Source organism: Trachypithecus francoisi, unplaced genomic scaffold (assembly GCF_009764315.1).
Source record: "Trachypithecus francoisi isolate TF-2019V2 unplaced genomic scaffold, Tfra_2.0 Lachesis_group11, whole genome shotgun sequence".
Lineage (NCBI taxonomy): Eukaryota > Metazoa > Chordata > Mammalia > Primates > Cercopithecidae > Trachypithecus > Trachypithecus francoisi.
The window spans coordinates 125,756,235-126,000,027 of NW_022681456.1; the positions used below are offsets into that span (position 1 = coordinate 125,756,235).

The window sequence follows — 243,793 nt, forward strand, 5'->3', positions numbered from 1 at the left end:
CAGAGATGACCCAAGCAAGTCTCTTCGCTTTTCTGAGACTCCATTTCCTTATCCACAAAATGTGCTTAATAAAAACTCCTACTTTACTGTTGTAAGAGAGTCAGACGAAAGCCTGGATGTGTAAGTACTTGTAAACTGTAAGGGTGCTTACAAACTTGATTTTCAATTTTAATCTCAGAGTACAGGGGTAGTGGACTTGGTTGTTACACAATGCTAAATAGCCCCAAGGCTTGGAGTCTTGGAGAATGTTGGCAAGATGAGCATTTTCAGCTCTGTCTTTGCAGTGTCTTTGCCCAGCATGCTAGGTCCTTCCTGTTCGCCCCACATTTACTGATCACCTGAGTGCTAGGCCGTGGGAGGGGCCCAGGATAAGCCACACCCTAGTTTTGCTCACGAGAAACTCACCTCCTAACTGGGGATATAGGATGCGGTGGACGCCAATCATTAGATGGTAACAGGGTGAGGAAGAGTTAGGGGAGTGAGGAGTTGCAGGGGTCCAGATATCTGAGAGCAGGGCTGACTAGGCAGCCATAGCAAGATACGGGTGGGGACAGGGCAGTGCTGGGGGCTGCTGGGCTCAGCTCTGTGCCTGCTTCCCATTTCCACACAGCTTAGCCCGAGCTGGTCCTGAGAAGGTTATTCATATCAAAGGGCAAATGAAGTTGCTGAATCTATCTTGCTGACAGTTTCTTTGTGTCTCATGTAATGTTTGGCTGATGCTCCTGAAACTATAAGCACCTGGAGGCAGGGCCTCTGTCTCTCCCAGCTGTATCTGGGGTGGGATGGACAAAGGTCCTCCTAGAGGGACAGTGTGCATGTGCACACGTGTCTGCCTGCATGTGCACACGTGTCTGCCTGCGTGTGTGTGTGAATAAGAGCTGGGACTTTCCTGTGTAGGTTCAGGTAAACACGGGCAGGTAAAATACAGTGAAGGTAAGAAGTTGTCACTAATGTCTACCTGTGGCCTGTGGGAAGGGTTCAGAGAGGGAGAATATTGCCATGGAGTCACTGCCTAAAGACAAAGGAAGTCTGAACCTCGTTGTGTGGCACAGGCCTTTGTAAACCAGCCTCTGCTGACATTCAGCACCTGACTTCCCACTCTGGCACCTTATATGCTCTAGCTGGTTTTATTTGTTTATTTTTGAGACAGGGTCTCACTGTGTCACCTAAGCTGGAGTGCAGTGGTGAGATCATGGCTCACTGCAGCCTCGATCTCACAAACTCAAACGATACTCCCATTTCAGCCTCCTAAGTATCTGAGACTACAGGTGTACGCCACCACCCCCAGCCAATTTTTGTATATTTTGTGGAGATGAGGTTTTACCGTGTTGCCCAGGCTAGTCTCCAACTCCTGGACTCAAGGGATCTGTCCGCCTTGGCCTCCTGAAGTGTTGGGATTGTAGGTGTCAGTCACTGTGCCTGGCCTGCTCTAGCTGTTAACAGCTCTACTTCCCTAAATAACTGGAACCCTCTTTCTTTCCCTCCCTCCTTTCCTTCCCCTCCCTCCCTCCTTTCCTTCCCCTCCTCCCTCCTTTCCTTCCCCTCCCCCTCCCTTCCCCCCCTCCCTCCCTTCCTTCCCTCCCTCCCTCCCTTCCTTCCTTCCCCTCCCTCCCTCCCTTCCTTCCCCTCCCTCCCTCCCTCCTTCCCCTCCCTCCCTCCCTTCCCCTCCCTCCCTCCCTCCCTTCCTTCCTTCCCCTCCCTCCCTCCCTCCCTCCCTTCCTTCCTTCCTTCCCCTCCCTCCCTCCCTTCCTCCCTCCCTCCCTCCCTCCCTCCCTTCCCCTCCCTCCCTCCCTTCCCCTCCCTCCCTCCCTCCCTCCCTTCCCCCCTCCCTTCCCCTCCCTCCCTCCTTCCTTCCTTCCCCTCCCTCCCTCCCTTCCTTCCCCTCCCTCCCTCCCTTCCTTCCCCTCCCTCCCTCCCTTCCTTCCCCTCCCTCCCTCCCTTCCTTCCTTCCCCTCCCTCCCTCCCTTCCTTCCTTCCTTTCTTCCTTCCTTTCTTCCTTCCTTCTTTCCCTCCTTCTCTCCCTCCCTCCCTCCCTCCTTCCTTCCTTCCTGTCTTCCTGCCTTCCTTCCTGCCTTCCTTCTGTCCTTCCTTTTTCTTTCTTTCTCTCTTCCTCTTTCTTTCCTTTCTTTCGTCTCCCTCTGTCACCCAGGCTGGAGTGCAGTGGCATGATCTCAGTTCACTGCAATCTCCACCTCTTGCCAACCCTCTTTCTTAATAAACTTTTAATTTTGGAATAATTTTAGTTTTCAAAAAGTTGCAAAGATAGTGCAGCTTCCTTCTAATGTTAACATCTTATATAATCATGATATATTTTTCAAAACTGAGAAATTAACATTGGTACAATACTATTAACTAGACTGCAGACTTTATTTAGATTTCATCAGTTTTTCCACTGATGTCCTTTTTCTGTTCCAGAATCCAATCCAAGTTTCCACACTGCATTTTGTATTTTGTATTTTTTTTTTTTTTGACATGAAGTCTCGCTGTTGCCCAGGCTGGAGTACACAGTGACATGATCTTGGCTCACTGCAACCTCTGCCTCCCAGGTTCAAGTGATTGTCCTGCCTCAGCCTCCTGAGTAGCTGGGATTACAGGCACCTGCCACCATGCCTAGCTAGTTTTTGTATTTTCAGTAGAGACTGGTTTCATCATGTTGGTCAGGTTGGTCTCGAACTTCCGTCCTCAGGCAATCCTCCCGCCTCAGCCTCCCAAAGTGCTGGGATTACAGGCGTGAGTCATTGCGCCCGGCCTGTTAGTTTGCATTTTTTTTTTTTTTGAGACAGAGCCTTGCTCTGTCACCCAGGCTGGAGTGCAGTGGCGTGACCTCGGCTCCCTGCAAGCTCCGCCTCCCGGGTTCACGCCATTCTCTTTCCTCAACCTCCCTAGCAGCTGGGACTACAGGCGCCCGCCACCACGCCCAGCTAATTTTTTGTATTTTTTAGTAGAGACGGGGTTTCACCGTGTTAGCCAGGGTGGACTCCATCTCCTGACCTTGTGATCCACCCGCCTTGGCCTCCCAAAGTGCTGGAACTATAGGCATGAGCCACAGCGCCCGGCCTGTATTTTGCATTTTTAAAAATTCTCTGGACTCACTGGATTAATTTCCTGTCTCTCTGTTTTTGACCCTGTCATTGTCTTTTTCTACAATAACTTTCCTGTTTCCAGCAAACTCCTATTCATCCTGCAGAACCCCTCTCTTAGATTAGGGATAATGTTGGGAACTTGGTAGGATTGGGGCTTTGGGATCTGGCTGTTAACAATATTAATTGACACTCCCTTTTCAATACCCAGGATCGCATTTGATGCTGCTTTGGTTTTTACTGTCCCTTCTTCATGCAAATACAAGCAAACACTAATGGATGTTATTCCCCATTCCACCTCTCCCAGCCGTGGTTACTAGAGGGAGTGTGTTTATAGGTGGCTCTCACAGGACTGTGCAGGTGGCTGGTGGCAGAGCTAGAGTAGGAATTGGCCTCCTGACTTCCAGTTTAGCCAGCCCCCTCTGTCCTGCACATTCTGCACATCTCCAGTTTCCCCCATAGTCCAATCTGGGGGCGCTTTGGTTTAACACCTGGGTCTAGGAGTGTGATATGGCTCTGACGGAAGGATGGTGGGTTTCCTGTGGCTCTCCCCACCCTACCCACGTAGAGTGACTGCAGCACCCTTGGCTTTGGGGACCTTCCTCAGGGCTAAATTGTATCGCTGGCATCCCCGTCACTTCCCCACCCACCTCCAAGCAGGCCAGGAAACCAGAATGTCAGAGCTTAAACTTCCCGAGTCTGTTCACCACATGGTGCTTTGGTGGGGCCTTCTGCCTCCCATCCGCTCCAGCCCAGAGATCCACTGAGACTTTCCCTCAACCACCACTTTTTCGGCCCCCTTGGGAGCCTTCCTGACATGTCCATGAAGCATTAGATTTTTTTTTTTTTTTTTTTTTGAGACAGAGTCTCACTTGGTCGCCCAGGCTGGAGTGCAGTGGCCGGATCTCAGCTCACTGCGAGCTCCGCCTCCCGGATTTACGCCATTCTCCTGCCTCAGCCTCCGGAGTAGCTGGGACTACAGGCGCCCGCCACCTCGCCCGGCTAGTTTTTTGTATTTTTTTAGTACAGACAGGGTTTCACCGTGTTAGCCAGGATGGTCTCGATCTCCTGACCTCGTGATCCGCCCGTCTCGGCCTCCCAAAGTGCTGGGATTACAGGCTTGAGCCACCGCGCCCGGCTAGATTTTTATTTTCTTTTAAATTTAATTTAAAAATAGATTATTTGTTTACATAACGGAAAAATAAAGATATAAGAGAGGGAAATGTGTTTCTCCTGGAAACTGTTAACCTGTAAGAGAGATTTAGGAGTTCTATCCACCAAGGGCAATCAATGTGTGGGCCTGATTCTTGAATCCTGATGCAGACAGACCGGTTATTTAAAAAAAGGTTTCGTAGGCAATTAGGGAAATTTAAATATGGACAAAGGGCTAGATGATGTTAAGAAAATATTGTTAACTTTCTTATGTGTGATGATGGCATTATGGTTATGTTTTTTTAGAAGACCCTATCTCTTAGGCCGGGCGCGGTGGCTCACGCCTGTAATCCCAGCACTTTGGGAGGCCGAGACGGGCGGATCACAAGGTCAGGAGATCGAGACCATGGTGAAACCCCGTCTCTACTAAAAATACAAAAAATTAGCCGGGCGCAGTGGCGGGCGCCTGTAGTCCCAGCTACTCAGGAGGCTGAGGCAGGAGAATGGCGGGAACCCGGGAGGCGGAGCTTGCAGTGAGCCGAGATCTTACCACTGCACTCCAGCCTGGGCGACAGAGCGAGACTCCGTCTCAAAAAAAAAAAAAAAAGAAGACCCTATCTCTTAGAGACACACACTGCAGTTTTTATGGGTAGAATGATATGATATCTGGGATTTGCTTTAACTTTTTCAGTCCCTTTCCCCAGAAGTAGAGAGATAAAATGCAGTAAGAATGTAAAACCTTTGATGCTGGGTGATAAGTATATGGGGTTCATTATACTGCTCTCTCTACTTTTGTGTGTGTTTGAGCACTTCCATAATGACAACAAAAATCTCCATCCAGTCTTGTCCCCGTCAGTCTAGCTCTTCTCCAATAACCAATGCTGGTTCTTTAATGCATCCTTCTTTATGCAAATAGAGGCAAATAGTAGTGTATATTATTATTCTCCCTACTTAAAAAATTTTTTAACACCAGAAGAAGCACCTTGCTACTGGTTTGCACCTTGCTCTTTTCTCTTCCTTTTTTTTTTTTTTTTAGTAGAGGCGGGGTTTCACTGTGTTAGCCAGGATAGTCTTGATCTCCTGACCTTGTGATCCGCCTGCCTCAGCCTCCCAAAGTGCTGCGATTACAGGCATGAGCCACCACGCCCAGCTTCTTTTCTCTCCTTTTTATATGTGGTTGGCAGAATAATGGCCCCCACAAAGGTGACCACGCCCTAATCCCTGCAAGGTGTGCATGTTACCTTACTTGGCAAAAAGAACTTTGCAGGCCGGGCGTGGTGGCTCAAGCCTGTAATCCCAGCACTTTGGGAGGCCGAGACGGGCGGATCACGAGGTCAGGAGATCGAGACCATCCTGGCTAACACTGTGAAACCCCATCTCTACTAAAAAATACAAAAAACTAGCCGGGCGAGGTGGCGGGCGCCTGTAGTCCCAGCTACTCGGGAGGCTGAGGCAGGAGAATGGCGTGAACCCGGGAGGCGGAGCTTGCAGTGAGCTGCGATCCGGCCACTGCACTCCAGCCCCGGCGACAGAGTGAGACTCTGTCTCAAAAAAAAAAAAAAAAAAAAAAGAACTTTGCAGATGTGATTAAGATTAAGGACTTTGAGATGGGGAGAGTATCCTGAATTATCCAAGTGGGCTCAATCTAATCCTATGGATCCTTAAAGTCGGAGAATCTTTCCTGGCTGTGGTCAGAGGGAGCCGTGACAAAGGGTTAGAGAGACATGACAGTGGTAACTTTGCAGACAGAGGAGGGGCCAGTAGCCAAGGAACGCAGGCAGCCTCTAGAAGCTGGGAAAGGTAGGGAAAGGGATTCTGCCCTGCAGCCTCCAGAGGGGAACCCAGCCCTGCCCACACTGAGATTTTAGCCCAGTGAGACCCGTGTGTCAGACTACTGACCTCCAGAAGTGTAGTGCAATAAATATGTGTGCAACTTGTGATAATATGCTATAGCAACGACAGAAAACAACGGCATGATATCTCGGAGAGATCTCCCTATCAGTGCAGAAATTGCAGCAGCATTACTTCCTTCTGGTTCTACGCAGGGTCTGGAGTCCAACACATCCGGGCTTGAGTCCAGGCTCTGCCACATACTAGTTATAGAATTTTGGGCAAGTTACATCACCTCTCTGAGCTGCCTCCTCATCTGTAAAAGGGAAATAATAAGAGCTCCTGCTTCATAGTATTGTTCTAGGATTAAATCATACAGCGCATACAAAACACTTAGCCTGGCACATAGGGAATGGTCACGAAAGAACAGCTGGTAATATGATTAACACAATTGTGATGATTACAACAAGCAGTGTTCCCTGAGTTCTCCTGGCCTCACTGTCCTCTCTTCTGACTCCTCGCAGACCAAAAACTTAGCACATAAATGAGCCCTTGCTTTCCGCAGCATACACCCTCTCTTGTCTTGTGTGCTTGGTTCTGTCTGTGTGCAGCCCTGACTCCTAGACTGTGGTCAGCAGTGTGAGGGCAGGGACCCTGTTTCCGATGTCTTGGGTCTGGTCATTAGGATTGCACACCGTCCAAGGGGTTGCTCTATTAACAGACAGCTTCTGGGAGTGGTTGGACGTCACTGTGCCCTCACCCTTTCCAAAGTTGAGGTTCCTTGCTTCCCACGCTAAAGGCACATCATGGGCCCAATGGACCCTGGTATCCTCCCACACAGCATAGATTCAGAGTGGTGGGGACCTTCAGAGTCCCTCCCAATGTCCCCAACAGCCAGCTTTTGCATGAGCTTACCCTTCCTGAGGTGAGCCACTCCACTGTTGTGCATTCTGGTTATTGGAAAATTTCCCTCCCTTCCCATAACCCTTGTCCATGTCCTGCCCTCTGAAGCCACATAGGATGAGTCTGCTGCCCCTTCCTAGTAGCAGCCCTTTTGCCTTCCAGAGGAGACTTGCAGGGACCTGTCCCAGCCCTGCCTCTTTGTGGCTGGGTGGCCCCAGGGTTATCTGAGTTGTTTTTTTTTGTTTGTTTTTTGTTTTTTTTTGAGACAGAGTTTCACTCTTGTTGACCAGGCTGGAGTGCAGTGGCACAATCTCGGCTCACTGCAACCTCCGCTTTCCGGTTTCAAGTGATTCTCCTGCCTCAGCCTCCTGAGTAGCTCGGTTTACAGGCGCCCACCACCACGCCTGGCTGATTTTTGTATTTTCAGTAGAGACAGGGTTTCATCATGTTGGCCAGATTGGTCTCGAACTCCTGACCTCGTGATCTGCCTGCCTTGGCCTCCCAAAGTGCTGGGATTACAAGGGTGAGCCACTGCATCCGGCCTGTGAGTCTTTTTTGAACGCTGTTTTCACAATCTGCAAAAAGGGAAGGAAAACGCCTACCTGTCCGGATCATCATGGGAGCCTGGGGAAGGCATCCCGCACTCGTAAATGCCCCACACGTGTTGCTTCCCTTCCCTCTGCTCCAGGCCACGCCCTCTGGATCCCTTAACTGCTCCTTGCCGGGGAGGTTTGGAGGCTGCCCCACTGCTCTGTGCTGTTTCAGACATGCAGGAGGACCCAGATCCGGCCTCTCATGGTGGGCCGCCCATGGCTGCCTGGAGGCTTTCTTCTGCTGCGGGATGGGATGGCCTTCGACCTCAGTCCTTCCCCGCCCCTCCTGGGGCCTCCCACCCAGGCCTGGCCTTCCCTCCTGCTGTTCTGGTTGCACCGTGCCTGGGTCAGCTGAAACCACAGTCTTCCCACCACACACCACACAAGCCCCACAGTTGCTAGCGCTCTTGTGCTGGGCACAGAAATACTGCGTTATTTTTAGTTCTGGACCTGGTCCAGCACACTGCACCCCTCCCTACATAAACGTGTCTGGATCTGCACGTTGTTTTCCCTAATCCTTAGAGCTGCGAGAGCGCACTCACTCACAACAACTGCATGAGCTCCGCTCCCATTTCTGCCCGTAGCCACCTGTGGCCGTGTGCCAGCCTGTACACACGTTTCTGCCACAAACAAACACTCTCTGAAGGGTCTCCCCAACTCCTCCTCCATCCCCTGTACCCATCCCCAGTCCCTTCCTCCAGCAGAGGAACTGTCCCAGGAAAACCAGGCTGCAGGGAAGCTGGCAGAAGGAAGACATTATCTGCTTCTCCGCCTGTGAGGCCAGCTGGAGATGTGTTTCCGCACCTCACAACACACACCCTGCCAGGCCAGCCTGCCTTCTGAGGCAAAAGCCGTTAACCCCTCTCAATTTAAACTTAAGGTGAACAAGCACACAAGCGACTCCTTCTGGGAAAAAGAGTCCTCAACCAATCCAGACAGAAAACCAGGTTTCTCGATGGAGACCTGCTGCTTCCCCACGCCCTGCAAAGCACCTCTGTCTCTCCGGGCCAGCTGGGCTCACCGTCTTCCGTGTGAATTCACTGTCAAGATGGCTCCTTCCTGGGATTGCCCCACTTCTAATCCTGGACTAGACTCCTTGAGGGCATGGGATGTTTTGCTTTTATTCCCTCTTTTACCCCCAGTTTCTTGGGGGTAAAACCCAAACTCAAAGCCTAAAAACCAGTGCCTCTTCATGGCTGGGCGTGGTGGCTCACGCCTGTAATCCCAGCACTTTGGGAGGCCAAGGTGGGTGGATCACGAGGTCAGGAGATCGAGACCATCCTGGCTAACACGATGAAACCCCATCTCTACTAAAAATTCCAAAAATTAGCTGGCCTCACACAGCCCAGCCCAGCGGGGCCTTCCGTGTCCCCTCCCCTGCTGCCGGGCCTCCTTGGCCCTCATCACCGTCTGACAGTGTGCACTCGATTGCCGTGGGCTTTTGTCTGCTGCCTTCACTTGAATGTGAGCCTCCTGGGGCAGGGGCTGCTCCTTTTGCTGCTGTTCCATCTCCAGGCCTGCAGCCAGGCCTGCCCGTAGTGGGTGTCAACACTCACTGTGGAACGAGGGATGGAATGAGGGACGTGAGTGATCTGTCTGTGTGGACGGAGGAGTGACTTGCAATGGACGCCTCCCAGCCAAGACAGCTGGGCCCCTGGGTAAGTGGACATGGTCAGGGAAGGGTGGGGCATACGTGACTGCCCATCAGCCAGGCAGGACATACCGAGTGGTTCTGGGAAGGCTGGTGTGCGGGGGCTTCCCAGGAAGCTGTGCCAGGCCCGGCCAGAGGTGAGGGTCTCTGGCTCATCGGCCTGAATTCCTGCCCTTCCTCTTCCTGTCCAGTGAGTCAGCTGGGCTGGGGAAGTGCGCCAGGGAAGTGGCTCCCGTCAGGAGTACAGAGGAGTTAAGGGTCAACAAAACAAGAACTTGCCCATCACCCCTCCCATGCTGCCTGTCAGGGTGTCTTTTTCTTTTTTTTTTTTTTTTTTCTTTTTTCTTTTTTTGAGATGGAGTCTTGCTCTGTCGCCAGGGCTGGAGTGCAGTGGCCGGTTCTCAGCTCACTGCAAGCTCCGCCTCCCGGGTTTATGCCATTCTCCTGCCTCAGCCTCCGAGTAGCTGGGACTACAGGCGCCTGCCACCTCGCCCGGCTAGTTTTTGTATTTTTAGTAGAGACGGGGTTTCACTGTGTTAGCCAGGATGGTCTTGATCTCCTGACCTCGTGATCCGCCCGTCTCGGCCTCCCAAAGTGCTGGGATTTCAGGCTTGAGCCACCGCGCCCGGCCTGTTCCTCCCATCTCTGTCTCGGTCACGGCACACCTGTTGTGTTGTATCCCCCCAGGTTCCTAAGTTGAGGTCCTCATCCCCAGTGCAAAATGTGAACTTAGTTGGTAATAGGGTTGCTGCAGAGGGAATTAGTTAAATTAAAATGAGGTTGGACTAGAGGAGGGTGGGCCCCTAGCCCTCTATGATTGGGATCCTTTATAAAATAGTGCCATGTGAACATGGATGAAACTGGAAGGCATTGTGCTCAATGAAATAAGCCAGCCATGGCCAGGCGTGGTGGCTCCTGTCTGTAATCCCAGCACTTTGGGAGGCTGAGGCGGGCGGATCACGAGGTCAGGAGATCAAGACCATCCTGGCTAAGATGGTGAAACCCCGTCTCTACTAAAAATACAAAATATTAGCCAGGTGTGGTGGCAGGTGCCTGTAATCCCAGCTACTCGGGAGGTTGAGGGAGGAGAATCGCTTAAACCTAGGAGGCAGAGGTTGCAGTGAGCCGAGATTGCGCCATTGCACTCCAGCCTGGGTGACAGAGCATCTCAAAAAAAAAAAAAAAGTCACATCAGGACAAACTGTGTGATTCCATGGAGGAGCTGCCTAGAATAGTGAAATTCATAAACAGATGGTAGAATCCATGTGACCAGGGGCTGGGGAACAGGGTATGGAGAGTCAGTCTTGAATGGATATGGAGTTTCCGTTTGGGATGATGAGAAAGTTCTGGAGATGGATGGTGGCACAACATTGTGGATGCACTTAATGCCACTGAACTAAATACTTAAAAATGGTAACTTTTATTTTTTTTATTTTTATTTTTATTTTTTATTTATTTTTTGAGACAGAGTCTGGCTCTGTCACCCAGGCTGGAGTGCAGTGGCCAGATCTCAGCTCACTGCAAGCTCCGCCACCTGGGCTTACGCCATTCTCCTGCCTCAGCCTCCCTAGTATCTGGGACTACAGGCGCCTGCCACCTCGCCCAGCTAGTTTTTTGTATTTTTTAGTAGAGACGGGGTTTCACGGTGTTAGCCAGGATGGTCTCGATCTCCTGACCTTGTGATCCGCCCGTCTCGGCCTCCCAAAGTGCTGGAATTACAGGCTTGAGCCACCGTGCCCGGCCTATTTTTTATTTTTTATTTTTTTGAGACGGAGTCTCGCTCTGTCGCCCGGGCTGGAGTGCAGTGGCCGGATCTCAGCTCACTGCAAGCTCCGCCTCCCGGGTTCACGTCATTCTCCTGCCTCAGCCTCCCGAGTAGCTGGGACTACAGGCGCCCGCCACCTCGCTTGGCTAGTTTTTTTTGTATTTTTAGTAGAGACGGGGTTTCACCGTGTTAGCCAGGATGGTCTCGATCTCCTGACCTTGTGATCCACCTGTCTCGGCCTCCCAAAGTGCTGGGATTACAGGCTTGAGCTACCGCGCCCGGCCTATTTTTTATTTTTTATTTTTTTGAGACGGAGTCTCGCTCTGTCGCCCGGGCTGGAGTGCAGTGGCCGGATCTCAGCTCACTGCAAGCTCCGCCTCCCGGGTTTACGCCATTCTCCTGTCTCAGGCTCCCAAGTAGCTGGGACTACAGGCGCCCGCCACCTCGCCCGTCTAGTTTTTTTTATTTTTTATTTTTTAGTAGAGACGGGGTTTCACGGTGTTAGCCAGGATGGTCTCGATCTCCTGACCTCGTGATCCACCCGTCTCGGCCTCCCAAAGTGCTGGGATTACAGGCTTGAGCCACCGCGCCCGGCCAAAAATGGTAACTTTTAACACCCACGTGAATGCCATGTGTAGAGGGACACATACAAAGGGAAGCTGACTGAAGACATAGGGAGAATGCCATCCACAACCAGGAATGCCAAAGCCTGCAGCAAACCCCCAGATGCCAGTGGAGAGGCTGGGACAGACCCCGTCACAGTGCTCAGAAGGAGCCTCGAGGCTTCTGGCTTCCAGAGCTGTGAGACAGTACATTTCTGTTGTGTAAGCCCCCTAGTCTGTGGCATTCTGTTACTGCAGCCCCAGAAAATGAATTCAATGCTTGTCTGTGGCTCACTGATGCCTCCTCTCCAGGCCTTCTGGTTTCTGGAATGCAAGGAAGAGTAGGGAGGGGCTGGCCTGTGACGCCTCTTCTGCTTTTGGCTTCTTTCCTTCGTTTGTTCTTGGTTGCTCCTTTCCTCCCTGGCCTCCTTTTCCTTCTGTCTTCCCTACTGCTTCGTCACACTAGTTATTACTTGCTCAGTATGTCTCCCCTGCTGGACTGGAAGTCCAGGAAGCCAGTCCTGGGCCCTTGGGAGCGCTCAATACCTACGGGTAAATGAATGGATGGGGAAGGAAGGAGGAGGGAAGGAGTGGCTGGCCCTGGGGCCTGCTCAGAGACGTTTTGACAAATTGTCTGTTCTTAGAAGAGCCAGGGGCAGTTGCAGCCTCTGACCTGTCGAGCGGTGTGGTCTCTCCTGGGTGAGACGCCTTCCCCTGCAGAAAGTCTGGCTGGGGCTGCCTCAGGCAACCCTGGTTCTGTGGGGTCAGGGCAGGCATTCTGGGGGATAAAGCCTTTTCCTCAGGTCCACTGAGTCAAACCTGGTACCTGTCCAGCAATAGAAAGGCCAAGGAAAAAGGTTCCCTTGTTATATAAGGCAGAGCCTGGAACTGGATGGGGAGAGGAGAGTATGGCATGAATATGGGGCACACATTCCTCTTTCTCTTTATTCCCGCCCCATGACGCTTCTCCACTGTGGGAGTGGGGGAAAAAAAGGAATTGGAAACAAAGACACAAAAGTCTTCTCTTTTATTCATTGATTGATTCAATAAATATTTATGGGCTGACTATTGTGTCCAGTACCATTGGGCCGAGGATGGAGAGATGAATAGACCCAGTCTCAGACCTCAAGGAACTTGTGGTCCAGACAGGGAGACAGACAAGCGAATAGCCTTAGAATAAGGCCAAGGCTGCTCCGATGAGGCCTGTGTAGACAGTTGTGGGAACAGAGGAGATACTCTAAGTGCAGGACTTGGTGAAGGCTGCATGAAGGAGGTGCCATCAGAAAAAAGCCTTGAAGGATGAATAGGAGTTTGACATGTGAAGAAGGGGAGAGGGTGGAATAGGGAAGGTGTGATGCAAGCAGAGGGAATAGGGTCTGGCAAGGTGAGAAGTTGTGAGTGGGCTATGCAGGTCTGGGGTAGCTGTCACCTGGGCATAGGGGTGGTAGGAGGCCACTAGCAGGAACCAAGGTCATAGGGAGAGAGTGTGTCGGCTCATGGCTGCCTGGGATGCCATCTGGAGGACTTGGGCTTGCTCCTGAGAGCGTGGGGAGTGAAGAGTGGCCTTAAGCGGGTGTGCTGGCTGTTTAGTTTGCCCGTCTCCCCTGGCCCATCCATTCTCTATCCTCCACTGACATCTCTACAGACTACTCCAGCCAGGCTCCCTTGCCCACTGGTTGGAGGGCAGGAGAGAAGGAGGCAGGGATGTCTATCTCCCACTGCCTTGTCCCCTTTCTGACAGCAGCTGCTTTCTTCTGTGGCCATAGCTCCTGTCGGGCTCCCCCTCCCCTGGCTCCAGGTCGCATTGACTCTGGTGATAGATACCAGGCAGGCCCAGGTGGCAAAGGCTTCAGCTGTGGCTGGTCCTTGGGTGCTTCACCACTTCTACCCCCAACACTGTAAATCATCCCTGATTTAAGCTCTCTTTAGAAAACCCCTTTGGGTGTTTCATTTCTCTCTGGAATCCTGCTTGATGCAGTCGGAGTATGGCTTAGTCAGCATTTGGTGGGGAAAAATATTCCTGGTGATGGTGGAGACTGAGTTGGGGAGAGATGGAGGCATCAGCGCTAGCAAAGACACTGTTAAAAATGCAGGTCAGGGCCGGGCGCGGTGGCTCAAGCCTGTAATCCCAGCACTTTGGGAGGCCGAGACGGGCGGTCACGAGGTCAGGAGATCGAGACCATCCTGGCTAACACGGTGAAACCCCGTCTCTACTAAAAAATAGAAAAAACTAGCCGGGCGAGGTGGCAGGCGCCTGTAGTCCCAGCTACTCGGAGGCTGAGGCAGGAGAATGGCGTAAACCCGGGAGGCGGAGCTTGCAGTGAGCTGAGATCCGGCCACTGCACTCCAGCCCGGGAGACAGAGCGAGACTCCGTCTCAAAAAAAAAAAAAAAAATGCAGGTCAGGGCCGGGCGTGGTGGCTCACGCCTGTAATCCCAGCACTTTGGGAGGCTGAGGCAGGCAAATCGTGAGGCCAGGAGATCAAGACCAGCCTGGCCAAGATGGTGAAACCCCGTCTCTATTAAAAATACAAAAAAAAAGGTCAGGCGCAGTGGCTCAAGCCTGTAATCCCAGCACTTTGAGAGGCTGAGACGGGTGGATCACGAGGTCAGGAGTTCGAGACCATCCTGGCTAACACGGTGAAACCCCCGTCTCTACTAAAAAATACAAAAAAATTAGCCGGGCAAGATGGCGGGCGCCTGTAGTCCCAGCTACTCGGGAGGCTGAGGCAGGAGAATGGCGTAAACCCGGGAGGCGGAGCTTGCAGTGAGCCGAGATCGCGCCACTGCACTCCAGCCTGGGCGACAGAGCCAGACTCCGTCTCAAAAAAAAAAAAAAAAAAAATACACACACACAAAAAAATTAGCTGGGTATGGTGGCACGTGCCTGTAATCCCAGCTAGTTGGGAGGCTGAGGGAGGAGAATCGCTTGAACTCGGGAGGTAGAGGTTGCAGTGGGCCAAGATTGCGCCACCGCACTCCAGCTTGGGCAACAGAGTGAGACTTCGTCTGAAAAAAAAACAACAAAAAAACAAAACATGCGGGTCAGGGCTGGTGGGCCAGCATCGAGGCAGTGGCAGTCAGGCTGGAGAGCAGTGTCAGAGCTGGGAGGAGTTCTGAATTAGAGCTGTGGAGCTTTGGTGATTCATTGGGTAGATGGGGAAGTGAGCGGTAGGGGAAGATGAATCCCTTCAATTGTAAAAGACAGATGGTATTGGTCCACAACTGCTACATAACTAACCGTACAATCGGATATTTCCAATTCAAACTCAAGACTATGAAGTTCTTACTTAACCTCTTCTGTCTCACACCTGGGTCCCCTTTGTCTCATGTCAAGAATTTCAATCTGAAGTGTACTAAGGATGATAGAACATATATAGGCATTTGCTTTATCCCACAGTACATACTCAGCAGTTCCAGAATGATAATACCAGCGTTATCTTCAATGATATGATCATTGAAAACACAATTTTTCTCATGTCTTCTCTTCTTTGAGGTAGACTGCACTGGGGATGTACAGTTGAATTTTGTACTTTCTTTTTTTTTTTTTTTTTTTGAGACGGAGTCTCGCTCTGTCACCCAGGCTGGAGTGCAGTGGCCGGATCTCAGCTCACTGCAAGCTCCGCCTCCTGGGTTTACGCCATTCTCCTGCCTCAGCCTCCCGAGTAGCTGGGACTACAGGCGCCCGCCACCTCGCCCAGCTAGTTCTTTGTATTTTTTAGTAGAGAGGGAGTTTCACTGTGTTAGCCAGGATGGTCTCGATCTCCTGACCTTGTGATCCACCCGTCTCGGTGTCCCAAAGTGCTGGGATTACAGGCTTGAGCCACTGCGCCCGGCCCCGAATTTTGTACTTTCAAGTCACGTGGAGTACTGCTTCTCTAGTCACCAAGAAAATTACAGTTAAGTTTGTTTTATTTTATTTTTAATTTCAGAGCTTGCTTTTTATTTTATTTTATTTTATTTTATTTTATTTTATTTTATTTTTTGGGAGAGTCTCGCTCTGTCACCCAGGCTGGAGTGCAGTGGCGCATCTCAGCTCACTGCAAGCTCCGCCTCCCGGGTTCATGCCATTCTCCTGCCTCAGCCTCCTGAGTAGCTGGGACTACAGGCGCCCACCACCACGCCCGGCTAATTTTTTTTGTATTTTTAGTAGAGACGGGGTTCCACCATGTTAGCCAGAATGGTCTTGATCTCCTGACCTCGTGATCCACCCGCCTTGGCCTACCAAAGTGCTGGGATTACAGGCGTGAGCCACCACGCCCGCCCTTTTTATTTTTATTTTATTTTTTATTTTTTATTTTTTTAAACAAGGTCTTGCTCTATTGCTCAGGCTGCAGTAGAATGGCATGAACAGGACTACCTGCAGCCTCGACCTCCTGGGCTCAAGCGATCCTCCTACCTCAGCCTCCTGTGTAGCTGGTACCACAGGTGAGTACCACTGCACCTGGCTAATTTTTAAAATTTTTGTAGAGATGGGGTCTCAGTATGTTGCTCAGCCTTGTCTTGAACTCGTGGGCTCAATCTACCCACCTTGGCCTCCGAAAGTGCTGGGATTACAAGTGTGAGCCCCTGCACTTGGCCCCAAGCTTGTTTCTTAAAAAAAACCTATAAGATATTTAATGATTCCACAGTGAAATCTACAAAATAAAATATTAATGCATTTATTAAAATATTAGCTTCTATCTTGGTATCTCTTCTACCTTAGTTCCTCCATCTCCTTCAATTTAGTTTATGGTTTATTATTTTATTATCTGTTTTATGAAATGTAAGATATTGTATCTTTTCTTTTTTTTTTTTTTTTTTTTTTTTTTTTTTTTGAGACGGAGTCTCGCTCTGTCACCCAGGCTGGAGTGCAGTGCCGGATCTCCTCCTGCAGCTCCGTCTCCCGGTTTCACGCCATTCTCCTGCCTCAGCCTCCCAAGTAGCTGGGACTACAGGCGCCGCCACGCACCCGGCTAGTGTTTGTATTTTTAGTAAGACGGGGTTTCACCATGTTAGCCAGGATGGTCTCGATCTCCTGACCTCGTGATCCGCCCGCCTCGGCTCCCAAAGGCTGGGATTACAGGCTTGAGCCACCGCGCCCGGCCTATTTGTATCTTTTCTTTGTGACAGAGTCTCACTCTGTTGCCCAGGCTGGAGTGCAGTGGCATGACCTCGGCTCACTGTAAGCTCCACCTCCCGAGTTGACGCCATTCTCCTGCCTCAGCCTCCCGAGTAGCTGGGGCTATAGGCGCCCGCCACCACGCCTGGCTAATTTTTTGTATTTTTAATAGAGATAGGGTTTCACCTTGTTAGCCAGGATGGTCTCGATCTCCTGACCTCGTGATCTGCCCACCTCAGCCTCCCAAAGTGCTGGGATTACAGGCGTGAGCCACTGCGCCTGGCCAGTATCTATATTTTTTTTACCCCTCTTTTCGTGGTTAAGTGGAAACATTTTGCATACATTTTTCTCCATCTCTCTCTTTTCACCTAGGAATGAAGACAGTCCTCATTTCTCTATTTCTTTATTCAGTTGCGTGGTATTCTACTGCTTAGTTGATTTAACAGTTCCTTACCAATGGATATTTGGGTTATTTCCTGTCTTTTGCTATTACAAACCTGTGCCTATGTTTTTCTGTTTTTTAATACATAGTATCTGTGGGATAAGTGCCCAGATAAATTCTGAATCAATGGTTAAATGCATATATAATTTTGCTACACATTGCCAAATTCCTTTAATGGTTATACCATTTTGTATTTCCTCCAGCAACATATGAAAGGGCTAATCTCCCTGTAGCCAAAAGAGTATACTGTCAAACTTTTGGATTTTTGACAATCTAAAAGTTATCTTAGTGTACTTGTTTTTTTTTTTTCTTTTGAGATAGAGTCTCGCGTCTCGCACTGTCACCCAGGCTGGAGTGCAGTGGCAGGATCTCGGCTCACTGCACCCTCCGCCTCCCAGGTTCATGCCATTCTCCTGCCTCAGCCTCCTGAGTAGCTGAGATTACAGGCGTCTGCCACCATGCCTGGCTGATTTTTTTTTTGTATTTTTAGTAGAGACGGGGTTTCGCCATGTTGGTCAGGCTGGTCTCGAGTTCCTGACCTCATGATCCGCCTGCCTTGGCCTCCCAAGGTCTGGGATTACAGGTGTGAGCCACTGTGCCTGGCCATCTTAGTGTAATTTCAATTTTTCATTTCTTCTATTATGAGCAAGATTGAACATTTTTTTTCATAAAATTGAGAGCAATTGTTCATTTTGCCAGCCCATTTTTTTCTATAGGGTTATGGTTCTTTTCTTTTCTTTTTCTTTTTCTTTTTTTTGAGACGGAGTCTTGCTCTGCCGCCCAGGCTGGAGTGCAGTGGCCGGCTCTCAGCTCACTGCAAGCCCCGCCTCCCGGGTTCACGCCATTCTCCTGTCTCAGCCTCCCGAGTAGCTGGGACTACAGGCGCCCGCCACCTCGCCCGGCTAGTTTTTTGTATTTTTTAGTAGAGACGGGGTTTCACAGTATTAGCCAGGATGGTCTCGATCTCCTGACCTCGTGATCCGCCCGTCTCGGCCTCCCAAAGTGCTGGGATTACAGGCTTGAGCCACCGCGCCCGGCCTCTTTTCTTTTTCTTTTGAGACGGAGTCTCACTCTGTCACCCAGGCTGGAGTGCAGTGGTGCAATCTCAGCTCACTGCAACCTCCACCTCCCAGGTTCAAGCGATTCTCCTGCTTCAGCCTCCTGAGTAGCTGGGATTACAGGCGCACACCACCACACTGGCTAATTTTTGTATTTTTAGTAGGGACGGCATTTCACCATGTTGGTCAGGCTGGTCTCAAACTCCTGACCTCAAGTGATCTGCCTCGACCTTCCAAAGTGCTGGTATTACAGGAGTAAGCCACTGTGCTTGGCCTCTTTATTTTTAAAAGTCCTTTAATATTTGTGACAATGACCCATTCTCTATGAAAGTGGTTGCAACTGTTTTCTCCATCATTTTCTTTTTCTACTTTGTGTATGGCATCTTTGCCTATATTACATATATATGTAATTAAATTTATTTACGTTTTCTCACAGTGAAATTTACCTATCCTTTCTTTTTGTTGTTGGTTTTTAAACCTTGAACAACATGGATTGAATACCCATCCTTTCTTCTAATACTTTTATCATTTCGTTTTTCTATATTTAGATTAATGATCCATTTGGATCATTATTGGTATATGGTATGAGGAATGGATCGAATTTTACATTTTTTCCATATGGCTATCCAGGCATCTGGCTCTTGTAGTTGCCTTCTGAGGTTGTGGTGTATATACTAATAGGGTTAAATGATCCAATGAGAGTGGGTTCAGGGAATCACAGACAAAGCCATTGAATCCACATAAGGGAGATTACAGTGTTTAATTCATTTTTACATATTTTATCACCTTTTCTTGGAGGTAGCCTACTTAGTTTTTATTCATTTTGCTGGTAAATCGATTGGTAAATGAAAACAGATTTATTAACCAACTACTATGCACTGTTGCAGTGGATGGCTACACGTGTGCATAGTTGGGCCATTTAGCATCTGTTCACCCTCTGCGTAAAAGAGTACCCAAATTTCCCTTAATAACATATCTGGTCCCACCCTCCACCCTTGTGGTTTGGGGGGATTGATCTCGCTCTGTGAGTTGGCCTCAATTGGCCAAAGCCATATTCTGCCTTCAAAATAACAGTGAGGGGTTCCTGGAGGGGCTTGGGCTTCTACTGGAACCCAGGAGACTGGAGCTGAGCTTCTGAGAGGGAGTCAGGGCTCTTCCCCATGGACTTGAACCCGGAAGCATTGAAACCGGAACCACCATGTCCATTCTGTCATCACCTGTGGGCTGAGAAGATACCAGCTCCAGGAGACCATGAAAGCTGAGTGGAGAACGGGAGAGAAATCAGATCTTTGTTGTGTATGAACCCCAGACAGGATGTGCAGATGGTGGTCCCGCCCGATGCTGGGCTTCTCAACTAAAAACCTAATATTTGGTTTCTACTTTTTTGTACTTGCAGCTGAGTACAAACCTAAATGAAACAATAGTCATCATTAGGTTTTCCTGATGTCTTAGTGTTTTAGGGACGATGCCTCAGGTAGAAAGCATAGTGGGATGCCAGCAGAATATCATTTCTCCCACGTAGGCTAGCTCCTTCCATGCGGATCCTCATGTTGAAACAGCATCAATAACACTGCCCATCATTTTGAAGAAAAAGTGGGAGAAGGTGTATTAGTCTGTTTTCACTGCTATAAAGACACACCGGAGACTGGGTAATTTACGAAGAAAATGGGTTTAAATGAGTCACAGCTCTGCATGGTTGGGGAGACCCTCAGGAAGCTTACAACCACGGTGGAAGGTGAAGGGAAAGCAAGCACCTTCTTCACAAGGAGGCAGGAAAGAGAGTGCAAGGGGGGAAATTGCAAAACACTTGAAACCATCACATCTTGTGAGAACTCCTTCACTGTCACAAGAACAACAGGTAGGAAACCGCCCGCATAATCCAATCACCTCCCACCAGGTCCCTCCCTCAACACGTAGGGATTACAATTCAAGATGAGATTTGAGTGGGGCCACAGAGCCAAACCGTATCAGAAGTAAAGGTGAACTATAAAGAGATCTTCAAATGTTAGTGACTGTCATTGTATGATAGGCTCCTTCAGGGCAGGGACGGTGGGCTTTTGTGTGTGTGTACCCTGGAGGTGGCTAAAGTGTCTCACACAAAGTAGGTGCAGTGCTTCAGTTTGAATCAAATTGAATGCTTCTCATGTTTATTCTTTCCATAGATAGCTAAGGAAAACAGAGTCATAGAGAGACGAGAGATCAAGCCACTGGCCAGGAGCACACTCAGGGATTCTGTCCCCCGCCTCAGGCTGAGTCCCACAGTCAAACTCCGTCCCTCTGCGAGGCTGAAAGACATTGGAGGGGAGCCTCCTCCGAGGGCCAGCTTTGTCACTCACCTGCTGGGCGACTTTGAGCAAATCCCTTCCTCCCTCTGGGCCTCAGGCGTCAGTTCCTTGTCATTCACACAGGGTTAATCCTCACCTTATAAGTTTCGGTGGGTTCTATATACAGTCATTTGAAGAGCACAAAATGCCTTGCAAGTGTGTTTGCTGCATCACACGAGTAGAGGCCAAGCTGCAGGCTGCCTTGCAGGCCCTGCTTAGAAACTCCTCTGGGTAACCAGGGGCGGTGTTTCAGGGCGTACCAAGTACCTGCATCCACATGATTCGCTTTGATTTTCCCAGGCCGTGAGATACTTCAGACAGACACAATTTCTCCCGGTGACAGGGGAGGAAGCCAAGGCCTTGAGGTGAGTGACTTGCTTAAGGCCATCCGGCTAATTAGAGATGGAGGCAGAACTCACACCCATGTTTTATGACTTCCAGTTCGGGCCCATCACAGACCTCCATCCACCTGCAGGAAAGCAGGCGGCCCTCAGGGACTTGCTCATGGAGAATGCTCCATACATGCCAAGGGGATGGGCTCCGAGGAAGCCACATTGTCCCAGGGCAGCGCTGGCCTGGCCACTCTGGATGGCCATGCTGTGGCCCAGCTGGCGGGGGCACTGGAGACCCATGTTGCCCTGTACTCTGTTTGTGGTGCGGTGTGTCCAGCATTCCTGGCGAAGGTCGCAATGCCTCAGCAGGGTTGGGTGAGCAGCTCCCTGGGGCGGCGAGGGGAGGCAGACAGGCACTCCGTCTGTTTTGCTGGGCCGTGAGTGGCTCTTCCGGGCATTGTGCTCACCAGTGTGCCCCGGTCATGAACACAGAGACCAGGATGTCTTTGTAGCAATCACAGCAACACCCTGTACTTCCTCAGCATTCCAAGGAGGCCCCAGGCATGGCACTTAAAGGAGGTCTCCCAGACGCGGCCTTCCTCCTCCTCCTTCTCCTCAGCTCCATCGGCCCCAGGAGGAGGCGGCCGTCTTCATGGTGTGATGTGTGGGACCTGGAGGGCATCCAGCCAACAGAGCTCTCCCAGTCCTCCTTCCACAGGTTCTTGTCTCTGGGACATGTGTTCTTAACCCCTATTTTCTGATTTGGACACTGTACTAGGAGCTTTAATTACGTTCTTGATAGTCCTGTGACATAAATGCTATTATTATCACCCCCTTCCACATTAATATAAAGGAGACAGAAGCTTAGAGGGGTCTAGATCAGCAGTAAGTGGCAGAGCCAGGACTCAAACCTCATGGGCCAGAGGCTGGCGTCTGTGCTCTTCACTGCGCTACTGTGCTGCCTTCTTATGTAAACCTGGTGCGTTGTGCTTTGGAGACGGGTAGGGATGGAACACAGCCATTCATTCAAGAGTCTTTTCTAAAATAATAACTTTCTTATTTCATAACAATTTTAGATTTATAGAATTATAGTGCAGAGAATTCCTGTATACTCTGTGCCCAGTGTCCCCTATTAATTTTTTTTTAATGTTTTCCCTTTTTTTTTTTTTTTGAGATGGAGTCTCACTCTGTCACCCAGGCTGGAGTGCAATGGCTCGATCTCCGCTCACTGTAACCTCCGCCTCTTAGGTTCAAGTGACTCTCTCGCCTCAACCTCCCAAGTAGCTGGGATTAAAGGCACCTGCCATCATGCCCAGCTAATTTTCGTATTTTTAGTAGAGATGGGATTTCACCATGTTGGCCCAGGCTGATCTTGAACTCCTGACTTCAGGTGATCCACCCACCTCGGCCTCCAAAAGTGCTGGGATTACAGGCGTGAGCCACCGTGCCCAGCTCTGTTTTTCTATTTCTTTTTCATCTCTTCTCACCATTCCTAATGTCCCCTGTTATTAACATCTTACATTAGTGTGGTACATATGTCACTGTTAATGAACTATTATTAACTAAAGTGTACACTTTATTCATTTATTCAGCTTTTTTTTTTTTTTTCACCTCTTGTCCCATTCTGTCCCAGGATCCCATCAGGATTCTCTATTACATTTAGCCGTCATGTCTCCATAGGCTCCTCTTGGCTGTGACAGTTTCGCAGACTTCCCTTGTTTTTGGTGATCTGGACTATTTTGAGGGGTGCTGGTCAGGATTTTGCAGAATGTCCTTTAATTGGGATGTATCTCATGTTTTCCTCTTGAGTAGATTGGGGTTATGGGTTTTGGGGAGGGAGACCACAGAGGTAAGTGCCATTCTCATCACATGATATCAAGGGCACTATCAACATGACTTATGACTGTTGGTGTTCACCTTGGTCACCCACTTCTTTAGTCTAAAGTTACTCTTTTCTTTGCTCCCTTTCCATGATGTTCTCAAGAATCATTTTTTGAGCACCGAAAGAAGAAACTGGTGGCTGGGCGCAGTGGCTCACGCCTGTAATTCCAGCACTTTCGGAGGCCAAGGTGAGCGGATCACCTGAGATCAGGCATTCGAGACCAGCCTGGCCAACTTGGTGAAACCCCATCTCTACTAAAAATACAAACATTAGCTGGGCATGGTGGTGCATGCCTGAAATCCCAGCTACTCGGGAGGTTGAGGAGGGAGAATCACTTGAACCCGGGGGGCGAAGGTTGCAGTGAGCCGAGATTGCACCACTGCACTCCAGCCTGGGTGACAGTGAGACTCCATCTCAAAAAGAAAAAAAAAGAAAAAAAAAAAGAGGAAACTGGCAACTCTCCTAAGAGGGAGGAAGAGGGGAGAAAGGACCGGGCAGGATGCTAACAAGTGTCCTGGAACAGAAAAAAAAATTGCACATGAGTAGGAGAAGAAGCTGGTGGCCTTTGAAGTGCCCATGTGAGAAAAGAGCCAGTTCTAGGATTCTAGTGAGAGCAGCCAGCTCAGTGTGGCTCAGCAGGGAGGGGACAGCCATTTAGGAATCCCTGCGGAGCACCGCAGAGAAAATGAGACCTGGGTCTCATTTTAAGGGACTTCATCTCCCTGAAAAGCAATGCTGCATCAGACACAGAGACGCGCCAGCAGAACGGAAAACAATATGCACTGTTCAACATGAAACTCCCATCCATCTCACGGCTGCATGACTTTGCCTAAGAGTTCAGGATAAAGTAATGTTTGCGATACATCCTGAAATGATTTTTGTGGGTTAGCATCTTAGATTGCATTATGCTTTGGGGTTAAAAGGGTTAACTTTGCCATGTAGCTATTTCAAATAGACCACAGCTCTTTTTTTTTTTCTTCTTTTTGATGCTCACCACTATACTAACGAGGATCAAATAGACCACAAGTTCTGCAAACCTGTTTAGATGTTTCTTCGTTTCACGAAGTGTAGGTACCAAGAATCGCAGTACCTCCTCCTCTCCCCCAGACTTTCTCCTGTTATTCTGGGATTGAAGGGGCCTCATGTCCCCTCTGAGGGATCCTACTCCTATCGAGCAGACTGGCAAGGGGGAGACTGGAGGCCTGAGAAGCTGCAACACAGCTAAACTGAACTCCCCAGCTAAACCATGTGCTGGCATCTGTCCGTCTGCTCCAGAGTGTGAGCCAAACATCTGAGACTGAGAATTCAGAGAACTGACCCCAGACGTTGGTTCCAATGTTGGGAGGAACCTGGGAAAATCAAGGGATGCTTTGGTCCTGTTACTGTGCCTGAAAAGCAATTAGAGGTGAATATCTGTGAATATTTGGGGGTTTAGAATGTACCTGTTTAAATGAAATGCCCCTGGGATATGAAATAACTTTAGCTCTTGGCATCTAAGACAACAGAGGCAGCTGGATGCAGTGACTCATGCCTGTAATCCCAGCACTTTGGGAGGCCAAGGTGGGTGGATCACCTGAGATGAGGAGTTTGAGACCAGCCTGACCAACATGGTGAAACCCCATCTCTACTAAATACAAAAAATTAGCCAGGCCTAGTGGCGCATGCCTGTAATTCCAGCTACTTGGGAGGCTGAGGAAGGAGAATTGCTTGAACCCGGGAGGTGGAGGTTGCAGTGAGCCAAGATTGCACCATTGCACTACAGCTGGGCAACAAGAGCAAAACTCCATCCCCCTCCGCCCCCCGCAAAAAAAAGACAACAGAGGCGTTGGATCAATTGGCTGCTGTGAGCAAAGTCCTGTGAGAATGGGACCCACGACAGAAGTCTAGGGAAGGGTGTGTGTGGGTGTGGGTGAGGTAGACACAGATAGGGGCTATGGACGGAGGGCTCCAGGACCTGCTTGCGGGCTGTCATGAGTCTTTGGACTATTTATAGCTGGTGACCTCAGATGAGTCACCCCCATGATTCAGTTTCCCCATTTCTCTGAGATATGCAGACAGCAGTTGGTCAGGAAGGGACCCATTCCCTCCTCTCCGCCTCTCCACTGCCGCCACTGCCGCCACCGGCCCCCACGCTCTGCCCACACAGTAGCCCAGGATGCCCAGGGCTAAAGGCTTGACATAGACGACACCTAATGTAATCTCACAGCCCTGGGACACAGCTGTTGTTATTGCCTCCACTTTGCAGAAGGGAAAAGTGAGCCTTATAGAGGTTAAATAACGTGCCTGATGTCATACGCGGGGGATGGGTGGATGTGGGCCGGTGTTCTGGCCACTCTGACTCACACTTGGTTGGCCAGGGCTTCTACTGCTAAATCCATCTGGGTCAGGGGCTGGCACCATTTTCTGCAACAGGTAAATATTTTAGGCTTTCTGGGGCATATGATCTCTCCTTCTCTCACCCCAGACTTTCTCTTGTTATTCAACACTTTAAACATGTAAAACCCATTCTTAGCTAGTGAGCTGTACATAGGAAACTGCTGGCTGGATTTGGCCTAAAGGCCAGAGTTTAGTCACCCCTGATAACAGGAAAGCAAAAAAATGCAAATTGCTGTGGGCTGGCGTGTCTCCCTAGATTTCAGAGGCCTTCTAAAACTCACTCAAAGAATCTTGGGCCCTGGAGGGTGGCAGGGCTACCTGTGCGGCCCAGGTGGATGTTAGTTTTACTGAAGACCTACTGGGGTATGGGCACCACGGTGTCTCTCCCATGGCCACTGTTCCTATGGGCAGTTACTGCCCCTCACACTTGTCCCTCTGTGTCCTGCCCTCTGTGGGGGCTCACTGGGGGCCCAGCTTCTCCACCTTGTCACCATCCTGGCCTCGCTTTCCTTTCTCCTGGGACTTCGGTTTTTGGTCAAGGCAGGCTGGACAGGCCCAGCTGTGGCTCCTGGCTGAGCTGCAGAGGAAGCTGAGAGGACGCGCTATCAGCTCCTTTTGGGCAGGCTGCCTCAGTGGCCAGCGTGGGGTGGGAGATGCTGAGGCAGAAATGGAGGAGAAGAGGTGGGAACTGTGCAGCCAGAGGGAGGAGTTCCGTGGCCTGGGCAGGAAGCTGGGACACCTCTTTGTTTCTAAGCCTCCCCAGACTTAAGGAGGTTTGGGAAAGGAGTAAACACAGGGATTCTGCTCATGTGTGGGGCCTGCCTGTGCGTGTGTGTCACGTACAACCTATGCCTGTGTTCCTGTGGAGAGGGAGCATGGAAGGCACAGGGGCCCGGGTTCTAGGCAATGCACAAAATAGTTAAACCAGGTCTGAAACTGGGATCAAGTCCCAACACCACCACTGACCAACCATGGGAACCAGGTCCAGGTCTTTAACCTCTCGGACACTCACTTTCCTCATCTGTAAAATGGAAACAGCAATATCTCAGCAGATTGTTGTAAAGCTTACAAAGTAACACTATTTATCAAATGCAGGGCAGGCACTGTTCTAGGGGCTTTCTATATTCAGTTGATTCTCATCACTCATACATTCTATACTTAAAAATTTGTCTACTCTGGCTGGGTGCGGTGGCTCACGCCTGTAATCCCAGCACTTTGGGAGGCCGAGGCAGGTGGATCATGAGATCAGGAGATCGAGACCATCCTGGCTAACATGGTGAAACCCGTCTCTACTAAAAATACAAAAAAAGCCGCGCGTTGTGGCGGGCACCTGTAGTCCCAGCTACCCGGGAGGCTGAGGCAGGAGAATGGCGTGAACCTGGAAGGTGGAGCTTGCAGTGAGCCTAGATCGCACCACTGCACTCCAGCCTGGGCAACTGAGCAAGACTCCATCTCAAAAAAAAAAATTATAAAAATAAAAATTTGTCTACTCCATATAATTTACTTGTATTGCCAAAAATCAATACTCACCGTGCTTGCATGGCCATCTGTGAACACAGAGCAGAGAACAATTTGAGTGGCAGGATGTGCACATTCCCAGCAGAGGATGAATAAGGTGACAGTCTGCCTTCTTGTGTCAGCTCATATGGCAAGCAAGTGTCCTTTTCAAGGTCTACTTGGTACCATGTGTTTTGCATTTTTCTGCTGCACGTTGGTGATTTTGCTGTTTAAAATGGTCCCAGCATCGTGCTGAAGTGCTGTCCAGAGTTCCTAAGTGAGAGAAAGCTGTGATGTGCCATATGGAGAAAATACGTCTGGTAGTTAAGCTTTGTGCAGGCATGAGCTATAGTGCTGTTGGCCATGAGTTCAATGTGAATTATTCAGCAATATATATCAAATAAGGTGTCGTTAAACAGAAACACACAGAAGAAAAAGTTATGCATTGATTTGTTGATGAAAATGTGACCACAGGCTCACAGGAACCTCACCTTCTATCTCTCCTGGGAGCATTGGTTTGGCATTCACTAATTCAGTGTCTGCAGTGACTGCATAAAACATAGCCACTATGAATAATGAGAATTGACTGTATTGGCCAGGTGCAGTAACTCACACCTGTAATCCCAGCACTTTGGGAGGCCAAGGTAAGCAGATCACCTGAGGTCAGGAGTTTTGAGACCAGCCTGGCCAACACGGTGAAACCCTGTCTCCACTAAAAGTACAAAAAATTAGCTGGGTGTGGTGGTGGGCGCCTGTAATCCCAACTACTTGGGAGGTCGCAGTGAGCTGAGATCACACCACTGCCCTCCAGCCTAGGCAACAAGAGTGAAACTCTGTCTCCCCCCAAAAAAAAGAAGAAAAGAAAAAAAAATGTACTGTATTAACTCATCTTTCGAAAATTTTATTTATTGATTGATTGATCTTTTTTTTTTATTGTTTTGAGACAGAGTCTCACTCTGTCGCTAGGCTGCAGTGCAGTGGTGTGATCTGGACCTGCAACCTCTGCCTCCTGGGTTCAAGCGATTCTCCTGCCTCAGCCTCCCAAGTAACTGGGACTACAGGCACCTGCCACCAGGCCCGGCTCATTTTTTGTATTTTTAGTAGAGACGGGGTTTCAGCATGTTGACCAGGATGGTCTTGAACTCCAGACCTCATGATCCATCTGCCTCAGCCTCCCAAAGTGCTGGGATTACAGGCATGAGCCACCGTGCCCAGCCAATTTATTTATTTATTTATTTTGAGACAAAGTCTCACTATGTCGCCCAGGCTCGAGTGCAGTGGCATGATTTCAGTTCTCTGCAACCTCAGCCTCCTGGGTTTAAGCGATTCTCCTGCCTCAGCCTCCAGAGTAGCTGGGACTACAGGAGCATACCACTATGCCTGGCTAATTTTTTGTATTTTAGTAGAGACAGGGTTTCACTGCGTTAGCCAGGATGGTTTTGATCTCCTGACCTCGTGATCCACCTGCCTCAGCCTCCCAAAGAAAATTTTATTTTATTTTTAATTAATTATTTATTTTGGGTGGAAACAGGGTCTTGATATGTTGCCAGACTGATTTCGAACTGGGCTCAAGCAATCCTCCCATCTCGGCCTACCAAAGTGCTGGGATTACAGGCATGAGCCACCATACCCCGCCATATTAACTCATCTATTCACCACAACAACCATACTGGGTGGGTGTTCTGCTGTCACTATTGTCTAGATTTTACTGAGGCACCAAGGCACAGAGAAGCTGCCTAATTTGTCTGAGGCCATAGGGATGGCAGAGCTGGGATCAATGCCAGGCCATGGGGCCTCAAGGGTCCCCTAGCTACTCCTGAATTAGATAGGGCAACATGCAGAAAGCCTTAGGGCAGCCCCTCTGTGTCATGCACATTCATCAAGGCTCTGCCACTCGGGGGCCCCATGGCCGTGGGATTAGACAGTTTCTGAAGTCCCTTCCACTTGGATATTCTAAGGCCTTGCAATTTCTGCCCACACTCCCAAGCTGCTCTGCACGTAGGAGTGGGCTGTGTCTGCAGGCCCGCCGCGGGGAGCTGCAGCTACAGGCCTGGAAATTGGGATGGAGGAACTGTGAGTATGGCAGGGAGGCTGTTGGGGTGGATGATGCCGAGGCTCAGGAGGACCTTGGATGTCACCTCTCTTGGTTGTGCTGGCGTGCTTCGAGCTGGGGGTAGCTGGAAGGGGAAGGATGGCTTCTTCTTTTTTGTACATGTGGAACTGAAGCTCAGAGAGCTTTCTCAACACAACAGGACACAATGGGACCGACCAGGAACAGATTCACCAGGGATGATATTAAAAATATTAAACAGGCTGGGCACGGTGGCTCACACCTGTAATCCCAGCACTTTGGGAGGCTGAGGCGGGCGGATCACGAGGTCGGGAGATCAAGACCATCCTGGCTAACACAGTGGAACCCCGTCTCTACTAAAAATACAAAAAATTAGCCAGGCGTGGTGGTGGGCGCCTGTAGTCCCAGCTACTCTGGAGGCTGAGGCAGGAGAATGGCATGAACCCGGGAGGCGGAGCTTGCAGTGAGCTGAGATCGCACCACTGTACTCCAGCCTGGGCGACAGAGTAAGACTCTGTCTCAAACAAACAAACAAAAAATTAAACAGTGGTGTGGCACAGACGCAAGCTGATCACCATAGATGCAGTTTTGGACATGGAGGCTGTCTGCACACAGGGGATGTTGGCTGCGTCAGGCCTGGTCCCAAGCCTCGTCCTGGAGGCTCTGCCCTGTCCCTTTTCCTCCATATCACACTGATTTGCAGGGCTGGAGCAGATTTTTCTGTGTCTATGAGAGTGATGGGATTATGCTCTATCACACCACACCCATCTTTAGCTGCCGTCTTTCCCGAAAGCTTCTGGTGGCGGTGGTATAAGTGGTAGGGGTCCACTCACCCTCACATCACAATAACCCCATTCTCCCTGCTAGTGAGGGGTGAGAGCAAATATTCTGGAGAGACGGTCTGAGTTCAAATCCCAGCATTCATCAGCCTGTGGCCCTGTGCTAATCGTCTCACCCCGCTAAACCCTGCTTTTCTTTCTTTTTTTTTTTTTTTTATTGAGACAGAGTCTCGCTCTGTCGCCCAGGCTAGAGTGCAGTGGCCGGATCTCAGCTCACTGCAAGCTCTGCCTCCCGGGTTTACGCCATTCTCCTGCCTCAGCCTCCCGAGTAGCTGGGACTACAGGCGCCCGCCACCTCGCCCGGCTAGTTTTTTGTATTTTTAGTAGAGACGGGGTTTCACCATATTAGCCAGGATGGTCTTGATCTCCTGACCTCGTGATCCACCCGTCTCGGCCTCCCAAAGTGCTGGGATTACAGGCTTGAGCCACCGCGCCCGGCCACCTCTGCTTTTCTTATGGGTAAAATTGGATTAAACTACCTACCTCAGGGAATACTGTGAAGACCAGGTACAATTATGTGGGTGACCAAGGTTTATATGCTGAAAAAGTCTGTGTGTAACATGAAGGGGATTAACCCATTTATGCTAGAGGTTGCAATTTTTTTGAATTGCAGACATGAAAAATCAGACCTTGGTGATGACCTTGAGCAGTGGGATATAAATAACTCCCACATGCTTAGCGTTCCAATAATGGAACACTAGGCATAAAATTAAGCTGGGCTGTGTCCTGAGAGGCTGACACAGGGAGTAGGAACCTAACACTAAGGGCAGATGGAACTGCATTGGGCATCCCTGTGCCAGAGCAGCTAGTGGTCTCCCCGATTCTCCTTTTTTTTTCCTGGACAGGTTCTCACTCTGTCATTCAGGCTGGATGAAATGGGGAGGGGCAAGGCAGGAACGTCAGCTGGGGCCCTGGTGTGATCTCAGCTCACTGCAGCCTCGACCTTCCAGGCTCCAAGTGATCCTCTCATCTCAGCCTCTCTAGTAGCTGGAACTATGGGCACATGCTACCACACCCAGCTATTTCCCTTTTTGTTTTTTGTAGTGACAGGGTTTTACTATGTTGCCCAGGCTGGTTTTGAGATCCTGGGCTCCAGTGATCCTCTCACCTTAGCTTCCCAAAGTGCTGGGATTACAGGTGTGAGCCACCATGCCTGGCCCCAGATTCACCTTTCCTTCTACCCTAGTCATTGATTTAGTTGAAGACATGACTCCCCAGAATAAAATCTCTATTTCCCAGGCTGCTTTACACCCAGGGTGGCCACAGGGACAAGTTCTGGCCAATAGGTTGTGAGCAGAAGGGGTGGGGACAACTTCTGGGCATGTCTTTTTGAGGCGGAGTCTCGCTCTGTCGCCCAGGCTGGAGTGCAGTGGCCGGATCTCAGCTCACTGCAAGCTCTGCCTCCCGGGTTTACGCCATTCTCCTGCCTCAGCCTCCGAGTAGCTGGGACTACAGGCGCCCGCCACCTCGCCCGGCTAGTTTTTTGTATTTTTAGTAGAGACGGGGTTTCACCATATTAGCCAGGATGGTCTCGATCTCCTGACCTCGTGATCCGCCCTCTCGGCCTCCCAAAGTGCTGGGATGACAGGCTTGAGCCACCGCGCCCGGCCGGTGGGCATGTCTTTAAAGAGCAGGGGCCTTCCTCCTCCATTCCCCCCACTGCAGCTCTGTCCCTGCACCTTCCCGCTCCACCTTCCTCCTTCTGGCCATCCAGAGGGCAGATGTGGTGATAGGCTGTCTGAGCCCATGAGATGCGGCCAGCCTCCCAGTGTGGAATGGAACAGCTGGGGCTGGCTCTCTGCCTTGTGGAGCTGCTGAGCAGCCCTGGACTACTTATTTCAGAGAATTCCATGAGGGTGACATGCGTCCTAGCTCATGTCCTCCTGGGTGTTTGGGGCCTGCTGCAGCAGTCAAGTTTATAGCCTGACCATGTGATAGTGAACCCCACTGTGACCTATGCTACTTCTCAACCAGCGAGTTACTAATGTGTGCTTTTGTTCAAGGATGGGAGTTGAAGCTGGGAAGTGTGGAGGGGAGGTGGATGCAAGAATACCCTTGAGAAGGGCCAGGAAGGCATCACCCGTCGGATTAGTCCCACAGACTTCGTGGGAGAGGCAGGACGTTAGGAATGTTCACGGTGTAGATATTCCTTCTTCCCCTACTGGTTCCTCCACGTCTCTTTTTTGTCCTTGGTCCCCTCCTCTCTCCCTGATCATCGTCCCGGCTCAGCACACACTCCACATCCTTGAGAATATGGTGAGGAAGAACGAGACCCATTTTTGCCTTGCAGGCTGGTTATGATACAGACTCAGGCCTCTCAGGTCCCAAACCTGGGGCCATCCTACCCCCTTCTCTCTCTCCCACCCCAGGAAGACTTCGTCAGCACATCCTGCCAGAGGTATTTCAAAATATGATCGGATCACCCCTTTCCACCCCTCGTCTCCTGCTCTAAGCCCCCGTCATCTCCTGCCTGAACTTTTCTTTAGCCCCCTTACGGCTCTCCATGCTTCCACCCTCATCCCCACTCCGCCAACGCAGTCTGTTCTCAACAGAGCACCCAGAATTATTTCCTTAAAACGTAAATCAGACCCTGTCACTTCTCTGCGAGACTTTCCAGCGCGACTCTCAGAAGACACTCCAGGGCCGGGCGCGGTGGCTCAAGCCTGTAATCCCAGCACTTTGGGAGGCCGAGACGGGCGGATCGAGACCGTCCTGGCTAACACGGTGAAACCCCGTCTCTACTAAAAATACAAAAATCTAGCCTGGCGAAGTGGAGGGAGCCTGTAGTCCCAGCTACTCCGGAGGCTGAGGCAGGAGAATGGCGTAAACTCAGGAGGCGGAGCTTGCAGTGAGCTGAGATCCGGCCACTGCACTCCAGCCTGGGCGACAGAGCGAGACTCCGTCTCAAAGAAAAAAAAGAAGACACTCCAAATTCCTTTCATGGCCCCCAGGGCCCTAGCTGATGCTCCCACCTTGCTTCTCCCCATTTCACTTGGGCGTGGTAGAGCACAGCAGGCATGCTCCTGCCTCAGGGCACTGGCGTGCAGCCCTCTTTGCCTTGATAATCCATGGTTGTCTGTCATATCAGGTCTCTTCTCAAGTGGCACCTGTTGCAGAGGCCCTCCAGGGCTACTCTGCATAAATATCACCCAGTCTTGTCACTTGCTGTCCCCCTTACATTACTTTAGTCTCTTCCTAGCCCTTATCACCATCTGATTTATATTTGCTTTCTTGTTTTTTGGCTTTCTCCCTCCACTGAGCTCTTTGTGTGTCTCGTCTGGCAATCTGTACCTTCATTTTTGACAGCAATGCTGGCAAGCATGCAGCCGGGGCTCAGTAGATGCTTGCAGGATGCTGAGTGGCGTGTGCTGGATGTGCTGTTGTGCAGAGCCCAGAAGCCGAGATGCCCCTGCCTGGCGTTCAGAGGAGGGATGGCTGGACCTGATACTCAGAGGGTGACTGGGTGGGAGTGTTTGGCCTGGGTCTGTTCAGATGGCCACCGGGCCAATCAGGCTGTTGCTCTGACCTCAGTTCTGGAGAGTTCGGATTGGTGGCAAGGGAACGGGCAGGAGCTGAGGAATGGATGGTTGCATTAATCATGGAACTTTGCCCAGAGGGGTCAGAGGAATAAGGCAGGGGTTAGAGAGAGAGATAGCATGAGACAGGAGGTTCTGGTGGCAGGGGAGGGGCTGGGGGTGAGGAAAGGGATGGGGGTATGGGTTCTGGCTCAGCCTTTTCCAGTCTTTGTGGCTGCTGCTGCAGTCCCAGAGTCTACTGGGGCCCCGCTGTCTGCTTCCTGGCCTGGCTGTTTATTTGGCTAGTAGTTTGGGCAGCCATGGGCTTCTCTTGCTGACCTCCAGAGGAGGAGTTAAGTACATACTGGCTCTCAGGTGCAGGAACTAAAAGCGTACAGGAAATGTTGAGGTGACAGTCAGCAAGAGGGCCAGTCCTCGGCTTCCCCTGCCAGGGCCCCCTAGGAACAGATACCCACCCCCACTCTTTCTCATCTCCAGCTCCTGTGGGAGTGAAGTGGGCTTCCTGTGCTTTCCAGCGGAAACTTGACTTGGTTCTCTTCACAGCCAGCATTCATTCATTCTCTTTGTTGGCAAATACTTGTTAAGTACTCCATGCCACCAACGAGCTAGGGATATGGACAACCTTGGTGTAGAAAAATTCACCTTTAAGGCCAGGCGCAGTGGCTCAAGCCTGTAATCCCAGCACTTTGGGAGGCTGAGATGGGCGGATCACGAGGTCAGGAGATCGAGACCATCCTGGCTAACACGGTGAAACCCCGTCTCTACTAAAAATACAAAAACTAGCCGGGTGAGGTGGCGGGCGCCTGTAGTCCCAGCTACTCGGGAGGCTGAGGCAGGAGAATGGCGTAAACCCGGGAGGCGGAGCTTGCAGTGAGCTGAGATCTGGCCACTGCACTCCAGTCCGGGCGACAGAGCGAGACTCCGCCTCAAAAAAAAAAAAAAGAAAGAAAAATTCACCTTTAGTGTTCATAGCCTCTCTGGTCTGCACCCATTCCTCCTCTCACTCAGAGAAGCTTTCCCCACACTGGGGAGAGGCTGGTTAATGGATACAAAGTTACAGCTAGATAAGCTGAGTGGAATAAGCTTTAGTGTCCTGTGCCGCTGTAGGGTGAAAGTAGTTAACAATAATTTCAAGTATATTTTCAAAAAGCTGCAAGATAGTATTTTAAGTGTTCCCAGCACAAAGGAGTGATGGGTGTTCAAGATGTTAGATATGCTAATTACCCTGATTTGATCATTATACATCATATGCATGTATCAAAATATCACTTTGAATCCTGTAAAAATGAACAATTATTGTCCACAAAAAATAAAAGGTGAAAAACACCAAATACCTTTCCCCACATCAATTTTGTGTCCTAGGCTGGTGCTGCGTGCCTGGGAGCAGTGATGTGCTGATAAATGTTTCACAAGTGGCTCTTTGGAAGAAAAGTCATGATCTGTAGTGTTTGCCAGTTTCCATGGTGTAACTACTTCCAGAATGTCAGATTTCACGCTACCCACGTGATATTACTCAACGGAAAACTGGGAAGACTTCACAGTAACGCAGCATTGCGTGCCATTTCCATCACACTGATACAGACATGGGTATGTATAACCTCATGGGTATAGATACTAGTAAAATGTAAAATAGGAAGTATGAGTTTTGAGTCATTATCTCTGTCTTAAATGTAACTTATTTTATTATGGTTATATATACTTTAGTATTTAATAATGAATGCATTTAACAACAGACCCACACAATTCCTGAAAATGTAAAAATGAGCTCTGCAAGCCAGGATGAGATGGCTCTAGCACGTCACTGCCTGTGAGCTTGTTGGAAATGCAGATTCTTAGGCACCACCAGCTCTACTGAATCAGAATCTGAATTTTAACATTTTTTAACAATACCCTCAGGTAATCCATATACATTAGACATTTAAAAAGCATGCCCTAGGCCGGGCGTGGTGGCTCACGCCTGTAATCCCAGCACTTTGGGAGGCTGAGGCGGGTGGATCACGAGGTCAGGAGATCAAGACCATCCTGGCTAACATGGTGAAATCCCTTCTCTATTAAAAATACAAATAATTAGCCAGGCGTGGTGGCGGGCGCCTGTAGTCCCAGCTACTCGGGAGGCTGAGGCAGGAGAATGGCGTGAACCCAGGAGGCGGAGGTTGCAGTGAGCCGAGATCGTGCAACTGCACTCCAGCCTGGGCGAGAGTGCGAGACTCCATCTCAAAAAAAAAAAAAAGCATGCCCTAGGGGAAATAACTGTTTATTATTTCATTGATACCTTTTTTAGACCTTTTCCAAAACACGGATGTGTGTATTTTAAAACATTTTGTTTTTAACAAAAACAAGATCACGCTGTAAATGTTTTGCAAGGTTTTCTTTGCTTTTTAACTTAGTAACATGTCTGATATCCTTCCATGTCAGTCTATACAGATCTCATTATTTGTAATGTCTCTGTAGTATTTTAGGACATGAGTAAATCATGATTAAAAAACATCATCGATTGCTGGGCGCAGTGGTTCATGCTTGTAATCCAGCATTTTGGGAGGTTGAGGTGGGCAAATCACTGGAGGCAAGGAGTTCTAGACCAGCCTGCGTGACATATCAAAACCTCATCTCTACAAAAAATACCAAAAGGCCGGGCGCGGTGGCTCAAGCCTGTAATCCCAGCACTTTGGGAGGCTGAGACGGGCGGATCACGAGGTCAGGAGATCGAGACCATCCTGGGTAACATGGTGAAACCCCGTCTCTACTAAAAATACAAAAACTAGCCGGGCGAGGTGGCGGGCGCCTGTAGTCCCAGCTACTCGGGAGGCTGAGGCAGGAGAATGGCGTAAACCCAGGAGGCGGAGCTTGCAGTGAGCTGAGATCTGGCCACTGCACTCCAGTCCGGGCGACAGAGCGAGACTCCGCCTCAAAAAAAAAAAAAAAAAAAACCAAAAAATAGCTGGGTGTGGTGGCTCGTACTGTAGTCTCAGCTGCTTGGGAGGCACAGGTGGGAGGATCGCTTGAGTCTGAGGAGGTCTAGGCTGCTGTGAGCCGTGATACTGCCACTGCACTCCAGCCTGGGTGACAGAGTGAGACCCTGTCCCCTCCCCCCTCAAAAAAACCCTCTCTGAATGAACACATATTGTTTTCCCCTTTTGCTTCAAGAAACTTTATACTTAAAAAGAAAGTTTCCTTCAACTTTCTTTCAATTTCCTTAACAAAATATACCTAAAAAATCTTCTGAAAGCTAATTTATACCAATGGGTTAGTGGCTGGCAGTAATAGTTTTACAGAGTTTTCCTTTTTCCCCAGATTTAAACAGTTTATATTTTATCAATATTTATTGAGATATTTTATGCATTATGTTCTGAATAAGCTGCTAGGGAATATAAAGAAGTTAGACAGGCCGGGCATTGTGGCTCACGCTTGTAATCCCAGCACTTTGGGAGGCTGAGGCGAGTGGATCACCTGAGGTCAGGAGTTCAAGACCAGCCTGGCCAACATGGCAAAACCCCAGTCTCTACTAAAAATACAAAAAATTAGCCAGGTGTGGTGGTGGGCACCTGTAATCCCAGCTACTCGGGATGCTGAGGCAGGAGAATCGCTTGAACCTGGGAGGCAGAGGTTGCAGTGAGCAGAGATTGAGCCACTGTACTCCAGTTGGGCGACAAGAGCGAAACTCCATCTTGAAAAAAAAAAAAAAAAGAAGTTAGACGTGGGCATCACTTTCATATGCTGACAGCCCTCCAAAGGGAATGTAATAATCATAAAATGAGGCAGGACATATAGATACAGAACTGTTACCAGCAGCTTTAGTGCCATGAGAACATCAGAGAAGGGAGGGGAGAAAAACCTTAACTAAGATACTGGGTGCTACCGGTGACATTAGAGACATTGATGGATAAGTGGGGAGGCGTCTGTCCTGTCCTCAAACCGCACCAGGCAGCCTTAGGCTAAGGGCTGGTGGAGGTAGGATAGGATAAAAAAAAAGCCCCAAGGGCCAGGCAATATTTCTACAGGGTGAAGCGGGTACCCTTTTCTTCACAACCACCGTAAAGGGAAAAGTTTTCCCCCACCCTTTTTCTTTTTCTTTTTGAGATGGAGTCTCACTTTGTGGCCAGGCTGGAGTGCAGGGGCGCAGTCTAGGTTCACTGCAACCTACGCCTCCCGGGTTCAAGCTATTCTCCTACCTCAGCCTCCTAAGTAGCTGGGATTACAGGCGCGCGCCCACCACGCCCAGCTAACTTTTGTATTTTTAGTAGATATGGGGTTTCACCAGGTTAGCCAGGGTCGTCTCAATTTCCTGACCTCATGATCCACCCACCTCGGCCTCTCGAAGTGTTGGAATTACAGGCGTGAGCCACCGCGCCCGGCCCCCACCCTTCTTTCCTCCAGTCCTAACCTCTGGTTCCTTTATCTCCAGGAACCCTGATCCCCAAAGATGATAGCAGTTCTGCTTGGTTCCTGTCTGAGCCCGGGTCTGGATCTGGGAGGTGCTGGCGGGTCCCCTGTTCCTCCGCTCTGGTGGAAATCTGATTGTGATCAGCACTGGGCCTCATGCCAGAGGCCGCTGCAGTTCTGCGCCTGGCCTGGCCGGCCTCGGTGCTACCCGCCACCCCTCACGTCTTCCCTTCTGGCTCCTTGCACGTCGCTGATCAGTCCACGAACCCTGACTCTCCAGCAGTGAGCTGTGTAGCACTGGGCAAGCCTCTGCCCTTCTCTACTTCCCAGGGTACAGAGTGAGATTCCACCTTTGGCTTGATTCTTCACATCTTGCCCACCCAGGCTTCTGGCCGAACCTAGCAGCTCAAGTCAAATTCAGCTGGAAATTGGCTGCTGAAGGAGCTGTCTTTCAGCCTCTATAACTGAGGGCTTACTGTTCTTAACTGTTGCTAAGTGGGGGCTGTTTTCTTTGAGGGAGTTTTTTTCTTCTTTAACAATTTTATATATAAAATAACAAATGCAAAGTATGTATTATGAGACATGCTAACAAAATGAACATCTGTGAACACACTATCCCATCTAAGAATTAGAACATTATCAACAGGGTTGTAGGTGCCTATCTGTTCTTTCCTGTTCCGTATGCTTGTCTCCCCTGAAGAGATAGCTGTTATCCTGAGTTTTTGTGTTTGTTATTTCCTTGCTTTAAAAAAGTAGCTTCATCGACTGGGCGTGATCCCAGCACTTTGGGAGGTCGAGGCGGGTGGATCGCCTGAGGTCAGGAGTTCGAGACCAGCCTGACCAACATGGCGAAACCCCATCTCTACTAAAAATACAAAATTAGCTGGGTGTGGTGGCACGTGCCTGTAATCCCAGTTACTCAGGAGGCTGAGACGGGAGAATTGCCTGAACCCGGGAGGCGGAGGTTGCAGTGAGCCAAGATCACGCCATTGTGCTCTAGCCTGGGTGACAAGAGTGAAACTCTGTCTCAAAAAAAAAAAAAAAAGCTTCATCACATATGTTTATATCTGTAAACTTTACTTGTTTACTTTTGCTTGTTTTTGAGCTTTGTAAAAACGGTGTCATATTGCATATAGTTTTTTTTTTTTTTTGGTTGTGATAAACGGTAACGCTGTGAGTATTCTTGCATAAATCTCTGTATGCAAGAGTTCCCACGCACCAGCGTTTCTTCTAGAGGAGTGCAGTCGATGAGTTCTAGGGCATGTAAATGCTCAAGTTCACAGATTGTTTTACCCTTTTCCAATCCCACCAGCAGTATATGCAAGAGTTCCCCCACAATGCATAACTGATTATTCCAGCATCGTTTATTGAACAGCCCAGCTTTTCCCAATTGATCTACAGTGTCACCTCTGTTATCTAAAAAATTTCTATATATTCCGTCTCAAAAAAAAAAAAAATTCTGTATATCTGTGGGTCTGCTTTTTGGCTTTTAACCTAATTCATTGATCAAGTTGTCTATACTTGCACTAATATTCAGTCTAAAATGCTATGGATTTCTAAGAAGTCCTGAGGTAGTTAGGTAAGTCCTGCCATCTCATTGTTTTCCATGAAGAGTAAATTGACTATTTCTGGCCCATTGCATTTTGGCCCGTTGCATATATTAGAATCAACTTGTTGTAATTTTGATTGGCATTGTATTGAGTCTATATCTCAATTTGGGCAGTACTGACGTTGTGATATTGAGTCTAAATTTCCATGATATAACTTTCAAATTATTTAGGTTTTAATTAATGCCTTCTAATAAATATATTTTTTCTTATGCATCCTGAGCATTTTTTTTAGATCTGTTATTATGTAACTTATAGTTTTGAGATATGTTACATGAGTTGTTTTTACAATTTTTTACCGTTATATTTCTGTTGCTGACATATACAAATATAGTGGATTTTCAAATATTCATCTGATATCTGATGTTGCCAAAATGTCTATTGATTTCCAGTATTTTATGTGTAGATTCTTTTGGGACAACGATATTATATGTCATTAATGAGAGTTGTTTAGTTCTGATCTTTTTTTTTTTTTTTTTTTTTTTGAGACGTAGTCTCCCTCTGTCGCCCAGGCTGGAGTGCAGTGGCTCCATCTCGGCTCACTGCAAGCTCTGCCTCCTGGGTTCACAGCATTCTCCTGCCTCAGCCTCACGAGTGGCTGGGACTACAGTCGCCTGCCACCACGCCTGGCTAATTTTTTTTGTATTTTTAGTAGAGGCAGGGTTTCACCGTATTAGCCAGGATGGTCTCCACTTCCTGCCCTCATGATCCACCCACCTTGACCTCCCAAAGTGCTGGGATTACAGGCGTGAGCCACCGTGCCCAGCCCTAGTTCTGATCTTTATGGTTTTCATTTATTTTTCTTCTCTTGTTTCATTGCCCAGAATTTCTAATATAGCTTGAATGGAAGTGGCAAGAGTCAGCGTCTTTGTCTTGTTTTTTATTTTTAACAGAACTGATCTTCTATTTCTTACATTTCCTTGTTAGAATGATGAGTCACACATGTTTTGTTACTTAGGTTAAATTATTATTTCTTAAATTCCTAGTTTACTAAGTTTTATGATGAATAAGTAAATCTGGCAAATGCTTTTTCTGCAGCTGTGGAGATGCCTATATTTTTACCCCTTAATTTGTGAATGTAGTATATGATAATGATACAATTTTAAATGTGAAAACCACCCTAAATTTCTGGAATAAATAAAACTTAGTCATAACGCACTCTCTTTTTTAATAAAACGGTTGGATTCACTTGCTAGTATTTTGTTTAGGAGTTTTGCACCTATGTTCTTAAGTAAGTTTTGCCAAGGATTTTCTTTTTCTTATACTGCTCATGTCTGGTTTCGGAGTCAAAATTGTATTGGATACATCGTCCGAATTAGAGCTACTTTTCTTTGTGGCAGAGTCCATTGATGGTTCTCTAATGGTTATTCTGGCCTTCTAACTTTTAACAACAAAACCCCAATTTTTAGCTGGATACAAAACTGAAGATTATATTTCTCAGCCTCCCTCATAGGTAGATATGGCCATGTGATTAAGTTTTCACCAGTATCCCTTCATCAGCACCATCATCAGTCAATTATTTGTAGTTCTGAGTCCTGAGATTCATGATTCCAGCTTTGAGAAATAGGTCTTTGAGGATATTTGTTTCTAATAGTGATTAATTTCATTAAATCTAAAAACAGAGGCAGGGTGGGGTGACTCACGCCTGTAATCCCAGCACTTTGGAAGGCCGAGGAGGGCGGATCACGAGGTCAGGAGTTCGAGACCAGCCTGGCCAACATTGTGAAACCCCATCTTTATTAAAGAAAAAAAAAATTAGCTGGGCCTGGTGGCGGGCGCCTGTAATCCCAGCTACTCAGGAGGCTGAGGCAGGAGAATTGCTTGAACCCTGGGAGGTGGAGGTTGCAGTAAGCAGAGATTGCACCATTGCACTCCAGCCTGGGCCATGGTGCGAGACTCCATCTCAAACAAACAAACAAACAAACAAAACTAAAAGCATGATCTAGTATCTAGATTTCTTGATTTTTTAATACATCAGGGTAAAATAGGAGAAATACCTTCATTGCTTCTTGATGTATATTGGAAGCTTCTGTAGATACCTTCACTTGGTAGGAAGTCTAGCAGTTCTCAAGACCCTACACCAGCCGTTATGTGCATGAAAGAAGATCAACTGGGAAAGATTTTTGGCTTTAAAAAAGGTATTTAGGCTGGGTGTGGTGGCTCAAGCCTGTAATCCCAGCACTTTGGGAGGCCGAGGTGGGTGGATTATGAGGTCAGGAGATCAAGACTATCCTGGCTAACACAGTAAAACCCCGTCTCTACTAAAAATACAAAAAATTAGCCGGGTGTGGTGGCGGGCGCCTGTAGTCCCAGCTACTCTGGAGGCTGAGGCAGGAGAATGGTGTGAACCTGGGAGGCAGAGCTTGCAGTGAGCCAAGATCACGCCACTGCACTCCAGCCTGGGCAGCAGAGCGAGACTCTGTCTAAAAAAAAAAAAAAATGTATTTAAAGGCTTCTTCAATTATCAGAAAGCTTGCATCTATGTGTATGAACCAATATGACTTTCATATTAAACTGATAATATTCTGCATTTTATATGCATTATAGCAGAATAGACTGATTTTTACATTTTTCTTGATGATTTATTTGATCCATGAATTGGAAATGTATTTAAAAGTTTCTAGCCATATGGGAATAAAATGTAATTATATTTTGTTATTTGCTTCTAATTAAATGTATTATGCAGGGAAACACATTGATACTGATTCTTTGAAATCTGTTGAGAATCGCTTTGTGGGTTAGTACTTAGTTAGTTTTTTTCTTTTTTCTTTTTTTTTTTAGATGGAGTCTCGCTCTGTCGCCCAGGCTGGAGTCCAGTGGTGCAATCTCCACTCACTGCAAACTCCACCTCCTGGGTTCACGCCATTCTCCTGCCTCAGCCTCCCAAGTAGCTGGGACTACAGGCACCCACCACCTCGCCCGGCTAACTTTTGGTATTTTTAGTAGAGATGGGGTTTCACCATGTTAGTCAGGATGGTCTCGATCTCCTGACCTCGTGATCTGCCCGCCTCGGCCTCCCAAAGTGCTGGGATTGCAGGTGTGAGCCACCGCGCCCGGCCCCATATCTTCTTATTTTATTAGGTTTTAATAATGTTAGTAGATTGTACTTTTTGTCATTATTTCATGTCATCCTCTAGCCGTAATAATGCTTTATTTCCCCAAAGTCTACTTTGTCTCGTATTAGTAACAACTACCCCAGCTTTGCTTCAAACACTTTCACGTCCTTACATTTTAGGTATGTCTTTTATAAACGTCATGGAATTATGTAGTATCCACCTTTGAGGATGGCCCTCCAGTGAGGGCTATCCCACCCTTTTGTAGTCTGACATTGAGTAGGGCATAGGATATTGTGGAAATAACAGACTCCTGAGGCCAGATCATAAAAAACCTTGTATCTTTCATTTTTCTCTCTCTTGGACTCTTGCTCTGGCAGAATCTGGTCACCATGTCATGGGGATATTCAAGCAGCCCCATGGAGAGGTCAGTGCAACTGAGGCCTCCCGCCAGCTACAGCACCAGCTGGACAGCACTGTGCATGAGCCGTCTTAGAAGTGGATCTTCCAGCCCCAGTCGTGCTGGTGCCTTTGGCTGACTGGGCCTTAGCCAACCTCTGAGGGATCCTGAAGCAGAACCACTGAGGAAGCCTACCAAGTGCAGAGGAACATTCTTCAGCTTCTACAAAGAATCTAGCCTCTCATTTTTCTTGAAACTCACAGCTATCTTGGTGTGTCTTATTTTTTTTCCCCTCTTGATAGAGAAGTGCTACAAAGAAATATTTCTGTACTTTAATAAAAAGACGAAGTAAGTAAAACGATAAATGACAGCTGGTTTGGACCTCATGTTGGAGATGTGGTAGGGTGTAGAAGAGACTGGAAACTGGAGAGAACATGCCCATCCCAAGAGAGAAGACCCGCATTTCTAGCAACTTCCAGTCTTCCAAGTGAAGCTGGAAATCCGCATTTACAAACACAGATAAGAATTACACACACGCACACACACACACACACACCCTGACTACTTTGGGTAAAATAATGCCAGAGAGGGTTAGTCACTTTCTCAAGATGCAGGGGGAAGTAGGTAGAGCCTCAGACCTCCAGGACTCTGAGACTTTTTTTTCTTTTCTCTTTCTTTTTTTTTGAGACGGAGTCTTGCTCTGTTGCCCAGGCTGGAGTGCAGTGGCGCAATCTCCACTCACTGAAACCTCTGCCTCCTGGGTTCAAGCAGTTCTCCTGCCTCAGCCTCCTGAGTAGCTGGGATTACAGGCACCAGCCACCACACCCAGCTAATTTTTGTATTTTTAGTAGAGACGAGGTTTAACCACGTTGGCCGGGCTGGTCTCAGACTTCTGACCTCAGGTGATCTGTCTGCCTCAGCCTCCCAAAATGCTGAGATTATAGGCATGAGCCACTGCGCCCATCCCAAGACTTCTGTCATTTCTGAGATTCTGCGATAAAATATATATGCTATTGGTTCAAATCAAGGGTGTGATTATATCTCACTGTTTGCTTGCTACAGGGCAGTATCGTAAACATCTGTGGCTTTCTTTGAGCAAGAGGTTCCATCCTTGGTGAATGACTTGAAGGTGGCAGCTTGCTCAAGGTCCACAGTGGAGGATGCATTACGTTTTCTGTGCAAATTATAGCAGGTAATACAGTTTCACAGAGAGAAGCCAAAAACTTAGGACAACAGAAAAATGTGTCCTGTAGTATTTGAGGAAGATGAATAAGATAAGTATATTTTCCCTAAATCCACTCACCATATGTAGTCTGAGAGAGTCCATTTTAAATAGTTAATGATATTTATGTTTCAGGAAGGCCAAGAGATAAGGAGAAAGTTCTCATGGCTCGTGAATGTGTGAGTAAAAGCCTTCTGTGAGAGGATGTGGCCTGGTTCACATAGACATTTTCTGTGTCTCAGAGTAGAAGTCCGGAACTGCGGACTAATGAAATTAAAGTCAGAGATGGCTTGGTCCAGCTCACATCATCCCAAGGCCTTTCCCCACCAATGAAGTCTGAACTAAAAGGATTCTGCTTGTATCTCAGAGTCAATCAGGAAGAGCTCAGCCAGAGACTCTGGGGTCCTTCAGTTTTGCCAAGACACAAATTGGGAGAATCCTAGAAGAGGTATCCTCCCTAAAGTCCTTTCCAGCTGTGAGACCTGATGCCTCCACTTTGGGATTTGGGAGCTGAGCCATAGGGAAGACTGGACTGGATCAGGAAAGTGAGTGGGAGCAGAGAGCCCTGGGCCAAGAGTTGGAGGGCAAGGAGTGAGCAGAGGCTCTTCTACTCCCTCACTGTGTATCCCCTGGCAAGTCACTTTGTTGCAGGACCCCACCACTTACCCAAAGCCGTTGGCTCAGGGTTTCTGCACTATAGTCTCTTCTGTGTTTGCCAGAAATATGTTACAGGGAAGGAGTCCCGATCCAGACCCCAGGAGAGGGTTCTTGGATCTTGAGCAAGGAAGAATTCAGGGTGAGTCTGCAGTGCAAAGGAAAAGCAAGTTTATTAAGGAAGTAAAGTGGTGAAGGAACAGCTACTCCATAGACACAGGAGGACGTTCCCGAAAGTAAGAGGAGGAGTGCATCCACCCTAAGTACAGTGCTTGTATGTATGGGGAGATGTGCTCTGCTACAAGGTTTGTGATAAAGGACTAATTTTCTTATTTACTATATTTTGCAATAATTCATATTATTATCTTTAAAGCAAAATGAGGAATACCTTTGTTCATCTGGGTGCAGTGGCTCACACCTATAATCCCAGCACTTTGGGATGCTGAGGTGGGTAGATTACGAGGTCAGGAGTTGAAGACCAGCCTGGTCAATATGGTGAAACACTGTCTCCACTAAAAATACAAAAATTAGCCAGGTGTGGTGGTGGACGCCTGTAATCCCAGCTACTTGGGAGGCTGAGGCAGGGGATTGCTTGAACCCAGGAGGTGGAGGTTGCAGTGAGCCGAGATTGTGCCACTGCACTCCAACCTGGGCAACAGAGTAAGACTCCGTCTCAAAAAAAAAAAAAAAATAAATAAAATAAAATAAAATAAAAAAAGGAATGCCTTTGTTCTCCAGATACCAGGCTATTTGGACACTCCCAAGTCTGGCTCTGTTTGGTAAACACGATTAATTTGTTGCCTTAAATGTGAACATGTAGAGGCTAATGATGCCTAACCTTCTGAGAACGCAGCCCAGCAAGTCTCAGCCTCATTTTCCTGGCCCTCACTCAAAGTGGAGTCCCTCTGGTTCCAATGCCTCTGACAACTTTACTGAGCATCCACTTCTTCATGGGCAAATTGGAAGCAACACTGCCTGCTGTTGCTAACTCTTGTTGGTGGTGTAAGGCTCTAATGAGGTCTGGGAAACTGCCCTGAAAACTGAAAAGCACCACAGAAAGGAGTAGTTTCATGTGACCCCTTCCTACCTCTCCAGCCCTGTTGTCCACCGTGCTTCCCCTGTTCTGTGTTGCAGCCACACAGACTGTCTTTCAGTGTCTTGGTAGGTAGCTTCCTCCTGCAGCTGGGCCTTTGCATGTGCTGTTCCCATGGCCTGAAGTGTGCCCACCATCCTTTGCCTGGCTTTACTCCTACTCATCACATAGAACGCAGTTCAGTTGTACCTCTTCAGGGAGGACTCCTCTGCCCACACCCCCCGGCCCCCTCAGTTTGGGTGGGAATACTCTATTACCTGTGTGCCTCCCTGGCACCATGTGTGTCTTACTCTCATCATTGTTTGTAGTTACAATTTGTTTGGATTAATGTCGGTCCTGTCAACAGATCACTCTCTCCCTCTCTGCCATTCCATGAGGGCAGAGAATGGCGTCTTTTTTCACTCACCTTCGTATCCCAAGAGCCTAGCCCAGATACCAAATAAATACTGGCGATTGTACAAGAATGTAGGGAGCAGGGATTCTGAATTTAGGTTTCTGGATTAGGGTGCTGAGAATGAGACACCCAATAAGAGAAGTCTCCTCTCTGAATTAGTCTGGTGTTCGCACCTTTCTTTCCCCTCCCTTTAGGTAAAGCTGTGCTACACTATGTAATGTCATGCTGATGTCTGTATGTCTGTATGTCTATATGTATTTGAGACTGAGTCTCCTGTTGCCCAGGGTGGAATGCAGTGGTATGACCTCGCCTCACTGCAACCTATGCCTCCTGGGTTCAAGTGATTCTCCTGCCTCAGCCTCCTGAGTAGCTGGGATTACAGGCATCACCACCATGCCCAGCTAATTTTGTATTTTTTAGTAGAGACGAGGTTTTTCCATGTTAGTCAGGCTGGTCTTGAACTCCCGACCTCAGGTGATCCACCTGCCTCAGCCTCCCAAAGTGTTGGGATTACAGGCCTGAGCCACTGCACCTGGCAGGAAGAATGCTTTAATCGGGTGCTGCAGCTGAGGAGTGGAGTTGGGAGCTCAGTCTCAAACTCATCTCCCTGACCTACAAAAAGTAGGGGTTTATGTACCAGGGAAGAAATGTAACAATGCGAATGAAAACAGGAACTAGGGAGGGGCAAGGAAACAATCATGATGAAGGAGGGGTCCAGGCATTTCCTTGTCTGGATGTGGTGATCTGGTGAGTTTCAGTTCTTTGATACTTTTTTTTGAGAGGCAGGAAGGTCTTTTCCTGAGGAAGGAACTCGGATAAAACAAATTAAGTTTTTCAAGCTTTAAGACTAGAAAAAGGGCCAGGCACGGTGGCTCACGCCTGTAATCCCAGCACTTTGGGAGGCCAAGGCGGGCGGATCACGAGGTCAGGAGATCGAACTGTCAGGCCTCTGAGCCCAAGCCAAGCCATCGCATCCCCTGTGACTTGCACATATACGCCCAGATGGCCTGAAGTAACTGAAGAATCACAAAAGAAGTGCAAATGCCCTGCCCCACCTTAACCGATGACATTCCACCACAAAAGAAGTGAAAATGGCCGGTCCTTGCCTTAAGCGATGATATTATCTTGTGAAATTCCTTTTCCTGGCTCATCCTGGCTCAAAAAGCTCCCCCACTAAGCACCTTGGGACCCCCACTCCTGCCCGCCAGAGAACAACCCCCCTTTGACTGTAATTTTCCTTTACCTACTCAAATCCTATAAAACAGCCCCACCCTTATCTCCCACCGCGCCAGCCCATTTGTTTGCTTTTTGAGACAGGGTCTCACTCTGTTGCCCAGGCTGGAATGCAGTGGTGCTGAGGTGGGAGGCGGGACCTTACTCTGGACCAGATTGAAGATTGGCTGAAACAGGGAAGAGGCAGGGAAAACGCCTCTCCATGACATGCCCACCAGTTGCCCAGGCGCGGTGGCTCACGCCTGTAATCCCAGCACTTTGGGAGGTCGAGGTGGGTGGATCACTTGAGGTCAGAAGTTTGAGACCAGCCTGGCCAACATGGTGAAACCCCATCTCTACTAAAATACAAAAATTAGTAGGGCGTGGTGGTGGGTGCCTGTAATCCCAGCTACTCAGGAGGCTGAGGCAGGAGAATCACTTGAACCTGGGAGAGGGGGGTAGCAGTGAGCTGAAATTGCACCATTGCACTCTAGCCTGTGTGACAGAGCGAGACTCTGGCTCCAGGGGAAAAAAAAAAAGACATGCCTACCAGTTCCATGCCAGTTGACCATTGCCATGGCAACACCCAGAAATTACCGCCCCTTTCCATGGCAACGACCTGAAAGTTACCACCATTTTTCTATAAACTTCTGAATAACCCATACTTTAATTTGCAAGTAACTCAAAGTGGGTATATGTGTGACTGTCGACCTGCACCTGAGCTGGTGCTCTCAACACATTTCCTAGGGGTTAGCCCTGCTCTGCGGGAGCAGTCATGAAGTTGTCACACTGCTGCCTCCATAAAGCTGTTTTCTTCTACCACCAGCTGGCTCTTGAATTCTTTCCTGAGCAAAGCCAAGAATCTTCCAGGGCTAAGTCCCAATTTGGGAGCTTACCTGCCCTGCATCGGTGCAATCATAGCTCACTGCAGCCTTGAACTTCGGGGCTCAAGCGATCCTCCTGCCTCAGCCTCCTGAGTAGGTAAGATGACAGGTGTGTGCCACCATACCTGGCTAATTTTTTCTTTTTCTTTTTGTAGACATGAAGTCTCACTTTGTTGCCTAGGCTGATAATTGTTTTTTAAATTTCTATCTTTACTGATTTTTATCTGCCTGACCTATGGATAATTGAGAAAGCGTTTTTGAAGTCAATTGTCGATTTATGTATTTTGAAGTTATTTTGCAAGATGCATACAAATTTGAGTTGCTGTAACTTTCTGTCTCTCAAATTAGAACCCCAGGTCTTGAGATAACGATTCTGGGGTCAGGAATCCTGCTGTGCTACTGGGGCCAGGAATGCCACCAGATATAATGGTCCGAGTCCTCTGTAGCTCGATAGCAGCAATAATGTGGTGACGGCATTCCTGAGAACCTGGGAACATGAGTCTGAAGTTGCACCATTCTTCTGACATTGTAGTGTGGGTAGGTCCTCTCTATTCTGATGGTTGTGAAGGAAGTGAGCATGCTATTCTTGCACAAGATGTTTGTCTTTAGAAGAGAGGAAGTAGAGGAGGACAGCTTCCTCTCCACTGGGGGCTAGAACTTTATGTGAGCTGGTTGCCTGGCCTGAGAAATACTTCTGCGTTTATTTATTTGGCGCATACTGCCAAGGAAGTTCTCTTTCCTGCAGAATCTACATAAGAGACATGCTAAAATATACAAAGAAAAGGCAAAGATGAGGCCTCCTAGAAAACCTTTCCTCCCCTGAGGTTCTTTTGCTTTTGTGCTAGTTACCTGGAGAACTTACTCCTCAGACAGGCAGAGGTCAACTTACCCATCCCCCTGCCTCTGAGCAGCCCTGCCCCATGCACCCCCAGAAGTCACGCACCCTTCCCGTTTGTGCTTAGTGCTGTTTACATCAGCCCAAGTTCTAATGGCCCTCATACTGTGGCCCTCAGGGATCCTTCTTCCCTGAGCCTCACGGCACTAATTGTCCTCTCAATTATTTGGCAAAGTTGCCTTGGGACACCCTCCACAAGGGCAAGGGAACAGGTTGTGTGGCATGATATCTCTGCCTATATAGGTTTTCTATTGCTGCAGTGACAAATGACCACAAGTTTAGTGGTCTAAAACAACACAAATTTATCTTACAATATGTAATTGTAAGAAGCTCGAATTGGGTCAACATCAAGGTGTTGGAAGAGCTGGATTCCTTCTGTGGGTTCTGTGGAAGAACCTGTTCTTCGCCTCTATCCACTTCCAGGGGCACACACTGCTTGCCTCGTGGCCCTGCATTGCATGACCTCTGCTCGCATCATCACATCTCCTTCCCTGACGCTGACCCTCCTGCTCCTCTTATAAAGACTCTTGTGATTATGTCGGGCCCACCAGGATACTCTGAGATAAGCCAGGATAATCTCCCTATCTCAAGACCCTTAACTTGGTCATATCTGCAAAGTCCTTTTTGCCATGTGAGGTGGCATTCAGAGGTTTGAGACGGGATGTAGATATCTTTGGCTGTTAATTTGCTACCATAATGTGTTATGTGGTTGGCTGTATCTGCTATTCTGTTGTCAAGTCCATGGTCTCCTCCAGGCCCTTGTCGTCCCTCTCCGGGAAGGCTCCGTCAACCACTGGCGGATCTCCCTTTCTCCATCTGACCTCTCGCAATACATGCCGCCGCTGCCAGAGGCCTTCATCTGGTGTCACAGGGTGAACACAAACCCCTACACTGGTTCAAGGTCTCAGAGGACTTGTCTCTTACTCCTCTCTCTGGTCTCTTTTGTGAGTCTCCTTTATAGGCTGTAACAACTGGCTTATTCACCTACTTACTGATTGAACATGTTTGGAGTTTGCCGGCCTCTAAGCTTTTACTTACTTCCTTGCAGCTGATGTGCCCTTTGCCCTTATTTCCGCCTGGCAAAATCCTACTCAGCAAATGGGTAGTGAAACTATTGCAACCATTGTAAACCATTGCAATTTTTCAGGGGGGCCATTTGGCCTTATTGTCAAAGGCCTTAACATGTGGATGGTGGCTGACCCAGTGCTCTACATACAGGATTTCATTCTGTGGGAGTAATGCTGAGGGTTGTGCATGGATATAGCTTCAGAGATGTTCACTGCAGCATTGTTAATTAAAAAAAAAGTAGCAGTAACCTAAATCAATATCCTATAATATGGAATATTTACATAAATTGTAGAATATCAGTAAGTGAACTTTTATACAGTGAACAAAAGCAACAACATACAAAAGTATCGAAGAATTGAAAGGTATTTATGATATATTCAAAACAGAAAAGATTACAAAATCCTCTATACAGGAAAATTTTATTTAAAAATTATAGGCTGGTGCCGGGCGCGGTGGCTCAAGCCTGTAATCCCAGCACTTTGGGAGGCCGAGACGGGCGGATCACGAGGTCAGGAGATCGAGACCATCCTGGCTAACACGGTGAAACCCCGTCTCTACTAAAAAATAGAAAAAAAAAAACTAGCCGGGCGAGGTGGCAGGCGCCTGTAGTCCCAGCTACTCGGAGGCTGAGGCAGGAGAATGGCGTAAACCCGGGAGGCGGAGCTTGCAGTGAGCTGAGATCCGGCCACTGCACTCCAGCCCGGAGACAGAGCGAGACTCCGTCTCAAAAAAAAAAAAAAAAAAAAAAAAAAAAAAAAAAAAAGAAAATTTTATTTAAAAATTATAGGCTGGTGCCGGGCGCGGTGGCTCAAGCCTGTAATCCCAGCACTTTGGAGGCCGAGACGGGCGGATCACGAGGTCAGGAGATCGAGACCATCCTGGCTAATACGGTGAAACCCCGTCTCTACTAAAAAATACAAAAAACTAGCCGGGCGACGAGGCGGGCGCCTGTAGTCCCAGCTACTCGGAGGCTGAGACAGGAGAATGGCGTGAACCCGGGAGGCGGAGCTTGCAGTGAGCTGAGAGCCGGCCACTGCACTCCAGCCTGGGCGGCAGAGCAAGACTCCGTCTCAAAAAAAAAAAAAAAAAAAGCCGGGTATGGTGGCACGTGCCTGTAATCCCAGCTACTTGGGAGGCTGAGGCAGGAGATCTCTTGAACCTGGGAGGTGGAGGTTGCAGTGAGCCGAGATGGCACCACTGCACTGCAACCTGGGCAACAGAACAAGACTCTGTCTCAAAAAAAAAAAAAAAATTATATTGCACATATGTATTTTAATCATATGTTTTAAATTTTTACCTTTTTTAAATTGATTGATTGATTTTGGGACAGGTCTTCCTGTTATCCAGGCTGGGGATAGAGTTCACTGGTGGGATCACAGCTCACTGCAACCTCAACCTTCCAGTTTCAAGCAATCCTCCCAGCTCACCCTCTTGAGTACCTGGGACTAAAGGGATGCGCCGTCATGCCTGGTATATTTTTAATTTTTTGTAGAGATGGGGGTCTTGCTATATTGCCCAGGCTGGTCACAAACTTCTGGGCTCAAGCCATCTTCCTGCCTTGGCCTCCCAATGGGCTGCGATTACAGGCATGAGCCACTGCACCTGGTGGCATATACATTTCTTACAAACGAAAAGTAGTATGCTCAACTTTTTTTTTTTTTTTTTAAGACGAATTTTTGCTCTTATTGCCCAGGCTGGAGTGCGATGGCACGATCTCGGCTCACTGCAACCTCTGCCTCCTGGATTCAAGCATTTCTCCTGCCTCAGCCTCCTGAGTAGCCAGGATTACAGGTGTGCGCCACCATGCCCAGCTAAGTTTTGTATTTTTTGTAGAGATGGGGGTTCACCATGTTGGCCAGGCTGGTCTCGAACTCCTGACCTCACGTGATCCACCTGCCTCGGCCTCCCAAAGTGCTGGGATTACAGACATGAGCCACCGCACCTGGCCTCAACTATTGATGGTGGTTTTTTTTTAATTTTTATTTTTTTGTGAAGTGGGCTTTTGAGTGATTTTTATTTATCCATATTTTCTGTTTTTTTTGCAATGATCACATGTCACTTTTGTAATAATAAAAAAGTAATTAAGATTATTAAAAAAACTCTACCCACCCTACTCAGGCCAAACCCCTTCCTGAAGCCTTCAGTGTTGATCATCCTGGATGAATTGAGTTCTCTCTCCTCTGACCCCCTGGCGTTGTGTGTACAGCTCTTTCTCAATGCACCCTCTATTTTTATTTCATAGACGGCTACAGGGAGACTTCTAGGTGTAGAGCTCTACCTCTGTGGTGTAAGGGCCCAGGGCTCCTTTTTGCCCTTGGGGTGCTCCCTAGAGTGGGAGTGCCCCCTCCAGGACACCACCTCCTGCTGTAGGAAGCTCCAGTGCAAGGCCGGGGCGGGGCGGGTGTGGCTCAGTGAGGACCTGCGGGGTTCCAGCTTGGAGCCAAGTGCACCGATTTGGAGGGTTCCTTCTGCTAAGGGTCCTGCCTCAGGCCTGGAGGTGGATGTGGTCTGGGAAGGCAGCGTGCTTTCCAAATTCCATTCCTATTTTCATTGAACTAGTAATCTGATGGGAAGATAAGGCAATAACGCATGCCACGTTTGTAAAAAATACAAAAATTTTCCAAAGATAGCTTGTGAGTCCCTGCCAAATGAATGGGATGACGTAAGAGGAGGGAAGAAGTCACCGTGGGTCACAGAAGAGTTGAAGTGCCCCGGGCACTTGGGAGCATCAGGCCAGTGCTCTCAGGCCCCCAGACTGCATGGAAATGTAGCTCAGATACTCTCATGGAGCTTAGGGCTGTTGGCTAATGGCTACAGCTTTATTTTCAAATAGTAACCTTTTAGTCATTAAAAAAACCTTATTTATATAATTTCAGGAAAACTAGCACACTCCATGAAAATACTGTCAGAAGGCCGGGCGTGGTGGCTCAAGCCTGTAATCCCAGCACTTAGGGAGGCCGAGACGGGCGGATCACAAGGTCAGGAGATCGAGACCATCCTGGCTAACACGGTGAAACCCCGTCTCTACTAAAAATACAAAAAAAAAAAAACTAGCCGGGCGAGGTGGCGGGCGCCTGTAATCCCAGCTACTCGGGAGGCTGAGGCAGGAGAATGGCGTAAACCCGGGAGGCGGAGCTTGCAGTGAGCTGAGACCCGGCCACTGCACTCCAGCCTGGGCGACAGAGCGAGACTCTGTCTCAAAAAAAAAAAAAAAGAAAAAAAAAAGAAAATACCGTCAGAAAAACTTCCTTGGATGATTTTCATATTTATTAATTAATCAGTTGCATAATATATAAAATATTGATTACAATTACTAGGCTTAAACTGTCAAATGTAAAACTTGATGGCTTGGCCTCTGACTTCCAGTTTTCCGAAGAAAATAGTACTTGGGATGACTGCGATTCTCGGCGTGCTGAGTGGTGGAAAGGGTTGGAGAGTCAGTCACTCTGCAGCCTGTGCCCGCGGCCTCTGTGCCTCCCTGCAGCGGCGTGCACTCCTCTGCCATGGTGGATTTATGCAGCTTTCTTCCTAGGAGATCAGGAGTCCTTGGGGGCAGGATTCCAACCGCATTCATCTCTGTTCGCCTGTATTCAGAGAAAGTAATCTTAACATTCCAGCCAAGTGTGTTATACTCTGATAAAATAGACACTTGAGTGCTATTTAGAAATAGTGCCAGAGTGTCATACAAGTTACGGGCGCAGAATACGACATGGGAATGTGACCGCAGTCTGATGTCCCTGCCACCTTGCAGAGCCATCCTGTGACTTTCACTGTGCAATTTCCCCAACCACAGTGACGAGTGCTGTCTTTTGTGCTGACGATTTGGAGAGCAGACAACAACTTCCTCGGGTACTGAGCAATTTTTTAAAATCAGCAGTTTCAGTTCTGTAACTACATTTTAATATTATATGCTAATTAACCCACATCATTGTTCTATTAGCAGGGATTTCAACAAACATTTATGGAGCACTTACCATGTGCTATGCTCCAGACAGAGCACTTTGGAAGATACAGAGATGAGTAAGGCAAGGTCTTGTTCTAGGGAGAGCTCAGACTGGAGGAGATAAGACAAACAGAAAAATGCATGAAAAGGCAGGGAGCAGTGGCTCACGCCCATAATCCCAGCACTTTGGGAGGCCGAGGCGGGCAGATCATGCGGTCAGGAGATCGAGACCATCCTGGCTAACACGGTGAAACTCCATCTCTACTAAAAATACAAAAACACAAAATTAGCTGGGCGTGGTGGCAGGTGCCTGTAGTCCCAGCTACTCGGGAGGCTGAGGTGAGAGAATGGCGTGAACCCAGGAGGTAGAGCTTGCAGTGAGCCAAGATTGCGCCACTGCACTTCAGCCTGGGCGACAGAGCGAGACTCCGTCTCAAAAATAAAAAAAAAAAAAGGAAAAAAGAAAAATGCACGAAAAGATGAGAGGGCCACAGAGACACCCAGAAGTGATTTAAAGGCAAGAAAAGGCGGGGTGGTGAAGGGAGGAAGGAAAGAAGAAAAGGCTTAGGAAGAGTTACAGGTATAGTGGAGAAAACCCAGACTTTGCAATCAGATAGGTTCAGATGCTGGCTGCCTTTGGCAGCAGTGTGATCCTAAGCAAGGCCCTTACCCTCTCTGAGCCTCAGTATCCTCCCATGGGCGCCGCCCCCTGCTCCGTGGCGCCTGGTCCCATCGACCGCCCAAGGACTGAGAAGTGCAGGGGCTGCTCCGGACTGGCTGGCAGCTCCACTTGCAGCCCCAGTGCGGGATCCCCTAGGTGAAGCCAGCTGGGCTCCTGAATCTAGTGGGGACTTGGAGAACATTTATGTCTAGCTAAGGGATTGTAACCAGCACCCTGTGTCTAGCTCAGGGTTTGTAAATACACCAATCAGTACTCCGTATCTAGTTAACCTAGTGGGGACTTGGAGAACTTTTCTGTCTAGCACTCTGTGTCTAGCTAAAGGATTGTAAACACACCAATTAGCACTCCGTGTCTAGCTCAGGGATTGTAAACGCACCAATCAGCACTCTGTCAAAATGGGCCAATCAGCTCTCTGTGAAACGGACCAATCAGCAGGAGGTGGGTGGGGCCAGATAAGGGACTAAAAGCAGGCTGCCTGAGGCAACCTGAGGTAACCTCTTCTGGTCCGTTTTTGCAACGTGGTTATTTTGTTATTTTGTTCTTTACTGTTTATTTTTTCTGATGCTCACTGTTTGGATCCACGCTGCCTTTTTGAGCTATGACGCTCACCGCGAAGGTCTGCTGCTTTACTCCTGAAACCCACGAGACCACGAACCCACCGGAAGAACAAACAACCTCAGGTAAGTCATCTTTTTTTTTTTTTTTTTTGAGAGGAGTCTCGCTCTGTCGCCCAGGCTGGAGTGCAGTGGCTGGATCTCAGCTCACTGCAAGCTCCGCCTCCCGGGTTTACGCCATTCTCCAAAGCTGTCTTTATAGAGCTGTAACACACACCGTGAAAGTTTGCAGCTTCACTCCTGTCGGTGAGACCATGAACCCACCAGAATAAGCTCCAGACCCATTTGAACGCCTGAAGGAACAAACTCCAGACATACTGTCTTTAAAAACTGTAACACCCCGCGAGCGTCTGCAGCTTCATTTTTGAAGTAGGGCAGACTAAGAACCCACCAATTTCGGAGACATGCTGATTGATGGGAGGTTGGAGGAGAAAAACGGTTCATTGTAAAGGGAAGGAGACAGGCTGCTGGGGCTCCTCCTTGCCCTGGGGTCTTCCTCCTCGCCCTGGGGCCTTCCTCCTGTGGTGTCCCCACACCTGGGCTGCTCCCATCTGGCCTTTGGTGCCTTGGTGCTCATGATGGAACTGAAGCAGAGCTTGTATGCCATAGCAGAGGAAAGTCGCTGGGCTGCTGGTCAGTAAAGGAGTCACGATGTGGTTGGGAAGAAGGAAGCAGCAAGTGGGATGGGGTGAATATTTCAGGCCCTTGACTTTGTTTCCTGAGCACCCGGTAACCTCCTGGGTTCTTTTGTTAACCTATGAACATGTAATTAAGGATGGCAAAATAGATCATCCAAGATCATTAGATCCTTAGGCCAGGCACGGTGGCTCACGCCTGTAATCCAAGCACTTTGGGAGGCCGAGGTGGGTGGACTACTTGAGGTCAGGAGTTCAAGACCAGCTTGGCCAACATGGTAAAACCCAGTCTTTATTAAAAAGTACAAAAATTCGCTGGGTGTGGTGGCACATGCCTGTAATCCTAGCTACCTGGGAGGCTGACACAGGAGAATCACTTGAACCCAGGAGGTGATTTGCACTGAGCAGAGATAGTGCTACAGCACTCCAGGCTGGACGAAGCGAGACTCCATCTCAAAAAAAAAAAAGGAAGAGAAGGTGGTGATTTTTAATTAAAGTGGGCCTGGCATGGTGGCTCACACCTGTAGTGATTTTTAAATTAAAGTGGGCCGGGCTTGGTGGCTCACAGCTGTAGTGATTTTTAATTAAAGTGGGCCGGGCGTGGTGGCTCACAGCTGTAGTGGTTTTTAATTAAAGTGGGCCGGGCGTGGTGGCTCACACCTGTAGTGGTTTTTAATTAAAGTGGGCCGGGCGTGGTGGCTCACACCTGTAGTGATTTTTAATTAAAGTGGGCCGGGCGTGGTGGCTCACACCTGTAGTGATTTTTAATTAAAGTGGGCCGGGCGTGGTGGCTCACACCTGTAGTGATTTTTAAAGTGGGCCGGGCGTGGTGGCTCACACCTGTAATCCCAGCACTTTTGGAGGCTGAGGCAGGTGGATCACTTGAGGTCAGGAGTTTGAGACCAGCCTGGTTAACGTGGTGAAACCCCATTTTTACTAAAAATACGAAATTTTAGTCGGGTTTGGTGGTGGGCGCCTGTAATCCCAGCTACTCAGGAGGCTGAGACAGGAGAATCACTTGAACTCTTGAGGCGAAGGTTGTAATGAGCCAAAATGGTGCCATTGTTCTCCAGCCTGGGTGACAGAGCGAGACTTCATTTCCAAAAAAGTAAAGTGATAGACATTTCTTGCAAATGCAAGTTTGTGGATTGACATTCATATTCTCTACAATTGATTTGAAAATAAATGTTTAAAACTCTTGTAATATGTAATATCTTTGAAGGCTATTTAAGAAACTGGTAAGAATATTGCTGCTGAGAAGGGAACCAGGTGGCTAGAAGGGTGACTAACTGTCCCAGTGTGCCAAGAGCTGTCCCAGTGTTAGTGTGAGTTCCCCAGTTCAGGGCAAACTGGGAGGATTGGTCATTCATCAGGAGGGAGAGTTGACTTCACTGTGTATCTTTTGTATACTGTTTTCCACTTTTTTTTTTTTTTTTTTTTGAGACTGAGTCTTGCTCTGTCGCCCAGGCTGGAGTGCAATGGCTGGATCTCAGCTCACTGCAAGCTCCGCCTCCCGGGTTCACGCCATTCTCCTGCCTCAGCCTCCCGAGTAGCTGGGACTACAGGCGTCCGCCACCTCACCCGGCTAGTTTTTTTGTATTTTTTAGTAGAGATGGGGTTTCACAGTGTTCGCCAGGATGGTCTCGATCTCCTGACCTCGTGATCCGCCCGTCTCGGCCTCCCGAAGTGCTGGGATTACAGGCTTGAGCCACCGCGCCCGGCCTACTTTATATTTTTGAAATAATTAAAATATTTACAGAGAGGTGTGGCCCCCTGGGTCCCACTCTCTGGGTTCCATCTTCTCTCTTCTTCCCCAGAGATAACTAGTATCCTGGATTTAGAGGTTATCACTCCACGTGCATGTTTCTTTTACTATAAGTAAACATATTTACTTATTTTTTGAGACTGTTGTACAGTGGCATGATTATGGCTCACTGCAGCCTCAAACTGTGCCAGGCTCAAGTGATCCTCTTACCTTAGCCTCCGGAGTAGCTGGAACTAGAGATGTGCGCCACCACACCCGGCTAGTTTTTTGTTTTTATTCCTAAAGATGGGGGTCTCCATATGTTACCCAGGTTGGTCTTGAACTCTTGGCTTCAAGCAATCCTCTTGCCTTGGCCTCCCAAAGTGCTGGGATTACAGGTGTGAGTCACCATTCTTGGCCGATTAAACATCTTTGTAAACAATAATACATAGTTTTATTTAATGTGGTCTTGACTTTTCCATAAATGGTACATAACCACTGATGCTTGCTTTTGTTTTTTGCTCACCATTATTTTGGGGGTTTTTCTATGGTGATACATGTAAACTAGATTTATTTTTAATTGCTATTTTCACCGGATGAACGTACCACAACTTATTCATTCTTCTGTTGAAGTATATTTAGTCTGGTTGTTTACACATCTTTGTGACTGCAGACACTGCTACAGTAAACATTCTGTGCATACTGGTTGGTGCACATGCATGAAAGTTTCTCTAGGGGATATGCCTAGGAGTGCAGTTGCAGGGTTATGGAGAGGAGCATCTTTAAATTTTATAGATATTTCCACAATTTCTCCAAAGTGCTTTATCTCTTGTCCTCAGGAACATATAGGAATTTCAGGAGCCCCTCATCCTTGGCTTTCTGAAAAGTGGATAACTACTTGTGGTTTTCTTTAGATTTCCCTGATGACCAGTGGAGTTGAATGGGTTTTGGTGTTTTTTTTTTTTTTTTTTTTTGAGATGGAGTTTTGGTCTTGTTCCCAGGCTGGAGTGCAATGGTGCGATGTTGACTCACTGCAACCTTTGCCTTCTGGGTTCAAGTGATTCTCCTGCCTCAGTCTCCCGAGTAGCTGCTACCACAGGTGTGCCACTACTCCTGGTTAATTTTTATATTTTTAGTAGGGGTTTCACCATATTGATCAGGCTGGTCTCGAACTCCTGACCTCAGGTGATCCCGCTGCTTCAGCGTTGCAAAGTGCTGGGATTACAGATATGAGTCAGCACACCCAGCCTGGTTTTGGTATGTTTGCTGGCCAACTGCGTTTCCTCCTTTTCTGTGGATTGTCTTTCCATATATCACGCTCTGTTGCCACTGGGTCGTTGGCCCATTTCTTTTTCTATTTTTTTTTTTTTTTTTTTGAGATGGAGTCGAGCTCTGTCGCCCAGGCTGGAGTGCAGTGGTGTGATCTGGGCTCACTGCAAGCTCCGCCTCCCGGGTTCATGCCATTCTTCTGCCTTAGCCTCCCGAATAGCTGGGACTACAGACACCCACCACCACACCTGGCTAATTTTTCTTTGTATTTTTAGTAGAGGTGGGGTTTCACCGTTAGCCAGAATAGTGTCTCTTCATTGGGTTTTCTTTTATGTCTTGAGACAAGGTTTATGATTTTCTCCATAATGTTATTGGACAGTTTTTTTTTTTTTTTTTTTTGGAGAGAGTCTTGCTCTGTTGCCCAGGCATGATCTTGGCTCACTGAAACCTCTGCCTCTGGTTCAAACGATTCTCCTGCCTCAGCCTCCCTAGTAGATGGGATTACAGGCATGTGCCACCACAACTGGCTAATTTTTTGTATTTTCAGTAGAGACAGGGTTTCACCGTGTTGGCCAGGCTGGTCCCAAACTCCCGACCTCAAGTGATCCAACCATCTTGGCCTCCCAAAGTGCTGGGATTATAAGTGTGAGCCACCACGCCTGGTTTATTCTGTTTATTCTTAGGTATCTGCAGTAATTGCTACTTGACTAATAGGGTCACTTCAAAGATTATATTTTGTAATTATATAAGAACTTTTTTTTTTTTTTTTTTTTTTTTGGGGACGGAGTCTCGCTCTGTCCCCCAGGCTGGAGTGCAGTGGCGCGATCTCGGCTCACTGTAACCACCACCTTCAAGCGATTCTGTCACCTCAGCCTCCCAAGTAGCTGGGATTATAGGTGCTTGCCACCATGCCTGGCTGATTTTTGTATTTTTAGTAGAGACGGGGTTTCACCATGTTGGCCAGGTTGATCTCAAACTCCTGACCTCAGGTGATCTGCCTGCCTCGGCCTCCCAAAGTGTTGGGATTACAGGCGTGAGCCACCGCGCCTGGCCGGGAACATAATAAATTTTAAAAAGGAATCTTGTAGCAAACTTCTGAACTCCAAGATTTTTAAAAATTTTTCTGTGTAGACGTTCATATCTTCAAATAGTAACTATTTTGCTTTTTCCTAAGCTACATACCTCATATTTCCACCTCTTTTCTTTTTTTTTGAGACGGAGTCTCGCTCTGTCGCCCGGGCTGGAGTGCAGTGGCCGGATCTCAGCTCACTGCAAGCTCCGCCTCCCGGGTTTACGCCATTCTCCTGCCTCAGCCTCCCAAGTAGCTGGGACTACAGGCGCCAGCCACCTTGCCCGGCTAGCTTTTTTTGTATTTTTTTAGTAGAGACAGGGTTTCACCGTGTTAGCCAGGATGACCACCTCTTTTCTTACTGTGCTGGCCTGGGCATCTGATCCAATATTGACTGGCAGTGATAACATTGAACATGCTTGTTGGTCGGGCGCAGTGGCTCATGCCTATAATCCCAATACTTTGGGAGGCCGAGGCGGGCAGGTCACGAGGTCAGGAGATGGAGACCATCCTGGCTAACACGGTGAAACTGTGGTGAAAATCATAAATCTTTGTCGCAAGACATAAAAGAAAACCCAATGAAGAGACACCATTCTGGCTAACACCATTGTACTCCAGCCTGGCGACACAGGGAGACTGTCTGGGGGAAAAAAAAAAATGCTTGCATGTTCAAGTAACTTTTCTGCGTCAGCCTCCCTGGAAGCTGGGACTACAGGCGTGCACCGCCATGCCCAGCTAATTTTTGTGCTTTTAATAGAGATGGGGTTTCACCATGTTGGCCAGGATGGTCTAAATCTCTTGACCTCATGATCCGCAGGCCTCAGCCTCCCAGAGTTCTGAGATTACAGGCGTGAGCCACCGCGCCCAGCCTTGTTCTGGGTTTTAAAGGGAAAGTGGCTTCCATTTTACCTTAAGGATGAAATACGCTCTGTGTCTCAGGCCAACAAGGACCTTCCCTTCTTTTTATAGGTTACTTAAGTGTTTTGTTTACTTGTTTTCCATAAATGGGTGTTGTTGACTTTTACAAAACTGAAAGCTTTCCTGCTTTATAATCATTTTTTAAAAATAAATTTTAAGCTTATATTATTAAATACATAAATCTATAGATTCTGTTTTCCTGGTGCATTGATCTTTATATCACCTTTTTCTACTCTTTGGTGCTAATGATGACTTTGATCTTAAGGTCCAGTGTGTGTGATAGTGGTATAAAATGCTTTTCCTTGGTCATCACTTACCTTTCCTTTCCTTATGGTCTTTTGTATCTTTATATTTTAGGACTGTCTCTTGAATATTGCTGGATTGCGTGCCTTTTTTTTTTTTTTTGAGACGGAGTCTCGCTTTGTCGCCCAGGCTGGAGTGCAGTGGCTGGATCTCAGCTCACTGCAAGCTCCGCCTCCTGGGTTTACGCCATTCTCCTGCCTCAGCCGCGTGCCTTTTTAACAAATCCGATTTGATAATGTCTACCTTTTTATTATTGATTATTGATCTGTATGAATTGTTTGTGCTATTGTATTTTATACCATTTGTCTTGCTTTCTCCATTTTTCTCCTAGATCAATCTAGTTTTAAAAAATTTGTTTTTTTTCTGATAGGTTTGGAAGACATATATTCAATTCTATTCTTTTAGTAGCTTTCTGTAAAATTTTACTATGCAGTGTAGCCTTTACAAAGTCTAAAGTGATCACGACCTCTTTCTTCCTTCTGAGCAATACAAGGACCTTAATACACTTTCACTCCTGTCTTACATGTTGTTGCTATCTGGTATTTTGGTTCTATCTAATTTTTAAAAACTCTCCAACTTATCATTACCGTTGTTATTTTATATAATCACTGCCTGCTTATATTTACCCTCATATTTACTATTTTATTTATTTACCTTTTCTTTTGGCATCTTGTTTCTAGGCCGAATTTTCTTCCTGGCAGGGTGAGGTGGCTCACACCTGTAATCCTGAGAGGCTGAGGCAGGAAGATTGTTTGAGCCCAGGAGCTCTAGGAGTTCGAGACCAGCCTCGGTAACATGGCAGAACCCTGTCTCTACCAAAAAATACAAAAATTAGCCAGGTATGGTGGTGCATGCTCATAGTCCCAGCTACTAGGGAGGCTGAGGTGCGAGGATTGCTTGAGCCCAGATTGAGGCTGCAGTGAGATGTGACTGTGTCACTGCACTCCACCCTGGGTGACAGAGACCCTGTCTCAAAAACAACAAAAAATGTTTTTTCTCCCTGAAGTACCTTCTTTAGTAGTTTTTTCAGAAAGGACTGTTAATGTTAAACCCACTCTTTTTCTGGAAAAAAAAAAAAAGTCTATGTTCCCTCAATTCTGAACAATAATTTATAGGTAGACCAGATGTTACAGTCCCCCTCCCACGGCCCTCTGACCCCAACTCTTCCAGTTTATTCTAGACTACCAGTGTCTGCCCCTTTGTGCCTGAGGGCCAGAAGTGTTGAGGGCTGAATGCCTCCTGAAGCAGCCCTGGCAATAACTTGACAGGAAGGAGTAAGTGTAGAAACTCCCCTGTTCCCTGACCCAAGACTGAGAAGATTCGGAGGCATGGACCTTACATTTTTCCAGACTTTCCTCCACAAGGAAGCTTCATTGTCCACTCAATGACAGGCATAATAAACATCTTTTATTGGCTGCTTTCCCTGCCCCATATCACATTCCCGCTTCCCTGCTGATGCTTCCTGCCCTCCCAAATCGGTTATCTACACTAAAATACTCAGGGTCTGCTTCTGGAACTTCAGACTAAGACACTGCATATAGAATTGGCCACGAATGGACTTTCTCTCAGCACTTCTTTTTATCTTCTAATTCTGTCATGTTTCTTAATTCCTCCTCCATTTTTAATTTTTTTTATTTTTTATTTTTTTGAGATGGAGTCTCACTCTGTCACACAGGCTGGAGCGCAGTGGTGTGATCTTGGCTCACTGCAACCTCTGTCTCCTGGGTTCAAGCAATTCTCCTGCCTCAGCCTTTTGAATAGCTGGAATTACAAGCATGTACTACCACACCAGGTAGAGACGGGATTTCTACATGTTGCCCAGGCTGGTCTCGAACTCCTGACCTCAAGTGATCTGCTGGCCTCAGCTTCCCAAAGTGCTGGGATTACAGGCATGAGCCACCATGCCTGGCTGCTCCTCCATTTTTTTGTCTCCATATTTCAATAATTTCTTTAGAACCACTTCTCAGCTTTTTTTCCCAAAAATATCTGGTGTGTTTGAGTTTTCAGTTAATTTACTATATACATTTCTTAAAGTTACTTTTTTTTTTTTTTTTCTTTTTTGGGACAGGATCTCACTCTGTTGGCTAGGCTGGAGTGCACGATTATGGCTCACTGCAGTCTCGACCTCCTGGGCTCCATAGGGGTCCTCCCTCCTACCTCAGCCTCCTGGAGTAGCTGGGACCACAGCATACACCACCAGGCCCAGCTAATTTTTTTTTTTTTTTTTTTTTTTTTTTGAGACGGAGTCTCGCTCTGTCTCCCAGGCTAGAGTGCTGTGGCCGGATCTCAGCTCACTGCAAGCTCCGCCTCCCGGGTTCACGCCATTCTGCCTCAGCCTCCCGAGTAGCTGGGACTACAGGCGCCCGCCACCTCGCCCGGCTAATTTTTTATATTTTTTAGTAGAGACGGGGTTTCACCGTGTTAGCCAGGATGGTCTCGATCTCCTGACCTCGTGATCCGCCCGTCTCGGCCTCCCAAAGTGCTGGGATGACAGGCTTGAGCCACCGCGCCCGGCCTAATTTTTTATTTTTATTTTTTGTAGACATGGGGTCTCGCTGTGTTGTGTAGGCTAGTGTCACATTCCTGAGCACAGACAATCCTCTTGCCTCTGCCTCCCAAAGTGTTGGGATTACAGGTGTGAGCCTCCACGTCTGGCCTTAAAGTTCTTTTTCAAGTTTTCCTTCTGTTCTTTTTTTTTTGTTTTTTTTTTTGACAGAGTGGCTCGGTCACCAGGCTGGAGTGCAGTGGTGCGATCTTGGCTCACTGCAACCACTGTCTCCCGAGTTCAAGAGATTCTCCTGCCTCAGCCTCCGGAGTAGCTGGGACTACAGGTGCCTGCCACCATGCCCAGCTAATTTTTGTGTTTTTAGTAGAGATGGGGTTTCACCATGTTGGCCAGGATGGTCTTGATCTATTGACCTCATGATCCGCTTGCTGTGAGTCACTGTGCCCTGCCTTAAAGTTTATTCTTTGTAAAGACAGGGTCTTCCTGTGTTGTCCAGGCTGGTCTTGAACTCCTGGTCTCAAGCGATTATCCCATCTCAGCCTTCCAAAGTGCTGGAATTATAGACATGAACCACCGTGTCTAGCCTCTATTATAATTTTAAACACTAATTTTTTTTTTATCTTTCTCTCATCATTTTATTATCTGAAATTCTTAGGGATCTAATTCTTGCTCATGGTAGATTGTTTTCTCAAGTGTTGAAAAATTTGTGATTTTTGAATTCATCCTCAAGAGAACTTTATTTGCATGAGTGCAAAGGATGAAAATTCTAGACCGGGTGCGCTGGCTCACACCTGTAATCCCAGCACTTTGGGAGGCGGAGGCAGGCGGATGATGAGATCAGGAGTTTGAGACCAGCCTGACCAACATAGTGGAACCCTTTCTCTACTAAAAATACACAAAATTAGCTGGGTATGGTGGTGGGCACCTGTAATCCCAGCTACTTGGGAGGCTGAGGCAGGAGAATTGCTTGAAGCTAGGAGGTGGAGGTTGCAGTGAGCCATGATCGTGCCATTGCACTCCAGCCTGGTGGACAGTGCAAGACTCCATCTCAAAAAAAAAAAGGAAAATTCTAAAGACTTAATTTCCCCTCCCCAAATGAAACAGGTGGAGACAGGCAAACTTCCTTATCTTCTACGTTGGGGGATGGGTTTTTTTCCTGGTCCACCGTTTGGAAGATGTTTCCCTTCAAAGTTTCAGCTTTATGCAGGGATCTCCATTCTAGCTCTCCCTCTGAGTGAGGCCCATAGCTGAACTGCCCATTCTTGCAATGTGCAGCCTCCAGTCTGGAGGGTTCCCAGACTGGCCTACGCTAGGCCACCCATGGGCCTACCTTGCCTCATGCTCATTTAGGCTCCTCTTCCTCATTGACCCTTGAAGATATTCCTTACTTTCCTCCCAGATCAACTGTGCATTTAAAGAATATTGTATTTAGCACAGCATGTAAAGATATTTGTAATGAGAGGATTTTCAGATTATTTAGTTTTTTTTAAAAAACGAGAAGTGGAAAATCCTGACGGCTTTTTTTTTTTTTTTTTTCTTGAGACGGAGTCTCACTCTGTCACCCAGGCTGGAGTGCAGTGGCGAGATCTCGGCTCACTGCAAGCTCCTCCTTGTGGGTTCGCACCATTCTCCTGCCTCAGCCTCCTGAGTAGCTGGGACTACAGGCATGCACCACCACACCCGGCTAAGTTTTTGTATTTTTAGTAGAGATGGAGTTGCACCATGTTAGCCAGGATGATCTTGATCTGACCTCGTGATCACCTGCCTTGGCCTCCCAAAGTGCTGGGATTACAGGCGTGAGCCACCGTGCCCGGCCCTTCAATGGCCTTTTCTACTGTCTCATGCTGATTCTGCCTATTGTGCCATTTTTCTTCCTTGGGAGTGTGCATCCTTGTCTTCTGGGGCGGTAAAGGGAGTGGTGGAGTGTGAGGTATGTGGGAAGGGAGGAGGTTGGAACCTAGTGGTTTCTCAGTCTTAGGGCAGGGGGTATCATAGAGAAGCAGTGAGGAGGTCTTCCATACCCAGACATGCCTCAGGGTGCTCGTCTCAGTACCTGGAATCCCAGCACGAGAGTCACCTTCCCCCCCACCCCTGCCCATTTCATCAGTTATTTTAGTAGGAATTAGTTTAGCAGATGATGTTGAGAATTAGGCTTTTGAGAATGGGAGGCTGGGAAGAATGTGTGTGTGTATATAAGGGCAGGGTACCAGAAGTGGCTGGAAGCGTCCTTGAGAATTAGAATTATTAGAATGTAGAAACAGTAGAAGTATTAGACTCAAACCATCGCTCCCCACTTTCACCGTTTTACAAAGGCCTAGGCTTGTGGCCAAGACCTTCATCTTTAACTGGTCCATTCAACCCTGGCCAGGACCCAAGTGGACTGTTTTTGTCAGGACCAGGACCAGATCCTTCCTACCTGGGGTGCATAGGAAGTGTTAGTGCTCCCCTTCCTCCAAACACAGCAGCAAAATTGGCTCAGGTTGAGGTGTTTTTCCCAACTTCCCTGGAGCCCAGCCCTGGAAGCTGGATCAGGAAGCTGTGTTGTTCTCCTGTGACTCCCCCCAGGCCTGTATCAGCCTGCCCTGAGGCAACCAGCATTCCTGGTTATCCCGCACAGGTGGGGCACTCTAGGAAGACCAGGGATCAAGTGTGGGGGTGTAGAGGTTGAGGGGGGGTGTTTGGGGAGGGCAAGGCAGTTCATTAAGGCAGCTGCCAGGAGGTCTCCCTCCAAACTCTACAAAGCTTTATCAGCTTGGAGGTACTTCTAATACCATTTCCTTTCATTGTTCCCTTTTGGTAATTAAAAGGAGGCCAATCCCCTGTTGTGGCAGCTCACAGCTATTGTGGTGGGAAAGGGAGGGTGGTTGGTGGATGTCACAGCTTGGACTTTATCTTCCCCAGCAGTGGGGACTCCACAGCCCCCGGGCTACTTAACAGCAAGACAGTCCAGAGCTGTAGCAGACCTGATTGAGCCTTTGCAGCAGCTGGGAGCATGGCCTAGGGTGGGCGGCACCGTTGTCCAGCGGCTGAGTTTCCCAGGGACCTTGGAGATACCCGCAGCCCTCATTGCAGGGGAAGGTATGGCCTTTGGAAGGAGAGCTGGCTCAGTTGTGGGAGGAAGATGCAGGACTGACTGCCTGCTCCTGGGGAGCTGGGGTTCTCTGTCCCTGGACTAGAAGGCCTTTGTTTGGAGGGGCAATTCAATTCAGCCAGGGGTGATCCTAATACTCCCTCCTCCACTTGCCTCTGAGGGTCCTGGGCCTGCTTTTGTTCATGCAGTGGGTTTTTACCGTTTCATAGTACTTCACTGAAGTGAGTTGGAATGAGCTTTGCCCTCACCTGTGATAACCTTTTGGGAGCAGCTGAATGTACCTGAGTGTTAGGACTGGGAGGGGACACTTGCTTGGAGACCAAGACCTATAGCTGTAACGGACATCTCAGTGTTCCTTCCACAGATATATCACGTATTGGCTTGATTTCACCTTTGGCTGGATGGGACCTTGGGTAGGAAAGGAGTCCCCCCCCAGTGAATCTCGGGCAACAGATTCTGCATTTCATTTAACAACCTTTCCCAGAGGAGAGGGGTAGAGCAGGGGCTCTAAGGGACTTGGGGTATGCTGTGTCAGCCAGGGGTAATGGTTCCTCTCTTGGGGGCTCACACAGTGGGGAAGTTGGCCTGCATCCAGGGCCGCTGGACTCCTGTCCATTTTTTTTTTACGTGAACTCAGCAAACATTTGCTGGACATCTCCTGGGTGCTAAGCATCTTGCCAGGTGCTGGGATTGGAGACAAGGGAGACAGCTCTTGCTCTTGTGAAGGCCCTTGTGGTACAGAGTCTGGGGCCAACAAGCAAACCATCAAGTTGGCAGTTCCTGAGCATTCTCTATGTCTGGGCTGCTGTGGTGGGCACAGAAGTGTAAGACGGTTCCTACTCGCCAGTTGGGATGCAGAGGCAGGAAGGAATGAGGTGCGTGTGAGTTCCCAGCTGCTTCAGGAGGCAGGGATATGAGAGAGGCCTGGCTGGCCTGGAGGGAAGGCAGAGTGTGCCTCTTGTCTTGGGCCTGGGACTGCTGTCTCTGGAAAGGTGCCCACAGATCCCAGCTCATCGCGATTGTTACCCTTGGGTCTGGCACTGGCCAGGGGTTTCGGGAGGCGGGGGAGGGCAGTGGGCCAGAAGGCCATGTTCAAAGGGGAAAAGGGGGTCATGAGGATCCATCTTTTCTCCTGCTTCAAAATGTTTTTGCTACTGCATGCCCTGACAGTCGCCACACCAGCAGCCACCTACCTGGGTGGCAATGACCAGCTCACATCTCTTCTCTGCAGATGATTCCTGCCAGATTTGCCGGGGTACTGCTTGCTGTGGCCCTCGTCTTGCCAGGTAGGTACCAAAGGGCCTCTATTTCTCATTCCTGCCCCAGGGCCATCTGGAGTGACCCCTTTCTGGGAACCAGCAGATGTGTCTGGAGCTCCCCTGTATGCCTAGCCCCAACTTAGGCTCCTGCTGGTTGCTTCCTGTGAAGGTTCCGCAGAGTTCCTACCCTTGACTTGTATTGCAGAGACCAGGTGCCTGCAAATGCCGTCTCCTATTGGGGAATTAAGCAGCATAAAGGTGGCACAGAACCGTCCTATGTTGTGGGACCACAGGAGGAGGAAGAAGGAATCCAAGACTTGGATAGATGATTAGTTTTAGATGAGATAGTGGAGGTCACCTAGTTGAACCTCCCATGATACAAATGGAGAGACCGAGGGTCAGAGAGGAGAAATGACTGCTCCAAAGTCTACAGCCATAACCAGAGGTCAGTCTTCTGGGTCCCAGGCCAACACCCTTGGCACTGCACTGCATCATACTGCTGCCCTTCCCTTGCTGAGATTCTGAGCCTGTAAATGGTGGGAGGGGACTTTTGACCTTGGGTACTTTCCACTTAGATCTCTCAGGTCAGCATCATCCAGTTGCTGCCTGCAGGTGAGTCTGGGGAAAAAAAAATACACATTTATCACACTCTCTGCATCTTCCTACCAGGTGGGTCTTTTGCCAGGGAACCCAGAACGCTTAGAGATTTACTGCTGTATTTCCCCACCTGCCAACACACAGGCACACACACACAACCATGGTCAGTGAAGGAGTTAGCATGTGCTGACGCTGGAGGAACTGACACTTCATAGAGTCTGTGCCAGGCACACCGTCTGATCTGTTCAAAATTTAACCTTAAGATATACTAGTAGATTTATGTACAAAGATGCTCATTGCAATCTATTTATAATAAAACATATGGAAACATGCTAGAAACCTAACAATAGAGGGCTATACTATGGACATTGAGATGCAAAATATGATGCAGCCACTAAAAACCGCATATTGGAAGTACATACAAGAGCGCGATGAATTATTTATAATCTATTGAGAAATAAACAGGTTATAGGTAGTTTGCACAAGGTGGTCACCAGTTTCTGAAAAACCCACAGCTGTATGTATGCTATAAAATAAAATGGAAAGATGAACATTGAAATGTTAATTCTAATCATCGCCAAATGTTGGGTTACAGATGGTTTTAACTTCTTTGTGTTTTCTTTTCTCTTTTTTGAGACGGAGTCTCACTCTGTCGCCCAGGTTGGAGTGCAGTGGTGCGATCTTGGCTCAGTGCAACCTCCGTCTCCCGGGCTCAAGTAATTCTCCTGCCTCAGCCTCACGAGTAGCTGGGATTATAGGCGCCCACCACCGCACCCGGCTAGTTTTTGTATTTTTAGTAGAGACAGGGTTTCACCATGTTGATCAGGCTGGTCTTGAACTCCTGACCTCAGGTGATCTGCCTGCCTCGGCCTCCCAAAGCGCTGGGATTATAGGCATAAGCCACTATGCCTGACCAGCTTCTTTGTGTTTTCTTCTGTATGCTCCAAATTTTTAATAATGAACATATTTTAAATCTGTAAGTAAATGTCATTAAAACTAGATTTCCTGAAAAACCGTTCCTTAGTTATTGCTGGAGTCTGGAGTCGTATATGGGAGCTGAAAGCAACAGCTTTAGTCTCATTTAGGATGGAAAATACCTCTGCACAGCCCAATTTCTATCAGAGGCAATCTAATTTCTATGAGGCCAGAGAGGTTTGAGCTGATGGTCCCCGTTGTGGCCTGGGATCACCAGCCCAACCTGTGGCCTGTCTCCCTCCAGGGACCCTTTGTGCAGAAGGGACTCGCGGCAGGTCATCCATGGCCCGATGCAGCCTCTTCGGAAGTGACTTCATCAACACCTTTGATGGGAGCATGTACAGCTTTGCGGGATACTGCAGTTACCTCCTGGCAGGGGACTGCCAGAAACGCTCCTTTTCGATTATTGGTGAGTTCTGGGCACTGCAGGGAGGAATTCAGAGTGCTGGCCGAGCTCAGCCCTGGTGTGGGGGAGGATTCCTGCTCTCGGAATAGTGTCTGAGCTAAAAGGTCACTGCTGAGAACAAGGAGAGGAACAGCCTTTCTGTGACATGTAACCCCTCTTGGCTTTCCCCGGGTCTCTTACCACGGGAGCCGTGTGGGATGGGTGAAGAGCCTTCATCTTGTCTGGTAGTTCACTGTGTCCATTGCTCTGGGTCCCGGTGATGCCCTGGGAACGCCGCAGCATCAAGGCGAATGGTGAATTGGAGAAGGTGCTTTGGAACATGTAAAACTCCTTGCCAAAGGGAAGACTCGTTGTTTTCTTGGTGGCCTGTGGATCAGAACATCGGCTTATGCTGAGGACTTCCTGTATTCCTGGAGAAGGGCTGGTCCTGTCCCTGCCATGTCCCCGTATCCCCACAATAGCCCTGGGATGTAGCTGTAGTCGCCCCAGTTTTACCAATGGAGAACCAAGGCCCATGGAGGTTGCATCTTCCTTCCAAGGCCTGACAGACAATAAAAGGTGGAGCTGAGGCTGGTGCAGTGGTGCACACCTGTAACCCCAGCCCTTTAGGAGGCCAAGGAGGGTGGATCACCTGAGGTCAAGAGTTTGAGACCAGCCTGACCAACATGGTGAAACCCCATCTCTACTAAAAGTACAAAAATCAGCCAGATGTGGTGGTGTGTGCCTGTAATTCCAGCTACTTGGGAGGCTGAGGCAGGAGAATCGCTTGAACCTGGTTGCAGTGAGCCGAGATACACTCTATCTAGCCTGGGCAACATAGTGAGACTCTGTCTCGGGGAAGAAAAAAAGGTAGAGCTGGATTTTGATCCCAGGCCTCTCAGGCTGACAGAACGTTCCTCTGGACTAAGGAGAGAGGGTGCTTGCCAAGGTGGGGGGGGCAGGGGTGGATGATTATGGTTTGGTGACCTCCACATACTAAAAACTAATCAATGTGTGCAGTATGTGAGGGAGGGATGCCAAAAAACCTAGCAAACGTGGGGGCCCCAGCCTTGGAATGGAGATGGCAAAGGATAGGCTCATGCTGTTAAAGAAAAGATATTCATGACACTTGTTAAAGCAACTAAGGAAGACTTTCAAGAGGGACTGCTGCTATGTGGGCTTTTGCAGAGGGGGAGAGAGAGGGCTCAAGTTCTTTTTTTTTTTTTTTTTTTTGGAGACAGAGTCTTGCTCTGCTGCCCAGGCTGGACTGCAGGGGCATGATCTCGGCTCACTGCCAGCTCCACCTCCCGGGTTCATGCCATTCTCTTGCCTCAGCCTCCCGAGTAGCTGGAACTACAGGCGCCCACCACCACGCCTGGCTAATTTTTTGTATTTTTTAGTAGAGACAGGGTTTCACCGTGTTAGCCAGGATGGTCTCGATCTCCTGACCTCGTGATCCGCCCGCCTTGGCCTCCCAAAGTGCTGGGATTACAGGCATGAGCCACTGTGCCCGGACGAGAGGGCTCAACTTTGAATACAACAAGGAAAAGTGAAGATTGAGGGCCGAGGAGGGTAGGGGTCAGTGGTAGAAAATTACAAAGAGGAAACCTCGGAAGTAAGAGGGATTCTGGTTAACCCAGCTTGACAGCAGTCTTGCTGAAGTCAAGCAGTCTTGCTGATCACATATTGAGGGTGGGGGCATCTTTTCTAAATCGACTCAGCAGGATTCTTATTAAAACTGGACTGAGGCCAGGCGCGGTGGCTGAGCACCTGTAATCCCACCACTTTGGAAGCCCGAGGTGGGTGGATCACGAAGTCAGGAGTTTGAGTTAAACCCGGTCTCTACTAAAGATACAAAAAATGAGCCGGGCATGGTGGTGCATGCCTGTAATCCCAGCCACTCTGGAGGTTGAGGCAGAGAATTGCTTGAACCCGAGAGGCAGAGGTTGCAGTGAGCCGAGATGGTGCCTTTGCACTCCAGCTTGCGCAACAGGGCGAGACTCCATCTCAAAAAAAAAAAAAACCCACAAAAAACAAGACTGAGCAGGCCAAGGACGAGCCCAAGGCCAAGGCTTAATTTAAAAGAGGGCTCAGAGGCGCCCACTCAAGTTTGGTCAGGTAGGGAGTTTTTGGCAACACCCAGACACTTTCCTGAGATCTGGGCTGTAGGGCTCCTGGGATCATTGCTCCATCAGTCAGTGGGGACTGACGCAGGGTCCTCCGTGTGCCCAGTACTGGGCTAAGCTTTGGCACCTGGCTGTAGCTATGAGCTCCCCCAATTCCTGGTCTCTCCCTGAGCCCATCTTTGCCAGCTGCCCTGATTCTGCTGGGAAACCTATCAGATGTGACATCTAGGCTAGGCACTGCCATCCTTCCCATTCCTCCGTGAGCTCCTCAGGGATAAGGAGCATGTCTCACTCATCTGTGTTTCCTGGTATTTAGCTTACTGGGTTCTCTGTTGTGCTGAAGATTATGTATGTATGTATGTATTTTTGAGACGGAGTCTTGTACTGTTGCCCAGGCTGGAGTGCAGTGGCGTGATCTCGGCTCGCTGCAATCTCCACCTCCCGGGTTCAAGCAATTCTCCTGCCTCAGCCCTCCCAAGTAGCTGGGATTACAGGCGCCACCACGCTCGGCAAATTTTTGTATTTTTAGTAGAGACAGGATTTCACCATATTGGCTAGGCTGGTTCTTGAACTCCTGACCTCAGGTGATCCACCCACCTCAGCCTCCCAAAGTGCTGGGATTATAGGCATAAGCCACCAGGCCTGGCCTGAAGATGTTTACAGAGTGTGTGTGAACAGCCACAGAGAAGGAGCTTGGATGACCAGAGAGGGCAGGGAAGGGTGCTGCCTGCCATGGGGACAGCATGAGAAGTGGGGAGGCTGAAGGGGCATGTGCTTCTGAGCTTCTGACGTGGAGCCCTGGGGAGGTCAGTGTGGCTGGAGCAGCAGTTGCCAAACTTCAGGCTGCATCAGGACCACCCGGAGGGCTGTGACAAACAGATCACTGGGCCCTGCCCCTGGAGTTCTGACTCAGTAGATCTGGAACAGGGCCTGAAAATTTCATTTCTAACAATTTCCCAGCTGCTGCTGCTGCTCTTAGAGTGGGTAACCAGACTTTGAGTGTGTGGGACTGGAGGAGAGGGGGCTGAGAGGCTGGGGCATCGGCTGAGGCTGCAGTGGAGGTCTTGAAGTCTGATGGGGAATTTGAGTCCATTTTGCAGGCTGTGAGGAACTAGTGTAAGGTCTTGTGCAGCAGGGAAGTGGTGAGAGGAAACTGGTTTTTTGCCAAGATGGTCCTGAAAAGGAAAGAGGTGGTAGGTGGAGTGGCCTTGGCCGTTGTAACCAGGCAGGCAGTGAAAAGGCCAGAGATGCCCCAGGGCATGACAAATCAAGAAAGTCATCCTCAACACCAACGTGAGGGTCCCAACTTGATTCAGAGGCTGCAGCTGGGGAGGAACTGGAAGAGCAGCTGGAGAGAGCCCCCCACCCCTGCCCCTGGGAAGCTGAGGACTCATGCCCTCCCTACCTTGGGTGACCCCAGATTTTGTTTAAAGTAGATTTTCCCCATTTTATAAATCACAGCAGAGCTGATACAGACCCCTACCTGTGATGGCTCTGGGGTTGTCAGTGGGAATGGAAGGTTAGAAGTGACCAGAGGAGGCCAGGTGCAATGGCTCATGCTTGTAATCCCAGCACTTTGGGAGGCCGAGGCAGGTGGATCACCTGAGGTTGGGAGATCGAGATCAGCCTGGCCAACGTGGTGAAACCCCATCTCTACTAAAAATATAAAAATTAGTCTGGCGTGGTGACATGCATCTGTAATCCCAGCTGCTCAGGAGGCTGAGGCAGGAGAATCACTTGAACCTGGGAGGTGGAGGTTGTGGTGAGCTTAGATTGTGCCACTGCACTCCAGCCTGGGCACAGACTGAGACTGTCTCCAAAAAAAAAAAAACCAGAGGAAGATTTTGATGGAGACACTGCAGTGCCCGGCATGGGGGCAGGGGCGGGGGGTGGATTGCTGTCTGGACTCCACAATCTATTCAGCTCTGCTGTGGACTCCCTGCCCCGAGGCGGGCTTGTAAACAACACGTACTAATACCTTAGTCCCAGGCACAGAGTTCATGTTCTGGGCTCAGAGAGCCAAGTTAGCATGTTGGAAAAGCTCCCTTCCCCTATTTCAGCCCAACTCCAGACCCCTCCCCATGTCAGGGTCCCTGGTGGGGACATGTAGGGTGTGCTGGTGCCTCTGGGCTGTCTGTCACCTCCTTCAGGAAGCCTTTTTGCCCATTCCACCCGTCCAGCACTGGGCTTATCAACTTATGCTCACTGGTCAGTTTCCATCCCACAGAACTGGGTGGCTCTGCCCCCAGCAGGAAATGGAAGCACAGATGGAGCCACAGCTGGCGTCAGAAAACCTGTGTTGTCCTCTGCTCTCCCTCTTCGCTGAGTGCTCCGAGGGCAGTTACGTGCTTTTAGCCTCCAATTCCTCATCTTTTCTTTTTTTGGAATGGATTCTCGCTCTTGTCTAGGCTGGAAGGCTGGAGTGCAATGGCGTGACCTCGGCTCACTGCAACCTCCCCCTCCCGGGTTCAAGCGATTCTCCTGCCTCAGCCTCCCGAGTAGCTGGGATTACAGGTGTGCACCACCACACCCTGCTAGTTTTGTGTTTTTAGTAGAGACAGGGTTTCTCCATGTTGGTCAGGCTAGTCTCAAACTCCCGACCTCAGGTGATCCGCCCACCTTGGCCTCAGTTCCTCATCTTTAAAATGGAGATACCGTGAGCATCAAGGGAGACAGGTTATCTGAAAATGTGACTGCTTAGCCCAGCTGAGTTATTGAAAGCGGCCAGCTTGACATGGGATGTTCACTTGGAATCGCCATGCAGAGACGGGGGCTGCTGGGCCCCCAGGCATTTCCGTGAGGTCAGGGTCACTTCAGTTGCATCTGTCCCTCATAATCCACACAGGTTTGTGCTAGAGGTCTGGCCTCTTGGGCCACCGTTTTCCGGGTTTCAGTGGCCACAGAGGAATTTGAAGGGCCATGGAAGACCTGTCTACTTCAGAACCCCTCGGTGGGATTCCCCACCAGGTCACTATTTTCTTATAAACTGCTTGTCCTTGTGAAGTGTCCATTTTCTGGGAGATTGTTTGCCTAAACAAGGTTACAGATGAAACATACTTTAATGTAGATTGGTTTCATTTTCACCAAAAGCGTGCTGCTAATGTCAGAGAATGGGTGGCTATTTTGCCTGTTGGTGGTGGTGGCAGGTTTGGGGTGTGTGGGAGAAGAGGAAGAATTGGGGGTGGGCTGGCACTGGTGCATCAGGGCAGCCAGGGGCACTGGGTCAGGGGAGGGAGCCCAGGCCTGGGGCCTTGCAGTTTCATTTTCTGTGCACGTGCCCACCTTCTGTTCCATTGTTCTCCAATGACATCCTGCCTCCTTGACGGTAAATTGCACATCCACATTCCTCCCGAGTGCCTGTGGACCTTATTCATATCCTGGGTAAAGTGTTTGTCTGCATATGAAGGGCCACCTGGTGCCAAGGCGAGGCCCCTGTCCTTGATCCTGTCTCCTGGTGAGGCAGGCTGCAGGGTTCGAGGCCAGGGTGACATGGCTCTTTGCCAGGTAGCGCAGAGGCCAGAGAGAGACTATGGGAGTCCTGGTTCCTGTTCCTCCGTAGAGACTGTTCTTCCTAAGCTGCAGCTGTGGGATCAGGCTCCCAAACCAGCCAAGAAAGAGCCATCAACAACCCACAGCCTGCTGAGTCGCTTCCCCTGGGGAGCCTTAGTTTTGGTGGCGTGGTCAGACCAGACCCCTGTTCTCAGTGTGGAGGGAGGGTTACCTGCACCAGAATCACAGGCATAGAAGGTTGAGTGTTGATTGGAAATACAGATGAGTTCCACCCTAAAGCCTAAGAAAGCGCCCAGGTCTGACTGGTTTCAGCTCCTGGCCTGCTTCTGAAGGTCCCAGGATTCCTTTTGCTCTCTAGGAGCTTACTCCTCACTTAGCGCCTTGATCACTGCATTCCACAGGCCTGGTGGGAGCCTCGGGGAGAGCTTCGCTGACTTGTCTTGCCTGTTTGGGGTGACAGCCAGCCCCTCTTTTCCTAAGAGTTATAGGAAGTGCTAACCTGGAGGTCTGTGGAGCTCAGGGGTCTCTCCTGGGCTCACCGGCGATTTCTAACGGCTCGTTTTTCTAATGGCCCATTTTCCTAATGGCTGCACATCATCTGATCCCCTGAGTTCTGCATTGAGAGAATGAGGCAAGTAAAATGCAAGACTGATGTGGAGTTCTCCCTGCATTAGTGGTTAGCACAATCTAGAACACTCCGATGCCCTGTTACGCAGCTTTGTGTTGCAAAATCAAACCTGAGTGTAGGTTCTCCATTTCCACAGTGGAAACCAGGGGTTCTTCGTTGGGGTGATTTTCCCCCCGAGGACGTTTTGGGTTGTCACAACTGTGGGGTGGGTGCTGCTGGCATCTAGTGGGTAGAGGCCAGGAGGCTGCTGGTTCTCCCACCATGTGCAGGGAAGTGTCTGGCCCTGAATTCAATAGTGATGCAGTGGAGAAATCCTCTTGTAAACCTAGGCCTTGGTTTCTCTGTAATAACTAGCATTTAAAAAGACAGGGTAGAAAATATCAACAGTGCATGGCACACGGCAAGGGTAAATATGATATGAAATGTATGTGTGTCTAGAGTCATAAATTGTGTTTTTACTATGCTTTTTGAGCAAAAGAGTTTAAGAGCCACTTGTTTAGATCCTTCCTGCTGCCTTGGTATGTTTTTCTGAATTGCAGACTTGCCTAGGTCACACGCTGAAAAATCTCGTTGCCAGACTGGACACAGTTGCTCATGCCTGTAATCCCAGTGCTTTGGGAGGCTGAAGCGGGAGGATTGCTTGAGCCCAGGAGTTCGGGGCCAGCCTGGGCAATGTAGCGAGACCCCCATCTGTACAAAAGTTAGCTGGGCATGGTGGCACACACCTGTAGTTCCAGCTATTTGGGAAGTTGTGGCAATAGGATTGCTTGAGCCCGGGAGTTTGAGGGTGAAGTGAGCTGTGATCATATCACTACATGTCCTCCTGAGTGATACAGACCTCAAAAACCCCAAATTCCCTTGCCATTCCTCTGCTCTGGGTGTGCACTGACTGCTCTTCGAGTCCCCTCAGCCATCCAGGGCCAGGAATTCTCCATGCCATGCAGTTCAGTCCTCACTGAAGGGCACAATGCAGCCCCACTCCTGCCCCTAGACTGCTGTTTTTGGTTTGTTTCTGGGTGGGTGGGGGCTGGTTACCAGAACCTAAACCATCCCCTTCAGGAGCCCTAGTTCCTGCAGTAGGTGAAGCTCTTGGGACAGCCAGCCCCACCTCCCCTGACTGCCTGGAGCTGCCCCTTGGACTTCCCGATGCTGGTCTCCTGGGGCTCCACAGAGCAAGCCTTTCAGGTACTTAAAACAGCACTCGGGCTTGAGTCCCAGCTCTTCATCTTCATCCCTGACTAGCTCTGTGATGATGGGCAGGTTACCCCAGGGTCTGCCGCCTGAGCCGCCCCGAGCTCCGCAGCCTGTGTGGGCAGGTTCCTCTGTTATTTACTCTAGGAGGGCTGGGGCTCTCCTTCCCTCCCATACACTTCTCCTGGTTCTCTCGTGTTTGGTTTTTCTGCCTTGCTGAATTCTTGGTTTGTTCAGCCTTGCAGGCCTTACTTTTCAAACTTACAGCCATATAGGGATCTCCGGGCTCCCCTGTGGCACCTGCTCAGCTCCGCCTGCTGTAGAACGAGTACCTTGCTTAAGTGATTTTGCATCTTTGGGAGCCTCTAGGAGCTGTAGATGTGCAGCTGCAGGGCCATGCCAACCCCAGGCTGCCTGGCTGCCTCTGACGTGTTCCCTACCCATCCTCCAACCACATCCCTGGCAGACTTGGTCCCACCCACCCTTTCTGCATCCCCAGGAGGAGAAATGCCAAGGAGTGGCTCACGGGGTTCCTTTACCGTTTCCAGGAGGGAGCTGCCTTTGACTCAGAGGTGACATATTGGTTGAGTTACACAGTGAAGCTGAGGCAGAACTCCCTGTCCACCTGCCCTGTGAGATGGGATGGAAGGAGGGATTTGCTGATGGGGAGACAGGCTCAGTGGTAATAGGACACAGGGCCCCAGACCTCGTGGGCTCATTTGTCTGCCATCCGGCAGGTGGGGGCTTCTGCTGTGGCAGGTCTCGAGTGAGGAGTGTGGAGTGGGTCCCTGCCCTGTCGCATGGGCTCACTCTGGGCTGTGTGTAGTGTTCAGAGCGCCAGCCCCAGAAAAGGCCGAGGGAGGGATCTTGTCTTGGGCCCAGTGTGAATGCCGAGGGCCCTAGAGGGCTCCTGGGAGGGGGTACAACCTGGAGGTTGTTACCTGGTTGCCCCATTTGTTTGGTTTTTCAACATTTTCTTATGGAAATATTCAAACATACAGAAAAGTCGAAAGACTTCAAGATCCATATACTCCTCACTCAGATTCTACCATTACTGATAAATACAATGAAAAATAAGTTACTTGGCTGGGTGCGGTGGCTCACACCTGTAATCCCAGCACTTTGGGAGGCCCAGGCAGGCAGATCATGAGGTCAGGAGATTGAGACCATCCTGGCTATGGTGAAACCCTGTCTCTACTAAAACAACAAACTAGCCGGGCGTGGTGGTACGCCCCTTGTAGTCCCAGCTACTCGGGAGGCTGAGGCAGGGGAATGGTGTGAACCTGGGAGGCGGAGCTTGCAGTGAGCCGAGATCGCACCACTGCACTCCAGCCTGGGTGACAAAGCAAGACTCTGTCTCAAAAAAGAAAAAATGTTTCTCTATGCGGTCACTTTTCCAGTTGTTTTTCTTTGGCCAATTTCTTGCTGTCAGTTTGTTCAGCTTCTAAAGGTTTGCTTGCTGTAAAAACTGTTCTAGGTTGGAATGCAGAGCAAGGGAGACTCCTCAGCTCAAACAGGACAAGTCCGCTTTCATTTGGCGGGCACCTCCATTTTCTCCCAGTTGTGTTGACCTGGAGCTCTGCAGAATGTGGTTTATGGACTGTGAGTGGTCTGTGTGACTTTCCTGGTGGCTGCTGCTGGCATTCAAGACTATTCCTGGAATAGACTGTGTATTTACACAGGAGAGCCCTCACCGAATTCCCGCCAGAAACAAGTCTATTTTGTGGCTCATTCGGGTTGGTTTGGAGTGTTTGTGTGTTCCAGTGTGCATGGTATGTATGGGCATGGTGTGTGTGTGGTGTTCCTCCTGCAGCCTCAGTTCAGCCCAGAGCCCTGCTGGGGACTCTTCCTTTCCTGGCTAGGAGTGAGGAGACCCTTGCATCAGCTCCCTGTTTTTGTGGCTCTGGCCATGGCAGCAACACCTCAAGTCAACAGACCTGTCAGGTCTTCTGGGCTTGGTTCCACAGACATCTTAGCCTCTTCTTGCTGAGAAGAAGCCACATTCCCCTATCCCTTCTAGGAGAAGAGAGATTTGCTGATTTTTAAGACCAACTTTACCCCTGAGTCCTATGCCCCATTCCTTCAGGACCCCAAGGCATCGTGCCCCACCTGTGGGCTCTTTGTTTTCTCTGGCTGCCCTCTCTTCTCTGGCTGCTCCTATCTTCCCTATTTTCATTAATTTCTCAGTTTCTAAGGTTTGAGACCAGGCCCCATTTTCCCTTCTGGTTCCTTTGATTCTTTTTTTTTTTTTTTTTTTTTTGAGACGGAGTCTCGCTCTGTCGCCCGCGCTGGAGTGCAGTGGCCGGATCTCAGCTCACTGCAAGCTCCGCCTCCCGGGTTGAAGCCATTCTCCTGCCTCAGCCTCCCGAGTAGCTGGGACTACAGGCGCCCGCTGCCTCGCCCGGCTAGTTTTTTGTATTTTTTAGTAGAGACGGGGTTTCAGCATGTTAGCCAGGATGGTCTCGATCTCCTGACCTCGTGATCCGCCCGTCTCGGCCTCCCAAAGTGCTGGGATTACAGGCTTGAGCCACCGCGCCTGGCCGGTTCCTTTGATTCTTATGACCAATTTGAATATCAAAGACCCAGCACAAGTAGCAGTTCTAAGAAACTGTGAGGCTTGCTAAGGTTTGGTCGTGCTGTGAAAAATGTCTCTTGCCTGTGTTTTCTCTTTCATGCCGGCCACCATCACCCTTGTCACCCTGTTCAGCCCTTACAACTATACCATTCTCAGAGCCTATTTTATCATGTGTCTGGATCTTCAGACATTTCCGTTGTCAACCATTTAGTGTGTGCTTATTTCCATGTGCTGTGTAAGGCATTTGACTCACACAATCTGTAAACTCCTGGATAATCAAATTCAGTAAATTTAGGCAGAGCTCATGAATCTCCATTTGAAACAAACAGCCTAGTGATTCTAATTTGGGCTGTCCTAAGGTACCATTTTATTTTTATTTTTACTTTATTTGAGACGGAGTCTCGCTGTCGCCCAGGCTGGAGTACAGTGGCGCAATCTCCGCTCACTGCAAGCTCCGCCTCCCGGGTTCACGTCATTCTCCTGCCTCAGCCTCCCAAAGAGCTGGAACTGTAGGTACCTGCCACCACGCCCAGCTAATTTTTATTTTATTTTTATTTTTTAGTAGAGACAGGGTTTCACTGTGTTAGCCAGGATGGTCTTGATCTCCTGACCTTGTGATCCACCTGCCTCAGCCTCCCAAAGTGCTGGGATTACAGGTGTGAGCTACCGCGCCCGGCTGATACCATTTTAAATAGCACTGCTAGGCCAGGCGGGGTGGCTCATGCCTGTAATTACTTGTACCCAGGAGCTCAAGACCAGCCTGGGTAGCACAGTGAGATCTTGTCTCTACAAAAAGAAAAAAAATTAGATGGGTGTGGCGGTACATGCTTGTGGTCCCAGCTACCCTGGAGGCTGAGGTGGGAGGATTGCTTGGGCCCAGGAGGTGGAAGCTACAGTGAGCCATGTTCACATCACTGCACCCCAACCTGGGTGACAGAGCACAACCCTGTCTCAATCATGAATGAATGAATGGATAACACTCTCCTAGAGCACCTGTTACCAGTAACTCACAGTGTTGCCTTTTTGTTTGCTGCCTTACGATATACTCAATTGTCGTGTGTTCATCTTCTGTTTCTGCACAGGTTGTGAACTCCCGGAAGCAAGAGATCGTGCTTTTAGATTTTTCATTTGTGATTTTTTTATTTTTATTTTTATTTTTTTGAGACGGAGTCTGGCTCTGTCGCCCAGGCTGGAGTGCAGTGGCCGGATCTCAGCTCACTGCAAGCTCCGCCTCCCGGGTTTATGCCATTCTCCTGCCTCAGCCTCCGGAGTAGCTGGGACTACAGGTGCCCGCCACCTCGCCCGGCCAGTTTTTTGTATTTTTTTTTTAGTAGAGACGGGGTTTCACTGTGTTAGCCAGGATGGTCTCGATCTCCTGACCTCATGATCCACCCATCTTGGCCTCCCAAAGTGCTGGGATTACAGGCTTGAGCCACTGCGCCCGGCCTCATTTGTGATTTTTAAGAGCCCACCTGAGGGTTATGTATCCAGAAGTTACTCATTATTTTTAGATGAATGGAAAAATGGGGGAGAAAATGAGATTTTTAGGGAGATTTTTATTGCTCACTTGTAAAGACTTCTTGGGGCATTTTCTGCTGAGAGAAGGTTACGTAGATAATGATTCTTTTTTTTTTTTTTTTTTTTTTTTGAGACGGAGTCTTGCTCTGTTGCCCAGGCTGGAGTGCAGTGGCCAGATCTCAGCTCACTGCAAGCTCCGCCTCCCGGGTTGACGCCATTCTCCTGCCTCAGCCTCCTGAGTAGCTGGGACTACAGGCGCCCGCCACCTCGCCCGGCTAGTTTTTTGTATTTTTTAGTAGAGACGGGGTTTCACCGTGTTAGCCAGGATGGTCTCGATCTCCTGACCTCGTGATCCGCCCGTCTCGGCCTCCCAAAGTGCTGGGATTACAGGCTTGAGCCACTGCGCCCGGCCGATAATGATTCTTAATCAATGTATTCATTTTTTGAGGGGAGTCATAGTCACTACTCTTCACTTTTTTCTCTTTCAGGGGACTTCCAGAATGGCAAGAGAGTGAGCCTCTCCGTGTATCTTGGGGAATTTTTTGACATCCATTTGTTTGTCAATGGTACCGTGACACAGGGGGACAAAAGGTAAGCCCAGAGTGTCTGAGTTAGAAAGGACCCTAGAGCCGGGCGCGGTGGCTCAAGCCTGTAATCCCAGCACTTTGGGAGGCCGAGACGGGCGGATCACAAGGTCAGGAGATCGAGACCATCCTGGCTAACACGGTGAAACCCCGTCTCTACTAAAAATACAAAAACTAGCCGGGCGAGGTGGCGGGCGCCTGTAGTCCCAGCTACTCCGGAGGCTGAGGCAGGAGAATGGCGTAAACCCGGGAGGCGGAGCTTGCAGTGAGCTGAGATCCGGCCACTGCACTCCAGCCTGGGCGACAGAGCAAGACTCCGTCTCAAAAAAAAAAAAAAGGACCCTAGGGATCCTCTGGTACAAGGAGCCCCTCATTTTTAGATGAGGAAGCTGGGGCGCAGGGAATGGAAGCAAATGTTCCAAGGAAGGGAGTAGCAGTGCTGGGTGGGAGCCAGGTCTCCCGATTGCTGCTCTAGGTCCTCAGCCACTTTGCATCACGGTCGGAACCCTACAACATGGGGTTGGGGTTAGAAGGTGGGAGAGACATCCAGAAAATGCACGAGAAGCCCACTTCTGAACTTAGCCTTTGCCCTCCAGAGTCTCCACGCCCTATGCCTCCAAAGGGCTGTATCTAGAAACTGAGGCTGGGTACTACAAGCTGTCCGGTGAGGCCTACGGCTTTGTGGCCAGGATTGATGGCAGTGGCAACTTTCAAGTCCTGCTGTCAGACAGATACTTCAACAAGACCTGCGGGCTGTGTGGCAACTTGAACATCTTTGCTGAAGATGACTTTATGACCCAAGAAGGTAAGATGTTCTGGGTTACTGTTTCCCTAAAGTGTAGCCATGCTTTTTGTTTCCTTGCTCATAAACCTTCACTAACATGCCTTTCCTGCCATTCAAACCTCACTGTGACCACCTCAATTTCTGTTGCCAATCTTATCTCTTTGCATTCCATTCCAATGCCTAGACCTTTAGTTAAATCAGTCTTAGAGTTCCTCAAATCTGACTTCCTTCAACTTTGAATTCTCTGTAGCAACTTGCACGTGGCAGATGGTTGGTCAAAGCTGGGTGGTTTGAGTCGATCCTCCTCAGCCCACTACAGTGGAGTGGATAAAATCTATGGAGTGGTCCTCCACATGATCCAGAGAGGCCAGTTTATGTGTGTGTGCATGTGTGTGTTCATGAGCAATAGAAGGGATATGGATAATGTGGAAACACTAAATATGAATATTTCAATCTTCTTTAATTTCAATTACATAAACATACAATTAGTAATGTTCCCTTGCCAAAGCTAAACACTTAAATATAAGTTACCTTTCTTCGTTATGACCCAATCACTTTCTGATTAGAGGGTAAACAATGCAGGCCAGGCACGGTGGCTCATACCTGTAATCCCAACACTTTGGGGGGCCAAGGTGGGCAGATCATGAGGTCAGGAGATCGAGACCATCCTGGCTAACGTGGTGAAACCCCTTCTCTACTAAAAATACAAAAAAATTAGCCGGGCGTGGTGGTGGGCACCTGTAGTCCCAGCTACTCAGGAGGCTGAGGCAGGAGAATGGCATGAACCCGGGAGGCGGAGCTTGCAGTGAGTGGTGATTGTGCCACTGCACTCCAGCCTGGGTGACAGAGTGAGACTCCGTCTCAAAAAAAAAAAAAAAAAGTAAACATGCAGGGAAACAACAGACTGTTCCTTTCGTTGGAATGTACCATATTGGAAAATAATATGATAGTTTATTTTTTGGTTTTCTCCACCGATTTTGTCTGATGTGTACATCTAGGGCTATAAATTTCCCTCTAAATATCACTTTAGCTGCACTGTATATATGTGTGTGTAGGCGTGTAAATACGCATATATATGGTGTATATGTGTGTATATATGTAATTATATATGTATGTGTGTAAATACATGTGTATATGTGTATATATGTAATTACATATGTGTGTGTATATATATGTACACATTGTGGTCGGCCCAATTCTTTTGAATATATACCCAGAGGCAGAATTCCTGAATGATTTATAATGGCAATTCTGTTTTCTTCATATATTTCATTATTTTTCAGGTATGTGAAATTTTAAAATACTGCCTTTTATAATGTCTTTCTCTTAAAAGGAGAAAAATTTGATAGGTAATTTCTTAAATACTTAAAAAATTTTTTCTTTTTAGAAGTTTGTATAAGGCCAGGTGTCGTGACTCACGCCTGTAATCCGGCACTTCAGGAGGCTGGGGTGGATGGATCACTTGAGGTCAGGAGTTCAAGACCAGCCTTGGCCAACATGGCAAAACCCTGTCTCTACTAAAAATACAAAAATTAGCTGGGGGTGGTAGCGCATGCTTGTAATCCTAGCTACTAGGGAGGCTGAGACAGGAGAATTGCTTGAACCCAGGGGATGGAGGTTGCAATGAGCCGAGATCGCCATACTGCACTTTAGCCTGGGTGACAAAACGAGACTCTGTTCAAAAAAAAAAAAAAAAAGTAGGCCGGGCGCGGTGGCTCAAGCCTGTAATCCCAGCATTTTGGGAGGCCGAGACGGGCAGATCACGAGGTCAGGAGATTGAGACCATCCTGGCTAACACGGTGAAACCCCGTCTCTACTAAAAAATACAAAAAACTAGCCGGGCGAGGTGGCGGGCGCTTGTAGTCCCAGCTACTTGGGAGGCTGAGCCAGGAGAAGGGCGTAAACCCGGGAGGCGGAGCTTGCAGTGAGCTGAGATCCGGCCACTGCACTCCAGCCTGGGAGACAGAGCCAGACTCCGTCTCAAAAAAATAAAATAAAATAAAAATACTGTAAACTTATGGGGTAAAAGTGGAATTTTGTTACATGCACAGATTGTGTAGTGGTCAAGTCAGGACTTTTAGGGTACAATATACTTTATACCTATTAAGTAATTTCTCATCACCTGCTGCCCTCCCACTCTCCCTTTTTGAGTTCCAATATCTTACTCTACTCTGTCTGTGTGTACACATTTTTTAGTAACCACTTATCGATGAGAACATGTAATATTTGACTTTCTGTGGTTTGTTTCACTTAACATAATGACCTCCAATCCCACCCATGTTGCTGCAAAAGATGTGATTTCATTTTTATGGTCAAATCGTCTTCCACTGTGTATATGTACCACATTTTCTTTATCTGATTTTCTATTGATGGGCATTTAGGTTGATACCATGTCTTTGCTGTTGTGAATAATGCACAATAAATATACCATTGCAAGTATATTTTTGATATATTGATTTCTTTTTCTTAGGGTAGATATCCAGTGGTGGGATTGCTGGATTGAATGATAGTCCTTTTTTTTTTTTTTTTTTTTTCCTGAGACAGAGTCTCGCTCTGCTGTCCATGCTGGAGTGCAATGGCCCGATCTCAGCTCACTGCAACCTGCACTTCCCGGGTTCAAGCAATTCTTCTGCCTCAGCCTCCTGAGTAGCTGTAGCTGGGACTACAGGCACATGCCACCACGTCTGGCTCATTTTTGTGTGTGTTTTTTTTTTTTTTTTTTAGTAGAGATGGGGTTTCACAATGTTGGCCAGGCTGATCTCAAACTCCTGACCTCGTGATATGCCTGCCTCAGCCTCCCAAGGTGCTGGGATTACAGGTGTGAGCCACCACGCCCGGCAGGCCTATTTTTTTTTTTTTTTTTAAGTTCTGTGAAAAATCTCCATGCTGTTTTCCACAGAGGTTGTACTCATTTACATTCCCACCAACAGTGTGTAAGAGTTCCCCTTTTCCCTCACCTTTGCCAACATCTGTTATTTTCTGTCTTTTTAATAACTATTGTGACTAGGGTAAGATGATACCTTGTTGTGATTTTAATTTGCATTTCTCTCGTGACAAGTTATGTTGACCATTTTTTTCATACTCCTGTCAGATATTTCTATGTCTTCCTTTGAAAAATGTCTATTCATGTCCTTTGTCCACTTCTTGCTGACATTATTTGTTATTTTTCATTATTGTTGAGATGTTTGAATTCCTTGTATATTCTGGATACTAGTCCCTTGCTGGATGAATAAGTTTGCAAATATTTTCTTCCATTCTGCAAGCTGTCTCCACTCTGTTGATTTGTTTTGCTGTGCAGAAGATTTTTAGTTTAATGAAGTCTCATTTGTCTATTTTTGTTTTTGTTGCCTGTTTTTGAAGTCTTAGAAATTCCTCGCCTAGACCAATGTACACTACAGTTTTCCCAAGGTTTTTTTCTAGGATTTTTATAGTTTCAGGCCTTACATTTAAGTCTTTAATACATCTTGAGTTGATTTGTTTTTGCATACGTGAGAGATTGGGGTCCAGTTTCATTCTTCTGCATATGGCAATCCAGTTTTCCCAGCACCATTTGTTGAAGAGGGTGTCCTTTCCCTAGCATATATTCTTGTCAGCTTTGTCAAAGATCAGTTGGCTCTGTTTCTGGGTCTCTATTCTGTTCTATTGATCTTTGCGTATATATATGTGTGTGTGTGTGTGTATACACATATATGTATGTGTGTATATATATGCATATATATACACACATTAGATCAGTGGAACAGAATAGAGACCCAGAAAGAGCCAATTGATCTTTGTATATGTATGAATATATACACACAATATATATATATATACACACACACACATATATATATTTTTTGAGATGGAGTCTTGCTCTATCGCCCGGGCTGGAGTGCAGTGGCGCGATGTCAGCTCACTGCAAGCTCTGCCTCCTGGGTTCAGGCGATTCTCCTCCCTCAGCCTCCCAAGTAGCTGGGACTACAGGTGCCTGCTACCACACCTGGCTAATTTTTTTTTATTTTTAGTAGAGACGGGGTTTCACCATGTTAACCAGGATGGTCTCAATCTCCTGATCTCGTGATCTGCCCACCTTGGCCTCCCAAAGTGCTGGGATTATAAGCATGAGCCACTGCGCCAGGCCTGTCTTTTTAAATTTCTTATATTTTTTTGTAAGATAGTCATGAATTCAGTAGGGCATTTGTCCATTGTAGTGGCCAGTGTTTCAGTGTTTTCTAATCTGTCAAATTACTAGAAATGGAAGTCTCAGCCTTGAAATATCTTTCATATTCCCAGGCTTTAAAGTTGAAAAACTGAAAATGGGGTCTATGCTGTGTTGGTGTTCATTGCTAAAAATTCAGGAGTCTGGTGATATTTCAGAAACCATCCTCAAAGGATTGGGGGGTGTAGTTGTCTTTGGTTTTTAAAGACTCAACAATATTTGTCCCCAAACAGTTAACTTTGCTTCTTGACTTCTAGGAATCTGCTCAGCTTGGTTTTGACTCCAGCTCTCAGCGAGTTTTCTCTAAGCAAGAATATTTGTAATTCCATCTCTTGGACAGCCTATGTCTCATTTCAGATCTAGCCCATAAAATTTCACTTCATTGACGGTCAGGGCTAAAAACGACCCTAGAAGTCATCTAGTCTAACTCCTTATTTGCATGTCAGGAATTAGGATCAGCCCAGGTCACACAGGGTCATAGATAGGGCTTTGCCCAGGCAACAACACGAAGCCTCCTCTATGTCTCTTCCTTAATGTGTGATATGGAATGACTGAGTACCCTGAGAATACCTATCACAATGTCTGTCACACAGTCAACATGCCACAAATTTAAGTTCTCTTGCCTTTGGGTTCTCCCATATATCAGTTTCCTGTGGCTACCAACACATTACAACCAACTGGAATTTATTCTCTCATGGTGCTAGAGGCCAGAAGTTTGCAATCAAGGTGTTGGGAGGGCCAAAGCTCCCTCCAGAAGCTCTTGGGAAGCATCTGTTCCTAGCCTCTTCGACTATCTGCAGTCGTACCTGACTCACGGCTACATCATTGCAGTCTCTGCCTCTGTCTTCACGTTGCTTTCTCCTTTGTGTGTGTCTTTGCCCGTCTCCCTCTAGCCATGTCTTTTTTTTGAGACGGAGTCTTGCTCTGTCTGGAGTGCACTGGCGCATTCTCGGCTCACTGTAGTCTCTGCCTCCCAGGTTCAAGCCATTTTCCTGCCTCAGCCTCCCGAGGAGCTGGGATTACAAGCATGCGCCGCCATGCCCGGCTAATTTTTTTGTGTTTTTAGTAGAGATGGGGTTTCACCATGTTGGCCAGGATAGTCTTGATCTCATGACCTTGTGATCCACCCTCCTTGGCCTCCCAAAGTGTTGGATTACAGGTGTCAGCCACCGTGCCAAGCCTCTACCCATCTCGTATAAGGATACAGATGATTGCATTTAGGCTCACCCAACGAATCCAAGAGAAGCTCTTCCTCTCAAGATCCCTAACTTGAGCACACCTTTTGGCATATGAGATAATATTTACATGTTGCTGAGATTAGGAAGTGAATATATCTTTGGTGGTGGGGGGGAAGTTTTTCTGCCTCTATCAAACCCCCACATACCAACTGACTATATTCTAAGGTCTCATTTATATTATCCTCCCCCGGGGACAGTTTATTTACTGTTTGCAAATGCATTACTTGACCTTGAAACATACTTCACTCTTTCAGGCTTGGCTATGCAAAAACACTGCTCATCCCAATACTGCAAAGGTAGTAGTCTCATACTGCCTTTGTAATACAGATTAGACAATTACTTTGCACCAGGCCATGTAGGTCCATGAGGCCCTCAGTCTTCTGTGAGTAGCTGACAGTAGCATGAGCACTATAATTACTAAAGCACAGATGCTGTGAGAGCCTGGAGTATGCAGTGACTTGGGGACTGGGCTTAGGTTCCGTGTCATATTCTTACCTTCATTCTGCAAAAATATTTTGAGCATTCATAATCCACTATATAAGAATTTAGAGATGAGAGACACAGCCATACCCTTCAGTAAGGAGCTCACAGTTGAATGAAGGATGAATATGAGCAAAAAGAACACAAACCAAAGGTGATGAGTGTTTTTGGTAGAGGGATGCCCAGGGTGCCATGGGGCACAGAGAAGGGACACCCACACAGGCTGGGGTGAGACATGGGAGTGGAGCTGTTCAGAAAGGTTCCCCGGAGGCAGTGGTTCTTGAGCTGCATCTTGAAGAAGGAATGGAGATAGTTAAGGCAATAACGGGGAGGAGAACATTCCACACGGAGGGAGAAAGGCACGTGAAAGCATGGAGAAGTGACAGGGAAAGGCCATCTCCTCAGCATCCTTCACCTCCTCTCCGTCATTGTAATTATCACCATCCCACCCTCCCTCCTCCCTCCCTCCTCCCTCCCTCCCTCCCTCCATCCCTCCCTCCTTCCCACCATCCCTCCCTCCCTCCCTCCCTCCCTCCCACCCTCCCTCCCTCCCTCCCTCCCTCCACCCTCCCTCCCTCCCCCTCCCTCCCTCCCCCCTCCCTCCCTCCCTCCTCCCTCCCTCCCTCCCTCCCTCCCTCCCTCCATCCCTCCATCCATCCCTCCATTCCTCTTCCGTCTCCAGCGTCTGCTGAGCTCTGACGCCCATGCCCTGTGGTGTTAGGTTGAGCACTGTATGCATGCTTATTGTTTAATTTAATACAAGTTTGATTGAGGTAAAAACAGACCTAGAGCCTGGTGTGGTGGCCCACACCTGCATTCCCAGCTACTGGGGAGGCTGATGCAGGGGGATCACTTGAGCCCAGGGCTTCTGGGCTGCAGAGCACTATACTGATCAGGTGCCCACACTAAGCTTGGCATCAAAATGGAGGGTCTTCTGGGGAGCGGGGGACAACTGAGTTACCTGAGGAGAGGGGTGGAACCAGCCAGGCCGGAGATGGGTCACGTCAAAACTGCTGTGCTGCTCAATAGTGGGATTGCACTTGCGAATAGTCACTGCACTCCAGCCTGGAAGACATAGTCAGACCCTGTCTCTTTATACAAAATGAAAGCAAAAAACACAAAGCCACCAGGAATTCTAGAGTTTTCACTCAGAAGTTCTGGGACAGGCATAACTGAAGTGTTATTTTCCCGAAACTTTCCTCCATAGGAACTGTGACCTCAGACCCCTATGACTTCGCCAACTCATGGGCTCTGAGCAGTGGAGAACAGTGGTGTGAACGGGCATCTCCTCCCAGCAGCTCGTGCAACATCTCCTCTGGGGAAATGCAGAAGGTGGGTGTCGCCTGGCCTGGGTGCACCTGGATGGTGTGTGATTTCTGGATCTAAAAGACAGAAGGACTCAGTCTCATATCCTTCCATCTGGGGGAGGAATGGACTTACACAGGGTCCTTTCCTTCAAAGCTAACTGTGGCTGGAGTTTGGTTAACTCTTCTAATACATCTCTGGGCCTGGAGCTCTAAAAATGGGACTGGGCTAATTACTTGGTGTCGTGTCTCCGTCCATTTGTGCTGCTATAACAAATGCCTGAGACTGGGTAGTTTTAAGGAACAGAAATTATCTTCTAGAGTTCTGGAGGCTGGGCAGCCCGAGAGCAAGGTACCAGCATTCAGTGTCTTGCGAGGACCTTCTTGCTGTGACCTGAAGCTGGGTGCTGTGGCTCACTCTTGTAATCCCAGCACTTTGGGAGGCCAAGGTAGATGGATCATGAGGTGAGGAGATTGAGACCATCCGGGCGCCTGTAGTCCCCGCTGCTCGGGAGGCTGAGGCAGTAGAATGGTGTGAACCCGGGAGGCGGAGCTTGCAGTGAGCACTCCAGCCTGGGCGAAAAAGCGAGACTCTGTCTCAAACAAACAACAACAAAAATTAGCCGGACGTGGTGGCATGTGCCTGTAATCCCAGCTACTTAGGAGGCTGAGGCAGGAGAATTGCTTGAACCCCGGCTGCGGAGGTTATAGTGAACTGAGATCGTACCACTGCAGTACAGCCTGGGTGACAGAGCGAGACTCCATCTCAAAAAAAAAAAAAAAAAGAAAAACACTGAAGTGCTCTCATCAGCCTCTTTTATCAGAGCACTAATTCATTCAGGAAGGCAGAGCCCTCAGGACCTAACCACTTCCCCAAAGCCTCCACCTTTTCATAACATCACTTTGGAGTTGAGGTTCCACACATGGATTTTGGAGGGACATAACACAGTTGAACCATAGCAATAAGTAACTGTGCTTTTCTGTTTTAGACTCCAGTGCCCTCTCTTGTCCCCAAATATCTCCATCATCAGTCTCGCTCTGTCGCCCAGGCTGGAGTGCAGTGGCGTGATCTCGGCTCACTGCAAGCTCCGCCTCCCGGGTTCCCGCCATTCTCCTGCCTCAGCCTCCCGAGTAGCTGGGACTACAGGCGCCCACCACACCCAACTAATTTTTTTGTATTTTTAATGGAGACGGGATTTCACCGTGTTAGCTAGGATGCTCTCCATCTCCTGACCTCGTGATCCACCCGCCTCGGCCTCCCAAAGTGCTAGGATTACTGGCGTGAGCCACTGCGCCCAGCCAAAAGCCACTTCTTTCTTAAGTGGCTGTTGTAAACTTGAAATAGAAGGGAAAGCCTCCTCTCACATCAAATCAGCTGGAAGGAAAACTACTTCACGGTTGCAGACACGGAAGGGAGTCTGAGCAAGAGGCTGTGCCTGAAGTGACACAGCTTGGATGGCAGGATGGCTTCCTGAGGCTGCTGTAACAAATTATCTCATACTCGATGGCTTGAAACAATAGGCATTTATTTTCTCCCAGTTCTGGAGGCTGGAGTTCCAAATTTAGTTTCCCTGGGCTGAGATCAAGGTGTTGGCCGAGTTTGCTCCTTCCAAAGGCTCTAGGGGGGAGAATCCCTTCCTTCTTTTCCCCCAGTTTTGGGTGGTAGTGGCATTTGTCTTGGGGCTCATGACTTCAGTCTCTGCCTCTGTGGTCACATGGCCTTCTCTCCTGTGTGTGCTAATGCCTGGCAAGGCTGGGAGGACTACCCCACCCCTTCCGCAGGGCCCTATTGCCACTTACAAGGTAGCCCTGCAGCAGCTCTTTCTGCATTAGGGTTGCTATTTATGATCTCACTCACCGGGACCTCACACTGGGGAGAGAAGGGGTAGGTGGGGAGGGCTGGCCAGGACCACACTCTGCCTTCACCTGCCACAGGTAAAGATGGTCTTTCTGCCTCTCCGTGTGTGTGTTTGGGGGAAGAACGCCTTATGTGGGGCAAGACCTCACTCAATGGATAATTCCCTCCCCACTGTGGATCAGGCTGACTTGGGCTGGGGAGGTGGGTGCAGCTGTGAAGCTGAACCCCTGTGGGGAAGAGGGGTTGCCTTTTTGGGATTGTGCTCCGAGACTCGTCATCGAGGAGCAAGGGTCCTCAGTGGTGCTGAGTCAGGCTCCCTGGGAGGGACGTTTGTATGCAGGGGGTTTACTGGGGAGGCTCTCAAGCAGCCTTGGTCAGGAAGTGAGAGAAGCAGAGTTGGGCAGAGGGAGAGAAGCTGAACTCCATGTGATAGCATTGACAGAACTGCAGCGGGGCCTCAGCTAATCCTTCAAGGAGCTGGAGTGGCCCCTATTGGTCACTGGATGTGGGCTGCCCTGGGTAAGGAGGTGGAACTCCCTTGGACTGAGGGCCATTCCTGAGGAATGCCTCAGTGGTGAGCCCTTGGCAGCCAACACTGGGCAGCTGGTGGATGAGTCCTCAGGCTCTGAATGGGCACCTACACTGTGCCCCGAGAATGCTCTATAAAGTTGCTGTACTTGACAGCACCACCTCCCTGCCCTCATCCAGAGAGCAACCACACTGTCCAAAATGTCAACTGAAGAATCACAAGGTTCATAAACTTAGAGAGGAAGGCTTTTCTTACTAAGAGTTGCGGCCTGCAGGCTGGCCGTCCTGCAGGCTGGGAAGTGTAACCTCTGACAGAAACTGAAAACAGGCACTTCAAGGGGGAAAAGGGTGGAACAGAAACTTATTCCAAAAGGGTTGACTCAGTATACGTATTTAACAGGTTATAGGAGGAGCTATGGATGTTCATAATGGGAGGAGGCATTTGCATATACAGTAAGCAAACATACATGTTACATATGTCCCATGTTCACTTTGGGATGGAGACTTCACATTTAAATGCATTAACATTAGCCTCTGTAGGTCAAAAGGTGAAATGGAGGACACAGAGGCATCTTGCACAGCCTCTGTAAATCAGCCAGAACCATTCTGTGGTTGGTGGTCTCTTACCAGGAAGGAATGCTTGTCAGTACACACACACACACACACACACAGGCGTGGTGGTGCAGTAGTAATCCCAGCTAATGGGAGGGGTGAGGTGGGAAGACAGCTTGAACCTGGGAGGCGGAAGCTGCAGTGAGTTGACATTGCACCACTACACTCCAGCCTGGGTGAAAATGTGAGACCCTGTCTCAAAAAACCCCGCAAAAAGGGAGGGGCTGGGCTGGTTCTGTTTAACTCTTAGGAAAGAAAGTCTAATGGCAGTTAGTGAGGGAGAGAGTATAAGGAGGGGGGTGTTCCAGGAACTCAGTTTTAACATTTTTCTGGGGTTCCTTTGGCCAAGAGGGAGCCCGTTTAGTTGGTAGGGGGGCTTAGGATTTTATTTTTTTATCTCAAAACCTACAACCGTGCACAAAGAGGGTGACCCCTGCCTATACCCAGGACCATGGTCATGGACTCGACAGGCCACAGTTACCTTTGTCTGGGCACAGGCAACTCTGCAGAGCGTGAGTACATGGTGCAGTCACCCGAGTGCACAGCCCCTCAGCAGGGCGACAGGGCAGGTGCTCTGTGATTTTGTTCATCTGATGAGAAAACAAAGCCATAGGAAGTTAAGTAGCTGCCCAAAGTCGCCAGCTAGCGAGGTGCAGAGCCAGGACTCACGCCGTGCCTGACTCCACCCCTTTCCTGTTCTGGTCACATTGGTTCAGGCTACTCAAGTTATTTCTACCAGTGGGCCCTTGTGTTTCTCTCGGGGAGTTGGGCTCTGCAGGTTCTTAAGGTTTCTTTAGGTTCTAAAACCCTTTATTAGCCTGGTGTGGTGGCTCATACCTATAGACCCAGCTACTCAGGAGGCGGAGGCAGGAGGATCACTTGAGCTTGGGAGGTGGAGACTGCAGTGGGCTATGATTGCACCACTGCACTACAGCCTGGGCAATAGAGTGAGACCCTGTCTGTAAAACAAAACCAAAAAACAAAACTCTTTCATTATGTGTTTCTGTGGATTGGGCTAGAGAGACAGTATATAATAGGTCTTAATAAATATTGGATGGGTGGATGAATGGAAATTGGTGGTGGTATTTATGTAGGGATTGTGACCTCCACAATAATCCAGACTCCTTTACTTGTAGAAATCTGATTTATCTAAGTAAGTACACAAGTAGAGAAACCCAGCCCTCTCCTATTCCAGAAACAAAATAAAACACACCCACATCACCTGCCTCCCTCCCTACCTGTTCCCACCTCCCACGGTAACATGAGAAAGCTTCATTTTAGCTGGTTATTCATTCAGTGAGTTTTCATCTTCATGGAACAATTTGACCTCTGACCAAGGAGCATGTCAGACCCAGAAAAATATTCTGAGTTGATACTAAATTCAGCTGCCTAAATTGTGAACAGACAATCTTATAAACAAGTACATTCCAAAATGTACCAGGTGTTTGTTTCCCTTGGACTTTGATGGTGCTAGGTCCTCTGATTAGTCCGTCCAAGTCTGCATCACCTGGATCCTAGCCCAGTAGCGGCACTAACAAAGGCGGACTGAGTTCTAGCACGTGAGGGGAGGGTGCTGTCTCGTGGAAGGGAGGAGTTTCCTCTTCTTGCCAGTAAAAGTTCTGAACCATACCCTTGATAGCCCTTTGTGTTTCTCTCACCCTGGGCTTCGGCGTGGGCACGGTGCTAAGGGTGTGGGTTTGAGTCAGCTCACTTTCTGGCTTTGTGAATCTGGGCGGGACACGTGCCTTTGTAGAGCCTCAGTTTCCACATTTGTAAAACAAATAGTACCTGCTGGGTCATTGAAAAGGTAAGAGAGGGATTATACGTAGAGTTTAGCCCAGTGGGGCTCAACTGTTATGAGCCATGATGATGAGGAGGAGGAGTTAACTGGCTCCCCATCTTCTCCGGCTGTCCTGTGTTTTCCACCAGAGTGTCTCTGCCTTGAGAGTAGGAGCCGGCAGAAGCAGGCCAAGCACACTCCGGGCTTTAAGCACAAGCTTCAACATTCATTCTTTTTCTCCTTCCCCCTCCCAACTGTAACCAATTCCTTTTGGGTAGCTTAGCACAGCTTGAGGTTAGAAGGAAAGCAGGGTGCCCAGACATCTCCACATATCCAAGTGGGTAAGTGACAGGAACCAGCCTTCCTTCTAGAGCTGCTTGTGAAACCAGATGGATTTCAAATTGAGTGCGCTCGAGATACTGTGTAAGAGAGGACGGATTTTCATAATTCCTTTTTTTCTCAAACATACAGTTGTGCTGTTGGTGGGTGGGTCACCCTCAGCTGCCCTTCAGTGTTCTCCAGGCAGGGGTGAGATGAAGGGGAGGTGGTGGATGCCTCAGCTGGTGAAGTGGGGTCAGGGTAGCCATGGAGGTACCTCTAATACTGAAACATGCCTTCAAGGATTTATTATTTTTGGTCTCATTTTATTTTGCAAACATAGCCCAGTGCAGAGTAAGTACTTGACAAATGTTCCCCTACCCTCGAAATACAAAGGAATTACCTCATTTATCCATACTGAGTGGGAGGTAAAGACAGGATTCTCAAGTGGAGAACCTGATCCTGAGGTCGGGTTGAGGAGGGAGACTGGGAGGTTTGTCTCCTGGAGACAAAGGGGAGGGAGAATGCAAGAGAAGCCTTGTCTGTCTCCCGGGGCACCTTTTTCAGGCTCCAGCTGTGCCCTAGCTACTCGCTTTGTCTCCTGGGTGCATTAAAGTCCTTACCAGTGTCCTGGGAACAGCTGAAAACACTGGGTTACCAGGTTCATAGTGTTGGGCTGAGGCCGCAAACACATGAGACCTCCCAGAGGCACAAGCTCCTCCCAGCTCAGAACTACCAGGTTCAGGTTGTTTACCTGAGAAGAGAGGACTGCTTTGTCCTCAGCCAATCAGATAGTGTTTGCCCACAACCGAGGCTTTTTCATTGGCTCAGAAGCACAATGACTCGTCTCCCAGGAGGTGATTAATGTGGTCTTTTGAATTGTTCACAGTCTGTGTAGTCCCACCGGGCCCCCGGGTTCAGAAGTCCGGTCTGGTAAATGCCGCATCATTTATGAGTGTCTGCTGTTGTGGCTCCAAGGGCCATTCGGGGTGGCAGAGCGTTTTGTCAGGGAGTTCACACGGACCTTGGAATTTTCCTTGAGAGCCTCGAGAATCTACTCTCCAGTCCTCTGGTGCTGTCTGTCTTTTTAGGGCATAGCAAGGAAGTCAGCTCATTCTGAGAGCCAGGTCATATTACTTATTAGTTATACCTAGGGAGCGAATGTTTCCTTGTTATGCCAGCAAAACCCAATGCCTGTCTCCGTTGGGACTGATAATGGCCTTGTTTGATTGCATGCAAATTTGCATTTTTTTCGGCTTTTCAAACTGAAGGCAGGACGGTTGGAGTCTGGAGCCCCAAGCTATGAACATTCAGATAATTGGTGTTCATTTGTAGGTAACTATCACAAAGTATACATTTGAGAAAGAAAGACCCTTAGATCACTTTTAAAAAATTCGGTCAGTCTGGGGAATGCCAGCAAGGACTGAACCTTACGAAGGGATCCTGGCTTTGTCCTGTAGTCCTGTCTGCAACAGGAAGCCCAAGGCTCCGGGGGGCTGGACTTGGGCTGCATCCAGCTCATACCATGCTTTTGCTAATTAGAAAAAGGCACCCCTTTTTCTTTTTTTTTTTTTTTTTTTGAGATGGAGTCTCTGTCGCCCAGGCTGGAGTGCAGTCGTGCGATCTCGGCTCTGCAAGCTCCGCCTCCCGGGTTCACACCATTTTCCAGCCTTAGCCTCCTGACTAGCTGGGACTACAGGTGTCCGCCACTACGTCTGGCTGATTTTTTGTATTTTTAGTAGAGACGGGATTTCACGGTGTTAGCCAGGATGGTCTCAATCTCCTGACCTCGTGATCTGCCCGCCTCGGCCTCCCAAAGTGCTGGGATTACAGGTGTGAGCCACTGTGCCCCGTCAAAAGCACTCCTTTCTCAAGAAACTTAACCACCACCTGCCGGGAAATGGCCAAGACAAACATAATAACTGAACATATAATGTACATGTATATACATGTACAATGTCCACCACATGAACAGTAGTCACTTGGTGTGTTGCCACTGTGTGCACTCTGGCTTGCATCATGACATGTGATGGTGTTGGCCTGGCTTCCTCAGGGAGGCACAGTCACTGTGACCATCGTCTCCTTGCTCAGGATCACCTCCGCAAGACGGTTGTCTCTATTGAGAAAGTGGTGCACCAGTTATCACTCTATCTGCCAGTGGTGAATCATTCATCGGCAGCATCCACTTCTGACAGCTGTCTGAAGTGAAAGAAATTTCTTTTCATCAATGTTAGGAATCTTAGGCTCATAAAAACTTAAGAGTTGGTTGAGGGTCTAGCAGATACCCATTCAACCGCCTACCTGCTGCATGAATGCTCTCCACAAACTATGCCTGGGTAGACAGGTTATGCTGTGACCTTGACTTTTAAGAGTTAAGTCTTGGCCGGGCACGGTGGCTCATGCCTGTAATCCCAGCACTTTGGCGAGGCCGAGGTGAGCAGATCACAAGGTCAGGAGGTCGAGACCATCCTGGCTAACATGGTGAAACTAAAAAAAAAGCTGGGCATGGTGGCGGGTGCCTGTAGTTCCAGCTACTCAGGAGGCTGAGGTAGGAGAATGGCATGAACCCGGGAGGCGGAGCTTGCAGTGAGCCGAGATCGCACCACTGCACTCCAGCCTGGGTGACAGAGTGAGACTGTCTCAAAAAAAAAAAAAAAAAAAAAATATTTAAGTCTTTGAGACACCGTTGCTGGTGCTTCCCAGCCATCTTGCAGACCTCAGCCTTAGGCGGCCCTCCTTGACTCCCTGGTAAATTCCTTCTTTCATTGTATGCCCATTTGAAGCTAAAGCCCTGTCCTTCCGTGTCCCTGAATACTGGAGAAGCAGGTGCTTTTGGTCTGGTTTTTCCTGGTCTGGCTTAGGAGCTCACATCAGTCAGTTGCAGTCCTGTCAGTCACTGAATAGCCTCAGATTTACTGTTTTCCACTGGTCTCTGAATTTGGTGTTTATTGGGTGAACACAAGCCTTATTTTCTTTGACCATATCTTCACATTCTCTCGCTTTCTCCATTATCTTGTAGAACTCTTTCCCCTCCTGTGAAACAGCGTGCAGCTCACCTGTAATTCCTCTTCCTCCCAGGAAATCACCTGTCCTGCTTGAGCTAACAGTTGCAACAGTCATGTTGACTTTGAATAATCACAACATGCCTCCTCAATAGCCCAAAGAGGCACAGAAAATACCCATTCTGTTAGAGACAAAGCAATTCACTCTTCATGATCTCATTAAATATTGCCCACGCTTTTTATTTGCAAAGGACCTACCAGCCTTTTCTGCTCTTTCTCCTCATGGTGACGCTGAAAAGGAAATTCACAGGCATGGAGGGAGGCGATGTAAGCCTAGCGGACTTGGGTCTCACCGTCTAGGCCCACTTCTGCCTTCCCTCCTCCTTGCCTCTTCCTTTCACTTAATTGGCAGTTTTGGTCTGGAATGGACTTGGAGACTGGGAACAATTTTGTTCCATTTGTTTGGTTGGTAGCGTAGTTGGGTTTCATAGAGTCCAGTTGTCAGGGGAGAGCCTGGCCCAGAGAAGGTCAGTAGATCTCAAGGAAGGAGCCTTGGAACGTAGGATCCCGGAGAAGTTGTCCAATGATGGTCCTGGTTTTACAGATGTGGTGCCCACCCACTACGCCCCAGGACACCGAGCTCAGAGCTGCGGTTTGCAATAAGTACACACGTGTCTTTTTCCGTTTTGATGAGAACTGTCTCAAGTCTCTTTTTTGAGTCATTGATAGGCTTAAGGAATGAGGACTTATTTCAAGTGCTTTACTGAGGTCCCAGGGGCAGTCCCTGGTTTGGCCCAATTCTCTGCATGTCCTTGTGTGACTTTCCTGCTCTGCCTCTCACTCTTCCCTCTTCCCTCTCTAAGGTAAACAGAGCTCCATGGAACCCCCACATGGATAGGTACCCTTTCTTTACAGCAGATTCGCTCACCTGAGTGCAGGATGGGAGAAGGGCAGGGAGTCAGTGATTGTGCTGAGACAGTGGTCACCTTGGCCACTGTTCCCTTGGGGGTCTAACCTCATGGCAGAGGTCAGTGGCTACCATGGGGTTTTACAGATTTCCCTTGAGTTACACGGAACTTGGCCTTTTTAAAATTAAAAAATTTTTTTCTTTTAAGTTTTGCTTTAAGTTCTGGGATATGTATGCTGAACGTGCAGGTTTGTTATGTAGGCATACATGTGCCATGGTGGTTTGCTGCACCCATCAACCCATCATTTAGGTTTTAAGGCCCACATGCATTAGGTATTTGTCCTAATGCTGTCTCTCTCCTTGCCCCCCACCCGCCGACAAGCCCTGGTGTGTGATGTTCCCCTCCCTGTGTCCATGTGTTCTTATTAGAACTTGGCCTTTTACGTTACTAATTTGACAAGCCCTTGAGGAGAGTTGGATAAGATCCCAGTACCCAAGCATTCAGTTCAAAGGCTTCCCTAACATAATGTTCTTCAAAATCCTTTAACAAACTTTCTTGGTTGGGTTCCTTTCCCTTTTCCTTTTCCCTGTTGAGGAACAGAATGGACAAGAAGCCGATGGTGCTCATAAGTGCATATTCATTGAGATGTTTCATATGGCTTGGGAGATACAAGGTAGACTAAGGGACAAGACACGTAAGAGAAATTAAACCATGAAAGACTGTCTGGGGTCAGTAGATGACAAATCGCCAAGTGAATGGTCAGTGATAGCATAGTGGAGGGGAATTAGCTCCTATCACAGAGCTGAAGCTCTTTTCTTGCTGGGAGCAGAAGGGGTGAGTGATTCACAAAGGGCTGCTTTCCATCCCCGGAGCTCGGTAGGCCCCAGACTGGGCACCAGGGTATGGTGCCTTGTTCCTTGTGCTTCCAGCCGGCATGTCCTAATCCCTGGAAGCTGCTCCGATGCCTCCAGGAGCACCAAGGATAAGGTGAAGAGGGTCCCTCAGAGAGCTCCATGGCCGACTTTCCTGCTTCTCATGAGCCCTGGACCCCAACTGTCTTAGACGAATGCCAAGCTCTGCAGACACCATCCATTTGGTGGAAATCTATCAACCTGTTTCACCAGGTCCTTGTGAGTCAGAATCTTGGAATGCGGGTGAGAATCTTAGGCCAGCCAGAAGTTATAAATAGAATCAGCTACCCTCCCCCACCCATCATTACAGGCTGACCAATGAGAGGATGAGAGGGTATTCCCTGCTGCAGGGTGAATTCTTGAACCCACTACTTTGGAGCAGCTCAGGCTCCAGGCGCCTCCATATCTACTAGAGGCTGCTGCAGGGCACCCACCCCAGAGCTAGAAAGATCAGGGCCTGTGGAACAATATTGCACTCTTACGTATTGGACTTTCCTTTCTTTGTTCACTCAGTCCTAGGAATGTCCCCCTCCTTTCTCCTTTGTCAGCTGCTTGGGAGCAAACACAATAGCTAAGCTTCAGATCTCTGGCTCTGCTTTCTCTCCTCCTGCTGCCTGCCACTGAGGAGATGTGCTTGCTTTCCCTCCTCCTCCCCTGCACCCGCCTGATGTCTCCAGGGAAGATGCCTGGTCTTCTTTAATGAACTGGAAATGTGATTAAGATGGGTCACAATTGGGTCTGCACACCAACCCAGGCATGGTGAGGTCATGGCTGGATGGGCTGGGGCAGCTGCTCTCCTGCAGCTTCTGGCATCGCAGACAGGAGTTGAAAGAAGACAGGAGGAGCTGATGCAGAGCCTTGGAGCCAGGCAGATGCTGGAAGTGTGCAAATTGGCTGGCTCCTGTTTTGCATCCCTGCCAGAATGGTTTAGCAGAGAACTGAGGAGCCAGCATGGATATCAGGCAAATGAGAATAGTTACAAGCATTTGATTTCCTGGTGTCATCTCATTTGATTTCATTTTGCAGAAACCATCTAGGGTAGGTCCAACTATTGCTATCTGTCAATTAGGAGTGGGTTCAGCTGTGACAGGACTTAAACAATCTAAGTTAGTTTATCTCTGATGTAAAGAAGCTTGGGGTAGGATGTCAGGGCCATGCAAGATCTCATGGTGTTGGGATCCAGGGGCCCTCTGTCTTATTTCTCTCTTATCCCCAGTGAGGGCTTCTGCCTCGTGTACCAAGACGCTAGCTCAAGCTTCAGGCATCACAACTACATTCCTGCGGTAGAAAGAGAAGGGACTAAGAAAGAAGCAGTCCCTTATTTTGAGGACACTTCATGGAGGTTGCAGAAGACCCCTCTGCTTATAGCCTTCTGGGCATTGCTTAGTAATATGGCTGCCCCCGGCTGCAAGGGAGGCTGAGAAATGGAATCTTATTCCCAGCAGCTCTGTGCCTGGCGGGAGGGTGGGGGCGGATTGAAAACTGAGGATTCTGTGACTAAGAAAGGAGGGGAGAATAGATCCTGGACGACTTTCAACGTCTCCCCCTCTTTTCACAGGTAGGGAAATGGGGATGCAGAGAGGCGAGAAATTTCCTTTTTTTTTTGAAACAGAGTCTTGCTCTCTTGCCCAGGCTGGAATGCAGTGGTGCAGTCTTGGCTTACTACAACTTCTGCCTCCCAGACTCAAGTGATCCTCCCGCCTCAGTCTCCCTAGTAGCTGGGAGTACAGGCACGTGCCACCACGCCCGGCTAATTTTGGATATTTTTGTAGAGATAAGGTTTCACCATATTGCTGGTCTCGAACTCTTGGGCTCAAGTGATCTGCCCACTTTGGCCTCCAAAAGTGCTGGGATTACAGGTGTGAGCTACTGCACTTGGCCGAGATAATTTTAAGTCACACACTTTCAAAATGATGGGTTGCAAGAGGCAGAGATTGCAGTGAGCCGAGATTGCGCTATTGTACTCCAACCTGGGCAACAAGAGCGAGACTTTGTCTTAAAAAAAAAAAAAAAAAAAGCGATGGGTTGAAGATTGTAGCCCAACCATACTTCTAAAACCTGAGCTATATCCACTGTATGACCCCGTCTTCTAATCTGATTGTGAGGAAACGAGTGGGAGGGCAGGATGGAAAACCGTGTAATTTGTGGTTTGGAATGGACTCAGGGTTTGCACCCCTTCTTGGTCACCCCTTCACTAGTTTTAAAAGAAAATCCTCAGACAAATTTAACAGGGTTTAGTTGAGCAAAGAATGATGCATGAACCAGGCAGCCCCTGAATCAGAACAGGCTCAGAGAGACTCTGGCCTGCCTCATGGTCAAAGATTTATGGACAGAAAAAGAAAAGTGACTTTCCGAAACCGGAAGTGAGATAGACAGCTGGATTGGCTACAGCACAACGTTTGCCTTACTAGAACATGGGTTGAACAGTGGGCTGCCTTTGGCCAAAACTGACTGCCCCAGGAGGAGGTTACAGTGTGTTTGCATCTCCAGTTAGGTTACAGTTCGTTATTGTAGGGAGAAACCTTTAGACCTAACTTAAAATATGTAAGGAGGCAGTTTTGGCTAAACTTAACAATTGCTTAGCAGTTCTCCAGCTGTTTAGTCGCAGGACTCCTGTATACTCTTTCAAAATAATGAAGGACTTTAAAAAGATTTTGTTTATGTGGGTCGTATCTCTTGATACTTACCATATTGGATATTAAAACAAATTTAAAACAAATTTGTTGATTCGTTTTAAAATAACAAGCTCATCATATTTTAATGTAAAGAACACATTTTTAGGCCGGGCACAGTGGTTCACGCCTGTAATCCCAGCACTTTGGGAGACTGAGGCGGGCGGATCACGAGGTCAGGCGTTCAAGACCAGCCTGACCAACATGGTGAAAGCCCGTCTCTACTAAAAATACAAAAATTAGCTGGGCGTGGTGGCACGTGCCTGTAAACCCAGGTACTCAGGAGGCTGAGGCAGGAGAATTGCTTGAACCCCGGAGGCGGAGGTTGCAGTGAGCCGAGATTGCGCCATTGCACTCCAGGATGAATGACAGAGCGAGACTGCGTTTCAAAAACAAACATTTTTAAATAAAAATGATAAATTCCAAACCGAAAAATAATTTAGGGGGAAAAAATGACACAGTTTTACAGTTTTGCAAAACTCTGCTGTCTGGCTTCAGATACATTATCTGGATGCTCGTATCTGCACCTGCATTTAAATCTGTTGTGATATCTCATGTCCCATAGTCTCGGAAAACTGCACTGCACTCTGGTGAAAGAGGAAAAAGTGCAAATAGCATCTTAGTATTATTTATAAAAACAGTTTTGACTTTGTGCACCCCTGAAAGGATCTCAGGAATTCCTAGGCGATCCCTGGACCTCACCTTAAGAACCACTGACCTAGGCCGGGCACGGTGGCTCAATCCTGTAATCCCAGCACTTTGGGAGGCCGAGGTGGGCAGATCACGAGGTCAGGAGATTGAGACCATCCTGGCCAACATGGTGAAACCTTGTCTCTACTAAAAATACAAAAATTAGCTGGGCATGGTGGTGCGTGCCTGTAATCCCAGCTACTCGGGAGGCTGAGGCAGGAGAATCCCTTGAGCCAAGATCGTGCCGCTACAACATGGTGACAGAGTGAGACTCCATCTCAAAAGAAAAAAAAACCACTGACCTACTAAATTCTTGACCCATTCCATGCCTCAGTTTCTCAGTCTGAAAGGGTGTCTATCAGCCTTTGTCTGAGGAGAGCTGTGTTCTTTGGAGGCATCTTCGGTCTCTGAAGGGCCCGTTTGTGACATGGGGTGACGAGGTGGTCTCTGAAAGGACTTGAGGTGGGCCAGGAGAGAGGTCAGCTGTGGAGAGGAGGCGAGTTTGCCTCAGCCTTTCCTGAACGTAGGAGGATGGGCAGAGAATCTGTGGAGGGCCTTCTGGCCAGGGAGCCCTATGAGCCAGCAGCCCTCCGTGACTGAGGGGACGGTGAGAGCCAGAGATGCCTGGCTCCTGCTGCCCACGCCACCCACTGGTGTGCATGACTGTGCCAATTCCCACAGGAAAAGAGGGCATGCAGAGCCGTTTCTAAGCCACATGGAGGGCATAACCTGGGAGGAGTGAGGGAGAGGAGCCAGTGAGAACTTCACAAAGGCAGGAACGCACACGGAAGCGTTTGAGGGCACAGAAACAGAAAGTAGACACCTACTCAAGGAGAGTTCGGCTGGGTTTGATTACGATGGGGGCCATAACTACCTGCTAAGAGAAGCTGAGGCCACAGACTTGCACCAGCCTCTCAGAGGGCAGATGTGCCTTTCCTGGGGAATCTGTTGGCAAGACTGGGCTGGAGTCTCGGTGCTCGGCTCAGCCATGGTGACCCTGTTTCCCCTCCTGCCTGAGCTTATGCCATTGGCTTCACCTGGCATGATCCCCTCCTGCCCTGCAGTCTAAGTCCTATATTGCATCCAGGGCCCCGTGCAGACTGCCTCCTGTTAGGCAGCCTTCCCTGGCGCCTCAGCTGCAGGTTTCTTGCTGCCGCCATTGGCTGCACTGGGAAGACACCTCTAGGTGAGGACCAGGTCTTCAGGCTGTTATGCAAACATCCCCATGGAAACACCCGGTTCAGGTAGACTGAATGCCAGTTAAGAGCTGGAGGGCATGACCTACTCCTGTGTTCATCACTGTTAGGTTTGATTCAGCACGTCCTTATTGCCTGCCATGTGGGCCCTGGGAATACAGCTCCTGTCTGAAAAGCTTGCAGAGAAATGGAGGAGATGGCCACAGAAATGCACCATTTCAGTATAAGAATAGAGGCCCCCAGAGGGCTGTGAGAACGCCTAACTCGGCAAGAGTGGGGAGAAGGACCTGTCGGAGAAGCCTTCCTGGAAAAGGAGGTTCTTGATCTGAAGTGTGGGGTGGGATGAAGTGTGGGGTGGGAGTTAGTGGGGGCCAAAGAAGGGGGAAATGTGGGAGGGCAGAGGGCAGATTCTCCCGCTGGGCCATATGAGGGGGATCTGTTTGCTTTCTATTGCATTCTTTGAGCCTGGCACCGTGTATGAGGCAGGGAGCAGGGAGGGTAAGGCTGGAGAGCCAGGCTGGGGTCAGGTCACGAAGGGTGAACTTCCTGGCTTTGCTGTCTCCTAATGAGCTAGAGCTTTGTCCTGTCAGCCAGGGTGGGACATACATAGTTAGACTTGCATTTTATATGGGCTTGGACACCCTGCTGGAGACCCAGAGGCCACACTGCGAATGCTTGTTGAATGAATGTTTTGGTCACTGCCTACCTCCCAGGGTCTCTGCCGCGAGTCTGAGAGTACAAAATGTCAACTCCTCCTTGGATCTCTTTTTTTTTTTCTTTTTTGAGACGGAGTCTCTCTCTGTTGCCCGGGCTGGAGTACATTGGTGTGATCTTGGCTCACTGCAAGCTCCGCCTCCCTGCTTTATGCCATTCTCCTGTCTCAGCCTCCTGAGTAGCTGGGACTACAGGCGCCTGCCACCTCGCCCGGCTAATTTTTTTTGTATGTTTAGTAGAGATGGGGTTTCACCATGTTAGCCAGGTTGGTCTCAATCTCCTGACCTCATGATCCTCCCACCTCGGCCTCCCAAAGTGCTGGGATTACAGGTTTGAGCCACCGCGCCCGGCCCTTGGACCTATCTCTGTGTCGTGTCTCAGGACCTGGTCTGTCCTGGCAGGGCTACCTGTGGCAGAACAGGAAGCTGGGAGCAGCAGAGATAGCCACCTAAACGTATGCCACATGGTGTGGCTGCAGGTGAGTGCGGATCCAGCTGTGGGTGCTGGGCAGACCTCTGCAAGTCCTGACCAGCTCTCAGACTGGGACCACTCAGGTGGACCAAGTTCAGGCCAAGCCTGACCAGAGGAAGACTGAAGGACAAAATGGGAGGACAGACTTTATCTTCTGTTTCTGCTGAGAAAGAAACCCTAGGTGATTTCAGAGGTTTATACAGTGGAGGCCAAAGGAATTGTTCTAAGAAGGGAGGTGGCTGTTTCTGCAGAAATCCACTCCCATCCTGCAGGCAAGTCATCAGAAACACGCTTCTTGCTAAGGCTTTCTGTAAGCCATTTACTACCTCCAGGGACCTCCCAGGAAATGTGCTGGGGTACTGTTCCCATTATCCCTCTGAGTGGGAAAAGAGTGATTTGGAAAAGCTGGACATGGGCCATGCTGGGCTGTGTCTCGCCACGGCTGAGAGGGGAGGGTGCCTGGATTCCTGGGTCTCTTCTTTTCCTTGGCTGGTACTGCATCCTGCTGGTGAGAATCCCTGGTTCCTGGTCCCTGTGCCTGCAGGAATTAGTCCTGTGGTACAGGGACTGCTCGGAGCCACTGTGCTACAGCCCAGGTGATGGCAGCAGCCATAGCAGTGACCAGGAAAACCCCAGGGAGTGCCTTTGAGCTTTTCTCTAGCTTCAAATTGTGGGTGGAGAAAGGGCTAGACAGGAGCCTGAGCAGATGGCCCTCTGGGACACCCTCATGTGCACTCTGAGCAGAGTCACCCAATTCCCTGAATGGCATTTTTGATGGGATAGGCAGCATGGCAGAATGGAGGGAAAGACGCAGGCCTCCGTCTCCTTCCCTGAGCCCCAACTTGGCAGTGAGGATGGCAAGTTCTGCCTATTGCAAAGAAGAGAGGTTCCCTTCCTGCCACTAGAAACTCACTTTGTTCTGGAGGAGTGTGAACTTACCAAATAGAAGATGAACAAAAGCAGCCCCTCTGTTCCCTAAGGAGCACCCAAGATACTAGGAAGTGATAATGTTGCCTGGCAACCATTCATCTCAGTATAGCCCAGGGAGATGGAGATAAGGGGAAAAGGACAAAGGTGTCCTTCTGTCCTGCTGGGGACCTGCTCACTATTCTAGTGGGTAAGCCTAGTGGCTGGAGGGATCTCTCTGGTGGCCAGGAGATGATGATGATGATGATAGGGGTCATCGTTTATTAAAGTAGGTCTTCTGCGTGCATGTTCTGTTCAGGCTTCAGTAATCTTGTTACGTAGGAACTGTTACTATTCTCGCCCGTTTTGCAGAGGAGGAGTTGAGTAAACAGCCTAGCTCACACACTAGCATGGGGAAGACGTTGGGCTGAATCTGGGACTGTGGAAGTCATGATGAGGCCAAGGCAGGCCTGCCCACCTCTGTCAGTCACCCTGGCCATTGCTTTCAGAAGCCTCAGGTTCCCCTTGTGTAAAATACTCTGGGTGAGCAATGGAAGGCTGCATGTAACTGCCTGAGACCTAAGTGGTCCCGGGACCCACAGCAGTGGCCTGCATTCATGGCTGGCCTACGTGGTGCTGCAATTGTGGCGTCTTCACACGGCCCCACCAGGTTGTCTGAGACTGTGGTCATTTCCACAGGTCATTCTCACTCCAGGACACTCTTCTCCGACCAGGTGAACTAATTTGCCTAAGTCCCTACTGCCAGTAAGGGACAGAGCTGGGCCTTAGGCCTAGGCTTTTCATAGCCACATGGCGGGTGCCGGCCTGGCAGAAGGGGATTGGGCAAGGCAGGGCTGTGCAGGGGCTACTGTTGGCCCTGAGATGCGGAGCAGCTGATAGCTGTCCCCATGAGCCTACCAGCCGCGCTTCTACACTTCAGCAGTGCGTGCAAGCGGGGGCTTTCCGAATGTGCAAAGAGAACCAGGGTTTTTTATTTTTTTTATTTTTTTGAGACAGGGGCTCTGTCACCCAGGCTGGAGTGTAGTGGCATGATCTCAGCTCACTTTAACCTCCAACCCACCCCCATTCAAGCAATCTCTTGCCTCAGACTCCCGAGTAGCTGGGATTACAAGCCTGCACCACCACGCCCCACTAAGTTTTGTAGTTTGAGTGGAGATGGGGTCTCACCGTATTGGCCAGGCTGGTTGCAAATTCTTGATCTCAAGTGATCCGCCCGACTTGGCCTCCTAAAGTGCTGGGATTACAGGCGTGAGCCACCGTGCCTGGTCTGCCTGCCTGGCTTTGAGGGTGGTATATGTGGAGGCCTAGCAAGGGGCAGGGCCCTAGCACTAGGCGCTGGGGGGTAGGACACTGATTTCCTTAGGACCAAGATCCCTGTGCTACAGGATTGGATTTCAAGGACGGTGAGGAGATGGAGTCAGGTTTCTATTCCTCTGGGCTTTCCGTGGCGCCACAAAACAGGAGGCCCATAGGCCTGGCCTCTGGCCCTGACTGTAGATTTATACAGGCTTGCTCTGGAGACCCTTTGTACAATTCGAGCTGATTGAATTTCTTTCTTCTCAAAATGGGTCGTTTCTTTCCTCTTTTTTACGGTCCCCTTTCCAAATACCGATTGGCTTCAGTTTACCCTTCAGGACTCAGCCCTTCCATTGAGATATTCTTGCACTTTTTTCTTTTTAGCTGAAGATCATAAGTCTTTTCACGAACCCCCAGCTTTGTCAGTCAGAGTATGCATTACGCCTCCAAGAAGTCACGCAAGAAAGAAATCATGGGGGTCATACACATCCATGACTCTGTGTTGTGCCAAAGCTAAGAAGGACATCATGGATTCTAAGACACACCATTGTTCTGTGTATCGCTCAGAAACGAAAGGCTACCAGTTCAAATATGATAGCCGTCCTAAGATGCATTCCAACTTCAGAGATGTTACACTGTGGGGAAAAGGTGTATTTAGAGTTATTACTACATAGAATGGAGAGATGTTTCTAGGTAAAACGTAGGGTTGTTGATACTTGTGAGTGAGCAGAAGTAGGAAATGATGACAGTTCCGAAGCTGCCTGTGTTCTCAGAATGAGGGCATCCACAAAGGAGTAGAACCAAGAATACTCATGCCTGCTGCAGTGTATCTGGGACATTCCATAGAATCCACACATGCTGTTGCTGCCGGGAACTGGTCCCGTCTGGCCTCAGCAATCACCTGGGGAGTGTTTCAAAAAAACATCTTGCTGAACTCCATCCCCAAACTACTGAATTCAGATCTCTTAGGGTGAGACCCAGGAATCTCACTATAAAGCCGCTTGTTCCATTCCCCTCATCCATAGTGAAGAAGGGCAAGGTCCGGGAGGGAAACTGACCAGGTCAGGGCAGAACCAATGCTGACCTCGTTCCTCGACTCTGCCGCCCCTCAGGCCAACTCCAGGGCCAGTGCTGTTGGTGCTTCTCTCCATCCTCTGGCCGTTCCTAGGACGCTTCCACCATGGCAATCCAGGGCCTTGGACTCTGCATTTCCAGAACTCAGTCTAGGATATAACCTTAGCCTTGGTCTATCTCACATTGCACAGGTCCAGCATCTTTTCCTTGGTCGATGGGCTGGTGCATTGAACATATGCATCTGCTTGGTGCTAGCCTGTCCCAGGTGCTGAGGGAGCTACCTTGGTTTCCCTAGCAGGGCTAAGTCTCAGCGCCACACTCAGGGAGACACTAAGGGAGCATATGACTGAGGCAGCCCCTCTTCCTGCAGGGCCTGTGGGAGCAGTGCCAGCTTCTGAAGAGCACCTCGGTGTTTGCCCGCTGCCACTCTCTGGTGGACCCCGAGCCTTTCGTGGCCCTGTGTGAGAAGACTTCGTGTGAGTGTGCTGGGGGACTGGAGTGCACGTGCCCTGCCTTCCTGGAGTACGCCCGGACCTGTGCCCAGGAGGGAATGGTGCTGTATGGCTGGACCGACCACAGCGCGTGCAGTAAGTCGGCCCCCTGCCCCGTCCTGCCCTGCCGGGGATGAACGGTCTGTCCTGGGTGATGTCCCTCAGGGCGCTTCGGGGCTGTGTCTCATGCGTGCGGCTTTACCACACCCAGCCAGCCAGTGACTGCAAAGCCACGTGTCCCGGACCCATTTCCTGAATGGTTCTTGCCCTCTGTCAAGCGGGCTTCCCAAAGCCCCATGTCCTGCCCCTGCCTCCCTCCCGCCCCCGCGCCTCCCCTGGCGCTCCCTGACTTCCCTCAGGAAATCCGACCCCTGCACTCACACAGTGTTCTCTGCTTCCCGCCAAGATCTTGGCAGTTGCAGTTTCGGTTTTCGTCTTCACTGCCTGCCTGCCCGCCCGAATTGATGAGGAGCAGGGCGCTGGCCTGCCTGTCCGTGCGTGGTGATCTTTGAGAGAGCAGAAAGCCTTGATTAAGTTCTTCTCTTTTATTTTTTATTTTTTATTTTTATTTTTTTTGAGGCGGAGTCTCGCTCTGTCGCCCAGGCTGGAGTGCAGTGGCGCAATCTCGGCTCACTGCAAGCTCCACCTCCCGGGTTCACGCCATTCTCCTGCCTCAGCCTCCCAAGTAGCTGGGACTACAGGCGCCCGCCACCTCGCCCGGCTAGTTTTTTGTATTTTTAGTAGAGACGGGGTTTCACCATGTTAGCCAGGATGGTCTCGATCTCCTGACCTCGTGATCCGCCCGTCTCGGCCTCCCAAAGTGCTGGGATTACAGGCTTGAGCCACCGCGCCCGGCCAAGTTCTTCTCTTTTATTAAAGCAGCCTCCTTTCCTGCAGGCTGGTGACCGCCGTCCCTCCTCATGGTGCTGTGTGTTTCATCTTCCAGTCTCAATGGGTCCCCAGTTATGGTCACTGTCCCCAAGTTATGATTAGGGACTTCTGAGGTGACCTTACAAGAAGTCTCTTTCCCCAGCCCTTCCAGTGATGAAAAGCTATGCAGATGGGCACGCAGTCTGTGATGGTTCCACAGATGAGACAGAGGAGCTGGCCACGTCTTTTAGACTGCACACGTGTGTCTCAGTGTGTGGCAAATAGCTGCTGAATTCGAACTTTCCATCTGCAGTGGGGGTGTGAGGAAGGAGGATGCTAGCAGCAGGTTTCTCCTCTGTAAAGCCGAGTGGCTGATTTCTTTTTTCTTTTTTTTCAGTCTGATTGTAGGGTAGGGGAGATACCTGACGTATCTTGGAAAAGGTTAAGGGGCAATAGTTTGGTGTCAGAAAGTCCGGAAAGGAGTGCTTATGTGTTCCGGTCTTTCAGTCAGCCTGAGCATCAGTCAGCTACGGTGTAGAGAGAGGAAGGAGGAGAGCCTGTCCTTGCTGTGAGGAGCTGGTTCCAGTGGGAAGAACAGAATGCTTTAGGTGATATCTGTGAAGGCAGCCTTGCGGCAGAGTGGAAATAAATATGGAATGAGTGTCACCATGCAGGCAGATGTGCCCTGTGCTGGGCGGGGCGTTTGATTGGGGCCAATGTCATGGGGGAAAAGGAGGAGGGATGGTATAGAGGGCACTATGGCTCCTTGCGTGGTCCTAGGAGGCCACTCGTTTTGAGCCTAGAGGAGTTGGGTGTCACTCTGGGTTTTAGGTGGAGGGGAGCAAAAGAATGCCAAGTTGTTCATGGAGAGCAGATGACCAAGGGGAAGGGCGGGGGTCCTGGGTGCCCCCTGATGGGTCTTAGTAAGGGCCTCACAAGATGGAAGATGTTCATCTAAGGGAGGGATGGCCTCAGGGGGGCACGTGGCTCACTGGGGCCGAGATGGCCCTGGAAGCCTGAAGACAGGGGGAGCAGTCAGAGCGGGTGCAAGAGGGTCAGGCTGTGGCGTGGCTGGTGAGAGGATGCACCGGTGGGACCTGCTCTGGGCAGACCCCTTCGATGTTCCTTTTCAGGCCCAGTGTGCCCTGCGGGTATGGAGTATAAGCAGTGTGTGTCCCCTTGCGCCAGGACCTGTCAGAGCCTGCACGTCAATGAAGTATGTCAGGAGCGATGCATGGATGGCTGCAGCTGCCCTGGTAATGAACTTCCCATTTTATTTACAAATCGGAGACCTTGCCAGCACCCTTGGCTTTGGGAAGCAAGATGAAGACCACTTGGGTTTGCTCTCCGTTGCTGAAATCAGAGGACTTTTATTAAGCTTTTAAATGTCTTTGTCCAGCGTGATCAGGATTGAGCTGGTCTTTCTTTTTAATGTCCGTTGTCCTGTTGTACTGTATCTGTGAACGCACTTGTGTCTTGGGAAATTGGAGGGTGGCCTGGGCCCCATCAGTGGCTTTGTTTGGGGAACTCGTGGTGCATCTGAGCTGCAGTTGCTTTCTCAATTAGCTGTGTCAGGGAACCGATCTGGGAAAAACATCTCCTGGGCGTGCCGTGTGAGCTCAGCTGAAAAAGGGCTCTGCACCAGAAAGTCTTTTCAGGGGAGGCTTGGTGGGCTTTAGGGAAGACCCCTGTTTAATTACTGAGAGCAGGGCTGGGCGCGGTGGCTCACGCCTGTAATCCCAGCACTTAGGAAAGCCAAGATGGGCAGATCACTTGAGTTCAGGAGTTCGAGACCAGCCTGGCAACATGGTGAAACCCCGTCTCCACTAAAAATACAAAAATTAGCTGAGGCTGGTAGTGTGCACCTGTAATCCCAGCTACTTGGGAAATTGAGGCAGGAGACTTACTTGAACCCAGGTGGTGGAAGTTGCTGTGAGCCGAGATCACACCACTGCACTCCAGCCTGGGTGACAGAGCGAGACTGAGTCTAAAAAAAATATATATATATATATATATATATATACTGGGAGTGAGTCCTGTGTATTTCAACTCATGACTTCTGTCACTGGAAGAACAAAACTGTTGACTCCCTTCCTTCATCTGCGGATTGGTGATGAGTAGTCTTCCCCATCTCACGTTGCATTAATGTGTAAGGGAAGCAGCACACACATTCTTGAGCTTCCTGGAAGAAGCCCTAAGCCCAGACTTGTGCCTCTCCTACTGGATGACCTGGAACAACATTCTTCCTCTCATTTCTTCATCTGTAGTATGGAGATGAGGAATTTCCCCTCCTTATATTGCATTATGTGAAAGATAAACACCACAGAACAAGTTCCTTGAGCTTCCTGGAAGAAGGCCAACCATCGCCCCGGGGATTCTATAGTTGTGGGATGAGTGATGCAGTGACAATGTTGAGGTCTTTGTCTTGATGCCTTTGACCCCAGAGGGACAGCTCCTCGATGAAGGCCTCTGTGTGGAGAGCACCGAGTGTCCCTGCATGCATTCCGGAAAGCGCTACCCTCCCAGCGCCTCCCTCTCTCGAGACTGCAACACCTGGTAATGGGGGCTGCCCAGCGTTGCTCTGGGAGACCTGCCCAGGGGACTGGGGAGGGGAGCTGGGTCAGCAGGGGTGGTGGCAGGTGGAAAAGAACCTGGGCTGCGCCAAGAAAGAAGAGACTGAGTTGGAGGCTACTGGTGGGGGCTAGGGACAGGTTGTGCAGGCAATGATGGGGAGCAAACAGTATATTACAGATAAATAAGCCTTGAAGACGGGGAGGTCAGGAAGGGCAGGATCCTTCACACGCAGACAACATCTCTAGCTGTCCCTCCAAACTATGCTTTCATAAATGATCCTCTCCCTCTGGAGGAGGGCTATATCACTAAGCAGCACGTAGGTTCTTCTCTCCTTGAAATCTCTCATCTACCAGGTGGTAGGGAGTTGCAGTGGCCAGTGGAAACTCACACCAGTCTGCCCTCCCTTGGTCCTTGCAGTAGGCCAGGCCCAGCCTGGCTTCTGTCATCTCAAGAAACACCCCTGGATGTCACCTCTGGCTGGCTTTGCCAGTCCCCTGTGCAGCAGGGACAACAATTCGTTTGGTCCCCAGGCCTCCTCCCTTTGCTGTTTTTCCCCCCGTAGCAGCCTTCTGTGTCCACTGAGCCCCCAGGTTTTCAGTTGACCACCGCCCATCACACTTCTGGGCTGGGAACTACCCATTTCCATATTGCTGTCTTGCTCTCTGCTACTCGGGGGGTAGGAATTTGACTTCTTGGTATCTGAGTAGATTTTCAGGGGCATCAGGTAGTTTTTCTTTCTTTTTCTCTGTCGGGATTTCTTCCCCTGGGTAATATCTCTAATATTCCTTTGTGGCCAAAACTGTGTCCTGTACAATTTTAACCCTGTGAAGATTCTGCTAGCACCAGCTCCTTTCTTCTCCCGCATCCCTTCGTTTGGGGACTGTGATAACTACCATGAGCTCTAAATCCGTTTGCACACCCTTGTGTTTGCAGAACCACCAATGACCTGTGCTTTTCTCCCCGACAGCATTTGCCGAAACAGCCAGTGGATCTGCAGCAATGAAGAATGTCCAGGTAGGCGACCTGCCACTCACTCCCTTCCTCCTCTGAATGGGGAGGCTTCTCCTCCTCTTACCAGACAGGGAGGGCCACACATCATGGCAGCGAGAAGTTGCCCTTTCTGCACAGGTTGGCTGCAACCACATGACCCCAGCTCTGGTTTCAGGTACCAGCTCTGCTAACCCATTCACAGGCCAGAGGTGGAAGCCCTGCAACAGCTGAAAGGGGAGAACACACCTGTGTTCAGGTGTTATTGTCTGTTCTTATTACCTGTTTGCTGAAAGGATTAAGGTTGATGAGCTGTAAGGCCTGTATGGTCATGATTAACTAGACAAAGAGGATACAAATTCTTTGGAAAATTAAGAAGTAGAAGGGCCTGGTAATTCTTTAGGCTTGAAGGGACAGTTCTAATGGAATTTTCCAAAATGACTAACATGAAGACCATGGCGTGGTCCAAGAGCTAGGAAAACCAGGTCACCAAATGATTCCTCCCATCCTGTCCCTGCCCTGGAAAATCTGCTTAGGAAAATTATTGAGCAATCTCTGCCATTTGCTTTCTCCTCTGTTTGGCCCCGACTCTATTCTATTTACTGCAAACCTTGCCCATTCAAAGCTCCCTGCTGCCCCACCTTCCAATGACCTCAGACCTTGCCCTCTGTGGTCACTCATGTGGTGTTTTCTGCGTGCTGGCCGCTGCACGTTAGAACCTGTGAGGCAGGTGCAATTTATTCTCATGAAAGCAGAAACAGACCTAGAGAGGTTAAATGACTTGCCCAAAGTCACACAGCTGCTATGAGGCAGAGCCAGGGCTTGAACTCACAATTGCCTGACTTCTTACTTTTTCCCTTCCCTTTCTTCTCCTTCCTAGTCCTAACCTTTGGTGGCCTGAAGTGGGTTGAGCTTGGATACCTGGGATTGTATTTAGGGTCTGTGAATTAAAGGCTTTAGGATAACTCAGGACCTTATCCAGTGCCCTGTACACTGGGAAAATTCTGGAACTAGATGTGGGGGCTGGATCAGTTAGTCTAGCAAAGAGATGGCCACCCAGCCAGGTTATCTTTTGTGTAACCCTTGAAGAAAGCACGAAGGAGAAAAGATTGCTCTTGAAAGTGATATCTGTGCTCCATTGAACATAATTACACCATGTCAAAGACTAAAGGAGCTCTTTGGAAGACATGTGAGTTGCTGCAATTAACTTGTGAAAACACTTTTAACATCTACATAATAAGCACTCATTGTATGAGATCTGTGAGCCACAGTGGGTGGAATTAGGAATTGAGTTTATTGTGTGTTATTTTTTTAGATGTTTGTAACCACCAGATTAGGAAATCTTAACTACTTACTGTAGGATGGGTCTTCCATCCATCATCCTTCCAACTGTCCATTCATCCAGGTACTGTTTGAACAACCAATGTGTACATGATGGACTGTTTTCTGGGGCAGACAAAATAATCCTGTGGTCTTCAATTCAAAATCTGGAAGATGACTTTGCTGAGGATGTAAGACATTATCTTGATGTCTTGATGAAAACAAACAGTTTCAATTCTGTCTACTAAGTGGTTTGATATTTTGCCAACAAAACCACTATGCTCTTCTCTGCATTCTCAAAGCCTTGGCTCTGACCATCTTTTTCTAGTTGGGAGTTTTGTTGATCATTGCCTCCTGGTCCATTTGCACCCACGCACATGAGCATATTTCCACACCCTGCCGTGACTCAGCAGGTAGTGGGGATGTCTGATGCTCCCAGTGTGATGACTGCAGATAGAGCTGATGGGAAGAATAGGCAATATGATTCTGGAGGGGATATGCTTGGCTCTGCTTGTAAAGTGAGGAGCAGGCCAGAGCTGCTCTGCAGCCCCTGGAGGAATGGACATTGTGCATCTTAGAAATAGAGACCTGGGTCCAGTTGTGGTGGCTTCTGCCTGTAATCCCTGCACTTTGGGAGGCCAAGGCAGGAGGATCACTTGAGGCCAGGAGTTTAAGAGCAGCCTGGCCAACACAGCGAAACCCCGGCTCTACTAAAATTACAAAAATTAGCTGGGTGTGGTGGTGCATGTCTGTAATCTCAGCTACTTGGGAGGCTGAGGCAGGAGAATTTCTTGAACCTGGGAGGCAGAGGTTGCAGTGAGCTGAGATCTCACCACTGTACTCCAGCCTGGGTGACAGAGTGAGACTCCATCTCAAAAAAAAAAGATAAAAATAAAAATACATAAAAACACCTGGGTTTTGATTTTCTGGAATAAGATGAGAGTGTGTTAGTTATCTATTGCTGTGTAACAAATTATCCCCAAATGTAGCACCTTAAAACAACAAATGTTATCTTACAGTTTCTGTACCTCAGGAATCTGGGTATGGCTTAGCTGTGTGCCTCTGGCCCAAGATCTCTTATAAGGTTGCAGTCAAGCCATTGACTGGGGCTGTGGTCTTACCTGAGGTCTTGATGGAGGGTGGGGGTAAAGGAGATGGCTTTGAAGCTCACTCATGTGCTGCTGGTGGCAGGCATTGCTTTCTACCATGTGGATCCTCCCTGGGGCCTCCTCGTGACATGACAGCTGGTTTCTGTGGGCAGAATTGTTTCAGAGTGAGTAACGGAAAGCAGTGGAGACAGAAGCCACAGTCTTTTAAAAACCTAGTCTCTGAAGTGACATCCTCTCACTGCTGCTGTATTATCGTCACTAGAAACAAGTCAACACGTCCAGTCTACATTCAGGGAAGAGAAGTTACACAAAGACACGAATCCAGGAGGAGATGCGTCCCTGGGGGCTATCGTGGAGGCTGTGCAGTGCAGTGTTGTGTATGGATAGTGGGAGAGGGAAGAAGGGGCCCAGGAGAGCAGCCGTCTGGACTGGAGAGGGGCTGGGTTTTGCATGATGCTCCTAGACCTTCGTTGTTCTCTGCATATCCCTACTTACTGGTTAGGATGTAGGGCAACCTTAGGGACAACTGTGGCTTCCCCATAGCCTGCAGACTTCCCTTTCTGTAACCCTGAGCCTCCTTTCCCTTCCTCTGCAAAACAAACTGTTGGGGGGAAGCTCTGCTAATTTAGTTCCCATTGAAAGGAGCATGTCTGTTCATAGGGACTGTTCTTCAAATGAAAACAATTCATGCTATAGGATCTCAAACTCTGAGTGCAAGTATGTGGAAGGGACTTTTCTCGAGCTGGGAAAGGGTATGTGGAAGAATTTTCATTTGTGTCCCAAACCCCGTGGGACTGTAAATGTGGCCAAGAATGGAGGCCGAGAGCACAGGCTCTGGACTCAGGCAACCTGGTTGGAATTCCAGTTGCATCTCTTAGGAGCTGGGTGACTTTTGCCAAGTTAATGATTTGCAGCCTCAGCTTCCTAATCTGTAAAGCAGAGCTCATGACAGCAACTTCATCCCATGGCTCTTGTGAGGCTGTTGACACACAGCAAGTACTTAACAAACGTGGGCCGTTACCATCTTCACAGAGCTCACAGGAAGCTGTTTCATTAAGTAGGGTCAGAGAAGGACTAAGACACAGGGGAAAGCCCAAAGGAGCCTGGAATCGGGAGGAGTGGTGTGTGTTTTGGGGGGTGGCTGGGCCAGTGGGGCAGGAGGGAGGTCTGGCCTCCCTGGAGAGGCTGGTGGACCTGTCCTGGACAGCTGGAAGGGAGGCCTTGCAGTTACCTGTTGCTTGTTGGGTTCAAGATATTTTCTGATGGATTCTAACACAGCCCTAATAATTTGACCTTGGGAATCAAGGTCAGTTTGTTCTGCAGCCTCCAGGAAGCAAGATAAACCCCACACCCCAGGCTAACAGAGACGGCGATGCATGATCGGAGCAGATGCCTCTTACATAGGAAGATGTGTTCTGAGGGCCCTGTGCTTTCCTGGGGGTTCTGACTCCTTGAGTTCACAGAAAATCTCCAGTGGCCTGTTCACTCCTGCTGGGGTTTCTGGAGTGCCATCAGACCCTTTCAGCCAGGCCAGGGCATGTTTCATAGACAAGGCTTTCCTCCCCCTGGTCTCTCTGTTCAGAGACCCAGGTGTCCCTGTGCCCCTTGGTAAGCGCCCAGGATTAGAAGGACATCAGGCACGTGAGAAACTGTAGGAGCCAACCCGTGAGGCAGTGTTAGGTGGTATCAAGGGCTTTGAGCTCTAGAGCCAGACAGACTGCCCATGTTTAGATCCAGACAGACCGCCCATGTTTAGATCCAGACGGACCGCCCATGTTTAGATCCAGACGGACCGCCCATGTTTAGATCCAGACGGACCGCCCATGTTTAGATCCAGACGGACCGCCCATGTTTAGATCCAGACGGACCGCCCATGTTTAGATCCAGACGGACCACCCATGTTTAGATCCCTGTTTGGCTTCTTTGGGAACTTGGACGAGTTGAACTTCTCTATGCTTCAGTTTCCTCATCTGTGAACTGCGGATAATAAGGAGCACTTCATAGGAGCAATCATGGAGATGGTTTCCACAGAGCAGTTGGAAATGCATCTCATGCCAGGCACAGTGGCTCACGCCTGTAATCCCAGCCCTTTGGGAGGCTGAGTGGGCAGATCGCTTGAGCCCAGGAGTTGAAGACAAGCCTGGGCAACATGTTGAAACCGCATGGCTACAAAAAATACAAACATTAGCCAGGTGTACTGGTGTGTACCTGTAGTCCCAGATGCTTGGGAGGCTGAGATGGGAGGATCGCTTGAGTCTGGGAGACCGAGGCTGTAGTGAGCTGTAATGGCATCAGTGCACTCCAGCAGTGATCCTGTCACACACACACCAAAAAAAAAAAAAAAAAGAAAAAGAAAAAAATGCATCTTGGGCCAGGTGCAGCAGCTCATGCCTGTAATTCCAGCACTTTGGGAGGTCAAGGCAGGTGGATCATTTGCGGTCAGGAGTTTGAGACCAACCTGGCCAATGGTGAAACCCTGTCAGTACTAAAAACAAAAAACCCACAGAAATGAGCTGGGCATGGTGGCACATGCCTGGAATCTCAGCTGCTCGGGAAGTGGAGGCAGGAGAATCGCGAGAGCCTCGGAGACAGGCTTCGGTGAGCCGAGATGGCATCATTGCACTCCATCCTGGGCGACAGGGTGAGACTCTGTCTCAGGAAAAAAAAAAAAAAAATGCATCTTGCACATTTGATAGAGATTATGTTGCAGGCTTTGGTGACAATTTGTGTCTGGCGGAAGTCTGAGTTGCTTTGTAAAGGCCTGTGGGTTGTCATTTCTGCAGGGAAGGCTTTCGGAGGTAGACGGTTGTGGGGCCAGGGAAACAAATGGCCCGAGCAGAGCAGCTACATCCAGGGCTCACTGCTGCACACCAAAGGGTTTGTTTAGAAGAGGTAATGTGCTTCCATCAGATGAGAGATTCCGTTTTGTTTTTCATGAAGGAGGATCTTTATTCACGTAGAAGTGGATCTGCGCTTGAACTTTCGGATTTTTTTTTTTTTTTCTTTCTGAGACAGAGTTTCACTCAGTTGCCCAGGCTGGAGTGCAGTGGCGTGATCTCAGCTCACTGCCAACCTCTGCTTCCTGGGTTCAAGCAATTCTCCTGCTTCAGCCTCTAGAGTAGCTGGGATTACGGGCACCCACCACCACACCCGGCTAATTTTTTGTATTTTTAGTAGAGATGGGATTTCACCATGTTGGCCAGGCTGGTCTCAAACTCCTGAACTTGGGTACTCCTCCCACTTCGGCCTCCCAAAGTGCTGGGATCATAGGCGTGAGCCACGACGCCCGGCCTGGATGTTCTTTTTTTTAGTGCTATGTTAGGAATCACCTGCCTTTCATTCATTCACCAAACTTCTAGTGCCCATCTCCATCTAGTGGTGGGCCCGCTGTTCGACGGGGACTGCCTGTTGCTGACTAATGGGGAATATCCTAGTGTCCCATCCTGGGCAGAGGATGGGTGAGCGTGTTCACATGGCCCGTGGTTCTGGCTGACGTTCTAGCTCCCGTGGCTAACTGCTGCCTGGCAGCTCACCCACCCATTTTCCTGTGTTTGTGGCCATGTTCCTCAGTTGTACCGAGGAGATAAGCTAAATATAATATTTAGACTTCGGATTTGTGAGAAACTTGAGAACACAAGTCAGTGAAGGTCAGAGAAGGAAATCATGAGAGGATTAGATGCTGGCCCTGAAAGTGTTCCTTTCGAATATTTGCACATTTCTCACTGACCCTTCTTTTCCTGGGTATTGTTAAAGAAGACAGAAGTCCGCTTTCTTGCTTAGATAAGAGTGCTCTTGAGAAAACAGAGAAGGCTGGGGGAAGAATTCCCACCCATTTTTACTGCACCAGGGTCAAGACCTTTGACACAAATGACCATATTACTGTGTGTGTAGAATGATGATAATTTCTGAAAAATGGTCAGTTCAGAAAGGCTTTCCTGAGACCTCACTGAACTTGAAATTCCAGCACATCCAGAATGGACTGGGGTGGTCCTGGCCCCTACCCTGTGGCCTGTCTGCTCTGTCCTCCACAAACAGTCACCCCTCACTCTCACGCCTCTCGAGGAGGCAGTGGAGAAGGAGGGTCATGCTGGCTGGAGTGACCTGAGGCCTCTCCACTTTCTCCTAATTTCCTCTGGGCTAGATGTGCCCTCCTGGCCCATGCTGTCCTGGAAGGGATCCGCTGCCCTGGGGACCAGGCAGAGGGACGTGTACATCCCTGGGGCACCTCATCCTTCATCCTGCCTTCACACACATCCCAAAGGCAGGCCCACTCCTGGGTCCAAGTCCGCACGGTTTAGCCTGGCCTCTGGCTGGGCCTGTCAGGGCACATGCGAGCATGAAGGACCGGACAGTGCTGGCCTGTGGAGCTTGTCTTGATAAGCTAGAATCTCTGTGTCTTTCGGGGCCCCCTTGGCTGTGTGACAGGGCCTAGCATCAGCCCCTGGAGCTGGGCCCACATGGGATGGTCTGTAGGACCTTCTTACATTTGTTTCTCCAGCGTTGCTCTAGCACCTGTTTCCTGAAGGGGGATCTTCAGGTGGAGGCTGAGGCGGTGCTGTAGACAGCCAAGCCTCCGCTGTTTGGAGGGTCTCGGGGGAAGCCCTGTGCACTGTATGTGTCCTCATCTTTGCTTCGATCCTTAGAGAAAGGAGCTCACACACGCACCGTAGAGTGGCTGGGTGGGGAAAGTCGTCCTTCACCAAATGGCAATGGCCTCTCTCTCTCTCTATGTGTATTTCTTTTTCTGCAGAGTAGGTAGCAAAGATGAGGGCAGGTGGAGGAAATATATAGGGGAGGTCGGGAAGGGGTCCAGATGCCCTTTCAGCTTTAATGGGTCCATGTTTGGCCCTGAAGATGGGATTGCCTCAAGCCAGGCAGGTGGAGGGAGAATCACTGGAGACATCGGCAGAGGCCTCCCCATGCCAGGACACCTTCCAGGGTGTGTGATCTCAGGTTGGAGGTGCATTGAGCCAGAAGCGTGGGGCCTAGGTTGGGGTGTGGGCAGGTGGCGTGGGAATTAGGGTGGGGACAAGTTGAAGGCTTTGAGTTGCAGGGTGATGAAGGGGAGTCCTAGTCCCCACCCACAGATGTGTCAGCGTGCGCTGGGAAGCTGGCCCTGCCGAGGTCAGCACTGCCTGGGCGGTGGTGAGATCATGGGCAGATGGCCTCGTGGTTCCCCACTGGCCCTGGGTGGAGTCACAGCGTGGGCTTGCCCCTCTGAGGACACACAAAGCAATGGCCTTCGAGTCGCCCCTCCACTGGTGAGGAGGATGGAGTCCCCATTTTCACTGCTGAGCTCCAAGACTGTCCCGCCTCACCCTCCCACCTCATCCTGCCTCTGGGCTGCCTCCTCTGCTGCTTGGCCTCTAGGGACTCTCCAAGGGTGGCACTGTGTCCCAGAGCCCCTCCACACTCAGGTTCACAGAACCCCGTGCTATTGGGCAGCCTCTCCTTGGCCAGGCACTCCGCTGGCACCAGTCTGAGGCTGGTGTGGCACTGATGCCAGTGGGAAGCAGGGGACACAGGACAGTGAGCTGCGAAGGCGGAGGGAAGGCCACAGGGAGCCTGGAAGCAGGAGCATGGGTTCCTGCGTGGTTCCATCACTGACTTGAGTGTGGCTCTGTCACCTTCTTTGGTTGCCCCATCTGTAAAATGAGACCTCGACCTGAATGACCCCGCTCTGACATCTTGCAGTTTTAGGAGAGGAACCGAATTCTCTTTTAGAACTCGTTACTAGACTGGAGTGGGCAAAGGATGTCCGTGCAGTTTTTGGGAGAGGGTCCCCTGCTTGCATATGCGTTCCACCTTGGCCACCCCAGGGGACTTGCCCTCACCTCCCATTCTTCTCCCTTCCTCCGTGTCTCTCCAGGGGAGTGCCTCGTCACGGGCCAATCCCACTTCAAGAGCTTTGACAACAGATACTTCACCTTCAGTGGGATCTGCCAGTACCTGCTGGCCCGGGATTGCCAGGACCACTCCTTCTCCATTGTCATTGAGACTGTCCAGGTGAGTTTTGCCAGCCCGGCGGCTGGTCAGGTGGCAGCCCAAGGTGCTGCATAGCTGCTGGGCTGAGTGGGCAGCCCCTGGAAGTGGGCCGTTGCTTTCTGTGCACGAGGGAGGTCTCTTCCAGACTTCAGTTAGCCCCTCCTTCATCCAGAAACCCAGCCCATCCCCTCTCTCCCTAGATGCTGGGGGCAGGCATCCTGCCCTGACAATAATGCCGTCTCAGGGCTGGCTCAGCTCCCCACCCAGGGGAAACAGCCTCCTCGGGTCTAGCCTTTTGCGCCCATAACTAATCCTCTGATGTTTGGAGCTGGTGGTGGCTGGGGTGGGGGCAAAGAGGGCCTGTCTTTTCTGAACTCTATGGTACGTGCGTGGGTTCCTTTCTCTAGGGATGGAAGCCAAGATGAGGACGAATAGAGTGCACAGGGCTTCCCTTGAGGATAAAAGTCTCTGATTCTCTTTGGAACAGTAGGTCCAAGGAACACGGTGAAGCAGAGGCCCGTGGTTGTTTATGAAAGACGGGGCCAGGCTGGGAAAAGGTGCGAGTAAGGATGTGCTTAGCGCCTTCTTGCTGCACAACTCTAGGGGGCCCCATTTACGTGGAGTATTCTGGGAGAATGCAGTTGTAGGCTGTGAGAAGGCCAGAGGCTCTCTGGGGTTGTGGCCTTTCTCTGATTAAGAGGGTCCTGGGCTGGGGTGCTGGACGGGCAGGGGGTGCAGCAAAGTCACCCTTGTTCCCTCTCGGCAGTGTGCTGACGACCCCGATGCTGTGTGCACCCGCTCCGTCACCGTCCGGCTGCCTGGCCTGCACCACAGCCTTGTGAAGCTGAAGCATGGGGGAGGAGTTGCCATGGACGGCCAGGACGTCCAGCTTCCCCTCCTGAAAGGTGTGCTTCGTCCTGCTCCATCAGGCCTGGGGCTGGCACAGCCCATCCCTTAGCACCCTCCTCCTCAACGCTGGCCACTGTCCTTAAGGATCTGCATGCCTCTCTCGTGGGAATGTGATGGAGAGTTATCTTTGGAGGGCAGGGTGGGGTGCTTGGCATGCATCCCTGCAAGAAAGGAAGGCTTCCTGGAGGAGGAAGACTAGAGAAGGAAGCCTATAGATGAAGAGGTTGCTCTAGGCCTGGGACAGAGTGTAGATGGGAAAAGGGAACTGAGAGGGTTTTTATTTGGCTTGAACCAAAGGGGCGAGTTGAGTCTTGGGCAGGTGGTTCTGGTTTGCTCTGGGGTGGGACAGGGGCAGAGGTTGATGCTGAGAGATCGGGAGTGACTGGTGATGTCACACCAGAGGATGCCACTTGGGGCAAGGCCAGGTGACCCTCTGGCCTGTCTAGAGGTAGCAAAAAACCTACCTGTCCTAGGCCGGGCACGGTGGCTCAAGCCTGTAATCCCAGCACTTTGGGAGGCCGAGACGGGCGGATCACTAGGTCAGGAGATCGAGACCATCCTGGCTAACACGGTGAAACCCCGTCTCTACTAAAAAATACAAAAAAGTAGCCGGGTGAAGTGGGGGGTGCCTGTAGTCCCAGCTACTCGGGAGGCTGAGGCAGGAGAATGGCGTAAACCCGGGAGGCGGAGCTTGCAGTGAGCTGAGATCCGGCCACTGAACTCCATCCTGGGCAACAAAGCCAGATTCCGTCTCAAAAAAAAAAAAAAAAAAAACAAAAACACCTACCTGTCCAGTATCTTCACCCAGGTTGCACTGCGTCTGTCAAAGCAAACCTGCTTTTGTATAGTAAAGCTCCCAAACTTCACACTCAAAGTGGCTCCCAGACTCTTCCTTCTTCTCCACAACTGCTGGCTACTTTGTTGCCCATTATCCTAGCATTGCACACAGCGGATAAACTTGGGCTAGTGGGTACCCAGCATGTCCATGGGTGTGAATGCTGTGTCTCCTTATGAGCTATGTTTGTTCCCCCAGGGCAAGGGGTATGCTCCTATTTGTCGCCACCTTCCCACAGAAGCAACAATTGCTATATTCAGTGTTGTACACAGCATCGCTCAGACATGAGGGTGGTGTGCAGTGGCAGAGTGTCCCAGGCACATTCAGGTGTCCTGGTGTCAATGCTAGAGAGATCCCCTCTGCTCCAGGGCACCCGCCTACAGCCGAGGATGCAGGAGTCTCTGCCTCCCTCCTGTGGCAGTAGGGGGAATGGCAGGTCATAGCCAGGGTGCAGAGGCTTCTTCCTGGGGGACCCTGTTTGCCCTCTGTCCACCTTCATCACCCTTCCTCCTGACACCCCCTTAAAGCTCATGGCCACCCCAGTCACCCCTAAGTCATTGCTGTTCATTGCTACCGTCCTTTTGAGACACCCCATTTCCCCCCAAATACATCTGCCTGCCACCATCCTGTCCTCTCCACCTCTGCCTGAATCCTGTCCTGCTGGGTTCCAGGTGACCTCCGCATCCAGCATTCAGTGACCGCCTCCGTGCGCCTCAGCTACGGGGAGGACCTGCAGATGGACTGGGATGGCCGCGGGAGGCTGCTGGTGAAGGTAGGTCCTCTCACGGGGCACTGGCTCCCTGCAGCCAGACCCTTACAAAGTACCCCTTGTGCTCTGGGCAGAATGGCTTTGTGTGGTGGGAGAAGAATTCCTTTCTCCTCATGGCCTACACCCCCAGAGCGAGGAACAGGCCTCTCTTGTTTATGAGGCTTGTGTGTGTTTGCTGGATGCCCCTTCTTGGCCCCAGGGATTCTCCCTGCTGGTCTCTGCTATCCCAAGGGCCTCTAGACGAGGGTGGGCTCTTGTGGGGCTGGGGAGGGGCAGGTTTGCTGTCCAATCTCCTGGCTGAAACAAGGCCCGGGAGCAGGGGTGTCTCCCCGGGTGCCCACTGTGGGCAGTAAGGGAAGAGCCAGATTGGCACTGTCAGCTAAGAGAAAGCCAGCCCGTCTGCCCGGGAAAGGTTGCTCAGGAAGCCACCAGATTCTTCCCCTGGGACTCTGCATGTGTGGGCCACTTCCTCTTGTTCTCGGTGGTCCTAGAATCACACTGGATAGCAGTCCATGCTTTTCACTGGGCCTTCATCTGCACTGTTTCTCTGGAAATGATCCTGGCAGGTGGGCAGTGCAAATACTATTACTCCCATTTTATACATGAGGCAGCCAGGGCACAGGAAGTTGAGGGAGGGTCCAGTGCTCCAGAACTTCCAGGGCTGGGATAGACTCCTCTGATCAGACTTCCCACTCTGACCCCCCACCGCCCTGTCGTGGCAGAGCGAGAATTAGTTCTGTGCCTCGTGCCTTTCCCGTCAGAACAAAAAGTGGTGCTCACTTTCTGGTCTTGAATGCCTTTACACTCTTAAAAATTATTGAGGACCCCAAGATCTTGTAGGAGGATTATATTTATTGATATTTACCAGATTAGAAATTAAATTAGAGACATTTAAAATATGTATGTATTACCTCATTCAAAAATTATAATAAACCCACTACACATTAATATAAACATCACTGTTTTGGGGAAAAATAACCGTTTGCCAGAACAAAAATAAGCAACAAGAATAACACCACTGTTGTACATTTCTGCAAATTTCTTTAATGACTGGCTTAATAGGAGACAGCTGGGTTCTCATATCTACTTCTGCATCTAATCTTTTCCAATATTGCATGTCATGTGGCCTCTGGAAAATTCCACTGTATACTTGTAAGAGAATGAGGAGGGAAAAGGCAAATAATGTCTTCATAGTATTATGAAAGTAGTTTTGGTCTCACAGACCCCTTGAAAAGGTCTCAGGGACCCCTACGGGTCTCAAGACCACACTTTGAGAACGACTGTACTAGATTATACCCTGGAGAGGCTTGTCCTGCCTCCTGGGATCCTGTGCTCCACAGGGTCCTTGCTAGAATCCTGGGCGGCGGGGGCATGGTGGTGGGTATCGCCCAGGTGATCCTGGCATCCTCCATTCTTGTGTGGCCATATTCTTTCTCTGTCTTAGTGCTCCTGAGGGAATTTCAAACTACTTTTTTTTTTTTTTTTCCTTTCATGAAAATAAACCTGCAACCACAGACCATAAAGCAGGAAGGTCGGGAAGATCCTCTTGTCAACCTCCCATTTCCAGTAGGAAATACAGAGCCATTGTTTCTGAAGCAGGAGTAACTTGCCCTGGGCCTCACGGTCGTTTAGTTACAGGTTGAGGAGCAGAACTGGGGTCTCCTGGTTCCTGACCAATCTTGCCTCCTGCATCTCGGTCTTCAAGGGAGTGCTTCACGTTAGCCAGTCCACTTTTTTTTTTTTTTTTTAATTTTTTGTTTTTTGAGAGAGGGTCTCACTCTGTTGCCCAGGTTGGAGGGCAGTGGCAGGATCTTGGCTTACCACAACCTCTGCCTCCCAGGGTGAAGTGATTCTCCTGCCTCAGCCTCCCGAGTAGCTGAGGTTACAGGCGCTCACCACCACACCTAGATAATTTTTGTATTTTTAGTAGAGATGGGGTTTCACCATGTTGGCCAGGCTGGTCGTGAACTCCTGACCTCAAATGATCCACCCTCCTCAGCCTCCCCAAGTGCTGGGATTACAGGTGTGAGCCACTGTGCCTGGCCGACCAGTCCATTTTCTCAGCATCCTCCCACCTCACAGAGAGGGTGCCCTCCACCCATGCACTTTCTTCCCTCGATCAGCAGGGCTGTAACTTCTCATCCTGGGCAGCTGCCCTTCCTCTCCACAGGTTTCTTTGGTCTTTGTCTCTCCCCTGAGGAGAAGAGAGGCCAACTTCTTTCTGTGGGAGGGGACGTAGGGTTATCTTTGGGGGTGGGTTTGTGTCAGCTCTAGCTAACAAGAAGAGGTTTCCTTGGCCAAGATTCAGGACAGGGTCAGATGACCCCATGGCCTATAGAATCATCTTTCTGTGTATTTTTTTCCGTTTTCTTTTTCTTTACACAGGTTCTTGGGGCTCATGGAAAGGGACTGTCTTGTGGGTTTTATTATGAAGCAGGAAAGGGGGTGTTTGAGATGGGGCAGGAGGTGGGGAGCCTCAGACTGCTGACCCCAGGGCTTTTGGGGACTGCAGTGTGGAGGCGAGAGCTGGAGGGAGGCCAGCTGGGGCACAGGTGGTGCAAGAGGAGGTGCTACTAGGGGCCCTCTGGTCTCCTTCCCCTGGGTGTGGTGTGCACGCTTTGTCCCTGTGGTCCAGGCAGCGGGGCTCCAGCCAGCAGAAATCACGCCATCTGTGTGCTGTTTCCCTGTCCTGCTAGTTGCCTTGCAGGGCCCAGATCTGCCTTAGGCACAGTGGTGTGGAAAAGACCCTTGCACAGGCTTCATTTAGTCAGAACTGTCACTGAGCAGAGATTTATTTCAAATAGCAAGTGTCTCCAAGTGTCGCACCCACTCTCCTAACCCTGGCCGAGCTGACCTCTGAGACAAGCCAAGGAGATGGGAGAAGATGTGATTTTAGAGTGGGGCATGGGAGTGATGACTGGCCTGGTGGGGGTGAATGAAAACGCCTTTGGGGAGCGTCGAAATCTGAGAAAGAAGACAGAAAAGATGCTGAGAGGTGGGAAGGGAGTGGAGGTGCCCACCAGTTATGACACTTTGCCCAGGGTGCCCTGACTGTGGGCATTGCATCCCAGCCCGTCAGGAGGAGAACCTATTCGCTCACGTATTCATTGATTTGTTCAATGATTCATTCATTCAACAAACACTTATTGAGTGTCTGCTGGCACTGCTGTGGGGTGAATGTCTGTGTCCTCTCCAAATGTATATGTTGAAATCCTAACCCCCAACGCGATGGTGTTAGGAGGTGGGGCCTTTGGGAGGGGATGAAGAATGAGATGTATGCCCTTTTAAAAGACCTCAGAGAGCTAGCTAGCCTCTTCCACCATGTGAGGACACAGCTAGAAGGCGCCATCTAGGAACCAGAAAGCAGGGTCCTCACCAGACACCAAGTCTGCTGACGCTTTCATCTTGGACTTTCCAGATTCTAGAATTGTGGGCAATCAGTATCGTTGTCTATAAGCCACCCAGTCCGTGCCGTTTTGTTATAGCAGCCTGGAAGGGCTAAGACAGGCACCATTCTAGATGCTGAGATGACAGCAGTGAGACAAAACAGACAAAAATCCTTACCTCATTTAGCTTAAGTTCTAATGGAGAGAGACAGACAATAAACAAAGCAAACAAGTCAATTATATTATAGATCGGAAAGTGACAGATCCCGGGGAAATAGAGAAAGGGGCAGGATGTGCCAGGGTTGGGGGGGGATTTACATTTTAAATAAGGAGGTGGGAGAAGGCCTAATGTGACAACAGTTGATATTTGTCAAGCAAACAGGGAAACATTACTCTGTCCCCTTTCTTAATACCGTTTACTTGGGTTTGATTTTTACGGGCCTGGGACCTACTACTGGATTGTTAACCCTGCATCTTATGAGGTTGGAGCTGGAAGCTGAAAAGGGGCTCTAAGAGCTGAGCCTAGTCCCTGAGGGACTCAGAACACAGGGAGGTCGTCCCACCTTGGTAATGACATGCGGACTCCTGGGGCCCAGCCCCGGCTCCACCTTCAAATCGGGGTCCTCTCCCTAGAAGCCAGCAGATGCCCCCAGCTGTGTGGGGGAAGGGCAGGTTCCACTCTCCTGGTTGTCCCCGAATTTGCACTTTGGGCTCAGAACTTTGTTCAGTTCTGCGAATGGACAATAAACGACATACTGATGGCCTGGAGTTTGAACTCTGCCGCTGCTTTGCTGCTGTCACCCTGGCAGGCTGCCTCAGAGCCCTTGCAGACCCCTACTTCTACCCGTCATCACCCCCAGAGTCCTTTTGCTCCTGGCCCTTTCTCTTCAGTGATGCCCAGGGCCTGAGTGACAGGCAGCAGGTTGGGAGGAGGTGTTGCTTGTCATTAACTGTGAGCTCCTGGAGGCCTTGGACCACACCTGGCAGCCTGCTGGGCCGACACCGAGTGACCAGTGCCAAGTCTTCCTATATAGAGGGGCCTTGAGTTTGCACATGACTCTTGGGGGGGTGGGTCAGGCCCACTGGTGTGGATGGCACGGAGGGCAGAGCGCTTCAGGCTGGGCTCAACCTGCCTACTCACCCTAACTCCGCTACTGCCTCCCTGACCTTAGGCAAGTCACTTACTCTCTCTGGGCCTCCCTTCTCCGTCCTTAGATGATCAGATAAATTCTAAAACCCTTTGTGGCAGTACAGGGCTCTGATGCTTTGGGAACAGGGATGGAGCTGGTAAATTTACACTGCAGTTTACTTTTTTCTCCCCCTTTCGCATACTAGGGCTTAGCTGCCTTTTATTAAATTCATATTTATTTTTCACCCGGGGAACTTTTTTTTATTAAGACAATCTCGTTAGCAAAACAACTCTGCCACTGCTTTGGCGGTTCCAGAGTGGCCTGGTCTCTCCCGCAGCTGTCCCCTCTCTACGCCGGGAAGACCTGTGGCCTGTGTGGCAATTACAATGGCAACCAGGGCGACGACTTCCTTACTCCCTCTGGGCTGGCGGAGCCCCGCGTGGAGGACTTCGGGAATGCCTGGAAGCTGCACGGAGACTGCCAGGACCTGCAGAAGCAGCACAGCGATCCCTGCGCCCTCAACCCGCGCATGAGTATGTGAACTCGGGGGCAAGGCAGGGACCTCGCAGAGCCTGGAGGTCCCCAAATCAGTGCAGTGCGTTCCGGAGGCAGTGCTCCCACTGCGGGGGGGCGAGGAAAGGGATGGGCTTTGTTTTTACCGTCAGCTCTTGATCCTCTGAATTGGGTCATATGCTCTTCAAAGTCCCTTTATTGGGCGCCTTCCGCGGGCCAACCCCTAGGAAAGAAAAAAAAAAAAGTCTACCGAGGCGGGAGGATCGCTTGAGGTTAGGAGTTTGAGACCTGTCTGGGCAACGTCGGAAGCCCCCATTTCTATTAAAAATAATACTAAAAAAAATTAAAAATTTGCCGGGCGTGGTGGGCGCGCCTGTAATCCCAGCTACTTGGAAGCTACATGGGACGGTTGCATGAACCCAGGAAGTTAAGGCCGCAGTGAGCCAAGATCGCATTTCTGCATTCCACCCTGGGCGACAGAGCAAGACCGTGTCTCTTAAAAAAAAAAAAAAAAAAAGTCCGTAGTCCCTGTCCTTCGACCTTCCCAGTCTACTGCAGCAGCAGCTCACAAACTCAGCGTTAGATGATTGTAAGATAAATGGATTGGGAGGAGGGGGTGGCATTTGTAGATTTCTCTGCGTGACCTTGCAGCCCTCTATTAGCAGCATTGGGCTATTACCCGGGGAGTGTTGGCCAGGAAGGCGAGGCACCCCCCACCTCCCACCTCCCCGCCACAACCCGGGCTCGCTTCTCTCGCCCCACAGCCAGGTTCTCCGAGGAGGCATGCGCGGTCCTGACGTCCCCCACGTTCGAGGCCTGCCACCGTGCCGTCAGCCCGCTGCCCTACCTGCGGAACTGCCGCTACGACGTGTGCTCCTGCTCGGACGGTCGCGAGTGCCTGTGCGGCGCCCTGGCCAGCTATGCCGCGGCCTGCGCGGGGAAAGGCGTGCGCGTCGCGTGGCGTGAGCCTGGCCGCTGCGGTGCGTGCCCTCCGGGCCGCCCCCCAAATCCTTTGCGTGAACGCGTGCTTTTCGAAGCCCTTTCTCTGCATTATTTCCTGTGGAAAGAGGGCCTAGGGCATTGTAGCAAACGTGGGTGGGGGAGGGGGGACGGTTCATTTGCACCCACCTTTCCCTCCCACCTCCCAGCAGGACAGGCGGTGAGGACCGGCCGATGACTGGCCTGTTCCAGGAGGACAAGTTGACTCCCCCTACCTGGAGGCCTAGAACTTGGGGGTCCCTGCCAAGTTTGGGTTTCCTGTGGCTGCTGCCACCTAGTGTTCGTTCGGCACACGTAGGGTCAGGCTAGGGAACGAGTGAGTCCCAGATGCCACTGGGTCCCCGCATCCCTTGAGTTGGATGAAGGCAATGGGAAATTCACATACACACCCTTTGCTCATAACTCCAGGCAAACCACCGACAGACAAAATCTCTGGCATTGTGTAAAGCTATGTAAAGGTGAATTGCATCACTGTCATCTGTGGTTTAGATTCTCACTCTGCACTGTTGGATTCCTGGTACCAGAGTTGGTATCTGGTCCCTTGGGTGACGGGATTGTGCTAACTTGTTTGTTTTTGTTATTGCTTTGGGGACATTTGCTGCATGCCCAGTGTGGTCGGACAAGAGTGATGTAGCACTCCAAACTTACTGTTAGAGTCATAGATGGAAACTGCCACCCTACTAGATACCTATCACACTTGGTAAAAGGATGAGTAGATTCAGGGCAGGGAAAACCAAGGAAGCTTTTCTGGAGGACGTGTACTTGGCTGTGGTTTTAAAAAGCTGCTTTCTTGGCAGAGAAGACTTGTTTCCAGTGGTAGAATCGTAGTAGGCATAGAAGTGAGGAGTGTATTCTGTAAGAATAAGGCATAGTGGATATTCTGTTTTTTAGGGTAAAGTAGATGTGTTTAGAAATTAAAATGTAGGTGTAGTCCCAGCTACTTGGGAGGTTGAGGCAGGAGGATAGCTTGAGTCCAGCAGTTTAAGGCTGTAGTGAGTTATGATTACACCATTGTACTCTGACCTGGCCAACAGAGAAAGACCCTGTGTGTGTGTGTATGTGTGTGTGTGTGTATATATATATATATATATATTTGTGTGTGCATATATATGTAAATATAAAGTAGGTGGTCCTGATGGAAGAGGAGTTATGAGAAACAGTGACAGGAATTAGCATCTATATTTGAGGAGCAGTTAGGCATGGAGACCCTAGAAGTGCTTGTATTTTGGGTCCAATGAGTCAACTCATGTTTTGAGTTGTAGAAATGTCATATGAAAGAGGAGCAGAGACAACAGTGCAGAAGGGACAAACACATAATGCAGCAGTTGTGTCCTCCCCATTCCTCCAGCTCTGGGATGTCTGGGAGCCACAGGCTAATGCCTGGGACAACTGGGTCTGGGTCCTTACTGGCAGCTTTCCTGTGAGGTACGAGTTATGTGACCTTGAACCCTTCATGTAACCCCTCTGCACTTCAGTTTCTTCCTTAGCATTTGCTATTTAGAAACTGGGGAAAGTAATGAGGAATGAATGAGGTGCTGCTTATGAATATTCTTTGCTTGTCCACCAATGTTAGAAATGACGCATTATCAGTATGCGGCAGCATCTGTAGGATTTCCTAATTTAGGACATTCTCCCGGAACACTAAGGGCCCACTAAAATATTCTCTAATCTCTCATGAACAGCCATTCTTAACCTCCACTGAACAGAACAGGGGAAACGGGCTGATGCTTCAGTAGTGGGGATAAGATTCAGTTAAAGAATGCCTTGACTTCTGAGGCATTATGATAGGGCAGAAAGGGTGGTAGGAAGGAGCTTTCCCTGGAGACTGTTAAGGACAAGAGGGATCTGTCTCTGTGTTTATGTGACAAGAGACTAGGCTGACCAGATGGCCTTGGGCTGTCCCTTTGCACTCAAGGCAGTTGGGCAAGACTCCTGGGTTCTTGTCCCCATCCTTTCTCGACTTGGAGAAGAGCTCAGGCTCAGCTGTCCCCTCTACCCATACTTCACTTTCTCTTCCACAGAAATGAACAGAGCTGCCTAAACCAGTGAATCTATTCATAAGAAGAGGTCACACCAATTGGGAACATTCAGGAAGCATAGACTTACCATGTAGCTACTTTGTGGGATGGTGTGAGGAGATTCAGGAGAAGCACACGCATTTTTTTCCTCTTGCAAATTGGTTGTGTTTCCTTTGGGAAGACAGGACCACAGGCTCTCTGAAGGCAAGGACCAGGGCTGGCCATCTCCGCCTCCCTGGGCCTAGTATAGTTCCTGGCATGCAGTGGATACACAAGAAGTCTCTGCTACACTGAAATGTGGATTGTTTCTTTGGGGAAGAAGGCTAAAGGAGAAATTTAATAAGGCTCCAAGCCAGCACTAGAGATAGCCTATCAGAACAAAGAAAGCTCTCAAGTCTAGCTGCTCTTTAATGCGTAAAATGTGCCCTTGTCATTGTAGGCTCAGGGGCTTGAAAGACATCTCCAACTTGATTGTCTAACACATCCCGTCTTAACCTATACTCCCTCAGTATTCATCTAATGACTCAGCCTTTCCATTCTTGTAGAGAAAAATCAGTGTCTAATAGGATTAAAGAGCCCCTCCCTTCCCAGCTACCTTCAAACACCTAGTCCAGAATGATTGTAGGAGCAGGAGGCTGCAGGGTGTCTCCAGAGGCCCCCAACTCCATTGCTCAGGCTCATTGCCAAGGTTCTGCCAGTGGGTTTCCGCTGGAGCAAGGGATTCGAACAGAGGGGAAGAATTCTAATGGTCTCAGAAGAAGCATGTCCAGGGTGAGGTTCTCATTTCTTGGGCAGCAGCTGGTCTGCAAAGGGAAGGCATTTTGAAAGGGCAGAATGCTCCCCACACCTTCCCTGTCCTCCCTACCCTGCCCCTAAGGAATTTTGTCACCAGAATGCCAGGGCTTCTTAGGCCGAGGCCTTTATCTGGAATACCCCTTCCTTCTTGGGCCCACTGAGCTGGGGCTGTTGCCTTAGCAATAAGAATGATGATGATAATTATTATCAGTGAACATTATTAGCAGTGAGCATTCTCCACATACCAGACATTCTTCTAAATGTGTTATCTCATTCAACATTCTCGAAGACTGGGTGGATATTGTTATTCCATCCAGTGAGGATACTGCCCAAGGTCACATAGCCAATTAGTGTTGGACCTGGGCGTGAACCCAAGTATTTGGGATACAGAGCCCGTTCCCTTAGTTGCGTTGCCACTTTGCTACACTTCCTGGCTTGTGTCTCTTGCAGTATTTCTCTGTGGGAGGCTAGGGAGGGTAAGGGCTGCGGGCAGATGGGTGCAGCCCGCTTCGCTGGGGTAGGTATGAGTGTCCCTGCTCTTTGGGACCAACATGTCCTCAAAGGGACTGTTTTCTGTCTAGAGAATAATGGTTATGAGCATGAGCTTTACAGCTGCAGAGAGCTGGGTTCACATCCTGCCTCTGCTTCTTCCTGTGAGGTATACCCCTGACAAGTCACTCAGCCTAAGTTTCTTGAAAGAGGATGATGAGAACTAACTCAGCGTGAGGCATAGAGCCCATGTAAGAGCAAGGCATTCAGTAGGTGCTCCATAAGTGGTACCCATTATTGTCATCATCATGGGGATGCCCTTGCCTGTCACTCCCAGTTCTTTTTAATATTCACAACTTCAAAATCTTCTAGGATTTCTACTACATCCTAGGCTCTGAGAATTCAGAGACGACTCATGCCCATTCCCTGTGGTTGAGGAGAAAATATGTGCCCCCATGATTATAATACACATTTGCATGCTGAAAAAGACACATTTGCTCATAGTGGGAAAGGAAGTTGGTGACCATACAGATATAATTGGGGGTCAGTTGGGGAAAACTGGGTAAAGGGTATATGGGATCTTTCTGCATTACTTCTTTATAACTGCATGCAAGTCTACAATTATGTCAATAAAAATTTTTAGTTAAATAATTGGGGGTCACAGCTACAAGGGGTGGCAAGTCCTAGAACCATAGTCCTTGCTGTCCAACATTCCCGCTGAGGCCTTACTCCTCCTCTTTCTTCTAGAGCTGAAATGCCCGAAAGGCCAGGTGTACCTGCAGTGCGGGACCCCCTGCAACCTGACCTGCCGCGCGCTCTCTTACCCGGATGAGGAATGCGATGAGGCCTGCCTGGAGGGCTGCTTCTGCCCCCCAGGGCTCTACATGGATGAGATGGGGGATTGCGTCCCCAAGGCTCAGTGCCCCTGTTACTATGATGGTGAGATCTTCCAGCCGGAAGACATCTTCTCAGACCATCACACCATGTGGTAAGTGCAGGCAGCAGGGCCAGGGACCTCTGAAACAGCAGAGCTGGAGAAGAAAATGGGCCCTCAAGTCCTTCATTTCATGGATGGGTAAACTGGGGCCCTAGGAAGGAAGTGACTTGTCCAGAATTATACAGCCAGTCAGAAGCAGAGCTGGGATTTGGTCTAGGTCTTCTGACTTCCTTACCACACAGGGAACTAGGATTTCTGGCTGGCAGGAGGAGTTCTTGAGTTTTATTGCCGGCTGTCACGTGTTGGCCCCCATTTCTGGGCTTGACGTCTCAGTTTTCCTTTTCTGGAACAGGAGAAGGGAGATCTCCCTGTCACGCTCCTTTCCAACCAGCTTTCAGTATTCTCAGGCTGAAGCATTTGAGCAGGAAGAACATGGACCACTGCAGCGCTGCCTTCATGGGGCATTTGCTAGCCTGACCTGCTTCATGCGCTTCCCCAAAATAGCTCCAATCATGCTTGCTTCCTGCAGGTCTTTGCCTAGGCCTTCTGTGACTTTGAGCAGGGTTGCCATGAGCATGGAAGAAATTTACAACAGGACATTTTTTGAGCAAACACCTGTCACCTGTTCTGCCTTAGTTCTGGCTAAGAATCAGTGATCTAAAGATGAGCCAGGCTGGGGCAGTGGCTCACATCTGTAATCCCCAGCACTTTGGGAGGTGGAGGTGGGAGTAATGCTTGAGCCCAGGAGTTTGAGAGCAGCCTGGGCAACATAATGAGGCACTGTCCCTACATACAAAGAAAAAAAAATAGTTGACCGTGGTGGTACATACCTGTAGACCCAGCCACTTGAAATACTGAGTTGGGAAGATTGCTTGAGCCCAGGAAGTCAAGGCTGCGGTGAACTGTGATTGTGCCACTGTGTTCTAGCCTGGGTGACAGAGGGAAGTCTCATCACGGGAAAAAAAAAAAAAAACAAAAAAAAACCAGACACAGTACCTGATAGTCTACTGGGGAGACCAGTTAGAAACATCCTGATTGGCCGGGTGTGGTGGCTCACGCCTGTAATCCCAGCACTTTGGGAGGCTGATGCGGGCAGATCACAAGGTCAGATCACGAGGTCAGGAGATTGAGACAATCCTGGCTAACATGGTGAAAATACAAAAAATTAGCGCCCATAGTCCCAGCTATTTGGGAGGCAGAGACAGGAGAATCGTTTGAACCTGGGAGGCAGAGGTTGCAGTGAGCTGAGATCTTGCCACTGCACCTCCAGCCTGGGCGACAGAGCGAGACTCAATCTCAAAAAAAAAAAAAAGTCCTGATTATGGAAAATTTCAGACAGACGTTAAAGTAGAGAGAAAAGTATAAGGAGCCCCAACGTATCCATTCCCAGCTTCAATGATTAGCAGCACTTTACCATTCTTATTTTGTCTATCGACTCTTCTCCTGTGTGCCTGGAATAGTTACAAAAAACAGCTGTAAATATTGTATTATTTCACCTGCAAATACTTCAGTATGTATTTCAACAAATAATTAAAAAAGTAAATATAATCATACCATTATTAGCCTGAACATGAACAATAATTCCTTAGTAACATCTGACATTCAATCCATGTTCACTTTTTGTTTTTTTTTGAGACTGAGTTTCACTTTTGTTGCCGACCGGAACAGAATCTGCACATTACACTAGATAAGAAGCTTTTCCTTATCACTCCAGTGAGATTAATCCGAAGCCCCTTCCAACGTATTTACCCAAAGCAGGTTGTTTACCCTTCTATTGAAACACTCATCACTGTTGGATTTGGATGTCAGTCAAAGGTGTTGTGTTTCTCCTCTAGTCTGTGGCCCCTCCTAGAGTCCAGACCACATATTAGGCCCTGAACCCCAGCCCCCAGCACAGTCCTGGCACAAAGTAGGTACACAGTGCATGTTTATTGAGATGAAATAACTATAACATTTGGTAGATGTGCCATATCAGAGACATAAAAAGTACCACTTATTCAGAAAAGGGGGGGATAATTTCCATGTGGGAGGAATTAGGGAAAACTCCATGATAGAAGTGGTTTTCAGCTTGGGGAGGATTCCAACAGCAGAGGTGGGCTTGAAGGATGGAGGAGGATTTTTTGTTTTGTTTTGAGATAGAGTCGCACTCTGTCACCCAGACTGGAGTGTAGTGGCGCGATCTCAGTTCACTGCAGCCTCCACCTCTGGGGTTCAAACGATCCTCCTGCCTTAGCCTCCCGAGTAGCTGGGATTACAGGCGCGTGCCACCACGCCCAGCTAATTTTTGTATTTTAGTAGAGAGGGGGGTTTCACCATGTTAGTCAGGCTGGTCTCGAACTCCTGACCTCGAATGATCTGCCCGTCTCAGCCTCCCAAAGTGTTGGGATTATAGGCATGAGCCACTGCGCCCAGCCTGGAGGATTGTTTTGAGGTGGAGCAGAAGTCTAGGGACTAAACGCACAAGGAGTACTCCACAATCCCCAAGGTAAGTCCTCTGGCGTGAACGCATGCTGTATGAAGGAAGATTAAGACTGGAGGGAAGTTGGGATGAGGTTCAGGGGTCTTCAGAAGTGAGGGGGTGAGCACTGATGCTGGAGCAGTAGGAATGGGACCCCTGGAAATTTCTCAGCAAGGAGCAAATAGGATCCAAGAATAACTTCAGGGAATGGGTTTTGGGAGCTGCATGAGGTATGATAACAGGGAGAGCATCTACTGGAAAATGTTGACATTGACTAATAAGAAGGTAGTGAGGCCCTGGATCAAGCAATAGCAGTGGAAATGGAGAGTGGAAGCCAGAAGCCAGAGACGCTGGGAAAGCAGATGGACTAGTGGGATGTTTGCGAGGAGGAGGGGCTGTTGCAGATGGCCCTGGTGTTCTGAACTTGACTAGCTGTGAGAGCTGTGAGGACAGTGACGGCAAGAACACCAAGAGGGCCTCTGGAGGTAGAGGGCAAGTGATGACTTTGGTTTTGGCCTTGATGACTTTGAGTTGCCATCTTCGTGAACAAATGGAGTCAACAGCTTGAAATGGGTCTGGAAGGTGAGTGAGAGGTTGCGGCTGGAGAGAAAGATGTGCATGGAGGTGACAGTTTCAGCCATGAGAGTAGCGAGGATCCTTAAAGGGAGTGGGCCAGAGGGCAGAAGAGAGGACTGAGTCAGAACTTGGGGAAATGTTCAGAGGGCAAGAGGAAGAAAAAGAGGGTTGCATGAGAGAGGCCAGAGATCAAAGGCCTATAAAAAGGGCAGAGGCCGAGCGGTGCCGTATCATGGAAATGAAGGGCAGAAGGGAGTAGGACAACATCCTCTGCAGAATTGATCTCTTGGCTTTAGCCTGGTGCTGTTTTACTACAGTTGTCTTGGCTATAGTCTTCAAGGAGTTTCTCTTTGGGACCTTAAAACAATGCTGTTGGGCAAGCAGGGCTTGCTTTTTTAGTACAGAATTGGAAGCTTAGAGAGATTATCACTTTCCGAAATCAGCCAGCAAGTGACTAGAACCCAGGGATTCTTGAACTCTCCATATTACAGTGAGAATAGATGGTTGAATTTGGTGATCAGAAGGTCATGGTGGTCTCCACGTTTCAGTGGTAAGGAAAGAGGCTAAACTAGAGGAAGTTGGTATGACTTGGGAGGGCAGCAACTGTTGCTGGCTATTTCACTAAAACAGGGAAGGTGGGAGAAGGTGTGCATTGGCCCCTGGGTGAACAGGGCTGGGGGGCGACCCTGGCTTTGGGCTCCTTTTAGGGTTTGACATCAGAGACGCCTCCAAGTCTGCATCCTCCTTGTCTCTCTTTTAGGCACCAGTGCTGAAAGCTATTGAGCAGCTTGTCTTTCCACTTCGTTTAGAAAATTGGGTTTCGTGGAGAAGGTGTGTCGGAAGGACCTCGGGGCCTGTGTGCAGCTGTTTATTTTTATTCTTTCAACAACACACTGGAGAATGAGCCTGGCTGGAGCAGGTGCTAGTGTTGGTCGTGAAAAGGTGGCAGGAGGGTGAAACGCTGTGGCCTGGAGGTTCTGCAGACTGTGTGTTTGGTTATCCCAGCGGCCATCACAGCCAAGTATTTATTCTTCTGCAGACCAGGCCCAGGGCCAGGAGTTGATTTTAAACCTGTCTTTGAGACTTCGAGGTTGCGGTGAGCCAAGATCATGCTGTTGCACTCCAGTCTGGGCAACAGAATAAGACTCTGTCTCAAAAAAACAAAAACAGGCAGAGCACGTTGGCTCACACCTATAATCCCAGCACTTTGGGAGGCCGAGGCGGGTGAATCACGAGGTCAGGAGATCGAGATCATCCTGGCCAACATGGTGGAACCCTGTCTATACTAAAAATACAAAAATTAGCTGAGCGTGGTGGCACATGCCTGTAATCCCAGCTACTTGGGAGGCTGAGGGAGGAGAATCGCTTGAACCTGGGAGGCAGAGGTTGCAGTGAGTCGAGATCGAGCCACTGCACTCCAGCCTGGCGACAGAGTGAGACTCGGTCTCCAAACAAAACAAAACAAAACTGAATAAAATTATTACAGTCAGAAAAATGCAAATTAAAGCAATGAGTATGACTTCATATTAGATTGGAAAAATTAGACATCTGGATAATGCTGAGTGTTGGCAGAGCCGAGGGGCATGGAGGCCTCAGTTGCTATTGTAGGGCATAGACTGGGTTGAGCCATCTAGGAGAGTACTTGGCACATCATATGCAGGTCAGATATTCACACCTGCTATCCCTGCACTTCTGCCTCTGCAGATAGACTAAAGAAATCCTTACACAGGTTCATTAGGACACATGTCTGCAGATGTTCAGCACAGCTCTGTGGTGGTGAGGAGCAGGTGATAACCTGTGTCCATCATTGGGACACTGAGTGGGTAAAGGTGTATTGTGTAATAGAAGCCACAGACAAGTGGTCTATGGCTTCACAGGGATGAATCTTACAAACAAGGTGCTGAATGGGAAAAGCAAAACGCAGCGTGCTATATGATATCATTTATACAAATTATACATACATACAAAGCAACCACACACATTTTATAAAATTTTACTCATACAGTCAGTTAGGAAACTTTTGCATAGTCCAGGCAAGAGGTGATAGTGCCTTCTCTTACGACAGTGGAGATAAAGTGGAGATGAATTTCAGTGATATATGGGATGGCGTGACCATTCAATGAATCAGCCCTGGAGGAGAATTGCCTTTGGTGGGGGGATCGTGAGTTCAGTTTTGGATGTACCGAGTTTGAAGTGTTTCTGAGACTCTCTACACTAGTGAGACCATGTAGGCATTTGAGTATATGAGTCTGGGGTTCAAGGAGCAGTCCGAGCTGCTGATGCAGATTCATGAGTCATGTCTGTGATTGGAGTTGGGGGTGTGGATGGCAGCAGAGTGTGAGAAGAGGAGCGAGTCTAGGACCAGAGCCTGGGGAAGGCTGATATTTAAAGGCCAGGCAGTGGGGCGGGGGAGGGCGCATGAAAACTGAGGCTGAGAAGGAGGAACTGAGGAAGTGGGAGGAAAACCTGCAGAGATGAATATTTTTTGTTTTTCTGGAAGAGTGGAGTGTTCAACAGTGACGCATAATGTTGAACGGGATCAATTAAGAAAATGACGGAAAAAAGTCCCACGGGATTTAGTGACGTGGAACTCATCCATTGGTGGTGTTCGCAAGCTGTGCTTCAGGAGGGGTTATGGGACTGGGACCTGGTTGAAAAAGGCAGAGAGTGAGTGGGAGGTGAGGATGTGGAGGCGGCGAGTGTAGACGAGTCTTGCGAAGCTGGGCTTTTTGATTTTCCCCTCTGCAGCTACTGTGAGGATGGCTTCATGCACTGCACCATGAGTGGAGTCCCCGGAAGCTTGCTGCCCGACGCTGTCCTCAGCAGTCCCCTGTCTCACCGCAGTGAGTACTGTCCCCACGGAAGGCCGGTTGACTCCGTCCTGCCCGGATTCCTCATGTGTGGAATGGTGGGAGAGAGCTAGGTGACACTGTCTGATGTGTGTGTGCATCCAGGCATGGGTCTGGCTTTGCCTAGGATCGCCATAATTTCTGGATTTGTGTGAGTGACTTTCAGGCCAAGACATGTCTTTGCATGTGTAAATCCAAATCATTGAGGCAAGAAGTATTTGATTTTGTGTAAGGGGAAAGACTTGCAGATAAATTCTGCGAGACCCCTATTTTGCCTATGGAGACCTTAACTCGGTGGATAGCTGTGAGTTGGTGGCCTTGATTGTGATGACAGTCACCCTTCTTTCATGGCCTCTTGTTTCCTATGGACATGTTGATGAAGATAGCTCTTTAGAAAGCTTCTTGGATGGGTTTGAAAGAGAGAAAGAGAAAGGTTGGGTCTGTTGCTCCCCATTCGAAGGTCCTGACGGTGGCTGCACTGTCTTTTTTTTTTTTTTTTGAGAGTCTCACTCTGTCACCCAGGCTGGAGTGCAGTGGTGCAATCTCAGCTCACTGCACCTCTGCCTCATGGGTTCAAGCGATCTCATTGCTCAGCCTCACAAGTAGCTGGAATTACAGGCACGCGCCACCACACCTGGCTAATTTTTTGTATTTTTAGTAGGGCGGGGTTTTGCCATGTTGGCCAGGCTGGTCTCGAATTCCTGACCTCAAGTGATCTGCCTGCCTCGGCCTCCTAAAGTGCTGGGATTACAGGCATGAGCCAGCACGCCTGGCCTGCTGTACTGTTTAAGGACCAGGCGTAGAAGGGAGAAGGGGCTGACCTTGTACTGGGGGTTTCACATTCACATTTATGGATCACAGGGCCCTTCTTTGCTTCCAGAGGCTTATCCTTGCTTAGAAAGGACTCTTCCAGTGGGAGAGAGAGAAATGGCTGTCTTCAGTCTCCAGCTTGACTGCTTCCCTCTCTGCCTCTCATTTTCCATAAGTCTCTTTCTGTCCAAGGGACCCAGTTCTGTGCCATGCTGTTTGCTTCCTGGCTTGCCCTGCATGAGAGGTCTGGCTCCCGGCATGACCGACTGGGGAACGTCTCAGCCTAGAGCTGGAGCAAGATCCCAAGGGCATGGGTGGCTCAAACGTTGAGACCAGAACTTGTGACCTCAAGATCACTCCATCCTTCTGCATCTTCCTTTCTCTCCATCTCAGAGCGTTTCCCCCACACCCACTGTCTCTGTTGCATTCTGCCTCTCAGACCTACCTTCCGTGCTTCTGCTCAGAATCTTCTAGTCTGGTCACTGGAAAACATAATCTTTTTCAAAGTCTGGAAACTGCTGGGATTGTGTGCCGATTGGGAAAAGCCATGGAACCTTTTGGAGTTTCAGTTTTCTAACAAGAGTTTCCCAGAAATTTTGACTTTTTGCCCACAGGAGCGAGTATGTGATACAAATGCTATTAAGTGCACCTGGGCTTTGGAAAGACAGGTACTGTATCAGTCATCTGCTGGCAGCATTACCCAATTAGCCATGGATACCTACTAATTGCCAGGAAGTAGGATATATCTATGAGCAAAGTAGACAGAAATCCCTGGCTTCATGGAACATGCGTTCTAGTGGGCCCAGTGGCCTGGGGAGGACAGTGAGCAAATAGGTGAGATGTGTAGTATATCAGGTGGTGAGAAAACAGATACAGGATATCAGAGGGGAAACAGCAGGGAAGGGAGGTTGGAGTGTCAGGGGATGGAGTGTTGCAAGGGTTGCAAATTCACATGGAGTGGCTGGGCAAGGGCCGATGCCCACGGAGGCCTGTTTTAAAGCCATTGTGGTCAAATGGCCTTCTCTCCCCACATGAGTTGTAACCATTTAGGAATGATTCTGTTAGGTCCCATTAAAACTCCTTTTTAGCACCCACACTCGGGTCTACTCAAGTCTGGGTTTGGAAATTTCTGCAGTGCATCCTGATTCAATGTAACCTGCTATACAGCAAGGTTAAGGGTGAAGACAAATATGGGACATCAGATGAGAGCTGGGGTCTGAAGAGCTGCCACCAGTGTAAGCCAGAGATAGAAGCCCAGGTGAGCAGGTGCCCTCCCAGTCCCACACAGGGAACCTGGCTCAGTCAGCAGCTGGTCCCTGCACGTGAGCGACTCTTGAGTCTCTTGAATGTAGTCACAGCCTCTAGGGGACCAAAGGACAGTGTGGAAGATAGGTCCATTCTCTGTTTCACTAATCATCTCTTTGCTTTTCCTACCTTCAAGGCAAAAGGAGCCTATCCTGTCGGCCCCCCATGGTCAAGCTGGTGTGTCCCGCTGACAACCCGCATGCTGAAGGGCTCGAGTGTGCCAAGACGTGCCAGAACTACGACCTGGAGTGCATGAGCGTGGGCTGTGTCTCTGGCTGCCTCTGCCCCCCGGGCATGGTGAGTCACCAGGCACAGAGCTGGCACCTGCCCTTCAGTTTTCCTGTAGGCAGGGATGAGTGAGGGGGCTGTGGAGCCAGAGAGAGGAAGACAGAAGGGCTCCACAAGGATGGTAATGGAGGTAGTGCTGGTAATGGGGTGTGGAGAAGGGGAGGCTCTTCTGTGGCAGAGTCAGCTGCCGAAGTCAGGGAGGGAGTTGTTACGAAAGTGCCTGGAGTTGGTCCTCACGGGATCTGACAATATGTAAGAACTTAGCTTACAGGAGTGCCATAGGAAGCAAAGAATTTCCAGAAAATACTTACAAGTAAAAACAAGCATTCCCACTACAATTTTCCCAGGGGCTGCCTTCCATGCTCTGAAAATGGAGAGACATATGTATTTGCATATCATTGATGTATATGCATATAACTTACTATTTCAAAAAAAAGACGTTGATGTCCCTGCTGTGTCACTAGCAAACCATGGGCCCAACAAGTCTCTTCCCCACAGTGAGCGTTGTTTTCCTCATCTGTAATGTGGGTCGTGAGGTCTTGGCCAGCTCTTCACATTCCATGACTCTGGTGGCTGAAACAGGCATGGAGGCCATGCATCTAAGACCGGGCTGGTTTGCGACTTCTGGCTCCTATGTGGATGTTCTGCTGCTGATGGCAATGATCTGAGCATGCCTACTTCTCCTTATCTCCCTCCCAAGTCTAATCTTAGCCAGTATAGTATTAAATAGATGACGCATACACCCTGAAGGGTGCAACTTCCAGATGTTTCTCTTTCAAAATGCATCCTGTCTTCTTGTTTTTCCCCGACTTCAATTCCTTATACCCAACGTGAATGGTGAGGGGTTGGGGCAGGGGCTGTAGAGGCCAGAATGGGAGAGGGTGGCTCTCAAATGGCTGTAGAGGGGACTTAGTGATGCCCAGGACTCCACTTGAGGGGCAGTGTGCTGGACTGTGGGACCTGTCGATATTCTGTAGAGGGAACGTGGACTCAATTACCAGTGTGTCTCAGGAAGGCTGGGATTGCCATGTGTGAAGGACAGATGCTTGTTTTTCTACTTACCCTTCAACTTTTTGTTCTCTCAAACAGAGAGACTAACTCTTGTTAATTCTCCCCTCCTGTGTGTTAACCTCTGAGGGTTTTGTAACTGTAAAGACAGTTTACAAACCCTGTAATTTGTAAAGACAGTTTACAAATCTCTCTGGTGAGGAGAGCCTAGTGATTGGCCAGTGAGCACCTTCGAACTGGAAGGGCTGTTTGGTGCCTCAGCAGAAGGTGGATATTACGAAGGGTCGCTAAGGAGGGGAATCTCAGACCTGGGTAGGAACAAAAGATAGGAGAAGGCAGGGGAATCTTCCTTCTTGCTCTTCTTTATTCCTGGGGCCTCATGTATAGAAAGTCTCAGAGCTTTGGTGTGGGCAAGGCATAGATCATTGTCTCTTCATCATACTCAGCAGGAAAAGGAATCACTCAGAGGACTGTGTCAGCATCGGATACGCTTTGAAAAGAAACTTTCTTGTCATGAAGGAAAAAATACAGATAGCCTTAAATTTTAATAACCACAATAATTACATTATGACCCCAGATCCCAAGAGGACAGTGAGACTTCAGATACAGGCTGTGGCTGTCCTGTTAGGTGCTTGTTGGCATTCCTGAAGCACTGGGCGTGCATTCTGAGGGCAGCACTTGGATACCTGTCACGTGATGAAGTGACTCGCACTTCAGCCACGGGCTTATAAACTTGCAAGTTCATATTGTAAGAGATTGGGTTATTTTCACAACTGCTTCATTACGATGCCGGCGAATGTGCAAATTATTGAGGCCAGATTCGAGAGAGCAGAGAAGTCCATGTAATTTATTAAGTGTGCGCAGCATGCTGGCTGCAGCACGGGACCCGTGTTCTTGGCCATAACACAAAGAAAATGGGGCTGGGCCTGGAAACACCCTGTTTGGGCCCATCTGATGGTGCAGACATTATCCCTCGGGGTGTAACTCTGTCCAGTCTGTCCCATGTGAAGGGGCAGGGTTGTGGGATGTCACTAAGGGCTTGAGGAAGGGGTCATGGATTCTGCATTCTTCTGAGGACTTGAAAGGGGAAAAGGAGGTGGCTTTTTCCTGGGGACAGGATCTACAGAGAGCAGAAAGAGCACCGAGCAGGAATGGGGTGCAGAGGGCAGACCCGTGAGGCCAGTCTTCCCTGCTTTCCGAGTCCATGCTCTTGCAGTCGTTCAGTCTTTACCGGAAGCCCAGTCACCTCGTGTGTTATGTAGACCCCTAATTTCTGTTCTGCCTCCATCGTGCATGGCTGTGAGCCCGAAGGAGATGTGTGTGAAAGCACTTTAAAGCCAGAGAGTTCTGCAGAAGTGGAGGAATAGCTTTAATTGTTGTTTTTGTAACCAACCAAGACTGTCTCTGAGGCTGCATCCATCAGTTCTTCCTGCTGTCCGTAGGAGAGACCCGTAAAGGATGTTTTTTCTTAGATTTCCAATCTGGTGTGGACCCATGCTTTTGTAAATACAATAAAAATGAATTCTCATAAAAATAAAAAGCAATGACAAAAATAATATGATCCCACCCAATCAAAAAATGTCGGCCAGGCGCAGTGGCTCACACCTGTAATCCCAGCGCTTTGGGAGGCTGAGGCGGGCAGATCATGAGGTCAGGAGATCGAGACCATCCTGGTTAACACGGTGAAACCCGTCTCTACTAAAAATACAAAAAATTAGCTGGGCATGGTGGCGGGTGCCTGTAGTCCCAGCTGCTGGGGGGGCTGAGGCAGAAGAATGGTGTGAACCCGGGAGTCAGAGGTTGCAGTGAGCCGAGATTGCACCACTGCACTCTTGGCTGGGCGACAAGAGCTTTTTTTTTTTTTTTTTTTTTTTTTTTAAATTTTTTGAGATGGAGTCTCGCTCTGTCGCCCAGGCTGGAGTGTAGTGGCGTGGTCTCGGCTCACTGCAACCTCCACCTCCCAGGTTCAAGTGATTCTCCTGCCTCAGCCTCCCGAGTAGCTGGGACTATAGGCGCCCGCCATCACGCCCAGCTGATTTTTGTATTTTTAGTAGACATGGGGTTTCGCCCATGTTGGCCAGGCTGGTCTCGAACTCCTGACCTCAGGTGGTCTGCCTGCCTCTGTCTCCAAAAGTCCTGGGATTACAGGTGTGAGCCACCATGCCCCGACTTAAAAAAATGTTTTCTTTCCTTCTTTTCATGATCCCCAAATCTAGACTCTTACCTCCCACTTTTTATGACATACAACAGACATGACATGACTCTGCCACATTTCCCTAAGATTTTCTAAACACTCTCAGTTTCTGGGCTTACACCCTCACAGGTTGGCCCTGGCCCAGGGAATGCACTTTGAGCAGCCCTGTTCTCAGCCGAAGATTGTCTCTCCTCCTCTAAGGTGTCTCTGAGGGTCCACCGTACGCCCAGAAGCACCTGTTTGAAGATATTGGGGGACAGAGAAAGAGCCTCTCTCTTTCTGATTTGTCTTAGGCCTGGCACCTGCTTAGAGCAGAGGTTTTCTGGTTGACTCCGCAAGCTGCAGGCCCTGTCTGCTCTTGCCATCCGGCAAAGGTCTCCTGGCATGGGAATGAGGATGGGGGCCCCTTTGCTAAGTGGTCTGCACCATGGTAAATGAAGGGCAGAGAAGCCGCATGGAAATGGCATGGTATCGGAACCTCATACTTCTAGGTTTGAACCCCGGCTCCTGACATCTACTTAAGTGAGTGGCAAGTCACTTAACATCTTGGCGTCTTAATTTTCTTATCTGTAAAATTGGCTTACAGGCTGTTGGGTAGACTGGAGATGAGAGCAGCGAGCACATGGGAGGTGCTTAGTGAGTAGTGGTTTAATGACCACTACTACGGTAAGTTCATGGTGGGAAACCATGAATCCTATGAACAGAGATGCTGCAGGGAATTAGCACACACAGGAGCAACTTTTTAGATCCTAGTGTTCACTTTCTGAGACCCACTGGATTGATAAAATGAGGGAGTTGTACTAGAAGGTCTCCCAGGTATTTTTCTCTAGTTCAGAAAATCTTGGAGTGATGCTTGCCTGAAGCGTCCATCTCTTTAAGTTAGAATATTCCCTGCTCCCACCACCAGGTGACGGCAAAGCACAACCCACTGCCCTGCTCACCGTTCCTGAGTCCGGCCACGGGGTAACTCCAGGAGCATCATAGAGGGCGGAGTAGAAGAAACCCTGAGGCCCCATTATGTCAGCCCTTTTTATCCCATGGGAGGAGACTGAGGACAGAAAGGGAACAGAGCCGGGTCAAGGCTTCATAGTTGTATAGTGGAAATTCTGGTCTCCTGACTCTGAGACCAGGACTCCTCCAATCTGAAACGCTTAGGCCTCTGTCTGGGAGATGCTGACTTACCCTTTGAACCCTAGCAGCTATGTCTCCCAAACGGCTGGTGTTGGGAGTCTCTTGGCGGCGAGAAGTGTGTTTACGTGCCTGATCCCAGGATGCCCACTTCCCTTACTGGCCCCATATGAAGACTGAAGGAGTTGGGCACCGCTTCTTAAACTTCAGAGCTTGGGTTCAAGGGCCCATCCAGAGGCGGCCCCACATGTGGGCATTGTACATTCTAAAAGGTCCCAGGAAGGGCCTGTTTCAGAAATATCTCCTGCATGGTCCACGATTGGTCACTCAGTCGGGCTTACTGAAATAAAATAAGCAAACATTCATTTTGGTTAACAAGCGAGAGGTTGAAAGAAAAGTGGAACCTCATAAGTCCTCATAGGAAGAGTCACCACGCTCAGCAGGAGTTATTCCATCAGATCACTCTCCTCCTCGCAGACTTGTGGCTGAGTTCCGCTGCTGTGGCCTGAAAGTACTGATGGGGTAGGAGAATGAACGAAGGGCAGTTGGAAGGTAAACAAGATTTTGGAGAGTGGGTCACAATGGTGTTCATGTATGGAGAGTTTGGGGACAATGGGGCCTTTTCAGAGAAAGGTAACAAGACCAGTTTTTTTTTTTTTTTTTTTGAGGCGGAGTCTCGCTCTGTCGCCCGGACTGGAGTGCAGTGGCCGGATCTCAGCTCACTGCAAGCTCCGCCTCCCGGGTTTACGCCATTCTCCTGCCTCAGCCTCCCGAGTAGCTGGGACTACAGGCGCCCGCCACCTCGCCCGGCTAGTTTTTGTATTTTTAGTAGAGACGGGGTTTCACCGTGTTAGCCAGGATGGTCTCGATCTCCTGACCTCGTGATCCGCCCGTCTCGGCCTCCCAAAGTGCTGGGATTACAGGCTTGAGCCACCGCGCCCGGCCAACAAGACCAGTTTTTTCCCACTTTATAATTTTTCTTGACGCGGACCAACACGTAGGACCACATTCTCAGCCTGAGCCCTTCTGACTGAAGAGGTCATGAGTTGGTGAATAATGGGATGGGTATTTCTGCCAGGCTTTCTTCTGAAGTCTTCAGGGGACATTCATAGACTTTAACTTAGTAGCCTTCTGATGTCCCAAAGGGCAGACACTAGACGGAGATGGTTCTCTTCATTTTCACTGTGAGGTTTAAGGGACTTGTCACAAACCTCGGTCAGGGACTACTGCGCTGGCCTGTCCTGCTTCTCTGCACAGTTCCCTGTGGGCCCCGTCCATCCCCTAAATCACCCCTTTATTTCCACACCTGTCCACCTCCGTGAATTTCCACCTCCCTGAATGTCTTTGCTGCTTTGGGATTCTCTGGGTGTGTTTAGCTGGGCTATTGTTACCTGCTCTTCTCTCCCAAGTCACAAAGCCTCATGCTGTGGCCTGGAAACTCTTTCTTCTCCTTGAAGGTTATATTTTATCTCCTCTCCAGCTCTCTTAGGACCTAACTCCACACCACCGTGGCCTTCATAGCAGTCCTTACTTAATAATCAAGGTCCTATTATAATATTGTTGTCCGTGAATTAATAACCTCTTGTCGCTAACACGAGTCAGGGCAGAGAGCAGCCACGTGGTTTGCAGTGGGTGCTCAGAAGGAGGAGGTAGTGTCGGCTGCAGTCATGGCATTTTATCTCACACCCGAGCTGGGACTGGAGTGTTCTGTCCGCTAGAGGAGGGCTGGGCTTCCATAGACCCACAGCTGGGTGATAGGGACTCCCTGGGCCATGAATGCATTGTGGGTTTTCCCATGGGTTGAATATCATGGTGAATGCAGCATGCAGACCAAGCGGCCCGGGAGCCCCCAGCCAGACCTGTCCACGGATTAGGGGCAACACGTGCTGAGGTGAGGGGAGCCTGGCTCTGTTTCCCGGAGTCCATCCCTGCACTTCTGTCCCACGTGGTATTTGCTACAAGGAGGCGTGTTACCTGGTTTCCATTGACTGTAAGGTCCCTGTGGGATGCCTCAGTCATTCTTGTAGCAGCCACTAGGTGGCGGGCCTCAGGCTTGTCAGAGCTGACCCAGGATGGGGGCGATGTGGAAATTAACCCTAATTGTGACAGAGGCTTTGAAGGCTCTGCTAGAGAGTTTTTCAGTCCCTCCCAGATCCTGCCAAGGTGCCATCTTCCCTACTGGGCGTCTGAGCTCATGCCCTCCCAAGAACAGTGGTTCCAGGAGGTACGAGCTACCAAGAGTGGGGTCAACCTGCATCGTCTTCTCTGCCCTGTCATTCTGCCTCATCAGCTGGGGTCCAGGGATTCGGGGACACCTCCAGAGGCTGGGCGAAGGTAGCATTCGGTAGTGGAGGATTCTTCCTATTTCCCTACCCCTTCCCCAACACACACACACACACACACACACACACACAGGGCGCTCACATACGATTCTAGCCTGGGTCCTTGAAAGCCCTTTGTTCAGCCTAAGATTGCCCTGTTCCTAGGGATTTGTCTAGCTCCAGGCCTGGGAGCTCCAGCTTGTCTGGGGAGGGAGTGGGTTGCATGGAGCTGGAGCTGTCCAGACCAGGAGCTTCTCGCCCTGCAGGTAGCTCTGGAGCCAAGGTGCGACAGTCTTTCACCTGGGGGTGACCAGGGCCTCTTTGAGAGCCCCCAAGCCTAAGCCACACCAGGGCAGGCATCCAGGGCTGCCCTCTGGAGTCGGGACAGAAGCCTGTCTGCATGTTGAGCTTAGAGTGGGTTTGGCCAACTCTTCCTGAACCCACTGGGGCTGGTGGTTCTTTTTTTTTTTTTAATTTTCTGAGACCGAGTCTCGCTCTGTTGCCCAGGCTGGAGTGCAGTGGTGCGATCTCAGCTCAATGCAAGCTCCGCCTCCCGGGTTCACGCCATTCTCCTGCCTCAGCCTCCCAAGTAGCTGGGACTACAGGCGCCTGCCACCACACCTGGCTAATTTTTTGTATTTTTTTAGTAGAGACGGGGTTTCACCGTGTTAGCCAGGATGGTCTGATCCTGACCTCGTGATCCGCCCGCCTTGGCCTTCCAAAGTGCTGGGATTACAGGTGTGAGCCATCGTGCCTGGCCTTTAGTTCTTTTTTTTTCCCCAGCCCCAACAGACTTGAGAAGTACAACATGCTCACGTAAGTAGTTTCCCGAGGCATGAGGATGGGGAAGTAAAGCATACCCCGTGGAGAGTGAACCGGAATACTGGAGACTGGGCAGGAGGGGGGCCTGTGGCTTGGACCAGCCCTCAGACTCTACTTCTGATCGAGTGCTACTTATGCCCAACATTCGACCCTCACCTCCAGAGTGTTAAGTACACATTAATTTTATTCAATATAGTGTTCATTTTCTTTAATTGTAAACATAATACATGCTCACTGAAGAACACTTGGAAAAAAAATCTTAAAACCGAAAAAGAAAATAAAATCCTCCCACTCCCTTATCCCAGCTCACCACCTGGAAGCAGATTCTGTATCTTCCTCTAGTCTTTTGTGAAATACATATAAATTTGGAACCATATGTATATACAGTTTTTCTTCCTATTTTAAAAATCAACAGTGTAAGTATTTCTCACTTCATTTAAGATTCTTCCAAAGGGCCATTGTAATAACACCATAGGATACCGGTGCCTGGCGATTCCTTAATGGATTTAGTCATTTTCCTATTAATTGTTTTCCAATTTTTTTTTTGCAATGATAAATCTCCATCAATCTTTGTCTATAATTCTGTTTCCCTTAGAGAAATCCTTTCCTTGGGATGGCTAGGTGTAAGAATATGTGCATTTCAAGGCCTCTGGACATGATTTTTTGAAGTACCTTTGCAAAAGTGTCCACGTTACAGTGCCCCAGCAGGGCATGAGAGGGCAGACTGCAGTCAGTGTCTTTAGTTGACAGGGAGGAGCCATGTAGATGGGAACCCATGTTTGCCAAGCCCCAGCCTGGGCGTAGGCTCCCTGTCCTGGCTTGGCCTGTAGTGGAAGCTGTCCCCTGGCCCAGTCCTGGTCCTGGTGCCGGTCCCAGTGCTGGGCCTAGGCTCAAGTCTCAGACAGTACTTCCCGGAGCGGGCTGGAGGAGGGCTCTAGATCAGTCACTGTGGCCCTGAAGACTTGGATTCTTTTCCCTTAGGTCCGGCATGAAAACAGATGTGTGGCCCTGGAAAGGTGTCCCTGCTTCCATCAGGGCAAGGAGTATGCCCCCGGAGAAGCAGTGAAGATTGACTGCAACACTTGGTGAGGCTCAGTGAGCGGCTGCCCCGGGGACCCAGGCCCTGTGGGTGGAGTGAGGGCGCACGTGGCCACAGGACCTTCCTTCCGCACTTGCCTCCAGCCCCCTGTGGGAACCCAGTTCCCCTCTGCCTTTCCTCTGTGCTTGTGTTTCTCCATCTGTAAAATGGGGAGAATCTTTCTCATCACCTGTGCCCGTCCTGCATAGACACTATTCAACAGGTTAGTACAGTATCCCTTATCCGAAGTGCTTGGGACCACAACTGTTTTGGATTTTGCATTATTTTGGACTTTGAAATATTTGCATATATATAATGAGGTGTCTTAGGAATGGGACCCAAGTCTAAACATGACATTTCTTTATGGTTCATATATACCTGATGCACATAGCCTGAGGGTAAGTTTATACAATATTTTAAATATGTATTTAATGTGTATTTAGTATTTTCACCGTTTGTGCATGAAACAAAGTTCTGTGTACATTGAACCATCAGAAAGTAAAGATGTCAACCTCTCAGCTACCAACATGGTGTCATGTTGGTGCTCAAAATTTTGGGTTTTGGAACATTTTGGACTTCAGATTTTTGGATTAGGAATGCTCAACTTATATTTCTGTTCTGAGAGATGGGCCCCACGGAAGACAGGGACCTCGCCCCACCAGTCATTGGGTTTGTGGCCAAGCTGCCAGTGGGTACGGAATCTGGAGGGTCCTTTCCTTGCAGGCCTTACACTGCCCATGAGCACAGCGTGAGTGAGCTTGCAACGGCATGGTTTGAGGCGAGGGTAGCTGGTTGCCTTCTCCTTTTTCCTTGGCCATCCTGCACATAACCCCTCACCCTGCTCATTTACCCTGCCTTTGACTCTGTGGCTGTGCACAGCCTTGGAAAGAGGCCTACTGGACAGAGGCAGAGAGGGCTGTCTCTTGGACTTGAGGTCTGAGCTTACCACCTCTGACGCACAAGTGGGCTTCTTGACGTCAGCTCTGGTTACAGGTGGTGGCAGGGTGGGACACGTGGCAGTGGGCAGATCACTATAGATTTTAACATGTAGCTACGTACGTGTTAACGTGTAGCTATGCGCACAGAGCCGCTCCTGGCAGAAGTGCATGCTTCATCCCTCGTTTCCAGACTCTGGGCTTTCCCACTATTGTGTCTTGCTTTTCCCGTTAGCCTCAGGCTTTCAACCTCAGTGTGTCTGTTTGACAGAGACCCTGCGGCTAATCTCAGGTAGATGTGGCTTCTAGGGTGAGGCTGAGCGAATTCATAACAGGAGGCCTAAAGAGCATCTGGGCCTCCTCCCTGGCAGCCTGACTCACTTTGGACAACCCCTTCCCTTCTTTGCCTCAGTTTCCCCCTTTTAGGGAGAGCAGCTAGGCTTCCCTGTGTCTCGCTGGGCCCCATGCTGGGCCTGTGAAGTCCACACTCCATGCTACAGGTCCTCATCTTCCTTGGGCTTCCTGGAGGGTTGGGAGGCACCCAGAGTATTCTGTGTTCCTTCATTGTCTCTATTGCCCAGATGGGCCCCTCAAACCCAAGGTGCCCAACTTGTCATCCCTGCCATGACTGTTCCTAGTGTCTGTCGGGACCGGAAGTGGAACTGCACAGACCACGTGTGTGACGCCACGTGCTCCACGATTGGCATGGCCCACTACCTCACCTTCGACGGGCTCAAATACATGTTCCCCGGGGAGTGCCAGTACGTTCTGGTGCAGGTGAGAGGTGGGGAGATGGGGAGAGGGTGCTGTCTCTTTCTAGGAGGGGTGTGTGGTGTGCCTCAGCTTGGGTTCTGTGGGCCTGTCTGCAGAAACGACTCTGGGTCTGGTTTCTACTGGAGTATTTTCCAGTCCTTCACAGAGGTGCCTGAAGCGGTAGGGGATTTGAAGCTCAAAGTGGTTGTCCATTTTCCCTCTGCTCACCTGGGGACTTATAAAACGAAACAAGCTTGTTTGTTGTTGAGGATTGGTGTGGGAGAGAGGCTACTGCCAGTCCACGTTAGCACAGATGTGGAATTAGAAAAAGGCATCTGTTCCTTCTGGCAGACACAGCCTCAGTCAGGGTGCATAGCTGAGGGAGTGGGTTGGGCTGGGATTTCAGTCCCGCTGAGCCTCCCTTCCAGCACCCTGGGCAGTGCACAGTCTGCACGTGTTGTGCAGTGGCCCCAGACAGGAGGATGGTTGAAACGACCCCTGGAGTTTGCTTCCCATGGTATGGCCTTGTGGAATTCTCTGCCGTTTTAATTTCTAACTTGGTGGAATTCAGAATGGGAGGAGTGGGAGTGTAGGACACGGGAAAGTCATCCTGTCCAGCTGGTGAGAACGAGTCCAGGAGTCCTCACCGGTGAGTGTGGGCAACAGCCCCTCCGCCTCCCACTCCCCACTGCATGGATTCTTGTAAGTTTCTCTTGCTGGTTGATGTCAACTGTGTAAGCAAGGAAGTATGAGTGCTTTTCTCCCCAGAGCCGAGGCGCTGTACTCCGTGAAGCTTTAAACAAATATGGTCCCACTGTCTCCATTCCCAGGAGGAGGAGGGAGTGGGGGCTTGGTGTGGTCTGAATGGAAGACCACAAACCCATAGGAGCCCCAGCCCCAGAGGCTGAGTTGCAGGAGCTGGTGAGTCAGGCAGCGTGGGTGACTATGGACCGATCTCCCATGTAGAGCATGCTGGGCCTGGGGCGGAGCCAGCAGTAGCCTCCGCAGTCCCCACCTCACACCTGGGCTGGCCCAGAGAGGCAGGCTATGTGCTGGCGTCACAGGGCATGCAGACCAGGCAAGGAACCTGTGAGCCGGGCGGTATGCGCCCCTCTAGAGCTTTCCCAGAGGGTTCTATGTGGAAGTTTCCCAGCCTCAGCAGCAAAAGCCAAGGCGGCACCAGCTTTGCAGAACAACTACCCAGCCCATTTCAAATCTGAACATCCAGGAAAAAATGAATTCAGTGCAGCAAGGACCAGACAGCCAGTCAGCATCTACCGCTCCCAGCCCTTCCCTGTCCAGGCCAGCTTTCCCAACTGGACCAGTTGTAAAGATTCCCCTCCAAACGGTGCCCTGTGTGTGCGGCTTTTTTCCTTTCCCACATTGGGTTCTGTTGTCTTCTGCTGCGTTGTCCTGGGGCCCCTCCCCTTTCTGCTGTCCTCCTTTGGGGAGTAGCATCAAGACCTAACTCCCTGTCTTTCAGAAATCTCAGCCGATGATAAGAACAAATAAAGCACTTTTTCTTCTTTTAGCCTTCGCCATGCATCAACCTAACACAAAGCCATTTAACCTAACACTCCCATTAAGTTGAATGGAATCTTACAGAGGTCAGATTGTGTGTGTTGTATGGACACGTATATATATATGTGTGCATGTGTGTATGCATGAGCATGTGCGTGTGTATGGCTACGTGTGTGGGTGTATGTGTGTATGACTACATGGGCGTATGTGTGTGTGGGTGTGTGTGTCAGAAAGGTAAGTGGTTTGCTCAGTGTTGCCAGTAAGTGGCAGAATCAAGATTCACACCTTGTTTTTCTTTTTCCTTTTCTTCTTTTTTTTTTTTTTTGAGATGGAGTCTTGCTCTGTCGCCAGGCTGGAGTACAGTGGCGTGATATCGGCTCACCGCAGCCTCTGCCTCCTGGGTTCAAGGGACACACTTTGTTTTTCTCAGTTGAACGTTTTATCTTTTTTTTCATTGTACCACAATAGTAGCCACCATGGGAGAGAGATTTGCCAGGAATGTATCCCCTTTTGCTTAATTTTCTATGCAGTTGACCAGCAAGGACCGGAACTCCCTTATCGTCTCCACTCATCTCGACCTGGCAGTTCAGGACCCGTGGAGCTGTGTCAAACCGTATTTGGTTCCGTTTCTGGGCCAGCAGTTCAGAGGGATTCAGCCAGAATTTAGAGCCACAAAGTGTCCTGTGGTCACACTGTCCCAGCTACCTGGGTGGGACTCTAGGCAAGGGCTCCAGAGGGACTCTGATGGGCTCTAGGCAAGGCCTTTGAGCCTGATGCATCCATCAAAGCAGGCCACATGTCACCTTCCCTCCCTCCCCCGCCTTCACTCCCACCCCACTCACTGCAGGCACCTGGCTCATCTTTCATGGGCAAGGTTCACACACCTGAGGGCATTAACCTGGGCATATTCCCCTTCCCCCAGGTGCACACAGACACACATATGCACAGCCATGGACATGGCAAGATCCTGTGATACATACTCAAAGGCCTGCGATGAAGAGATGCCAATCTTGTGGTCTGGTGAGAGCCAGTGGGAATAATGGTCCTCTCGTGGCACTCCTCTTTCCCTAGGATTACTGCGGCAGTAACCCTGGGACCTTTCGGATCCTGGTGGGGAATGAGGGATGCAGCCACCCGTCAGTGAAATGCAAGAAACATGTCACCATCCTGGTGGAGGGAGGAGAGATTGAGCTGTTCGATGGGGAGGTAAGTCCGGCCTCATCTCCTCCACCCGCATGTCCTGCTTTGTGCTTCTGTCACTTAAGAGGAACATTTTCCAAGCATTCATTTAGAACTTGTGTGAATGGAATCATGCACAGCCATTAAAGGGGATGAGGCAGAGTTGTTGCAACTGACTGTGACGTATTATTTTATGAGAAGAACAAGTGGCAGAGCAATATTTTAGCGACAGTGCAGTGTGTGTGTGTGAAGGATGTGCACATGCATCTGCACAAACATGGGAAGAACCAGTGCTCACCTCTGGAGTAGGCTGGGGACTGGAGGGTAGCCGGGCTTTCTTTGTGTGTGTGTATGAAGTGATGTTATGGGATATGTTTCGTATGTTTTTCTGTTCTTTTCAGATAAACTTTTTTTTTGAAATGGTGTCTTGCTCTTTCATCCAGGCTGGAGTGCAATAGTGTGATCTCTCTTCTCACTGCAATCTCCACCTCCAGGGTTCAAGCGATTCTCCTGCATCAGCCTCCTTAGTAGCTGGGACTACAGGTGTACGCCACCGTGCCCGGCTAATTTCTTGTATTTTTAGTAGAGATGGGATTTCGCCATGTCGTCCAGGCTGGTCTCGAACTCCTGACCCCAGGTGATCTACCTGCCTTGGCCTCTCAAAGTGCTGGGATTACAGGTGTGAGCCACCGTGCCCGGCCAGATAAACATTTTTAAAGGAGCTCAAAAGAGAAGTAAACTGATTCAGTCCCCTGTGTACTAAGAGCTTAAGAAGTAGCTCTCAGAAGTGTACACAAGACTGTCTTAGGAGATCTTGTTTAAAATGTGGATCCTGGAGCTCCATCCTGAGATTCTGACTCAGTAGGTCTGGGTGGGGCCCAGGAACCTGTGTTTCAAGTTGCAGGTCATCCCCAGGCCACAGATTTGGATCAGCTGCTCTGACTACATGGAGTGCTATGGAGACCCAGGCTCTGGGCACAAACCTGTCCTGGTATATTCATTTTCTCCTGTGGCCTCAGCCTGCATCTCTGCCTTCTTCCCAATACCCACCATTGACATCAGGGGATAGGAGGTGAATTCTTCACCATTATGGAAGAAAACTACTTAGCAAGCATGATGTATTCACTGTGGGTCAGTAGTGTCAACTCCGTTTCAAAGGACAGCTCTATTTAGGGCAGAGTGATAGTGATGATGCTGAACAGATGTGCAGACATGTGAGGGATAGATTTGCACATGTGGTTAGCTCTGCACGTGATGTGTTACTAACAAGAAGACCTCTGCAAAGGGGTGATGGCGGTTCTCAGCCTCAGTCTCAGTCTGAAGAATTAGAGGGTCCATCATGCATGCTGAAATGGGCCTCGAGGGTGCAGCACTGGCAGGGATTGGGCCAAGTCAGAGGCTCAGGTCAGAGCCCTTCTCGAACCTGCAGTGTATGATTCCTGGCACTAGCACTGAGTGCCGCGTTTCCTTTTTCTTTAGCTCTGTCTCCTCCTGATGACAGTGGCTCTACGGAGGGGGAGGTGGTGGGATACAGGAAAGGTGAGAGTCTGCTGCTTATTTTTATAGAGGAATAGATTTTTAAACAGTCAACTAGAGATGCTTGAAATCATTGCCATGTTGAAAACCTGTCTAGGGGACCACTATATTTAATGACTAATTGTCAATAAAACACCTTTTGTGAAGCGATGGATGGTCTTCGGCTGATTGGTTTCATAGTACTTTAATTTCATAATCATGACTTTGCTGCTACCTCTGTTACCGTCTCTTGGTCATGGACGCCTGGAGAGTGGTGGTGGTGAGATGGCCACAGACATGTCCTGGCGTGGGGCTGGCCCTGCAGTGGCATGTGGGGTCATGGAGGGGTGGTGGTGCCTGCACTCGTGGGCACTGGAGACAGATGGGCGGGTGTGGAGTGGAGGGAGGATCTGGCTGTCAAGCCTACCGTTCATCCTCCTGTATGTCTTCGTCTTCCTCCAGGTGAACGTGAAGAGGCCCATGAAGGATGAGACTCACTTTGAGGTGGTGGAGTCTGGCCGGTACATCATTCTGCTGTTGGGCAAAGCCCTCTCTGTGGTCTGGGACCACCACCTGAGCATCTCCGTGGTCCTGAAGCAGACATACCAGGTCAGTGGCTTTTCTTGCTTCATCTTGTCAGGGACTTGGCCTTTGGAGCATTTTCTGCTCCCTGATTAGCAAACCATTGTCTCTCTCTCCTTTCTTGGGGGAAGGTGGTATTCAATTAGGACATGAGGAAGTCATTATTTCTTTCTCTTGCCTGATTGCCCTGGCCAGAACTTCCAACACTATGTTGAATAGGAGTGGTGAGAGAGGGCATTCCTGTCTTGTGCCAGTTTTTAAGTGGAATGCTTCCAGTTTTTGCCCATTCAGTATGATATTGTCTGTGGGTCTGTCATAAATAGCTCTTACTATTTTGAGATATGTTCCATCAATACCTGGTTTATTAAGAGTTTTTAGCATGAAGGGCTGTTGAATTTTGTCGAAGGCCTTTTCTGCATCTATTGAGAGAATAATGTGGTTTTTGTCGTTGGTTGTGTTTATGTGATGGATTACGTTTATTGATTTGCGTATGTTGAACCAGCCTTGCATCCCAGGGATGAAGCTGACTTGATTGTGATGGATAAGCTTTTTGATGTGCTGCTGGACTCGGTTTGCCAGTGTTTACTGAGGATTTTCACATGGATGTTCTTCAGGGATATTGGTTTAAAATTCTCTTTTTTTTGTTGTGTCTCTGCCAGACTTTGGTATCAGGATCATGTTGGCCTCATAAATTGAGGATTCCCTCTTTTTCTATTGATTGGAATAGTTGCAGAAGGAGTGGTACCAGCTCCTCTTTGTACTTACCTTCTGGTAGAATTTGGCTGTGAATCCATTTGGTCCTGGACTTTTTTGGGTTGGTAGGCTATTACTGCCTGAATTTCAGAGCCTGCCATTGGTCTCTTCAGAGATTCAACTTCTTCCTGGTTTGGTCTTGGGAGAGTGTATGTGTCTGGGAATTTATCCATTTCTGATAGATTTTCCAGTTTATTTGCATAGAGGTGTTTATAGTATTCTCTGATGGTAGTTTGTATTTCTGTGGGGTCGGTGGTATTATCCCCTTTATCATTTTTTATTTAGTCTCTTTGATTCTTCTCTCTTCTTTATTAGTCTTGCTAGCAGTCTTATCAATTTTGTCGATCTTTTCAAAAAAGCAGCTCCTGGATTCATTGATTTTTTTTTTTTTTTTGAAGGTTTTTTTTTGTGTCTCTATCTCTTTCAGTTCTGCTCTGATCTTACTTATTTCTTGTCTTCTAGCTTTTGAACTTGTTTGTTCTTGCTTCTCTAGTTCTTTTCATTGTGATGTTAGGGTGTCAATTTTAGATCTTTCCTGCTTTCTCTTGTGGGCATTTAGTGCTATAAATTTCCCTCTACACACTGCTTTAAATGTATCCCAGAGGGTCTGGTACGTTGTATCTTTGTTCTCATTGGTTTCAAAGAACATCTTTGTATCTGCCTTCATTTCATTATTTATGCAGTAGTCATTCAGGAGCAAGTTGTTCAGTTCCCATGTAGTTGAGTGGTTTTGATTGAGTTACTTAGTCCTGAGTTCTAGTTTTTTGCACTGTGGTCTGAGAGACAGTTTGTTGTGATTTCTGTTCTTTTACATTTGCTGAGGAGTGCTTTACTTCTAATTATGTGGTCAATTTTAGAATAAGTATGATGTGCTGAGAAGAAAGTATATTCTGTTGATTTGGGGTGGAAAGTTCTGTAGATGTCTATTAGGTCCGCTTGTTGCAGAGTTGAGTTCAATTCCTGGATATCCTTTTTAATTTTCTGTCTTGTTGATCTGTCTAATATTGACAGTGGGGTGTTAAAGTCTCCCATTATTATTGTGTGGGAGTCTAAGTCTCTTTGTAAGTCTCTAAGGACTTGCTTTATGAATCTGAGTGCTTCTGTATTGGGTGCATATGTATTTAGGATAGTTAGCTCTTCTTGTTGAATTGATCCCTTTACCATTATGTAATGGCCTTCTTTGTCTGTTTTGATCTTTGTTGGTTTAAAGTCTGTTTTATCAGAGACTAGGATTGCAACCCCTGCTTTTCTTTTGCTTTCCATTTGCTTGGTAGATCTTCCTCCATCGCTTTGTTTTGAGTCTGTGTGTGTCTCTGCATGTGAGATGGGTCTCCTGAATACAGCAAACTGATGGGTCTTAACTCTATCCAATTTGCCAGTCTGTGTCTTTTAATTGGGGCATTTAGCCCATTTACTTTTTTTTTGAGATAGAGTCTTGCTCTGTCGCCCAGGCTGGAATCCAGTGGTGCCATCTCGACTCACTGCAAGCTCCGTCTCCCGGGCTCACGCCATTCTCCTGCCTCTGCCTCCCGAGTAGCTGGGACTACAGGCTCCCGCCACCATGCCCGGCTCATTTTTTTGTATTTTTAGTAGAGACGGGGTTTCACCGTGTTAGCCAGGATGGTTTCGATCTCCTGACCTCGTGATCCGCCCGCCTTGGCTTCTCAAAGTGCTGGAATTACAGGCGTGAGCCACCACACCTGGCTAGCCCATTTACAGTTAAGGTTAATATTGTTATATGTGAATTTGATCCTGTCGTTATGATGCTCGCTGGTTATTTTGCCCATTAACTGATGCAGTTTCTTTTTTTTTTCCGAGACGGAGTCTGGCTCTGTCGCCCAGGCTGGAGTGCAGTGGCCGGATCTCAGCTCACTGCAAGCTCCGCCTCCCGGGTTCACGCCATTCTCCTGCCTCAGCCTCCCGAGTAGCTGGGACTACAGGCGCCCGCCACCTCGCCCGGCTAGTTTTTTGTATTTTTTAGTAGAGACGGGGTTTCACAGTGTTAGCCAGGATGGTCTCGATCTCCTGACCTCGTGATCCGCCCACCTCGGCCTCCCAAAGTGCTGGGATTACAGGCTTGAGCCACCACGCCCGGCCAACTGATGCAGTTTCTTTGTAGCATCGATGGCCTTTACAATTTGCCATGTTTTTGCAGTGGCTGGTACCGGTTGTTTCTTTGCATGTTTAGTGCTTCCTTCAGCACGTCTTGTAGGGCAGGCCTGGTGGTGACAAAATCTCTCAGCATTTGTTTGTCTGTAAAGGATTTTATTTCTCTTTCACTTATGAAGTTTAGTTTGGCTGTATATGAAATTCTGGGTTGAAAATTCTTTTCTTTAAGAACGTTGAATATTGGCCCCCACTCTCTTCTGGCTTGTAGGGTTTCTGCCAAGAGATCTGCTGTTAGTCTCTTGGGCTTCCCTTTGTGGGTAACTTGACCTTTCTCTCTGGCTGCCCTTAACGCTTTTTCCTTCATTTCAACCTGGTGAATCTGACAATTATATGTCTTGGGGTTGCTCTTTTCAAGGAGTATCTTTGTGGTGGTCTCTGTATTTTCTGAATTTGAATGACAATATTAGATTTTCTTTAGGTTTCTTAACTTAAAGAGGCAAAGCAATCATGCTCAATATTATTATAACACTGCAGACTATTCTAGGATGTTGCCTTACCATTTAGCCGTGGGCTGGCATGTTTTGAGAGCTATTTGTAAAATTGCTAATAACCAACTTTTGAGAATGGTTCCACTGTTTAGGGTCCAACAGGTTGTTGGAACATGAATGATTCCTTTAAGTGCCATGTATGTGACAAGTGGCTCTGGCTACTCTGGCAGCTGGTTTAATTAGGCAGGAATGGCCTCCACAGCATCCCTGATAACGCTATCCATTTTCAGCTTGTACAAGCCAGTGAGGCAGCACTGCCCTCACTTCTCTATGGCAGCCCATCTCATTCCCATAAAGCATTAACAACTCATTCATTCATTTATTCAACATATACTAAGTTCCTGTATGTGTCAAACATTGTCCTAAGTGCTGTGGATACAACAGAGGAAAAGTCACGTGTGTGTGTGTGTGTATGTCTTCCATGTATTTGTTTTTTATTGCTGCTGTAACAAATCACCAAAAACTTGATAACTTAAAACAACACAAATTTATTATCGTATGGTTCTGGAGGTTGGAAAGCTAAAATTGGTGGGCAGGGCTGCATTCCTCCTAGAGGCTCTGAGAGAGATCCCTTTTCTTGCCTTTTTTACATTCTGGAGGCTGCCTGCATTCTTGGCTTGTGGCCCCATCCTCCATATTCAACGCTAGCAATGTAGCATCTTCCACTCTTTTTCTCCGTTTCTGCTTCTGTCTGTCACAGCACCTTTTGAACTACGACCCTCCTGCCTCCCTCTGATCAGACCCTGTGATGACATTCAGCCCACACGGATAATCCAGAATAAACTCTTCATCTCATACCCTGGTGCGGGTCATATTCTAGTGGGAATGTTACTATAGATAGTTTGGGCTGATGGGCCCTGTGAAGAGGGAATGTAAGAGCAGAGTCTTTGGGGAAGGGAGGGAATGAGTCATGCCAGTATCTGTGGGAGAGAGTTTAGGCAGACAGAACAGCACGTGCCGAGGTCCTAAGGTGGTAGGTGTCTGAAGCGGTTGTACAAGGCGGCCAGTGTGGCTGCAGAGGAGGGACTTGTGGGGAACAGTAGTTGATGAGGGCAGGGAGAGGTAGTAACCATACCATGGAGGCTTCTAGGCTATGTAAAGATTGTTGGCCTTTTGCTCAACAGTGAGAATATTCTTCTTCTATGTTTCCTGGTAACTTAAACCCCTTGTACCAAGCCGAATTCTGCTTATTGAAGCAAAATAAAATACATTTTTCTCTTTGTCTCAAAACCAGGGCTCTAAGTATGTTGTAAAAATGTAGCACCTTTTCTTCTCCAGGGCAAGTATTTTCAGTTTTTTCTGTAGTTTTTTTGTTTTATTATTATTTTTAGTTGACATTTAACTATGTATTTACTGGTGACAGTGTGATATTTCAGTATGTGTATACAGTGTAATGATCAAATCAGGGTAGTTAGTATATCAATTCCCTCAAACATTTACCATTTCTTTGTCTTGGGAACACTCAAAATCTGCTTTTCCAGGCACTTGAAAATGTACAATAAATTGGCTGGGCACGGTGGCTCACGCCTCTAATCCCAGCATTTTGGGAGGCCGAGGTGGGCGGATCACAAGGTCAGGAGATCAAGACCATCCTGGCTAACACGGTGAAACCCCATCTCTACTAAAAATACAAAAAATTAGCCAGGCGCAGTGGCGGGCGCCTGTGGTCCCAGCTACTCGGGAGGCTGAGGCAGGAGAATGGCATGAACCCGGGAGGCAGAGCTTGCAGTGAGCCGAGATTGCGCCATTGCACTCCAGCCTGGGCAACAGAGCGAGACTCTGTCTCAAAAAAAAGAAAAATACAATAAATATACAATAAATTGTTGAGACTTACAGTCACCCTGTGGTGCTACAGAACACTAGGACTTACCCTCCTCTTTCCATAGTGTTTACTTGTTTCTCACTCATTAGTAACTACTTTTTCAGAACTTGTTGCATGTTGCACTCCATGATGGGTGAACGTGGAGACAGGTGAGACATACCTTCCTGATTACATGTGTGATAGAGCAGAATTCTGCCCAGCCTGATCTGAACAGGCTGCATTTCTCCAGGCAAGGGGACTCACCTGCCCAGAGGCAGGCAGTTGTGTAACGTTCCGTCCTCAGACCCCTACACCTCCATTGGTGGAGAAGTGGAACTGGCTCCTCTCTCTGCTTCTGTGCTTGTCGGGGACAGTGACAGTTCCCACCAGTGATCTCGGGGCCAAGGCTGCCTGATTCCCACCTCAGCCCTTGGCTGACTGTGTGACCTGGGCATGTTGCCTCTCTTTGTTTCCGTAGCTTTAAATAAAATGGGACCAGCAAGGAAGCTCAGGAATACATCTTGGCAATGGCAAGTCTTTGCTGCTCACCTCGGGCCTCCTCTGAGTCTCTGTCCTGCTCCTCCTCCTCTTCCTTGAATGCCCTCTGCCTCCATTGCTGCCAGGAACGTACCCCTTTCCCCCGAGCCGGAGGGCCTGCCCCTGGGCTTGGTGGTGCTCATCCCCTCAACTTGTCTCTCAAGGAGAAAGTGTGTGGCCTGTGTGGGAATTTTGATGGCGTCCAGAACAATGACCTCACCAGCAGCAACCTTCAAGTGGAGGAAGACCCCGTGGAGTTTGGGAACTCCTGGAAAGTGAGCTCGCAGTGTGCTGACACCAGAAAAGTACGTCTGGGTCTCTGTGTGGACACAGCCCAAGAGCCTGCTTCCCGGAATGTCCCCCTGTCCCCGTTCTCATGGGGGCTGGAAGGGGCTTGTGGGTGGTATGAGCTTCAGGTGGCTGCAGGGTGAGGAGGAGGGTCTCTTGGATCCTTCTGGGCTCAGTAACCCCAGTCTGACCAGTTGACGGCTGGCCTGTCTCTTGCCTGGTTCCCAGGTACCTCTGGACTCATCCCCTGCCACCTGCCATAACAACCTCATGAAGCAGACGATGGTGGATTCCTCCTGTAGAATCCTTACCAGTGACGTCTTCCAGGACTGCAACAAGCTGGTGAGGACCTTGAGGGGAGTGGGAAGCGGATGGTCCCAAGGCTTGGCCCGGTGGTATGGACACTGAGCGTGACCTTCTAACATGGACACTACCCTGGTGTCTTGACATTATCTGCACCAAGACACCACTTCAGTTTTTTTCTTGGCTTTCAATCTGGGTAACAAAAAGTAAAATCAACAGTGTCTGGGGGAAGCAATGCCTGGCGAAACGTTTCCTTCTGCATGAGAAGTAACTCCCCTTGGCATGTGCCAACGCTTCTCTTTTGGCCCCAGTCTTAGGATTTGTTCTCATATTGAAGTATCTTGTTTTCAACACTGGAGCCAGAGATTTCCTCTTCCTGTTACTGCTGCATTTGTCCAGACCAAAAGACCTTCCTGTCCCACTCCCCAAAAACTCTTGGTGCCCATTTCTTGTCTCACAGAAATTCTTTTTTGGTCTTAATTTTGGTGATTCTGAGTCCTCATATTATGACCTATTTTTGCGTCTTTATCTCTAATGACAAGGAGGATTTCCCCAAGGTTAAGTGCAATTGTCTCTCCTTTTTTTTCTTTTTGAGACAGAGTCTCGCTCTGTCGCCCAGGCTGGAGTGCAATGGCATGATCTTGGCTTAGTGTAGCCTCCGCCTCCTGGGTTCAAGCGATTCTCCTGCCTCAGCCTCCCAAGCAACTGGGATTACAGGCTCCTGCCACCATGCCCAGCTAATTTTTGTATTTTTAGTAGAAACTTTCACCATGTTGGTCAGGCTGGCCTCGAACTCCTGACCTTAGGCGATCTACCCACCTTGGCCTCCCAAAGTGCTGGGATTACAGGTATGAGCCACCATGCCCAAACATAGTGCAGTTATCTCTTATCTGCTGCATGTATGTGGGTATACATATGTGGACATGGGCATATGTGAACACAAGTCTATGTACACACACAGCCATGCATACATACATGCTGCTGTGTAGCACCACCAATGTGGGAGAGACTGGTTGAAAACATGGACCTCAATTCTCTTTCTGTCTATCCAGTGATTTTCAGTCAGACAGTGACCAGTACATATGTGTGTTTGTGTGTTTTTGTAAAAAACACCCTAATGCTCATGAGGCTAACAGTGGGTTGTGAGGACAGACGGGTGGCTGAGCAGGGAGGTAAGCAGAGGGACAGAGGGAATGTTCTTCTGGAAAATCCTCGGGCTCATCGTGTTCTGCAAAAGGCCAGCAGCCCTGCATTATTCACCTTTTCTTGCTGGAATGCAGATTAGAAACTAAGAATCTTTCCTTCCCTCCCATTCCCTCTTTGAGACCATTGAGCTACATTTCTGCTTCTACCTGAAAACCCTCCTTATCCTTAAATTGGCCATCAGAACATTTTCACCCAGACTAAAAGCCAGAGTTCCTGTCACCTGGCCATAGGCCTGGGCCACCTGAGGCTGCCTTTGCAGGTGGACCCCGAGCCATTCCTGGATGTCTGCATATATGACACCTGTTCCTGTGAGTCCACTGGGGACTGCGCCTGCTTCTGCGACACCGTTGCTGCCTATGCCCACGTGTGTGCCCAGCACGGCAAGGTGGTGACCTGGAGGACGGCCACATTGTGCCGTGAGTCCTGACGCACTCATGTTCTCAGATGCCCTTCCTTCTTCCCATGTGTCTATGCTTTAAGACCTTGTGAGTGCAGGGGGATACCTTCATGGGAGAGAGAAGACAGAGCTCTAGTATGGGACTGGATGGCCAAGGGCTAAGGAGGGTTAAGATGTTGGCTTAGTAAGAAGTTCATATTATGGGTGAGGTGGGACATGGATTCAAGACATGAATATGTGGAGATTTTTCTTCTGGAGAGATTCTGGCAGAAGGAGAAGAGGGAATACTGATGAAAAGAAGGAAGTCGATTTATGTCTTTAATTAGGCACAATTATATTTGCCAATATGAGTGATCAACTCATATATTCATGTCTACAGAGTCTTCCTTCTTTGGACATAAGCAACTTAATGTTTTTATGTAGAAAACTGGGCCAGGCACAGTGATTCACACCTGTAATCCCAGTGTTTTGGGAGGCTGAGGCCAGAGGATTCCTTGAGCCCAGGAGTTCAAGACCAGCCTGGGTAACATAGCAACCATATCTCTACAAAAATAAAAGAAATGAATTCAGAACCTATAGATTGTGGTTGAGGTGCTTCAACTATCCATAAGTCTCTAATGTTGGTGAATCCCATAGTCTCTTAGTTCCCCAACATTATCTCCAGATGCCCCAGGCCATCACCACATGGGTCTGCAGTCCTGGGCCTTCTGTGGTCACAGCCTTGTCTCCTGTCTACACAGCCCAGAGCTGCGAGGAGAGGAATCTCCGGGAAAACGGGTATGAGTGTGAGTGGCGCTATAACAGCTGTGCACCTGCCTGTCGAGTCACGTGCCAGCACCCCGAGCCGCTGGCCTGCCCTGTGCAGTGTGTGGAGGGCTGCCATGCCCACTGCCCTCCAGGTGAGGCCTCTATCCTTGGGGGTCGGGCTGGTGGGATGGGATAGGGATGGGCGGAAAGGTGCTTCTAGGTCTTGCTTCATCTCAGCCTCCACTGGCCATGTCCCGTCTCTGACCTGCCACAGGTTGTCTCCACGGGTTCTTTTCGTCAGAGTCAGGCCAACTGTGATTTTTCTCAAGTCGAGCTCCTCCAAAATGCTTTTCTGTGCCTATTTATGGGATTCTCGTCTAAAGCCGCCCCTGCTGATAGAACTTTCTGCAGTGGGGGAATGTTGTATTGAATGTAACTGTGATGAGTGTGTCTGAGGAACTGAATTTTTGAATTTTACTGAATTTGACTTAAATAGCCACATGCAGTTTGTGACTATCATATGGTACGGCATAGCTCTAGAGTTACTGAAGGCGTTACTCAGAAGAGCGGAAAGAGCCCTGGAGATAAGATTTCATTTGTCCCGAGGTTTGGGGAAGAGGAGTAGGGTGAGGGAATCCCCATTCCCAGTTTTGCAGAGGGATCAAAGCACAAGGAGGAAAGACACTCTTTGAGTGGCGGGGTGGCCCCTGGGGGTGTGGGCAGGAGAAGCTGGCTTCTAGGGCTGGAGAAGCTGGCTTCTAGGGCAGGAGAAGGAGTTGGCTCCTCCCTTTTTAGTTAAAAGTGAGGCTTCCTCGTGGGAAAGGGGAGCATTTTGGTTCCTAATGAGAGCTTGCTTTTGCAGGGAAAATCCTGGATGAGCTTTTGCAGACTTGCGTCAGCCCCGAAGACTGTCCGGTGTGTGAGGCGGCTGGCCGGCGTTTTGCCTCAGGAAAGAAGGTCACCTTGAATCCCAGCGACCCTGAGCACTGCCAGATTTGGTAAAACAGGTTTCAGGGTTGTTTGCAGTGATGAATCTTATTGGTTCTCCGGGGGCCAGCTCAGAGACTAGGTTTTGGGTAAAAAGTCCTAGCTACATGAGTTGAGAGATTGAGTTTGTTTTCTTTGTTTATTTATTTAATTCATTGCTGAGGGTAGTTTATTGTTTTGTTTGTTCCTAGGGTTTGCTGCTTTTTCTTTAGGGGTGGGTTAGACTGCTTCCTCCACGTATATTCCTCCACAATGTTTTTGCTCTTAATAGGTTTGTAAGTCCTAAGAGGTTTTTGCTTTGCTCACTGAAGGTGGGGTATGGTCACTTACTGTCCTTTGTAGGTCATGACTAGTCTGAGCACAGGTGTCCATAAAAATCGGATTTCTTTTTTCCTGGAGGTGGGGACTCAGGAGAGGAACGTGAGATGGAACGCAGGGCCCTCAGGGTAGTGAGAACCTCGTGGGGACCATAGTCAAGGTCGCAGGGTGTGGCTGTCATAATGGGGAGGGAAGGTGCTCGTTGCTCTCACCCTGGGTTCTCACTGGACTTGCCTTTGGGAAACTGGCCTTTGGGGAGGTGAGAAGGAGTCCTCAGGGTGAGCTCTGAGCCCTCCGAAGTCCTGCTCATAAGTAGGGAACATTTATTAAAATCCAGATCTATTCAACACCACTCCCTGACACTGATCAAGCCTTCTGGGAACTTAAACTTGAGAACGTAAATTCGCTGGGGAGGGTCTATGGTCACAGCTGCCAGAGTCAGCTCTTGCCGCCACCATCTGTACAAACAAGAACGAATGCTGCCTGGGGTGAGTTTTCTAGCAAACACAGGAAACTAGAAAGTATGTCACTCACGCACCGTTAACCAAGGATTGAAGCAGTAAATCTCGTGGATCATGGGAAGGAGAAATTAACTTCCTAGTAAGAGTCTGCCTGCGCACACTCTGTATGCTGAAACAGGGACTGTAGGGAGCAAAGGGTGGGGGTGATTCTGATGCTGGCTTGGGGTTCTGTGCCAAAAGGGCATGAGAGCTTTGAGCCCTCTCCCCACCTCCTTTGCTGGCACACGGGCAGGGGCAGCTGCCACAGTGCATGCTGAAGTTCAAGTAGTGTGTGGACAGTAGTCCCACAGCAGGCTGGGGGCATCACCTGGGGTCAAGCCATAGGGGGACACTTCCCGGGCTCAGGGCACTGCCATCTTGTCAGCTTTACTGGGAGTGCTGAAGGCCAGGTGCCTCCGATGCTGAGAGTCCAAAGAGATGATCCTGGCCCATATTGGTCTCCACCACAGGGACGCTTGATTTCACCTGTGGTCTGGCAGGTCTTGCCACTTTCTAGGACGCTGGCAAAAAGGTGATGTTACCAGCAGAGCCTGGAAATTTGGCATGTTAGTGTAGGAGTCTGTGAATTAGGAACCAAAAATAAATGAATTCAGAACCAGTAGATCCTGGTTTAGGTGCTTCAACAATTCAGAAGTCTCTAATATTGGTGACTCTCCTAGTTCTTAGTTCCCCAGCATTGTCTCCAGATCCCCCCAGGCCATCACCACATGGGTCTGCAGTCCTGGGCCTTTTGTGGTCACAGCCTTGTCTCCTGTCTACACAGCCCAGAGCTGCGAGGAGAGGAATCTCCGGGAGAACAGGTGTGGGGCCACTGCTCTGCTACAGACTTGTGTGTGCTTGGGGCTGGGCACACAGCCCGGCCAGTACCCGGCACATGAGAGGTGCTTACCCTATGTCTGCTGGAGGAATGAGTGAATGTCTTTTCCTAGGCCTAACATCTTGGGGACCCGTCTACTACTCCCAAATAATTTGTTCTGCTAGATAAAACTGGAGTTTTGAATCTCTATTCATCTTTCCACAATGTTTTTGCTCCAATTTTTTCTCTCTCAGGGCTCAACATATTAAACATGTTTTAAAATTCATACAATGGCCAGGCGCGGTGGCTCACGCCCGTAATCCCAGCACTTTGGGAGGCCGAGGCGGGTGGACCATAAGGTCAGGAGATCGAGACCATCCTGGCTAACATGGTGAAACCCTGTCTCTACTAAAAATACAAAAAATGAGCCAGGCGTGGTGGCGGGTGCCTGTAGTCCCAGCTACTGGGAGTAGCTGATGCAGGAGAATCCCTTGAACCCGGGAGGTGGAGGTTAGAGTGAGCCGAGATCGCGCCCCTGCACTCCAGCCTGGGTGACAGAGCGAGACTCCATCTCAAAAAAAAAAAAAAAAATAAATAAAATTTACATTCTGTTAGAATACGTACTGTAAAGCATTTATCTTTGACAGAACACTTACAAGCACAGGTTAGTGTCCACATTTTAGTAACATTTGTTCTTGGAGACATTTGTAAGAAGCTTGGATTATAATTAAGTATTCATGTTGCTAAAGATGTAGGTTGAAAAGAAATCAGCTTTGAGTGGCTGTGTGGATGGCCTAGAACAACGAATATATTTTTTCATTTACTAGGATAGGCTAAAGCTTTGGTTTCTAGAGTCAAAAGAAGTCTGCTTTGTGTGTGTTTTGGAGGGGGGTGATGCATCCTATTTGGGGACAGATGTTAAACAGTGACGTCTCACTTGGGTGTGGAACGGTCCATGGGATCTCACGTTCACGTGGAACAGGCAGGAGATTCTGTGGGAATATGGAAGTGGTCATACACTGCAGGGCTCAGCAGTGTCCATAGGTTCTTCCTGAACCATTTCAATTTCTTCGCTCTTTGCTGCAGCCACTGTGATGGCGTCAACTTCACTTGTGAAGCCTGCGAGGAGCCGAGAGGCCTTGTGGTGCCTCCCACAGATGCCCCGGCGAGCCCCACCACTCCATATGTGGAGGACATCTCAGAAGCGCCCTTGCACGATTTCTACTGCAGCAGGCTACTGGACCTGGTCTTCCTGCTGGATGGCTCCTCCAGGCTGTCCGAGGCTGAGTTTGAAGTGCTGAAGGCCTTTGTGGTGGACATGATGGAGCGGCTGCGCATCTCCCAGAAGTGGGTCCGCGTGGCCGTTGTGGAGTACCACGATGGCTCCCACGCCTACATCGGGCTCAAGGACCGGAAACGACCGTCAGAGCTGCGGCGCATTGCCAGCCAGGTGAAGTATGCGGGCAGCCAGGTGGCCTCCACCAGTGAGGTCTTGAAATACACACTGTTCCAGATCTTTGGCAAGATCGACCGCCCTGAAGCCTCCCGCATCGTCCTGCTCCTGATGGCCAGCCAGGAGCCCCAACGGATGTCCCGGAACTTTGTCCGCTACGTCCAGGGCCTGAAGAAGAAGAAGGTCATCATAATCCCGGTGGGCATTGGGCCCCATGCCAACCTCAAACAGATCCGCCTCGTTGAGAAGCAGTCCCCTGAGAATAAGGCCTTTGTGCTGAGCGGTGTGGATGAGCTGGAGCAGCAAAGGGATGAGATTGTTAGCTACCTCTGTGACCTTGCCCCTGAAGCCCCTCCTCCTACTCTGGTCCCCGACATGGCACAAGTCACTGTGGCCCCAGGAGTCTTGGGGGTTTCGACCCTGGGGCTCAAGAGGAACTCCATGGTTCTGGATGTGGCATTTGTCCTGGAAGGATCGGACAACATTGGTGAAGCCGACTTCAACAGGAGCAAGGAGTTCATGGAGGAGGTGATTCAGCGGATGGATGTGGGCCAGGACGGCATCCACGTCACGGTACTGCAGTACTCCTATACGGTGGCGGTGGAGTACCCCTTCAGCGAGGCACAGTCCAAAGGGGACATCCTGCAGCGGGTGCGAGAGATCCGCTACCAGGGCGGCAACAGGACCAACACGGGGCTGGCCCTGCAGTACCTCTCCGAGCACAGCTTCCTAGTCAGCCAGGGTGACCGGGAGCAGGCGCCCAACCTGGTCTACATGGTCACCGGAAATCCTGCCTCTGATGAGATCAAGAGGTTGCCTGGAGACATCCAGGTGGTGCCCATTGGAGTGGGCCCTCATGCCAACGTGCAGGAGCTGGAGAGGATTGGCTGGCCCAATGCCCCCATCCTCATCCAGGACTTTGAGACGCTCCCCCGAGAGGCTCCTGACCTGGTGCTGCAGAGCTGCTGCTCCGGAGAGGGGCTGAAGATCCCCACCCTCTCCCCTCCCCCTGGTATGCTGGCACCTTGTGTGCAGGTGGGAGGGCTGGGCGAGGGCTGGCGTGGCCTTGGTGCTGCGTGCATCTGCCGAGATGTGACTCGGGTTCCAATCCTGGCGTCCCTGCTCTGTGTGCCCCTTGGTTGAACCTTGCCTTCAAAGGGCCCGTGTTTCCTCACCTCCCTGGCAGGGAGACAGACTGTGATCCTTTTTTGGGGGAAGATCTTTTCTTATTGTGCGTGCTTATATAAATTCAAAGGTAATGGAAGCCTATTGTTAACATTTAAACAATACCAGGAAGGAGTGAAAAAAAAAAAAAAAAAAGCAAGTCTTACTTTATCACACAGCCTCTTCCCCACCCATTCCACCCTCTGCTTTCGAGGTAACCTCTGTTAAAGGTGGTGAGGATAAGCTTCCTTTTGACCATACTGGGTGGGTGAAATTATTCTGAGTAGCTGACATTCTTCAGGGTGAGACCAGGAAGTCAGGTGCCAGGTAGCAGGTGCAGTCTTCAGAAACTGGTGTCAGACTGCCTTAGTTTGAATCTTGTCTCTGCCACTTGTTAGCTGGGTAATTTTGGGCAAGTACTTAACCTCTTTGTATATCAGTCTCCTCATCTATAAAATGGTGATAATAATAGCATCTACTTGCTTAAAATAGTATCTGGCACATGACAAGTGCTCAAAAAAATGCTTGCTCCCACTGCTGTATTAACTACCTTTTACTGACACTGGCATCGAATCCATTCCTAGTTCCTGAACATCTTTATTCAATGTGTTTGGGACCATCCCAGAATAACTAGCCTTCTTTGAGTATCTTTTGAGTCTCACACTTGTCAGTACTTTTGTTTCTTTGTTTTTATTCATGTTCATAGTTGTATTTAAATTCTTGTAATATTTTTGCTGAGGAAAGCAACAATTACATCATTTCATCAAATCTCAGATGTGCTCAGACACTTAACAGGAGCACTAGGCATTTGTAGCTGGAATAATCACAGTACGTTCACCTGCCCTGCAAGATCTGAGGACAGCGGCTCATTGCCCAGGGAGGGGCTGCCACTCCATTTCCTTTTGCAGTCTCCTTGTCTTGCCAGGCCAGTATTTTACTCAATTCTAGCAAAGTGGTGGCCCCTTGTTACTGAGGAAGTCCATGCCTGCCACCTTTATTTGTAGACATTCAAACTTCCTTTGGGTAGAATCGGAGTCTTCTCAATGTCTCCAAACCTGAGGTAGTCAGGCCCCGGGAACTCCATCTCTCCCATCCCCTCCTCCCTGGCCCATGTTGCCCTTGCACTCATGAAGGCACTCCCCCGCCCTTGGTGGTGCCACGTGGTCAGCCTGCCCTGCAGATCCTATTGGATTTCAGGTTGTAGGCCTGGCGGCCAGTGTCCCTGCTGGCACCTGTGTGCTCACCTTCCTGGTTGTCGTTGCAGACTGCAGCCAGCCCCTGGATGTGATCCTTCTCCTGGATGGCTCCTCCAGTTTCCCAGCTTCTTATTTTGATGAAATGAAGAGTTTTGCCAAGGCTTTCATTTCAAAAGCCAATATAGGTGAGTGAGCGAGGCACCTGAAGCAGCCGGTGATGAAGAGGCTCCTTTTGGGACTCCACTTGATTCAAAATAATCCCCATTTTCTTGTTCGGTTTAGGGCCTCATCTCACTCAGGTGTCAGTGCTCCAGTATGGAAGCGTCACCACCATTGACGTGCCGTGGAATGTGGCCCAGGAGAAAGCCCATTTGCTGAGCCTTGTGGACGTCATGCAGCGGGAGGGAGGCCCCAGCCAAATCGGTAACGTTGGTGCCACAGGCTGGATGCAGAATCTCCATTCTGCTTCTAATTTTTGGCATAAATGACTGTGTGACCTCGGCCAGTCACTTTGCTTCTTGGCGTTAGTTTCTTCTTCTGGAAAGTGAGGGGCTAGATGCTCTTCCAGGTCTCTTCCAGATCTCCACTGGGTGTTCCTCGGAGTCTCTGAATCATTCAGCTTTTGAGTAACTTAAGGATCCTCCGTGAGGCAGGGTGTCCGGCCGTAGTCAGTACTGACTTGGCGTGATCTGTTCTCCATCCTCAGGGGATGCTTTGGGCTTTGCTGTGCGATACTTGACTTCAGAAATGCATGGTGCCAGGCCGGGAGCCTCGAAGGCGGTGGTCATCCTGGTCATGGACGTCTCTGTGGATTCGGTGGATGCAGCAGCTGATGCCGCCAGATCCAACAGTAAGAATCTGGTGTACAGTCCTCAATTCAGGAGAATGAGACTTCAGAAATGATAGAGGATTAAAAGTGGGCTGGGGTTACTTTTGGATGTTGTGGCTGATATTAAATATACTCAGTACCGACCTCTGTCCTGGTATAAAACAGCAGGAAATTATCCAATCACAATGTGATTTGGAAACCAAACAATAATAAGTGTGTGTTGATACTACATCTTTATGACTAATTATAACCTTTAATTTCTCCACATTTTCCCTTTGTGTCCAGGAGTGATCCTACCTCTATGCCTTTCCTTTCTAAAGGAGGATTCGTGGTCTCTTACTAAAATGTCATGTCTGAGGCCACAGTGATTCATTGTGGGGCCTTGAGAACCAATGGGGACTTTCATGTATTTAGAGTTCGTTTCTGGTACCAGGCTAATGGGCTTGGCAGGGTTGAATGGATGAGAGACAAAGGATCATGCTGTAAGAAAGGGAAGGGTCCACATGTCCAGCCTTGTGCTCCATGAGAACATGTGCTTATCATGTTCTTAATATCAACAGGATGTGAACCGGGACAGGTGGTAGAGTCTGAGGGACCACCTCCCAGCTGAAGGAGGTCTGGGTGAGTTGAGTGACTTTGAGTCCCCTCATGGCCACCTGGAGAACTGTTAATCTTTCAGAACCCTGCCTAGGAGTGCTGTCAGAACCTCTGCTGTCTTCCTGATGTTCTTCCTGAGAAAGTTATTTGCTCCATTCTCTATGTCACATATAAGCTACTCAAAATGTGCAAAATCGTATTGTATCATATTTGTAACATATCTATTCCTTGCAAAAAACTGGGAGTTCTTTGAAGGCAGGGGAAGAACTTGCTTATTTTTGTATCATCTGTGTATGATGCACAAAATAGGTGACCATTTAACATTTGTTGAGTGAATGAGTGCGACATGTTTATGATATCTGTGATTTTAGGGTAAAGGACACTAAAAGGGAAAGGATAAATATTGGGATAATATAACAAACTTACGATAGCTGAAAAACTGCTAGTAGAAAATCCGCTCCAACCTGAAGCACATTGCAAATTCCTAGAAATTTCTGGAGAGCTGAATTGAGGAATTTCAGGATGGAAATTTTTTTCTCCTTTAGTATCAAGAATCCAAAGAAAGATTTTCTTTGGGAAAGGAAGCAGTTGTGGTCTTGAGGAAGTGGACATGATCCAGAGCAAGTCATTTAACCACCCAAAGCCTCGGTTTTTCATGTGTAAATGAGCATGCATGTTCTCCGGGCTCAGCCCTGTGATATTTTCTCTTCTCTTCTTACATACACCCCCTTGGTGGTCTAGTTCAGTGTCATGGGTCTAAATATATTTATACATCTCTGACTTTGAAATTCATATCTCCTCAACTCAGCTTGCATGCTCCAATAGGCAAAAGTAAACTCCTGATTTTCACATCCATCTTTCTCATCTTTCTCATCTTAGAGAATGGCAATTCCAACCTTCCAGTTGTTCAGTTCAAAAAGCTCAGCATCCTTGATTCTTCCTCCTTTTTCCTGATACCTCCATGCAAGCCACGAATAAACTATAGCTCCATCTTCAAAACACATTGAGAGTTATACCACTCCACACCATGTCCACCAGGGTCACCTCAATCTAAGTCCCCATCATCTTTCACCTGGACTATTGAAATAGCTGTCTAACTGGAACCCCAGCTTCCACTTTTGTTCCCTGCAGCTCATTCTCAGCATAGCAGCTGCAGTGGCCCTTTGAAATCAAAGTCAGCTCCTGTCCCTCTGCTCTGTCGTCTTGGCTGGCTTTGTTTCATTCATAGAACATGGTGTCCTTACCATGGCCAATGGAGCATTGCCTGATCCATGCCCTTTCCCTCTCTTGCTTGTCCCTCTCTCCCCAGCCCCCGGGAGCATGCAGTCACACTTCTGCTCTGGGGCGTTTGCACTCACTCTTCTCTCTGCTTGGGATGTCCCTCCCTCAGATATCCTCTTGGCTCCTTCTATCCTTACATTAGGTCTCTGCTCAGATGCCATCTTTTCACCAAGTGCTTCTCCAACTGCCATGTATGCAACAGTAACCCCCACCTCAGCCCTGGGTATTCTTATCCTCCTCATCTCATTTTGTTTTTTTCCTAAGCATTTACCCACATCTGAAATTCTATATATTTACTTTGTTTGTGTGTTGGTTGTCTATCTCTCCATGAGGACGGGGGACAGGGAGGGACTTTATATGCTTGGTTCACTGCTGTATCCCTATTGCTTGCAATAGTACCTGACACAGAGTAGGAGCTCATTAATATCTGTTGACTGAATATCTTCCTTGTAGGGCTGGTGTATGCGACCAGCCTGGAAAACATGAGGCTCTGTTCAGATGCTGGATATAACGTCAAGCCAGTCCATTTTGAGCCTACTTGCCCACAGATCCTTTCCTGTCTCTTCGCTAACTCTAGGAGTGACAGTGTTCCCTATTGGAATTGGAGATCGCTACGATGCAGCCCAGCTAAGGATCTTGGCAGGCCCAGCAGGTAACTCTAACGTGGTGAAGCTCCAGCGCATCGAAGACCTCCCTACCATGGTCACCTTGGGCAATTCCTTCCTCCACAAACTGTGTTCTGGTGAGTCTTATTAATACCTTTCTTTCTTCTCTCAAAAAAAGGCTCCAAAACAAACCCACCATAGAAACAAAAATACTATTGAAGAGACCCCGGGGGTGCCCATGCATAAGATTTGGCCTTGAATGAAGATTATTTTGTAGACCAGGACCTTTAAGTTTCTGCTCCTGGGAGCTTGATACCACAAACCCTCATGGGGCCAGCAGAAAGCTTTCTGTGTATGGTCCTGTTTCCACTCTAATTGTCCATGTGAACTTGGCAGAGAGAGCCTAAGCTTATTTGTGTAGGAGGGATCTTGGACAAAAGAATCAGAAGACATAAGCAAGGAACCCCAGCGTGTCGTAGATACAGTCTTCTTCCCCATGGGCCTAGACTCACCCTCAACATGGGTATAAAGGGCTTTAGAAATACAATAACGTAGCGACTCATATCAAAGTACCAGAGTTTAAGTTGATTTTAGGTTAGAAACTTAAAAAAAAAAAAAATGCTTTTGGCCGGGTGCGGTGGTTCACATCTGTAATCCCAGCACTTTTGGAGGCCGAGGCGGGCAGATCATAAGGTCAGGAGATAAAGACCATCTTAGCTAACACGGTGAAACCCTGTCTCTACTAAAAATACAAAAACTTAGCCAGGCGTGGTGGCGTATGCCTGTAGTACCAGCTACTCGGGAGGCTGAGGCAGGAGAATCACCTGAACCCAGGAGGCAGAAGTTGCAGTGAACTGAGATTGTGCCAATGCACTCCAGCCTGGGTGACAGAGTGAGACTCCGTCTCAAAAAAATATATATATACGCACACACACACATATATGTGTATACATATATACGTATATACATATGTATATGAATGACATGTTTATGAAATGTACATATATACATTTCATGTATATGTATATATGTGTATATATATACATACACACACACACACATACACACACACACGCTTTTTGGGGCTGGGTTTGTATATTTTCCCATTACTAGCTATAAGTCAGAACCTGCATAGAGCTACTGTCCTTCAGGGGAATAAGTCAATGCAAGTTTGCCCTTAAAGGGTAATAGCGCTATGCAAGTGTTGACTTATAGCTAATAGCTATACAGAGAGATGGCAGCTGTCTTGGTAGGAATCTTCAAGTTAGATCTCTTTCAGGTTTCCAGGATCTTGCTTCATCTCCCCACCTTCCCCATCCCTGGCATGATCTACATGTGAACTAAGATAATGACAGTGTAAGCTGTAGTTATTGCCATATTATCACTGTTATTGGCATCATAATTATTTTATTTTTTTTTTTTTTTGAGACGGAGTCTTGCTCTGTCGCCAGGGCTGGAGTGCAGTGGCCGGATCTCAGCTCACTGCAAGCTCCGCCTCCCGGGTTCACGCCATTCTCCTGCCTCAGCCTCCCGAGTAGCTGGGACTACAGACGCCCGCCACCTCGCCCGGCTAGTTTTTTGTATTTTTTTAGTAGAGACGGGGTTTCACAGTGTTCGCCAGGATGGTCTCGATCTCCTGACCTCGTGATCCGCCCGTCTCGGCCTCCCAAAGTGCTGGGATTACAGGCTTGAGCCACCGCGCCCGGCCGGCATCATAATTATTAATAACCACACAGCATGTCTGAAGAACCACAGGATGAACACCTCTTAGCCTCGTGTCCCTGTGTCTCCACTGTTAACCTTGTTCAGATTCTTTTCAGAAGAGTTGAGATGACTTCAAAAACTAGACCAGGTTGCTTTAGCAGACATTGTGAATGGGTCAGAATTTCTGGGTGAAAGATGGGAACTAAGATCTTATTTGTGTCTGTTGCAGGATTTGTTAGGATTTGCATGGATGAAGATGGGAATGAGAAGAGGGTAAGTTCCTTTCTGTTGACTTTGAAAGAAAGATTAGAGATGTGTTTGGGGTTCTTGTTCCCGCTGGTTAATTTTTCCTCCTTTGGTCTTAGTCCAGTGCTTCCTCTCACTGTTATCTTGTTTTTGAGGGTCCATCTGTACATTTTGTGTTTTGCTTCCTGTCTCATGTACAGGAGGCCTTCTTGCTGTGTTAGGCCTGTGTTCAATTCTAGGAGTCAGTTATCTGGCAGATAGGCTTAGAGTTGGGGTACCTCATCTTATTCCCTGCCTGAATCTACTATTTGCTTCTGCAGCCTGGGGACGTCTGGACCTTGCCAGACCAGTGCCACACTGTGACTTGCCAGCCAGATGGCCAGACCTTACTGAAGAGTCATCGGGTCAACTGTGACCGGGGGCTGAGGCCTTCATGCCCCAACAGCCAGTCCCCTGTTAAAGTGGAAGAGACCTGTGGCTGCCGCTGGACCTGCCCCTGTGAGTCCTTGCTTCTCCAGCCAGGGCAGTGCTTTTAGCTCGGCTGTGCAGAAAAGTAGAGCAGGCACCAACCAGCCCAGAAGTACCGTTTCCCTCATCACCACATACACAGTGCTACCTTCGCTCACCTTCCTTTCCTCCTGTGCTCTTTGGACATGCTTTCAGCCAGTCTCAGGGATCACTGCCCTCTTTCTCTGTCTTTGGAAGGCACTTCCCCAGAATATGCATAACCAGAAGGAAGAATTGCTTTTCTGAGATCAGTATTCAGCTTGACTGTTGGCAAGTCAACCTTTAGGAATCTATGTATTCAGGGTATAGCAGTGGAAGTAGCAGTGAGAGAGATGCTTCTAGAAAACTCTCCAACCACACCTATAGCAACAGCACATCACCAAGGTGGCCTGGATTAAGAGGAAGAAATATTTAAAGTCCATCTCATGTACACTTGTGGAGAGCATTTCCTTCATGGGCTGGGTTAGCCTTCTGTCTCGTGTTTGGGAGAAACGGCTGCTTATGGTGACCATGACTCGGCCGTGGATTGTAACCTTCATGCTGAACAGACATAACCGGTGGGATGCAATCGAAAATGTATGTTACAGCTCACTCTCCCTTTAGAATTTATTTAGGGAGATAAATTTCCCTCTTGGTTGAGGTGAAAACTCCACTAGACCTTACGTTGTTTCTGTGTATTCATAAAGAAATCTATAGTTACTTTTAAGTCATAAGACAAAAGTCTCAATTGATAATTAGGTACCCACTCTTGTGTAATAATCAAAACTTCGAATTTGATTAGAGTTAAAACACCTCCCAGTCTCAGTTTGGGCTGCCTGCCTCTGGGAAGGGGAGGGTATGGTCAGCTTTTCTCTGTACAAAGAGCTTTGCCTGTTTTGATTGAAAGCATGTCCTGGAAATCACTCGATGTCATTTCAAAGAGAGCTTCGTAGTACTTCACTGCGTACCACAGGTTACCCAGCTGTTCTTCTGTGCATGTGCATTTAGGCTGTTTCCAGCATTTTGTAATGACAATGCTGCAATGAGTAAACCTGAACATAGAATTTTCATATGGTTGGAGGTGTGTCTTCAGGGTAGATTCCTAGAAATGAGATTATTGGGTCAAAAGATAAGTGCGTGTGAAGTTCCCCTTAGATATTCCCAGGTGCTCATCTAACAGGTGAGATGTGGTTGTGCAGAACTGGAATGTCCATCAGTTTGCTTTTCCATCAGCGAGGTGTGAGAGTGCATGCTTCTCCACAGCCTTGCTGAGGGAGTGTGGTGTTACAGTTTTTATTTTATTGTTTTTGCAAATTTCTTACTTTTCAGGAAAGAAATGGTATCTCAGTATACTTGAAATTCATTTCTCTAATGATGAGTTAAGTTAAACATTTTTTCATATGTTTAATTGCCATTTTTTGGTTTAATTTTGTGAATTTTCTGCTCATGCCTTTCCCCATTTTCCCATTAGAAAATTTGTGATAAAAACACCTGAGATCCACCCCCTTAATAAATTTTCAAGTTGACAGTACAATATTGTTAGCTATTTGCAAGTTGTTGTACAGCAGATCTCTAAAAGTTTGTTTTGTGTGACTGAAACTATGCCCATTGAACAGCAACTTCCCCTTTTCCCCTTTCCCTAACCACCGCAACCACCGTTCTGCTTTTTGCTTCTATGAATTTGACTATTTTAGATATCTCCTATAAGTGGATTCGTGCAGTAGTTATCCTTCTGTGACTGGCTCATTTTACTTAGCTTAATGTCCTCAAAGTTCATCTATGTTGTGGCAGATGAAAGGATTTCCTTCTTTCTAAAGACTGAATAATATTCCATTGCATGTATATACCACATTTTCTTTATCCATCTGTCCACTGATGTGCATTTGGATTATTTCCACCTCTTGGCTATTGTGAATAATGTTGCAATGAACGTGGAAGTGCAGGGCTCTCTTTGAGATCCTGATTTCAGTGCTTTTGGATGAATACCTGGAAGTGGGATTGCTGGATCATATGCTAATACTAGTTCTAATTTTTTGAGGAACCTTCTTTCTGTTTTCCGTAGTGGCTACACCACTTTACAGTCTCACCATCAATGCGCGAGGGTTTCAGTTTCTCCACATTCTTGTTAACACTTGGTGTTTCTTGGTGTGTGTGTGTGGCAGGGGTTGGGGGGGTGGGTAATGGCCATTCTAACAAGTATGAGGTGATACCTCTTTATGGTTTTGATTTGCATTTCCCTGATGATCAGTAATGCTGAATTTTTTTTTCATATAATTGACTTTTTGGATGTTTCTTTGGAGAAATGTCTTTTCAAGTCCGTTGCTCATTTTAACATTGGGTTATTTGCTTTTTTTTTTTTTTTTTTTTTTTTTTGCTATTGAGTTGTATGAGTTCCTAATATATTTTGGATATTAACCCTTTATCAAATGTATGGTTTGCAAATATATTCTTCCATTCTGTAGGCTGCCTTTTTATTCTGTTGATTGTTTCTTTGGCTGCACAGCAGCTTTTTAGTTTGATGTAGTCCCACTTGTCTAGTTTTGCTTTTGTTGCCTTGATTTTGGCAATGATATCCAAGAAACCGTCGCCAAGACCAATGTTGCAAAGTTCTTGTGTTTTCTTTTAGGAGTTTTCTAATTTCAGGTTTTACGTATCAGTGTTTAAGTTTGGTTTTGGGTTAACTTTGTGTATGATAGAAGATAAGGGTCCAATTTCATTCTTTTTCATGTGGACAGGCCATTGTTAGTGTATAGAAACAACTAGTTTTGCATGTTGATTTTGTATTCTGCAACTGAATTTGTTTCAACTTTGCTGAATTTGCTAACAATTTTTTGGTGAAATCTTTAGAGTTTTCTACACATAAGATCATGTCATCTGCAAATAGAGACAATTTTACTTCTTTTTTGATTGGGACTTTTATATCTTCTTGATTCATTGCTCTAGCTAAGACTTCTTGTACTATGTTGAATAGAAGTGGTGAGAGTGGGCCTCCTTGCTTTCTTCCTGGTTAGAGGAAAAGCTTTCAGTTTTCCACTATTCAGTGTGATGTTAGCTGTGGCATTTTCATAAATGGCCTTTATTTTGTTGAGGTAATTTCCTTCTATTCTTAGTTTGTTGAATGTTTTAATCATGAAATGGTGTTTGAATTTTGACAAATGCTTTATCTGCATCTATTGACATAGTATGATTTTTATCCTTTGTTTTGTTAATGCTATGTATCACATTTTTTGATTTTTAGACGTTGAGCCATTCTCATATCTGAGGGATAAATCGTACTCAGAGTGTATGATCCTTTCATTGTGCTGTTAAATTCAGTTTGCTCTCATTTTGTTGAGAATTTTTGCATCTGTGTTCATCATGAATATTGACTTGTTTTTTTTTTTTTTTTTTTAATGTAAAGTCTTTGGTCTGACTTTGGTACCAGGGTAATTCTGGCTTCATAAAGTAGGTTTCCCACTTCAGTGTTTTGGAAGAGTTTGAGAAAGATTGGCATTAATTCTTTTTTAAATCTTTGGTAGAATTATCCAGTGAAAGCATCTGAGCTCTTCTTTGTTGGGAAATTACGATTACTAATTTGATCTCCTTACTAATTGTGGGGCTGTTCAGATTTTCTATTTCTTCATCATTCAGTCTTCGTAGGTTGTATGTTTCAGGGATTTATTCATTTCTTTAGGTTATCCAGTTTGTTCATGTGTAGTTGTTCATAGTAGTCTCTTACTACTCTTTTTATTTCTGCGCTATCAATTGTAACATCACCACTTCCATTTCAGATTTTATTTATTTGAGTCTTCTCTTTTTGTCTTGGTTAACCTAGCTAAAGGTTTGTTAATTTTGTTGACCTTGAAAAAAACCAATTGTAAGTTTTAATGATATTTTGTATTCTATATTTCATTTATTTTTCCTCAAATCTTTATTATTTCCATCCTTCTGCTAACTTAGGGCTTAGTTTATTCATTTTCTAGTTCCTTATGTTGTAAAATTAGGTTGTTTGTTTGAGATCTTTCTTACTGTAGACATTTACTGCTGTAAACTTTCCTTTTATTGCTTTTGCTGTTTCCCATAAGCTTTGCTATGTTGTGCTTTAGTTTTTGTTTTTCTCAAAATATTTTCTGATTTTTCTTTTGATTTGTTCTTTTACCCATTGGTTGTTCAAGAGTATTGTTTACTTTCCACATATTTGAGAACTTTCTGAAATTATTTCTATTAGCCATGTCTTATTTTATTCTATTGTGGTCAGAAAAGATACTTGGTATGATTTTAGTCTCCTTAAATTTGTTAAGATTTGTTTTGTGGACTAGCATGCGACCTATTCTGCAGACTGTTCTGTGTGTTTGAGAAGAATGTATATTTTGCTGTTGTTCGGTAGAATGTTCTGTATTTGTTTGATAGGTCCACTTGGGCCATAGTGTTGTTTGAGTTCTCTGTTTCCTTATTGATCTTCTATCTGAATTTTTTATCCATTATTGAAAGTGAGATATTAAAATCTCTCATTATTGTGTTGTTCTATTTTTATCTTCAGTTCTGCCAATATTTGCTTCTTATATTTGTGTACTTTAATGTTGAGTGCAATGTATTTATAATTATTACATCTCCTTGGTGAATTGATGCATTTGTCACTATATAATGTCCTTTTTTTTTTGTCTCTTGTGACCATCTTTGACTTAAAGTCTACTTTGTCTAAGTATGGTTACCTGTGCTCTCTTTCAGTTAACATTGGCATGAAATATCTTTTTCCATCTTCTCACTTTCAACCTGTGTGCATCCTTAAATCCAAAGTGAGTCTCTCTCGTAGACAGCATATGGTTGGATCTTGTTTTACATTGATTGATTGATTGATTTAATTTATTTAATTTATTTAAATGGAGTCTTGCTCTGTTGCCTAGGCTGGAGTGCAGTGGCGTGATCTCGGCTCACTGCAACCTCTGCCTCCCGGGTTCAAGTGATTCTCCTGCCTCAGCCTCCTGAGTAGCTGGAACTACAAGCGCGTGCCACCACACCTGGCCAATTTTTTGTATTTTTAGTAGAGACAGGGTTTCACCATGTTAGCCAGGATGGTCTTGATCTCCTGATCTCATCATCTGCCTGCCTTAGCCTCCCAAAGTGCTGGTATTACAGACGTGAGCCACCACACCTGACTGTTTTATTTTATTTTTAAAAATTCATTTCAGCCACTTCATGGCTTTTGATTGGAGAGTTTATTCTATTTATACTTAAAGTAACTACTGATAGGGAAGGACTTATTGTTACCGTTTTGGTGTTTATTTTCAGTCTGTCTTGTAGCTTTTTTTGTCCCTCTTTTCTACTCTTACTGCCCTTCTTTGGGTTTCATTGATTTTTTGGGGGTAATGAGATTTGATTCCTTTCTCATTTCCTTTCATGTATCTTCTTTTTTTTTTTTTTTTTTTTGAGACGGAGTCTCGCTCTGTCGCCCAGGCTGGAGTGCAGTGGCCGGATCTCAGCTCACTGCAAGCTCCGCCTCCTGGGTTTACGCCATTCTCTCGCCTCAGCCTCCCGAGTAGCTGGGACTACAGGCGCCCGCCATCTCGCCCGGCTAATTTTTTGTATTTTTTTAGTAGAGACGGGGTTTCACCGTGTTAGCCAGGATGGTCTCGATCTCCTGACCTCGTGATCCGCCCGTCTCGGCCTCCCAAAGTGCTGGGATTACAGGCTTGAGCCACCGCGCCCGGCCTCATGTATCTTCTATAGGTATTTTCTTTGTGGTCACCATGAAGCTTACATAAAACATCCTATACTTATGGCAGTCTATTCTAAGTTTATAACAACTTAATTTCAATTGCACACAAAAACTCTACTCTTGTACTCCGTCTCCCCCACTTCATGTTATTGATGTTACACATTGCATTTTTTAATGTTGTATATTCATTAACTTATTTTTATAGTGATAGTTATTTTTATAGCTTTGTCTTTTAAGTTCTATACCAGAATTCAAAGATTTATACGTTGTCATTATAGTATTAAAATAGTCTATATTTGTTTGTATATTTACCTTTACAAGGAATTTTACCTTTCATATGTTTTCATGTTGCTGCCTAGCATTCTTTTATTTCAATATGATGGACCTCCCTTTAGCATTTCTTATAAGGCAGGTATGGTGGTGATGAACTCTTTCAGCTTTTGTTTACATGAGAAAGTCTTTCTTTCCCCTCCAGTTTGGAAAGACAGTTTTGCTAGAGAGAGTATTCTTGGCTGCTCATGTTTTCTTTTGAATCGATCATCCATCTCCCTTCTGGCCCGCAAGGTTTCTGCTGAGAAATTTGTTAATAGTCTCATCGTGGCCCCCCTTTTATAGGAAAAGTTGCTTTTCTATTGCTGCTTTCAAAATTCTGTTTTTGTCTTTGACTTTTGACAAATTGATTATATCTTGTAGTGGACTTCTTTAATTCTAGTTGGAGTCTTTTGGGCTTCTTGAAGCTGGATATCTATTTTCTTCCCTAAATTCATTATTTCTACTTTCCATTGGGTTTTAATCTTTATCCTTTATTTTAAATATTGGAATTATTAGCTCATTATCTGTGATATAGGTTGCAGTACTATTTATTAACATGTCAGTATTTAATAATAATCACAAAACAAATTTTCATATGTGCATGGGCTTTTTTCTGAACTTATTTGCTGATTCCACTTGTTGTGAGCTATTCATATACCAAAGCCACATTTTGTCTTAATTACCACACACTCTTAATTAGAGGAAATACCTCTAATATTTTGTCATTAAAGGCTTTATAGTATGTTTTATTGTCTGGTAGGACTTAGTACCTCTACAAGTTTTATTCTAAAGTGTTTTCCTGGCTATTTTTTAATGTTTGTTTTTTCCATATAGACTTTAGTGTCCACTTGTTTACCTCCATAAAAAGTTTGTTGGTATTTTTATTGGAATTGCATTAAATTTATACATTAACTTTGGGAGAACTGGCATTTTTATGATGTTAAATCATCCTCTCTGAGAACAAGCATGTCCACTTACTCAAGCTGGCTTGTCTGTCTTCTAGAGGTGTTCTAAGGTTTACTCACTTGGGTTTTGCATATTTCTTGTTAAGTTTATTCCAAGTATTGAATCTTCTTTGTTGCTATTGTAAATGAGACTTTTTTCTTCTCCATTATGTTATTTAACTACTTATTGTTTGTGTATATAAAGGGTATTGATATATATATCTATATGTATCTATATATAACACAAATATCTATATATGTTAATTCCATATCCTATAGCTTTACTGAATTCTTTTATTAATGAGTTAGTTTTATCATTAATTCTCTAAGGTTTTCTGGGTATGATAGTGTGTCATTTGCAAATAGAATTGTTTTTCTTCTTGTCAATTTTTGTGCCTCCAATTAATTTCTCTCGATTAATTCCATTAATAAACTTTTTAGTACAACATTGAATAGCAATGGAGTATCTTGCACGTGCACACACACACACGTGCACACACATTATTATCTATTTTATCGTATTAAGAAAATATCCCTCGATTCTCATTTTTGAGTGTTTTTTTTTTGTCAAGAGCGATTGTGGAATTTTGGTGTTGGTGAAGCCTTTTTCAACATCTGTGGAGATAATCTCTTGTTTTTTTTTCTATGAATATATTGATATGGTATATTGTTTGAAGGAATTTCCTAATGTTGATCCCACTTGGCTGTGGTTTGTTATTTTCATAATGTGGTGTTGGATTCTGTTTGGCAATATTTTATTTAGTACATTGGTTTTGACATTCATAGCATTTTTGGTCTGTAATTTTAAAACTTTATTTTAATTTTCAGTAATATAAATATAAAATTTATCCTTTTAACTATTCTTAAGTATATATGCAGTGACATTAAGAAAATCCACATTGTGATGCAGCCATCACCACCATCCATTGCCAGAGCTTTTTCATCTTGTAAAACTGAAATGCTTTCTTCATTAGACAATGATACCCCATTTCCCTCTTCCTCCAGCCCCTGGCAACAACCATTTTGCTTTCTGTCTCTGTGAATGAGACTACTCTAAGCACCTCTTTTGAGTGGAATTACACATTTTTCCTATTGGGACTGGCTTATTCCGCTTAGCATAATGTCTTCAAGGTTCATCCATGTTGTCATCCTTTGTGTTTGGTTGGTTTTTTTTTTTTTTGTAGTGAAACATTTAACTCCCTTTTCCTTTCTTTTCTGTGTATTCTATAGCTATTTTCTTTATGGTTACCATGGGGATTACATTTAACATCCTAAAGTTATAACGCTGTACTTTGAATTTATACCAGCTCAACTTCGGTAACAGACAAAACTCTGCTCTTATGCAGCTGTATCCCCACACACTTTCAGTTATTGATGTCATAAAATCACATCTTTATACGTTGTGCTTTCAAAAACATAGACATATATATATATTTTAATGCATTATTCTCTTTTTTTTTTTTTTTTTTGAGACGGAGTCTCGCGCTGTCACCCAGGCTGGAGTGCTGTGGCCGGATCTCAGCTCACTGCAAGCTCCGCCTCCCGGGTTCACGCCATTCTCCTGCCTCAGCCTCCCGAGTAGCTGGGACTACAGGCGCCCGCCACCTCGCCCGGCTAGTTTTTTGTAGTTTTTAGTAGAGACGGGGTTTCACCGTGTTAGTCAGGATGGTCTCGATCTCCTGACCTCGTGATCCGCCCGTCTCGGCCTCCCAAAGTGCTAGGATTACAGGCTTGAGCCACCGCGCCCGGCCATTATTCTCTTAAATCATGTAGAAAACAAAAAGTGAAGTCACAAACTAAGATTACAATAATATCCAGAACTTTTTGGGTTCCTTTTTATGATTTCAATTTCTTTATTGAAATGTCCATTCTGTTCATCATTTTCTTGATTTTGTCTACGTCTTCTTTTAGCTCTTTGATAATTGAGACAGTTGTTTTAAAGTCTTTCTTTAGTAAGTCTACCATCTTTCTGTTGATTTACTACATGAGGCAGATTCTGCCAATGCTGTTGTTGTCTAGGTGGGGAGACAGATTTTTGATGTTTTTTACTCCACCATCTTCTCCCTGTCTCCCACCCTGTTTTTTTTTTTTTTTTTTTTTTTGTGGCGGGGGGAATACTGTCTTGATCTGGTTTAGATATCGGTGTTAAAACTGGTTTCATTAATAGCTTTGAGACGTTTTCTCTAATTTTCAGTACTGTGGAACAATTTATGGAGCTTCAGGACTATCAGATCTTTGGAAGTTTAGGAAAATTTCCTTGTGAAATCATTTGGGGTTGGTATTTTGTTTTTTATTTATTTATTTTTTTTGGTGGAGTAACTTTATTTAATTCCTACTAACTTAGTCTAATTCTTCCATGTAAATTGGTATGCTTAAGATTTGTCTTTTTTCTACAGGAATTAATTTTTTTAATCTCCATTTTCCTAGAAATGTATCCATTTCATCTAGATTTTCACATTTATTCTATAGAGGTCTTCAAAGTAGTCTTTTTTTTAATTAAAATTTTATTTTTTGTTCATATATCTTCTAGGGTACAAGTAAAATTTTCACAGTAATCTTTTATAATATTAAAAATTCTGTTTAAATAATGATTTTCCTTTGTCATTTCTTAATTTATATACATGTCTATTATCTTTTTTCTTGATCAAATTAACTCATGATTTGTCTTTCTGGATTTTTTTAAAAATCAGGATTTCAATTTATTAATTATGTTCATTGTTTTTATATTCTCTGCCTTATTGATTTCTGCTTTTATTCTTGCTATTTTATGATTTCTTTCCTTGAATTTTCTTTTTGTTTACCTTTTGTGCTTTTCTATTTAATTGGAACTGGGAATTTCATTCATTTTAATTGTTTTGTTTTTATTGACAGGAATGTTTACTGTTAGGAATTTTCCTAGGACCACTTTATATGTATCCCAGTGAGTCTGATATGCAGTATATTTATTATCATTATTTTTAAAAAAAATTCTGTACTATTGGTTTTTATTGCCCCCTTTACCCAGGATTTATATCATAAATTAAAAAAATTTCCAAGTGTAAAGATCTTTTTAAACAATAATTAAAAAGTTCTTAATCTTACTATACTCTAACAAGAGTATTTGTAATAGTTCTACTTTGTGGAATTTACTGTTATTTTCTTCGTGATCCAATACATGATCAATTTTTGTGAAGTGTATTCTGTATTATCAGGGTGTAGAGTTTGAGATCCCTTGCTCTCTTCCTGCCCCTGCTCCATGAGAATTACATATTTTGATTTTAATGTTTATGTCTTCTATAGTCTTACTTACCTTTCCCCCATTTTATCTATCTGGTTCTGAAAGGGAAGTGTAAAAGTATCCTGTTACTAGTTTGTCTACCAGTGTCTCCTTGCTTCTCCGATAGTTTTTGCTCTATGAAGATGGTTGCTGTGTTGTCTGGTGCGTATTCACAGCTGTTGTGGCTTCATTGTGAATTACACTGTTCAGAATGCTCTTATTAGTCACATTTAAGCTTTTTTTTGGCCAGAATTTTACTTTGTCTGATACCAGAATCTGCATCCCTGTTTTCTTATTGTTTGATACCGTTTGCCTGTCCCTTTACTTTAGCCTTTCTGAAGTTTAGTTATATAGCATATAGTTGGGTCTTGCGTTTGAGCTGAATTGAAACCTTTTCGTTTTAGTAGACAGGTTAAGCCCATTCTCACTTATTGCCATCTTGTGTTTGATCTTCCTTCATCATCATATTTTATAATTGTTATTTATTTTTTCATTTATAAATGTGGTGATATGTCAAGTATTTGGTGTCTAGGAAGGTTTATGCTTTTGTTCCTGTCATTACCTAGGAAGTTATACCTTTCTAAAATGTCTTCAGGCCCATATTTTTAAATCTAATCATTCATTTATCAGTTTGCCCGTTTTTAATAGCATTCAACTTCTCCCTATGGCTATACAACAATCAATGAGGTTGTTCTAAGTTTTCTTATTCCCTCCCCTCTCCTCCCATTGTCGAGTTCCATTATTTCTACTTTGTCACAGCATATAACATTTGCACATTGGTCTTCCATTCTTCCTTTTTTTTTAGTTTTAAATCTATGACTATATAAATAAAAATGCTCACTTTAGTTGTTTTGATAACATTTCCTAGTCATCTCTTAGTTGGAGGAAACATTCTCTAGTAGATTTCTTTTTTCTCTTTTTTGAGACAGAGTCTTGCTATGTCGCCCAGGTTGGAGTGCAGTGGCATGATCTCTGCTCACTGCAAGCTCCACCTCCCCGGTTCATGCCATTCTCCTATCTCAGCCTCCTGAATAGCTGCGACTACGGGTGCCTGCCACCACACCTGGTTAAATTTTTGTATTTTTTTTTTTTTTTTTAGTACAGACGGGGTTGCACCATATTAGCCAGGATGGTCTCCATCTCCTGACCTTGTGATCTGCCCGCCCCGGCCTCCCAAAGTACTGGGATTACAGGCGTGAGCCACTGCACCCGGCCCTCTAGTAGATTTCTTAAGAAGGGCTTATGGGTACAGAATTCCATTAATTCCTATGTATTTAAAACTGTTTTTCTATAGTACTGATGCTAGAAGGCACCTTGGCCGAATACAGAATTCTTATTTTTTTTTTTTTTTTTTTTTTTTGTTGAGACGAAGTCTTGCTCTGTCGCCCAGGCTGGAGTGCAGTGGCCGGATCTCAGCTCACTGCAAGCTCCGCCTCCCGGGTTTACGCCATTCTCTCGCCTCAGCCTCCCGAGTAGCTGGGACTACAGGCGCCCGCCATCTCGCCCGGCTAATTTTTTGTATTTTTTTAGTAGAGACGGGGTTTCACCGTGTTAGCCAGGATGGTCTCGATCTCCTGACCTCGTGATCCGCCCGTCTCGGCCTCCCAAAGTGCTGGGATTACAGGCTTGAGCCACCGCGCCCGGCCCAGAATTCTTGATTCACACTTTCTTTCACTAAATTCCTGAAAAATGCTGCTCCATTGTTGCCTTGCTTTGCATATTGCTTTTGAACAATTCTGATACCAATATAATTCTTTCGTCCTTGTACATTTGATCTGTTTTTCTGAAGGCCTGGAAAATTTTTTCTTTATGTTTGAAGTCTGATAGTGTCCTGTAATATGTCTCAGAGTTGACTGTTTGGGATTACTTTTCCCAGACATCTGGCTCATGACTCCCATACATAGATTTTGTTCTTTTTTGATTTCTAGAATGTTTTCGTGAGTTACATTCTTTAAGTGTTAGTTCTGTTTCGTTGTTTTGTTTTCTCTTTTAAGACTCCATTTTTCCTCCTGTCTTACATTTTCATTAGTGTCTCTTTGACCTTTATACTTCCTTCATTAACTCATTTTCATTCTCTTGATTTTTTTTTTGCTTTTCTCTGATGCTCTTTATTAAATTTTTATTTTGATGTCATCTTCCTTGCGTCCTTATAATTTAGTCTTTATTTCAAAGTTGACTTTGCACTTTTATTACCCACCCCACTAAGTTCACTAAGTTCTATTTTTATTCTTGTCTTTGTTCATTTCTCTTCTTAGTTTTTGAAATTCTGATTCAAGGTGGTTTTCATTTTTTCAGATGTTCGAGTGTATTTAATTTAGTTTGAGTATTGTCTCATAGGTTTTTTCTATGTCATAGCATTTTGTTTTTTGTTTTTTCCTTTGTGGAATTTTCATTAGATGAGGAGTGTTGGGTCTCATTTTCTGATCTTTTAAAGAAACTTTTATATACTTGCTTAATCTTCTGTTCATTTTGTGAATTTTGGGTTTTACAAGATTTCTGGTTCAGTGACCCTCCCTTCTATCAGTATAGAAAAGTCATTTCCTTCGTGGTGTGTGTGTGTACATGTAGATACTGAATGGTTGCGTAGCTTCTGATTTTTCAGATTTTTCTGGACCCTGACTTTCCCATTGGCTTTATTTTTATGTCTCCAGTCACTTTCCAAGTACCTTTCCATTTCTTTTTGCTCCCAGCCCCTTCGAAACTATGCTTTTCAGGTTGTCACTATTATGTGTGTTTTTAGCACCTGCTCTGGTCTGTCAGGATACTTTAAAATATTTTTGCCCTTAGGATGGGCTTTTCTTTCTGATGGTGGTGGTGATTATATAGAAATTTTAGGCTTGCTGCCCACTCTCTTCTTCTCTCTTCAGTTTTCCTTGGATTGTCCTTGCTCATGACAAAGGCTAACAGCTAGGGCATGAGAGATTTTTGCTGGGTGAGATTTGGTGTTTTTTATTTTTTACTTTACTTACAGCTATTTTAAAGATTGGGTATTTTTGGCCAGGTGCAGTGGCTCACGCCTGTAAGCCCAGCACTTTGAGAGGCCAGGTCAGGCTGATCACGAGGTCAGGAGTTCGACACCAGCCTGGCCAACATGGTGAAACCCCATCTCTACTAAAAATACAAAAGTTAGCCAGGCATGGTGGCGCATGCCTGTAATTCCAGCTACTTGGCAGGCTGAGGCGGGAGAATCGCTTGAACCTGGGGAGGCGGAGGTTGCAGTGAGCCGAGATCGCGCCATTGCACTCCAGCCTGGGTGACAGAGTGAAACTCCTCTCGGAGAAAATAAATAAATAAAAATAAACAAACAAATAAATAAATAAAGTGTAGGTATTTTCTTGGTTTCTAGTTATGCTGAAGGCATGCTTTTTTTCATAGTAATTTAATTTGTTCTTACTTTTCTGCATTGTGTTCAGAGGATGTATATCTCCCTACATATTTCTTTGCCTTGTGGTTTATTTTATTCTCATGACCATTGGAGCTGGCTCCTTGACTTGACAATATTAATAGCTGGAGTATTAGGGCCCACTTTGGCTACCTGGATGTCTTTTTGAACATTTGACATTTTGCTAACAATTCACTTTAGTATCTGACATCATTACATTTTGACAGTCAGCCAAAAGTTTTAATATAATATTCAATCACAAATATTTGTATTGTCACTTGGAAAGATAATGGGTAAGAAGATGTTGAAGAAAAGGAGAGAGATGAGATAAAATGATTTCAGGAGATATTTATGAGTGATATACTTTACTCTGTGATAATATTTTATAACTGCATTAACATTTTATTATATAACTCTAATGTATTAATTTTCAATTGGTTCGGCCTAACTTTCTCTATGTCCTGAACATTTGAATGTGCTTATATATATGGTTCATTAAAACTAATCACTAAACTGGAGTATAATGTGATGGTTTGTTGGGAGGTAATTTGGTATTCTGGAGATGGAAGGACCTCAAGTTTTAATATACCTACAACACAGCAATTTACAAGCTATTGAATTTATTTTGTTGCTTATTTGTGAAGATTTGGAGATCTGTTTGTTAAACATGCACATGTGAGTCATGCACTATTAGGTAGGCATTTCATCTATATTGCAACTAATTCTCACAATAATACTAAAAGGTATCGATTATAGGCCTATTATGCAGAGGAGCTAGGAGAGGATCAGTGAAGTTAAGTAACTGATCCAAGGTCACAGTGCAAGCAAGTGAAACAGAAGCCAACCCCTAGTTTCTATGGCTGTAAAGTACCCATTACACAGTCACAGTTCATCTTAGGGTGGGCAGAGCCATTCTCACTAACTTGCCTTATATGAGCTAAAACCGTTTGTTTGCCTTGTGATTTATTTCATCCTTATGGCAGTTGGGCTGACTCCTTGATGTGACAGTATCAACAGCTGCTTGTTCAGGATCACTTGCAGCATGGATGTTAGTAAGCCAGTAGCATTCAGTACTATCACTTGGAAATGACTGACTGTTCAAGGACATAGGGGATTTTGAGTAGAACTTCTGGGGAGGCTGCTTAGCTCTGATGGTGCTTCCAGACCCATCATTTGTCAGTGGATGTGCTGCTTGCCAGTCACCCCCATAGGGAGAGGTTGGCTCAGGCTTGGTTATGAGTGAGGGACATTAGTGGGACCTCCCTACTCCACCGAATCTGTGTCTCAGCTCTTGGGCATGTATTCAGCTGCCGTTGTAGATGTGGTCATGGTTTGTCTGGAAAGCTTATCTCCAACTTTATTTAGGTCCAAGGTTAGCTTTCAAATCATTTATGGCGGTGGTGCTTTCAATGTGAGGATTTTTACCAAGTCATCTTATGTAGGTGCAAAATGATTAGTATTCACCAATAATGTTTTAATAGGAACCTTGAGAATTTGCCACTTATGTGAATGACTCAGGGTCAAATGAGGGAGCATTGAGACCCAACTATTTTTTTTTTTTTTTTTTTGGCTCTGGAAATATTTCTCCTGTGCAATCTCTTAAGGGACTAAGTCAACATGGTCACTTGTATCATTGCCTTAGTCACTTGGCAGTTGAAAGGACACGTGTGTTTAGGTGAATTTTTTTTAATGAGATCATGAGCTCATAGCTTGCTTAGCTTTTCTTAATTTCAACAAGTCATAACACCCCTGGAACTTAACTTTGTTTTCTGGGCCAAGGCATCTCTGTAGAATGGATTATTCACACTGTACATTTACATTTTTTAGAAGTGTGGTTCTATAATTTGCCACATTTTATGTAACATTCTCCAGGAAAACATTTAATAGCCAAGTGTTACTTACCTAAACCTCTCTACCTCTCAGAGCCTCCGTTTCCTAATTAGTAAAAAAGGAAGAAATTGGTCTATATGACCTCAAAGGGTGTGTTCTGGTCTCTACTATATTTATCTGTGTGCAACTTGGTCACACCTGCCTGTCTGCATGTAGTAGGCATGGGAGTTTGGATAATGTCACATCCATCCTCTGCTTCTCCCCGTCCAGGCGTGTGCACAGGCAGCTCCACTCGGCACATCGTGACCTTTGATGGGCAGAATTTCAAGCTGACTGGCAGCTGTTCTTACGTCCTATTTCAAAACAAGGAGCAGGACCTGGAGGTGATTCTCCATAATGGTGCCTGCAGCCCTGCATCAAGGCAGGGCTGCATGAAATCCATCGAGGTGAAGCACAGTGCCCTCTCTGTCGAGCTGCACAGTGACATGGAGGTGAGAAGTACTTTCTGTGGATCCCATGGCAAGGCAATAGAGTGTCAGGGAAACCACATGGACCAGGTGGCAGCTGGTTTTAGTTGGTGCTCTTGTTAGGAGCTCTGCCTCCTGCTTAACTAGAGGAGAGGAGTACCACTTTCTTAGAGGGGTTTATTGCCATCCCCTTGTCTTGGCCTGATTTCATGTTGTTCTGGGCTCAGATTTGCAAGACGGAATCACTTTTAGATAGCATAAAATTGTGAATTTAGTGCCAGTTTCTGGCACTGGTAGAGAATTGGAATTGGCATCAGGATTGTTTACCCGGGAGGTATTATGAGTCCAATGCCTAAACCCTGTAAGCTTTCCAAGGGAAACATTTAGGGCCTAAATTAGGTCCTTTGAAAATATTTAAGGCCTACATAAAGCGCTGGCCTCCAAAATTTGAAAACTGCAAAACTGAGATATATATATATATAAAATATATATATATATATATATATATTATATATATATTTTATATATATATGATTAAATGCTCACAAAAGGTTACATTACGCCAACTTCTTATTCGTGTAGAGATCATAAATATTTCATTGTGTGAAAACAACTTGTAGGCTAGATTTTCTCACTTTGCAAGAATTCCTGAATTTGAACAATAATTGCAGAAAAATCTTAGCTAGTCATATATCAAGTAACTCATAGCCAAAAATTAAAAAATCAAGATGATAAAAAATCCTTCCAAAAATTTTATAGCAAAATTATATTCATCACGGAATGTGAGTACATTTTAATGTGTTTGATATGATGTATGGTGGGGGCTGCCCAAGAAAGAGCTTCTAGTGGCACACATGCACAAACAAAAGACTTAAAGTGGTCCCATTAAGACACTGGTGTCCAATCTTTTGGCTTCCCTGGGCCACACTGGAAGAAGAATTGTCCTGGGCCACACATAAAATGCGTTAACACAACGACAGCTGATGAGCTAAAAAAAGTTTCGTGCATATTTTTCGTGATATCCACCACACAGAGAAGCAAAAACATCCTTGCATTCAAAGGGCTGGACACGGCTACTGGATGCTCCTGGAGATGCTGCTCTGACGAGTTGGCAATAAGGCGACTTTCCCAGCCTGTCTTAAAGGCATTGCCCTTCCCTCTTGAGTCGCATACACTCAAGGTTCCTATCTCTAGGCTTTCAGGTTCTTGGTGCATGGCCACCCGTACAGTATTTAACAGTCTGTCTTCTGGTCAAGCTCCGCAAAGTCAAGCTCTGTTTTCTAGTTAAGTTCTTCTTTATCTTAGAAGAGCTGCTGAGAGATATCAACGTTCGTGCGTAGTGTTGCGGTTGAGTGTGATGAACGTGCAGGGACTCTCAGTAACTTCACTAAAATCCCAAGGGTGAAGTTGTAGGATTCCTCATTGCTGGGACTACCAATGAGCTCTTTCTTCTTTGTGCAGGTGACGGTGAATGGGAGACTGGTCTCTGTTCCTTATGTGGGTGGGAACATGGAAGTCAACGTTTATGGTGCCATCATGCATGAGATCAGATTCAACCATCTTGGCCACATCTTCACGTTCACTCCTCAAAACAATGAGTTCCAACTGCAACTCAGCCCCAAGACTTTTGCTTCAAAGACGTATGGTCTCTGTGGTAAGAACATTTTCTCAACTCCTCTTTTCCTCCTGCTATACGTTTGTAAACCTTACTTGCTCTACTCTGAGGCTCTTGGATGCTGATATTTCAGGGTCTTAGTAGCAAGGGTCAGATTCTGGTGAGGATGAAGAAAGGCCCGTCTCTGACATCAATGTTTTTGTACCTAGGGCCTCTCAGTTTATCTTTTCATTTGGTTTGTTTCTGTAGGGATCTGTGATGAGAATGGAGCCAATGACTTCATGCTGAGGGATGGTACAGTCACCACAGACTGGAAAGCACTTGTTCAGGAATGGACTGTGCAGCGGCCAGGGCAGACATGCCGGCCCATTCTGGAAGAGCAGTGTCTTGTCCCCAACAGCTCCCAGTGCCAGGTCCTCCTCTCAGCACTGTTTGCTGAATGCCACAAGGTCCTGGCTCCAGCCACATTCTATGCCATCTGCCAGCAGGACAGTTGCCACCGGGAGCAAGTGTGTGAGGTGATCGCCTCGTATGCCCACCTCTGTCGGACCAATGGGGTCTGCGTTGACTGGAGGACACCTGATTTCTGTGGTGAGTCTCTCCAAGTTACCTCTAAAAATCCTGGAGACCAACTAACTGGGCTTGCGCAGCCTCTCTGTGCCCCAGATTCTTTATCTGGCTAATAAGGCTGAAAATCCCTGTATTTCGTATGACCTGGGATTCCAGTTAGGATCAAGTAAGATCGAAGAGAGATACATATATATGTATGTGTATGTATATGTGTATATATGTGTATGTATAGGTGTGTATATATGTATATGTGTATATATACACACACACTCTGCATGTAGACTTTTTATGTAAATTAATGCCTGATCCTTTCCATTAGTATTTCTACAATTCAGACAAATGCAATTTTAATGTGTTAGACACATATAGGCATCTGTAAAGTGCTGTGTAACCAGTCACATTGAATTTGAAATTCCACCAAGCTTAAAGTGTAGTCCACGCCTGAGCAGGATTTTGAAGTGTGAGTAGAATCATTTGGTTGCCAAGAATCTCCTTAATTATAAACACTGCAGGATTGCTAGTGCACAAAGCCCCTCCCCAAGGTCAGCTTCCCTACCTGGACTTGGCATTTATTTAAAGTACAGGGGAAACTGAAGTGAATCGGATATGGCTCCTGTCCCTCGGGGTGCTGGAGTGAAAAGAAGACTGAACTTGAAATCCTCAGTTGTCAAATATAATCGTCAACTATTTTTTTTTTTGAGGGAAATCAGTATGTACATGCACGTTGGAGCCTCAGAGTTTATCATCATAGAACTGTCAGCAGCTCTGAGCTGGGTCTGGAGGACTTGGGCATCCTAGTCCCAGCTCAGCTGGTGGATGGACTGTTCTCTTAGTCTTTCTGGCCCTCAGTGTCTGCATCCTAGAATGACATAGTTGGCCTGGATAACCTGTAGGTTCCTTTGGCTTCTGACTTTCTGAGGCCATGTGGATGATACTGCCTCCTCCCAATCAGCCTGCAAATCAAGCGGCAAATGTTAGTTTCTAAGTTACTGGAAGCACTTTCTCTGCGTACTGATTTCTTTGTGTACCTCCTGGTTATTTACTGTGCACACAGAGGGAAATCTTTGGTGCTCCAAATCCTTGGAAACTGCCTCCATCTCCTGCCTGCCTTGGTGCCTTGAGAATGTGAGGAAGTTGTTGAGCAAATCAGAACGAGGGAAGTGAATCACCTTGTAGCTTCTTTCCCAAGGCCGTTCTTCATAGATGTGGATTCCTAATTTACAGATGCTTTTGAAGCTTAAAATACATCTGTATTCAAAAAAGGACCACAAAACCATACAAGTTCGCATCATTTGGTAGGACTAGATTTGGCTGCAAGTAGCAGAGAATTAAAATTTTCTGTTGTATAGCTGATTGGAGGCAGTGGCTCCAGCTGATTCTGGGCCTCAAACTGGATTCTATCTCTTTGCTCTGTCTTCAGTTAGGTGTGGTCTTTTTCTTCATGGTCTAAGATGGAGCTCTAGCCATCACATTCATGCTCCAAGCAGGAAGCTGAGGGAAGGAGGAAAGAGGGGCAAGGAGCATGCATAGCTGTTTTTTTAAAATGGACCCCTGGAGGCTGCCATGGGATACTATACTTTCTCTTACAGTTCACTGCACTTAGCTGCAAGAAAGGTTGGGAAATATAGTCCTCATTCTGATGGTCATATGTCCAGCCTAAAGTTCTGTTTCTATGGAAGATGGGGAGGATGAAGATGGGTGGAAAATAGCCATCTCTGCCCTGGCAAGTGTGTCTGATGATTAACCATGTTGAATCAGCTGTGCCCGTTTCACTCTGGCTGGTGAGGGCCTTTGTGAGTGACTTCCTTCTCTGTCTACAGCTATGTCATGCCCACCATCCCTGGTCTACAACCCCTGTGAGCGTGGCTGTCCCCGGCACTGCGATGGCAACGTGAGCTCCTGTGGGGACCATCCCTCGGAAGGCTGTTTCTGTCCTCCAAATAAAGTCATGTTGGAAGGCAGCTGTGTCCCTGAAGAGGCCTGCACTCAGTGCATTGGTGAGGATGGAGTCCAGCACCAGGTAGGAGCTTGGGCCTTTCACCTCCCATGGGGCTGCTTCCCTCTTGGGTCAAAAGGGAGAAGTGTTCGCCAAAGATTGGCCTCTTCCAACTGTGGCAGCAGGGTTGACTCTTTATGGGGATCATTAGGGACAGGGAGGCAGTATTGTGTAATGGCTCTGCGTTCAGATAGCTCTTGGTTCAAATCCTGTATCTGTCATTTATTATCTGAGAGATTAAATATCCAAGTGTTCTTACCACATTATTACTGTTACTGTGATTACTATTGTCTTTATTATTGTAGTCATTTAAGCAGAATGATATAGGAACCCAGGAGGGAAAGGGAAAAGAATATTTTGTGTGATAATGTCTGCCATTGTTAAGAGAGATTGTGTACCTTGATTGTGCTAAACACAATACGTTCATTATCTCAGTGTTTTTCAAAGGTGTATTAACAGTTACTTGTGGTCAAGTGAGTTTAAAGAACACTAGCTAATCATAGTTAAACAGGTTTCTTTATTGCAGAACTCTTTTAGAGTTTTTAAGATGCTACTGTACCTTGCAGATATTTAAGAGAGTTTTTGTTTCTCAAACTTACTTGATCATGGAGAGTGTGTGTGTGTGTGTGTGTGTGTGTGTGTGTGTATGTGTGTGTATGTATTCCTTGGGACTGGGATTCCACAGAGTACACTAGTGTATCCTGTATCACTCATAAATACAAAAATCCTATGAAGAAACTAAGACCTAAAGAGCTTAGCAAGTTGCCTGTGGACACAATTTATAAGTAATGGAGTTGGTCTCAGAATTTGAAGCTCTCTGTGACACCAAAGATCTGGCTCTTTCCACAATATGGAATGGCCCTTTTGCTGCATCTTTATTGGGCTGATTTGCTTGTGAGTCATTGAGTCATCAATTTTTTTTTTTTAAGCTCTTTAGGAGGTATTGAATATATTTTGAAAGGATATTTACCAAACTCCTCTGTCTTGGCCTAAAATGGCTGTCATCTCTCTTCAAAGTTGACTCTGTGTATATTTGTAGGATCTGGGGCAGCGTGTGTCTGTGCACATGTGAACGTGCACATGTGAATGTGTGCAGTGGCCCTGTCCTGTACCCTTGGCCCCAGTGATACTACAGACCATGGTAGAGGTAGAAGCATATTTGGCTTCTAGGAAAGGAGAATGTGTTCTGTGATCATGGGCTGCACTTAAGACCTAACGTCTTCATCGCCAGGGAGGACCATTCTTGCTAAGTGGACCGAGTAGAGTGACTTACCACTATGTTCAACCACGAATAGGAGAACTCATGGTAAATGTAGCTAACCAGCCTGCAGAATAACGAAAACAACATTTCAGTAACTACACTATTCTGTCCCTGATGTTGTAAGCCAGGATAGGGACCATTTTATATGATTCTCCCCGAAGTTGTGTAGGGTCATAATTGCACATCCTATTGAATGGATAAGACTGAGGCTCCATGCCATGAGGTGAGAAAGCTGGGATTTATGTTCATAGCATCAGTCATAGTGTCCTAGCCCTGCCATTGACCTCATTGGAACTGTGAGCAGAACTCTGGGCTGAGTCGTGTTCACTGGGACATGGGTATCCATTGGGGCCATTACTTGTAGTCACTTACAGTGATCTCATGTGCTCTAGTTTAGTTGTTGGGCTTTATCCTAGTGGATCCAATCTGTCCTCACTGTGGAATAGATGAGCTAAAGTCCTACTCTACTGCCGTATTTCAACCTGCCAAGTTAAGTAATTGCCTGTTCTGTGATGTTCCCTAAATGAGCTGACAAAACCTTACACTTCTCTTCCTGATTTGTATAGCTCCTGAGCTCCTGCAGGGCTTGAATGATGTTGACCAATTTACATATGTGGCTAGCAACCTGTGGTAATTTCAGACTGGTTTTACTAGTAGTGGCAAAATGCTCGCTCTCAGAAGGAGACAGAAATGATCTTTTCCTTGGTGTTCTGTGATGAGAAGTGAGCTCAAGTTTGCAGCGTTTCTGGCTGCATGAGTGTCAAATGTCTGCAAGGTCCTGAGAGAAGGAGGCTTGTGAACTTTATCTTAGTGTCTCCAAACTCCTGCCCTTTGCTTCTCCTCTCCGGCCCTATTTTCCCGTTTCACTGCCCGCCTCATCTTCCGTCTAACACATTAGAATATGTATTCCAGTTGTGTAAAGGGTCCATCCAAATATTTCGGATGTAGAAACTGTCTTATAAATGTATTTTAAAGTCAGGTGAAATAAAATTGGTTAATTGAAAACTTTGAAAAGAACACAGCCACTTTTAGTGATTTCAGAAAATATAGTTTAAATGGATGAAAACGAACATCATATCCAGCCATGTGCATTTTCAACTTTGACTTTCAAAGCAGAGAAAGAATAAGAACCTAGTACGAAGAACATTTCCGTTAAATAAACTTTTTTTTTTAAACTGAAAAATGAAGCCCAGAAAACCTTTTATTCAGGGAATAAACTAGGGTATAAAACTATTGTAGTAATTTCAGAAGAGCAAAATATTCACTAGTTTCCATAGATCTTGTTTATTTTACAAAACAGTGTCTAAAGAGGTAAGCCTTTGCAGCAGGCTCAGAAGGGACCAAGAACCTGCACTGGCTGTCCTTGGCTCAGGGGAGCTGCTGGTGGTGGTGGGTGCTATACCGGCAGGCACAAGCTTAGCAGGAACCATGTCCATGGCCCAGAAGCCTCCTTCCCTCTCCCTTAGTCTCTGCTGTCCCTAGCTGGGCTCAGTGTTTGCATTTCATTTGCATCCCTCATCAAATTGGCTGGTGGTGGGTGGTGCATGATGAATTGCTTGCGTCCTCCTTTGACCTTGTGCCTTGAAAATGTCGGTTTTCCCCACCGTATTCTCTGCAGGCCGCTCTTTTGTCACCTTGATTCAGACGTTAACTCCTGCTGGCTCTCATACCTGTCATGGCCTGGTGGTATTCACGCCGGGCCCTGGAACCTGGCGATGGCAACAGGCCTGCCTGCAGTTGGCCTGGGGTTGTGCAGCAGCACCATCTGCCGGCCGCATTGCCGCATAGCCTGGCCAGGCCTGGAGAGCCGCTACACTTGCTTTTAGAAGCTTAACCTTAGCATGTTTTTTAAATTTTTAATTTCTCTTCTTTCCCCTGCCTTGGGTGGGTCTTAAGCTTCCTGGGAAATGACAATCCCTGGCAAAGGAGGACAGACACCTGCTTTGGGTCATCTGTTGTGTGCTACCCATTCTCAGGATAGTAGGCAAATTGTGGGATTTATTCTTGAGTTTAAATATCTGAGGTCTATGTTTAAAAGGAGAGAAAAAAGAACACTGAAACATATACAGAACATGATCCTCTCCTTCCTCATCCCCCTCATGTCTGCCAATCCGACCCCCTGCCCCAGCCCTCCGAGGCCAGCGCCCCGGGCCCCTCCCTGCACCTTCCCCGCTGGAGTGGCAGCCACTGTGTCTTTTCTGGTTTTCTATTCCTAGTCCTTCCCTTTTCCATCCTGCACACCGTCGCCAGGGTTGTCTTCATCTAGCTCTTCTCTGTGAGGCAGGGTCCTGCTTATGCCTCCGGGCCTGCACCTGCCTGCCGAGGTAAGGCACGTTCCTGCAGTGGGCACATAGGACCTCTTCTGTCATCTTCAGCCACCTGCCTCCCCCATGATGCCAGGCGCTGCAGGAGCGTTCCTTCGTCTGTGCCTTTGTCAGCTGTTTCCTACCTGGAATTCCTCCTCCTTTCCCCTTTGCCCAGGTCTTCCCGTGCTTCATAGGTGTGCCCCGTGAGACTCTCTGCAGCGCCCAGTCTTAGTGGACTGTCCTTTTGCACTCTTACTGCTCTTTGATTTTTTATTTTTACAAACAGCTTTACTGAGGTATAATTTACATGCCACAAACAGCACATATTTAAAGCGTACAATTCGATAGGTTTTGCCATATGTACACACCTATAAAACCATTGACATAACCAAGACAATGAATTTCCATCCCCCAAAAGTTAGCTTATGCCCTTTTAAATATATCTCTCAACCCTAGACAGCTACTGGACTGCTTTCTGTCACTATGGATTCGTTGACATTTTCTGGAATTTTGGAAACATGCCTACGCACTTCTTTTCTGCCTGGCCTCCTTCGCTCAGGATAACGCTTTTGGGATTCGTCCATGCTGCTGTGTGTATTGATAGTTTTCTCCTCCTTGTTGCTAGGTAGTATTCCATGATGTGTGTGTCACAATTTATTTTTCTCATTCAGATTTTCACCAATGAGTCTTATTTCCTCACATTGACTGTCAGCCATTCAAGGGCTCGGACGGTGTGTTCAGACCTGCCCACGACGGGCACTGTGTCTATTGATGAGAAGCAGTTGTAGTGCAAGAGACTAGGCCTGTGGTGTCTTGGGCCAGAATGCTAGGTTCAAAGCCTGGATGTGCCATTTGATCAAATTTCTTAACTTCTTGGTGCCTCAGTTTCATTATTTGTAAATATAGATTATACTACTTACCTGGTAGGGTTATTTATTATTAGAAAAATAAAGTAAATAAATGTAAAAATCTTAGAAAAATATCTTGAACATATTTATTATTAGTTATTTGTGGGAGGCAGCAGAGCATGGTGGTTTAAGACCATGGATTTGGGCCTGGCGAGGTGGCTCACACCTGTAATCCCAGCACTTTGGGAGGCTGAGGCAGGTAGATCACTTGAGGTCAGGAATTTGAGATCCAGCCTGGCCAACATGGTGAAATCCCATCTCTACTAAAATACAAAAATGAGCTGGGTGTGGTGACGCATGCCTATAGTCCCAGCTACTTGGGAGGCTGAGGCAGGAGAATCGCTTAAACTCGGGAGGCAGAAGTTGCAGTGAGCCGAGATCATGCCATTGCACTCCAGTCTAGGCAAGAGAGAGTGATACTCTGTCTCTAAACAAACAAAAACTAAAGCATAAACAAAGAAACAAACCATGGATTTGGATTCAAAGCCTCACTCTGTCACTGTTCCTGTGCACACCTAGCGAGTGCCTTAGCTTTCTCATTGGAAAAGTGAGGGCAATGGTAAAAAATATCCTCATCATAGGATTGCAGTGAGGATTACATGAGTGATTTAAATAAAGCTCTCAACACAGTGGCACATAGCAGGTGGCATTTGAATGTTAGCTGCTATCATTTATTGAGCGAGTGAAAGGTGTCAAGGGCAGGACCAGAGGGGTTAATCCTGAGGGAGGGCAGGGCACTTTGGGGGAAGGGGACCTTACTTGGGGGTCTTTGATCCTCCTTCTTAGCTGACTGATTGCCTACCGTGGAAGTAATAAGTAAGACCTTCTTGACCTGGGAACTTCTTAGAGTCCTTTGAGCTGCTGGATAAGAATGTGTTTCTTCAGGGGCAATTTCGCTTGAATTTAATTTTAAGTTTAAATGTAACTTCATGGCTGAATCCAGAGGGAGACTGAGTCCTGGCTCTGCTTCTTATTAGTGGAGCTCTTTGCTGTGTACCCTGTGCTAATCACAGTTTCTCACTCCTTACAACAGTCCTGCAAGGCAGGCTTGAGTACCCTCATTTTACAGGTGAGGAAACTGGGCACAGCGGAACGCAGCCCGTATTAGAGTTTGGGAGTTCCTGACTTCAAAGCCTTGTGCTGGGGGCTGTGTGTAACTTTGAGGAGGCTGCTCTCTGCCCTGGGCCGTGTCTCATTTTAAAAAGCAGAGAGCCGCACTCAGGCCTCTGAAGTCACTGCGGGCATCAAGAATGTGATGCTTTCAAGAGTTTTGCTGTCCTCCCCACAGCTCTTGCTATTGTCTGAAGTCAATTTCAGAAAGAAACGGCTTTTTTTTCCCCCCCAAGCAACATCCCAATTTCTCCTTTGGCTTGAGAAATGACTAGCAGGTGCGATCCAAGAACTCTCATTTTCTTTCCTTGCTTGGTTTTAGCATTGCCAACAGAGAAGGGTGTAGTGAAAGTTTCTACGTTTTAGTTTACAAAGCACTGTGGCGACCACCTTTCTGAAAGCCATTGGAACCTCACAACCTCCTTTCAACCTGGTTTTGTTCGTCTGTGAGGCTGTCAGAGGGCTGGCTCAGGGACTGGCCCTCGCCGGAGGCAGGGAGAGCTGACCTCTGTGAACTCTGGGCTTTGTACCTAGAATGTCCTGTGCCCTCTCTGAACCTCGCTTTCCCCTCAGTTCTTGGAAGCCTGGGTCCCGGACCACCAGCCCTGTCAGATCTGCACATGCCTCAGCGGGCGGAAGGCCAACTGCACAATGCAGCCCTGCCCCACGGCCAAAGGTGAGAGTCCTCCCCTCCCTGGTGCCTTCATGGAGGAACAAGGGCCCCTGCAAGGCCCCCCAGCGACCCATCTTCACCCCTGGCAGAGCAAACTCAAACACTGGCACCTGGAGTCCTGGAGTGGGTGAGCTTCCTTGCCCAGCCTGCATTTCCCGTCGCTGGGCCTGGAAGCCCCATTCTGCATCTGGGTTCGACACTCAGATTAACCCTTGCCTCCAGTCCCCAGCAACGCTCAGACTTAGAGTCCCCTGGAGGGTAAATGTGAGGGTGTCAACAGGAACATGGGGACACTCATCTCTCAGAGGTCCCATGGCCTGGATCCTTGTGGGATGACTATACAGAACTCATACTAGTTTTCAGTGAGCAAGAACATTTCAAATTCCTCCGAGGCTGTCCCACTACTCATTTCTCTGACTTTTGTGGCCGCTCCTCTCCTTCAGCTCCCACCTGCGGCCTATGTGAAGTGGCCCGCCTCCGCCAGAATGCAGACCAGTGCTGCCCCGAGTATGAGTGCGGTATGTGTCCCACCGGGGGATGTCTCCAGGGCCCAACCCCAGCCCCAGGGGGTGCCATGTTGAGGGTGCTGAAAGGTGGCTCTGTTCCCAGGAACAGGGTGTATGAAAGGAGGTGGGCAAGGACTGACTAGATATTCCAAAAAAGTGGAAAGGGTTACCTCTGGAGAACAGGATTGGCTTCCTAGAGGAATTTTCTGTAAATTACTAAACATAGGTTTGACAGGATTAATGGGGTGATTGCTGACAAGAATGGGGTGATTGCTGGGGACTGCAGAGATACACTGAAGAAAAAATCATGCCAAAGCAGCCCATTTTCCTTTTCAGTAAGATTTTGAGGCCGCTAGATACAGAGAAGACCACATACTGGGCACCTTGAGTTGAGCAGGTTATTTGCTAGAGGTTTTCATGCTAGCCGTGCAGGCTACTCTGTGAATAGTGGGCTCGGTGAATTCAGAGCTGATGGAATTATGGTTAGCATGGCAGGAAATCATTAGTGCCTTTGTCCTTGTCCTGTCCAGTGTGTTTGTTGCTTATATGGATGAAGACCTAAAGCACAGGCGTGTACAATTTGCAGTGATGCAAATCTTGAAGGGAGAGCAGATAGATCGGGGGCAGTCCAAGCAACTAAAAGAAAATCATGTAATTGGGGAAACTTGTTCATACTCATGAAATTGATCAGAAATAAATAGAAGTCCCATAAGGGAGGGAGATGTGGCTTGAGAACAATGAATGTAAAGGAGGTCTTAGAATATTGGCAATAGAGAGAACTAGAGGGATCATTTATTTCAAGCCCCTCGTTTTATAGACATTACTATGCTCCTACAATGTGCCAGGCACCTAGCCTTTACTATTTTGTGAAATCCTCAGACTGATCCTATAAGGTAGAGTATCCCACCTTCCAGAAGGGGAAACAGGTCTAGAGGATCCAAGTTGACTTGGCTGAGATGTGGAAGCCCTAATGGATCATAAGAATAATCAGTATGACTTGGATTGATTGATCTGTCTGTCCATCCATCCATCCATCCTAACCCATGTAATCTCTGTCCCCATTATCATCACTTACCTAAAGCAGTGGAAGTCTGCATGAATAGGAATGTAGTGTCCCACTCACAGGTAATAAAAGAGTAACCTTGCTGAACTCTGCATGGATATCTCTCTTTCTGGCCTTCAGTGTGTGATCCGGAGAGCTGTGACCTGCCCCCAGTGCCTCACTGTGAAGGTGGCCTCCAGCCCACGCTGACCAACCCTGGCGAGTGCAGACCCAACTTCACGTGCGGTAAGGCCTCTGTGGATGAGGAGGGGTGGTACGTCTCCTGGACGTGCGGTAACGTCTCTGTGGATGAGGAGGGGTGGTACGGCCTCTCTCCTGGATGTGCGGTAAGGCCTCTGTGGATGAGGAGGGGTGGTACAGCCTCTCCCCTAGCGTGAGGGAGGTCATCATCTGTCTCAGGGACCTGTTCCAAGATGAGGTCGTTTCCTGTTTTCTACCTAGCTGAATCTGGGTTGGGAGTGCATCTAGAACGGAGGGGTTAGGGTCACACCTGCACAGCATCCTTCCGGCTGCGTGCTGCTGAAGGATACCAGGTGGGGCACAGCCACAGGCACCTCCTTCTTGGGTTTATGAAGCAGCAGCTGGGGCTGAGATGAGGAGGCCTCTGAATCTAATCTTTATTTGTGTCCATCCTCCTGTATGTCATTGAGGGGAGGGAATGTTTCTTTGACTTCCCCTTATCATTGGATCTTATTCCCAAACAAATTTATAGTTTTTTTTCCCCCTCTGAAGGAGTATATATGTAATCACTATATACTATAATTTAAACATAGCGTTGGACTAAAATAAGACACGACAAGAAACCGAATTCTTTATTTACCTACCGAGAGTGCCCACTATGACTCCAGTGGCGTTCTTGTCTGCTCATGTGGACTCTCCTCTGACATCCTACTTGTGAGACTTCAGGGGTGGGAGGAGAGCACATTGTGTTTGAAGGGAGCTGGACACAGGCAAAGGACACAGGGACAGGATTTGGTCTTTGGAAAGTGACGCTGTGGCTTTGACAAGATTGCTGGCATTCTTTCTTTCTTTTTTTTTTTGAGACGGAGTCTCGCTCTGCCGCCCAGGCTGGAGTGCAGTGGCCGGATCTCAGCTCACTGCAAGCTCCGCCTCCCGGGTTCCCGCCATTCTCCTGCCTCAGCCTCCCGAATAGCTGGGACTACAGGCGCCCGCCACCTCGCCAGGCTAGTTTTTTGTATTTTTTAGTAGAGAGGGGGTTTCACCGTGTTAGCCAGGATGGTCTCGATCTGCTGACCTTGTGATCCGCCCGTCTCGGCCTCCCAAAGTGCTGGGATTACAGGCTTGAGCCACCGCACCCGGTCTGATTGCTGGCATTCTTTCATTCGACACTGATTGCTGGTGGGCTTGAAACTGTAGGGTGTCGTTCTAGGTACTGAGGTGGGGATAGGCTCACAAAAACTCCTGGCATAGAGCAGTGCTTAGCAGGGCATGGTGCACCCAGGCCTATTGGCCTTAGAGATTCTACATCTGACACCTCTGAGAATGAAGGAACCCGCCCCTTCCAGACATACGTGGGAAAGTGATAGAGCAGGGATGGAGCGGCCTTCATTTCTCTGTTAGAGTTCCTAGCTTCACATTTCCCTTTCTGGTTAATGTTCATATTTTTCTGCAGATGGACTGCTTTTTTGGTAACATGGAATAGCTCCCCGCCCGTGAGCTTGGCCCTCACACATTTCTGACTTTATCTTCTGAGTCTGAAGCTCCCTGGCACACTAGAGCATAGCTGAATACGTACGAGCCCTGGCTGGGTGCATTGCTCAGCATGGCCTTGTCCTACCCTCAGCCTGCAGGAAGGAGGAGTGCAAAAGGGTGTCCCCACCCTCCTGCCCCCCGCACCGTTTGCCCACCCTTCGGAAGACCCAGTGCTGTGATGAGTATGAGTGCGCCTGCAACTGTGTCAACTCCACAGTGAGCTGTCCCCTTGGGTACTTGGCCTCAACCGTCACCAATGACTGTGGCTGCACCACAACCACCTGCCTTCCCGACAAGGTAAGGGCTGCTCAGTTCTGGCTGGTACGAAGGCCACATATGTGCTCCTTATGGAAGGTTTGTATCCTACCCAGCCTTCCCCTCCTGCCCAAACTAAGTGCTGCAAGGCTTGGTGGTGGGCAGTCAGCATTCCAGCTCAGCCTGAGTGGAAATTTACTTAACTCAGGAGGCATTTCTTGTGAGCCTACTATGTACTAAGCATGGCTAGATGCTGAGGTTACAAATAATGGATAAGACATGGTCTTTGCCTTTACAGAGCTTATTTTTAGGTTAGCTAAGGAAATAATGTGATTGCCTGGATTATTTAGAGATCAGTTAATAGTTATACATACATATATATATGCGTGTGCATGTATATATATATATATATAAATATATACTTATTTATTTGTTGAGATGAGGTCTTGCTGTGTTGCCTAGGTTGGTCTTGGACTCCTGGGCTCAAGTGATCCTCCCACCTCTGCCTCTTGAGTAGCTGAGATTACAAGTGCACTCCACCACACCTTTATTTATTGCTGTCAGTTTATCCATCTATCCACCCATCCATTCATCCATCCATCTACCCGTCTAGTAGTTACTAAGCAACTACCACACTCTAATAGATTTGGTACTGTGTTAGGTGCTATGGGAGAGATGTTAAGATGAAGTTCCTATGCGTGCTCTCGTTAGTATGTATGACAATAGTCTATAAAGTGAATATAATAAAGTGTCAACAAATGGTACAGATTTTCAGTGCAAATAGCAGTCTTACAGGTGAAAGAGCCACCAAGATGAGCTGTCATTAAAGATTTAATTGATGGGGTGTGGAAGTGAAGGGCGCGAAAGTGGCAGAGAGCTGAAATGAGCCAGAACTGCAGCAGGAAGACCTGAGCATAGTCACAGCTAGTGCACTGAGGGGAGTCCTGACATGAGTGACAGAGAAGCCACAGTCATCTCTCCTTGGAGCCTGTTAGGGCTGGAACAGATCTTTATCTGTCTGGAATGCTTAAGAGCTCTGTTCCCCTCTGGATGCTCTTCCAGCTCAGGGATTCTAAGCATATAGTTTCTGGAGAAGCGGGAACAAGTCTAGGAGGCTATGGTTGCTGCTGCTGCTTTCTTATATCTCTGTTCTCCTTCTCATCTTCCTGCCCACCCCTCCTGCCTTGCCATTTTTCTATTAATGTTTCTTTTCTTTTCTTTTCTTTTTTTTTTTTTGAGACGGAGTCTCGCTCTGTCGCCCGGGCTGGAGTGCAGTGGCTGGATCTCAGCTCACTGCAAGCTCCGCCTCCCGGATTTACGCCATTCTCCTGCCTCAGCCTCCCGAGTAGCTGGGACTACAGGTGCCCGCCACCTCGCCCGGCTAGTTTTTTGTATTTTTTAGTAGAGACGGGGTTTCACTGTGTTAGCCAGGATGGTCTCGATCTCCTGACCTCGTGATCCACCCATCTTGGCCTCCCAAAGTGCTGGGATTACAGGCTTGAGCCACTGTGCCCGGCCTAATGTTTCTTATGTGTTTTTAATCTATAGTAATGCCACTCCCTGTTTTTATGCCTTTGATTTGTTGGGGAAGCTGGGTCATTTGTCCTGTAGAATGTCATGAATTTTGGATTTGACTAGCAGCTGCCTCATGGTATTGCATAATGTGTTCCTCTATCCCTTGTATTTCCAGTGGACTAGAAGTTAGACCCAGGGGATTCATTACATTCAAGGTCAATACATTAGGGAGGCTAGAGGCACATAATGTCTGTCTTTCTGCCTGCCTACCTTCCTTCCCTCCTTCCCTCCTTCCTTCCTTCCTTCCTTCCTTCCCTCCTTCCTTCCTTCCTTCCTTCCTTCCTTCCTTCCTTCCTTCCTTCCTTCCCTCCTTCCTTCCCTCCTTCCCTCCCTCTCTCCTTCCCTCCCTCCTTCCCTCCCTCTCTCCCTCCCTCCCTCCCTCCTTCCTTCCCTCCTTCCTTCCCTCCCTCCCTCCTTCCCTCCTTCCCTCCCTCCTCCCTCCCTCCTCCCTCCCTCCCTCCCTCCTTCCCTCCCTCCCTCCTCTTCCTTCCCTCCCTCCCTCCCTCCTCTTCCTTCCTTCCTTCCTTCCCTCCCTCCTTCCTTCCTCCCTCCTTTCCCACCTCGCTCCCTTCCCCCCTCGCTCCCTTCCTCGCTCCCTTCCTCGCTCCCTTCCTCGCTCCCTTCCCCGCTCCCTTCCTCCCTCCCTCCCTTCCCCCCTCCCTTCCCCCCTCCCTTCCCCCCTCCCTTCCCCCCTCCCTTCCTTCCTCGCTCCCTTCCCTTTCTCCCTTCCCTTTCTCCCTTCCCTGCCCTTCCCTCCCCTCCCCCCTCCCCCTCCCCCCTCCCCTCTCCCGCCTCTCCCCCCTCCCTCCCCGCTCCTCTCCCCCCTCCCTCCCCGCTCCTCTCCCCCCTCCCTCCCCGCTCCTCTCCCCCCTCCCTCCCCGCTCCTCTCCCCCCTCCCTCCCCGCTCCTCCCTCCCCTCCCCTCCCCCCCTCCCGCCCCTCCCGCCCCTCCCCCTCCCCTCCCCCTCCTCCCTCCCCTCCCCCCCTCCCCTCCCCCTCCCCCCTCCCCTCCCCCTCCCCCTCCCCTCCCCCCTCCCCTCCCCTCCCCTCCCCCTCCCCCTCCCCCTCCCCTCCCCTCCCCTCCCCCCCCTTCAATGGAGTCTCACTCTGTCACCAGGTTGGAGTGCAGTGGCGCGATCTCGGCTGATTGCAACCTCCTACTCCCTGGTTCAAGCGATTATTCTGCCTTAGCCTCCTGAGTAGCTGGGATTGCAGGCACACACCACCACACCCAGCTAATTTTTGTTTTATTAGTAGAGATAGGGTTTCACCATCTTGGCCAGGATGGTCTCGATCTCCTGACCTTGTGATCCATCCTCCTTGACCTCCCAAAGTGCTGGGATTACGGGCATGAGCCACCGCACCTGGCCTAGCTTCCGACTTTCAAAGATAGGAGTGATGATGTGTTCAGATGAAGTCAACCTATTTCTGCATTGTGAAGTTTATCCCATCAACAGTTTAGTTTATCGTTTTAATATTTATAGGTGTTGTCTAAGATTTAGTATGTCATTAGGAGTTTCAAAATCGTGACTTTTCTCACTTCTATCATACTGATTGCATTTATTAACTGGAATTCTCCCATAAGAAAGAACTTTCTCCCAGCTGTTTTCAGTTACCCTGAAATAAAATTACATTAGACAAAGCAGAATAAGGGCTTGATTTTTTCCTTTCCAGTTTTCAGAGCCATTAGTTGATGCCCCAGCAACTGTCAAGGACAGCCAAGGAGGTTTTTTTTTTCCCCCCCATCATTATGGATTCATGAATGCTTATGTATTTGGTGTGTGTTGATTCATTGTAAACTTGATTTTTTTGATACTAAAATTGTCCTCCCTGGGGTAAATGGGGGCTCCTTTAAGTCAGCTTTGGAGCCTGTTGGCATGGCCTCATGAGCCTTTTGTAGTTTTCTTGCTTTCTGAAACAATAAGGCATGCCAGGCGCACCCTGCGCATTTCCTGCCCTAGTCCTTGGATCTGCCATTTTGACACAAGTCCTTCTACCTTTTAGTACAAGTGGTATTTAGGCACAAAATCTGGGTGCCAAGAATATTTATGGCTCCTGGGTTGCCATTGCCTTCAGATCTTTTTGGTGAACAGAGCTTAGAAATGCATATTTTAAGAGAGGATAAAAACTCGTAAGTTTGTAATGGTATTTCTGATTCAAATTTATGGGACTTGACTTCTTTGATTTTTTTGGTTATATCACTTCTAAGTTGAAAATTCTGGTTTCCTAATATAATTAACTACTTACCTGCTTTATCTTGCAATATACCTGTAATAGTTTCAAAACTAACCTGTAAACCTAGCACTTTGGGAGGCCGAGGTGGGCCGATTACTTGAGGTTGGGAGTTCAAGACCAGCCTGGCCAATATGGTGAAACCCCATCTCTACTAAAAAATACAAAAAATTAGTTGAATGTGGTGGTGTGCGCCTGTAATTCCAGCTACTTGGGAGGCTGAGGCAGGAGAATCGCTCGAACCCAGGAGGCAGAGTTTGCAGTGAGCCGAGATTGTACCATTGCACTCTAGTCTGGGCTATGGAGTGAGACTTTGTCTCAAATAAATAAATAAATAAATAAAATTTCCTTTCAGTTCTTCTTAACCTAAAAAAAACTCATTGGGGGATATATAGTGTAAATACTATGGTGTGAAGTCATTTGAAATAATGATTATTATTATATATAATATATAACATGTTATAATTATATAATAACTTTATATAAATATAAATATTTTATATATAATTTGTATATAAAATAATTATATAATATATATTATATAATTACATACTATATAATATATAAATTATATATAATATATTATATATATAATTATACATAGACTCCTGGGAATATGTCTTGTTTTATAATTTTGGCTTTAAAATCACTTAAATATTTTACACCATAGTAATTTTAAATTTTAAAAGAAATAAAAAGCAATCCCTAAAAATGGAAAACAAATTGAAATATCTCATTAACTAGATATCAAGTAGGTGGCACAGTATTATTATAATTATATATTTATATATAATGATATATAATTAAATAATATATAATGTAATTATATAAGTAAACTATGATTGTATATTATATAATATATAGTTTATATATAATTTATAATTATATATTATTATATTATAATTATTATTATAACAAGACATATTCCCAGGAGTCTTACTCTGTTTTCTCTACCTTATTCCTTCCTCCACCCTGTAATTTATATACATGAATTCTATAATATATAATATATAGCTTATACTATGTATATATACTATAGGTAATATGATATATCATATATATTATATATGTAATATATGTATGTAATATATAGTATATATTATATATGTTATATATATATATTTGCCTGTCTTAGCCTCCCAAAGTGCTGGGATTACAGGCATCAGCCAGCCACCATGTCCAGCCTTTATAATTTTTATTAGTTTTCTTTTTGAAAATATGACAAATTTTATACATGTATGTTTCTTCCCATTTCTCATAGAAAAGTATATTGTGAATGATATTTTAAATTGTTCTCATTTAACAATATTTGATGGAGATTATTCTGTATCAGTGTGTAGAGATCTGCCTTATTCTTTCTTATAGCTGCATAGTACTCCATTGCATGGCAGCACTGTCGTTGTTTTCCAACAAGTCCCCTATTGGTGGACATTTGAGTCACTTCAGCCTTTTGCTATTACTAATTGCAGTAACAAACAGCCATATGCATCTGTCATTTTGTGGACTTGGCAGTGTGTCTTTGGGATGGATTCCTAGAAGTGAGATTCTGAGTCATGGTAAATACACATTTACTTTTGCTAAGTATTGCTAAACAATTCTTCTCCATAGGGATGATAACATTTTCCTGCAGGCCTTTTAATAGAACAAGGGGTCTCATTCAATAAGTTGATTATACAGAAGCTAGAAGACTGAGAAGATACATGATAGTGCTTTCGAAATGTTTGAAGTGCTATTATGGCATTCACAGGATGGAGACCTATTTTGCATAGCTTTGGAGGGCATACTTGGGATTAATTTCAAAACTGACATTAAGTCCCCTGATCAAACAGCTTCCTTAGCTCCTCATTCCGAGAAAAGGATGTCCGAGCATTGTTTGTGGTGTACATCCCAGACTTTCCACGTTTCCCTTTCAACCAACCTTTTTGATCTCTTTTCCCACATCTCTGCCAGAGCCTATGGTTCTTCCAAATGGGATCCCTTGTCTCTCAAACATATCCCCTGCTCTGTGTCCCAGAGTCTTTGCTTTCTATGTTCCTAGTCATCTGTGGGTAAGGGGACACGCGTTCATAGCCCCTGTGCAACTTGCTTGTAAGTAGGCAGAGGGCTAGATGAGGACGGGCTCCAAGTCCAAGGACATTACTGGGTCTGGGAATGTGGGTACAGCTTCTCGGTGACATAGGAAGGAGTGAAGTGCAGTTAAGGCAGGCAGAAGTGAGACCAAGGCAGCCAGTGTGTTGTTTTCAAGTCTGTGGACCATGAAGGCCTCACGAGGGGCCACCCCTCAGAGACTGGGGATGGCTTTTCTAAGGCTGGCAGGCAGGGAAAGGAAGAGGACGAAATCTGTTTTATAAGCAGTCCTGCATATGGGTGGAGACCACACTTGGTTTTATTTATTGCCACATTCTCAGCACCTAGAGCGCCTTCCGTGTAGTAGGTGCTAACTCACTGTTTGTTTCAATGAATGAAATGAGTTCACTCACGAAATCTTACGTCTACAGGTGTGTGTCCACCGAAGCACCATCTACCCGGTGGGCCAGTTCTGGGAGGAGGGCTGTGACGTGTGCACCTGCACTGACATGGAGGATGCTGTGATGGGCCTCCGTGTGGTCCAGTGCTCCCAGAAGCCCTGTGAAGACAGCTGTCAGTCGGTGAGTGGGACAGAGGGGCTGGGCACGCCTGGAGCCATCAGGGCGGGAAAGTAGAGGAGGGCATCTTAGGAAGGGCAAGACGGGTTCTTTTTTTTTTGTTTTGAGATAAGAGACTTGCTGTGTCGCCCAGGCTGTAGTGCAGTGACACAATCTCAGATCACTGCAAGCGCTGCCTCCCGGATTCACGAGGAAGGGCAAGAAAGGTTCTTCAGTGACCTCTGGTTCAAGGCTAGGGGTGTGGAAGAGGGGAGGGGGTTAAGGCTGGATAAGAAGAAAAAGCATGAGCAAAGGATTTCTATGTCTTCCTTCTGCAGTTCAGGCCTTAGCTAATGGTCACGTCTGTTGTATGGCCTTACGTCTAAAGGACTGGTGGAGTAGGTTTGAGCAGAGACGTGGGGAGGACTAAATGCCTAGAAAAGAGGACTTGATTTCCTTTTTCTTCCACCCTCATATATCACCTTCGCCTGTCCCTAGAACAAATGTACGCTCTGAAGTTTCTAGCATTGTCCTGGTTCCAGTGTACTCTGGTGTTTCCACGTAGACTGTTGATTTTCAGGCCATGTTTATAATTTGAGGTACGGAAAACATGATCCCTGTTCCCCAAATCCATTTTGTGGCGGCTGCCCCTGAGGCTCCTGTGTGTGCTGGGGCGCCCTGTTCTTGCATGTTTAGGACTGATCAGACCCTAAAAAGGGAGCACCAGTCTGCAGAGAGGATTGTAGGGCAAATTCTGCTTGCTGGTTTAATGCGATTATTACTACATTATCAGCAGATAATGATATTAAGAGAAGAGGTGCCAGGGCGGGCAAGCACATACATCTCATGATTGTTTTCAAATGTCAACGGCAGTGAAGACAGAGCTCCTGAAGGTGTTTTCTAGGCGAATGGTTTGATGGCAGAGGAGAGCCTGAGGACAGATCCCGAAACCCAGGCCCTTCACCTGCTGTTCTAGCTGCATTTGGGTACTGAGAGTGAGTGGAGTTGCTCAGTACCTTTGAGAGAGGATGATGTTGTGGTATCCAGGTGTTCCTTTGGGAAATACTAAGCTTTAGAAACCCTTTGGTTTTCATCTCCTCTCACAGGCCACCTGAGGCCAGGGAAATAACTTGCTGTCAAATAAAGAGAAGTGCTGTTTACAGGTCATTTTTAGGATATTGACACCCAATATATTTCGTGTTTCAGTGGGGAGTTTTGCTTGCAAAGAATAGAACCCATTCAGACTAACTACAATAAGAGGGGATTTGTAGAAAAGATACAGGAGGATCTCTCAGACAGGAAGTGTAGGATTTGTAGGTGGGCACCATGGTCCTACAGCATGTCTCTCCATTTGTCCTAAGAGCTGGTATTTCTGTCCATCTGCTTCGGCTCCTCTCTGCAGGCCAGCTTCCTCTGTGCAGAAGTTTTGCTTTCTCATACATTTTTGTTTGCACACAGCTTTATCAAATCTCACTTCAACTCCACACAGCTTTTCAGATCCATGGTTCATCCTTTTCCAATCTGACTTAGTCGGTCTTTGTGTTTCATGGATCAGCTTCTCAAGAGGAAAGTTGACAGGCCCAGCTCAGCCCTTGGATCGGGTCCACTGTCCAGTTCATACTCTGGTCCAGTCAACTAATGGGGGAGCTGCAGATCCTGGGGTATAATCCTGGCTGTGTAGAAAAGCTGGCGGCAATTTCAAAAAGAAGATGGATAGGGAGGTCAGGGCAGGAGTGGAGGAGGAACCATGTCTAGAACTCTTGACCATGTGATTGCTCTAGGGAATCCAGTGCCCTGTCTTAGAGGCTGAATGTGCACATCTTCTGGGGAGGAGAAGGGAGCCTCGTGGTTTAAAATCTCAGGGGACGTGGGAGGCTGGGCTTGGATCTGTACTGTGTTGAGTGAGGTGGGAGCTTAGGTGAGTTACAGGTGGTCTCAGACTTCATTCTGCAAAGAGGGTAGTATTGTTAGCATTATTAGCTCTGCTCTGACCTCAGAGGCACTTGGGCTCATATCTCCCAGTCCATGTGTTGTCTGGGTTGTGACAGAAAGGAAAGAACAACACTACTATCATCACCCTAAAGCCACAGTCTGCAGAAGCACCTTCCCCAAGCTCCTCCGTAGTTCTCTGCTCTTCACATCAGAGGAGCGGCAGCAGGCAAGCCGGGGCATTGGCGGCTTCTCAGGAATGTTCCAGGTGGGCCTCGGGTGATGGCCTTGCTTCCATGTCCATAGTGAGAGGAGGCCTCCACCTCTCTACAAGCCTTTGAGGGGATTTTCCGTGAAGGCTGATGGCCGTCTGACTCCTCACCCGTAGGCTCCTGAGTCAGGTTCAGTCAAGGTGTAGGAACTGTGTTCTGAGAAACGGAAGGAAGTCTGTTAGATTTTATTCACTCTGTGATACTCCTCAGGAGGAAGAAGAGGGAGGGATGTTCTTCCCAGTATCAGACAGGAAACAGGACCACCCCAGGGAACGGGGTTGGCCGGAGCCCCTGTAGCTCACAGGAAGCCTGTGGACACTGGAGGGGTCCTGGCCCGAGCCGGGAGGCCGTCCTGTTAGGCTGGTTCAACCTACAACTGCAGTGTTGCAAAAGGGTCAATCTGATCCAGGAGGAGCTCTTCAAACTGTGCTCCTCAGACCACCTCAGAGGGGACAAGTGACCAGAGCTTGGCATCTGCCACCTCCATTTCAGTTACTGCAATTGTGCTTAAAGGATCGTGCTGCTAGATAAATTCATAATTTATTGTTTAGTGCGTATGTTTTCAGGTTGGGTGGCTAATAGACCTACTTAGTTCCATTCTTACTTGGGAAACCAATGAAAACAGGATGGAGAAGAGAGCCAGGAGAAGAGCCTGGGATGTGTATTTTGATACAAGATATCAAACGTAGATATAAGTGAGGGAATTTGTCGGAGGAAGGGAAAAGAAAGAATTGAAAAATATAGGTTGGACTCTGGTTGTGCAGCTGGGAAACAGGGTTGCTATGGGGTATGGAGGGGAATCTTAGACAGATGGAAATTTGGAGGCATGGCTAAAAGTGGGTGTGAGAAGCTAGTGGGGCTGTGGGAACAGGCCTGTGGCCTGGGAGCCATCCATAATATTGACACTCTTTGCCCATGGTGAGAGGCAACAGGCAACGAAAATAATATGCGGATCTCGATCACTCAGCCTTCTAGAGAGGCGCGCGAGAATAACAGCAGATCCCTAAAGGTATTAATTACTGTCTTCTGTGTTCTTTGAGTCTTTGTTTGTGGCTCCCTGAGACCTTGTTTTTCTCTTTAATGCCATTTTGTATGTTCTGCTGTATCATGGAAGGTGTGTACACAGGTTGAGTCATCCTAATTTGTTGTCTCCTCCATAGTACCTAGTACATCGTAGGTGCACGGTAAATGACTTGAATCTTGGCTGATAAAAGCCTGGAGACAGCTCACTGCACACTGCTGGGAGGTGGGCAGGGATGTCAGTAGGTCTCGTGGAGACTGAGTGGGGTTGAGCCCTTCCAGAGAGAGGCACATGTGTTGTGTATCTTCAGATTCTGCCCTGCTTGGGAGTGTGCTTGAGGAGCACAGCAGGCTGCTGTCCACACCCGTCCCACGCCTGTCCGGAACAGCTGTGGTTACTCTTTCTCTCTTAAGGACACAGCTCCAAGATGGAGCATAGTCCTGGATTCTTTTTTCTTGGCTCCTGGGACAAACACACTGTCATCACTTTGACTATTCTTTGTGTAGACTTTTCAGAGGAGGGTTTCAGTCTATTTTCATGATGCTTTAGCCAGATTGGAGGACCTTCTAGAGGCAAGATGGGCTGACAGACTCCCAGGATGCTGTTCTCCCTGCCGCGCTTTCTGGGGAAGGTTTGTCTGTTGCTGTCTCATCTCATTTTTCTTTTGTAAAGAACACCATACCCTATAAATTACTAGGTCAATGTCAAGTAACCTCTTGGGGAAGCCCAAATCAGCACATTGGTGAGCAGTATTGGGATCAAGTGTTCGTCTTGTATGGGAGGCTAGCCCTGCGAGAGCAGAGACTGGATTCCAATCATCCCGAGTGCTCCCCCCGGTCAGTGAGGGGCCCCAGAGTTGGCCATGATGGTAAGCTGCTGCTAAGTGAACTCTGAGCTGTCTTGAATACTCCCACAGACTGGATCATGGTCTCTTTCAAAGTGGGATCTTTCAGGGAGCAGAATTGTATCTCTGCAGCGGATGTAAGACTTCGTTTAGTGACCTAGTAGTTGCTGCTTCTTGGCATGACCCTGAGCCTGGTTGACAACAAAGACGAAAATGCCCAGACCAGCGATCACTCAGCAGCACCCCAGGGCTCAGTACGTAGGAGGCGTAGGTAAGAACCCCTATGTCTTTGCTGCTCATCTGTCCTTACTCTGTTTTTTTCTGCTTTTCCAGGGCTTCACTTACGTTCTGCATGAAGGCGAGTGCTGTGGAAGGTGCCTGCCATCGGCCTGTGAAGTGGTGACGGGCTCACCACGGGGGGACTCCCAGTCTTCCTGGAAGAGTGTAGGTCCAGGCCCCCGGGACGGGGAGGAGGGCATATTGGGGCCGCTCCAGGGACCAGTGTTGACCTTAGTTTGATCTCATTCCCTGCCCTTTGCTTTCCCCACTGGGCATTTCACCCAGCTGTTGGTGTTACCCAGATGCCAGCTGGGATGACCTGCCCCTTAGGAACTAGTTAAGACTGCCTCAGGCTTCCCATTTTGTAGACTTTGGGAGAAGCCCAGGGCCCTCTCGGGGGTATGCATGCTCTCTCATTCACCTGTGAATCTGAGGTGCTGTGGCTGAGCACTGGTTTTGGGATGGCCTCATCACCCCTCCGAAGTGCCACAGGCTGCAAGTACTGTTCTGGACCACACTGACCCAGGCAGCGTCCCCAGACCTTTTCACTGATTTCTACTGAAACCTCCCTGGTCGTTTTAGGGATGTGGAAAACTTTACAACCCAGAAAAGGAACAGTATTTCCCACAGTCCCTCGGCTATTTCTGCAGGTCTGGCTGGGGCATCTTGCCAGTGCCCCATCGCCCCACTCTCGTCCTCTCCTGGCTGGCCCACCCCCGCCCGTCCCTTCTTGTAACACAGAGCAGTTCAGCTGTCCCCTGTGTGCTGCCCGGTGCTCTCTTAGACTCTGATGCTCATCAAGCCATTTTCTTAAAAACAGAGGATTCCGTCTTTGGGGATTTTAGTCCAGATGCTAGGAGAATCACAGTTCTTTCAGTCTGGTCAGAAGGATAAGGTGGGTAGTGCCAAGTCCTGGCAGCCTTGGGAGCTGGTGCTGGGAGGAGGTGAGCTGCCCGTATGGGCCTTCCCTCTGTCTGCCTCAGTAAGACCAACGTGCTTCCCTTAGAGAGGAAGGCCAAGGGTCTGCTGTCTTGTCCTGAGCCTTCCCCATCTCCTACCCAGCCCCGTTGCCTTTCTCCTCCCCAGTGATAACAGAATGACTCACTGGGCTTTTTCAGGTGAGTTTCCACCTCCCCCTCTGGTCCGAGTTGCCTATGTGTTCCCTTCCCTGTGTTCTCCCCTCCCCACCTTTTAGTGCCTCTGCTCCCATGTGCTCTGGATGGAGGCAGGTTTTATTCCTCCTTCCCAGGGTCAAGGTACAGCTCAGATCAGAGGCTGCCCCATCCTTGGAGGGGCGGAGAGCCGGTGCCTTTGTGCCCAGTATTCCTGCCCCTTTCCCCATCTCTCATTTCCCTTCAAGGCCCACCCCACTCTGCCCCTCATCAGTGTTTGCAAAACATAAGGTGACCTGGGCTTCTCTCCTCTACCTCAAGTCTCCATCTTAACTAAAAGACTTGGGTGATGGCAATGGTTTTGCTGCTGAACCATGTCGGGGGCAGCGGGGGTGGTGGCAATGGGTGCTCTTAATGGGCCAGTGGCCAAGGCTCAGTGAGTAAGTAACCAGAGGAGGGAGAGGTCTAGAGGGTGGAATCAGGCCTGCAGGGAGTCAGGAGTGGGAGGTGAAGAGAATGGCTGCAAGTGTTTGGCATTTTCTACACCTCATCTGGAAGGAGAAGAAATAAGCAGGCACTAGGAGAAGTAGGTCAGGGCCTGAGATGGCGGCAGAGGGCACCTGGTTACATATCTGTGTGCTGGCTGACACGGCACTCGCGATGACATTTTCTGGGGAAGATCCTCCTGGTGACTTTTCTGAACCATGGTCTTGGGTCCTTTCAGTGCTTTTGGCCCATGGTGACAACCTTTGAGATCAGGCTACCCGTGTGCAGCCCTGGACTCTTCATGGACAGATTGCAGGGGTGTCGGGGTCCCAGGCCAGCCTTCTCAGGCTTCTGCCAGCTCCCTGTCTCCCCCTACTGTGGAGGCTTCTGCCAGCTCCCTATCTTCCCCTACTGTGGAGGCTTCTGCCAGCTCCCTGTCTCCCCCTACCGTGGGAAGTGGCACCAGGCTGGGAAATGGGTTGGGCTTCCCCGCTGCACCTTCCATCTAATGGCCCACATTGCTGCTTCTCGGCCAGAGTGTCTGAGCTCAGCTCAAACCAGTGCTGAGGAAGGGAGGGTGAGTCCCCTGGCTTCTCCAAGGTGTGCTTGCCTGGGTGCCTCAGTCAGGTGATTTTGACCCAGACTGTTTGCGTGGCACTCACTGAAATGAGTCCTACTCATCCCCTCCATGGGCCCTACCCTGTGGTGGGACTTACAGGTTAAGCCAGGCCTCATGTCTAGAGTCCACACCAACTCCCTGAGAGAAGAGCACCTTCCCATTGGGACCCTGGGCTCTAGCCCTGCCCCAGCTTGTTGGACTAATTCTGATGCCCTTCAGGTCGGTTCCCACTGGGCCTCCCCGGAGAACCCCTGCCTCATCAATGAGTGTGTCCGAGTGAAGGAGGAGGTCTTTGTACAACAAAGGAACGTCTCCTGCCCCCAGCTGGAGGTCCCTGTCTGCCCCTCGGGCTTTCAGCTGAGCTGTAAGACCTCAGCGTGCTGCCCGAGCTGTCGCTGTGGTAAGTCGTGCAGGCTGGGGCTGTGCTGGGCTGGACTGGGCCCCATCTTTAAGACTTTCTTTCCCCTTTTGGCTCCTGAATTCTTTGCCTTTTTAGCAACTTAAGGAAATGGATAGGACCGAGATCTTCCCATCTGTTCCTACTGCTTTTATGAGAAAGCAAATAAAATGAGAAAACTGTAAGAATTTCCCGAAGATGACTACATAGCGAGACTGGGATTTGGTCCTAGGTTTCTCTGATTTGGAGACCACCTTTGTACGCTGTGACGTTTCACCCTGGGGAAGGCGTTCAACTTGCCACTCCGACCCTGCCAACAAACAAATGGCAACAACAACAAAAACTAGTTCTCTCTACCATATCCTGCTCTGAATTTTGTTTATTTGTTTGTTTGTTTGAGGTGGATTCTCACTCTGGAGTGAGAGGCGCTATCTCTGGATAGGCTGGAGTGCAGTGGCACTATCTTGACTCACTGAAACCTCTGCCTCCTGGGTTCAAGCCTTTTTCCAGCCTCAGCCTTCCGAGTAGCTGGGATTACAGGCGTGTGCCACCATGCCTGGCAAATTTTTGTATTTGTAGTAGAGATGTGGTTTTGCTATGTTGGCCCGGCTGGTCTTGAACTCCTGACCTCAAGTGATCCACCCACCTCGGCCTCCCAAAGTGCTGGGATTACAGGCGCGAGCCACTGCGCCTGACCACTGAATTCTTGAAAGTGAAAATTTCAAGAGTAGCATTTTGTTTTTTCATAAACCCAAACATCCTCCCATTTATCCCATCCCTTACACGTAAATTCACATAAGCAAGTGCTGTCGCTTGGAGAATGGACGGGGCTCTTCTCACTGTGGGCTGCGTGGGGAAGGGAGGCTGCTGTGGGCTCTGGCAATAGGACCCCCAGTGCTGGGTTGTGGGGGGAAAGGGCCGACAGATACAGGAGGGAGTCCCAGCCACGGAGGAGGAGCCCCAAAGAGAGCAAGCAGCCTGCTCCCTGGTCTCAGCGGGGGGTGTGTTGTGCCCACTCTCACTCTGCACTTTTCTCTCCCTCAGAGCCCGTGGAGGCCTGCATGCTCAATGGCACTATGATTGGGGTGAGCCGCTGCCTTCTTCTCCAGAGCAGGTGGTGGGGACAGGGAAAGGGGGTACTGCGGGAAGGGTAGCAGGCAAGTCATTGTAAAGCAGAAATGAAGGAAACCAGGGAGACCTAACCCCAGCTTTCCACTGCCTGCGGGACATCCCTGGCATCCTGGAGCCCAGGCTAGGACCATCTTTCTGACTCTCGGGCCTGTCTCACACTCACTTCCTGGCCCCCACCTCAGGCACCTGTGCGTTTCTTCTGTGCACAGAGAAGCACTCTGAAGTCATTGCACATTTTAGTCTGTCGTCTCTGCCACTGCCTGGGCTGCCTCTTTGGCATGAAAGCTCTCACTCTTACCATCTCAGTCCTGGAGATGGGAGGACAGTAAGGCAATGGGCCATGGGAGACAGGAGGAGCAGCAGAGCGATGGCTCGTGGGAGCTATGGGTGGGTGGGCAGGAGACAGCATATGGGAGTAAGGTGAGGGGGGAGATTGGGAGATGCTGGGGTGGCCTGACCCTGGTGCCTCTCATTCCAGCCCGGGAAGAGTGTGATGATCGATGCATGCACGACCTGCCGCTGCACCGTGCAGGTGGGGATCATCTCTGGATTCAAGCTGGAGTGCAGGAAGACCACCTGCAGTCCCTGCCCCCTGGTAAGAGAGGCTTGCCGGGGACCGAGGGCATGGACTGGACGCTTGTGGGACCCAGGCAGTGGGACCTCACTGGGGTCTTTAAATAAATGAATCTTTCATAATTTTCTGATTATAAACAATATTTGACAATAATGAAGAGACTGAAAGTCACCCACCCAAATTGCATGCCTCAGAAATAATTATAATTTTGGTTTTATAAGTTGCAAATATTTTCTTCCAGAGTTTCCAAAATAAACACAATATTTGCCAGGCTTATGATACTATGTTTACAGTTCCGTATCCCTTTTTGTATATTTTAAGAAATAGCACCACTGTTCTTTGAAAACATTAAAAATTAGTCAACAAATATTTATCAGACACCTCCTATGTGCAAGGCTCTACACAACATTCCTTTGAATGGATGTGCCTCATGTATACAACCAAGCTATTATGGGACATTTGGGTGGTTTCAGATATTTCACCCTGTTTTTGCCAGGGCACGCTGACGATGCTTGTTCTGAATGCCTCCTTGAGGCGGTTCTGAGAGGTGGACTCATCGTTTCTCCTTTGGCAGATGAACCTGGCATTTCATGGTTTCCGTTGTGACTTTTAGTCCTACCTCCCAGGGAAGTTTTGAACCCCATGGCCTGCAGCTCAGGAGGGGGCCTTGGCGTCTTCCTCAAGCTCCTCTCTGGATGTGGGGCTTCTGCTGTTTGAGAAGATGCCATTGGTCAGAGGAATTTCTTGTGAGCTAGACGCATGACCTGTGGGGATGGCCCTTTCAGAGAGCGCAGGGAAGTGCTTGTCCCTCAGCTCTGTGAGGCCGTCGGGGGGGCTGCAGCAAGGTGGAGAGGAGCCACTTACAAGCAGGCAGCACAGTGGCCAGGGGGCAGGGGTGGGGGCCAAGAGGTCGTGCAGGTGTGTTTTACACTGTTGAGGACAAGGGACAGGTAGATTATTCTACATCTGTGTTCTTCATGGCACTTAGAGGTGTCAAGCTCAAAGTGTGGGCTTAATCAAAGAAGTATGGAGTGGATAGGTCTGTAGGAGACACAGCTGTTTCTGAGAGAATGATTCAGAGACAGCATTCCTTAATTAGGAAGAAGGTAAGTATGTGGTTTTCCTTTGGCTTGTTTTTTTTAAAAATCCCAGTTGATGTTTTAGGATTTGGGGCCCAGTTGTGTGTGCGCGCGTGCGTGTGTATGGTGTAACAACCCACCTAGAACACATCTGGGCTTCCATATGGAATGAAACAATGCTGCCTACAGTCTTGTGGCATCCCTTTTTCCTGGAATGTCCACTGAAGCCCAATCAGGGCAGCCAGGAGACAGCGGCCGGTCCACCCCAATGCTGGCCAGTGGAGACGGGCCCTGCAGCAGCCTGCTCTCTGGAGGGCGGGCCCGCTCTCTCCCTGCAGTGCCCTCTGGTGTTCAGAGGGAGCCACAGCTGCTTCCTCTGTGTCTGGAGAAATTCACCTTTAGAATCCAGCCTCAGATGGAGGTTTCCAAATACTCAAAAATCCATGGTCCCATTTGGCCTGTGTATTCTTCTTCTTTTCCTCCAAAATTCTGGTATCTCCCAGGGGAGTGCAGCCACCTCCTGTCTTTTGAGATCCCTTAGATTCCCTCTCCCTCTATGCATCTCTCAAGCCTTGCTGAAGCCGGCCTCTGCTGATCCCGTTCTAGCTCAGCGTCCTCCGCTAGTCTTACTACATCGTCTGCCGTGGAAGGTCTCTGGGACATCTCCTGGGGGCGGGGTAGCTGTGGTGAATTAAGGCTGGGTAGATCGGCTTGAACTGCGCACATCGGGCTGAAGTGTCAGCATTGCCCGAGATGGGAGTCTTCTGTTGCCTCCCAGGGGAGACAATGCTTGTACCTAAAGGGAGAGCAGCAGAAGGAGGTTTGCATTGATGAGTGGTCGGGATGAGGCTTGACAGCTGACCACTCGAGGAAAGCACGAGGAAGAGGGGTCACGACCCTGCAGTGGAACCCTGGAAAGGCGTCCCGGAGGAGGGCCACCCTGAGTGGACCTCGAGCAATGAACGGGTTGAATGTCGAATAGACCTTCCAGGGAAGGGCATGGTGAATGAATGACCGGGAGCCAGAAGCCAGGGTTAGAAAAGGGAAACATAAGGAGGTGGATGGGAGGGCTGCAAGCAGTCGATGAAATACCTGGAGAGGGGCCATGGAGGGTGTGCAAGGCAGTTTTAGGAGGAAAACTGTATGAGGACAGCAGGACTAACTGGCTGCTCAGACCTAAACAAGCGAACTCGGGGGCTGGCTGGGAACTTGCTCAGCAGGAGGAGGAAGAGGCTGCTCCTGAGAAGGATGTTTCCTGCAACGGTCCAGTGTTCTGGGGAAAACCCAGAAGGCAGCTCTGCCCTCTCCGTGAACGAAGGCATGTGGAACACATACCGTAGCCAGCAGCAGCCAGGAAATCCAGCAGTGCCCAAACAAGTGCTGTTCATCGTGCGCAGCTGTGGTCTGGTCCTGCAGGGCAGCAGACATGCTGGAGAGGGGGCATTTCCTCTATGCTCTCTCCTCGCCTCCCTTGCCTCTTCCAAGCCCCTGCCACACCCTTAACACCATTGCCCCCTTCTGCTTATTTTCTGCCTCCTTTCCCTTTTCTTCCAAATCTTTCTTCTCCCGTAACTGCCCTCCATCTTTGCTTTTCTTGGCCTCACTTTGCCCTCTGCATCCTGCTGTGTGGATTTTGCCTCCTTGACTGCTCTGTCCTCCCTTGCTTTTCCTCCTGCCTGCTTCTGACGACATGTCAAGTTCATGGTTTGATTTATGAGAACAAATGGTTTAAATTAATCTCCAAGCAAGCTTACCGACTCCTAACCTTGATCTTGGGACAGGTCATCTGTCTGGGTGCTCCAGATTGACTTGGTGATTCATAATAGAAAACCCTCAGGACCCCGTTGGATGGATCTCTGAATGGTGATCACTAAATGGGGCAAAATGAGAAAAAGAATGACAACAGAGTTGGCTTCTCACAAAACTAAATTGATTCTTTAAAAAATTCTGGGATTATGTGATTATGTTCTTTGTTTTTTGGGGAGTACGAAGATGGAAAGGGTCAGAAGAACTTTTAATTTTTTTCTTCTAAAGAAAGCAACACTAATAATAATTTTTAGGGAATGATGAGACAGTGGATGGTAGCTTGGTAGCGTTTTGGTTTTATTGATTTATTTATAGACAGAGTCTCTCTCTGTCGCCCAGGCTGGAGTGCAGTGGTATGATACCGGCTCACTGCAAGCTCTGCCTCCCGGATTCACGCCGTTCTCCTGCCTCAGCCTCCCGAGTAGCTGGGACTACAGGCGCCTGCCACCTCGCCCAGCTAATTTTTTGTATTTTTTTTTTTGTATTTTTAGTAGAGACGGGGTTTCACCATGTTAGCCAGGATGGTCTCAATCTCCTGATCTCGTGATCTGCCCACCTCGGCCTCCCAAAGTGCTGAGATTACAGGCGTGAGCCACTGCGCCTGGCTGCTTTTTGGTTTTTATTTTATTAAAATTGTTTAAAACACTCTTACTTTGCAAAATAAAAAGTTGCCAACCCTGTTTTTCTCCCAGTCCTGCTGTCTCGAAGCTGCTTCTTTGTCCGACGCCATTATAAATAAGGGGCTCTTACCACATGCCACCGTCAAGTCCCTAGCTGCACTGAGCTGTGATCGCACCGCCTGCACTCTAGCCTGGGTGACAGAGCCAGACCTTGTCTCAAAAACTAAACAAAACAAGAAAACAAGTTCCTAGCTGAACGTACCTCCTCTGTGAGTGTAGGGGTGCCGATGAGGGGCCAGATGCTGGGGATACAAGAGAACAGCGGAGACACAATTTGCACCTTCCCATACTTCTCAGGGAGAAGTTTTTCCAGCATTGTATGGGAGTTCCGGCTACTTCCTCACCAATGCTTGGTGTTGCCATGCTTTTCCATTTTAGCCATTTGGAAGTGATACCTTCTAGCATTTTTTCGTTACTGCTTCTCTAATTTCAGAATCTTCTAGTAGTTTAAATTTGCATTTCTCTGTCGGCTAATGATGTAGAGCATCTTACATACTCACTGGTTATATCATCTTTTGTGATGTGTTCAAGCTTTTGGCCATTTTTAAATTGGGGTGTTTGCCCTTTAATGATTGATTATGATTTTTTTTCTGTATTTTGGATACTAGTCCTTTATAAGGTATCTAATGAAATATTTTCTTTCAGCCGATGGCTCAGCTTTTATTTTTATTCATTGTGTCTTTTGAAGATCAGGAGTTTAATTTTGATAAAATTCAGTTTATAGATGTTTTTGTTTTATGGTTAGTGCTTTTCATGTCCTGTTTAAGAAATTTTGGTCCATTTTAAGGTCATAAAGATAGTATTGTATGTTTTCTTTTAGAAGCATTATAGTTTAGTTTTATGTTTAGGTCTATGATCCATGAGGAGTTAAATTTTAAATATGGTATAAAGTAGAGGTCTCCCGTATGGCTACCCAGTGGATCCAGCACCATTTGTTGAAAAATGATCCTTTCCTTATTGAATTACGTTGGTACCTTTGTAAAAAATGAATTGCTGGCTGGCCGTGGTGGCTCACGCCTGTAATCCCAGCACTTTGGGAGGCTGAGAGGCAGGCGGATCACGAGATCAAGAGATCGAGACCATCGTGGCCAACATAGTGAAACCCCGTCTCTACTAAAAATACAAAAATTAGCTGGGTGTGGTGGCAGGTGCCTGTAATCCCAGCTACTCAGGAGGCTGAGGCAGGAGAATCACTTGAACCAGGTGGGGCAGAAGTTGCAGTGAGCTGAGATCACGCCACTCTACTCCAGCCTGGTAACAGAGTGAGACCTGTCTCAAAAACAAAAAACAAAAACAAAAAAAGAATGGATTGCCTGTGTATGTATGGATCAATTGCTAGGTTCCTTTTTTTCTGATCCTTTAATTTGTCTATCCTTATAGTCACACTACTGTCCTGATTACTGTAACTTTATGGTTAGCCTTGAAATTAGATAATTTAAGTTCTTCAACTTTGCTCTTTTTCCAGATTGTTTTGGCTATTTAATATCTTTTCAATTCCTATATAAATTTAGAGTCATCTTGTTAATCTTTATTAAAAAAAAGTGTTTAAAGTGTGCTGGATTATATTGAACCTATAGGTTAATCTGGAGAGAAAGGATATCTAAACAATGTTGAGTTTTTCAATCTATGAACATAGTATATCTCCTCAATTTTTTAGGTCTTGCTGTCAGTCTGTGCTGCTGTAACACAATACCTGAAATTGGGTAATTTATATAGAACAGAAATTAATTTTTTCACTGTTCTGGAGGTCCAAGATTAAGGTACCAGCAGATTTGATGTCTGATGATGGCCTGTTCCTCATAGGCAGTGCTTTCTCATGGCATCCACATGTGGCAGAAGGTGGAAAGGCAAAAGGCACTAGGGCATTCCCTTTGACTTTTTTTTTTTTTAATAACAGCACAAATTCACTCATGAGAGTGGAGCCCCCATGACTTAATCACTTAGGCCCCATCTCTTAATATCATCAGTTGGGGATTTAAATCCCAACATAGGAATTTTGGAGGGACACACATATTCACATCTTAGCAGTCTTCTTTAATTTTTCTCTGCAGTGATTTTTTTTTGTGTGTGTGTAGATGCACAAATTTTGTTACACTTATTACCTAGTATTTGGATGATATTGTGAATGGAAGTTTTAAAAAAATTTTATATTTTGTTGCTTTTATAAAATTAGTTTTTATATTTTGATCTTGTATTCTTCAGCCTTGCTAAATTCACTTACTAGGTGTTGTAACGGTGTTTTTTTCTTTCTTTTTTTTTTTTGAGGGGGCAGATTCCTAAGGATTTTCTTCATGAACAGTTATGACACCTTCAAATAAAGACAGCTTTTTACTTCTTTTGAAATTTTTATACATTCTCTTTTGTTTTTCTTGCTTATCAAACTGGCTGATATAATCAGTACAATATTGAATAGAACTGACGGGAATGTTTTGTTTCTGATCTTGGAGGGAGTTAATTCATTAAGTGTGATACAGTTGGATGTTCAACAGCAGCAGTGCCCAAGCTTTTTGGCACCAGGGACCAGTTTTGTGGAAGACAGTTTTTCCATGGACCAGGGTTGGGAGAATGGTTTTGGGGTGATTCAAACGCATTATGTTTATTACGCACCTTATTTCTATTATTATTATATTGTAATATATAATGTTATAATTATAACATTATACATAAAATTCTACACCATAAGGTAGAATCAGTGGGAGCCCTGAGCTTGTTTTCCTGCAGCTAGATAGTCCCATCTAGGGGTGATGGGAGACGGTGACAGGTCATCAGGCATTAGATTCCCATAAGGAGCCCACAACCTGTATCCCTTGCATGCGCAGTTCACAGTAGGGTTTGGGCTCCTCTGAGAATCTAATGCTGGCTGCTGATCTGACAGGAGGCGGAGCTCAGTTGGTAATGTGAGTGATGGGAAGTGGCTGTAGATACAGATGAAGCTTTGCTTGTTGGCCCGCTGCTCACCTCCTGCTGTGCAGCCCAGTTCCTAACAGGCCATGGACCGGACCGGTACTGGGGCCTCCTGTCCTATGGAATATTGAAGAAGTTCTCTTCTATTTTTTTTAGTGCTGAGAGTTTCTACAATGAATGGGTTTTACATTTTGTCAGAAAGTTTTGCTATATATTTTAAGGTGACCATATGGTTCCCCGTTAATTCTGTTAACGTGAGGAATTGTATGGATTGATTTCACATGGGGAGCCAACCTTTCATTCTTTTGGTAAACCCCCTTTCTTCATGACGTGTTATCCTGTTTCACATCTGCTGCTAGATCCATTTGCTCGTATTTTGTTAAGGATTTTTATGTTTATGTTAAGAGGGATAGATTTCTAATTTTCTTCTCTTTAATACTTTTGTTAGATTTTGATGTCAGGGTTATGCTAGATCCAACAAAATATGGTGGTGTTTTCTAAAGAGCTTATGTAAAATTGGTATTATTTCTTCCTAAAATTTTTGGCAGATTTCATCAGTGAAGCTTACGAGGCTTGAAACTTTTCACGTGGAAAAGTTTTATATATAAAATTCAACTTTTAAAATAAAAAGATTTTCTGTTTCTTCTTGAATTAATTTGGTAAATCGGTTTTTCATGGAACTTATCCATGTATTTAAGTTGGTCAAATTTAGTTACACAAAGTTGTTTATAACATTTCCTTATTATACTTTTAACATCTGTGGAATGTGCAGTTGTAAACCTTCTGTTATTTCTAATACTGATAATTTGTTTCTTTTTATTTTCTTTATTAGCTAGAGGTTTTCTTATTTTGACTGCTTTGTCTATTATATATTATATTATATATTGATATTATTATATTATCATTAATCTTTCAAAGATCCAACTTTTGCCTTCGTTGTTTTACTTTTTATATTTTTATTTTCTATTTTATTGATTTCTGCCCTTATTTTTATTATGTCCTGTCATTTAATGACTGGGTCTAATTTGCTCTTCTTTTACTAGCATCTTAATATGGAAGCTTAGCTCATGATTTTCTAGTATAAGCATTTAAAATATAAATTTTCCCTCAAGAACTGTTTTTGCTGTACTCCTCAGATTTTGATAGATTGTTTTTTATTGTCTCTAGATAAAAATACTTATTTTTTGATCCATGGGTTATTTAAAAGTATTCTATTTAATTTCCAAATCAGGTGGTGTGTTTTTCAATACTTTATTGTGGCCGGGCGCGGTGGCTCAAGCCTGTAATCCCAGCACTTTGGGAGGCCGAGACGGGCGGATCACGAGGTCAGGAGATCGAGACCATCCTGGCTAATACGGTGAAACCCTGTCTCTACTACAAAATACAAAAAACTAGCCGGGCGACGAGGCGGGCGCCTGTAGTCCCAGCGACTCGGGAGGCTGAGGCAGGAGAATGGCCTGAACCCGGGAGGCGGAGCTTGCAGTGAGCTGAGAGCCGGCCACTGCACTCCAGCCCGGCGGCAGAGCAAGACTCCGTCTCAAAAAAAAAAAAAAAAAAAAAAAAAAAAATTTATTGTTGCTAATTTCAATATAATTTCATTATATTGAATAATCTCTAAGATTTCACAATCTTTACATTTATTTTCTTTTTTATCGAGTCAGGCTCTGTTTATCTGTGTTTACATTTTTATGGCCCACAATGTGGTCTGTGTTTGTGAATATTCCGTGTGCATTTGAGAATAATGTGTGCTCTGCAGTTTTGGAACGTAATAGTTTATTATTTCCAACTAGGTCATATTGGTTTTTATAGTTTTCCAAATCCTCAGTGTCTTCATTGATCTTTTTCCTACTTGTTTTGTCAATGACTGAGAGAACATAAAAATCGCTGACTAAGCTTCTGGATTAGCCTGTTTCTCCCTTTAGTTGCATCCATTTGTGCTTCATATATTGTGACGCTTTGTAGATGCATACATATTTAGCGTTCTTATGTCTTTTTATTTATTTATTTATTTTTTTATTTTGAGACGGAGTCTCGCTTTGTCACCCAGGCTGGAGTGCAGTGGCCGGATCTCAGCTCACTGCAAGCTCCGCCTCCCGGGTTCCCGCCATTCTCCTGCCTCAGCCTCCCGAGTAGCTGGGACTACAGGCGCCCGCCACCTCGCCCGGCTAGTTTTTTGTATTTTTTAGTAGAGACGGGGTTTCACCATGTTCGCCAGGATGGTCTCGATCTCCTGACCTCATGATCCGCCCGTCTCGGCCTCCCAAAGTGCTGGGATGACAGGCTTGAGCCACCGCGCCCGGCCCTTATGTCTTGATAAATCTATTCTTTTGTCATTATAAAATAACCTCCTTTATTTTTTAGAGATAGGATCTCACTCTGTCGCCCAGGCTGGAGTGAAGAGGCGCAGTCATGGCTCACTGCAGCCTTGACCTCCCAGGCTCAGGTGATTCTCCCACCTCAACCTCCCACCTAGCTGGGACTAGAGGTGCGTGCCACCATGTCCAACTAATTTTTTTGTAGAGATGGAATTTTACTATGTTGCCCAGGCTGGTAATGAATTCCTGGGCTCAAGCAATCCTCCTACCTCAGCCTCTCAAATGCTGGGATGACAGGTGTGAGCCACCACACCCAGTCACCTCCTTTATTTTTGGTAAAATTCCTCATCTTAAGCTGTCTCGAGTCCTATCTAAGCTTGACAACAACGGACCAAGATAACAAACTAAGAATTACAGTCAGTTATTCACTCATTCAACATGTATAGCATCTACTATCATTTATCGAAACAGAGGGATCAAATCAGTGAAAGAAAACAGATAAAAATCGTTTACCTCTTTCCCCTAAGTGAAGAGTAATCTTTTTTGTTTATTTATTGTTTTTGAGACAGGGTCTCGCTCTGTCTTCCAGGCTGGCGTGCAGTGGTGTGATCATGGCTCACTGCAGTCTTGACCTCCTGGGCTCAGGTAATCCTCCCATCTCAGCCTCCCAGGTAGCTGAGACTACAGTTGTGCACCACCACGCCTGACTGATTTTTTGTATTTTTTGTAGAGATGGGGGTTTTGCCATATTTCACAGGCTGGTCACGAACTCCCGGGCTCAAGTAATCTTCCCGCTTGGGCTTCTCAAAGTGCTGATATTATAGGCATGAAGCCACCACACTGGCCTTGTTTGGTATTAATACACCTATATCAACTTTCTTACATTGGCTAATTTGTCTATTATATCTTTCTTTTCAACCTATCTATCTAAATTAAAAGTGCATCTCTTGAAAACAACATACGAATTGAGTTTTGCTTTTTAAAATATAAAGGTGACAATCTCCATTTAATGTAAGTATTGATATGGTTGGGGTTAAATCTGTTCTTTTGTTATTCATCTTATCTGCTGTCTTGTTACTTGTTCTGTTGTTAATTCTTTTTTGTCTTTCGGTTCCATTGAGGTTTTCCTTGTTTTCTTTGTGTTAGTATTATATCTCTGTTGACCTTTTCCTTGTATTTCTTCATATTACTATTTTAGTGGTTGCTCTAGACTTACCACAGTCCACTTTGATTTAATAATATAGCATTTCATGTACAATATGCTTTTTCCACAATTTGTACTTTTGTTGTCATATAGTTTACTTCTGTATAAGAAGAGATAAATTCCACAAGGTATTGCTATTATTTTTGCTTTAAACAGTCATAAAAGTGAACTGAAAGTGATGTTTTATATTTACCTACATATTTATAATTTTCAGTGCTCTTCCTTCTTATATATCTGAATTTCCATATTATATCATTTTCCTTCAGCCTAAAGAACTTCTTTTAGTGCAGGGCTGGATGACAACACATTTCTCAGATTTCATTTATCTGAAAATGTCTCTATTCTGCCTTCATTTACTGAATATAGAATTCTAGGTTGACAGGTTTGTTTTAAAATTTCATCACTTTAAGTATGTTAAAGAAATACACTTTTGGCTTGTGTTATTTCTGATGACCAGTCAGCCGCCATTTTTATTGTTGTTTCCCTCTTTGCATTTCCCCCCTTCTACTGGATGCTTTAACGGTTTTTCTTTAGTTTTCAGAAGCTTGAGTATATGCTTTTGAGTAATTTTCTTCATACCTTTTCTATTTTGGATTCATAGTTTCCTGGATTTGTGGGTTGATTTACTGATCAGATTGAGAAAAAATTCAGTTATTATTTCGTTAATATTTTTTCTGTTCCATTTTGTTTAACTGTCTTTCTGAAACTAATTACACATACATTCACGTGTTGCTTAACAATGGGGATATGTTCGAAGAAATACATCGTTAGGTGATTTTTGTTGTGCAAAGATTGTAGAGTGCACATACACAAATCTGGATGGTCTAGTCTACTACATAACTAGGTTATATGGTATAACCTGTTACACCCAGGTGACAAACCTGTATGGCATGTTACTGTGCTAAATACTGTAGGCACCTGTAAAACAATGATTAGCATTTGTATATCTAAACACATGTGAATGGAGAAAAGGTACAGTAAAAAATACATAAAGGACAAAAATGACATACCTGTATAGGGCACTTAGCAAGAATGGAGCTTATAGGACTGGAAGTTGCTCTGGGTGAGTCAGAGAGTGAGTGGTGGGTCAATGCGAAGACCTAGGACATTGCTATAGACTATAAACATTGTACACTTAGGCTACCCTAAATTTACTAAAAAATATTTTTCTTTCTTCAATAGTAAATTAACTTTAGCTCACGAAATTTTAAAAGCTTTTTGATTCTTGTAATAACACTTAGCTTAAAACACAAACACATTGTACAGCCGTACAAAAATATTTTTTCTTTATATCCTTATTCTAAAAGCTTTTTTCTATTTTTAAATTTTTTTAAATTTTTTTTAACTTTTTTTTTTTTAATTGAGAGAGGGTATCATTCTGTCGCCCAGGGTAGAGTGCGTAGGCATTATCATAGCTCATTGCAGCTTAAACTCCTGGGATCAACTGATCCTCCTGCCTCAGCCTCCCAAACCAGTGGAACTATAGGCATTTCTTTTTGTTTTTTTGAGACGGAGTCTTGCTCTGTGACCCAGGCTGGAGTGCAGTGTCACGATCTTGGCTCACTGCAAGTTCTGCCTCCCGGGTTCATGCCATTCTCCTGCCTCAGCCTCCCGAGTAGCTCGGACTACAGGTGCCCGCCACCACACTTGGCTCAATTTTTTTGTATTTTCAGTAGAGATGGGGTGTCACTGTGTTAGCCAGGATGGTCTCGATCTCCTGACCTCGTGATCCACCTGCCTCGGCTTCCCAAAGTACTGAGATTACAGACGTGAACCACCACGCCCTGCCGGCATTTTTTAATCTTTAAACTTTTTTGTTAAAAATGAAAACTCAGCACGCACAGTAGTCTAGGCCTACACAGGGCTGGAATAATCAATATCAATCTTCTACCTCCACATCTTGTTCCACTGGAAAGTCTTCAGGGGAAATAACACTTATGGAGATGTCGTCTTCTGTGATAACAATGCCTTCTTCAGAAATACTCCTGCAGGACCTACCTGAGGCTGTTTCACAGTTAACTTTTTATATTTTCAATAAATATAAGGAGTATCTCTACAGTATTGATGAACCAGTAACATAGTTGTTTATTATTATCAAGTACATAATTATATGTGCTATACTTTTATATGACTGGAACCACAGTAGGTTTGTTTACACCTGCATCATCACAAACATGTGAGTAATGTGTTGTGCTCTGAAGTCACTAGGTGATAGGAATTTTTCTGTTCCATTGTAATTTTATGGGACCATTGTCATACATGCAGTCTGTTGTTGACTGAAACATTGTTTTTTGGCTCATGACTATATATTATTAAACCATTGGTATTATTCGATTGGTCCCTGGGGCTCCATATATATATATTTTGCATCTTTATTCCTCTCTGTGCTTCAGTTTGGGTAATTTCTATTGATGTCTTAAAATTCAAGGATCCTTTCTTTTCTTGTGTCCTGTCTGCAGTTAATCCAATCCAGTTAATTTTTTATTTAGAGTATTGTGTTTTCAAGTTCTAAGATTTCCATTTGATTTTTTTCTAAAGTCTCCAGATTGTTCCTAAAATTCCCTTTCTATTTTTCCATTATATCCATCATTTCCTCTAGACTCTTTAGCATATTTATCATAGTTATTTTAAAGTTCCTGCCTGCTAATTGCAATATTGGGGCCATTTCTGTGTCTGTTTATATTGAGTGATAATTCTCTTGGTATATATCAAATTTTTCTATTTCTTTGCCTGAAATTTTTTTTTACTATGTATTGGACATTGGTGGAAGATATGTTGAAGAGACTCTTAATTCTTATGTTTATAATAAAGGTTAAGTTTGGTTCTAGAATGTGGTTAGATTATTGGTGGTTCATTTTGAACTATAGAAGTCTTGATTCTTATACTACATTAGGGAAGGTCTATTTCTGCATTTTTCTTAGCCGTAGGCTGAATATTTTAGTCCTGAGACACAGTGTTTACTCTGAAGGCTTGTCCCTTATGAAGTTCCAGTGGAAACCCAGGTGTTTACCTAGCCCCTCCAACTTGATAGAATTCAGACTGCAAAGTCGCTCCTGTGTGGTGTGTGGCAACTGAAATTTCTGTTCAGGTCTTTGAGCTTTCTAGCTGTTGTTTTGTCTCTGGGCTCCTTGTAGGCTCACCTATAGATGTACAATTAAGGGATCAACCAAACAGTTCAGAGGAGTTTACATGCAGATTTAGGGGCTGCTTCTTTCTGACTTCCTCTTTTCTGGCATTTTTCCCTTTAGTTTCCAGCTATTCTAGCAGTTCCAAATTCTGTCTGCTGAGTCCTCAGGCAAATACAACTACAGTTTTCTGCTTGAGTTCTGACTGTCCAGTGCCATACAGATGGCTCTCATGGGAAAAGCCATTTAAACATGCTTCTTGTCCGTTATGGTTCCTTTTTTCAAGGATCAAATAATCTAGACTTTCTTCTTGATTTTGGTCTTCTTCCAGTGCTTTTGAACAGTTGCTTTAAATATTTCATCAATTGTTTATAATCATCATCTGCAGGAGGGTTAGTCCAGTACAGTCCACTGTGCTATAACTAGAGCCAGACCTTCATCAAAAGTTTCTAAACTGAGGAGGGAAGGACAAGAGTAGACGTAGGCTTTAAGAAGGTCATTCTGGCAGCTCTGTGGTAACCTGTAGCAGGGGAGCAAGAATGAAAGTAGGAAGACAAAATAAGACTATTACCAGAGTCCCTGGTAGATGATGGTTATTTAGACTCGATGATGAAAGAGGATACTGGTCATGACAAGCAATGGATGAGTTTGAGATACATTTTTGGCAAGATTTGGTGGCAAGCAGGGGATGAGAAAAAAGGGGAAGTCAAGGATAACTCTCAGATTTCTTGTTTGAAAGACTGGGTGATTAGCACCATTTACCGAAATAGGGAATACCAGAGAAGGATGAGATTTGGGGCAAAAATCAAATTTCCTTTTGGATGCAAGTCTCCAGATGACAATAACATGTCCAGTAAACAATTGAATTTGTAAGTCTGAAGCTCAGGGAAAAGGTCTCATTTAATAGGTCTGGTTGCTGCAACTTGAGTGAGAAGTACACATGCAGAGGGAAGGAATGCTACCTAGGGGATTGAGAACTGACAAAAGCTAGTTGGATGTTGACTTTCCGAATTCTAGGTGAAACTATTGGATAGGAGAGATGAGAGGCCAGCAAAATAAGCCTACTTATAATTGGGATGTCTTAGGGAGGTTAACTGTGGCTGCTTTTTCCTCCTCTGGATACAGGGTTACAAGGAAGAAAATAACACAGGAGAATGTTGTGGGAGATGTTTGCCTACAGCTTGCACCATTCGGCTAAGAGGAGGACAGATCATGACACTGAAGGTAGGAGCAAGCTGAACGCAGGGGCTCCCTCACATGTCACCATCTTGCTTCCCTTTTTGGAAATTTTTCTTCAAGAAAGAGGGACTATGTTTGGTTCAGTATTGGCTTCTTTTTCTTCTACTTTCTGATTATATAAAGAAAAGATAGATGACTTATCACAGGCACAGAATTTTCTCTTTTTTTTAGTTATTTTGTTGCTCTTCTTGACAGGAGTGTACTTGGTGTATGGCCTCATGGTTTGGAGTTGGTTGATCTTTTTTTTTTTTTTTTTTCTTTTTTGAGTGGAGTCTGGCTCTGTTGCCAGGCTGGAGTGCAATGTCACGATCTTGGTTCACTGCAGCCTCCGCCTCCTGGGTTCAAGCGATTTCCCTGTCTCAGCCTCCCGAGTAGCTTGGGACTACAGGCTCCCGCCACCACGCCCGGCTAGTTTTTTTTGTATTTTTAGTTAGCCAGATGGTCTTGATCTCCTGACCTCATGATCTGCCTGCCTTAGCCTCCCAAAGTGCTGGGATTACAGGCGTGAGCCACCGTGCCCAGCCTGGAGGTGGTTGATCTTTAAGATTTTCTCTAGCCTTGGGAGTCTCTAAGACTGGACAGGCCATCAGGGTGAAACAAACTCTGATCTATGAAGTCCGGACTAGCTGGTGGGGCTGGGAAGGAGTGCCCTTGGTTCAACTCTAGTTCAGTTATCGACTAGCCACTTTGCTGTTGCTCTATCCCAATCCTTCAAGCATTTAACTGGTTGGAAGAGTCTACATAGCAGCCCTGTTCATAGGATACAAGCTGTAAAACTGGGACTCCACTTCTGGTCTGTGTTCTGGGTATCGGGGCTTTATTATACATTGTCTTGTTCTTGCTTCATGGTTCTCCAGATTGTTTCATCAACTCCATGGAGTCAAGCTCATGGTTTGAAGTGGCTTTGTGAACCAAACACTATCTCTGACTTGACCCACTCCTCCTCTCTCCTTCCAGCGTGATGAGACGCTCCAGGATGGCTGTGATACTCACTTCTGCAAGGTCAATGAGAGAGGAGAGTACTTCTGGGAGAAGAGGGTCACAGGCTGCCCGCCCTTTGATGAACACAAGTGTCTGGCTGAGGGAGTGAGTACTCATCCTGCTCTCTTTACTGTCTCAATCTCGAAGAACAAGATCCTTCTGAAGAGCATGCATCCCAGCTCTGGCGTAATATCCCAGTGTCTGAGGCAGATCTCTGGCCTCGTTGAAGAATCAGTGAGATTATGAAATCAAAGCCTATGGAGAGAGAAAATTCTCTGCAAATAGGATGTTTTAAAAAAACATTTTCCTTGAGGGAGGCTGAGTGTGTGACTCTTGAATAGGAAGATGTGAGATCAAACTGATTCTTAGTCTCCCTGGTAATGAAGATCCTGATGACTCATTTGGAAGAGAATTCAGAATAATCAAAATTGTTTCAGCCTGGTCAGGTAGGGTGGTCAAGCTGCTCACATTTATGATAGGAAAGCATAGTTTACATCTGAGCGCTTAAGTGCAGGGCTATGAGTTCAGAGCTAAAAATTGGCCCGGAGTGACCTGAAAACTGTCTACTCTGTACTGTTTGTGCCTAACCTTGCAACTTTGCTGTTTTCTTAGGGTAAAATTATGAAAATTCCGGGCACCTGCTGTGACACATGTGAGTACATTACTAATATCTTGTCCCTTGAAACCCATCAGAGCAGCCTAGGGGCTCTTTGCAGCTTGCTCCTTGAAACCCATTAGCAAGCCCAATGACTGTTGTTTGGAGTAAGCTTTATTTCAGAAAGATATTTCTTGACCACTGGTCAGTCATTATGTTCATTCTTGCAGGGAGCAGCCTCCCCTCCTTGGATGTCATCAGACTGCCCTCTTGAACTCCCTTTTAGATGCCCATGGAGCAATCTCTTTCCCCTTTTCCCGCAGACTCCCTCCTGTCTCCAGCTTCTTACATGCCTTTCCCCTCATAGGATCTTTCATTGCTCATAGTCCTATCCTGGAACAACATGTTCCCTTTCCAACCAAAGCTTCTTAAAGACAGGCACCTTGGATCTCTGATCTTGACAGAGTAGACTCTCAACACATGTCTGTTCATGAGTGTGCTAAAGCTATCTTTAAGATAAAGATATCTTAGCTATCTCAAAGAGAAAGCTAAGCCACCAGCTGATTAACAACAGCCCGCATGTGCCGTGGGTGCTGTTCTGTTTATCACCCCCTCCTCTTCACTCTGAGTCCTCTTGACCTTGTAGTTACGTCATACTGATTGGTTCTCATCACTGCAGCGGCTTTGGAGACGAGACACAAATCTGCACATCAGGCAGTGTTCTTCCCATACATGCTTGTGTTTATGAGCACAAATAACTTTCAGGATCCCAGTGCTAATGCCATATTTTCTGAATATAGAATTACTTGCCTGGACTAAATGTTTTTTGTTTTAGGTTAGAGTTTTTTTTTTTTTTTTGTCCTAGGTTCACAGGTGCATGCTTGTTTACACGTAGAGAAAGGAAGAGTGAAAACATGAATACCTTCAGTATTCAGTCATTCATTCTTTTCTTGATGGCTTACTGTGACAGACCCTACAATTGGTGCTGTAACCAAATCTCAGATTGAGGAAACACTCTGAAAGCATGTCTTTCTATGATTCCCATTTGCGTGGTTTAAGAATGTGAAGTCAGGGAACCATCAGAGAAGAAGAATTATCTCTAGGCACACTGCACATGGAATTTGGTTAAGAGACTGTTACCTACAAAACCACCACAAAGGGTCTTTGTTGGTCAACACATTCAAGAGCCTTCGAGATTTTAATGAGGACAGTATAAGCCAGGCTCAGAGATTTAAATCCATAGCAACCTAATATAGTATGTTGGCCTAAATGTGGTTTTTAAATTCATCCTCTTAATGTAATTGGCAGGCTTTCCCTGTACAATGAAGTCATCTGGGAATAAGGAGGCAGACTAACATGTAGTTAGGGTTGATAGATTTGGAGCCATCTAAGGAGAGAAAACTCCCAGTATTCAGATTGGAATGGTGAGCTGGCATTACATTTTTGAATTCCTAGTGGGCCAAGTAGAGCTTCAGATCTGAATGCCACTAACCCCTGTGTGAAAGGAAACCCATGCCAGCAGCCTGGAGTCAGCAGTACCCAAAGAGAGGCCTTCACAAAGGTGCCTAGGGATCTTCTCGGTCCCCAGAGAGGCAGGGTATATACCCTTATATCACCATGACTTTGCCTTTCCTCTTACCCCAAGGCAGGAATGAATAGATGGTAATTATACTTATTGATGACTTCATTGCCCATTAGCTTCTGAATATAGTTATAAGCACAAGAGGGTTGCTTCAGCCATTTGGTTTTCAGAGTCTACAATGATAATAAAGGCAAGTCTTATTCATTTTACATCACCATAGCACAGTGAATTTAGGCTCTTTCTGCAATTAAAATTGTGCCATTAAGTGAGTTAAGTCCAGCAGTAACTATATCTCTGCATATTTCAGGCCAGGAACAGCTGAGGTGAACCAGGATCACTGAATTCCCTCCTTGTGGCTGGCTTTCGTTATTTGGTTACTGTGAAAGGGACCTATTTCCAGCCCAGTGAGGGCACTGGGGCTGAAGAGTGTTCTCTAGAACCCCAGCCAGTCCTCAAGTTTCACCTCTCACCTGTCCTGCAGGTGAGGAGCCCGAGTGCAATGACATCACTGCCAGGCTGCAGTATGTCAAAGTGGGAAGCTGTAAGTCCGAAGTAGAGGTGGATATCCACTACTGCCAGGTAAGGGCTCTGCTTCAATACGGCCTGGGTGGGGAGGGCTGAGCCTCTGTGGATACCTATCCTTAGTTACATTCTGGAAGGATCTGGAAAATTCACAGGGAAGAGAAGGAAAACTGGAAGCATTTTTTTTTTGTAAATGTTTTATTGAAGTAACTGGGAATTTTTGACTCCAGGAGAAAAACAAAAACGGAGGAAAGACAACAAATCCCTTACAGAAAATGGAGAGCTACTTGTGCACGATGGAGACCACAATTCTTAAAGATCAATCAAACATGTAAAAATGTCCTGCATAAAACATGCATAATCAGGCATAAAACATTTTATGCATTAACGTGCATAAAAATGGCAGCTAGATGGATGTGGGTATGATATTACCATAGAGGAGAGGACATGTCAGACCTATGATCTTCCTTTACAAATTGCCTAGCTGTCCTGGGTGCTTCTGGGTGAGATCAGATCTGCCTCGCTTGGAGGGGTCAGGGAGAAAGCAAGCTGCCCCAGAGCCCTGCCTAGGCCAGGACTTCTCACCATTGTGAAGCTCCCATCTTCCTCTGCTTTCTTGCAGGGCAAATGTGCCAGCAAAGCCATGTACTCCATTGACATCAACGATGTGCAGGACCAGTGCTCCTGCTGTTCTCCAACACGGACGGAGCCCATGCAGGTGCCCCTGCACTGCACCAATGGCTCTGTTGTGTACCACGAGGTTCTCAATGCCATGCAGTGCGAATGTTCCCCCAGGAAGTGCAGCAAGTGAGGCTGCTGCAGCTGCATGGGTGCCTGCTGCTGCCTGCCTTGGCCTGACAGGCCAGAGTGCTGCCAGTCCTCTGCATGTTCTGCTCTTGTGCCTTTCTGGGCCCACAATAAAGGCTGAGCTCTTAGCTTGCAGAAGGCTGCTGGTGCACTGTGTTTTAGGGCTGAGATGGCAACGGTGGGCAGGGGCTGAGTTCTGAGACTGGGTCTGAGGAAGGAAGCACAGGCCACATCTGCAAGCCTCAGTGTCAGTGCGAGATACTGCCAACCTCTGGGGAAAAGTGATGTCTTTGCCTCCAGGGATGGGAAAGGCATAGTGTGGGATAGGCCTTTTCTAAAACGTAGCATGAGGTAAAAGTGATTTTCCCAGGAACACTGGGTTCTCCCGTCTCTGCATGGAGGGACTTCTGAACATAGCAGAGGGGTGGGTCCTGGAGCCAGGCTCCTGCTGAGATGGATGACTATTGTTGTCACGTGGCTGGTAGTGTGGAGAAGGTATCTGACCAGGTGTGCAAGGATTTCTCTTAGTCCATGGCTCACAGAGCTCCTGTGTACCCATAGTGGCCCCTTTGAGGAGGAGAGGTGCTGAGGACTGACGGGGTCCTGGCAGTAGTGTAGTCCCCCAACTCAGCCTGAAGGCATGAGCCCCAGATTTGGAGGCAGACCTGGGCTCCACACATGGCCCTCGCTCAGCTGCGTGGCCTCTA

At 47.6% G+C, this 243,793-nt stretch overlaps 1 protein-coding gene and 1 long non-coding RNA gene across 2 annotated transcripts; one reads left to right on the top strand and one right to left on the bottom strand.

Annotated features, from left to right (window-relative positions):
- The first annotated feature begins 66,407 nt into the window (after positions 1 to 66,407).
- Positions 66,408 to 243,221, top strand: VWF (von Willebrand factor). The gene is made up of 52 exons (XM_033223122.1): positions 66,408 to 66,656; positions 67,901 to 67,955; positions 69,745 to 69,909; positions 81,922 to 82,024; positions 82,614 to 82,822; positions 89,928 to 90,052; positions 109,352 to 109,568; positions 111,476 to 111,598; positions 112,787 to 112,898; positions 113,884 to 113,930; positions 122,202 to 122,338; positions 123,084 to 123,222; positions 124,733 to 124,833; positions 129,684 to 129,879; positions 130,624 to 130,839; positions 134,908 to 135,148; positions 140,880 to 140,974; positions 143,232 to 143,392; positions 151,838 to 151,941; positions 153,508 to 153,646; positions 156,215 to 156,349; positions 158,300 to 158,446; positions 164,332 to 164,472; positions 164,684 to 164,797; positions 166,224 to 166,380; positions 167,102 to 167,260; positions 167,971 to 168,106; positions 170,817 to 172,195; positions 173,612 to 173,728; positions 173,826 to 173,966; positions 174,250 to 174,393; positions 176,828 to 176,992; positions 178,789 to 178,832; positions 179,126 to 179,303; positions 194,981 to 195,201; positions 196,639 to 196,831; positions 197,042 to 197,383; positions 199,183 to 199,382; positions 205,517 to 205,619; positions 206,060 to 206,134; positions 207,306 to 207,410; positions 208,990 to 209,195; positions 215,458 to 215,607; positions 219,983 to 220,093; positions 222,365 to 222,545; positions 223,587 to 223,627; positions 224,152 to 224,268; positions 238,486 to 238,584; positions 239,557 to 239,685; positions 240,193 to 240,232; positions 242,239 to 242,336; positions 242,902 to 243,221. Exons 2-52 carry the CDS (start codon positions 67,901 to 67,903, stop codon positions 243,088 to 243,090), a joined length of 8,442 nt encoding a protein of 2,813 aa, XP_033079013.1. The 5' UTR covers positions 66,408 to 66,656; the 3' UTR covers positions 243,091 to 243,221.
- On the bottom strand, positions 130,726 to 133,971 carry LOC117090656. The gene is made up of 3 exons (XR_004440083.1): positions 133,472 to 133,971; positions 132,965 to 133,047; positions 130,726 to 130,916 (listed from the first exon to the last, which is right to left on the bottom strand). It is a non-coding gene; the product is annotated as an uncharacterized LOC117090656 (long non-coding RNA).
- Positions 243,222 to 243,793: the final 572 nt, after the last annotated feature.

What these genes read in the sequence shown, in the direction of transcription:
- VWF (XM_033223122.1), top strand. Translation starts at nt 67,901, where the DNA reads ATGATTCCTGCCAGATTTGCCGGGGTACTGCTTGCTGTGGCCCTCGTC. An exon ending in GCCTCTGCCCCCCGGGCATG is followed by an intron (nt 143,393 to 151,837) that starts GTGAGTCACCAG and finishes CTTTTCCCTTAG; the next exon opens with GTCCGGCATGAAAACAGATG. An exon ending in GACAGATCATGACACTGAAG is followed by an intron (nt 238,585 to 239,556) that starts GTAGGAGCAAGC and finishes CTCTCCTTCCAG; the next exon opens with CGTGATGAGACGCTCCAGGA.